The following is a 259,113-nucleotide window of genomic DNA, read 5'->3' as shown; positions in this document are numbered from 1 at the left end:
TTACGGAATGTCAGAGCCGCTGGCTAGGCCAGCATTTATTGCCCATCCCTAATTGCCCTGGAGAAGGTGGTGGCGAGCTGTCTCCTTGAGCCACTGCAGTCCATGTGGTGTAAGTACACCCACAGTACTGTTTTTGAGGGAGTTCCAGGATTTTAACCCAGCAACAGTGAAGGAACGACGATATATTTCCAAGTCAGGATGGTGTGCGGCTTGAAGGTGTTGTGGTCACTTTGACAAACGGACCACAGGAATCTCAGGTACAGGTCACGATCGTTTATTCGAGCAATTGCAAGGGGAGAACCATCTCAATGCAGCTTGAGATAGCACTCTGCTAAACTACAAGTATTCAACATATATATACATTATTGGTCATGTACAAGAACAGTTTCCAGACTCTGATCTCGTCAACATATAGGTTTACATTAAACAGACATCTCGTAACAGGTACATGCATCGTATGGTCCCTATTTTTCACCCAGGCAGCGACCTTCCCTCCTATCTAAGCTGGGACCGTCTGTTCTTCCCCTATCTGTTGAAGAGCACACTTAATCTTAGTTGTTATTGCCATCCTCTGACTACAGTCCAGCTCCAAGGTCTTTCTGTTGTTTGCAGGCCCTTAAGGCTGTGCAAGGTTCATCTGGTAACCTTTAACTGCCAATGTGCTTGGAGATTTTAAGTAATTCATTCACTTTCAATAAGTTCCTACTGAACCCCTATATTCCCCCTAATAATTACTGTATCCCTTTATTTCCCCCTAACAGAGGGGAACTTGCAGTTGGTTGTGTTCCCATGTATCTGCTGCCCTTGTCCTTCTAGATGGTAGCGATCGTAGGTTTGGAAGGTGCTGCCAAAGGAGTCTAGGTAAGTTTCTGCAGTATATCTTGTAGCTGGCACACATTGCCGCCACTGTTCATCAGTGGTGAGGGAGTGAATGTTTGTGAAAGGGGTGCCAATCAAGCCAGCTGCTTTGTCCTGGATGGTGTCAAGCTTCTTGAGTGTTGTTGGAGTACTCTATCACATTCCTGACTTGTGCTTTGGAGATGGTGGACAGGCTTTGGGATGTCAGGAGATGAGTTACTCGCTGCAGGATTCCTAGCCTCTGACCTGCTCTTGTAACCACAGTATTTATATGGCTAGTCCAGTTCAGTTTCTGGTCGATAGTAAGCCCCAGGATGTTGATAGTGGGGGATTCAGTGATCGTAATGCCATTTGAATGTCAAGGTGCGATGGTTAGATTCTCCCTTGTTGGAGATGGTTATTGCCTTGCACTTGTGTGGCATTAATGTTACTTGCCATTTGTCAGCCCAAGCCTGTCCAGGTCTTGCTGCATTTGGACATGTACTGCCTCAGTATTTAAGTGGGCGTGTGCAATCATCAGCGAACATCCCCACTTCTGATCTCATGATGGAAGGAAGGTCATTGATGAAGCAGCTGAAGATGGTTGGGCCAAGGACACTTCCCTGAGAAACTCTTGCAGTGATGTCCTGGAACTGAGATGATTGTCCTTCAACAACCACAACCATCTTCCCTTGTGCTAAGTATGACTCCAACCAGCAGAGATTTTTCCCCATGATTCCCATGGACTCCAGTTTTGATAGGGATCCTTGATGCCACAATCGGTCAAATGCTGCCTTGATGTCAAGGGCAGTGACTCTCACCTCACCTCTGGTGTTCAGCTCTTTTGTCCATATTTGAACCAAGGCTGTAATGAGGTCAGAAGCTGAGTGGCCCCAGCAGAACCCAAACTGAGCATCAGTGAGCAGGTTATTGCTAAGTAAGTGCCATTTGATAGCACTGTTGATGACCCCTTCCATCATTTTACTGATGATCGAGAGTAGACTGATGGGACGGCAATTGGCTAGGTTTGATTTGTCCTGCATTTTGTGTACAGGACATACCTGGGCAAATTTCCACATTGCCAGGTAGATGCCAGTGTTGTGGCTGTACTGAAACAGCTTAGCTAGGGGCACGGCAAGTTCTGGAGCACAAGTCTTCAGTCTAGGGGGAGGAAGGACTTTGGGGCAAAGATCGAGTTTAGTGGGGGAAGGAGTCTGGAAGAAGGAAGGAGTTTGGAGGTGGAAGGCTTCCAAAGGGAGGTTGGAGTCAAGGGGAAGGAAGGAGTCCAGGGGGAGGAGGAATTAAGGATGGAGGAGGGAGTAAAGGGTGGGAATGTGCAGATGAATGTGCAAGGGAGGGTCTGTGGAGTCAATGACTGCCTCCTGGGGAGTGAACTGAGGGTGGGCATGGTAGAAGGGAATAGTGAGTATAAGAAGGGCAGAGTGAGCCGGAAGGGTGGGAGAGTGAGGGTGCGATGGAAGCGGTAGAAGGGACGACGAGGGTCATTGGTGGGGACTCACAGGCAGACACAGACACTGGCGGGGTGGGAGGGAGGATATTGGGGAGGTCAGTGTGAATGGGGGTGGGATTCCTGGGAAGGTAGGAAACGTGCATGTTCACCTGGGCATCCTTGAAAGAAAAGGGTTCTGGTTGGTAGGTGACAATGGGGAGGTGGAAGGAGATGCCAGGGGGATCAACAGTGATGGGGGAAAGGACATGGGTGACCTGGGGAGGGGAAAGGAGGGGGAGCTGAGAAGAAACCTTACTATGAACATGTTTTTGAAATCGAAAGTGAGAGGAGCCTCGTATTGGGTGGGCACAGGTGCTGCATGGGAGTGCAACCAGTGGGTGGGCGGAGATGGAGGTTAGCTCAGCTGGACAACTGAAGGAGAACCCCAGTAGGCAGCATTGAATATGCTCAGGACAGTGAGATGAATGTATTGGAAGAAAGCTCCACGTGCATGGGAGAATGCATGCATGAGGCTCCAAAAGGCCCTGCCACATACTTAGTTCTTCCTCATGGTCTGACTGCATGCAGTTGAACTGCTAGTTGGTGGGGGGAATGCAGGGGGAGGCCTCACAAACCCTGTCAATGAAACTGAAAAGCACCATTACATATTATTCAGTGAAAGTGAATATATTTTCAGATTATAAAGTGACAAAATATGTTCACCCACGCAACCACTTGTGATCAGAGATTCTCAACTTTTCTAGTTGATGACTTCGGTGTGTGTTGGGGCCCCGGCTGGCTTTGGCTGTCCTCCTGTGGGCCAGCTGCACCCTCTGCAGTGACAGAGGACAAGGTTGAGGGGGTCACAGGCAAAGAAGACTTGGAGGGAGAGGACAGCCTCTGAGATTCCTGAGTAGATGACCCTCGGGTGTCCAGCTGCTGCTCCTCCTCCCTTCGGGTGCCCGAGGGCCCAGCCTGACTTCTTGAGGGGAAGGAGCACCTGGAGAGACGTCAAAGTGCCCCATTTCCCTCTCGCACTGCCATTGCAGGAACTCACCCATGGCTACCATGATGGAGTGCAAGTCTGTGTGCATATCCGTGTTATGTTGGACCATGGTCTCCATGGCATGCGCCAACCTCGTCATGGAGACCTCAGCGCGCGCAATTTGGGCACCACTTCATCAGAGAGCAGGCGGACACACTCCTCTGACTCACATACCACTCTGTTGAGGGCTTCTAACTGCTCTGCGTGATGTTCTCCCGCCTTCTGCTGAATAAAGCATTCAAAAGAATGGCTAAAATCTTGCATCTAGTTGGGAGATGCCAAACAATGTGTTTATATTACTAATAAAATTAGTGGGATGAAAATGTTATTGTTAGAAGATGTGATGTTAAAAGTCTAGGATACAATGGAAAATTTACATTCAAAGGGGAAGCTAGATATAAACAGAAAGGAGTTTTGTGTGTGCAGTTCAAAGGCATGTAAGATCTAACCAGCCTGTAAGCCTACAACTGTGTCTGAAAAGGAACCAAATTGCAAGGAACCTTATTTTGAATCCGTAAGGTCAAATGTGCTTCGCCTGGTGCCTGTTTAAAGTCTTTGGGTTATTGCTGCCTTGGTGAAGTTTAACCTGGGAGTGATTAATTTGGGGATCTGTTTAAAAATTATTATGGTAGTAATTTGTAGACATGTGTATGTGTTTAATTTGTTGTTAAATTAATAAATGTTTAATTTAGTTTAGGCTTGGTGGTCTTATTCCTGAATTCAGAGCTGCATCTCAAACATACCAATTGAAAATATAGGTTATGACAGTTGCTTAAGTTTTCCTCTGGGATTTAAACAACTCAGCCTTTACCAACTGCTGTGTCATAACACATTTCGCAGAACCAGATCCAAAACTGCTTTCTTCCTTGTTGGATTGGAAACATATTGGTTGAGAAAGTTCTCTTGTGCACATATCAGAAATTCTTCTCCTTCCTTATCCTTAGCACTGTTTTCCCCAATCTATATTAAGATAATTAAAGTCCCCTAATATTACGACTTTTTTTTACAAGCCTTTGAAATTTGCTGAGAAATTTGCCCATCTATTATCTTATCACTGTTTGGAGGTCTCTAAAAAAACTCCCAGCAATCTAATCATTGCCTCTCTATTCCTCAACATAAGCCAAATAGACTCAGTCCTGGAACCATCCAGTAAGTCCTTTTAATTTAGAATGTAGTATTATCCTTAGTCAGTACTGCCACACCTCTTCCTTTTTATCCTTCACTATCATTCCTGAATACTTGGTAATCAGAATTATTCCTGACCTTGTTTGTGCCATGTCTCTGTTAATGGAAACATATAATCTCATGTAGCAATTTGTGTCTGCAGCTCACCAAGCTTATTAGTTACACCACAGACATTGGCATACATACAAATTAAAGCCTCCTTTGTCACTTTTGCAATATTCCTCAATCTGGTCCCTGAAATTTTTTGGATATTTCTAATTTGACTGCTATTTTTATCTCTCTTTCCGCTGACCTCTTCTGGGTCCCCTGCCCCTACCAAATTTAAAGCCCCCCACCAACAAAACTAGTTAACCTCTCAGCGAGGTCCCAGCTTTGTTTAGGTGCAACCCGCCCATCTTGTAACCTTTCCTCAGAACCAGTCCCAATGCTCCAAGCATCTAAAACCCTTCCTTCTGCACCACTTCTCCAACCATGCATTTACCTGCATTATCTTCTGTTCTCTATATTCAATAGCATGTGGCATTAGGAATAATCCTGAGGTTACTAGCTTTGAGATCCTTTTTTAAAAACATTTTTCCTATTTCCTGAAACTATGCCTGAAGGACATCAATACTTTTTCTACTTATATATTGGTTTCAATATGGACCATAACTTCTGGAGGTTCCCCTTTTCCTTGCAGAATATGCTGCATCCACTCAGTAATATCCTCTACCCCAACACGAGGGAGGCAACAAATAATTTTGAAATTACATTTGTGGTTACACAAAAGCTTGTGTGTTACCCTAACTACTGAATCTTCTATATTGAGTTTCTGCTCTTTCTTTTCCCGTTTGCAATCGAATCTCCAGTGGTGCCAGGTGTTTGATTCTTACTGCATTCCTCCAAGGAGTAGTCACTCTCCCTGGTATTCAAAACTGAAAAACAGCTAGTGAGTACCATTGGCTTGGGGATTCCTGACTATCTGTGCCTTCCTCTTACCTTGTCTGGTGGTGACTCATCCCTCACCTCCTGAACCTTTTGCAGACTTGAGGTAACCAGACCCTGAACATACTTTCAAGGAAACTCTCAGACTTCCCAATGCATTGCATGACTTAAGCTGCTTCTCAAGCTCGTCCAACTGGCAGCACTTCTTTCACACTTGGTTATTCAGTGTCCTGGAGTTCCCACATGAATCAGGATTAATACAGGAGGCAAACACAGGTTGTGACTAGATGAGTAGAGAAATCTTGTTGTTGTATACACAAATTTTTAAAGGCCATGAGCAAGATGATAAGGTGCTTAAAAAAGCATTTGGACTATTTGGGTTTATACATAGTAGAATAGAATATAAAACCAAAGCAATCATACTAGAACTTTATGCATTAGTGGTTAGGACTCAGCTGGAGTATTGTGGACAATTTTGGGCACTACACTTCAGTAATGATGTGTTGGAAAAGTTAGGACTATTCTCCTTAGAACAGAGAAAATTAAAGGGTCACCTAATAGGGGTTTTCCAAATGAGAGGTTTTGGTGTGGTGAAAAGGGGGGCAAAACATTCCCTCTGGCGAATAGGTCAATAACTAGAGGTCAATTAGTTTCAATATCTCTGGAAAACATCTGAGGAGATGAGGGGAAATATTTATAATTCTTGAGAGTTGTTGGGATTTAAAACACACTACCTGAAAATGTGGTGTAAGTTGATTTGATAAATAACTTCAAAAGGGATTTGGATAGGTATGAGGATGAGGAATTTACAGGGTTACAGACAAAAAGTAGGGATGTGGGACAAAGCACAATTGCTCCTTCAAAGAGCCAGCCCAAGCACAGGCCTCCTCTTGTGCTGTACGTTTTTATAATTGTTGATTGGTATTGAGGCATTGTGTTCCAGCTGGCCTACCATGGTAGTCAGTCCATTGACTTCTAAATCATTGAGACCCTGACCACAACAAACGCTTAACCCTCACTTCCTAAAATCTAGGAAACTAATGTCTCAGGCACTGACCTATAAAATTCTAAGCAACTGGCCTCTGCAAAACTGATACGAAAATAGTAAAAAGCAAACTAAAGGCACTGAAAATGATATCTATACACCTAAAACACAATGTAAACCACCATCAAGTGAACTTTAGCAGTGAAAAATGAACAATTTAATAAAACAAACTAACATTTGCCTGTTTACCCAGCAATCTGATTGCTGCACCACAATTGCATAATTTTGTAATTTCTTTCTCAAATTTTCACATGCAGCCCACAATCTGACTCTTACTTATCTTCACTCTCACTGACCATGTCACTTGGTCTCACACTTTTATCTGTTCTCCTGTTGCACTAGCTCTTCTCAGACTTTCTCTCTCTGCTCTCTTTCAATTAGTGCTGAATTAAGGGTAGTTTGTGTTGCAAGCTCATGTTTGTGTTGAGACAGCTCAAACTCATTTTACAAGGACACTTATATTAACAAACAGAGAAGTTTTATCATATCCCAAAAGTGTAAAACTAGTGAGTAAAAAATGATTTGTTTTTAACAAATAAATCATTTAGCTCTGTTTATTGCTTCAGGAGAGACAGCGGTGTTGTAGTAATGTCACTGGACTAGTAAGCCAAAGACCCAGGCATGCCATCAGGATGTTAGCCGACACGGCATCAGGATTCTGTCAAATCAGTGCATTATGATGCCATGGGCTGAATTTTCGCTACTGAGGCTAGTAGCTTGAGTAAGGAAATTTCCCAACTCAGCAGACCCGCCTTAGTTTAAAGGGCCTTGTTACTCCCAATTTTTACTCTGGGGAGATGGGTAGGAATAGAGTTGGACCCACCAATGCTGGAAGCAGATCATAGGCGGCCATTGGGGTAGGCGAGTGCTGAGGCAGGCCAGTTCTTTGATTCTCTGGGACTTCATCCCAGTTGTTTAAGAAGCTGTTAGGTCCTTTAGCCCTCACACCTTATACCTCCTCAAAGCCCTCACACACTCCCCATGCCCCAGATGCTAACTCATGCACCCAACCTACCCCATGCCCCCTCATACCCCGATTCCCCCTCCATGGCTCCGTATTCCCCTGTAACATCCCCATAGCCACTCAGCCAGTATCCACTATCTACAGGAGTAATGTGAAAATGAAAAAAAATTAAACTTCTAACAATCTAATAGAGCTCGCAGTTATACACGATGAAAAAATTCTCATTCATGAAGCCTATTCAAAGATTTTAAATCCCCTAAAGTGTTCAACTGGTATAAAAACAAACATCTATTCAGTAACCACATCAAAGAGATCTAATCCTTTAATAGTCTTTTTAAACTGTCAAAATGTGAACTCAACCCTCCCCCATTGATTTAAGCGCTTTTCAAAGCTTTTAGAGCTCATCCAAGCATTCATTATGACCTCAGCTGTAATAACAGCCCTTGGGAAATGTCAACAATGAACTCTATTGAAACTACACTAGATGTCCTGTCAGTCAAAGCAGTATAAGCTGGTGATTTTTTTAAAATAGCAGTTTCAGCTTTTTTTTTGTTTTCTAAAGGGCTGTGGTTTTAAAAATAACTTAAGGTCATGGCACTTAAACAGATCTTATCGCCGCCATTCCTTCACTGTCGTTGGATCAAAATTCTGGAATTCCCTCCCTAACAGCATTGTGAGTGTACCTACACCACAGGGACTGCAGCAGTTCAAGAAGGCAGCTTACCACCGCCTTCTCAAGAGCAATCAGCGATGGGCAATAAATTCTGGCCTAGCCTGGCCATGCCATAAATGAATTTTAAAAGTGTTTAAGTCTACTCTGTAAATTTGTGACTCCCGCACTGTGGTTTAAGGCCTTCGAAGCAGTGAAATTGGCATCTGTTTGAACTTAGCACTAATTACAAACGGCCCTCCTGAGTTCAGGTTTCCCGCCTGTGTGTTCCATTCCATACCCTCTTTCCCCTGCTGGCCAAAATAGGATATGTCACAAACGGGGCGGGACTTCTGCATCAGGGTCTCACCCGCCACTTAAAAAGGGCCCCAGAAATGGCCTGACTGCACAAAAATCCATCCCCATGCCCTCAGAAAATGCCACATTACGTGACTGAATTTCACACCCATTTGTTCAGATTGCAAGGGCATTTAAGTATCTCTAAGTGTGACGAATACAACAACTTATGAAGGCTAATATTGTGCTGTTAATACATGGCATTTCAAACATTAAAGAAAAGAATAATTAAAAGAGTGAACCAAAGTAACATTTTCCATTTTGCATTTTCTGTTCAATTCTGCATCTATGTTTAGTATCCTTGATATCACTTATATATCAAATAGTACAAATACATACAAACTTTTATATCTTCCTGATTAGCTTCTCATGAAAACTTCAAGCACTGTGTCTACTGCCCAAACCGACCTATCAGAAGCTCCAGGCTTGAGTCAACGGAGCCTTCTGAGGTCTGCAGGTGTAGCAAGATTCTGAATTCAAAGGAGAAAGTGACCGTCTGCACAGAATAAGGAAAACCTTGAATTGGCTACTTCCCCCCTCCCATTAGGGAAAACGTTACTGTGTCAAGAGGATGTGGAATTAGACATTGAAAATCTAGAACATTTAATGCAGAAATGTACAGAAGAGTTACACTTTGAATAATGACAGTCAAAGTTAAAGCATAGGCCAAGCATCACACAAGACTGCAAATGCTCCATTAATATTTTGCTTGGTAGCCTAAATTCTTCTAAGCAGAAATTCAGTCCATTATTCAGTTTAGGTAATTTGATATGATCTAATAAAACCTAGTTTAAAGCCTGCTCTCACTGATGGTATGATGGCCTATGTGCCAAAGTACAGTTCGTATTACATTTTGGAATTTGCTGACCTGTGCTTAAATCACACCGTGATATTAGTTACACTTTTGTATGAAAATACTTTGTTATTTTAATGAACTCATTAACCCATTCATTTTAAAGCCACTTGTTACTAATATTTGAGAGTGCAGAGTTACATATTAAAGGCTGAAGTACAATCAGCAGATGTTCAGTAAACTGACAATAGAGATGGTTTAGTCTGCTGCAGGAAGATTTGATAGATTTTTTTAAGATACTGATTGGTCTAAGGGTGGACCTGGGTTTACTGGGAGATGGAAATCATTCAAACATCCTGTCCACTGATGGGAGGTGGCAGAGTATCAGAGCTAGCAGTCATTAGCACCATCTCATTGATCAGTCCCTATTCATATTATCCCAATCAGAAGTTGGTTGTGCCATGCCCTCTTGTGGCAGTCATCATTCATAACTGAGGCTACAAAGGGAATCAACTGATTACAGACATTGGAGATTATTTTCAACTTCACTGTCTGAGTGGTAAATTGTCAAATCCCCTACATGTTGCGGATCTCAACCAATTTTCCTCTATTGATTTGGGCGGGATGAAAATTGACGAGGTTCACAAGGCTGGCTGATTGCCCTATCAGGTGAACACAGAGGCCATGGAAGGTGAAAATTTTCATCAATAAGCCAAGTCCACAGAACTAATAATGAAGCACAAATATGAGTATAGTTTATCAAACATAGCCACATTTGTAGATAAATGCCATTGTGTTAAATATAATTTGTGGTTTTGATATATAAAATTCAAATTTCAACTAAACAACACTTTTTACACATTTCTGTATGAGGACTTCTTTAACAAGTAGATTATCAGTCACTTTGCTTACATTGAGGCAAAGGTTGTACTATTACAAGGGTTGGATGCAGGGGAAGGACTGTAAATGACCAGTTAAGTGATTTTATAATTTTTTTCTTAGAGCATGTGACTTAGGAGTTAAGAATGTTTGTGACTGCCAAGGCCATGGGGTAGTAAGTTCGAGGATGAGTGTGGAGAGGCATGTGCAGAATGGAGAGAAATTTAAGGATGCTGATAGTGAGGGAAAAAAATACAGAAAAATATACTTTGATGTTGTGGGTACAAAGGTGTGTAAGTGCTTCAAATGTGCAGTGTCTCAATGTACAACGTATATTAGAAATAAAACAGAGGAATTAGAGACACTAATTACAACAGAAGGACATGCTGTTCTAGCCTTGTCAGAATCTTAGCTTCAAGACAAGACTGGTACTTAACATTCCCTTCTATAAAACGCTCAGGAGAGAAAGAAAGAAAAAATAAATACGGAATTCAAGCCATAAAAATAAAAGGATTTTTAGTGGTGGTGTTCAGACAGAATCTGTGTGACTGGACATAAGAAATATTGGAATGACATTGTAGATCACTGAATAATGAAGAAAAATTGAGGCTGGAATTTTTCACCCTGAAAAAGCGGCGCAGTTCGTTGGCAGGCAGGGGTGGAGAATATAAAGTGAGTGAAAATATTGGATACCTGACGGTGGGAATTTGGGGTCCCAACCGTCATGGCTGGATAGATATGGGTGGGTTGCCATTCTCACCAAAGGCTGTTCAGAAGCCATTTAGCATATTATTAAGGGGATTGAAGTGAGCACCTGATCGGAATTCTCCCCTTGGCCTATCATCCACCCCGTTAGTTGGAGTTCACACCAGTCCAAAAGATGACCGGACCAACGTGGCATGCAGATGTCAAGGACTTACCGGGATAGCAGGCTGATCCACTCGGTGGAAGGTGCATGGCTTGGTGGGGCTGCTAGAGCAGGAGGAGGTGAGGAGAGGGCAGACAACAGGGGGCGGTGGCTGTGTATACCAGGGAGCTGGTGGTGGGGATGCCGGGATTGGGAGGTTGGGGGGTGGGGGAGTGGGGGTGGGGGGGGGGGGGGGGGGGGGGGTGGATGCTTCAATGCAGCCTTGGTGGGGGGCAGAGTTTTGGGGGCGGGGAAGGGACTAGGGAGCGGTGTAGAGGCTGTGAAAGCACAGGATAGTGAGGACAGGGAAAGCAGGGGACAGTGAGGGGGGAGAGCAGGGGACAATGAGGGGGGAGAGCAGGGGACAGTGAGGGGAATTAAGCAGGGGACAGTGAGGGGGGTTAAGCAGGGGACAGTGAGGGGGATAGCAGGGGATGATGAGGGGGGTTAAGCAGGGGACAGTGAGGGGGGACAGCAGGGGACAGTGAAGGGGGAGAGCAGGGGACACTGACAGGGGAAAGCAGGGGACAGTGAGGGGTGTTAAGCAGGGAACAGCGAGGGTTGGGACAACGGGGGGAACAGTGAGGGGGAAAGCGGGGGACAATGATGAGGGGGGAAGGTTCAGAGCGGGGAATGGAGGAATCCTGGAGTGTAAACTGAGGGTGCTGTTAGTAAGAGGGAACTGTAACAGTTAAACGGAGCAGTGGGATACGGTATGGTAGGAGGTTGAGGGTCCATCTGTGGCTGGTGAAGGGCCCGTTTGGTTTTTTGGAGGGGCTACGGAGGTGTTCGTGGATCCTATGGGTGAGCAAGATAAGGGTGGGCATGAGTACCATGACTGGTATGGGCTCGTCGGGGAGGGAAGGCACATGAATGGTGACAGTAATGGGCTGCAGGGTTATCGGGGTGTTGTTTAAGGGTGACTTGGGAGGTTAAAGATAACACCAAGGTGGAGGGGGTGGCCATTGGTGATGGGGGAAGAGTGTGGGTTACAGGATGAGGGTAGAATGTGCTTGAAAATGTCTCAAAAGAAATGCACACTATCCTTATGTTGAGGCACTGTCCACACCCTCGATGTCCAGCTCAAGAAATGATGGTTGGGAGGAGGGACATTGGATGTGCAGAGCTAAAGGTCAGCTCAACTGGACAACTGAAGGGGAACCCTAATATGCTGTCCTGACAAGGGAAAGGTGTTTCTATAGATTAGGCAGTGGAGAGCAAGGAAACAGCATGCATAGGAGGCTTCTTGCACATGGCTCGCAAGGGCTCTGGCAAAGATCAATGCCTCCTTGCGCAGGCATGATTCAAGGGGTCATAGACCCAGCCTGGCTTGGCCCTTTGAAATGTGGGGGGTGGGGGGACAGGCACTAACACGAACAGAAGGAATAAAAACTGAGCAGACCTCTGTAAAGTGCAATGAAACATATATTTACAGATGTGCACAATGATTTACAATGCTTGTACACCCGTGCTACCAGAGTGAACTTAGAACATCTTAATTTTTCTTACCCTACCACTGCGTCTAGGTGCTTCCCCAACATCCACAGCAGAGGTGGAGGCAGCCTGCTGACCACTATGCCCTCTTGTTTCCTATGAACTTGGCAGCTGTCCTCTGGAGGCCCGAGGCCTGGAGGACCCCGGTCTTCTTTGGGTTCCCTGCTCTGGGACAGGTGCACCCTCAGCAGTCCCAGAGGCTGGAGCTGATGGGATCACAGACAGAGGGAATTTGGAACGCCTGGCCACCCTTGGAGAGTCCTGATTGGAGGCCCCCGGAGTGTCCGCCTGATACTCTTCTTCCCTTTGGGTGCCCGAGGGCCCTTTCCTGTCTCCTTGAGAGAAAGGGGCACCTGGAGGGAGGTTGAGCTGCTCCATCCCCCTCTCATGTAGTCACTGCAAAAGCTTGCACATGGCTACAGCAATGGAGTGTAGCTCTGTGTGCATCTCTGGCAGAAACTGGGTGTTCTGCTGGACCAGGTTCTCTATGGCATCTGCCATCCTCCCCATGGAGGCCTCCATGCATGCACATGTCGGTGCTCTACATCAGAGAGCAGGAAGACAGACTCCGCCGCCTCATGTGCCACTCTGTTGAAGTCCTCCATTATTCTAGAGATAAAAACAAAAAACTGCGGATGCTGGAAATCCAAAACAAAAACAGAATTACCTGGAAAAACTCAGCAGGTCTGGCAGCATTGGCGGAGAAGAAAAGAGTTGACGTTTCGAGTCCTCATGACCCTTCAACAGAACTGAGTAATATTAGGAGAGGGGTGAAATATAAGTTGGTTTAAGGTGGGGGGGTGGGGGGGAGAGAAGTTGGGGGGTGGGAGAGGGGTGATTGTAGGGACAAGCAAGCAGTGATAGGAGCAGATAATCAAAAGATGTCACAGACAAAGGAACAAAGAGGTGTTGAAGGTCGTGATATTATCTAAACGAATGTGCTAATTAAGAATGGATGGTGGGACACTCAAGGTACAGCTCTAATGGGGGTGGGGTGGAAAGACTAACAGGGCATTAAAGGTATAGGTTTAAAAATAATGGAAATAGATGGGAAAAGAAAAATCTATATAAATTATTGGAAAAAACAAAAGGGAGGGGAAAGAAATGGAAAGGGGGTGGGGATGGAGGAGGGAGTTCAAGATCTAAAGTTGTTGAATTCAATATTCAGTCCGGAAGGCTGTAAAGTGCCTAGTCGGAAGATGAGGTGCTGTTCCTCCAGTTTGCATTGGGCTTCACTGGAACAATGCAGCAAGCCAAGCTTGAATTCAACAACTTTAGACCTTGAACTCCCTCCTCCATCCCCACCCCCTTTCCATTTCTTCCCCCTCCCTTTTGTTTTTTCCAATAATTTATATAGATTTTTCTTTTCCCACCTATTTCCATTATTTTTAAATCTATACTTTTAATGCCCTGTTAGTCTTTCCACCCCACCCCCACTAGAGCTGTGCCTTGAGTGTCCTGCCATCCATTCTTAATTAACACATTCGTTTAGATAATATCACCACCTTCAACACCTCTTTTTCCCTTTGTCTGTGACATCTTTTGATTATCTGCTCCTATCACTGCTTGCTTGTCCCTACAACCACCACCCACCTCCCCCCCCCAACTTCTCTCCACCCACCCCACCCCACCCCCCGCGCCCCCCGCGCCCCCCACCTTAAACCGGCTTATATTTCACCCCTCTCCTAATATTACTCAGTTCTGTTGAAGGGTCATGAGGACTCGAAACGTTAACTCTTTTCTTCTCCGCCGATGCTGCCAGACCTGCTGAGTTTTTCCAGGTAATTCTGTTTTTGTCCTCCATTATTCTGTCTGATATTCCCCTGCCTCTTGCTGAATCTCCAGCATCTTGTCCATGACTGCTCCCAGAGGCTCATCATCAGACTTGGACTTAGCAGAGGCCTCTGCCCCTGCAGCTCTCCAAGTGCTGGGAGCCTTGGCTGTCCCTGTGTTCTCCTGCTGTGGACACATGAGGTGACCACCAGAGTGTGAGGCCCTGCCTAAACTATATATGACCTAACAAGGTGAGTGTCTCTGGGTGGTGGAGGGTGCAGGTGACTGCTGTGATGCCTCTATAGGTGAGAAATCGTCATTGTCATGCACGTTGCTCCTCTGTACACTGGGGCTGGGGCTCAGCTCAGGATCAGGGTCTGGCCTCACCTTCTTCCTGATGACACCTGTAATGGAAAGAGGCGAGAATGAGTAACTGCATGGGCTGCCTCCTACATTGTAAAGCGCCTCACCCTCAGGTTTAGATGTGCAAAGGTTAAGCTTCCTTACTGGGTGCTTGGGGGAGGCCAACCTCGCCGTCAGCACATGCATGGTCAAGGCCCTCCCCTGCCAGCTCGGCGGCCCACTCATCATACTGTGTGAGGGGACGGACATCAGACATACCCCCTCCTGTCTTTTCCCTCTTACGCCTCTTGTGCGGTCTCCTCCTGCGTGAAGATAGAAGATGGTTTGTGAGCACTTCTGATGCAGTGCTGTTTGCATGCTGCCAATCTCCACCACCAACCCATTGGCAACTGTGTGCACCACATCAAAGATGCACTGCCGCTGGCCCCCAAGGGTACTTCAGCAGCACCTTCCAGATACGTGAGCTCCAGCAGCTGGAAAGGCAAGGACAACAGAGGCATGGCAGCAGCAGCATCTGCAGTTACCCTCTAGGCCATCCACTACCTCTGCCAAGATTTGTGCCTTCAGCGTGGCTGGGTCAGCGACCTGTGGTTGCCTTCCTACCAGCAGACCACATGGACTATGAGGGCTATGAGGCAGCACCCCAGCACCCCAAAGGGCTTTTTTGCATGGGCAGCACAGATGGTTGCCTTGCCATTGAGGCCCATGTCCCAGGTCCCATTCAGTGAAGTGAGTATGGGGACTAGAGGATTCACTTACCATGGTAGTGCAGGTTAGGTCATTCATTCTTTTCCTGCACTGCAGGATGGTCCTACTCTGAATTGAAATGGCATTGATCACCCTGGTGACCTCCTCTCATGCAGGTGTAGTGAGACAGATGGGCCTCCTCCTTCCATCCCTTGGAAAAAGGATGTCCGTCCTGCCCTCTCAATTTCTGGTTGGCAGGATGTAACGAGTGGTGTGCCACAGGGATCAGTGCTGGGGCCACAACTCTTTACAATTTATATAAATGATTTGGATAAAGGGACCGAAGGAATGGTTGCTAAATTTGCTGATTACACAAAGGTAGGTAAGAAAGTAAGATGTGAAGAGGACATTAGGAGGCTACAGAAGGATATAGTTATGTTAGGTGAGTGGGCAAAGATCTGGCAAACGGAGTATACCGTGGGAAAATGTGAGGTTATCCATTTTGGCAGGACAAATAAAACAGAAGCATATTATTTAAATGGTGAGAGATTGCAGAACTGTGAGATGAAGAGGAATCTGTGTCTCCTCGTACATGAATCACAAAAGGCTAGTATGCAGTGTCATGAAGATATTAATGTATGAAATGTCATTGGAAATTATTTTAAATTGGATTTGTAGTAGGGTCTGTGTCTGTGGGTGTGGGTGTGTGTATCTTAATTGAACTAAAACCAGCTAGTCTGCGTGCTTTGATGTATAATAGTTTTGAGATGTTAAACAATAAGGTAGAGGGTACATTTGCATTTTGTTGAATAAACCATTCAAAGACTGGGGGTGAAATCTTGCACCTAGCTAGGAGACATCAAGTAATATGTTTATATTACTAATAAAATTGGTACTATGAAAGGGGTTTTATTGTTAGAAGAGATGGAGTTCAAAGGGCCTGGTGATACAATGAGAATTTGCATTCAAAGGGAAGGCTAGGTATATACAGAAAATAATTTTGTGTGTGTATGTCAGATGCATGTAAGATCTAAGCAGCCTGTAAACCCTACAGCTGCCTGCAAAGGAAACAAATTGGAAGGAACTTCGTTTTGAATTCGTAAGATAAAATGTGCTTTGCCTGGTGTCTGTTTAAAGTCTATGGATTATTGTTGCTTTGGTGAAGATTTACCTGGGAGTGATTAATTTGGGGATTTGTTTAAAAGTTATTATGGCAGTAATTTATATACATGTGTATGTGTTTAATTCCTTGTTAAATTAATAAATGTTTAATTTAATTTATATAAAAAACTTCTGGAGGCTTGGTGGTTTCATTTCTGAATTCAGAGTTGCATCTCAAACATACCAACTGAAAATGTAGGTTATGACAATTGTTTAAAGTTTCCCCCAGGGATTTCAAATAACTCAGCCTTTACCAACTGCTGTTTCATAACAACAGGTACAACAAGTAATTACGAAAGCTAATAGAATGTTATTGCTTTGCAAGGGGAATTGAATACAAAAGCAGGGAGGTATTGCCTCAATTATTTAGGGCATTGGTGAGACCATATCTGGAGTACTGTGTACAGCATTGGTCTCCTTATTTAAGGAAAGATGTAAACACATTGGAAGCAGTTCAGAGAAGGTTTACTAGATTAATACCTGGAATAGTTGGGTTGTCTTATGAAGAAAGGCTGGACAGGCTAAGCTTGTATTCACTGGAGTTTAGAAGAGTAAGAAGTGACTTGCTTGAAACTTATAAGATCCTGAGTGGACTTGACAGGGTGAATTTGGAAAGGATGTTTCCTGTTGTGGGAGAATCTAGAACTAGGGGCCTCTGTTTAAAAATAAGGGGTCACCCATTTAAGACAGAGATAAGGAAAAATTTGAAAAAAATTTGAAAAAAGTGAAAGGCTATCGAGGGTACGCAGGAATGTGAAGTTGAGGCTAAAATTAGATCAGCCATGATCTTATTGAATGGCGGATCAGGCTTGAGGGCCCGAGTAGCCTACTCCCGCTCCTAATTCATATGTTTGTAGATATGTTCATATGTCCTCCATGGCTGGCAGTAGTGAGTCCAGCAAGGCATTACTGTACCTTGGGGATGGTGCTTGCTGTTTCCTGGCAACCATGTCTTGGTCCAAACTCCTGGCATGATGAATGAGTAGCTGTCTGGGCACCTTTTAAATATGGCGCCCGGAAATGATGGCAGGGCGCTCGTCTTCCTGCCCGTACCGTCGTGTGAATTGCCGGGAAATCTCCATCTGCCTAATTAATGAGCCCAAAATCATGCAATTCGGTGGGTCTACCCGCTAGGCTCTGCAGCGGGAGTCCCTCTTACTCCCCACCCCCGCTACGGGACCTAGGCCTGGAGCAGAAAATCCCAGCCAGAAAGTGGGATTTGTCAAGAATTTGAACAGGTCTGCAATAATTTTAATTAAGTGAGACTTTGACATTGCTAAGGTGGACTGAGATGAGACAAAAAATCTACGGTGACAATAAAGAGACATTCTTGAAAATGAGGGTGCCTGCCAGAAAGCAGGCCAGGGCCCTCCAGGTCTCGGCCCTCCAGAGGACGCCCACCAAGGTAATCACAGACAGGGCATAGAAGTCAGCAGGCTTCCTCCACCTCCACTGTGGATGTTGGTGGAGCACCCAGATGTAGCAGCAGGGTTAGGAAGGTTAAGAAGATGTAACTCTTTCGAGTACATTCACAGTTCTTGACTTTTTTTTTTTGCACAGCCTGGGCATGGGTGTTAATCACTTGTACTTAAATTTCACTATTGTAAATAAACTCCCAAGAATGTCTCCTTGCCTTTGGCTCTTTGTCATGATGAACAATGTTCATGTCACTCAGATGTGAAACCTAGGTTCCTGCACAAGGTAAATGTAGATGTCTCAGTCCAGAGCCTCTTCCCTGTGCAGTGTGTAACCTTCAGACCAAAGTGATTTTTATGTCTTGGGTAAATGAGTTTGTGGGCCAACCGAATTCTAACTTCATGCCTTCCTATGTTCTCCTCAATTGCTACTTGCAATCAATAACGGGGAAAGATTGATGTAAGAATAAACAGTGATGCTTTATTGAGACATAGGACAGAGCACTAGATCATACATGCTCAGAAACCTCCCGAACTAGACTTACAGTTCCTAGTTACCCGCGCTTGTACAGTGATTCGTCAGTGCTGTCACATGATCAGTACACTTGCGTTCTCTTAAAGGGACAGGGTACCTCACTTTACCACATCCCTCCCCCTTTATTTAAAAGTACAGCTAACAAGCTTAAAACACATTAACTATTTACACAATAACTATTTACAGGTCAAGTATCTCAGGAGGCCTTCTTTGATAGGTTGAGCGTTGTAGCGCAACAACCTCAGCTGGTGTTTCTGAGACCTCCTTTGCAGGAGCAGTTGCCCACTATGTCCCTCAGTGGATGATTTCACCATCTTCTGGGTGCAGACACGTTCACTCATGCTGCCCCTCCCCTCCAAGCTGAAACAGATAAAGGGCAACAAGCACAAAGCAATACAGCGATGAGATACGTAATGTGTGAGGAGAAAGAGGAAAAGGAAAAATTTCTTTTTGCTTTCCTTTCCGAGGACTGACAATTTCTGTTTTTCTTCCTGGATGTCCTTTTCTTGGTAGCACTGACCCGTATCTCTGTCTTCTCTTTAATTTCACTGTTGGCTGGACTAGACTCAGATGCGAGCTGAATGCAAATGAGCTCAGTACAGCTCTTCTCTAGCTTTAAAACTTCAGGGCTTTTACGCAGCTGCTGCTTCAGCTCTTCCAATTCTTTCCTATTCTCATCAATAGCTTCCTGGAGAATCGCACATCATTGTCCCTTCTCAGCTAAATCATTCCTTAACTCGGCCAGAGACAGGTTTAACTCTTCCTTTTCTTCTTCATATCATTTTTGTGGCACAAATTGGGAGCTGATTGAATTTTGTAGTGCACGGAAGTCCTTTAATAGATTTCCATTTCCTTTCGAAGCATGCTGACTTCAGCTTGAATTCTGTCCCATTATAACACTTCTACAGGCGTCTCCCATTGGGTCTTTGCGTACTCATCTTTTCTTGCAGAAATACTTCTGGTTTCGAATTGGGAACTTAGCGGGCTCTCAAGTTTTATCTCCAGCCAGTTCCTTCCGAGGAGACTCAATCCCCTGCCTGACATTACAAATTTTGCAGACTGTTTCTCATACTGCACCTTGACTAGACAAAAGAATCTAAGAACTAGGAGCAGGAATAGGCAATTCAGCCCCTCGAGCCTGCCCCGCCATTCATTACGATCATGGCTGATCTCATTTCGGCCTCAACTCCAATTTCCCGCCCTCTCCCCATAACCTTTCAACCCATTACTAATTAAAAATCTGTCTATCTCCTCCTTAAATTTATTCAGCATCCCAGCATCTACTGCACTCTGAGATAGTGAATTCCACAGATTCACGGCCCTTTTGAGAAAAGTAATTCCTCCTCATCTCTGATTTAAATCTACCACCCCTTAGCCTAAAACTATGGCCTCTCGTTCTAGAATGCCCCACAAGGGGAAACATCCACTCCACATCTACTTTGTCTATCCCCTTTAGCATCTTGTATACCTCAATTAGACCTCCTCTCATCCTTTTAAACTCTAGCGAGTATAGGCCTAAACTGCTCAATCTCTCCTCACAAGACAAGCTCTGCATCTCTGGAATCAATCTAGTGAACCTCCTCTGGACTACCTCCAGTGCAACTACATCCTTCGTCAAGTAAGGGGACCAAAATTGTGCACAGTACTCCAGGTGCGGTCTCGCCAATGCCTTGTACAGTTGCAACAACACTTCCCTATTCTTATACTCTATACCTTTAGCAATAAATGCCAAAATTCCATTTGCCTTCCTTATTACCTGCTGTACCTGCATACTAGCTTTCAGCAATTCATGCACGAGGACACCCAGATCCTTCTGCACTGAAGCATTCTGAAGTTTCTCTCCATTTAAACAATAAGTCGCCTTTTTCTTCTTCCAACCAAAATGGATAACCTCACACTTATCCACGTTAAACTCCATCTGCCAAGTTTTGGCCCATTCACCTAACTTGTCCATATCCATTTGTTAAATTTCTTATTTTTTCATTGCAACTTACTTTCCCACCTATTTTGGTGTCATCTGCAAATTTAACTATAGTACCTTCTATCCCTGAATCCAAGACATTAATATAGATTGTAAATAGTTGGGGCCCAAGGACCGAACCCTGTGGCACGCCACTAGTTACACCTTGCCATCCAGAAAAAGACCCATTTATCCCAACTCTCTGCTTTCTGTTGGTTAGCCAATCCTCCATCCAAGCTAATATATTACCCCTAACTCAGTGTGATCTTGTGTATTAATCTTTTGTGTGGCACCTTATCAAAGGCCTTCTGGAAGTCCAGATATACTACATCTACAGGATCCCCATTATCCACTTTCCTTGTCACATCTTCAAAGAACTCTAGCAAATTAGTCAAACACGATTTACTCTTCATAAAACCATGCTTATTCTGAGGTTTTTGTGCCTTTTGTTACCGGATTGTCCCACTCGACCAGATGGACGGCGCAATTTTGTGTATCTTTTATAACTTCAGAATTTCTAACAGCACTCTCCATCGCAGTAGCTAATTCTAATGCCTTATTGAAGTCTAGACTAGGTTCAGCTAGCATACGCCTTTGTATAGCATCATCTCCAATCCCACATATCAGCCTATCTCTCAACATATCACTAATGGACGTTACGAATTCGCAATGCTCAGTTAATGCCTTTAAAATGGCCACATAGTCAGCTATTGTCTCCTCTGGAAACCTGCTCCTTGAATTGAACTTGAAGCGCTGCATAGTAACTGAGGGCTTTGGTCTCAGATAGCTCTGTACAATTTTTTTTAACTTGAAAGTCTTTGCGTCTGGGGCACTAGGTGAAATAAGGCTACGGATCAGCCTGTATGTTTTACTCCTGCATGAGGACAAACGAATTGCCCTCTTCTTCTCCTCCCCCTTGATGTCCTTCGCAGTAAAATGAATGCTAGGTGTTCGACATACTGAGATAGTCATCTACAATGTGGTCGAATGGATCAACAAGTCCGAGCTGCATCATCCTGAACGAATGCAAGGAGACTGTACTTCCGATAGGCTTTCCAGGTAATGATGAATTTAGGTGTTTGGCTTACCACGGAATTGCGCTCGCTCTGGGGTCTCTTATAATTTTCTGCCCATAGCCATTTTTCATGTATTAACCCTTTTAAGTGTATTACTGCTTTAAGAGCAATCATGGTTTTTAAAAAAAACTCTTTTTCTGCAGCTGTCGGTTTTTCACTGCTAGGTTTCGCGCTCTTTTTGAGTTTTGGCGGGATTCCCACAATTGCGATTCTGCAACGTTTATTTTATAATTTTAAACTGCAGCACTGCTTTCTGCTCCATTTGCCAGCTGTCACCTATTTTACAAGTTAAGTACAGATGCACTTTCCAATGCTTTGCTCACCCGACTTGAAATTTATTTTCTTTTGTTCTTTATCCTCGTTGCCACTTTTATGTCTTGGGTAAATGAGTTTGTGGGCCAACCGAACTCTAACTCCATTCCTTCCTATGTTGTCCTCAATTGCTGCTTGCAACCAATAACGGGTTAGAGACTGATGTAAGATTAAACAGAGATGGTTTATTGGGACATAGGGCAGAGCACCAGATCATACATGCTCACTCAGAAACCTCCAGAACTAGACTTATAGTTCCCAGTTGCCAATGCTGTACAGTGATTCGGCAGTGCTGTCTCATGATCAGTACACTTGCATTCTCTTAAAGGGACAGGGTACCTCACTATGTCACAGTGATGGTTCGGCTTAACATGTGTCCTGTGATGCTGTGTACCTGAAGGGGTCAGGTGCTAAAGGCTGACAAAGGATCAGGTGCATTTAAAGTTTCATGACTGTGTCTCCATGATATGGCCCTGACCACAGAGCACAAGCGAGCTGCCCTCAGCCAGACAGGAGTCAGACATTCACAGAGGCTATGTCAAGTTCTATGGAGTGTCCTCACTGCATGTCGTCATCGTCCCCCGGAACCTAGAGACTATTAGGGCCTCCGCTGCATCTCCATGACATGAGCCTGAACACTTGAGGGTATGTGTGCTGCCATCAGCCACACAGGAGTCAAACGTTCACAGATGCAAGGTAAGGATGTCAGGACTGTGCTCACTGCATCTCGTCATATCCTCCACGAATCCTTTGGTTATAAGGGTCTCCCGAGCCCGCCTGCTTCGTCTGGCCAGTGCGATGGCCTCATTGCCATCATCCTCGCTTTCCAGGACCTCATCACTGTCATCCCCTCTGACGTCATCCTCATTGGAGGATACATACAGCTCCTCCATCACCTCCTCAGCCAAGTCCTCTCCCCTTTGCAGCGCCAGGTTGTGTTGCTCACAGCAAGCTATGATGATATGCGACACCCTCTGGGGACTGTGTTGCCGTGCTCCAACGGGCCTGTCGAGGCAACGGAACTTCATTTTCAAAATGCCTATCGTTTGCTCCACCAAAGGCCAGGTTGTGGCATGAGCCTCATTATAGCGTCATTCTGCTGCAACCTGAGGCTGCCACATGGGTGTCATCAGCCACGTCCTCTGTGGGTAGCCCTTGTCCCCGAGGAGCCAACCTTGCAGCCTCTGTGGACCCTGGAAGGTGTCAGGGATCTGAAACCAGGTAAAGATGTCATGGATGATCCCTGGGAATCATGCATAGATCTGCAGGATGTGTTTGTGGTAGTCGCACATCAACTGAACATTCAGTTTGGTTGATGTAGCTGACTGCTTCTTGCCATGGAGATCTGAACGTCATGTGAGTGCAGTCATTGGCACCCTGCACCTGTGGAAAACCTGGGATCTGTGCAAATCCCAGTGCTCTTGCTTCCTGGTTTTCCTGATCCCGGGCTAAATGCATTAAGTTCTGTGCCTTTGGTGTCCGTGACCTCCTGGATACACTTGTGCGTGGAGGCTTGAAAAATCCTGCACAGGTTACCTGTGGAGCCCTGGAAAGAGCCACTGGCGTAAAGATTGAATGCCATGGCCACTGGCAGTGGATGCCCTCCATGTCCCCGTGGCGTTAAATCTTGCAGCAGACAGCATATGCCAGTTCCCTAGACATGCGCAGTCTTTGGTGACACTGGTTCTCAGTCATCTACAGAAATGACAGGTGCCATCTATAAACCCTGGGTCTAGCGAGGTGTCTATGAGCGACAGTTCGCTGTGGATCTTCAGCTGCATGCGCAGCAGGCCCTGCACCCCTTCAGCTTGATGGAGGTGCTCCTCCCTTTACCGAGCCAGGCGCCTCCATCGCACTCTTCTTCTTCTTCTCTGCTCTCTGTAAGCCATGATACATACCACTAAATCACCAGGCTCCATGATCCTGATGTTCTCCTCCTGCAGGATCAAAGAGAGAGATGTGAGAGTTAGCATATGTGTCCTAAGGACCTCTCTTGGTTAAGTCTGAAGGTCCCTTCACACATGCAGGAGAGTGCTGGCCACTGCTTGGATGGCCAGTGTGTAGTGTGCTCATTGGCTGTCTGAAACCCCACCCACCTCCGCCCCACTCCACTTGAATGATTGGCGGCAGCTTCAGCCACTGGGCTGCATGCTGTGCTCTCAGCTCAAGTGCAGGCATTCTCCTAACCCACACTGCAAGGATGCGCTGTTAGCTTGAACCATGAGGGATACTGGTCCAAACCTTAATAAAGACATTGCAAGGGGCTGTGAGCGCCTCCACCAGTGACTGCGCCATGGCCACCTTTCACAAGGGGATTCTACAACTTGCCCAGTCGGCCAATTGCTCTGCTGCTCCCTAGAATGTACATTAATTTGCAGTCTGCGCTCGAGAGGTGAAACGTTTTGGAGCATCTGGTGGCATTTTCATGGTTTTGCATCGCTTGAGTGGATAGAAAAGCTTTAGAGGACCAATTCCATGCATGTCAATGGAGCTGCTGCTGAATGGTCTCAGCTGTGGAAGAATGCTCACTTTTGACAAGCTTTTCCAATTGCATGGCCACTTCCTTCAACCTCCCTCCCCCCATCCCCACCGGCATGTGATTGAGTCTTTCCTTCAATCTGTGCTGCCTTGCCACCCCCCCCACCCCCTGCCCCCGCCATGGCCTCATCTGCACTGGAACCGTTGCCCTTGCACCACACTGAAAGCCAGCCTGGGCAAAGCGACTTGCCTGTGCCTCCTGCACATGCACAGCACCTCATCCTTGATGACCTATGGGTGCTGCCGTGAGCGCTGCACAAGGTTGTGTGCACTCACCTCCAAGTTCCTCTTGAAGTTCAGATCACCAGGTGCACACCTTTTAACGGTGCAGCCGTGAAGCATGTCATTCTGAAGTCACGCCGATGTGGGCGATAAATTTGATGTGAGGGGATGATTCTGGCGAGCAGGGCTTATAATTGGATGCAAATGTATTAAAATGACGTTCTCGATGTGTGGTGGTGGGAAATGCAGCCTGCCATTGACGGGTGGAGCGGATGATTGCAAACTGGTTTCACGATGGCGTAGAACCGATTTTTGGCCTTCTCGCCATAATGTCACCAGCCCCCCTCCAGCCCACCCGCCATGATGCCCAATGCCAATGGGGCCGGAAAATTCCGGCCTTAATTGTCCACTGAAATGGCCTAAACAGCCACTCAGTTCATGGGCAAATAGGGATGGGCAACAAATGCTGACCTAGCCAGCGATGCCCACATGCTATAAATAAATAACAAAAAAAACCGACAAGCTGGGAAAGCTTTGACCAGTGAAACTAAAGGGCTCCAGCTATTGGACAGGTGAGAGACTGTTGTTCAAAGCATTTCTTCTTTCAGAGTGCACAACCACTGCTTGACAGATGATTGCCAACTTCTTGAAAGGCACTTCACTCGCTTTCAGCTGCCCTCACTACCCTACTGCCAACCTTCACCACGACATGGGAGCAGCTTGTGAACTTTGCTGGAGGGCAAGAGCAGTCACCTGCTGCCTTCTCCTCACCTGTATGCCCCTCCACAAGGTAGATGAGATGGACACCGAGATCAAGCTGGCAAGGTCCCCATCAAAGGGTCTACAGGCAGACGATCAGCTCTCTTGACACATCTGAGCATCAGTATTTCAGGAAGCTCCGGCTCTCATGGCAGGTCACTGACAACTGTAGCCTCCTGGAACAAAACCTCTCTTCCAATGGAGCATATGGGCACAAATTGCCAGTAGTCAATAAGGCATCTGCTGCTGGAGGGTCACTCTTTCATCCCCTCCCCCAGGACTCTGCCTCTTGCCAAGTTGTATGTCCTCTCCTCCTGCAAGGAGAGAAAGCAGAGAATTGTTAGTGCTCATAATGGCTTGTGTGTAGAGGAGGGAAGGACACCAATTGCATAGGGTCACTGTGAGACATGGGTGCGAGAGGGCTGAGGGTGAGTATTGGCTTTGTGGATGGGTTGTGAGCTGCCTGCACACAGAGGGCTGAGTGAAACTGCAATGCGTGTTGATGTGAGAAATGCTTGCAGGAGAATGTTGGGTAAGTCCGAGTGTAAGGTTTGGCACCTGAAACTGTTAGCTGTGGCTCAGTTGATGGCCTCTTACCTCTAAATCATAAGGTTCTGAGTTCAAGTCCCACTTTTGAGTTCAAAAATCAAGGTTAATACTTCAGTGCAGTACTGAGGGAATGCTGCACTGCCAGAGGTGTTGTCTTTTGGATGAGTTGTTAGGCCCTGTCTGCCCTCTCAGGTAAATGTAAACAATTCCATGGCATTATTTTGAGGAAGAGCTGGGGATTTACCCTTCATGTCCTGGCCAATATTTATCCCTCAATCAACACCACAAAAAAAAACAATTATCTGGTGATTATAACGTTGCTGCTTGTGGGAGTTTGGTGTGTGAAAATTGGTGCTTGTGTTTCCTACATTACAACAGTGGCTAAACATCAAAAGTTCTTCTTTGGCTGTAAAGTGCTTTGAGGTATGTGGTGATCATGAAAAGCATTATATAAATACAAGTCTTTCTTTCACTCCCTTGTCATACCCTCCTGAGGGATTGGATTCTGTTGTTGCACTGTATCCAGGTTGGAGGGACCACACCTCTGCTGCTGGCTTCTTCAGCCATTTCCATCCACACCTGCTTGGTTGAAGAGGTTGTCCCCTTCCTCTCATAGCTCACCTCACTGCAGTCTTTCTGATCCCGCAACATAATCTCCAAGTAAGAATGAGAGACCAGAGGCAGCCTTCACGCCTCTACTCTCCATTCCTATGTTTGCTGCTGCCTCAAAAATCCAAGTGCTGATGAGTTCTTCTAATCCATGCCATGGCCCCTTTCATTAGAATGGACAGTATAGATGTGTTATCCTGCATGCCTGCCCTCCCTAATTGCTCAGGGTGCTCGGATCTGGGATGCTAATAAGGTTTCTCTGGGAAAGAGCCTTGGCAAAGCCCAATCATTAAGAAATCAAGTTCCTGATCAGAAAATGGTCCTGCCTTTACAGCAGGTACTACGCCCATGAGATTCCACCCTCAGTCTCACTGTAAAATCCCTTGAAAAAGTTACGCCTTGTTGAAAGAGGTGTTACTGGGTTTTTAATGGCATACTAAATTCATAATTACTGCTAAGCAGCCTCATTGACCTTGACCTAATCCTATTTTGTCGAATATCAAATTTCTCCATGATAAAAACAAATCCACATTTTGAAAAATGTTTTTTGAAGTTTATAATGTTTTAGCTTTCTACCTTTAATCCCATGTTTGTCCCAATAATATATTTTGCTATTTATGAAATTTGAAATTAAAAAGTGAAGGAAATTCAATGGCTTTTACTTCCTGGTTTGGTGTCCATGGGAATACTTCAATGTGATTGGCTGCTTACCCTGCTTGATGACATCATTATTGCTGGACACCTGGGAAGCCCCTTGACTTGGCATCAGAAACAAACTGGACGTCGGAAAAGAGGAAGTCCACACCACAGAGATCAGAGAGATGGTGAAATTTGAATTCAATAAAAAAAAATTGGAATTAAAAGTCTAATGATACCATGAAACCATTGTTGATTGATTTAAAAATTCACCAGGTTAACTAATGCCCTTTACCCGGTCTGGCCTACATGTGAACCGCCCCACAGCAATATGGTTGACTCTTAACTGCCCTCTGAAATGGCCTAGCAAGCCACTCAATTCTATCATACCACCAGAAATAATATCGCATCGACCTTGGCACTGGAAACTACAATGGCAAACTCAGTCGTGTCGACCCTGCAAAGTCCTCCTTACGAACATCTGGGGTCTTATGACAAATTTGGGAGAGCTGTCTCACAGACTAGTCAAGCAACAGCCTGACATAGTCATACTCACGGAATCATTCCTTGCAATGTCTCAGACACCACCATCACCATCCCTGGGTATGCCCTGTCCCATCGGCAGGACAGACCCAGCAGAAGTGGCAGCACAGTGATATACAGTCGGGAAGGAGTTGCCTTGGGAGTCCTCAACATGATGTCTCATGGCATCAGGTCAAAAACGAGTAAGGAAACCTCCCGCTGGCTACCATGTACCACCGTCCCTGCTTCAGCTGATGAATCAGTGTTCCTCCATGTTGAACACCAGTTGGAGGATGCACTGAGTGTGGCAAGAGCGTAGAATGTACTCTGGGTGGGGGACGTCAATGTCCATCACAATGAATGGCTTGGGAGAACCACCACAGACTGAGCTGGCTTAGTCCTAAAGGACGTAGCTACTCAACTGGCTCTCCGGCAGGTGGAGCAGGAGGGGGCGTGGGAAGCCAACAAGAGGGAAAAACATACTTGACCTCATCTTCACCAACCTGCTTGCCACAGATGCATCTGTCCATGACAGTATCAGTAGGAGTGACCACTGCACAGTCCTTGTGAAGACAAAGTCCTGTCTTCACATTGAGGTTACCCTCCATTGTGTTGTGTGGCACTACCACCGTGCTAAATGGAATAGGTTTCGATCAGATCTAGCAACTCAAGAATGGGCAACTATGAGGCGCTGTGGGCCATCAGCAGCAGCAGAATTGTACTCAACCACAATCTGTAACCTCATGGCCTGACATATTCCTACTCTATATTACCATCAAGCCAGGGCGTTAGTGCTGGTTCAATGAAGAGTGCAGGAGGGCATGCTAGCAACAGCACCAGGAATACCTAAAAATGAGGTGTCCACCTGGTGAAGCTACAAATAAGACAACTTGCATGCCAAACAGCATAAGCAGCAAGTGATAGGCAGAGTTAAGCAATTCCACAACCAACAGATCAGATCTAAGTTCTACAATCCTACCACATTCAGTCATGAATGGTGGTGAACAATTAAATAACTCACTGGAGGAGGAGGCTGCACAAATATTCCCATCAGTGGAAAAGATAAGGCTGAAGCATTCAGAACAATCTTCAGCCAGAAGTGCCGAGTGGATGATTCATCTCCACCGGCGGCCCCCAGCATCACAGATGCCAGTTTTCAGCAAATTTGGTTCACTCCACATGATATCAAAAAATGGCTGAAGGCATTGGATATTGCAAAGTCTATGGACCCTGACACTATTCCAACAATAGTACTGAAGACTTGGGCTCCAGAACTTGCTGAGCCCCAAGTCAAGCTGTTCCAGTACAGCGAAAACACTGGCATCTACCCAGCAATGCGGAATATTGCCCAGTCATGCCCTGTACACACAAAGCAGGACAAATCCAACTCAACCTATTACTGTCAGTCTACTCTTGATCATCAATAAATTAATGGAAGGGGTCATCAACAGTGCTATCAAGTGGCACCTGCTTAGCAATAACCTGCTCACTGACACTCAGTTTGGGTTCCGCTAGGGCCACTCAGCTCCTGACCTCATTACAGCCTTGGTTCAAATATGGACAAAAGAGCTGAACTCCCGAGGCGAGGTGAGAGTCACTGCCTTTGATGTGAAGGCCACATTTGACCAAGTGTGACGTTAAGGAGCCCTAGCAAAACTGGAGTCAATGGGAATCAGGGGCAAAACCCTCCGCTTGTTGGAGTCATACCTAGCACAAAGGAAGGTGGTTGTGGTTGTTGGAGGTCAATCATCTCAGTTCCAGGACATCACTGCAGGAGTTCCTCAGGGTAGTGTGCTAGGCCCAACCATCTTCAGCTGCTTCATTAATGACCTTCCTTCCATCATAAGATCAGAAGTGGGGATGTTTGCTGATGATTGCACAATGTTCAGCACCATTCACGTCTCCTCAGATACTGAAGCAGTCCATGTCCAAATGCAGCAGAACCTGGACAATATCCAGACTTGGGCTGACAAGTGGCAAGTAACATTTGTGCCATACAAGTGCCAGGCAATGGCCATTTCCAACAAGAGCGACTCTAACCATTGCCCCTTGACGTTCAATGGCATTACCATCGCTGAATTCCCCACTATCAGCATCCTGGGGGTTACCATTGACCAGAAACTGAACTGGACTAGCCATATAAATACTTTGGCTACAAGAGCAGGTCAGAGGCTAGGAATCATGTGGTGAGTAACTCACCTCCTGACTCCCCAAAGCCTGTCTATCATCTACAAGGCACAAGTCAGGAGTGTGGTGGAATGGTCTCCACTTGCCTGGATGAGTGCAGCTCCAACAACACTCAAGAAGCTTGACACTATATAGGACAAAGCAGCCCGCTTGACTCGCACACCTTCCACAAACATTCACTCTCTCCACCATCGATGCACAGTAGCAGCAGTGTGTACCATCTACAAGATGCACTGTAGAAACTCACCAAGGCTCCTTAGGCAGCACCTTCCAAACCCACGACCGCTACCACCTAGAAGGACAAGAGCAGCAGATACATGGGAACATCACAAGCTGGAAGTTCCCCTCCAAGCCACTCACCATCCTGACTTGGAAATATATCACCATTCCTTCACGGTCACTGAGTCAAAATCCTGGAACTCCCTCCCTAACAGCACTGTGGATGTACCTACACTACATGGACTGCAGTGCTTCAAGAAGGCAGCTCACCATCACCTTCTCAAGGGCAATTAGGAATGGGAAATAAATGCTGGCCTAGCCAGCGATGCCCACACCCCATAAATTAATAAAGAGAAGAAAAATTAAGGTGTATTAAGTTAGCACTGGTGGCATGGGTATTCAATCATTGTATATAGTTTTGGCACCTTCGTAAATAGATGAATCATTTCACTTCATGGAGGTCTCCTGGGTTTTTCTTGCTGCTGCTTGTGTTATTGTCTGTGTGCACTCCCTTCCAGGGGGTGCCAAGTCTGGGTCTATGTCCCCGTGAATCATGCCTGCACATCGAAGCATCGGTCTTTGCCAAGGCTCAGGCAAGCCATGTAAGAGAAGCCTCCCTCTCAAACTGTTCCCCTTCCCTCCATTGCCCTCTAGACCCTATAGAGAGATCTTTGCCTTGTCAGAATAGATTATCATGGTTCTCCTTCAGTTGTCCAGATGAGCTGACCTTTGGCTCCACCAACTTGATGACCCTCCTCCCACCTAGAATTTTTTCCGTTGGACATCGAGGACGACGACATCTTGATCTGCCTGTGCCTCAGGATGGTGCGCATCACCTTCCATACAGTGTCCAACACTTTTTACCCTCTTCTTGTAACCCACCCCAATCCCCCTTCACCATCGACCCCACTGCGTTACCTTCACCCTCCCATTGGCTACCCTTGAATTTTCCCCCTTCACCCGACATCCCATCACTGTTACCCTTTAAATGCCTTCCCTCCCCGCTGAGCCCACAGCTGTCACAGTCCCCATGCCCGCCCTGACTCTGGCCACTCCCCAGATCTTTGTGAAAATTCTTATCCCGTGAATGACCTCCCACCCCCACCAACGAGAACTACTCTTGCCACACCCAGATTCTCACCCTCCACCCTACTACATCTCACGGCCTCCTCTCACAGTCACAGTACCCTCCTACCGCCAATAACCTTGGTTTGCCCCTCAAGATTCTAGCATTGACAGCATTGACCCCTCCTTCTGAACAGCTCTCCCCTCCCCCACAGCCAAGCCTTCTGGTCACACCCCCCATGCCTTCCCATGCACCCCCTCAACCCCTCCTCTGTTTCTGCACCTGAGGCCATTGGAACATATTGGTGTAACAAATTCAGAAAAAAATCAAGCAGGGAGGAATGCATGCCCATCGGGTATCCCATTTAACTTGAATGGACAGAAGAGCTGAGGCACAGGAACAATTAAAGTAAGAGACTAAACCTAATTTGCATATTTCCTTCTTTACCAAATATTTTCTAGCAGCACTTAATGTTATAAAAAATTCTGCTTAAATAAACATGCTTAAATGCATGAATTTTATTAGCACCTTCCTCCAAACTTCAGTCCTTCCAGACTTTGCTACTGCTGATTGTTTCTGAATTCTCATTAAGAAATAAAATAAATGCTACTACATTACGCCCTGGTCTTCGGTAATACAACAATATAACATGCTGATTCACGCTGTGCAACTTATTCCACATCTCCTGTCATGCTTGTGGCTCCCCCTGCATTTTCAGCAATTCATTCCAACCATCTGATCATCAAGCTTCATTATAGAGGTTAGCATAATATGCAGGACCTGGTCAATCTTCTTAATTTTCACTGAGCCACTGTACACAAGTATTGCAGCCTTCATATTGCATCAACAAACCTTTTGACATTCATCTGTTATTCAGATGAGACATTAAACTGAGGCCCTGTCTGCCTGTTCAGGATCGTGTGGCACAGTTCCTCCCACGATCAGTGCTCGCAGAGGCAGATTAACTGGCTGCTCGTCCAACCTGCCATTTGCAAGACCTGCAAATTGCTTGGCAAATTTGCTTGCGGAACAACAATGACTACACTTCAAAAGTAATTCATTGACTGTGAAGTACTTTGGTACATCCTGGGGATGTGAAAGGCGTTGTGTAAATGGAAATTATTTATATCAGATAATTCACTCACTGGTCGTTTGGAAAGCAGCAGAGGATCATTAATGCAGATTGGCTGCAACATTTCATCAGCAATATGAAGTCATACATCACTTGGCTGCAAAACACTCTGGGGGGTCCTGAGGTTGTGAAAAGTATTATTTAAATCCAAAACATTGTTTTCTTTTCTCTTTCACATTCTTAGGAAGTGTAGATTTCAAAAGCATACATTTATATGATTCTTCAGTAATTGGAAATTTTCTTCTGTTTTTTGAAAACAAGAGGAAGATCTATTCCCTAGATAGCTCCATTACAGAGCTTAAGCAACATCTGCTGTTTAATAGGTCTATTTGCGTCATGGAGGAACTTTTCTCATCTATCTACTCCAGTGCCTTTCAAAGTACAGTGCATATGCTATGGAGGCTTGAACTCAGGAAACTCTTGACCCATAGTATTCAAGATAGGACTTGTAGCAGATGATTTACACAGGATCCAGCATTCACTTCTGGAAGCTCGGCTGAAAAATGCCACTTGGTTGTTCCCTGTTGCTTTTTCTCTTTGTCTTGGCCTTGGAGCCATTTCTCCTCACATCAGGGATCATGCAAGTATGCAAATGATATGTGTCAAAAGCATACAGCATAAGGACCTTGCATCTCAATACCTTACTCTTTTGTGGCAGATCTTTCACAGATATCTGCCGTTCTTACGGATTACATAGGCCAGGATTTTCCCTATGGTGGGCGGGCTAAGCGGGAGTGGGCACGGAGCCGATCGCCACTGCGACCGGCTCTACACCGCCATTTTACGCGGGCGGACCAATTAAGGCCCACCCAGCATAATACACGAGCGGTAGCTACCTGTGCGGTCGGGGGGGGAGAAGGGAGATTCGGGGCCAGCGCTCTTTCACACATACACGTGAAAGAGTGCAGCAATCTTCCCAAGGCACAGAGCTGCCTCAGGGAGATTGAATGTATATTAAAATAATGAAATAAATGATTTAAAAATTTATTTAAACATGTCCCATGAGTCACATGAGTGGGGACATGTTTCTATATTTGTGAAAATTTATTTATTTAATAAAAGCTTCAGGAAACATCATACTGCTCGTGGATGAGTTTCCTGAAAACGCGAAGGCCACTTGGGCTTCTCACCTGCCTGCCAACCTTAAGGTTGGACGGGCAACATTCACAAGTGGCTCAATTAATTTCTTAACGGTTAATAGGACATTTACATTTCGACAGGCGCGCACTGACTCCGGCACGCGCCTGCCGACCAAAATATCACGATGGCACGCGATGACGTCAGGATGCACGGCTGACGTCATCGCACGTCATTTTATGCGTAGGAATTTCAGGCCCACCCCCGCATGCCGACCGGAAAATTCTGCCCATAGTATTACATAGAATGTTCAGCATAGACATGGGACATGTTGCTCAACTGATCAATGCTAGTTTTACGCTCTACACGAGCTGCCTTCCATCCTTTTCATCCCCCTATTAATCTATTCTCCTATTCTTTTCTCCCTCATCTACTTATCTTGCTTCCCTTAACATATATCTTTGCGTATTCATTTAAGGTACTTTGTGTGACAAGTTTCACAGTCTTGTCACCCTTTGGGTGAAGAAGTGTATCCTGAATTCTCAATTGAATTTATTAGTGACAACATTATATTTATCCACTCTAGTTTTTGAGTCCCCCACAAATGAGAGCATCTTCACGACAACTACCCTATCAAACCCCTTCATAACATTAAACATTTCTATTCGATAACACCTGTGCCTTCTCTTTTTATATAAGCATATCGATTACATTTCTATCTTTTCTCAGTTCTGATGAAGGGCTATCAACTTGAAAAGTTAACTCTGTTTCTCTGCACAGATGCTGCCTGGCCTGCTGAGTATTTCCAACAGTTTCTGTTTTTATTTTTGATTCCCAGCATTTGCAGTAATTTTCTTTTGTATTAATGTTATCTTCTTTTCAATTCTATTCCCCTAGAAATGAACCAAAGTACTTTGTTTGCATGTTCTATGGCCTTGTTAGCCAAAGGATGGAACTGCTGTACTCAATCTTAAGTTCAACTGTCTACAGGGCAGGCTAGAACTTACAAGTTTTAATGAGCACAGGAATGGAACAAAACCAATTATCCACTCCTCTCCACAAGAAATATGACTTTTAATTCACAGTGCCAATAAGTGAATCCAAACAAACATTTTAACATCAACAGATACTGAATACATTTGGATAGTACTTCAACAGACTTGGTGCAAATAAAGTTGGAAACAATTATAACATGGAAGTATAGAGACATCAACAATAAAAAAGTACTGAAGTGAATTTTGAGACATGAAACTATCAAACCACACACTCAGCCTTAATTTTCACCCCAATTTTTTGTTGATTAAAGCAGTAAAACCTTAATTTCCTCAGTTAGCTCCATCACTGAATTTAATTATCATGTGCCCTTTAAATATTGACTTACAACATGCAAGAACGCTTCTTACATGTGTACTGCTGTGTCTTTCAATGTTGATTGATGATTTTAAGTGGTGGTATTTAGATACCTAATGCCTGCGAAAATGAATAACTCTGGCTAAATTTATTTTGAGTCGCCCACTAAAAAGTGAACATTGCACTCCCACCCCTAAATCCTCCAATGTTGCCCTTCAGAGCAGCTTTGGGTGGCCTTTAACACTGACATCGAATTCCACTTCAAAAACAGTGATGATTACAGCTGAACCAGGCTACACTAAAACAAGATGCCCTCAGCGTGGTGAGCACTTGCAGGCACACATGAGAAAATTATGTACTTGGCAATGATCCATTTAGCCATCCAAAACTGGGACTGTAATTAAACAGCTCATTGAAACAAAGTCCCTTCTGCAATTAATGAAGAATTCAATAGCATTTGGACAGGCGGTCAGTAGAAAAGGCTGATAATTCTGAAATATTAAAAACATCAGTCATAAAAAATGGACAATGGTAGTTTCAAAAAAATAGACAACTAAACAGAGAGAAGGAAAAAATAAGTATAATAAACAAAATAAAATGATAAACTGAAAAATATAAATACACAGAATAAATGAGCAAACATAATAAATTTAAAAAAGCAAATGAAGAAATGAGATTGATAAAAAAATATACTGCTGTAAACAATGATTCATTAAAGAACAGACAGAAAGATGAAGATAGAGAGATGAAGAGCATTTAAATGAGGTGAGGAGACAGGTCTACTGGACAGGTGCATATTTAGCTAATTGTTTCCTGGATAAACATAACTGTTATTAAATTTAGAAACAGATTTTTTGTTTTTGTAATAATAACCTGGAACAACCTAACCTGACAGTCATTGTGAGCAAATACAGTCTTTGAATTGAATGTTTAGATTTACATATCTAATCAAGTGTTCAATACCAATGATTCTGCTGTCAGATTACATGCATGAATGCTAAAAACAAGTATGTAATGAAACAAGGGCCAGAATTTTCCTGTTGGCGTGCGGGGGCGGGCCCTGCCCGACGGTGTGTAAAATGACACGTGGGGACGTCGGGCGAGCGTCCCGACGTCACCGCACAACATCGCGATATTTGGGAAGGCAGGCGCTATAAGTTGGGATGCACACCCGCCATCAATTAATGGGTCAGTTAAGGCCCTCGGGGCAGCAAGCGATCTCGATCCTTCGCAGCCCGTGCGATCTTCAGGACGTTGCATGGGCACAACGGGCAGGTGGGTAGGAGAAATGTATACAAACCTCATCCATGGGTTGGATAAGAGGGGTGAACGGGGTCGCGAATGTGATGTTTGAGGGATTTAAGTGTGAAAGCAACTTTTACTTGCCTAAGTGAGCGGGAAGATTTCAAAACTCATACCAGCTGTTAGGACAAGAGTAAAGGCCTTGGTCAGGACTCTACAGTAGAAATCATTTCTGGGGCCTGCAGCTTTCAGGAAGCCTTCCCTTAGCCTGGGAATGAGAGTTGTGCTCGCCGCTGGAGGCACCTACTCTGAGGAGGAAGAGAGGGCCAGAAGGGGGAGGAGGCCAAGAGTCCTCATTCAGCCTCCAGGGGAGCCACCTTTGGGAGGAGAGGCTCAGGTACAAGGGGCGCAGGGCCAAAAGGAAGTGCAAGGCAGAAGGGGCTGCAGAAGACGCCAATATCCTGCTGTCAGGGTTTATAGGCGGCGAAGCAGCTATCTCAATATGTCTGAGGTGCAGTGCCATAGGAGACTCCACCTCTCAAGGAAGACAGTCGCCTCCATCTGTCAGATGATAGGCTCTGAGATCTCGGCAAACTGTGTGGGTGGGCACCCCATGCCAGGCTCTAAAGGTCACAGCTGCCCTCAACTTCTATGCCTCCAGCTCTTTCCAGGGGTCGGTGGGTCATCTCTGTGGTGTCTCCCAATCAGCTGTCCGCACTTGTGTCAAGCAAGTGACAGATGCTCTATTCAGGCATGCATTGACTTTCATCCACTACCGCTGGGATGACGCCAGCCAGACACAGTGAGCTAGAGGTTTCACGGCCATTGCTGGCTTCCTGTGCGTCCAGGGTGCAATTGACTGCGCACATGTGGCCATCAAGATGCCAGTAGGTGAGCCCGGTGCCTTCGTCAACAGGAAGGGCTTCCACTCCATGAACGTGCAGATAGTGTGTGATCACAGGATGCAGATTCTACAAGTCTGTGCAAGGTACCCAGGCAGCTCCCACGACGCCTACATCCTCAGACACTCCCAGGTGCCGAGACTCTTCAGTGCTCCAGCCCGGCTGGATGGTTGGCTGCTGGGTGATAAGGGCTATCCCCTCAAAAGGTGCTCATGACGCCTCTCTGCCATCCAAGAACAGAGGCTAAGCAGCAATAGAATAGGCGCCACACCTCCGCAAGGGCTGTGATGGAGAGAACCATCGGTCTTCTCAAGATGCGCTTCCGATGCCTGGACCGCTCAGGGGACACACTCCAGTACCCCCCAGATTGTGTGTCGCTGATAGTGGTTGCATGCTGCACTCTCCACAATCTGGCGCTGGAAAGAGGTGGCGCAGTGGACGATGAAGACGTAGACGCAGTGGCTGCAGCTGCACATGATGAATCCAGAAGTGAGTCCGAGGATGAGCACGCACAGGGAAATGCTGAGGTGGTAGATGCTGACCCGGGCATACTCCAGTGAGGCAGGGACACCCGGGAGGCTTTAATCCAAAGAACCTTCAGCTAGTCCACCACAGTTGGACCTTCAGCACACGCCAGGGCTGCTGGCTTCACACTCGATACCTGAGTGCTAAATCAGCCTGGATAATAACATTAACTAAGGCCCTTGTCAATAAGGCTCAATGTCAAACAACTCACTCATAAAATCATGGCTTCCCGTTCACTTACAGAAGTAAGGAATCACCCTGAGGCATGGTAACATATCAACATTTATTCAGTGAACAAATGTAACTTCATAAAGCAAAACAAAAACGGTGTTGGACATCACTCCAAGTCATCGACTAAGTACTATGGGCCAACATAAAAGCATCAGTGAGAAACCCGTGGTGTGCCTAAGGTGCCTTAAATTTACGATTATCCTCCCGCACACCCTGCTGCACTTCCAGCGTTTGCTGCCTCACGGACGACTCCAGAGGCACATCATCAGCCACCGACCGAGCAAATACCTGGTTCCTAGCAGGTCCTCTGACTGTCTGCGCCCTGGCAGTGACTCTGCCCGCACCTCAAGTGAGTGTGAAGTGCCCTCACCGCCATGCCCTGGGACACTAGCCAAAGATCTAATTCCCACCGAGGTGCTAGTATCTGCGCTGGTGCCTGCCTGGCTGAGATGGTGTGACGCTGGAGGATGGATTTGCTCGGGGGCTTCAGGGGTGAGAGGTGGGCCTCTGCCTCCTCCTTCCAGCCCTGCTCCAGTGATGCTGAAAGGAAGAAAAAGGACATTTGATTAGGTACTGTGCAGACAATGTCAACTTGCATGCCGCTCCCCCGGATCTGTATATGCTCATCCTTCCATAATCAAGGGTAAATCCATGTTGCTAAGTTCAACCATGGAGCATTCAGCAATGCCATGGCTTCTGTGACACACATGGTGACCTGTGCGCTCGGCAAACATACCTCCCCGCGGCACCCCAGCCTCACTGCCACCGGTGGACCTGGGGGCCTGGCACCTCTCAAGTTCCATGGTCTGCTACTCGAAAGCGGTAAGAATGGCCAACTGGGCCTGGCCTCCGCCAGTCCACATTCGTTCAGGGGCATTGTGCGCAGTCTTTTCCTGAAAAGGAGAGCAGAGCATTGATTAGTCCAGCCTGCACCTGAATTCTCATCACATCCCGGCCAACCCAGCCAAAGTGGGACATTGCAGGACTCCAGCTCTTCATCACCCCGCAGCTGCCGCACACTCACACAAACAAGCCAAGGCTGACCACCCCACCATTGCCCAAATGCTGCCTCCTTCACATGTGACACCACAAGCTGCCACTTTGCTAAGCAAGGAGGCACAAGCACAGGGAGCACAAACACCAGCAGATGGATTGGTGCCCCGCCAACTGGAAGCTCCCCTCCCAGCATTTTAGCACCTTAACTTTGATATGCTTCGCAGTTCCAGCACTCTGCCTAGGTGCAGATCCTTGACTTTCAACTCCATTCTATACTCTGGGTGTCAGTGTCACACATGCTGTGGATGCAGAACACATCCTAGCTCAACCCTCTCAGGGTGAACTGGCATGGGCAATCTCTGTTGTCATACCCAGTGAGGGATTCAATGTTACTGTACTCAAGAGTTGGCAGGGGTGTGGGGGGGTGGAGGAGGTGGGGTGGGGGTGGGGGGGGCGGGGGGGTGGCGGGTGGGTGTTTGGAGGAAAGGGTGACAGCTGCATTAAGTGACTTGAGGCAACATGATACTCACCCTTCCCGAGTGCAGGAGATCATTCAACTTTTTGCAGCACTGGAGCCTCGTGCGGCGCCCCACCTCATGGGAGCTCTCAGCCGCCTCCTCCCAGGCACGTTTGGTCAGGTGGGGGGGCCTCCGCCTCCTGTCCCTCGGAAGAAGGACCTCCCGCCACGCTGCCACCTCCTCCAGGAGGGCATCTAGGCACTTGTCTGAAAAACGAGGGGCACACTGCCCCGCTGGCCTACCCTCCGGCCTGGCCTGCCCCAATGGCCTGGCCTGCCCCAATGGCCTACCCTCTGGCCTGGCCTGCCCTGATGACCTACCTTCTGGCCTGGCCTGCCCCGATGGCCTACCTTCTGGCCTGGCCTGCCCCGATGGCCTACCTTCTGGCCTGGCCTGCCCCAATGGCCTACCTTCTGGCCTGGCCTGCCTCGATGGCCTCCCCTCCGGACTTGTATCACCAACATTGCCCCTCTGCAGAGCCCTTCTCCCAACCATTGTGAGCAGCCTTTCCAAGGCTGACAGGCCTTCCTTTATACAGACCGCCGGGTTGCCATTGGACCTGATGGGCTGAGCGCGCCCGCCGCCGCCCGCCCACTCCCACTATGCACGGGAGTCATGAAGTACACTGGGTGAGCCTTAATTGGCCTGCCTGCATAAAATGCTGGCGTGGAACCGATCGCGGGCTGCGAGTGGGTCCACGTCCACCCGTGCCTGCTCCCGACCAGCCTGCCCGCCATGGGGAAAATTCTCCCCAAGGTAAATAATTGAGACTAAGGTAGAGCAAATAATGAAGAATATTTTACCTTTTTCATAATTAAAAGGGTTAAGTGCATTTTAGCTGTACATTGGATTTGAACTGTTCAAGACCATGCACCATTACAAGGACAGTTGGTGAAATTACATTTAGTTATGTTTATAAACCACCAAATGTTGCCTGGCCAAAACTAGTTTTACTGAATCGTAGTTACCCTTCATTGTAGATTAAGGACTTTAATAGCCATCGCACAAATTGTGTGATAAAGACAATGGTGCCTATGGTGAATGGGCTTGAATTAAGAAACATAGCTACTTTTTGTTCTTACATTAAATTATGGTATATAGATTAACAACGGGCCACTCAGTCCAACTAGTCTATTCCATACTTATGCTACACTCTCTCATTCTCCCATTCCTCTTCATCTAACTTTATCAGCAAATCCTTTTCTTTCCTCCCTTGTGTGCTTATCTAAATTCCTCTTAAATATATAATTACCTCACTAATCCTTATGGTAAAGGGTTCCACATTCTCAACACCTCGAAAAGCTTTTTCTCCTGAATTCCCTACTGGATTTATTAGTGACTATCTTGAGCCACATATTCCAATGCTGGAAGTGGTAAATGTTGCAACATTCGCTGCTGTTGTGCATCAGGGCCCTTTGGAAGGCAGGACCCATGCTCATGTGCAGTAATTGTCTGGGAAGTTTAACGCTCTGATCAGCAGATTTGTGGTGCATGGGTCCCTCTGAGAATTTCTCCGTCCCTGACTTCAGTGTCAGAGATTTGGACCTGTTGCATGATACTTATCGGATACTTGCCCTAGTGTTGTCCCGCTGTTAATTTCTCGTGTAGGTCCGTGATTAACAGCAGTGTCCCCTACCCACCCCAACAACCCATTCTCATGACCTGACTACACATCCACCGACCACCCACCCCCCGACCCAACCGCCCATCCGCTGATTAACCAACCCCCTTACCCGACTACCCATCCCCCGACTACATACCTCCCTGACCCAACTACCCATCCCACGACTACCCATCCTCCTTCCCAGACTAACCATCCCCGATTACTCAACCACCTAACCGCCAACCCTGACTACACACCACCCATGACCCAACTCCCCATGCCCTTAGCGCAACTACCCACCACTTATGACCCAATTACCTATGCCCCCAACCCGACTACCCACTTGCCCAACCTGACTACCCACACCTCTTGACCTGACTACCCACCATCCGACTACCCACTCCTGACCCAACTATCCATACCCTGGATCACACACACCTCTTGACTATGTCCCCACATCCCCCCCCCGGAACCTGACTACCCATGCCCGCCACCCGACTACCCCATACACTGGCCACACGCCCATTGACTACACCCCCCTGACCTGGCTATCCACGCCTCCTCTCTGACTACCCATCATCCCAGATACCCATAACCGCACAGCCCCCCGGCTACCCATTCCTGACGCAACTGCTCACCTCACCAAATACCCACCCCCTTGAACCGAGTATCCACCCCTCTGACTACAGACTATGCCCCAGACCTTTTAAATGCTGGTGATTCATTTGCTATCATTGGAAATCATCTTCAATCTATTTTTAATTGTTCTTCTAAAATTTTTTCCATCTATGTTCTTTTTATATTAAAAAGAGAACAAGCAACTAGTTAGATCAAGTGATGTGATAAAATCTGTTACAATTTATGTAACCTACTGCTTGAATTGCAGGATGAGAGATGTTGTGAGTTCATTTGTAATTAAAATCTTGCACTTGCGCGTGCTCCCAGTCTGCACCATTTGACTTCCTGTTGTGATGCTTTGTCACATTTTTCATGTCAAGTTTATCCAATTACAAAATTCTGCATCTGCATTTGTGCTAATTTGCGTATACATGTGTGTTATGCTAATTGCATAGTAACTGGTGAATGTGGAGCATCTTTCTGAGCTTTCTGACAACTTGAATTTTCAATCATGCCTCCTCATGGTGTATGTACAGTCTGGCTTCCCTTACCCTGCCGCCTTCAGAGGAAGGAGAACTTGCCGGGGGGTGGGTTGGTATTGGCAGAGAGAGGTGGTGCAGAAGCTGTGAAGAGTGGGGGGTGAAGTGAGAGGGAGTAAAGGAACAGAAAGAATGTTAAAACGATCCAATCCCATATCTCTTTCCTGTCAAACCACCGGCTTAGCCTTGCATTCTCAGCTCCCACCCTATCTTCCATTTCCCTCCTTTCTCTCCCCCTCACTTCTACTCATACTTTCACTTTTCTCCCTTTCCTGCACCACCTCCCCTGCCCCTTGCATCCACTGGTTTTCTCTCATCCCCTTCCATCCTCCTTCCTCTCCTTCTCCCTGCCTTCACCTTCTCTTTAACAGGTCACCTCTTGGCCTTGCCTTTTCTCGAGAAGAGAGTCTGAGTCTGTTCAGTTTTTCTGATAGTTATAACCTCTCAGTTTTACTATCATTCTTGTAAATCTTCTTGTGCTTCCAGCAATGTGTCTTTATCCTTTTATAGAGCTGTGCATAATACCCCAAGATTTTTCCAGACCCGATTGATTCCCACTGAGCCAGTTAAAAAAAGGTCTCTGCATCCATCCTCCCCAATTTTCCTGCAGAAGCAATGAGACCAATTAACAACACTGTGGACTTATTCAAAGCCCGTCTCCAACAATTTTTGCAATATTCCCAGAGAAGGCTGGAGCTTAGTAGCTGCCTGAGTCGGACCAGCTGCATGAAGATGAGGACCAGCCTGGGGCAAGTCGTAGAGTCAGGGAGAATTTAAAAAGAGCAGTACAAATGCTTTTTTAAAATTTAAAGGGCTTATCCCTGGAAGTTAAAGTTGCACCATCCCAACACAGGTCAGGGGAGGAGTCAACATAAGAACTTTGCCTGTTCAGGGGGTTGTCACCCTTCTGACATTGCCTGGCATTGTATGGGCTTTGGAGCAGGGGGCACTGTTGCCTGCACTGAGTACCAAGAAGGGGGCAGATGCTAATGGGTGCTGCACTCTGAGAAATTGAAGTGGAGATGAGGAGCAGCAGCCTGCACAGGAAGGGCAGAGGAGAAGGACGAGAGGTACAAAGGGGAACACACCACCCTGAGCACAAGATTTACAGGCAGAGGTGAAGGGACACATAGATGATTGAGAATCAGTGTCGAAGGAGACTGTGACTCTCTAGGCAGATGGCCACAGTTCTGACACAGCAGTTGGTAAAGGCTGAGTTATTTGAAATCCTAGAGGGAAACTTTAAACAACTGTCATAACCTATATTTTCAATTGGTATGTTTGAGATGCAGTTCTGAATTCAGGAATGAAACCAAACCTCCAGAAATTTTTTTATATAAATTAAATTGAATATTTATTAATTTTACAAGGTATTAAACACATACACATCTACAAATTACTACCTTAATAACTATTAAACAAATCCCCAAATTAATCACCCCTAAAATCTTCACCAAGGCAACAATAACCCATAGACTTTAAACATACAGCAGACAAAGCACATTTTATCTTACAAATTCAGAATGAGGTTCCTTTCAATTTGTTTCCTTTGCAGACACAGTGGTAGGGCTTACGGGTGCTTAGATCTTACATGCCTCTGACTTCCACACTCAAAACTCTTTTTGTATATACCTAGCCTTCCCTTTGAATGTAAATTCTCATTGTATCACCAGGTCCTTTGAACTCCACCTTTTCTAACAATAAAACCCCTTTCAGAATACCAATTTTATTAGTAATATAAACATATTACTTGGTGTCTCCTAGCTAGGTGCAAGATCTCACCACCAGCCTTTGAATGGTTTATTCAACAAAATGCAAATGTACTCTTTACCTTACTGTTTACATCTCAAAACTACTATACATCAAAGCACTCAGACTAGCTGGCTTAATCCAATTAAGACACATACACCCACACCCACAGGCACAAACCTTACTATATGCCCAATTTAAAATAATTTCCAATAACGTTATATACATTAATCTCTTCATGACAGTCACACAGATCTGTGCCCCTAAGACCCTTAAAGTGCAGTATGTGATAGGCAGCTGCACATCAGTGCATTATCCATGTGACAGGTGCCTTCTTTACCGATGCTGGAAAATACATCAGGATCACAACTGATGGGGCATCATCAGCTCAAAGAGCACTGTGTCCGGTGCCTGATGTGGCCAGGTGAATCCCTGCAACACTCTCCTGCAAGGGTCTTGGTCATTGTGGTGGTCTGATACTCTCTCCATAACAAGGCCCTCCAGAGAGGTGTGGATCTTAAGGATGGTGAGGTCCTGGAAGGGGACAGATCATTGGGGATCGAGCAGGAGGTAAGAGAGAAGGAGGACTTGGAAGTAGAGGGAGATGACATTTAACAGACAGGTGTTCCTGCTGCAAGACAAGATGGTGTCCCCCCTGTCAACCTCGGAGAAAAGGACCTGCCTTCTCTCCCTCATGGATGCCAGTTCTCTGGCTCCCCTGTGCCACCTCAGATCCTGGTGGTGCAGTAGCAGGCTGTTGCACAAACTGGGGTGGAATTTGATTCAGGAAATTGGGATCTTGCTCATCAGATGGAGAGCCGGTCAGAGCCCTGCGCCCTTCCTCTGGGAAGGCCCGACGTATCCAATGCCGGTCAGGCAGAACTTCCCTGATGTCATGAAGAGATGTTAATGTCTATAATGTTATTGGAAAGTATTTTTAAAATGGAATTGTAGTGGGGTCTGCGTCAATGTGTTTGACTGCGTGTGTCTTAATTGGATTAAAGCCCGTTAGTCCGGGTGCTTTGATGTATAGTAATTTTGAGATGTTAATTAGATAAACTTAAGGAAGTTAAAAGGTAAGGTGTACATTTGTATTTGTTGAATAAAGCATTCAAGAGTGAGACTGAAATCTTGCACCTAGCTGGGACATGCCAAGCAATGTGTTTATATTACTAATAAAATTAGTGGGATGAAAATGTTATTGTTATGAGATGTAATGTTAAAAGCCTGGTGATATAATGGAAAATTTACATTCAAAGGAAAAGCTCGGTATAAACAGAAAGGAGTTTGTGTGTGTAAAGCAGAGGCATTTAAGATCAAACCAGCTGTGTCTGCAAAGGAACCTCATTTTGAATTCGTAAAGTCAAATGTGCTTTGCCTGGTGTCTGTTTGAAGTTTATGGGTTATTATTGCCTTGGTGAACATTTACCAGGGAGTGATTGATTTGGGGATTTGTTTAAAAGTTATTATGGTAGCAATTTGTAGACATGTGAATGTGTTTAATTTATTGTTAAATCAATAAATGTTTAATTTAGTTTTATATATGAAACCTCTTGAGGCTCGGTGGCCTTATTCCTGAATTCAGATCTGCATCTCAAACATACTGATTGAAAATATGACAGTTATTCAAATTTCCCTCTAGGGTTTAAATTTTACCAACTGCTGCTTTGTAACACCTGGGATCAAGGACCCTGGGGGCAGAAATCGCAATAGGAATCATAGGCTTCCCAAGCTCCTAAGTAACTCAAAAAACATCCTCTCAGCATCTACCCCATCAAGCCCCCTGAGAATCTTATATGTTTCAATAAGATCACCTCTCATTTTCCTAAATTCCAACGAGCATAGGCCCAACCTGCTCAACCTTTCCTTATAAGACAATTCCTTCATCCCAGGAATCAGTCGAGTGAATCTTCTCTGAACTGCTTCTAATGCAAGTATTGACGATGGAAAAAGGAGAGGGAACTGATAACAAAATTAGCTAACATGCTGACCAGGAAGGCAAGTTTGTTGGTCAGCAGTTAGGTGGGAATTTGGATTGAGAAAGCAGGATGCTGGGTTTCATGGATAAGATGAACTTGGAGAAGGCATGAGATGAGATGGGAGAGAAACTAAAGAAAGATGCAAGTTCAGGACTAAAGTGGGAGGGGGTTGCGATTCTTAGAGAAAGTTTAACTGCCTGCTCTGATGTCCACTGTGGGTGGCTGGATGGATGCCACAGCATAGACAGTGAGGGCAACACTAGCCTTCACCGCCACTGGTAGAGCAGTGTGGATGGGTAACTGTTCCTAAGAGTAATTGTGGGTGTGGTAACACATCAAAATTACTATGTCCTTACTCAACATGTACTTTCTCATGTACTGCTCCCCTCTGGAGCCCAGGAAGCTGCACTTGTTTTGGTAGATATATTCCCTGGGACAGTTTGTTCTGTACATTGTGTTCCCAAACTGCTGTCTCCTCAGACTGTAATAATTCACTGACTGCGGTCTTTCTATTTTAGGGATTGAGAACCTGTTGTCTGTCAGCATTATGCAGAAATTTTTGAAATGTTGCCCCCTTAATGAATTAATTCACAGGCATCAAGGGCTCATAGGCCGGGATTTTCTGGCCCCGCCCGTGATGGGAATCATCGTGGGTGGGATAGAAAATTTGACGGACCAGGCAAAGGTTTGTTGACTTCGGGCGGGAATTTCTGGCCCTGCAGCGGGCGGGAGTGGAAAATCCTGCCCATAGATTTATTTATGGCACGAAAGCCATTCGGTCCATCAAATCCATGCTAACTCTCTGTAAAGCAATGCAGTCAGTCCCGTTCCCCTGCTCTATATCCATAGCCTTATCAGTTTATTTTTCTAAAGTGGCTATCCAATTTCCTTTTGAAATCATTAATCATCTCCGCTTCCACCATCCTTGTAGGCAGCGAGTTCCAGGAAATTACCACTCACTTTCCTCACATCCCCCCATATCTTTTGTCCAAAACCTTAAATCTGTGTCCCCGAGTCCTTGTACCATCAACTATTGGGAAACAGCTTTTCTTTGTCTACTTTATCTAAACCTGTCACAATTTTGTACACCTCCATCAAATCACCCCTCAACCTCTTTTGCTCCAGAGAGAACAACCCCAGCTTCTCCAGCCTAAACTTGTAGCTAAATTCCCTCATTCCTGAAACCTTTCTGCTGAATCACCTCTGCACGCTCTCAAGGACCCTCACATCCTCCCTAAAATGTAATGACCAGAACTGGGCCAATGCTCTAGCTGTGGCCTAATTAGAGCTTTTTACAGATACAGCATAACTTCCCTGCTTTTGTACACAATGGACAGAATTTTATGCTGGCTGCGAGAGTGAGGAAAGAGGCCAGTGGGGGTGCTGAATTGGGCAGGAGTGCAAGTTTCTACTTCCCGACATTGGCATAAACTTGCCAAATTATTCCAGGAGCCGCTTGGAGGCGGGATGGCAATTCCGCCAGCACATGGCAGGAATTTAATTAGAATGTATTAGCATGTAACGAATACTCATTAAAGCATGAGTTTTTGAGATTAAATTATATCTTTGCGATTGAGTTGGAGGTGCACAGGAACCATGGGCTTCCACTCTCGGCCCAATTATAGCTGACATGCAGCAGGCGAGGCAGCCTACAAGATGGATTTGGAGTTTATGGGAAACATTGCTGGAAGAGGGGAGAGGAGGCTGAGAAGCTTCGCAGTGCAGGTCAAGGGCAGGTGGTGGCCCACAGAGGTAAGGTCAAGGTTGATCGAGGGAAGGTCAAGGTTGATTGAGGGAAGGTCAAAGTTGATCGATGGCAAGTCAAACGTGACAGACGGAAGGTCAAAGGTGACTGAGAGAAGGTCAAGGATGATGGCGGGAGGGTCGAGGGTGATGGAGGGAAGATCGAGGGTGACTGAGGGATGGTCAAGGGTGATAGAAGGTTGGTTGAGGGTTATAGAGGGATTGTTGAGGGACATTGCAGCAACACCAGGGTATGATGCAAAGGCGCAAGGTCTGGAACAAGGGCCATGTCAACAGTGGTGGATATAACTTTGCATGCTTCTGTCTACAATTCACTTTCTGGAGGCTACAGGGGTCTTGTTCACCCAGTATTCCTGGAGACTCAGGTGGAGGAGGAAAGGAATCGGGAGAGGATGGCTTTGGGTTCTGCACAGCAATAATCAGAAAGCCACAGGTGCCAGCATCAGATGCTGAGGCTGCTCAGGATGGAGGTAACTAGAGGGCAGTGCAACAATGAGCAATCATCCAGTGCTCCATACGCGCATTAACTATCTGCAAATGATGGAGGGAGAATTCAAAAACAGCTGAGGCTGTCTAGGTTGCCAGTCACTGATCTGCATGTTCACCTTCAGGATGACCTAATCCCAGTGGACTGGGAGGCAACCCAAAGCCATGAGCATTGAAGGTGACGGTGGCATTGAATTTTTTCACCATCGGATCCATCTAGGGCTCCACTGGGGATGTGTGGCATATCACAGGCTGCCACACATCGATACATCAGGGAAGTTACCAATGCCCTATTTAAAAGGACCAAAGAGTATAAGCAATTTAGGATGGATCCTGAGAGCCGCTTGGCATTCAGTGGCATTACTATCACTGAATCCCCCACTATCAACTTCTTGGGGGTTACCATTGACCAGAAACTGAACTGGACCAGCCGTATAAATACTGTGGCTACAAGAGCAGGTCAGAGGCAAGGAATCCTGTGGCGAGTAACTCACCTCCTGACTCCCCAAAGTCTGTCCACCATCTACAAGGCACAAGTCAGGAGTGTGATGGAATACTCTCCACTTGTCTGGATGAGTGCAGCTCCAACAATACTCAAGAAGCTTGACACCATCCAGGATAAAGCAGCCCACTTGATTGGCACCCCATCCACAAACATTCACTCCTTCCACCACCAATCCACAGTAGTAGCAGTGTGTACCATCTACAAGACGCACAGCAGGTGTTCACCAAGACTCCTTAGGCAGCACCTTCCAAACCCACAACCACTATCATCTAGAAGGACAAGGGCAGCAGACATCATGGGAACACCACTACCTGGAAATTCCTCTCCAAGCCACTCACCAGCCTGACTTGGAAATATATTGCTGCTCCTTCACTGTTGCTGGGTCAAAATCCTGGAACTCCCTCCCGAACAGCACCGTGGGTGTTCCTACGCCACGTGGACTGCAGCGGTTCAAGAAGGCAGCTCACCACCACCTTCTGAAAGGCAATTAGGGGTGGCCAATAAATGCTGGCCTTGCCAGCGATGCTCACATCCCATAAATGAATAAAAGAGAAGTCAGGCCGCAAGATCTTTGGGGCCTGGGAGCCATTGCGGCTTTCCCATGGGTGCAGGGGGTTATCAACTGCAGTCATGTGGTGAGCAGAGCTCCCCTAGAATCAGCCTGTGGCATTCATCAACCTCAAAGAGTTCCATGCCATCAATGACCTGGGCCAAATCCTCTCAGTGTGTACTCAGTTCCCAGGGATCTCGTGATTTTTACATTCTCTGGCACTGACAGCTGTTTGAGGCCCCCACACAGTTGCATGGATGGATCTTGGGTAACACAGGTTATTCACTGGATACATGGCTAATGACACCAGTCAAGAAGCTTCAAACTGCAGCTGAGGAGAGGTACTGTGCCTGCCACAGGAGGAACAATCGAGCAGATTGTTGAAGATGAAGTTCCAATGCCTGGAGTGCTCCAGAGGAGCACTAGAGTATGTGCCCCAGAAGGTGTTGAGTATCATTGTGTTCTTCTGCGCAATACACAACATTGCACAGCAGAGGGGTGAGGACTTGCCAACCGCTGAGATGGATGACCACAATCCTTATCGGACAAGGATGATGGGGAGGATACAACTGAGCAAGATGGCATGCATATTGGTACTTCAGTATCAGATACCAGGGCCATGGAGAGATGCACAAGAGTGGCCCATGATTCACTCATTCTGAGTAGGTTTCAGTAAGAATAATGCCCCTGAAAGTTTTGATGGTCAAGGCATAACACATCTCTATGTGAGCTCTACATCTCCACCCAACTTGCCAAGCTTCCTTTGAGAGTATCCTCCTTCTCAACAAGTGCGAACATCTTTGCTCGTTCCTTGGCGTTATGTACCATTTTCTCCTGTAGACAAAAGGGGAGAGTTAGTCTCATCTCAAGGGACACCTAACCCCATTATATTCATGCATCCATCTGGCAGATAATAAGGCCTCCTGGGTAAGTGGTCCACACTCCCACCCTCATGCCATTAGTACAACTTTGTCTTCAAATTCTGGCTCACATACAATCAGCCTCATTATACATCTGGCTGCTGAGGCTTACAACACATTCTACTGCCTGGCTGACCTCTGCACTCACTGAGACACATTGCCTGATGTCCTCATGGATGCTACATTGTTGTAACACCCCCATTGTACTCACCCTGTCGGTGTGGAGTAGATCAGTGACCCTTTTCCTGCACTGATCCCAGATGTGCCTGTGGACCCCAGGGCAGCAAACCTCCACTGCAATCTCTGTGCAGGCCTCCTTGGTCAAACGGGGGGGGGCCTCCTTGTGCCATTGGTGGGGAACAGCACCTCCCACCATTCCTGGACAGCCTGGAGGAGAACCTGCAAGGAGGCATTGCTGAATGGTGGGGCCACACGTTGTCTGGGTTGTCATGTGCTGCCTGAAACTGGAGGTGAAGGAGATGAAACTGTGGCTCAGAGTCAGAGATGGAAGCAGAGTCTGAAGGCCAGGTGGAGGCTCCTGTGGCTCTTTAGCAGTGGAAAGCAGAACTGAGGTTGCTTGTAGGCAATGAATGCACGTCTGGGTGCCTCTTAAAAATGGTGCCCTGACCCCCAACCCCATCAGCTGGTGGCAGGTGCAGCGACTTTCTGCCCACACCTGCTGTGTAATTGGCTGGTCCTCATATCTCTGCATTTCTTATTGCCTGGCCATTTGTGATCGTGTTTGGCCAACCTTTCCCGTCATGAGTAGACATTCCTCCCACTTACAGATCCACCACTGGGACCCACGCCAGCAAAACAGAATTCCACTTATAACCCATATGCTCTGCTAATTACTCTCTCAATATGTTCTGCCACCTCCAAAGATCGCCAGTCCCTTTATCCCTGCAAATGCTTCAGACTTGCGCCATTAGCTTTATATTGCCACTCCAAATCCCTTCTGCCAAAAAGCTTCGCCTCACAATTCTCTATATTAAATTCCATCTACTACTACTCTGTACTTTCTGCCAGCTTATCTATGTCCTGTTGCAGTCAATTGGTATCATTCTTACTGTTTATCACACCTCCAAATTTTGTAACACGGCAAATTTTGAAATTATGCTCCGCATGCCAAGATCCAAGTTATTTATATATATCAAGCGAATAGGGCACTCAGTAGCATGCATACCTCCGCCATGCTGTGTTAGCTCTATGGGCGGAATCATCCCAGATTTGCACTAAGTGTGGTAGTGGGCAAGAAAAATGACATTTTACTCACCGGCTGCAAGGGCAGGATTTTGCGCCATATAGTCCCCTTCCTGCCGCATCTTGCCTCATTAATAATGCATTCATGGGAAACAGGCTGGATCATTGGTGGGCGGGCTTGGATTTGCCCACCAGTCTATCACCTCAGCGCTTCCTCACTCTGGGCATCATATTTAAAGCGCACCAGAGCACAGCCAACATCATGTCTACAGACCAAGACAGGGCACCTCAACGTCCCTCCAGGTGCTCTTTCCCCTCAAGGGAAGGGGTAGTGGCTGGATATGCCTGGATCAGCCACTCAGGAATCATAGAGGCTGTGCGCTCCTTCCGTGTCCCCTTTGCCTGTGACCTCCTCAATCTCATCCCCTGTAAATGCAGAAAGAGCAGCTGGCCCACAGGAGGACAGCCAAAGCAAGCCGGGGCCCTCAATGTCTTGGCTGTCCAGAGGACGTATGCCGAAGTCATCAGAGGCAACCAGGTCAACCATGCACAGGCTGTTTCTACCCCTGCTGCAGATGTCAGGGTAGCACCTAGAAGAAATCGTGGGCCTAGAAATGTTAAGAAGTTCTGATCACAAGTGGTTGCAAATATGTTCACTTTCACTGAATAATGTGTAATGTTGTCTTTCAGTTTCATTGGCTTCGCGAGTCCGCCCACTGCATCGCCCCCCCCACTAGCAGTTCAGCTACATGTAGCCAGACCACGAGTGATTCTGGAGGGAGGTGTATGTGGCGGACCTTTTGGAGCCTTGTGCAAGCACTCTCACATGCACGCGGAGCCTTTCTCCATCACACTCATCTCACTGTTCCAAACATTTTCAATGCTACCTGCTGGGGTTCGCTTTCAGTTGTCCATCTGAGCTGACCTGCATCTCCGCCCACCCACTGGTCACATTCCCACGCAGCACCTGTTCCCGCCCAACACGAGGCTCCGCTCTCTTTCAATTTCAACAACCATAGTTGTGGGCAAGTATATTGTTAGCTCTTCCATCCTTTCCCCCTCCCCAGATCATCCATTTCCTTTACCCCATCACTGTCAACCCCTTAGCATCACCTTCCACCTCCCCACCGTCATCTACCAACCAGAATTTTTTTCTTTCCAGGATGTCCAGGTGAACGTGCACGTTTCCTACCTTCCTGAGAATCCCACTTCTATCCACATTGACCCTCCTGACCTCCTGCACACTCCATCCTCCCCCAAACACCTTCCCCCCACAGCACTCCCTCCCTTACACCTTCCTCCCCTCTAACAACTACCTCCCAAATTGCAGCATTCTCCCCATTACACCCTCTTCCCCCCATTCTCCCTCCCCACCCCCCAAAGTATACCTTCCTCTCCCACTCACAGATGGACCTTCCTCTCCCCACCTCGACGATCGTCCATAGCAGCCCATGGCCAAGACTGTGATGTTCTGAAGCAGACCCGAAGCATCAATGGAAACCTCCCGCCTTCCATGCGCTGCTTTGCGGTGGAGCCACATCCATGAGAATCCACCCAGCATGCGATGCACGTGTTCCTCCAGGGTCTGGTAGCTGTAGGGCTTTAGCATCTTCTTCTCCTTGGATGTCTGCGATCTGTGCAAGGCCCTAATGGTAAGTCCCGACTTCTGAACATCACATTTGTCCAGGCACACTTGTCTGGGCTGGTGTGCTTTCCCACCGGTGTAAAAGTAAATCTGGCATTACTGGGATGCAAATCAGGTTCATACCAGCCTCCAGCAGGATTCGCGTTCTGCCATGGCAGATACCATTGGATGATCCCGCTGTGCTTTCACACCAGTGTGAAACCGACTTCTGCTCCTCATGCCAAATAGTACCCCCACACCCGCCATAATGCCCGCTGCCAACGGGATCAGAAGATTCTGCCCTATGTTATTACAATTATACAGCAATTCCTTGAAACCTTTCCCAGACTGCTTGATGCGCTGTGGCTACCAAGCTGAGAAAAGAAATCTTTTTATTAAGAGCTTCCATCTCACTGAGGATGCTTCAGGCCAATCCACATCCAACAACTTGTTCTGAAAACTCTGCTCACATTTTGACAGCTGTGACAAATTTCACCGCAGCAGTGGAGACAATCCACAACATTTTAAATAAAATAACCCACAATATTCTGAAAGAAAAAGTCAATGCACCCTATCTCCCAATGTTAATGGATCTCTTAAAAAAATCCCGGTCTGAAAAATAGTCATTTACCACAATGTGCTGTTGTCTGTCCAAATGCTATTTTTTTTTATGCAAGCTGACACTGACTTCCCTATTCCATGAGCCTCAATGTAGCTAAGCAGCCTTTTCTGTGGTACTTTGTCAAATGCTTTCTTATAATCCATATTGACAACATCCACTGCATCCCTTCATCAACTTCTTCTGTTACTTCATAAAAAACTCAATTAGCTGAATCAAACATAATCCATCTTTCACAAATCCACACTGGTTCTCCTTAATTAACTCAAATCTTTCCAAGTATCTGTTAACTTTTTCCATGATTATTGTTTCCAAAACCATATCCACCATTGATGTTAAACTGACTGACCTGTAGTTACTAGGAATGTCCTTACACCCTTTCTTGAACAAGTGTGTCACATTTGCCACTTGACAATCTTCTGGCTCTTCTCCTGTAAGCAGGGGAGATTGGAAGATGATGGCAAGCCCTCCTGCTCTCTCTAATGTCATCTGGACCAGGTGACTTATCAACTCTAAGCATAGCCAGCCTTTCCAATACATCCTTTCTATCAGTTATCACCCTATCCACTGCAGTCTCCACTACTACAATATTTTGTCACCACCTTCTGCCTTAGGAAACACTAATACAAACTACTCACTCAGTATTGTAGATTCGCCTTGCATCTTTAAGTATATATCACCCTCTTTGTTGCTAATAGGACCCATACGCCCCTTAGTACCACCTACTATTTACAAGCTGGTATAAGATTTTTGGGTTCCCTTTCATGTTAATTGCCATTCTATTCTCATATTCTCCCTCTGCTAGTCTTATTTTCCTCTTAAATTCGCCTCTCAACTTACTGTATCTATTCTGAGGAAGAGTTATACGGACTCGAAACATTAACTCTGTGTTTCTCTTTCCACAGATGCTTCCAGGCCTGCTGAGCTTTTCAGGCATTTTCTGTTTTTATTTCATATTTCCAGATTCCACAGTATTTTGCTGTTATCTCATTGTATTTGGCCTGGTTCTCACTAGCGGAATTCATCTGACATGCATCATGCGCCCTCATTTTTTGTTCAACAAATTCTATGGAGAGGATTTTCCCCTTGCCGGGCAGGCGTGGTGGGCGGGCTCGGGAGCGGCCGCGCAACAGTCCACCGCCCACAATTGGGCCCCGACTGCGATTTGACGCTGGCTGGCCAATTAACAGCCGGCCAGCATGAATCGCACGCCGAAATGCCTGGGTGGGGGGGAGGGAGGAGGGCAGGCGCATGCACGCGGCTGCGCTCAGTGGAAGCTCCCTGAAGGCACAGAGCTGCCTCAGGGAGCTGAAGATTTTCCACATTAAAAATAAAGTTTTAAAAAATAAGGAAAATGTGTCCCCTCATGTGACCCTGCCACATGAGCAGGGACATGTTGCAAATGAGTTCTGAAAACTTTTATTTTTAATTAACATCGGCAACCTCATCCCACCCGTGGATGAGGTTTTTTCAAAAATCGAGAGGCTGTTTGGCCTATTTACCTGCCCACTAACCGTAAGGTTAGAGAGCAGGGAAAAATTCTATTTAATTAATCAATTAATAGACCTAACAGCCCTTTCAATTGTTGGCGGGCACGCAGCTGACTCCTGTGCACGTCCACCGACTGAAATATCACGCAAGTGCGCGGTGACGTCAGGACGTCGCCCGATGTCATTGCGCAATATTTCATGCTCGTGTGTGTTGGGCACGTGCCCGCACGCTGAGGTGAGAATTCAGCCCTATATCTTCTTTGTCACCCAAGGAGCCCTGGTTTTGCTTCATCTGCCTTACCCTCTTGTTGCAATGTCCCTGAAACATCTCTTCCTTAACCATTACCCATTGTTGCATTAAAGTTCTGAGGGAAATGAATGAATTTGTTCCCTTTTATCTAACTCTGAGGAAAAATTCCTGGGGCAGATTTCTATGCCTCGTGGGAGGGCGCACGCCCGACCCGATTGGGTGTAAAATCATGCAAGACAGTGTCGGATGTCCCGACATAATCCCGCATGTGCGCAATCTTCAGGTCAGTGGACACGTGCGGGTGTCAGAGCTGCGCCCGCCATCAATTAAAAGGCCACTTAAGACCATTAAAAACTCAATTGATCCTGATTTTGCATTGCCCATGCGATTTCACGCTTGTCGCACGGGCAAAATGAGCAGGCGGGCAGCCCACATTTTGCAAAACCTCATCCAAAAACGGGATAAAAAGGTTCAGCAGCATTGCCAGTGTGAGTAGTGAGGAGATGAGGAAATATTTCGCTGCTGGTTGCTTATTGGAACTTGACAGCTTCACCTCAGTTCTGAGCTTCAGTCTTAGCATTTCCATGTTTCAATTTAGGACTCAAAAGCCCCGGAGGATTCAGACCGTGTGGACCCTTCCAGGTATCAGACAGCCTTTCTTACCCTGGTAGTGGGGATTTTGGTCTCCACTGGTGGCACCTCCTCTGAGGAGGAAGAGAGGGGCAGAAGGGAGAGGAGGCCAGGTGTCCCAATGCAGCTTCCAGGGGAGTGATCTGTTGGAGGAGAAGCACAGGCACAAGGGGCACAGGGCCAGCAGATAGTCCAAAGCAGAAGGGGCTGCAGAAGGTGCCACTATCCTGCTGCCAGGGTTTACAGGCAGCGATGCAGCTATCTCAATATGTCTGAGGTGCAGTGCCGAAGGAGGCTCTGCCTCTTCAGGGAGACATGTGACCTCCAGTTGTCAGATGATCGGGCCAGAGATCACCTCCAACTGTGTGGGTGGACACCCTATGCCAGTGGCTCTGAAGGTCACAGTGGCCCTCAACTTCTATGCCTCCAGCTCTTTCCAGCGGTCAGTGGGGGATCTATGTGGAGTGTCCCAATCGGCTGTCCACAGTTGCGCAAAGCTGGTGACAGAAGCTCTGTTCAGGCGGGTAATGACATTTATTCATTTTTGTACAGACGAGGCCAGCCAGGCTGAGCGAGCCAGTGGCTTTGCAGTGATTGTTGGATCCCCCCGCATCCAGGGTGCCATCGACTGCAGACATGCAGCCAATGGGTCAGCCGGGTGCCTTCGTCAACAGGAAGGGCTTCCACTCCATGAACGTCCAGATAGTGTGTGACCACAAGATGCAGATTCTGCAAGTCTATGCAAGGTACCCTGGCAGCTCCCGTGATGCTTTCATCCTGAGACACTCTCAGGTGCCGAGTCTATTCAGTGCTCCAGCCCGACTGGATGGATGGCTGCTGGGTGACAAGGGCTATCCATTGAAAAGGTGCCTTATGATGCCTCTCCACCACCAAAGAACAGAGGCAGAGCAGCATTACAATAGGAGCCATGCCTCCAGAAGGACGGTGATAGAGAGGACTATAGGTCTTCTGAAGATGCCCTTCCGATGCCTGGACCACTCAGAGGGTGCACTACAATACCCCCCAGAGCGGGTATCACTGATAGTGGTTGCATATTGCGCTGTCCACAATCTGGCACTGGCAAGGGGGAACCCACTGGAGGAAGAGGACCTTGACACAGCTCCACAGGCCACAAAGGATGAATCCAGTAGTGAGTCAGAAGAGAAGCACGGTGAGGAGAATGCTGAGGGCCTGGAGGCAGACCTTCAGATCCTTCAGGGAGGCAGGGACACCAGGGACATCTTGATCCAACAATCCTTCAGCTAGGCTGCCAAAGATCAGCTTCCACCTCATGCTAGGGCTGCTGCCTCCATCCCGGATGTCTGGAATGACCCTTTCATTTGGACCCAAAGTCCACTCAGTGCCTGTGCAATAAAGTTTAGAGCCACTCACATCCAGCATTACATACTGGCATACCCTGCACCAAAAAAAAGGTGAAGCAAACTCAGGCCATTATGACAAAAGAAAAATTTATGTAATTTTCACAATCCAAACAAATTAACATAATCATCTCTGGTGTTCATTTCCACACCAGGAAACATATAAACAAAACATTACAGAACAGAAGATCACCTGTGAACAGTCCCTCTTGTGCTCATGGTGCTTTAAACTTATGTTTGCAAGTGCTGCGTCTTGGTGCCCCCTCCCCCCTCGTTGGCACTGGCATTGGAGACAGCCTGCTGACTCTGCTGTCTTGTTGGCCTTGATGACCTTGGCAGTCATCCTCTGGCCAGTGGAGCCTGTGCTGGTCCTACCTGGCAGAGAGCGGCCAGTGCCACGGCTGGCATCTCCCCAGTCATCACAGCCTTGTTAGATGCCACGGTCACTGGGAGCGAGGCGGATGAGCTTCTGCCATCATCCAGAGTGCCCTGACAACAAGCAGCTTATGTGCTAACGTGAGGTCGCTCTGGACCTCCCTGCTCGCCATTGATGGACGGGCACCTAGCTGGAATACTGGGTGCCTCATCCATCTCCCACACTGGCACTGACCACTTGAGGTCATTGCCTGTGTGAGGGCTTGCAGGCCCGAGCGCAACCCCAGGAACCCCTGATTCTGTCCCTGGAGCTGCCTATCCATGAGAGTCCCCACTCTCTCAATGGAGGAGGCAGTGCACTCAGCCATGAGGGTCAATGCAGTGCTCATGCTCCTCATGGACTCCTCCACAACTGAGACCAAGGCATACATACCCTCATGGACCTCCGCCAGATCCTCCTGCACATCCCGTTGGCCATCCGTCATCTGCCTTCTAACAGACGATTCCAGAGGCTCATCATCTGCCTTTGACTTAGCATCGGCCTGGTTTCCAGCAGTCTTCCAACTGCTGGTGTCCTGGACACTCTCTGCCTCTGCCTGCACCTCAAGTGAGTGTGAAGTGCCCTCACCGCTATGCACCGATATTCTAGCTGAAGATCTAATGTGCACTGAGGTGCTGGTACCTACTCTGGTACCTTGTTCAGCGAGCAGGTGTGACACAGGTGCAGCTGAAGCCCGGCAGTCCTCTGGCGTCAGGGGTGGCTCTTCGGGGCCCTGCGAGTGAGTGCGTGCTGGCGAATCTAGGGGAGAACAATGACATGTCATTAATTTAAGTCATCACACTGTCACTGTGCATGCCAGGCACCCTGGTGAGACAATGGAGATCTGCATCACGATGCCATCGTCTTTCAATGATTAATGGGACTCCAGGTTTGAGGTTCCTACCAATGAAAAGACTACACAAGAATGTTGACACCATCTGAAACTCTCACCTCTGTGCACTGCTCTCTTACCTTTGCCTGGCACACCCGCCTCTCCACAACCGGCTGAACGAGGTGCGTGGCATCTCTCCAGCTCGAAGGCATCCTGCTCAAATCTGGTCAATATTAGGAGGTTTGGGGGCCTCCGCCTGTCTGTGACCTCTCAATGTAGTAATGGCTTGTCACCTCCTGAAAGGACAGAGGAGCATTGAGTAGTCCACTCTCTACCTGCAGCACCATTGCAGCCTGGCCAACCCCACCTGAGGAATATCTTGCAGGGCACATCCGAGTCATGGCTCTTGAGTCGCAAGGCACTCAGTCCAAGCAGCCAGGGCTCATCCCCTTGGCCAGTCATTGACAGTTGGCACTCAGACTCTAACACCCCTGAGCTCCAAGGGGAGATGGCCAGTCCTTAACACTTCTCTACACTGATCCTTGGCAACACGGTACTCGCCCTTGCCGAATGCAGCAGGTCGTTGACCCTTTTGTGACATTGCACCCATGTGTGTTGCACAACGTCGTGGCTGCTGACCTCGGCTGCCACCTGCTCGTAAGCTTTTTTTGTCTGGTGCAGTGGCCTCCTCCCTCCATCTCTGGGAACGAGGGTGTCCCTCCTGGCAGCCACCTCCTCCAAGAGCACCATGAGACACTCATTCAAAAGCCCGGGGGCTGAGTGCCCACCCGACCTGCCCTCCCGCCTGACGTCTCCAGACATTGTTGAGGCCATAGCTTCAGTCTCCAGAACGCAGAATATATGATTCTTCCTCGGCAGCCTTCAAGGAGCTGCCTCTGCTGTGTTTATACTGCCCACTGGGTTTCCATTAGACCAGGCACCCGACAGCCCCTGCCCCTGCCCCCACCCGGCCCTCCTGACCATTGGGAAGATGCAGTAGACGCTGGGCCGGCCTTAATTGGCCATCCAGTGTGAAATCGCGGTTGCGGCTGATCATGGTCGAGGGCCTGTTTCTCAACCGGTCCCGGGCCAGCTGATCGTGCGTGCCTGCCGAGGGTAAAACTCAGGCTCTGTATTTCTCTAATTTTCTTTACACAATGACTTAACAGGTAATTTTTTTGCGTGGCGCAATTTTGCAACATATTTTAACATGAGCATAAGACTGTAAATAATGGGGAATGGTGGTGTACTGGTAATTTCACTGGACTCCTAATCCAAAGGCCCAGGCTGATGTTCTGGGGACATGGGTTCAAATCCCACCATGGCAGCTGGTGGGATTTAAATTCAGTAAATAAATCTGGAATTGAAAGCTAGTCTCAGTAATGGCGAACATGACAGCTATCACTGATTGTCTTATAAACCCATCTGGTTCACTAATGTCCCTTTAGGGAAGGAAATCTGTCATCCTTACCTGGTGTGGCCTACATGTGCCTCCAGACCCACAGCAATGTGGTTGACTCTTAACTTCTCTTTGAGATGGCTTAGCAAGGCACTCAGTTCAAGGGCACCTAGGGATGGGCAATAAATGCTGGCCTTGCCAGTGCTGCCCACATCCCATGAAAGAATTTTTAAAAAACAGTGAAACCAGAAAGAAAACTCCTGGGGGATGAATTTTCTTGGTACTTCCCTTGCTGCTCTACTGTAGCTTTAGTGGAAAACTTAGGGTTGATTTAACGCTTCCCTGCTTGGCACTAATTGGGCAGGTGGGCAGCTAATATCAAGCAGGTTATTTACCCATTCAGATCCCGACTGTTCCTGATGTTAACCTGCAGAGTGATGCAGGCAGTTGCAATGCTGCCTAAATCAGGCAGGAATTTCGCATTATGGAGTCCTATTATGCAGTTTTAAGTGGGGCCTTAGCATAGGGCTGCCAACTGTGATTAAATGTATTCCTGGAGATTTCATCACATGACTTGCCCCCACACTCTTGCCATTAATTGGCCAACACATCCATCCTTGTCGTACTGCCTTCCTACGCCAATCGGAAAGCAAAAAGACTCATTACCCAATTGGATGATGCTTGACTGTCAGGCAAATAGCTATTTTCAATATTTATATATCTGGGAAAGAGAAATGTTCAAAGAAAATGACCAAAAAATAATTTTTTTTAATGTCTCAATGATTTTTCTCCAGGATTGTACATATCTTCAATTCCTGGAGACTCCAGGCCAATCCTGGAGAGTTGGCAACCCTACCTAAGCAGGGAAGCTGCCATAGCTTTCCCACCCAGTAGAGGCAGGTAAGAGATTGAGGCAAGCATGACACTTTCCTCTGTGAGGCTAGGAGGCTTAGGAATGTTCCACCAAACCCCATTCCTCAACGCAAGGAAAATCGTTGTGTTGCCTGCCTCAGACTCCTCCCACATGAAACCCACTCCCTGTCATTTACTTTAAACTAGCAAATGGCCAATGTCCACTTAACCTTCAACTTCCAATGGCTGCTCTATGCCCTGTCTATGTCTGTTCCAGGTGGAAAATGGACTGATTGTATTTAAATGAGGCCCAATAGATAAAATCGCCATGGTCTGCTGCTTCCTCTGCTGGGTGGGAAATTAACTCCCTGTAAACCCACCTCCATGTAAATGTGGCTTCTGCTGAAGTTATGTTGGTTAAGTGGGAGTAGCTCTGAGGAAATTTACCCACTACGGTTGTCTGTCAGTTTCTCTCACTGATTTATTGACATCTAGGGTTGCAAAATTTGGTTCCATGGTGCCACTGATTTTAGCACTACCAGGCCCTCTAAGGGAATAATGGCGGGAACTCCACTCCCAATAACATAGAGCATGGCTGGCATTGATCACCAACCTGCAGAGGGTGCCTTAGTAGGCATTCTGTGTGTGTGGTGGAAGTATGCAAAGATCATGATGTCAGTGTCTAATGCCAATTTGGTACCTGACTTGCCATTTTGAATTACGCCAGTCCTGTTAACCCCCCCTCTCTTAAACACAGCTTGAGAAGGCATTCAGCTACATGAGCAATACCCCAATATTATTTAAAAGCATTGCCATTGAACTTTCAGATGAGGTGCTCTTGACTTTCTACTTGCTGCTGCACAGTTAGTGAGAAGATTTGACAGAAGCTCTTTCAGTCAGAAGGGAGTGGTGGACCTTTGGAAAGACTGGTGTGTGTCATGTTCAATTATTCAATTGTTCTGTGTTTGATTTTGTGAGTCTGCTTACTATTGATGCTCACTGTGCTTGATTGGTTAAGCCTGGTGCGGACTCAGTGAAAAGCAGTAGAAAGAGCTGGAAGCCAAGGCTGAAGCATGGAGTAGACATTTCAAAGGATGGTAAATAAAACCTGTTACACACATACAAACTAGTGTCATCTCTGCATAGCCCTGTGATATAACATATACAACAGTGTGGTTTTGAAAGGCCTTTGAGTACATCACTTGCTCCTCCTCACTCTGCACTATGGCTGCAAGTCCAATTCAAGGAGGTAGCACAGTTCTTTGAGTGTCTCCTTGGTGAATCGTAGCTACTGCAGACAATGTACCTGGCTGAATTGCAGGTTAGGAGAAGTGCTCTCTGAAGACCCTAGCTGAGTAAGAGAGCCCTCCTCCTCTTCCCAGCTGCCCCTGCTCCATCTCCCACTGATGCTCAAGAGGAATTGTAAATATAGCCAGTGGCCCTCAATTTCTACACCAGCAGATCCTTCCAGGCTGGAGCCAGTAGCATTGCCAACATATCTCACTTCTCTGTCCATCACAGTATCTGGGAGGTCTCCCTAGCGGGAAAGCAGACTTCATTGTCTTCTCTGTAAGCAGAGAGAAGCAGAAGGAATACACACACAGCTTTGCCAAGATGGTGGGCTTCCCCATGATGCAGGGAGCCACTGACTGCACACATGTGACTCTGCGGACTCCTCATCTCAGTGGCAAGATATACCTGAACCGCAAAGGGGTTCACTCTCTGAACTTACTGTTGGTGGATGACCGCGCCCAGGCCCTCATTTGGTGAATTTGTGCTACCCTTTTGTCCTGCGCTAGTCAGCTGTTCCAGCCATATTTGAGGCACCACTTCAAAGCAGAGTGCCTTCTTGGCAACAGGGGCTGCTCATTGTACACATGGATGATGACACCCCTCTGCCTCACAACTAAATGTGGGCAATGGTCCTACAATTGACAGCAATGCTGCAATTAGGAACCTCGTGGAACAGTCCATTGGCGTCTTGAAGACACAGTCCCACAGCCTGGACTGCTTTGCGGAGCCCTCTAGCACTCACTGGAGTGTGTCTCCCAATTTCTGATGCTCTGAGACTAAACCAGTCTGTTCACAATCTTGATGTCATATTTGACTCTGAGATGAGCTTCCTACCGCATATTCGCGCCATCACTAAGAACAAGTATTTCCACTTCTGCAACATTACCTGATTTTACCCTGTCTCAGCTTATCTGCTGCTGAAACTCTCATTCAGGCCTTTGTTACCTCTAACCTTGACTATTCCAACAAACTGCTGGCTGGTCTCCTACCTTCTACCCACTGTAAACATGAGGTCACCAAAAACTCTGCTGCCCATGCCCCAACTTCCATCAAGTCCCATTCACCTATCACCCTTGTGCTAGCTGACCTACATTTGTTCCCAGTCAAGCTAAGTCTTGGTTTTAAAATTCTCATCAAAACTCCCCATGGCCTTGCCCCTCCTTACCTCTGTAATCTCCTCGAGTCCCACAATCCTCCAAGATATGTGCAGTCATCTAATTCTGGCCTCTTGTGATCCATGTTTTTAATCTCTCCATCACTGACGGTCACGCCTTCAGTTACTGGGGCCCTAAGTTCTGAAATTCCCTCCCTATATCTCCCTGCCTCTTTACCTTGCTTTCTCCTTTAATGAGCTCCTTAAAACCTACCTCTTTGGCCAAACTTTTGATCATTTGACTTAATATCTCTTTAAGTGGATCAGTGTCATATTTTATTTTATAATGCACCCGTGAAGTGCCTTTAATTACATTAAAGGTGCCATATAAATATATGTTGTTGTTGTTGTTTGCAGAGTCCTCTACGACCTGACCATCATGAGGGCACAGCTTTTGTCACAAGGGCTTCAGCAGCCACCTCACCTCCGGTGGAGGCATCTGGTCAGGCTGCCATTGAGTGTCTAATCAGATTTTGTCTCTCTGGGAAATTTCCCACATTACTGTTGCTCCACACTTGCCCACCTTACCATTCCTTGCTTACAAACCATCACAGAGTTCTTTTAGCCAACATCGTGAAGAGATACAACAAAATCAACCAACTTTAGTTAACAACACTTCCCATTATATATACAATGCTCAACTACTCACCCTTGTGCTTTTGTACCTTGTACCTTGAATGCTGACATTCTGAGAGAGGGCAGCAGATTGATGTAGTCAGAATCACTGGAACTTACAGCACAGAAGGAGCCATTCAACCCATGTCTGCCCCAGCCAAGATAAGAGCTTTGGTCGGTAGCCTTGTAGGTAATGCACTTCAAGGCATTATCCAAGTACTTTTTAATTGTGATGAGGGTTTCTCCCTCTACCACTCTTACAGGCAGTGAGTTTCAGATCTCCGCTGCCCCCTGGGATGAAAAGAAAATTCAACTCCCTTCTAATCCTTTGACCAATTGTTTTAGATCTATGCTCCCTGGTTATTGACCTCTCTGCTAAAGAAAATAGGTCCTTCTTATCCATTCTACCTAGGCACCTTATCATTTTATACATTTCAGTTAAACCTCCCCTCAGCCTCCTCTGGTCCAAAGAAAACAACCCAGCCTGTTCAATCTTGCTGCATAGATGAAATTCTCCGTTCCTGGCAACATCCTTGTAAATCTCCACTGTACCTTCTCTAGTGCGACTATATCCTTCTTATAATGTGGTGGCCAGAACTGTGCGCAGTACTCAAGCTGTGGCCGAACTAGTGTTTTCTACAGTTCTAGCATAACCTCCCTGTTATATTCTATGCCTTAGTTAATAAAGGAAAAAATCCTAAATGCTTTTTTAACCACCTTATCTATCTGTCCTGCTACCTTCAGTGACCTGTGGATATGCATTCCAAGGTCACTCTGCTGTTGTAGTTCTCAGCCTCCTGCCATTTATTGTGTTTTCCCTTGTCTTGTTTGCCCTCCCCAAGTTCATTACCTCACACTTCCCCAGCTTTTGAATTCTATTTGCCACTTTTCAACCCACCTGAGCACTCCATTGACATCTTCCTGCAGCCTACAGGACTTCCTGTACACTTTTTTTGCTCACTATCAACCATATGGACAATTTTTGCCTCAATCTTAATCATGTTCCCCTACAGTTAAGTGTAAATCATTGATCATATACCATGAAAAGCAAGGGACAAGAACTGAGTCCTGTGAAATCCTAGCCTTCCAGTCACAAAAATACCCATCGACCATAACTCTTTGCCTCCTGCCACTGAACCAATTGTGGATCCAACTTGCCACTTTCCCTTCAGTACCATGGACTTTTAATTTTAAGACAAGTCTGCCATGTGGGACTTTGTTAAAAGCCTTGTTAACATCAGATAGCACGAGAGGAGAGGCATTCGGGAGTGTGAAAACAGCCTGAGGAGAGACAGTTGGGAGATTGAAAACAGTGCGAGAGGAGAGACAGTCGGGAGTGTGAAAACAGTGCGAGAGGAGAGACAGTTGGGAGATTGAAAACAGTGCAAGAGGAGAGGCAGTGGAGAGTGTGAAAACAGCACAAGTGGAGAGACAGTTGGGAGTGTGAAAATAGTGCGAGAGGAGAGAGAGTCGGGAGATTGAAAACAGCACGAGAGGAGAGACAGTCGGGAGTGTGAAAACAGCAAAAGTGGAGAGACAGTCGGGCGTGTGAAAGCAGCACGAGGGGAGAGACAGTCGGGAGTGTGAAAGCAGCACGAGGGGAGAGACAGTTGGGAGATTGAAAGCAGCATGAGAGGATAGGCAGTCAGAGATTAAAAACAGCGCAAGACAAAAGGCAGCCAGGAGATTGAAAACAGCGCAAGTGGAGAGACAGTTGGGAGTGTGAAAACAGCGCGAGAGGAGAGGCTGTCAGGACATTGAAAGCAGCACGAGAGGAGAGGCAGTCGGAGGTTGAAAACAGCGCAAGAGGACAGGCAGTTAGGAGATTGAAAACAGCACGAGTGGAGAGATAGTTGGGAGATTGAAACAGTGGAGAGGCAGTCAGAAGTGTGAAAATGAAGTGGGAGGACAGGCTGTCGGGAGTGTGAAAACAGTGAGAGTCCTAAAACACACACCTGTGTAATTAAGAACCAGATAACTTTTAGTTGTATTTGTGGGTGGTACGAGCATTTAATAAGCACATTAAATTGTAGTATACATAACACTTGTTCTAAATGAATTAAGAAAATATTTAAAATAACTGAGTAAATAAATACTGTAGTAAACACTTTATATAAAGATTAAGGTATATCAGTGCAGCTCAGCCATGTGGAATGTGTATCCTGCGGGATGTGGGAAGTTGCGCAGGCACAAAGTGCACTTTACACCTGCAGGAAGTGTCACCAGCTTCAGAAACTTGAGCTTCGAGTTCTGGAGCTCGAGCAGTGGCCAGAGTCACTGTGGTGCATCCGCATGGCTGAGGATTACATGGATAGCACATTCAGAGAGGTGGTCATACCACAGCTAAGAAGTACACAGGCAGAGAAGGAATGGGTGACCGCCAGAGTATCTAAGAGAAACAGGCAAGTAGTGCAGGAATCCCCTGGGGCTATTTTGCTCTCTAACCACTTTTCGATTTTGTATACTGGTGAGCGAGATAGTTCCTCAGAGGACTGTAGCAAGAGCCAAGTTTGTGGCACCACAGGTGGCCAGCTGCACAGGTGGGGAGGAGGAAGAATTGAAGTACTATAGTAGTAGTTGATTCCATAGTTAGGGGAGCAGATAGGTGTATCTGTGGCCGTAGACGTGACTCCAGGGTGGTATGTTGCCTCCTTGGTGCCAGGGTCGAGGATGTCAGAGTGACTGCAGGACATTCTTTGGGGGGAGGGTGAGCAGCCAGAGGTTGTGGTCGACATTGGGACCAATGACATAGGTAGGAAAAGGGATGAGGTCCTGAAAGCAGATTTTAGGGAGTTAGGAAGGGAATTAAACAGCAGGACCTCAAGAACAGTAATCTCAGAATTACTTCTAGTGCCACGTGCTAGTAAGTGTAAGAATAGGAAGATTGAACAGTTCAACACATAGGAGGGAGGACTTTAGATTTCTGAGGCATTGGGACCAGCTCTGGGCAGATGGGACCTGTACAAGAAAGACAGGTTACATCTTAACAGGACTGAGACTAATGTCCTTGCGGGGAGATTTGCTAGTGCTGTTGGGGAAGGTTTAAACTATATTGGCAGGGGAATGGGAACTTGAAGGGAAACTCAGAGTGGAGGGGAGAAAAATTGGCAGTGGAAAGTAGAGAAGTATCAACTGATAACAAGGACTTATCAGAGTAATATCAAGGTAGATAGAAAGTTTGATACAATTAGAGTAGGCAATAGTAAGTCATTAGATAGGGTCAGAATAAAGGGGAAAGTATAAAAGCCTAAATCAGGGCTAAGGTGTGTGTATGTGAATGCACGGAGTGTGGTTAATAAGATTGGTGAACTGCAGGCACAGGTTGACAAATTGAATTATGATATTATTTCTATAACAGAGACCTGGCTCAAAGAAGGGCAGGACTGAACGTTAAATATTCCTGGGTACAAGGTGTTTAGGAGAGACAGGAAAGGAAGAAAAGGTGGCGGGGAGTGGTATTATTGATTAAAGATAGTATTACAGTACTGGAGAGAGAGGATGTTCCAGAGGGATCAAGAACAGAATCTCTCCGGCTAGAGGTGAGGAATGGGAAATATGCAATAACATTGATTGGTGTAGAATATAGACCATCAACTAGTGGAAGGGATGTGGAGAAACCCATTTGCAAAGAAATTACTGAGAGGTGCAAGAATTATCCAAAGATAGACTGGGATAGAAATAGTACAAAGGGTCAAGAGGAGCGAGAGTTCCTGGTATGTGTTCAAGATAATTTTCTGCAGCAGTATGTTTCTGGTCCAATGAGATGACATGCACTTTTGGACCTGGCTCTGGGGAATGAGTTGGCCCAAGTGGATCAAATATCAACGGGAGAGCCTCTAGGGGACAGTGACCATTGTATCATAAGGTTTAGGTTAATAATGGAAAAGGACAGGGCACAATCCAGAGCAGGGATAATTAATTAAATTCGATGGGATCAAATGTTGGCAGAAAAGATGGTGACTAAACAATGGGCCACCTTCAAAGAAAAAGTATTGCAGGCAATATCAACGTATATTCCCTTGAAGGTGAAAGGTAGGACAAATAAATCCAGAGCACCGTGGATAACGAGAGAGATAGAGGTGAAGATGAAAAGGAAGAAGTGCGTGTACGACAGATGTTAGGTAGAAAATACAATAGAGAATCAGGCTGAATATAGAAGGACCAGAGGGGAAGTGAAGAAACTAAGAAGAAAAGCAAGGAGAGAGCATGAAAAGAGGCTGGCAGCTAACATAAAAGGGAATCCCAATGACTTATATAGGCATGTAAATAATAAAAGGGTGGTAAAAGAAAGATTAGGGCCGATTAGGGACAAGAAAAGGGACTTGCATATGGAGGCTGGAGAAATAGCGGAGGTGCTGAACGAATACTTTGCATCTGTCTTTACAAAGGAAGAAGATGCTACCCAGGTCGATGTGAGAGAGGAGGTAACTGGTACACTAGAAGAATTTACAATTGAGGAGAAGGTGATAGGCTATCTTTACTTAAAATAGATAAGGTACCAGGACCGGATGGGATACATCCAAGGGTACTGAGGGAAGTGAGAGTGGAAATTGCAGAGGCATGAGTGATAATCTTCTAGTCTTCCTCAGATACAGGGGAGGTGCCAGAGGATTGGAGAATTGTGATGTTACACCTTTGCTCAAAAAGGGGTGCAAGGATAAAGATGGCAACTACAAACCAGTCAGTTTGACTTCAGTGGCAGGGAAACTTCTGGAAACTATAGCTTGGGATAAAATCAATAGTCACTTAGACAAGCGTAGGATAATTAAGGAAAGCCAGCATGGATTCATTGGCCTGAATTTTGCGCTTATTGTGCGCACGTGATCGGTGAGCCCGGGAGAGGATGGGAAACTATCCCCCGAGTGCGATTTCACACCGGCTGGCCAATTAATGGTTTAGGTTAATCATGGCCAATTAATGGCCAGCCAGCATGAAACACGCCCTGAGAAAGGCTCTGCATTGCCGGTGGGGGCGGGAATAGGGCGGGCGCTAACGACACTGTGGGTGCTGGTGAGCCCTTCCACTGAGCTCCCTGAAGGCAGACAGATGCCTCAGGGAGCTGCAGACCTCCAAATAGTAAAAGAAAGCACAAAAATGCTACAAAAAATGTCCACGCAGCACAATTAAGCTCCTGAAAGCATACCTCATAAAAAAGAATGTCCCCAGATATTTCTTTTTATTTTAAATCCTAATGGAGCTTTCATCCCGCCCTTGGATGAGGTTTCATCAAAAATGTAAAGCCCGCCTGGCCGATTGGCCTGTCCGCCAACCGTAATGTTTGACGGGTCACGAAAAATCGCTTATAATTGGGCCGTTAACGAGCTTAATTGCCTGCTTAATTGTTGGCGGCTGCTCTCCCAACTTTTGCGCGCACCCACCGAGCGAAATATCGCATGAGTGCTCGATGACGTTGGGATGCTCGCCTGATGTCATCTCACGTGATTTTCTGCCCGTTCGGGTCAGGCACATGCTTGCCTGCAGGACGTAAAATTCTGGCCATTAAGGGAAAATCATGTTTAACTAGGTTACTGGAGGTTTTTGAGGAGGTAACAGAGAAGGCTGATAAGGGAAATGCTGTTGATGTGGCGTTTTTGATGCAGTGCCACAAAACAGACTTTTAAGCAAAATTCTAGCTCATGGAATAAAAGAGAAAGTCGGCACTTGGATAGGGAATTGGCTGAGTGACAGGAAGCAGAGAGTAGTGATAAATGGCCATTTTTCAGGTTGGAGGAAGGTTTGTATTAGAGTTCCCCAGGGGTTGGTATTGGGACCCTTGCTCTTTCTGATATATATTAATGACCTATACTGTGGTGTGCAGGACATGATTTCAAAATTTGTAGGTGATATGAAGATTGGAAATGTTGTCAACTGTGATGATGATAGTCTTGAACTTCAAAAGGCCATAGACAAGTTGGCGGAATAGGCAGACAAGTGACAGATGAAGTTCAATGCAGAGAAGTGTGAGGTGATACATTTTAGCAGGAGGAAGATGGAGAGACTGTATAAAATAAAAGGAGAGTCTCTAAAGGAGGTCCAGGAACAGAGGAACCTTGGTGTATATGTACATAGGTCATTGAAGATGGCAGGGCATGTTGAGAGGCAGTTAATAAAGCATATAATATCTTGGGCTTTATTAATACGGGTAGCGAGTACAAGAGTAAGGAGGTCATGTTGAACTTGTATAAGACACTAGTTAGGCCTCATCTGGAATACTGCATCCAGTTCTGGGCACCATACTTGAGGAAGGGTGTAAAGGCATTGGAGAGAGTACAGAGGAGATTCACAAGAATGACTCCAGGGATAAAGAATTGTAGCTATGAGGATAGATTGGAAAGGTTGGGACTCTTTTCCTTGGAGAAAAGAAGGCTGAGAGGAGACTTGATAGAGGTATTCAAGATCCTGAGGGGTATGGACAAGGTAAATAGTGAGAAACTGTTCGCATTCAAGAGGGCGTCAAGAACTAGAGGGCATAGATTCAAAATAATTGGCAAAATGAGTAAATGTGATGTGAGAAAATTTTTTTTCACCTAAAGGGTGGTTGGGGGCTGGAACGAACTTCCTGAAAGGGTGGTGGAGGCAGGTTCAATCGAAGTATTCAAAAGTGAATTGGATTGGTACCTGAAAAGAAAGAATGTGCAAGGTTACGGGGATAAGGCAGGGTAGTGGGACTACATGGAATGTTCTTTCAGAGACAGCCAGTGCAGACTCAATGGGCCGAATGGCCTCTTTCTGCACTGTAAAGATTCTGTGACTCTGTGATCAATGTGACTGCATCAAACACTATCCTTGTTCACTCTCCTTGTTACCTTCTCAAAAAGTTCAATCAAGTTAGTCAGATATGACCTTCCCTTAACAAATATGTGCTGACTGTCTTTGATTAATCTGTGCATTTGTAAATGATAATTAGTACTGCCCCTCAGAATTCTTTCCAACGATTTGCCCACCACCAATGTAAGGTTGAATGCCCTGTAATTATTCAGTTTGCCACATTCTTCCTTTTTAAACAACAGTACAATGTTAACAACATCACCACGGAGCCAATGCCACCCCCCTGGGGTGTGGGGGGGTGGGGGGGTTGCCTCAGTGATAGTAATAAACTGCTGTAGCACAGATTGCTGGACTTCTGGTGAGACCCTGCAAGCTCCTTTGAGCACTGTTATCCATAGTCATGATGGCAGAAGTCTGAGGTTGCATGGCACTAAGTTGAGCTTGCATGGCATCTAGCAAATATCTCATGACCTCAGCCTGAGCTTCCGCTGCAGTACTCAGATGTTAGGTGACTTCTGCCTGTGCTGCAATCAAAGCTGTGACTTTGGAAGCTTCATCATGGTCAGGTCAGCAAGTGCCCGGATGGATTTGGCCACTACTTCCAAGCTGGGAAGGATGGGCTCTAAGATCTGTGCATTACCCTGTGCTGAATTGGAACTGAACACCTCCACGCTATTTGACAGATGGCAGGCTCTCTGGCAGTACTTCCAATGCACCAACCATTTTGGTGAACGTGCCCATCAGCCTTTACCTGACTTTTGTCCCTGCAGAAGAACTTGTCTGTGACCTCACCTCCGGGGAGCTGTCAGAAGTGTTATCCTTTCTCTCTAGCCTTGCTGCAATCCATTCATGCCTGATGACTCACCATATGCAGATCCGACCTCTACATTACCCTCTAATGCATGCGCATTGCCAGTATCTGAGACGGTGGTTGTGAGTGTCAGATCAAGTGTCTGTGTTTTTTCCTCATGATCTGCACTTCCCCTGGGCCTTAATCTTCAGGCAGCACTGACTGACTGGCTGGCAGTTTTTGTGTATCTGCAAACATAAATGCACAAAAGGAGGGTTGACATAAGGAGGGCTGGGGTTGGCGTTGGAAAGCAGGTGTTGCCTGGTTACACAGCTTGCACATCATACCAGATTGTGGAATGAAGGTGAATTGGGACTAGAGAAGGTGCATAAAGCTGGAACATATAGTCATCCCGGATGGCTTCGGCAATGCCAATTAAGCCTCAGTGGCAGCCGTGCCAATAATGCTAATCACCCAAGGGGTGAGGACATGAGGCTGTGTGTGTCCCTCTCCAGATCTTTTGTACTGCCTCCTGTTATGTGTCACCCTGTCCTGCAAAAAAGAGGGGAAAGTGTCAGTGAGTGTGTTGCATGATTTGAATGATTTGCCTGAGATAGGTTAAAAGCTGGAAGTGTGTGGAAGCTGTGAGAGTAGTAAATGTGGGAGGGTGATGCGGAGTATATGACCTCAATAGTGAGTAGGTTAACAGGCCTTATTGTATCTACCCCCCTCTACTTTTTTGCTAAAGGTTTACCCAGGGATTAAAATATCAATTAAGCAAATTCACTGTTGGTGTACTCAAAGTGGCTCTGCTGTAGTCTTAAAAAAGGAGAGTATCTAAGTCCATCTACATTGCTGGCACCATCGAGGCCTTCCGTGCCCGGTGGGCACCGCGGGGACTGGGGTGTTTTGTTGACCCCTTTAATCACATCTTAGTTTGATGTTTGTAAGGTTCCTTTAAAGTTTTTCCTTGATTTTACAGCTGACCTGACTTAGGGGCTGTGCTTGATTTCTCCCTTGTTATTGTTAATTTAGTTAATTGTTTTGACTCTACAAGAGTTACATCTTAACGATTAATTTAGTTTATTGTTTTGACTCAAAAAGAGTTACATCTTAACGATTAATTTAGTTTATTGTTTTGACTCGAAAAGAGTTACATTGATGCAACTTCCTCATTTACAAAGGTGAAAATCATGAAATTAAGCTGAAATATTTGAACACAACGCATGCAGAGACACACCTATGCAGATTTATTCATACACAGAAATTAGCACGTTTGGGTATATCAGTTTAAATCCCATATAAGCATAAGCTCATCATAACAGCGGTCTGTGGAATCAAAAGAACAGGATCATCAAAAGAAAGAACCGTTGGGTCTGCTGTTAAAACAAGAGTGATGGGGGTGGGCAGGTGGAATATGCAAATAGCTTTGTGATCCGATGTTGTTACCAAATTAATTCAACTTTCCAGAGTGTAACCAGATACAAAGATTCCACAAAAAAAGATTGCCTTTCTTTGATCATTTTACCCTGCCAGTTGCATGCTGACAGGGCCTCTGAAGCAGGCAAGCTCTATGACTTGAATTTGTTATTCATTTAATCTGCATATTAATGAAGGTAACTTGACAAGAGCCCACGAGCTGGAGATACCAATCACTGAAACCACCAGCTTAACATGCCCTGAGAAAAAAGCAGCATGCAGACAAGTGAACAGTTAAATTATAACAGAGAGAACTATACTGCAAAATATAATGGTTCTGTTGCTCACATGTCTGCTGTTTCTATTCTTTCCCTTTCATTGCCATTCACAAATTTATACTAAGTATTTGGCTGCAAATGTAGTTTTGGTATCATGCCCGTGAATGGAAAAGAGTGTAAGGAGGTGAATGCTTAATTTCATTGAAAAATAGTCTGTACTCAACAAACAACATAGGCCAGGTATCAAAGAGCAGGGATCTGCAGCATGGTTTACAGTTAAATAATGACAATTATTCAAGAGAAGTGCACATGTTCAGCTGCCGAAATAGCACCATCTGATTTGGCTTGCTAATATATGATCCTGAATATTAGAAAATTCCGTTCATCTGATATACTTGTGGATTTTGCTGCAGCTTTTTACACAATAGTCAACTCAGTTATAGGTGAGCTGCAATCTTGCCTTCTAACAGATTGAGGTATGAGTTGCTCCGTACTCTATGTTACAGACCAATTATCAAGTTTACACTCTGTGGACCCTAAACAGATTAGCCTCTTGGGGCTGGCCTGGTTTTTGCCTGGTGAAAACTGCAACATAATAAGATCGCTTTTTCCCTATCAATGGGATCAGTAATAACACTGCATGTAATCCTATATTATTAAAAATATATTGGATGTTTTTATCAGCCCACTCCACTGGAATAGTTATTACAGTGCTAGGGCAACATGACACAGTTTCACTATAGTTCATGGTGTTTAAGCCACAATTATTGTTGTTATTTAGACAGAAGCAAAACCAGGAGTTCATACAGTTCCATTATAACTCTAAAGAGAAATGTTTTTTTGGCGTTGAGAATAAAAATTGCATTTTGCAGTAGTGCAAAAGATGTGCCAGAATAGGAAGCAATGGAATTTGAGGGTGAAACAGGTTTTAGAAGAAGGACTTGCATTTATATAGCACCTTTACCACAGTAAAGCAACTCAAGGCATTTTACAGGAGCATTATCAAACAAAATTTGACATTTAGCCACATGAAGAGATATTGGGACAGGTGACCAAAAGCTTGATTAAACATGTGGGTTTTAAGGACCACATTAATAAATGATGGAGTGATAGAAAGGCAGAATAGTTTAAAGTGGGGATTCAGACCTGAGGACCTAGGATGGGTGGAAGGGAAGTGGTAAAAGGGCAGGTGTTGCATCTCATATGCTTGCACGGGAGTTGGGGTGGGTTGGTGGGGGCGGGAGGGGATGTTCAGCAGGACAGAGGAGTGGATCAGAGTGTAGCAGAGGGAACAGCCCCCTTTGAACTGCTGAAAGGAGAAGAGAAGATGTGGTTTGGTGCTGACATTGTGCTGGGAGCAGTGGAAATGGTGGAGGATGGCCTGGTGAATGTGAGGGCTGATGGGGTGGAAGGTGAGGGCAAAAGGAGCCTTATCATAGGTTGAGTGATTGCTTTGCTGAAAACCTCCACTCAGTCTGTGAGCGTGAACCTGAGCATTTGGCACTTGTCATTTTAATTCTCTGCCCCATTCACTCTGGTCTCTCTGTCCTATACCCTGTTTCAAAGCAGCTAAACAGATGTTGGAGGAACAGCACCTATTCCTTCGATCTTACAGCCTTCAGAACTCAACCAGAAGTTCAACAATTTCAGATCATAGCCACAGCTCCCATTTTTTAAACAATAGCCACTGGTAATGACTCTGTTGTTGCCATTTACACCTCCTCTAGTTGCATCTTTTGTTTCTTTATCCATCCCATTACGACTCCTCTGTCTTGTACCATCTTCCCTTTCGTCATTTAATCCCTCCTGCCTTCCGCCCTAACATAGACCTTCCCTTTTGTTCTTTCCTCCTCTCACACCTTTTACTGTCTCTGCATATGTATAATATTTGTAATATTTCTCATTTTTGCCAGTTCCGCTGAAAGGTCAGCAACTTGAAATGTTAACTCGGGCCCAGATTTTTGTGTCCAGGTCGGGTTGGCAGAGTCGGGAGATTTCCTGGCTCGGCGAGCCCGACCTTTTAAAATGTCCATCTGCAAGTTGGATTTTCGGTTGCAGGGTAGGGTAGCTGAAACAGGAGGCAGAGCAGGCGACCCCGAAACGAGTACGGAGGCTGCCAGGTACAGAGGTGGGCTGGACAGAACATCCTTCTATGCCCTGGCACTGTGTTTGAATAAATAAAAATATTACAACAAAAAGCATTCCTCCAGCCCTCACCCCCCCACATACTCCCTTAGCTCCACCCATGGCAACCTATGCCAACCCATGCCCCTCAGCCACCCACCTCATGGCCCCATACCCCCATGCCAACTTAATGCCCATCTACCCACCCCCAATGCACCCATACCCCCAAAGACAGCTTAGTGCCCCTCTACCCACCCCCATGGGCTCCATACACCTTATGCCAACTTAGTGCTCCTGTACCCACCTCCATGGCCCCATACCATCTATGTCAAATTAGTGTCCCTCTACAAACCCCTATTGCCCCATTCCAATTTAGTGCCAACTCATGCCAACCCAATTCCCCACCCACTACTCTTTGCCCTTAACCCCTCCATGCCAACTCATCTAGTGTCCTTGGACAGCTCCTTGACAGCTTTGAAACTTCCTGGATAGCTTTTACAAGTTTGACATTTCCTTGATAACTTTGATAGCTGGACAGCTCCTTAGCACTTCCTTGACAGCTGGGCAATTCTGTTACAGCTTGACAGTTCCAGTGAGTTTGTGCATAAAAAGTGCATAATCATGTTCACTTTTAACTCTTACCCCTCCCAAAGGTGTTCCGGAACGATATCCAAAGGAATGCCTAACCTCTCCAAGGGGGTACCCTAACTATCCATAAGAATTTACCAAGTTCAGATCTCATCTTACCTCTTCTAATCTGCACACTCAGGATACCACACTCCTATTCTCCCACTTCAGTGGAGGCAGCCGGTGATTCAAATGGCCAGCCTCCACGAATTGCGTATCTGTGAACTCCAGCCTAACTCCAGTCCCACCCCCATGAAGATGGGAAATGTTGGGTTCAGGGGCGGGGCTTAGAATTTTCAGTCATTTCCGGGATTTTCGATGTGACGGAGAGGCGAAAATCCAGGCCTTTGTTTCTCTTTGCCTGACCTGCTGAAGTACTTCCAGAATTTTCTGTTTTTGTTTCAGCTTTCCACATCTGCAGTAATTTGATTTTACGGAAGGAAGGAAGGGAGGGAGGAAGGGATGGAGGAAGGAAGGAAAGAAGGAGGGAAGGGGAGGAGGGAGGGAGGAAGACAGGGATGGAGAAAGAGAGGGAAGGGGAGGAAGTGATGGAGGGAAGGGGGAGGAAGGGATGGAGGGAGTAAGGGATGGAGATAGGGGGGAAGGAAAGAAGGAGGGAAGGAAGGAGGGAACAGGGAGGAAGAAAGAGAGCTGCCTCTCCATGAGAGTCACCACTGCCTCAATGGAGGAGGCAGTGCACTCGTCCATGAGGGTCAACACAGTGCTCATGCTCCTCATGGACTCCTCCACAACAGAGACCATGGTACGCATACCCTCATGGATCTCCGCTAAATCCTCCTACATATCCTGCTGGACATCCAGCGTTTGTCACCTAATGGACGATTTCAGAGGCTCATCATCTGCCTGAAGTGCCCTCACCGCTATGCTCCGACATTCCAGCCGAAGATCTAACGCCCACTGAGGTGCTGGTATCTGCGCTGGTGCCTGGTTCAGAAAGGGGTGTGATGCAGGTGAAGATGAAGTCCGGTGGTTTTCTGGCGTCAGGATGGCTCTTTGGGGCCCTGTGAACGAGTGCGGGCTGGTGAATCTAAGGGAGAACAACAACATGTCATTACTCTAAGTCATCACACTGTCACTGTGCATGCCAGGCACCCTGGTGAGACAATGGAGATCTGCATCACGGTGCCATTGTCTGCCACTGATCAATGGGGACTCCAGTTTTGAGGCTCCCATCAATGAAGAGACTACACTAGAATGGTTGCACCATCTGAAATACTCACCCCTGTGCACTGCACTCTTAGCTTCATCTGACACCCCAGCCTCTCCATGACCGGCTGACCGAGGTGTGTGGCGCCTCTCCAGCTATAAGGCATCCTGCTCAAATCTTGTAAGGATTAGGAGATTTGGAGGGCCTCTGTCTGTCCGTAATCTTGCAATGTTGTTATGGCTTGCCTTCTCCTGAAAGGACAGAGGAGCATGGATCAGTCCACTCTCCACCTGCAGCACCATTGCAGCCTGGCCAATCCCACATGGCGAACACCTCGCAGGACACATCTGAGTTGTGGCCCTCAAGTTGCAAGGCATTCAGTCCAAGCAGCCAGGGCTCACCCCCTTGGCCAGCTCCGGCGTCATTGACAGTTGGCACTCAGACTCTAGCACTCCTGAGCTCCATGGGGGGCGGTCAGACCTTAATACTTCTCCACACTGACCCATGCCAATACGGTACTCAGTCTTGCCGAGTGCAGCAGGTTGTTGAACCTTTTGCAGCACTGCACCCATGTGCGCCATACATCGTCGTGGCTGCTGACCTGTGCTGCCACCTCCTCCCAAGCTTTTTTTGCCTGGTGTGGTAGCCTCCTCCTCCCATCTCTGGGGATGAAGGTGTCACCCCTGCAACCACCTCCCCCTGGAGGACCACAAGGCAGGGTCAAGTGCCCACCTGACCTGCCCTCCAGCCTGGCGTCTCCAACTGCAGTTAAGGCCATAGCTTCGCTCTTCAGCACAGGAGATATGTTCTTCCCTGACAGCCTTCAAGGAGCTGTCTGTGCTGTTTTTAAACCACCTGCCAGGTCGCCATTGGACCTGGTGCCCGACAGGCACGGCCCTTCCCAACCATTGGGAAGATGTGCTTCAAGCTGGGTGGGCCTTAATTTACCAGCCAGTGTGAAACGGGCGGGGGCCCGTTTCCCTGCCCTAGGCCCACTGATCGTGGGTGTCCACCAAGGATAAAATTCAGGCCTTGGTGTTCTTTTTGAAAGCTGCAGGGCGTGCCTGCTTGGCATGAAAATAACGATTACAGGACCTGGTTTTGGTGCCATAAGAATGAGAGTCTCAGCAAAGAGAGAGAGAACACAGGGGGAGAACCCAGGGAGTGGCCCCAGAGCGGAGACCACTGGAGAAGGAACCACCTGGAAGAGACAACCGATAAGAACTACTGGGGAGAGAAACGACTGGGAGAAGAGACTGGAGAAGAGACTCCAGGCAGCAAAAGTACTACTGTTGGCAAACTCCATGCAGTAAGGGCTTGGGAGGAGCTCTGGAGAGCAGAAAACACAACAGAAAGTTGGTGACTCCGTGCTGCAGGCCATTGGAGCAAAGGTAGCCCTTTAAAGCAGCAGTGTTCTGCTTGGCATGGCTGGAGAGCTGGAGTTGTGCTCGCAATTTGGTGCTGAAGTGAAGCCAGGGGTACATAATCTCAGAAGAAGAGATTAAAACATCAGGGAGTGAGCAATCCTTGAGGCAGTCCAAGTGACTTTAGGAGGAATTCAGAGGCTAGACCTTTGAAAGAGAAGACTTGTGATCCTTTGTGAGGGAGACAAAGTTTTAATAAGATTGTGGAACTCATAGCGGACACTGACGTCTGAGTGGGTTGCTGGGAAATCCGTGGGATCTGTCTTGGTCACATCTGTCATTTATTGTGCAGTGTTATGTATTTGGCCACAGTTTGCTTGTTAATTCGTATTTGCCTCATGTTAATTCTGAATGTTAGAGTATAAGTTAGATATTGTAAATTGTATTACTTTCCTGACTTTGTATTGTATAGTTTATTTTGGTTTGCTTAAAATGCTGGAATCTTGTGGCTTTATTCTCTGAGTAAGTACCTGGAATTTCAACCTTTGTCTACTTTAAACTAAAGTTACTGGCCCCTAACCAGATCATACCAAAATTTGGGGGTCTGGATCCAAAGGGTTGCCTTTGCCTCAACGGCCCGCAGCATGAAGTCACCAACCTTCCACTGCCTTTTCAGCTCTTCAGGGCGAATCCAAAGCCCTCACTACCTGGAGCCTGCCAACAGTAACGCTTTTGCTGCCTGGAGCCTCCTTCTTCCGCCTCCCCGTGTTTTTTCTCCCCAGTGGTTCTTACTGGTAGTTTGCTCCCGTTGGTCTCCCTCTCTGGGTCCTCTCCTTGAGTTTGTTCCCTCTGTCCTAGACTCCCCATCTTATGGTACCAAAACTGGGTCCCATGATCTTTAAACTGGGTCCCATGTTCCTTGTTAAAAGCTGGAAGTTGAATTTATTGTTTTTGAAAGTTGTCAGTCTCTATAGGGATCATCACAAGAAGTACAAGTAAATTGCTGTTTCACCTGGAAGGAGTGTGTGGGCCCTGGAAATTGAGAAAGAAACAGGTAAAGGGCTGTATCTCCCATGCTTGAAGCCATCCATCATTACCATATATTATACTTATCAATGTATCAAGAGGTACGGAGAGGAAGCAAGCAGCAGACAAAACCCGAATGAAAACCCAACAAGAATAGGTCCTGCCCCAAATTTTGCACTGATGATGAGTCCTCCACTGCCATTTTGTACTGAGTGCACTTGGAAACTGGAAGAAATTCAAGGCAACCTTAGTGGTGTCAGTTAAGGGAAAGGGCAGCAAGAAATTCAGGGCCTTAGCTTGGGCCACTCTGAAACATCTTCTTGCTTCTGATTCATGAACCACATTTGCATTTAGTGTGTGACATGAATTTCAGGGAAGAGGAACCAAATAAGGGTGAATGATTACTTCAAGTGGTTGGAAGGAGAATTCAGTGTTTTGATTGATGGATGGACACTGAGTCATTTATCGGAAAACGTTTAAATTTCCTTCTGCTGGGAATTCAATTCAGGCATGTTTGCATTTCAACAAAAAGTTTTATTTTGATATCAGAAATCCATAGGCACTTAGCTGCAATACCAATAGTTTTATTAATTTCCTGTCTCAACCTCACTTGCTGTCACACAAAAGGATGCAACAGATAAAATATGCTACCTAATCTGGGTGTCATCAAAGCCATTTCCTGCCCTAATTCTCTCTACTTCTGGCATGTTAGCATGAAAGCATATTGGAAATATTTTGAAGTAACACGTTTGATATTTATGCACCACTGCTTCATAAATGGAGAGATTAAAGCAATGCTACAAGGCACCTACATGCATTCTCAGCTGAGCCGTCATGACCCCTGAATTTCCGAAAAGTTCTCGACCTCATTTGTGAAAGGTGTGGAGAAATAGGATAAATGCTTGAAAAGTGTGGATTATGCAGTTTTCTTGGGAAGTTATGCTGATCTCCTATCAAAGTGATTTCCACAGAACAGTGTAAGAACAGCTAGCGTTCTGCAAATGTATCTATGGGTGACTTTGAGATTCATGGGGCAATTGCCCGACAATGTGTCCAAAATGAAGTTCAACATGAAAGTTTCCCAACAACAGCAACAACTTGCATTTATATATTACGGCTCTGTGCTTCCAGCCCAGGACTGCAGCAAAGAAGACATGGGCCTGAAAGGCAAGAAGACTGCAGCCCTCAAGCGCCTCTTGGACGCCGTGGAAGTCCGCTGTGCTGTCCTCTACCACTGCTCTGGCCACAGGAGAGGCAGCTACATTACCACTCTGGCTTTGTAGGTGGTGGCAGTGGTGGTCAGTGCCAATGCTGCACAGAAAAGGTTGGTCATCCAATGCAGATAGAGGATGATCTCATACATGCAGCCAGGGTATGGCAACCATCTCATCTCTCTAAACTCACACACTCAAGCCCATCACACATTCACTGGCATCTCACTCACTGCCAGCTCAAGGGACATCACCACCCATCCTCACATGTCCATCTGGTCTCATCTCTTCTGGAGACTGACTCCACAGCCCTCACCATCTTGAGACCACTTGCACAGATCAACGTGTGCCCCCACACACACCCTGGGATACCCTCCTTCCCCAGTACAACTCTCGTCCTGCAGCCTCTTCCGTTGCCTGAGGCCACTTCTCCCCCTTCCCCAAGCAAGCCCTAGGCCGCAGCCATTAAAAAGCCACCCACATATGGCTGATCTGGCAGGTAGAGTCCTGCCCATGAGCCCCCTTAAAAGTGATGTGGTGCCGTCTGCGAAGCCTGGCGCTGATGACTGCGAGTGCTGACTGAAGCAAGGTAGGCAGACAAACCATGAAGTCCTGAGCAAATGACGTCACAATGTCATGAAACCGATTTTTGGCCTTCTTGTCATATTGCCTGCTGATGCCACCGAATACGCCCAACGCCAGCGGGCACGGAAAATCCTGGCCAATGGCTTTGGGTATCCCTATGTTAAATTGAAGGAGATTTCTTCTTATCCAGCATTGGATGCCAGTCAAACCATCTGTAATTTAGACATGATGGAAGTCTGTAGCTAAAGGCCATATAGAAATTAAGGCCATAAAAGATCCTAAGTAATTGCCCAAAAATGATACTGTCCTTACTGGTTTGATAAACCATTACCTCCAATTCAAACCACTTAACTAACACGTCTCTCCCTATTTACGTGAAAAAAAAGTCTGGAGATTAAAGGGAAAAGGGGTTATTTTCCCCACTGTAGGATTGGGAATTTACACTGAGGTGACCAAGACTGGGTCTTGAGTTGAGATGCACTTTTGGTGCAAGATATCATCTTAGTAAAGGAGTTTAAACGCACCCTAAGAATAGCCTGTCCTGGGGATGATTAAGCTTTTATGGCAATTAAATTGGCTCCTAACATTCACGGAAGAGGCTGCATGCCATTTTGCTAGCTAGCACTACAATTAACATCCCTTCCAAACAGCGAGCAGCTGAACTAAAGGGAAAAAAGTGAAAAAGAAAATGCTGAAAATACTCAGCAAGAACCGAAGAGTGAAGAAATCGTGACGATTGAGAGCATTTCTTATATCCACGCTCAGCTTTCATGCTCAATTGCTGATTGAGATTGACTGACTACACTGCCTTTGAAGAGAACCTTTGGTACACATCGGGATACTTTCTGGAACACTTTGCCAAGCCTTTACTAACGCTAGTATTTTACCTGAAAATTCTATGAGGACTTCACCTAAAGAGAGTGAGTGCTGTGCTACTCTTCCTTACTAGAGACCCAATAGAAGTCACCAGGAGAAAGGGAATTGTTGGTCATGGGCATCTTACTAGGAGGTCTCCCTTGACCTGAAGAAGGAATGGGAGAAGTAGACGAGGCCAGACAGAACAGCGCCAGCTGCTGCAGAAGAAAGGATCTGGAGGTCAAGGAGGGCACTCAGTAGGAGGTCCTATCTCCCCAGAGCATCCAGAGAGCATTACTCCTATATTCATATGACCCAAGACCAGTACAGGATGAGACTGCGCTTTACCATGGAGGTTGTCATGGAGATCTGTGGCCACGTGAAAAAAAATTCATACCTCACATCAGTAAGGGTTGCATTAGTTGTGGTAGTCAAGGTCACAGTAGCATTTAATATTTATGCTCCTGGAGCCTTCAAGGTTGTCACATGTGATATCAGTCACATCTCACAATACTCGGCACTTCTGCATAAGGGAGGTCTCTGTAGCTCCAAGTATCAATCCCTGCTGTCAGAGAAGATGAAAGGCAGAGAGCATTTGGATTCAGTGGGATTGCAGGATTCCCCATGGTCCAAGCAGCCATTGGCCACACACATGTAGCCATGTCAGCCCTTCATTTAAACATGGAGGTTGTCAGGAACAAGAAGGGATTCCATTCCCTCACTGTACTGTTCCTGTGCTATCATGAGCTGTGCATTACGCAGATGAACACCTGCTCTCCAGGGAGTTGCCATATACTTTTATCACGAGGCAGTCATCTGTCCCACAGGTTTTTGAGCCCCAACACAATATGCATGGCTGGCTGCTGGGTGTTAACCTGATGCCATGGCTCAGGACACTGGCGACTTGCTGCATGCTCAACAATCCGCTGGTTGTGAGAGATCAACCGATACTGGCAGTAACTGAAGATGCTTTTGAGAGACATATTCCACAATCAGGCTTTGGAGCACAGTTGTCACACACCTTACCTTCCAGATTGTAGGAAGCCCATCATCTGCACTCAATTGTTTTAAACCTTCCTCATGAAGATCACGTTGAAAAAGATCACCACTACCCATGTACCATAATGACTCTCTAATTGTACCAAAAATAATGAAAATGCAATAATCACAACATGTCCAACTGTAAACTATTTATATAATAAATATTAATAATAAATGTTATCTTAAACTACTTATCCCGGTTCTTACCCTTAGTGACTATAAGTGTTCTGGCCAACTTCTAAGAGGTGTTAGATTGTAGATGCATTGTGCTGAGTTCGTAATGTTGGTGGTGGTATAAATATTGAGAAATGTGTTTGTGAGATGGAATCTTAACTAGACTATTTGTGTTTATTCGATAATAGTGCTCCTGGCTATGCATTCCTCATCGATCTCCTCCCACATCTGCTGTGAATAAGATATCCCTTCCCAGCTGTGTCTCCTTCACCAGGACCTCTAGTACTGCCTCTGAGAACCATTGAGCCTTCCCCTTCAGTTCCTGAGCCATTCTGCTGTTGTCCTGCTCCTTCAGTTTCATTGTCAGCCAGCACTCTCTCTACCTTCAGTGGAAGTGTGTGCATGGAGGCTAAACTTGCAGGTATCTGTTCCAGGCACAATTACACCTTGGCAATCTGCAATTAACCCTAAGATTGTGGGATAAATCCTGACATTAAACAGGTATGTTTTATTCACAAAGCACCTCCTTATCACTATTTTCATTCTTTTCCCAAAAATAATCCCCAATATTTGTTGCCAGGAGTAAAGCTATTCCACCGTGATTTTTCTTTTATCATGGGATGTGAACGTCACTGGCTAGGCCAGTGTTTGTTGCCCATCCCTAATTGCCCTTGAGATGTGGCGGTGAGCTGCCTTCTTGAACCATTGCAGTCCATGTGATGTAGGTACATCCACAGTACTGTTAGGAAAGGAGTCCAGTATTCTAACTCAACGATGGTGAAGGAACAGCGATACACTTCCAAGTCAGGATGGTATGTGGCAAGAGGGGAACTTGCAGGTGGTGGTTTTCCCATGAGTCTGCTGCCCATATGCTTCCAGCTGGTAGAATTCACAAGAGAGTACTCAATAAACATGAAAGGGATAGAGGAAGTGAGAGACCTTGGAGTGCATGTCCACAAGTCCTTGAAGGTGGCAGGACTGGTAGATACGGTGGAAAAGAAAGTACATGGAATGTTTTCCTTTATTGCACGAGATATAGAATACAAAAGTAGGGATGTAATGCTGGAACTGTATAAAATGCTGGTTAGGCCACAGCGGTGTTTTGTGTGCAGTTCTGGTCACCACATTACAGGAGGGACATAATTGCTCTGCAAGGAGTACAGAAGAGGTTTACAAGAATGTTGCCAGGGCTGGAAAATTGTAACTATGAGGAAAGATTGGGCAGGCTAGGGTTGTTTCCTTAGAAAAGAGGAGGCTGAGGGTTGACTTGACTGAGGTGTACAAAATTATGAAGGGCCTAGATAGAGTAGCCAGGGAAAACTTGTGTCCCCTAGCGGAGGGGTCAGTTACCGGGGGGGCATAGATTTAAGGTGATTGGTAGAAGGATTAGAGGGGATATTCGGTAAAGCTTTTTCACTCAGAGGGTGGTAGGTGTCTGGAATTCACTGCCCTGATTGGTGGTTGAGGCAAAAACCTTCAACTCATTTAAAAGGTACTTGATTTGCACCTGAAGTGCTGTAACCTGCAAGGCTATGGTCTGGGTGCTGCAAAGTGGGATTAGATTGGGCAGCTAATTTTTTCAGCCAATGCAGACTCAATGGACTGAATAGCCCCTTTCTGTGCTGTAACTTTTCTATGGTTCTATGGTTTAGATGGCGCTATCGAAGGATGCTTGGCAGTGCATCTTGTGGATTGGTACACGCTGCTGCTTTGTGCACCAATGGCAGATAGAGTGAATATTTAGTGGACGGGGTGCTGATCAAACATGTTGCTTTGTCTTGAATGGTGTTGAGATTTTGGAGTGTTGTGGGAGCTGTACTCATCCAGGCAAGTTGAGAGTATTCCATCACACTCCTGACTTGTGCCCTGTAGGATGGCAGATACACTTTGGGGAGTTGGGAGGTGAGTTACCCACCACAAAGTTCCCAGCTTCTGGCCTACTCTTGTAACCACAGTATTTATATGAGTGGTCCAGTTCAGTTTCTGGTTAATGGTAACCCCTAGGATAGTGGGGGATTGAGTGATGGCAATGCCATTGAATATCAAGGGGAAGTGGTAAGACTCTTTCCTGCTGGACATGGTCATTGCCTGGAACTTGTGTCACGTGAATGTTACTGGCCATTTGTTATTCCAAGCTGGAATGATGGCAAGGTCTTGCTGCATGTTGGTATGGATTGTATCTGAGGAATCGCGAATTGTACTGAACAGTGTGCAATTATCAACGAACATTCCCACTTCTGACCTTATGATGGAAGGAAGGTTATTGATGAAACAGCTGAAGATGGCTGGGCCTAGGACACTACCCTGAGGAACTCTTGCAGTGATGCCCTGGGATGGAAATGATTGGTCTCCAACAGCCACAACCATCTGCCTTTGTGCTAGGTATGACTCCAACCAGTGGAGAGCTTTCCCCGAACCACATTTACTTCAATTTTGCTAGGGCTCCTTGATGCCACACTCAGTCAAAGCTGCCTTGATATAAAGAGCAGTCACTCTCACCTCACCTCTATTCAGATCTTTTGTCCATGTTTCGACCAAGTTGCAATAAGGTCAGGAGCTGAGAGCCCCTAGCAGAAACCAAGCTGAGTGTCAGTAAGCAGGTTATTGCTGAGTACGTGCCACTTGATAGCACTGTCAATGACCCTTCCATCAATTTGCTGATGATTGAGAGTAGACTGATGGGGCAGTGATTGGCTGGGTTGGGTTTGTCCTGCTTTTTGTGTACAGAACATACCTGGGCAATTTTCCACATAGCCGGGTAGATGCCAGTGTTGTGGCTGCACTGGAACAGCTTGGCTAGGGGCGCAGCAAGTTCTGGAACACAAGGCTTCAGTACAACAGCTTGAATGATGTCAGGGCCCCCAGCCTATGCTGCATTCAGTGCCACAGCTGTTTCTTGATATCACATGGAGTGAATCGAATTGACTGAAGACTGGCATCTGTGATGCTGGTGACCTTAGGAAGAGGCCAAGATGAATCATCCACTCAGCACTTCTGGCTGAAGATGGTTGCAAATGTTTCAGCCTTGTCTTTTGCACTGACATGCTGGGCTCTCCCATCATTAGGGATGGGTGGTTGGGAGACTTCAATGTTCATCACCAAGAGTAGCTTGGCACCATCACTGACCGAGCTGGCCCAGTCCTGAAAGACATATTTGCCAGACTGGGCCTTCGGCAGGTGGTGAGAAATCTAACAAGGGAAAAACCTACTTGACCTTATCCTCACCATTGTACCTGTCACAGATGCATCTGTCTGTGACAGTATTGGTAGGAGTGATCACCACACAATCTTTGTGGTGATGACATAGAGTACTCACACAGAATATCTTCCATTGTGTTGTATTGCACTACCATTGTGCTAAATTTGAAAGATTCAGAATAGAATTAGCAGCTCAAAGCTGGGCATCCATGAGGCACCCTTCCTAACCTCAGTGCTTCTTCCAAAGGTGTTCAACATGGAGGTGTACTGATTCAGAAGTTGAGTGAGGGGACTAGGTGGTAATCAGCAGGCTTGACCTAATTCCATTATAGAGTCATAGAGGTCTACAGCACAGAAAAAGGCCCTTCGGCCCATCGAGTCTGCGCCAGTCAAACAAATACCTAACTATTTTAATCCCATTTTCCAGCATTAGGCCCATAGCCTTGTTTGCCATGGCATCGCAAGTGCACATCCAAATACTTCTTAAATGTTATGAGGGTTTCTGCCTCTACCATCCTTTCAGGCAGTGAGCTCCAGATTCCCACTGCCCTCTGAGTGAAAAAATTCTTCCTCACATCTCCTCTAAACCTGTCCTAACCTTCCTGAATGAGCCATGATGGGTCTTTGTTGCTGATTTTTTTTTTGATGAAATGTATTTTTGTTGAACATTTTGAATTGCTTCTTTAAATGTTTCCCACTGTTTATTTACTGCCACACCTTTTAGTCTATTTACCCCATCAACCTTGGCTAGTTCTCCTCTCATGTATAAGTAATTGGCTTTGTTTAAATTGAAGATTTTTATTTGGGACTGGAGTATGTCACTTTCAAACTTAACATGGAATTCAATTGCATCATGATCACTATTTCCCAGCAGATCTTTTACTATGACATTACTAATTAACCCTCCCTCATTACATAATACTAGAGCTAAAATAACTTTTTCCCTAGTTGGTTCCACAATGTATTGTTCCAGAAAACTGTCACAAAAACATTCTACAAACTCATTTTCTAGACCATCCTTTCCAATTTGATTGTCCTAATCTATATGAATATTAAAGCCCCCACAATTATTACATTGCCTTTGTTACAAGCTCCAATAATTTCTGTTTAAAGCTCTGTCCAACAGTATAACTATTGTTAGGGGGCCTATAAGCTACACCCACCAACACTTCCTGACTCTTCCTAATCTCCACTCATACAAATTCCACTTCTTGATCTTCTGAGCGCAGATCCTTTTCAGTAATGTCCCTATGTGATCCTTTCTTATCAGGGCTAACTCCTCCTCCTTTGCCAATCTGTCCGTCTTTCCAAAATATTGTGTACCCCAGATATTTACATCCCAATCTTGGTGACCTTGTAACTGTGGCCTGGATTTTGGCAGCGTGAGGGAAACGGAACAGAAACCGAATGATCCGCTCACCATTGCAGCTCATCAAATCAAGTGTCGGATGGCCAATCAGTGGCAGTTTGGCAGGAAGGCAGCCAATTAGCAGTGCAAAGTGGGGCTCGATGCCCAACTGGGAGTCTAAGTCAGGATGCCGTGCGGCAGAGGGGTTATGCAAATAGGAAGTCAGTCACAGCTACAAATTTAAAGGCCCCCACTCTTTGAATTTGTCTTTATTTTTTATTGGTGACCCAACATCATCACATCCTATTTTATGTTCACGCAGGAAGGCGGCCCACCCAAGTTACGGTCGTAAAATCCAACCCCATGTCTCTGTCTTAGAGTCTGAAGTCAATGTGGGAGATTTCCAGGGCCACTCGCCCCTGATGGTATACCATCTCTGCTACCTCTGGTTGGTCTGTCCTGCCAATGGGACAGGGCATACCCAGGAATCGTAATGGAGGAGTCTAGGACATTGGCTGTAAGGTATGATTCTCTGAATATGACTATGCCAGGCTGTTGTTGACTTAGTCTGTTGGAGAGCTCTCCCACTTTTAGCACAGGACCCCAGATGTTAGTGAGGAGGAGTTTCACTCATTGACATTTACGAGTTTAATTGACAAGAAGGCTGATGGGGTGAAGGGTGGGGTGGAGGCATGATGGAATTCTTCTGGCAATTGTACACCCGGACACCCAAATCCCTTTACCCCGCCACTGCTTTAGTTCCTGACCATTAAGAAAACATTCCAAATTGTCTTTCTTGGATCTAAGGTGGATGACCTACACTTCACCATGTTAAACTCCATCTGCCATTTATTTTGCAAAGTCTTAGTCTTTTTATGTCCCTTTGTAATCATTTGCTCACAGCTACAAAATTTATTATGCCTTGTAATTTAGCATCATCTATAATTAAATTGGCTAAGTTGCTTCCCATACTTATTTTTTAGGTTGCCTTGTGCTATTGGTTGTGGAAGGGAAACAGTGGGGTGTAACCCGTGCCTTTCCACATTAAGCATGCAGAGACAGGTAACAGAGACATTGGGTGGAATCTTCTAGTCTCACCAGCAGTGGGAAGCTTGGCATTACATTCTTCTGTATTTCTTTCCCTTAACTCTTATTTTTGCTTCCCTTTCTGCCCTTTGCCTCTTGTCTTTTGAGTGGTGTGGTGTTGTGTGGTGTGGTCCGGTGAGGAAAGGAGTCACCAAAGGCTACATTTGAAGTGGAGGTTGTGGGGAAAATATGGCTCTCAGTGGCTCTTTTCCCATCCCCTCCACTAATCACTCATGCCCCCCCACCCATCCCCTTGATGCCATCATGTCCTGAACCCCTTTAGTCTTCCTTCTCCTTGCTCCACTGTATCACCTCACTCATAACTCTTCATCCACTCTCTCACTTGCTACTTCCCCGAGGACAGTCTTGAGAGGCCGTAGGGTTCCTCAATCAGTGTCCCGCACCCCGCAACACCTGCACCACCATACCCTGCAACCTCCCTCAAAGAAGATTAGTTTGCTTTCAGGATGCAACCTTTTAAAACAAAATCAAATTGGAATGAGGAAGGAAACTGCCTGTCTGCTTTTTTCTCTGTCTCTCCCCTGTTGTTTCAGGTATTAGAAATTAGGATCTTTGCCTCACAAATGTAATCCATTTGCATTGAACTTTTCATTTGCAGCAGACACTGCTTCGTTAAAAATGCATTCAACATGCATTTTACCTCAAAAAGGCTTTTGAGATATTTGTCCGCCAGCTTTTGTTCAACTAATTTTGAAAGAGAAACAATGCTTCTAGCCGGCTGAACAATGCTGATGCATCCAGGGAAATGAAATGTGCAGGACTGCAAAACTCAGGTGCACAGTCCAAATTCTGCTCACATCCTCAAATTATTAGGCTTTTAGGAGAGGCAGGGGGCATCAAGTGTCTTTATTAAAATACACATGAGACAATTCAATGTACACATTTAATCATTTTATTATGGAATATGTATATTTTTATTTGTTATATTGGTTAAACACTCGGAGATGAGGGACTTCAGTTTCTAAGGAGAAAAGGGGCTTTCAATTTCTTTACCAGCAAGTAGTCTGAGAGAATTGTGAGAACCCAGTGCCCAGATTGCACAAGCAGAGTGATAGTTTACATCAGGACTTTCCAATATAAATGGAACTTAAAGTGGGAAAAATTGACATAAAAGAATGACAGAAATATGACAACAGGATGTCAAGGGGTGCAGGCAGGAAATATGCACAAATAAATTTTTTATTATAGAAAGATATAAAACTCTTACAGGTAAAATGACAGTTGCAAACATTATTAACGTGTAGCCACAAGTAAGGTCTATATTTTGGTCACTGCACTGGACTCAGAGAAAATAAATGATTGGGATATAAAGCGGTCTGCAGAGATGGGCCGGCTGTGTCATTTTCACAACAGCTGACCTCCTACCAACCGGCTCAATATATTGGGTAGAAAGAGTGAGCTCACTGAGCCATTTTGTGAAGGATTGGAGATATTTATATGGTCCTGTGAAAACTGGATCTCACTGGAATTACCAACAGATGGCAGAATACAGGGTACAGGCAGGATTGCAGAATTAGCATCACATTCTGAAGCTACCAGCTTGGTAGCACATGCAAAACTACATAACCGTAAGATGGTCTGACAACAAATGATTTTTGTATGTATCTTCATGTACACAGTAATGGCACATAACAGCTAATTATTTTCTAAAGCTCACACAATTTCTTTACAAATTCTTCCCTTTTTGTGTTGCTGTTCTGAAGTCCTTCATCATGGGGCTGTAAATCTCCTAAGCTGGGTGGCTCTAAGTGCTGCTGGGTTTCTCAACCGGAACATTGGATCCCGCTGCTCCGAGAGTGGCTCGAGGCGTTGGCCTTCTTGCTCCTACAGTGAAACAGAAATGATAATAAAGAGAATGATAAATGAAAATTAAAGAACTCAACAACCAAAGGACTGGACAGTAGAAACTCCATTCCTGAAATTAGCCTTGTCTATTTGAAAAGGTTAATGTCTGGGTAAAAATAGTGCACCGAGGAATTTAATGCACGGCTGCTAAGCGTTTGCCCATGACCTTTGCTGATTAGATTTCCTATGGTTTTATGGTTAAATAACCTCTCAATGCTGTACACCTGTCACCTAAATCCCAGCTAAACTGCTTTATCATGGATGCTTCACATTTCACTTATTACACATTTAACACCTGCAATTTTCTTTAGGAAGCCAGCTGTTTTCCCAACTGTGTTCTTTCTCCAATCATCGGTTCTAAGATCCATTCTTTACATTGAATTTGGAAGGTCTGTTTACGAAAAAGTTCTGTAATACATGCTTTGCGTTGCCCAGTGAAGCCTGCACTGAGTGATGATGTGTACCTGGATGCAGTGTTCATTGAGGCCTGTGATCATGGCTATCAGCTGTAGATTGTTAGTTTTCAGCTGGACAGTTGCAGGTTGAAGTCCCAACCTCTGATCTCCCAGCCAGAATTGTGGTAAGTGCCTTTCGTTCTCTTTGTCATGGCAACAGGTGGAATGATGTCTGACATAGAAAATAGCACAGTGAGACGCAAAAGATATGTTGATAAGGTCAGATGTTGTAGAGTGGGAGCTGGAGGTGCATGTGGAACATAAGACCTGTTGTACCCAATGGCCAATTTCTGTGCAGTAAATTCTATGTAATTGAGGGGGTAAAACTGATCACTGAAATTTATTTTGAACTTCTAAGTCTAAAAAGATTGTCATCTGTTGACATGTCTGTGCCATTATGGAGACATCTGAGCTCTGCACCAGCATCGCTGATTGGAGGAAAACTTGGGGCTGAGGGAGTGCCAATGTAAGTACTAAGAGACACCATGGCACTCTCAGTGTGTGGAAGGGTGTGTGTGTTTAATCCATGATTCACTGTGAGTTTCTGCTCTCTGTTATGCCTTCAGCAGGAAGGCACTGAGCAGAAAGGAAGGGGATAAGTCAGAGGACCATTCATCTCAGAATGATGATAGACATCTCCCAAGTAGCCATTTGCAATGTCATATTACCAAGTCCTGGATCAACTCCTTGTAAGAATAATGCATGTAGAGATCCAGAGAGGAAAACAGAAAACTATTTAAGAAATCTGAACAATATACACACATTGCACCTGTTTCTATGTGCGTATGTTTGATTGTGTATTACCTTGTGTGTCCATGCTTTTACACATACATTTATTTATGTATGTGCATCTATCTATATTTGTGTCTATTTATCAGTATAAATTGCATCCCTGAAACCTGATACTTGCCAAATGATTTTGATTCCTCAAACAATACACAGCTTTAATCATCAGTCCTGACTTAATGTATTCTGCACACAATGTGTGATAAAAGTGTACAGTGACATCACAAACTATTTTGATATATTTTCTCTTTTTCTAAATATAAAAATGGTGCCATTATTTAATTCTAATTAAAATTATATGGAGCTGATCTTTATATTGTTGTATTAATTATTATTTTTATTTAGAATTAAAATTGCAGTAATGGGTCTTTGTTTTTATTTAATCCTTTTGGTTGAAACAGAGCTTTTCTGTTCTAAAAATGAACACCAATATTTTTCAACAAAAGCCCCTGGAGTTGCTTGGACTTCCATAACTCCAGCGGCAGCCTAAGGGAATGGCTGCAGACTGGGATCTGGATATACTAAGCCCTCACTTGGCATGGAAGTTTCCATCCACCTCACTTAACTGGCATAGATGTTTGGGTTTCCAGCCTGTATGGGCTGGCAGATGGCATTTGGTGTGGGCACCTGCCTATGCAAAGCAAATTAAGTGCCCATCCTGACCCCAAATACTCTGGCAGAGTCAGCTGTGGAGTGCACCAGTGAGTGCTATCTCACCACATCTTCCAGGATTACATTCCAACACAATTTTGGGGGCCATTGCTTGCAGCATGTTTAATACTGAGGGCTACAAAATCTGTTTAATAGAATCAAAAAAGTCAGGTTAAAGTAAAAGAATTTATGTACAAATAAATGTACAAAGATTTCATGCAAATATATAGTGCTGTGTTCTTGAGTCTGACTACCCTGCATGCCCAGTCACTCCACTTTTGCCTCATCCTCATAGTTTATTTTTCACCGGAAGTGGCTGTGTCGCAGCGGAAACAGAATTCCACCAAACATAGCTAGCAGCCACTGTGCAACCCAATGTAAGATTCAATCGTGTACCCTCCTCAGATGGACATACAGAACGACTATTTGGCTGAATAAAGCAAAAATGTTAAATCAAAAAATCTGCAAGAAAGTATTGAAATACAAGGGGTGATATAATGAAAGCAATCTCTTGGCAGAAGAGCCTTGCCCCAAAGAGGCACTTCAGGCTTTTGGGTTGTGTGCTTGATCATGTGTTACCCCTGGTTCATAATCCAATCATTAGGGCCATGCATCACAACCCCGATCCAAAGGACAAGGCCTGTCCAGTGTGACTTTGGGAAATTACTTTCCACTGTGCACAGAATGCAGGCAAAATCCAAACAGGTTGGCAGCTAGACCCCTCAATCTGTTTCAATTTCAAATGTCATGTGACCAATATCATTGCATGTTTTCTTCTTCATTAATCCAACAACTGACTTTTTAAATATACGCTCAATATAGAATCATCCACTGGATACTTTTGACTGAAGGCACTTGCAAACACTTCAGCCATGTTTGTTGCACTTACATGGGCTCCATGGCTGAGGATGGAGATGTTATTAGAGCTACATATTCCCATCAGTTTCCTTGTTGTCCACCTATTCACAACTGGCAGTGTTAGGATACAGAACTTATTTCCTGATCCTTTGGTGTTTGAACTGCTTGTTCTGTCGATAGCCTGCTGTTTTGGATGCAGGTAACCCTGTGTAGCAGCTTCATTATGTTCATCCCTCATTCAAAGGTTTGCCTGATGCTGCTCCTGGCACGTCCTTCTACTCTCAGGATGGAACTGGCCTCCTGATTTGATGGCGATGGAAGAATAAGGGATTGTGGCAATATACAATTCTGTTGTTGTTGCTGGCCCCCAGCATCCATTTTCGGGTGCTAGGTTTGTCTTTAGACTTTCCCACTTAGCATGTGATAGTGCCATGGAACACAAAGGAGGCTATCCACACTGTGAAAAAGAGAATTTGAAATCGAAATTCCGCATGGATTCCAGCTTTGGCACACCTTTACTGTGGAAAAGATTGGGCTAGGATTGCCTAAATCTTATCCTGATTTGATGCCTGGGTTGATATTTCTCTCATTGTTCTGTTTTGTGGTGAGAGTGACTACCCTTGACATCAAGGCAGCATTCGACCGTGGCATCAAGGAGCCCTAGCAAAACTGGAGTCAATGGAAATCAGGGGGAAAGCTTTCCACTGGTTGGAGTCACACCTAACACAAAGGAAGATGGTTATGGCCGTTGGAGGTCAATCATCTCAGTTCCAGGGTATCACTGCAGGAGTTCCTCAGGGTAGTGTCCTCGGCCCAACCATCTTCAGCTGCTTCATCCATAACCTTCCTTCCATCATAAGGTTAGAAGTGAGGATTTTTGCTGATGATTGCACAACGTTCAGCGCCATTTGCGACTCCTCAGATACTGAAGCAGTACATGTTTAAATGCAGCAAGACCTGGACAATATCCAGCTGGGGCTGACAAGTGGTAAGTAACATTCATGCCACACAAGTGCCAGGCAATGATCATCTCCAACAAGAGAGCTTCTAACCGTCGCCCCTTGACGTTCATTGGCATTCCCAACGCTAAATCCCCCACCACCAACATCCTGGGGGTTACCATTGACCAGAAACTGAACTGGACTAGCCACATAAATACTGTGGCCACAAAAGCAGGTCAGAGGCTAGGAATCCTGCCATGAGTAACTCACCTCCTGACTCCCCAAAGCTTGTCCACCATCTACAAGGCACAAGTCAGGAGTGTGATGAAATACTCTACACTTGCCTGGATGAGTGCAACTCCAACAATATTCAAGAAGCTTGACACCATACAGGACAAAGCAGCCTGCTTGATTGGCACCCCTTCCACAAACATTCACTCCCTCCATCACAGACGTGCAGTGGCAGCAGTGTGTACCATCTACAAGATGCACTGCAGGAATTCTCCAAGGCTCCTTAGGTAGCACCTTCCAAACCCATGACCGCTACCATCTAGAAGGACAAGGGCAGCAGATACATGGGAACACCACCACCTGGAAGGTCCCCTCCAAGCCACTCATCATCCTGACTTGGAAATATATTGCCGTTCCTTCACTGCCACTGTGTCAAAATCCTGGAACTCCCTCCCTAACAGCACTGTGGGTGTACCCACACCACATGGACTGCAGCAGTTCAAGAAGGCAGATCACCATCACCTTCTCAAGGGCAATTAGGGATGGGTATTAAATGCTGGCCTAGCACATGATGCCCATATCATGCAAATGTATATAAAAAAAAGTTCTGCTCACTCTAGAAAGCATTAAGAGGTAACCATAGAGAGTGATGCTGGAGTTGCACTTTGGTCAATTGGAGTAGGGGTAACCTGCTCTTCTGAAGGAATTTAGTGGTTTAGTTGTGCTTTTACCACTGCTCCTCAAATTGCCAGATTTACTGAATGGCAGAATTTGTTTTGACAACTTCTGGTTTGCTAGTCCATTGCCCTACCTTTAGGCTACCACGCTCTTGATAATAGTACAACACCATTGAAAATTATGTCAGACAATTGCTGCCTGATATGGATGTATATGTTGTAGTCATAATAATGGATATACTAACCCAAAGGTTATGAGCTATATTTCCACCGTAACAAGGTATGAAGTTGAATTAGATAAATTTGGCAATTTGTGAGTTGGCATGTAAAAGAATAACAACTTAGCTACTGAATTCTTTATTCGCCAGCTGTTTAGAAGAAAGGAACCTGGTCTCTACTATACGTGACTTTACTCCACACAACGTGGTTGGCTCTTGATGCTTTCTGAAGTGACCTAGCAAATTAAAACAATTGCTGTGAAGCAAGAAGAAAGCCGATCACACAATCTCAGGGCAATTATGGGTGAACAATAAATAGTAATCTTGCAGTGTCACCCACATCAGCGAATTAAATAAATAGCCTACCCTACATCATGCAGAGATACAAGGCTAAAGTTTCCACATTGTTCATTTTTTCAAAAAGCAGTGGGTGGATGGTTAATGCAGGAATAGGCTAATAATTCATTTATACAAAGAACAAACTAACATTTCTAAAACACCTTTCACATCCTCAGGACATCCCAAACTGTTTTACAGCCAATGCATTACTTTTGAAGTGTAGTAACTGTTGTACGTCAGCAAATGTGGCAGCCAATTTGTACATTAAAAAGTTCCACAAACAACCACAGATAAATGATCTGTTGCCACCATGGTATTGATTGAGGGATAAAATTTAATCAGATCTTTTGGAGAACTTTTCTTTTCAAATAGTCCCATGGCATCTTTTATGAGTTCTTGACCATTCAGACTTACTGTCTCATTTGAAAGATGGCACCTCTGACTGTGCAGCCCTCCTTCAATGTTGCACTGGCATGCTGCACTTACACCACTGCACTGGGAAAAACACATAACCTTTTTGCTTGTTAAAACCATATATTAAACCACTGTATTGCAGTGTAACACGAAGAAGGAAAGTTAACTGTAGATCACAATGGGCAGCAGCTGCATGAATGTCTCACTACCACCTTCTTAAGGGCAATTATGGATGGGCAATAACTGCTGGCCTTGCCACGTGCGCATGTGCACCTCTGCATGTACGTATGTGTGTTTCTGCATCTGTGTGTCTCTGTGCTTGTCTGTACCTATATCTTATGTCTCTGTGTATTAGTTAAACATCCTCTTACCTCTTGGCCCGAAGTGCTGTAAGTAGCAATGATTGCAGTATGGTTTCTCATCGTACTAAGCAAATAAAAGAAATGGAAGTTATTTAAATTGAAAAGAAATCATTTCATTTCCAGGAAATGATTTCAAAGCATCTTATCACATGCAAGACCTTTGAACATAGCACTCAATCCCACATTATCATCTCAGATTATAGGCAGGGCTCCTGCAAGCGGGCTTGAACCTTTGACCCACAGACAAATGAGTCAAGCTTTATAGCTGTTCATTGGACATGGAAAAATGATCTTAAGTAATACAGCTCACAACCGCAATATGAACTTTTATGTTATTTCCTTGAACTGAAACCGATCTAAAAATAATTTTTCATTAAAGGGGACACCAAGTCAGAGCAAAATTTGTTTGGACAAGCAGTGTGTAGTACTCCACAGGTCCTATTTATACAAAAGGATTTGCTTTTCCCTGCTGTCCGCTACATATCCGTGCCCTACACATCAGTTTCATGTGTCAGTCCTTTCTCTGGACTATCACTTCGCCTGGCATTCCAGAGGATCCCATATCCCATCTGGTATCGAGGACAAAAGCAAGTATCAGCCACCTATTTTGTTAGTTGTAAGTGGTTACATTGTTTTTTAACAGAAAATAAAAGATAACTTGGATTGTGTGCTAAACATTAGTGCACACAGCATATTAGAATGATTTCGTAAAAATACACAGAAGTTGCAGAATGGAAATAGGCCTTCAGTCCAGCCAATCCATAATGGTTCTTACCATTCACATGAGAAAGTATTACATTTACGCACTCATTTCCTATATCCGTCACCCCTTTAACTTCACCCATCAGTCCAATCTCATCTTGAACATTGTCATGGGGTGATTTTAACGCACCCCACCCATCTGGAATGGCTTGACTGTGCAGTTAAAGTCACCTCTGCAAACTTTCTGCCACATTCAGGCTCAAATCCCACCCACCACTGTTTTAATTGTGTTCCTTTTCTAGGCAGTTGAGGCACCCACTCAGCTCATCTGGGAATATTATTTAAACCCACAAATTAGGGATCTGTTATCTCATTCGAACCTCAAGAACAAGTTAATCACCAATTTAGCAGGATACCTGCTTTGGCTGTCCCATTCAGTAAAACCTGGTCTAAAGGAAGACGAGTCTCTCTAAGGTAAGTTTTAACGTCTCATTAGTGCGTTCAGGATTGTCAAAACCCTCCCTGTGACTAGCAGCTTGTTTTCAGCCCGACCAATCACCACCTGTTAACCAGCTGCCTCTTTCCACTTCTTTAGGGTAGGTAGCTGGTTGCCAAGGTGAAAATGGAGCTTGAGAATTGAAACAATCAGGGTCTCAAATTAATAATGTCATCTCGTATCCATCCACCTAAAACCTGGTCCCAGATAAAAAACCTCCCATAGTTCTGACTCAGCAATTAACCCAAGAAACAATGTCTACTGCCTCATAACTCTCTGTATGCCCCCTGTTTTAAGTCTCTTAAATTTAATTTGGCATCTATTGTTGATCATTCTATTACCCATAACCACTGTAAACAGTTTGTTTCTATCTACCCTGTCCCATCTTTTCATAATTTTAAATATATCTGTTGCCTCACCCCATAATTTGTATTGTTCTAATGAGAAAATAATCATTATTTCAAGTCACTCCATGCCCTAATAAATCTGCACTGTATCATCTTCAAAGCCTCAATATCCTTCCTGTGGTGTGAAGCCCAGTGCACACAGTACTCCAACTAAGGTCTTATTACAGCTTTATATAGGTTCATCATTACCTGTTGGTTTCTATATTCTATGCTTCTTTGATAAAAGTTAGAAGTCCTTTATTTTTTTAAGCAGTCTGAGTTCTACCTTTAATCCTGTGAATCTTTACCTCCAAATACTTCTGCTCTTCTACAGCACCAAACTTATTTGCATTCAGAATATAACTACTGCTTTTACTTTTATTAAAGTGAAAAATCACCTCACACTTACATTGAATTCAATATGTTACTTTTAACCCATAGTTCCATCATATCAATATCCCTTTACAGCTGCCAATGGTTTTCTGAGGAATCAACTATATCTCCCATTATATGAGTAATAAGAATTCTGCCTGAAGGCAGGTCCTTAGCTCATTGTCTGCTAATGCTTCATCCTGAGTTGTTTCCTTGGATGACTTTTTTCAGTCATGGTTTGCCATTGCCTCCCACTTACTACAAGACAGGGCAAGGTTGCATTCCCCACGTCTGCCTCAGCCAGAATGGCAATTGAACCTGTGCTGTTCGCACTATTCTGAACCACATGCTACCAATCTAGCCAACTGAGCTAACCTGCCCCGCTCTTATTTTATATGATCTACAAATTGCAACACCATTCTTTATAGATCTTTATGAAAATCATTGACACACAATGAACAGAACTGGCCCCAAAACTGAATCTTGTGTGACACTGCTACCTGCTTCCAACCACTCTGGAAAAAACTGCCTGTAACTCTTATTCATCCCTTCTAGCCAATTTTTAATCCAATTTTCTGTCCAACTCATAATTCCATACACACTAATCTTCTCTAGTGATCTCCCATGTGGTAAATTGTCAAAACTTTTCCTATAATCCATGTGCACCAGATTGACTGCTTTTCCACATTTACCATGTCTGTAAATTCTTCAAAGAATTCTACAGGGTGCATTTTATCTTCAATGTCTGGACAGTAACCTGGTGGTGTGGATTTCAGGTCTTTTATAGAACCAGCTTAATTTTCATTCCATTAAAGTCAATGGAATCTGGTCTGCTACATGGCAATCAAGACAAAAATCTATTATATGAGGCAGATCAAGTTTTCTTTTCAAATCCATGCTGGCTAATATTTTCTCGTTATCTAAATACATGGTAATTTCAACCTTAATTACAGTCTCCAGAACTTTCCCTACCACAGATGTTAAGTGAATGGACTCAGATTAAGTCTGCCACCTTTCTTAAAAATGGTCATTCTCCAGTCCTGACACACATCTAGACTCAACTGAGCCCTGAAGTATAATTTCTAGAGCTATGACAATTTCCTCCTCTGCAGACTCCTAGGGCAGAATTTTCTGCCTTCCGGGTGGGCAGGCCCGACCCAATGTCCGGCGGGCGGGGAGCCGATCCCCACCGGAGAAGCAGGCCCTCCCGCCATTTTACGTGGGCGGGCGTGACGTCCGGCGGGAAGCGTTATGCGCTTCCTGTGCGGGGGAGGGGGGGATTCCCCAAAAGCGAGAGTGCGCACTTTCGCGCATGTGCACGAAAGAGTGCACATCTCCCTGAGGCTAAGTGCTGCCTCAGGGAAATCGCTGACAGTTCTAAAAACATTAGAAACAAAAAAAAAAATTCTTACCATGACCCCTTCATGTGCCAATGTCACACGGGATGGGACATGTTCATAATCTACACTAAAATTTTATTAAACTTTTAAAATCCCTACATGAGACCTCATTCCGCCGGTGGATGAGGTTTCATGTTTTTTCTATTGCCCGCCGGGGCTCCTGTTCTGCCCACCAACCTTAAGGTTGGACGGGCAGGGCCTTTAATTGTTTTAATGATCCTGCCAATGGCCTGAATTTGCCATTGACAGGTCGGTGGGCCCGCAGCTGATTTCGCTGTGCCCCCGCCTTCCTGAAGATTTAAATGGGCTGGGATGATGTCGGGGGTTCCCCCCAATGTCATCCCACATCATTTTGCACGTCGGCGAGCGGATCCCGCCCCCTGCTTGCTGAAGGCAAAATTCAGCCCCTAGTGCGTCTCTTGTGTATTAATTTGAACCAAGTATTCAGGAGTATTGTGTATTTATTCTCTTGCCTACTCCAGGGCCAGGATTTTATGGCCCCACTGTGGCGTGTCTGCCCTTGGCGGATGTGGCGAGCCATTTAAATCTCCACTCAGTTCGGTGGGACCGTAATATCCTGCCGAGCGGGAAGGGCCCAAAATTCACCTCCTTTCATAAATCATAAATGTAGTATTAGGGTGTTTGGGATTGTAAGGGTTAATGTGGGACTGGGGAACCAGTGCCGCCCAAGTTATGGTGCAGAGAGTCACGTGGGAGTAGTTGAGTGTGGAGGTGAGTCTGGTAGAAGTCAGCATGAAGATAGAATCTGTATCCTGTATATATGTATATAGTTATGTGTTATTAATAAACAATTATTGTTCAGCCATACAAACCTCTAGACCTCTTCATGAGACACCATACAACCATACAACATGGCGGCAGCAGGTGAAGGATCCCAAAATCCCTAAGAATTAAGAAGTAAAGAAACTGCAGTCTGACCTAAGAGAAATTGAGGGCGCCTAAGATGAAGACCTCGAATACACAGCTGGAGATCGCCTAAAAAGTTCCATTACAAACATGGAGGCTGAAGGACAGAAGAAAGATCCAATGGGAAGCATAAAGGGACTGCACCAAAGCATGTGAAGGTTCTTTGGGAGACCTGATCAATAGCAGAGTCAAAGAACCTAGGCAGACCACAAAAGGGTGAGCAATCTCCAAACAAGGGCTGAAATAAGCTTTCAAATTCACCACAGTAATAAGGCAGCACTGGCAGATCAGTTGTTTAATGAGCACGGCTTGTAGAACACTGCAGCCCAGATCTAGAGTTGACGCTATAACACATGGCAACCATGCACAAATGAAGAAAAAATGAGAATCCAGAGCAAAAGCTCAGCTTCAATTCGATTCTCCGACCTCAGGAAAGCAACATGCTGGCTAAAACAATTCATTCAAAAGCTTTTCTGCAAAATTGCTGAAGTTTAAAACAGTTCCATAACCATGATGAGAGCCCATCATATCCCGACAAGTGTGGAAAGAAAGAAAAACAAAATTTAAATTGTATTCCCCTATGCTGAAAACAGCCATGGATATTAAATGAACACTGCCAGACAAATTGAGAAAGATGGAAGGGCCAGACCAGGCCCAAAATTGGGTGTTATGGAGAAGATTTTTAAGATATATGATAGCACCAGGCTTGACTAAGAAAACAGAGGCTGAATAAGTGAATAAACTATTATATTTAGTCGGCCCAATAGCCGACGACATTATTATCAGATCAGGAATAAATGAATCTTCTGATAACTTTAAAGAAGTCATGAAGTCCTTTGACACCTACTTTAACTTAGGAAGCAATATTATTTTGAAGCAAGCAAAATTTAACAACAGTCCAAAAGCCCAGGGAACCTATAGACTCTTTCATAAATGAGTTATATAGTTTGGCTGAAGGCTGCCACTATGGTAACTTCAAGTCGGAGCTCATAGGAGTAGTGGGAGTGGCTGATGATACTCTTTCAGATGTACTCCAATCTAAAGAAGATCTGACTTTGGAAACAATCATCCAAATAGTCAGACAATAGGCAGTTCACCAGCAAAACCAATCCATTTTGCATGGTAAAGTTAAACAGTGCTACAGAGCAAACCCAATAGTCCAGCTCATAAAGCAAGTAAAGGGCAAGGAGATTCCAGGGCAAGGAAAACAATACCAAGCTAAACACAACACGGTGGCAGACCATGTCAGCGCCATGGCGCCAAAAGACCACACAGGCACGAGCAGTGTCCAGCAATCAGTGTTCAGTGCTTTCACTGCAACTGCCTGGGACACTTTGGGAAGATGTGTAAGTCCAAAGCCTCGAGGCAGGCAGAAGATCCTAAACATGTCCATGTGATAGATGAGCTGCACCAAGAAGAAGACTAACAATGCTTCTTGGGAGAAATCAAGGATCCAAATTCACATTTTGGAATGCTGACATATCTATAAATGGTCACCTCAGGAATTTCAGGTTAGACACAGGAACAGTTTGATGGTCCTGTTGGATCAGGGACAGTGGCTAAAAGACCTCTGGCTATAGTCGACTGACACACCACTGTACAGTACTGGAGGAATCCAACTGCTGGTCATAGGCATAATTCAAAAGCTGCTCTTGTATGGCAACAAACAAATGATCAACATTCTGTATGTCATCTGCAATCAACCCTTTTCTCTCCTGAGCAGTGTTGCCCTCAACCTCCTCAAAATGGCAGAAGACATTAAAACAACTGCTGAATGGGAGACTCCCGAGAGTTCACCAGTGCTGATGATCTCAACTGGGATTTCAGTTCGGAATTGTCCTCACTCTTTGCAGACGCAGTTATCACAGCTCCTTTGTAGATGGCGGAAAATACTCTCCTTCAGTCAGACTAGCCAAACCCAGAAGAGTACTAACATACTTAAAACAGAAGATACAGAAGAGAAGGAGCAGCAGCCGAAGGTTGAGGCCGAACTTCAGAGTCAAACAGTTACTGTCCAGCAATGAAGCTGGAGATCCAAGCTCACACACACAACATAAAGTTGATCCTGAAGCAAGAGAGAAACGACCATCAACACACCAAGGCAAAACTGAGGGAGACACAAACACACATGGGGCTGAATTCTCCGGTCAGCGAGTGCGGACGGGGCCCACTCGCCGATGCGTAAAATGACGCGCGATGATGTCGGGCGGGCGTCCCGACGTCATCGCGCGTCATTTAGATATTCAGTTTGGTGGGCACGCAGCCAAGTCGGCTGTGCACCCGCCTAGTTGTCAAAAGCCTATTAAGGCCTGTTAAAAACTAATTTAAACAATTAAATAAGCTGCCCGTCCAATCTTAAGGTTGGTGGGCAGGCGAAGGCCCCAGGTGTCCTTCGCATTTTTCATGGAACCTCATCCATGGGTGGGATGAAGTTTCATGAAGTGTTTAAAAATTCAATAAAATTTTTTTTTAAAAATCATTGATATGTCCAAGCTCATGTGACACTGTCACATGAGGGGACATGTTTTAAAAGTTTTCAAATACTTTATTTAGAAATTTTACACTTAAACAAATCTCCCTGAGGCATCTCTGTGCCTCAGGGAGATTTCTGTGCTCTTTTGCGTGCATGCGTGTGAAAGAGCACACTCCCAACTCAGGGAATCCCCCCCCACCCACACAGGGAGTGCTCAGCGCTTCCGGACGAACGTCATGCTGGGCAGGCCAATGTAAAATGGCGGCGCGCACCCGATCAGGGGTGCCGATCAGGTTCGCGTTCGCTCCCGCCCGGCCCCGCACAACCCCCCCGACGGGGGTCAAAGTTCAGCCCAGGAAGAAACAGCGCAGCATTAGAAGCCAAACTGCAGGTTGAGCTCAAGGATGAGGAACATACAAACATAAGGGAGGTAAACCTTCAACTTCTAGGTGGAACCTGCCAGGCCCCACCGGAAAATAAAACCTGAGTTCACTCTACGAATGAACAGAGCAAACAATCCCTCCAGAAGGAGAGGGATAAGCCCATGGTATCCGACCAAGGAAGATAGACTGTCGACAAAGAAAAATACAACACTAAGGAGTGCAAGAAATGAACCAGGGGTTGACACCCGAGTAATTGAAACACCAAGTACAACAACTGCAACTCCAGACTAACAAAGTCAGCCCAAAGCAGTTGTGACTACCACTCCTGTAAACTTGAAAAGAATGAGATCTGGAAGAGTCATAAGGCCTCCAGACCATCTGAGTCAGTAAAGTGAGAGACTTGGGTGGGGAGAAGGGTTGCATGTAAGTATCAATATAAATATATTTGGGCAAATACTTGGGAGGAGGTGTAGTATTAGATTGTTTAGGACTGTAAGGGTTAACGTGGGACTGGGGAAATGGTACCGCCCACATTATGATCGAGAGAATCACATGGGATTATTAGAGTTTAGCGGTGAGTCTGGTAGAAGTAGACATGAAGATAGCACCTAGTCAGGACTGTATCCTGTATATATATATAACTATGTGTTATTAATAAGCAGTTATTGTTCAACCATATAAGCTTGTAGACCTCTCCATGAGACAACATACAACTTTACAACAATAAAAAAGGACTGGAGCAGTTTGTGCAGATATTTGGATTCTAACTGTGTCTTGTGTTTCAGGACTTTGAACGTTTCTCTCACAGAACAGGTTGTAGGATTGAGTATTGTTTAAGGGCTGTGTTTTAAAACAAATCGAAGATGTGCAAGACACAAAATGTAAGCGTGTTACTGCCTTAAAAATGTGTTCAAATATTGCTTAAATTTCATATGTGGAACCTAATATTTGCATACTTTTTCTAAGCACCCTGCCCATTGTAATCTTTTATTCAGCACCCTGAAAGAATCAGCCTCACAGTGGCATAGCTCTGCCAAAGCCTCTCACAGAAAGCCCGATATTAAGCGGCTGGTATTTACTAGTATTTACTAGTAGATGCCTGGCACCTTGCAAGCTGTCCTAAAACAGACCTTTCACCATGCTGATGATTGATGAAGAAACTCTGAGGATTTTCATGATACTATAGGAAGGTGTCAGCTACATGACTATGGGTTGAACTTTACCAGCCTTTGCAGGACAGGATAGAAAGAGTTGGGGGAGGGGTAGGGGACCTAAAATGGTGAGGGAAAGCAGGGGTGGAATACCCGTCTACGTACCACTATGCCATTCTTGTCAATGGTGGGGAAGGTAGAGTACAGCCCTCCCATCCAAAGGTCAATTGAACCACTTATGTGGCCAGTTGAAGGCCTCTTCCCATTGCTGCTGGCACTTTACTAGCAGCATTTGAGGAAACCATTAGGCAAACAATGGCGGCCTCCCAGTGGGCTCAGGCCAGGGGGACCAACTTTTTGGGCACTTTTTGGCTTATGGAAGGGTGCCCCCGGCAGCAATGGCCATCCCTGTGCCAATGGCACTGTCTGCTCTCACCAACCACCCCTCGCCAGGGTCTATCTGACTTGCCCTGATGCCCCAAGCCCTCACTTACCTGGTTGCGAGGGCACCGTCCTTCCAAATGTCCTCTTGCACCAGGTACAGTCCCAGCAGTGACCACTGCTCCCAGTGGCACTGCAGCGGCTGCTGGGCTGCCACCCCTTTTATTGGCCGGCAGCTCCTAAAAGGATGACTGCCTTGGTGGCAACTAACCAGTTGGCTGATGCCCATAAAATGTGGCTATGGGGTCCCTACTTTTGGGCCTGTCGGCAGGACCCCATGTGTGAGAACAAAATTCAGCCCCATATTTCTAGTCTGTGATGATTACAATTGACAGCAGGTATGCAATTTCTGCAGCATCAAAGTGCATGTAATTGGCATAATGACTTTACGATGTGGTGCAGTGTGTATCCTTGCTGTTGTTAGGAGGATGGTAGTCATACATAGACAGGTTTTGTGATGATCTGTGCTGCTCATGATGCCACTCAGCAGAAGGTCCTTCTTGTGCTCCCTGCCTGATGATAGCTTGAGGCTGTGCTGGTTAATTATCTAAAGACCAACTAATAACTATTCTCTTGGGAGAGGGAGATAGTAAGTGGTAACTCCTTCAGATCAAGACCACTCTAAGAGGGCCCTGCTCATGATGGAAAATTGGAACGGAGTTCTTTTGTGTATTCAGTGGTGATTGGCTCATTATAGAGACTTGGAGAGTTGAAGAAAAGAAAGATCCAGCACCTTTTACACCCTTGGGAATTGCAAAGTTTCTCACAGCTAATGAAATACATTTTTAAGCGTAGGCATTGTTGCAGGGAAATTCAGCAGCCAATTTGCACATAGCAAGATCCTACAAAGAGCAGTTATTAAAATTGACCAATCAATCTGTTTGAGTATTATTCATTGAGAGAGACATGTGGCTAGTACACCAGGGGCTGAATCTTCGGTTTGGCGAGTAGGGGTGGGGCCTGCTCGCCAAGGCATAAAATGATGCGCAGTGACTTGGGTGTGCGTCTCGACATCACTGTGCATATTTTAGATTTTCAGTTCAGCTAGCGTGTAGCCGACTTGATGCACACCCACCAAACTGTCAAAGGCCTGTTAAGGCCATTAAATTTTTCTTTATTAAAATTTTTAATACTCAGGATGCCTCAGGGAGATTTCTGCGCTCTTTCTGACTCAGGGAAACCACCCCCCCAACCCCCCACCCCCCGCCCGCACAGGGAGCGCACAGCACTTCCAGGTGCGCGTCACGCTGGGTGGGGCTTAATTGGCCCGCCCACGTAAAATGGCGGCATGGACCGATCGGGTCTGCACCCACCCCCACACAACCCCCCCACCCCCACCCCCAACTGGAGGAAAATTCTACCCCAGGAGAAATCCCCTGCTCTTTAAATAGCTACATCCATCCATTTAAATAGCCCACGGTTTGGAGATATACCATCAGATTTCGTTTTAAGTGCTTCCTCTACTAGCCAACCCAGACAGAAGGCATTACTGAAGCTTAAATATCCTGCTTTACAGTAGCTGCAGCACTCCTGCATATTATATCTACCTTTAACTTTTTATATTTGATGCTTTGACATATCCATAACAAAGAAATACACATGAAAAGGAGTTTAAAGCATTAATTTTTGTGCCAGCTTTGTTCTGTTTGAATGCATTTTTACCGCAACAGTCTCCGCTCTGAGGGATTAAATTCTGAGCTACTTTACAGTTGATTATAAAAGATGTGTGCGCCGAATTGCAGTCTTTCTCACTTGTACTTTGAAATCTCTGATTGTCTGGATCTTTTATTCTTTTTGAAATGCATGTCCAAAATAGACATTTTGATATCCAAAGTTCTATTTGCATAAAGCATTTCATCTTAGAATGACTCAGAGCTCTGTCTGGTTTGAATTACCATTCACCCTCTAACATGTGTAAAACCTGCATTTTAAAATACACTCATTTGCAGTTTTGCTTTCACCCTGGAGCTGACTTCAGTCAATGTGATTTGAATTCATACCCTTTATTTGTCCCAACAACTGTAATGGCAGTTGTTTATGTTGCAGCAGTCCATTTACACTGATGTGTAAGCACACACACCAGCATACAACGCGTATACAATGGAACACACACAAAGCAGCTATAACAACACTATAACCGCTGCTTAAACATGCAACCTTGATGGGAATCACATTCTCCCAGGTGCCCTGCCATGTAAATGAGGAGAATCCCAGTAGTGGAATTCTAACTCAGATCAAGATGATACATAATTAGTTTCATCTCCTTATGTACATGGGGAGAAAGATATTGATGTTCATGATTAAAAATCAAGCCCCAGATGTTCTGATTGCTTACAATTCCCTCATGGAGACAACAACTACAGAGCAAGCTTGAGAAGATAGATTATAGTAACAACACAGCTAGACAGTCAAACACTGGGCAAACAGATGGAGGCCCAAGATATTACGTACCTCTGCATGTTGGCCCGGACTTAACTGGCGCTTGCACCGGTAGCATTTTAGACAAAGGGGGTGATAGTCTTTGCCTAAAGATCGCTTTCTCTCCGCTGCAAAAATAAAAAAATGTTAATGAGGGGCAGCTGCAGTAATTTATAAGTATATCAAAAAAAGCCAAGAACCCTTTGATTCATGCCGCCACATTGCAGACGAGATAGGCCCTCCCTCTTTTTCAGAAATCTTTAATCTGGTCCCCGATACGGCTTTCGCTGTGACACTGATATCCCTTCTGTTTGTTTTAGCAATGTTATCCTGAAGACACTTTCAAATCTACATCTTTTAAAATGGTGTCCGATGGCTGATTTTTAAGACAGAGTGTCACTGCAATGAGATTTTCCTTGAGAAATGATACTGTGGTCTTTATGTTATTAGATACTTGCTAATTGTGCAATGACAATGTAATCGGTATGTGTTCGATATAAAGACCAGTTCCTTCCTCTAGCAACAGGTGTAAGATGAGCAATTCTAAACTCATTAGGCCTATTTCCTCTTGCTTACCATATGGTCCAAGGCACTCGCTGTATGTTTTCCAAGGAGGGAAATCCATTATTTTGGTTACACTTTGCCAACATCCAGCTTTGCTTCGTACTGATTAATTTGAAAAGTTTAGCAATAAGGTATTGAAGCCACCCTCACAAGCTAAGCACTTGCATTGCACAGTCATCTCACCACAACAGTTACTGGGCCAGAATACGGTTAGCAAGTATTTCTGCAATTTGTTGTTTTAACTCGAAAGCCTGGCTGAGGCCGAATTCAACCAGTTACAGAAAAAAAAACACGTCCCAAAACCTTTAGGAAAACACATTTGATTGTACATTGATTATTACAGTCCTTTTAGTAAAATGAATAATTTCAGCGTGTTGCACAACAATCTATCAACTGTGAGCAGGAACAAGCTACACCAACTTGATTCCAGAGTGAATTCTTCCTTCAGCTCAGCTGCATGTTTCCAAAGGGACACACACTTACCAAAATAGACAGGTTTCCCACAGATTGGACAGTATGAAATCATCTTCTGAAATCCTGTCAATTCAATCCCACAGCAAGTGCAGCTTTTAAAAATGAACAAAACTGACAGGAAAAGCAGTGTGACGTGTTTAACTTTATATCCAGGATGTGGTTTTCTTTAAGGGCGTCCATTAGAGAAGTCTCTGACAAGTTTAACTAAAACATTAATTGTCAACCAAAACCTATAAAGCTGCCCAACCAAGGATATCTGCAAAAGTTTGCTTTTATTCCAGCCTTTAACATGGAAGCTAAGATATAGAGAAGTGACAGAAAACTTCCTGAAAATATTTAAAATAGGTGTTTATTTAATGTTTTATTTTGTTGGCCATTTTGATCAATATTGTGCGTGAGGGATGGTGCATTTTATTTTCATGACTAACATCAATTATTTTCTTTAGATCTAAAGTATTATAAAAAGAAACAAATGCGTGAATATTGATAAGAGAATAATTTTCAGCACCCCCCTTTCGCTTAGTATTCCAAAACACAGTTTTTTAACATTTATTCTTCCATTTGATGAGGGCATTGCTGGCAAGGCCAGCATTTGTTGCCCATCCCTAATTGCCCTTGAACTGAGTGGCTTGCTAAGCCATCTCAGAGGGCATTTAAGAGTCGATCACATTGCTGTGGGTGTGGAGTCACATGTAGGCCAGACCAGGTAAGGATGGCCAATTTCCTTCCCTAAAGGACATTCGTGAACCAGATGGGTTTTTACAACAACTGATGATAGTTTCATGATCACCATTACTGAGGCTAGCTTTATAATTCCAGATTTTATTAACTGAATTTAAATTCCACCAGTTGCTAGGGTGGGATTTGAATCTATGCCCCCAGAGCATTAGCCCGGGCCTCTGGATTATATTATGCCACCAGCTCCCCAGTTGTTTCATGCTATAGGTCCATTTAGGATAGTAGTTTGCAGATTATTTCCAATATCTTTTGGAGATGTCCAGTGCTAATGAGGACAGGTGTGAGAACTCTTGCAGTAGGACTCTCATTATGAATGCTTGGCTGAGAGAGCACAGGTTCATAAAAAGATGAACTTTGTGTGGGGGAGGGGGTTCTATTTTGACAACAGGAGAGAACTGTTGACTTTGCTTGATTGACATCTTTAAGTTGTTATAATACATTCTTGCTGCAATCTCTTTTGTCAATGCCTCAATGTTTATTTGTACAAGATTAAGAAGTGTGAAGTGTTTGAAGTCTCTGTTATTGGTATTTTAATGGTCTGTCTGATAATTTTATAGGATTGTAGGAACAGCAGTTTTTTTCCTGAAAGAAGATTTGTGAATGGGTGTTTTTTTTTTCTGAGCAGTTTCACACATGCCATTGTTACTATATGATTCTTTGGTTCAGTACATATTGTATACTGGATGAGTAGGCATGGAAGGGCCATGAGTTGGCATGGAGGATATAAGGAGCCATGGTGGAATATGTAGGGGGTGTGAGTTGGCATGGAGGGCATGGAAGTGGCATAGGGGTGTGAGGGGGATTGAGGCATGAGGGTTTGAGGGCCTAACAGTCTTTAATACAACTGGGATAAAGTCCAAGAGAATCTAACAACAGTCTTTAATACAACTGGGATAAAGTCCAAGAGAATCTAACAAGGCCACCCTAACACTTGATTGTCATCATAGCCACCTATGCTCTTCTTCCAGGGTTGGCAGGGTCTATCCTGCACCCACAACACCCCCCAAACCCTCAAGGAGCAAAGATCATAACATTCATGGGCCTTTCTACCAAGGTGAGTCTGGCGAGCCAGGACATTGTCTGACTCAAGCTGCCCCCTTGGTAGTGAAAATCCGGCCCTTAGGGCGGAATTGTCCCAGATTTGCACTAAGAGCGGTAGCGGGTGAAAAAAAGATGTTTTACCCACCGGCCGCAATGGCAGCTTTTTGCGCCATATCGTCCCAGTCATGACTTATCCTGCTTAATTAATAATGCATTCCCGGAAACATGCCGGGTCACAGGGTGTGGGATTCACACACCCTGCCATCACCTTGGGCCTTCAGTACTCTGGGCGCCATATTTAAAGGGTGCCTCTGCACAGAGCTAGCTCTCTCTAAGGCATCGGAAGCTGCTGGAAAGTCATGGCTGCCCAAGGGAGAAAACATGCTGCCCCCAAATTTAGCGACGCCTGCCTCGAGCGCCTACCGGATGCAGTAAATGCCCGCCGCAAAGTCCCCAACCGTGCTCTGGGCGAAGGTCAGCATGCAAGTTGACAAATCCAGCATGAGGGGCAGTGACCACAGTGGTCAGCGCCAATGCCTTGCAGAAGTGGACAGCCAACCAGTGCCAAAAAAGGATTAAAGATCTCTACCGTTCCACCAGGGTAAGTCACTCTTCTCATCACTCTCAACTCACGCTCACAAACACATCACACATCCACAGGGATCTCACTCACTGCCAGCTCACATCATCATTCGATCTCCCACACATACCTTCAGCTGCCCTGTGGATCGTGTCCTCATCCCGTCCATAGCACCACTCACCACCCACACATGCCAGGCATCCTTAACAGCTGGTCTGGCAGGCAACCTGATAAGATAAGGATGCCTGGCTTGTGTGGGCGGTGAGTAGTGCCATGGATGGGATGAGGATACACTCTTTCCATCTGTATTCATACAGGACAAGCTGGCATACAGCAAGAGGGAAAGGTCACAGACTGGTGGAGGAATGCTTGACATCAATGTCCTCACAGACTTTGAAAATAGGGTCATCCAGCTGGCTAGTGACGATCTGGACCATTTCTGTGCTGATAGTGAGGTCGACGGTGCTCAATCAAGTGAGGATCCAGCAGTGCAATATCCAGCAGACAGCCATACTGTGAGTCAGTTCCACTGTTTCGCAGTCCCCTGCTAGGCACAGCTGGGAAGCAGCCGATGGGGCCCACGACCCAGGTCCTTGACTTACGCCCTGAAGACACCTCAGAAGGTGAATGTGATAACAGCCTCATTGAAGACCGTCACAGTGCTCACCCACACCCTCCACCAGCACAGAGACACATGCCTCGGTGGGACCTAGCTTTAGAGTAGCTTCGGGATCACAATCTAGTGAGTACATCACACTGTCTGATTCACAACAGGCGGCGGCAGAGACTACCCAGAGTGCTGGCACTCTGAGGACTGCTGGAGGCCAGAAATTTGCTGAGTCCGAGTCAGATGACGAGCCTCTGGACTTGGTCATGTCGCAGTTGCTGGAGCTGCAAAGGCAAGCTCGGGAACATCAGGAAGGGACGTCCGCTGCACTCCTCAGATTGCAAGACATGGTGGAGGAATCCGTCTGCCTTCAGGCTGAGGTGAAAGCACCAGCATTCTAACGCACCAAGGTAAACACTGATTGTATGGCGGCTGCCATGGAGACCTTGGTCCAGGATATTGGTCCTGCACTGCTGCATGGGCTGAACTCCATCACTGATGCCATAGTTGGCCTCCAATAGTGTCAACGCGAGAGGGATGTGAGCCAGTTCAATCTCACTCCAGTTTCCGCTTCTCTTCAAGGAGTCAGCCAGGGGTCCTCAGGCACCCAGAGGGAGGGAGGATCAGCAGGTACACAAAACGGGGTCATCCACCCAGATGAACCTGAGAATGTCCGGCCTATCAGAAGCCCCTCTTCCTGTGACCCCAGCAGCTTCAGTTCCACAGGCCGAGGAGGGTGCCACTCCACACAGCAGGACTCTGAAAGTAGGCCGGGGGTTTTCCAGACGACGCCCGTCAAAGTCGTCACAGACAGGGTGTAGCAGTCAGCAGGTTGCCTCCACCTCTGCTGTGGATGCCGGGGGAGCACCAAGACATAGCGGCAGAGTCAAAAAGGTTAAGAAAATGTAGTTTCACTGCGTGGGCATGGGCATTAATCACTTGTACATAAAGGTGCCTATTGTAAATAAACTCCCAACAATGTCACCCTTGTTACGATGAGCAGTGTTTGTATCAGTCTGAAGTTAATGCTCAATATAAGGACAGGTGTATTAGTTCAGGGCCTCTTCCCTGTGCTTTGTGCAACCTTCCCACCACACTGATGGTGTGCCTTCACAGTCACCGGACACATCAGTCATGCCTGCAACTCGATGGAGCTTATCAGTGCTGCTGGAATGCCCTGGGCCAGCGATACAGAGTTCCATCATTCTCTCTGTGTGCTCTCAGCACCTTTGAGGTGCGAATGGCCCCCCATCACGTCAGCATCTGCCTCCGGTGACAGTGTGGTCCTGAAGGATTCAGCTCATGAAGGATGCCATAAGATCAGGAGAAGTTAAAGTTTCCCCACTGTATCTCCATGATATGACCCTGTTCACAGAGCGCAAGCAAGGTGTGTTAGCCAGACAGGAGTCAGACATTCACATAAGCTATGTGAGGATTCATGGAGTGCCCCCACTGCATGTTGTCATCATCCTCCTGGAATGTGGGCATTTGCTGCATCTCCATGACAGGAGCCTTATCACAGAGAGTATGTGTACTGTCATCAGCCAGAAGGGAGTCAAACGTTCACAGATGCAATGTGAGGATCTATGGTGTCTCCTCACCGTACGTCATCCTTCACCAATCTAGTGGCTATAAGGGCCTCCCTAGCACGCATGCCTCATCTGCATAACATGATGGCCTCATCACTGTCCATCTTTGCCTTCGAGGACCTCCTCACCCTCGTCCCCATTGATGTCCTCCTCATCGGAGGAGATGTGCAGCTCCTCCACCTCCTCCTCAGCCAGTTCCTCTCCTCATTGCAGCGCCAGGTTGTGAAGGACGCAACAGGTGACGACGATGCTTAACACCCTCTGTGGACTATATTGCAGGGCTCCACCAGACCAGTCCAGGCACCGGAACCTCATTTCCAACATTCTGATGGTTTGCTCCACCAAAGTGTGAGCTGCAACATGAGCCTCATTATACCTTCTCTTTGCTGCACTCAGGCTGCTGCACGGATGTCATCAGCCACATCCTCTGTGGGTAGCCCTTGTCCCTTAGGAGCCAACCCTGCAGCCTCTGTGGACCCTGGGATCTGAGACCTACTGAGAATGTTGGAGTCATGGACACTCCCTGGGAACTGTGTACAGGATGTATTTGTGGTGGTCGCACACCAGCTGAACATTCAGCAAGTAGAAGCCTTTGTGGTTGACGTAGTTGACCGCTTGTTGCCACTGAGATCTGAGCGTCACGTGAGTGCAGTCGATGACACCCTGCACCTGTTGGAAACCTGATATCTGCGCAAATCCCTTTGCTTCCTGGCTTTCCCGGACGAAATGCACAAATTTGTGTGTCTTCGCAAATATGGTGTCCGAGGATGCACTTGTGCATGGAGGCTTGCGAGATCCCGCAGAGGTCACCTGTCGAGCCCTGAAAGGAGCCACTGGTGTACAAGTTGAGCACCATGGCCACTTTCGTGGCCACTGGCAGCGGATGCCCTCCATGTCCCCATGGCGCCAAATCCTGCAGCAGGTGGCAGATGTGACCGACCTGTTCCCTGGGCATGTGCAGTCTTCAGTGGCACTGGTTCTCAGTCATCTGCATGAATGACAAGCGCCATAGGTAGATCCTGGTCTAGCTAGGTGCCGACCAGTGATGGCTCGCTGTGGCTCTTCAGCGGTGTGTGCAGGATCCTCAGCCACTCCTTCTTCTTCAGGGTGCAACCCCTCTGTCTGCCCAGCCAGGTGCCTCAGTCACTCTCTTCTCCTTCGTCTCCTCTCCCTATAAGCCATGAGGCAAACAGCTAGTTCACCAGGCTGCATGCTCCTGATGTAGTCCTCCCACAGAGACACGTGGGTTAGCATTAGTCTCCTAGGGACTCCTCATGGTTACATGTGTGGCTGCGATTCCAACTCAAGGCCCCTTAACGCAACCCGGAGAGTGCTGGCCACCACTTTGATGGCCACAGTTTAGTGCGCTCCATGGCTGCCTGAAACCCCATCCATCTCCGCCCCACTCCACCTGACCGATTGGCAGCAGCTTTGCCCACTGGACTGCATGCTGTGCTTTCAGCTCAGGCACAGGCATTCTCCTAACCGGCACAGCAAGGCTGCACTGCTTTCTTGAACCATGGGGGAGACTGGTCCAAAACATAATGATGACTTTGCAAAGGGCTGTGAGCACCTCCACCAGTGACTGCTCCATGGCAAGTTTTAACAAAGAGATTGTACAACGTGCCCAGTTGTCCAATTGTTCTGTCATCCACTAAAACTCATATTAGTTTGCAGTCTGTGCCTGAGGGGTGAAAAGCTCTGGAGTATTTGGTGGCACTTTCATGCCTCTGCATTGCTTGAGTGGGCGGATAAACTAGAGGCCCAACTCCAAGCATGTCAATGTAGCTGCTCCTGAATTGTCTCAGCTGCAGAAAAATGGTCACTTTATACAAGGTTTCCCTAATGTATGGTTGCTTCTCTCCTGCACCGCCTCATGTGTTTGTGCACTACCTTCAGACTGTGCTGTCTTCTATCACCCCCCAACCTCGCCCCAACTGCAATGCAGCCCTTCCCCCAGTACCACACTATCATCCAATTGAAGAAAAGCGGCTCGCCTGTGCCCTTGCCTGAATGCGCGGCCCCTCTTCCTTGAAGTCGAATGAGTGACCCTCACGAGCGCTGCACAGCATTAGTGAGCACTCGCCTCTGAGTACCCTTCGAAGTTCAGCTCGCCAGGTGCACACCTTTTAAATGCAGTTGTGAAACATTTTGGCGTGCAATCATGCCGGTGTGCCTGGATGATCCAGTGTGAGGGGATGATTCCTCTGAGCAGGACTTATAATTTGATGCAAATGTATTAAACTGATGTCCCCAATGCCTGACGGCAGGAAAGTTGGCCTGCCATTGACAGGTGGAATGAACGATCACCAACTGGTTTCACGATGGCGCAAAACCGATTTTTTGCCCTCTCACTATATTGTCTCTCCACCGCCTACTATGACACCAACGCCAACAGGACTGGAAAATTCCGGCCTTAGTCTCTGATAGCATATGATAGTGACATTATAGTGGTGCAGAATACATTCAAGATAGACTTCACAGTGAAATTCTTAGTGGTTTAGGAAGGCAGGAGCATAGGGACTGCCTATGATCCCCTATGAACATGGTGGCATTGAACACAATGCCAACCCATCAAGAAGCTTTGAGATGAAGATCCACTGAAATATTGGGAAGGGATTTTAGTTGTTGCTCTTGTAATTGTCAAAGGTGAGGCATGTCATTCAGTTTAGATTAATAGCAATGTTTAGTATCAAATTAAATCATTCAACCTATGACATTTACACATGAAAAATTAGATCTAAGGGAAATTATCTACCTTAGCTCATAAGATGTTGAGCCTCCACCAAAGTGGCTAAGGCCATTCTCAGGGCACTCTTAATCCATCATAAATCAAATTCTACAAGGAAATAAATCAGAAGGTCACAGTCAAATATATCTAGGCACTTAATGGAGTGAATTTACGGGATGTCAAATATAGTAAAGATATTGATTGCACCTAATCACCCAACACTCCTGGTAGTTACATCATCAGTTGGTGTTCTGTAGAAAGAAATGTTTACCAAACTATAAAATGATGGTTGGTGCCATTAATATTGGGTTATTCTTATTCTAAACAGCATGCAGATATGGTGATAGTTGGCATTATGGTGAAAGTGGTAAGTTCCTGTGTTAAAATTGAACAGAGTTAATATGTCCAGTTGTTGATGACAAGAGATTATTTCAATTGAAATGCAATTCAATAAGGTTACCTCTAACCATTCTTGTCACTGTAAATACATCAAGCCACCACAAGCTGTTACAGCCCTTTCTCTTCAATTGCCAAGCACCACAATGTGACTCAGTGGAATCATGATCTTACTTTTGAGCCTGAGCCATTGAATTCAGTGCTTTGAGAATAAAAGGGAGTAAAGATTTAATAATGGTTAATGGTTAGGGCAGTGGTTCGGGCAATGTTCCTGTACTGTCTGCAGTTCTGAGACCCCATTGTAGAAGGAATATTAAAGCCTTAGGGAATGGTCAGTACAGATTAATCAGGATCATGCCAGGCTTTCTTCTAAAGAGGCACCTGAGACACAGGGACTATATGCACTGGAACAAAGAAAGCTATGAAAAGATTTGAAAGATATATTTGAAATTACAAAGGATTATGATAGGGTAAATATGGAAGTCTATGTCAGGAAGGTGCTTTGATATATCAGATAGGAAACTAGGTTTGAAATGCTAAGTAGGTAAACATGGGGGAAGTTTTAGAATGTGAGATGTAAAGGGAACATTTGCATTTTTAAATAAACCAGACTAGCTTGAATTTTGGAGGGGGTGAAATGTTTTACCTAGCCAGGAGAAGTTAAGAAACAGTGTGTTTATTTTCCCAAAGATTACTGGTAAAATTAGTACTCTGAGAGATTTTTATTATTAGAGAGGTAAAGTCCAAAGACATAGTGAAACAATGGGAATTTGCATTCAAAGGGGAAAATATGTATAAAGGAGAGAAGGCTGTGTGCAAGAGAAGGCATTCTAAGATCTAACAAGTGTGAAAAGTCTCTAGCCTCTGTGTCCAAACTGCTGTCTGCAAGAACTGAAGTTAAGAAAACTCACTTTGAATTCAACTCTCCAGGGTATCATGTTACTTTGCCTGGGTCTTTTAAAATCTATGTGTTTTTACTGTTGCCTTAATGGAGGTGTAACTGGGAGTTAGATTAACTAGGGGGCTAGGAGTTATCATAGTAGTAATTTGTAGACCTATGTATGTGCTTAAAATCATTTTTTATTAATAAATGTTTAAATAAGTTTTCTAATTAACCTTTAAGCCTTGGTGGCTTTTTTTTTTACTGAATTCAAAGCCTGTATCTCGAACTAAGTACAAATTTCAAATAGTTGTGGCAGCTGCTTCAAGTTTCCCTCTGGGATTTGGGTGGTTTGGCATTTACCATCTGCCTACCACAACAAAATTTGGGGCTTTTCCGGGATACATTTGAAATTCCTGGATTGGTTCGAAGTTGGTGAATCTTAAGGTTATGAGTACGAGAAGCACTTTGAATTCAATAGTTGGTGTGAGAGATTTTTAAAGTGGCGGGCCTGCAAGAATGGCTGTATCCATGGCTAAAACTTTTTTGGAAGTAGAAGATATAACTCTGATTGGGTTACAAAAAGTATACAAGGGTAAGTTAACAGAGTTGGTGGGTAAGTTGCAGTTGAGGTTACCTGTATGGGCAAAGAAAGCTGACATAGTTCAAATGATAGCACAGCATTTAAAGTTGGAGTGATACCTGACACTAGTGAGGTAGTGAGACTTCAGTTAGAAATGAAGAACCTTGAATTTTAACAAGCAAAGGAAGTGAAAAAAACCGGAACTAGAGACTGCAGAAAAAGAAAGGGTGTTTCAAAGGGAGTAAGTGGAAAGGTAGGAGAAAAAAAGAAAGTTGGAAGTGGAATTCCAGGCAAGAGAGAATGATAAAGAAAGAGAGGCAAGGGAAAGAGAGAAGGAACAAGAAAGGGAATACCAACTTAAAAGGCTAGATGCTAAAAAAGAGATCTCAGATTCTGAGGAAAGTTCTGATGTTGAAAAAACCTTTAACCTAAAACCCCAGTGGGGAGATATTTAAATGTGTACAAGCTCTTCCAAAGTTTGTGGAAAGGGATGTTGAAGCATTCTTTATTTCATTTGAGAAGATAGCTAAATAGATGAAATGGCCACAGGAAAACTGGACATTGTTGTTACAATCCAGATTGGTGGGTAGAGTACATGAAGTTTATGCTTCACTGTCAGAAGACATGTCAGTGAACATGTGGTAAAAAAAAATGGTTACTTTGAGTGCATACGATTTGGTTCCTGAAGCATACAGGCAGAAATTTAGGAATATGAGAAAACGGCCCGGGCAAACTTATATTGAGTTTGAGAGAGTAAACCAAAGTAATTTTGACCTGTGGATACAGGCATCAAAGATAGACATAACATTTGCAGCCCTTAGAGAAATAATTCTTTTGGAAGAATTAAAGATTCAATTTCTTCGGTAGTGAGAACTCATGTGGTGGAACAGGGTGCTCAAACAGTAAGACAAGCAGCAGAGATAGCTGATGATTATAAGTTAGTTCATAGAGCTAAATCTTTTTTCATCACCCTTTTAAATTCACTTGTGTAGCACAAATTTTACTTGCCACATGTCAGCCCAAGCCTAGATATTGCCCAGATCTTGCTGCATTTGGACATGGACTGCTTCATTATCTGAGGAGTCACAAATGGTGCTGAACATTGTGCAATCATCAGCGAACATTCCCATTTCTGACCTTATGATGGAAGGAATGTCATTGACGAAACAGCTGAAGATGTTTGGGCCTAAGACAGTACCCTGAAGAACTCCTGCAGTGATGTCCTGGAACTGAAATGTTTGACCTCCAACGACCACAACCATTTTCCTTTGTGCTAGGTATGATTCCAACCAGCAGAGAGCTTTACCCCGATTACCATTTACTCCAGTTCTGCTAGGGCTCCTGATGCCACACTCGTTCAAATGCTACTTTCATGTCAATGGCAGCCACTCTCACCTCACCTCTGGAGTTCAGCTCTTTTGTCCATGTTTGACCAAGGTTGTAATGAGGTCGGGTGCTAAAGTTCAGAGAGCCCCCGGTTCTATCTTTTTTCGTTTGTTAGTGTTATGATTGTGACGGTTGTGACTATCATCAAGAAGGGAGTTAAATCATGCTCTGAAAACTAGCAAAATATTTAAAATCCTGACATGCATTCTGTTGAATCACCTACTTCCTGTGGCTGAGGAAACCCTCCCAGAGACACAGTGTTACTTTAGACTTTCCAGAGAAACCTCTGACATGGTCTTTGTTACCAGACAAAACCAAGAAAAATGTCAAGGGCAGCACCAGGACTCTTCATTGCATCCATCGACCTGACCAAAACATTTGACTCAGTCACCATGAGGCTCTGCAGATTGTGCTCCAAAGATTTGGATGTCCAAGAAACTTGATCACAATCCTGCAACTGCTTCATGATGATATGACTGCAACAGTCTTGAGTGGGAGATCTGAAACAGATGCCTTCAAAATCTGTACCGGGGCCAAGCTAGGCTGTGTGATAGCCTTCACACTGTTTACAATCTACCTGACAGTGACTATTCATCTCATAAGATCAACTGACTCTGGTGTGAGTATTAAATACCGCCTAGATGGAAAACTCTTTAACCTCAGTTGCATCCGTGCCAAAACTAAACTGACCACCTCAGGTATGCATGATCTACAGTTTGCGGATGACTGCAGTGCCCACACTGCGCCAGGTTTTCAAGTCAATCTTGATCTCTTCAATTCTGCATACAAGAGACTCGACCTATCTGGTCAGTCAAATATCCCACCTCCAATTTATGTTGAAGGAGAGAGTCTGGAATATGTTGAGTACTTCTCATACCTTGGCTGCCTCTTCTCTCAAAAGGTCAGCATTGATGAGGAGATCCAATGCAGGATCAGCTGCACCAGCCCATCCTTCTACAAACCACAACAACAGGTGTTTGACAACAAAGACCTTCGCAAATCAACAAAAGTCCTCGTGTGGCAGCTTTAACATTAATGACTGTTTCTGGGGAAGGTGGGACCTGTACAAGCGGGATGGTCTACATCTGAACCAGAGCAGGACTAACATCCTTGCGGGCGGGTTTGCTAGTGCTGTTGGGAGGAGTTTAAACTAATTCAGCAGGGGGAGGGGACACGGAATGTTAGCAGAATAGGGACACATCATAATACAGTAAAACAATCAAGTCAGAGGGCGTACAGCTGCAATAAGCTTCAAAGGAGTAAGGCAAAGCTGGATGGCTTCTACTTTAATGCCAGGAGTATTACAGGTAAAACGGATGAGTTAAGGATGAGGATTGACACGTGGAATTGTGATATAGTAGCACTCACTGAGACGTGGTTGAGGGAGGGGCAGGATTGGCAGCTCAACATTCCAGGATATAGAATCTTCAGGCAAGACAGAGGAGGGGGTAAAAGAGAAGGAGGCATTGCATTATTAGTTAAGGAGTCAGTTACTGCAGTAAGGAGAGATGATATCTTGAAGGGGGCATCGAATGAAGCTTTGTGGGTAGAGCTTAGGAATAAAAAAGGGGCAACCACATTATTAGGTGTTTATTATAGACCCCCAGATAGTCAGCGGGAAATTGAGGAGCAAATATGTGCACAATTTGTGGAGGTGCGTAAAAACAATAACAATAGGGTAATTATATTAGGTGATTTCAACTTTCCCAACATTAATTGGGATAGGCATAGTGTTAAGGGCTTGGATGGAGTGGATTTCTTGAAATGTGTACAGGAGAACTTTTTAGGTCAATATGTAGAGGGTCCAACAAGGGACGGTGCATTGCTGGACTTAATTCTGGGGAATGAAGCCGGACAGGTGGCTGAGGTGGTGGTGGGCGAGCATTTTAGCGATAGCGACCACAACATGGTACAGTTTAAGTTTGTTATGGACAAAGAAATCGACAAGTTGAAAAAAAAATGTTTTGGATTGGGGGAGAGTGGATTTTAGTAAAATAAGGCAGGATCTGGCCAAGGTAGACTGGGAACAGCTACTTGTGGGGAAATCTACAGAAGAACAGTGGGGGGTGTTCAAAAAGGAAATTGGGAGGGTACAGGCTCAACATGTTCCCTCTAGGGTGATAGGAAGGAGTAACAAACCCAGAGAACCATGGATGACCGGAGATATTCAGGTTACGATGAGAAGGAAAAGAGAGGCTTTTAGTAGGTACAAGGGAAGCAAATCAGCAGAGGCATTAGTGGAGTACAGACAGTGCAGGGTGGAGCTTAAGAAAGCAGTTAGGAGAGCAAAGAGGGGACATGAAAAAGCTCTGGCTGGTAAAAGTAGGAAAAATCCCAAGATATTCTATAAGTATATCAATGGGAAGAGGATAACCTTGGAAAGAGTAGGGCCCATAAGGGACCAAGGGGGCAATCTATGGGTGGAGCCAGAGGACATCGCTAGAGTGTTGAATGAATACTTCACGTCCGTCTTCACCCAAGAGAATGAGGATGAAGATATCAAACTTGGGGAGAGAGACTGCGAGGTTCTTAAGCAAATTGATATAGGGAGTGACAAGGTTATGGGGGTGTTGGCAGGCTTAAAAGTGGACAAATCTCCAGGTCCGGATGATTTGTGTCCCAGACTGCTGAGGGAGGCAAGGAAGGAGATTGCAGGGGCTCTGACCCACATTTTTAATTCCTTTCAGGCCATGGGGGAGGTGCCAGAGGACTGGAGAACAGCTAATGTGGTTCCGCTGTTTAAGAAGGGTTGTAGAGATAAGCCAGGGAACTACAGGCCAATGAGTCTCACGTCAGTGGTAGGGAAACTATTGGAGAACGTTCTGAAGGAGAGTATCTATCTCCACTTGGAGAGGCAAAGTTTGATCAGGGATAGTCAGCATGGCTTTGTCAGAGGGAGGTCATGCCTAACAAATTTGATTGAATTTTTTGAGTAGGTGACCAGGTGTGTAGATGGGGGTAGTGCAGTTGATGTAGTTTATATGGGTTTCAGCAAAGCTTTTGACAAGGACTCACATGGGAGACTTATAAAGAAGGCAAGTGCACATGGGATACAGGGTAATTTGATAAGGTGGATTCAAAATTGGCTTAGTTGTAGGAGGCAGAGGGTGATGACAGAAGGATACTTTAGTGACTGGAAGCCAGTGTCCAGTGGCATACCACAGGGATCTGTCCTCGGTCCCTTATTATTCGCCATTTATATAAACGACATAGATGACCAAGTGGGGGGTAGGATTAGTAAGTTTGCGGATGACACAAAGATTGGCCGGGTGGTTAACAGTGAGGTTGAGTGTCTTAGGCTACAAGAAGATATAGACGGGATGGTCAAATGGGCAGATAAGTGGCAGATGGAATTTAACCCTGAAAAGTGTGAGGTGATACACTTTGGAAGGAATAATTTGACAAGGAAGTATTCAATGAACGACATGGCATTAGGAAGTTCTGAGGAACAAAAGGACCTTGACGTGTGTGTCCATAGATCTCTGAAGACAGAGGGGCACGTTAGTGGGGTGGTGAAAAAGGCATATGGGACACTTGCCTTTATCAATCGAGGCATTGATTACAAAAGTAGGGAGGTCATGTTGGAGTTGTATAGAACCTTAGTGAGGCCACAGCTGGAGTACTGTGTGCAGTTCTGATCGCTGCATTATAGGAAGGGTGTGATTGGACTGGAGGGGGTGCAGAGGAGATTCACCAGGATGTTGCCTGGGATGAAACATTTATTTTATGAAGAGAGGTTGAATAGACTTGGGTTGTTTTCGTTGGAGCAGAGAAGACTGAAGGGCGACCTGATCGAGATGTACAAGATTATGAGGGGCATGGACAGGGTGGATAGGGAGCAGCTGTTCCCCTTAGTTGAAGGGTCAGTCACAAGGGAGCATAAGTTCAAGGTGAGGGGCAGGAGGTTTAGGGGGGATGTGAGGAAAAACTTTTTTACCCAGAGTGTGGCAGTCTGGAATGCACTGCCTGAGAGAGTGGTGGAGGCGGGTTGCCTCACATCCTTTAAAAAGTACCTGGATGAGCACTTGGCACGTCATAACATTCAAGGCTATGGGGCAACTGCTGGTAAATTGGATTAGGTAGGTAGGTCAGGTGGTTTCTCACGTGTCAATGCAGACTCGATGGGCCGAAGGGCCTCTTCTGCACTGTGATTCTGTGATTCTGTGATTGAGAGGAGCTTGCTACCAATCATTCAAAATGGCAACAACTTATCCATCAAGCTGCATTATGTTTTGAGTCCAAATGCCTTAATGATGAGGCAGAGCGGCAGCAGAGAAGAAAAGAAAAGGAAGCAAATCCTGCATTCTGGATCCCACTATCTCATGGGACTCCCTGCCCCATATGCCCAAAGATCTGTGGGTTGAGTGTCGGCCTGTTCAGTCACATGAAGACCCATGGCAGAAATTCGTGACCTTGAGTAGACATCATCTTCAAACTGAGGGACAGCCAACAATGACATTAGTATGAATGCTGTCATTGACCATGCTCTATTAGCTAATGAGATCTAGAGTAAATAATTCTTATACAAATATTCTTACACAATATTAATTATATGAAAAATACAGCTCCAGCCAAACTTTTATTGTAGGAAAAATCTGTGAAACAATTTTGAGATGTAATTTGTGAAAACGTTTTTAAAAAGTTAATTTTTTTAAAGGACAGTAGCATGGAATTAGGAAGGATTGAGTTTTATGTTTAGTTAACATGCAGGGTCTTTTTGAAGACTTTGGCCTGAATTTTACCCTTGGGGTTCACCTGAAGTTGGAGTGGCCAGAAGCGGCTGTAAAACCTGCTCCCGGCCGAGATCGCGCTGTGAACGTGATCTTACTCTGGGTGGCCAATTAAGGCCCGCCCAGCGTGAAATGCAATCACCGGATGCATTTTTCATGTGCTGGGGCGGGAACGCGTTGGGTGCTGGGACCCATGGGGGTGTTCAAAAACAGAAGGGGCAGTCCCCTGAAGGCTGCCAGGAGTTATGGGGGAGGCTGAGGGAGCTGTCTGGAAGCTGTTCAAGAAATGTCCTGGTGTGCAGTCATGGCCTCAGCACTTGTAGGTCATGGAAGGTGGGAGGGCAAGTTGGGTGGGCACTCTGCCCCCCGTTTCTCAGATGAGTGCCTGGCAATGCTGGCCGAGGAGGTCAGTGCCAGGCAGCATATCTTAATGCCAGAGACGGCAAAAGAAGGCTGCCCCACCTGACCAAGAAAGCCTGGACAGAGGTCACCACCCAGGTCAGTGGGCACGATGTGGTGTGCCGCACATGGATTCAGTGCCACAAAGGATTCATTGATCTGCTGCCGTCAGCAAGGGCAAGTGCAGGAATGGCATGGACCTGTGCAGAGAACTTTAGTCAGATGCCTGTTTCTTGGAACGTTCAGGAGTCTAAGAGTGTGTATGCCAACTGGCACTTAAGCCTGCCCTGCCAAAGCTGGGATGTCAGCACGACTGGCCTCAGTGCATTGCAGGGTGAGATGTGCTACAGTGACCTAATGCCCGGGTGGGAGGGCGTGTGGGAACCAGGAAAGGAGCTTCAGGGAGACGGAGCAATAATGAGGCTATTTTTCCCTGTCAGGAGAGAGCAGTCATAACGCCATGGAGCGCCGCTGAACAGGTAGAGCAGGACCAAATCTGTGCTTCCTTACAAAGCATGAGAGCGATGCACGGGAGCTAAAATGCCACCATCCAGCTCACTCCTCCGCTCACGGTGAGGCAGGGGTCTCGGATGAAGGTAGGAGTGCAGGTGCGTGTGCGGTGGATACTGGAAACATAATGGGCTCCTCTCATCAAAAACTGAACTGTCGTAGCCAGGGAACCCATTGAAGCTCCAATGTAGATGGCACCATGCAGCAGGTCTCCACTGCCTCCTCAGCCCGCCTAGCATGCATTGTGACTGCGATGATCGAATGTACTGATCTTTTGCCTTCCTCTCGGTGATACGCCATCCGCAGGAGCCACAGTGACCTTGAGGACCCTCCACTGATCTCCGGGGAAAACAGCACACCCGCACCAACATCACACTGTCTTCCTGAACCAGGCACCAGTGCAGATACTCACACATCAGTGGACATTAGGTATTCGGTTCCGCGGGTAATGCACAGCGGTGAGGGCACATCATCTTGCATGAGGACCTGGCAGAGGCAGAGAGGTCCCAGAGAGCCAACAGTGGGAGCACAGCTGGAGACCAGGACCATGCTGCTTCTGAGGCAGATGACGAGCCTATGGAATCGTCCATCAGGTGGCAGATGCTGGATGTCCAGCGGGATGCTGGACAAGAACTGTCGGAGATCCAAGAGGGTCTGCATGCCATGGGCTCCGTCATGGAGGAATTCATGCGGAGCATGAGTTTTGCGTTATCCCTTAACAGCGAGAGCACAGCCTCCTTCATTGAGAGAGTGGCGTCTCTCATGGAGAGGCAGCTTCAGGAGCAGATTCAGGGGTTCCTGGGGTGACACTCGGACCTGCAAGCCCTCACACAGGCAATGACCTCAAGAAGTCACTGCCATTGTGAGAGATGGAAGAGGTACCTAGCCTCCCTGCTAGGTCCCTGTCCATCAATAATGAGCAGGAAGGTGCAAACACCTCACGCTAGCAGATGAGCTGTGGGTCATCTCTATGGGCTGCTCTCAAAACGCTTTGGACAAGGGCACCAGCTTCTCTGCCCCTCTACCAGCGGCCGCTGCATCTGATGATGTCGCGATGACTGAGGAGTGCTCAGCTATGGGGCTGGATGCACCCTCCCAGGCGGAGCCTACTTAGGCTCTGGCGGCCAGAGGACAACCGCCAATATCATCAGGGCTACCAGGACAGCAGAGTCAGCAGGCTGCTGCTGCCTCCAATGCCACTGTCAGCGAGGGGTGGGGGGGGAGGGGCACCAAGACACAGCACCCGCAGACGTAAGTTGAAGGCACCTTGAGCACAGCAGGGCTGTGTCATGGAGACATTTTTTAAGTTAATTATTTTGACGTTTGTGTTAGGGATGGACACATTGTTTATTCTTTGTTTGTTCATTATAAGTATCATAAACATTTATTTGACTTAAATTGGCTGAGTTGTCTGGATGGTATGAATAGGTGCCAGGCGCAGCATAGGCTTGTAAAAGTATGGTGTTGTGTGGTGCTGGCGTACTGGGTTGGGTTCTCATTTATTGATTGTTAGCAAAGGAGACAGTGCCATTGGCTTGGCGAGGCATTGATGCCTTGGATGCCTAGCTGAATGTTCGCTGCATCAAAGTATCCCTGGTGTCCCTGCCTCCATTAAGGTTCCTGTCCTCTGCCTCGAGGTCCTCACCCTGCACCTCCTCAGGCTCTTCCTCTGAGCCATCACTTGAGTCATCCTCTGTGGCCTGTGGAGCTGCCTCACTTTCCTCAGCCTCCAGTGGGTCTCCCCTTGCCAGAGCCAGGTTGTGCAGGGCGCAGCATGCGATGACTATGAATGAGACACGCTCTGGAGGATACTGCAGTGCTTCCCCTGAGTGCCGCAAGATGTAAGCATCGTCTGAGCTCCCAGGGCAATGGGCACAATGGGCACAGATGACTTGAACATTCATTGAGTGGAAGCCCTTTCTGTTTATGAAAGGTCCAGGCTCACCTGCTGGTGCCTTGATAGCCATGTGGGTGCAAAATATTCTACCCTGGGCACGGGGGAACCCAGCCATCGCAGCAAAGCCTCATGCTCTCTCCACCTGGCTCACCTCATTTGTCCAGAAGTGGATGAAAGTGCGGACGTGTCTAAATTTAGCATCAGTCACGAGCTCGACACGCCTGTGTGCAGCTAATTGAGAAACACCGCACAGATCACTGAGCCCTGAAAAGAACAGGAGGTAGAGAGGCTGAGAGTCACTGTGACTTCAAAGCCATCAGCATGGGGTGTCTGCCCGTGCAGTTGGAGGTGATTTCCAGACCTATATGTGACATATTGCTGTCACTGTGTCCCTGGAGAGGCGGAGCCTCCTGCGGCACTGGACCTCGAACATCTAGAGGTAGTTGGAGTGCTGCCTGGAACTCCAGACGCTGGGAAGTGGCATCTTTGACCTGCCCTCCCACCTTGGCCTCCCTGCTGGCCCTGCACCAACTGAGCCCCTGCCTCTCCTTTAAAGGTCTGTCCCTGGGACGCTGCTGCGCCCACCTGGCCTCCTCTCCCTCCTGCCCCTCTCTCCCTCTTCAGAGGAGGTTTCACCAGTGGAATACACTATCCCCATTAGATGGGATGCAGAGGAGCAATGCCTTGAAAATGAAAGTGCACTGTGCTGTAATACTCAGAGGAACTTCCCAGGGAAGATGAGGACCTGAGATACTGAAATGCAGGCTTGACAATCAAACGAGATGCCAAGAAACTCTGGGACAACTCTGTACTCACACAGCAAAGAACTGGCAACGACAGAGAAAGTACTGCTGCTCCCGGGAGCTTTTTATCCCGTCTGTGGATGAGGAAATGTTAAAAATGTGAATTCAGCCCACCCATTTTGCTTGTGCGACGAGCGAAAAATCACATGGTCAATGTAAAGTGCGGTTAATAGGCTTTTTAATGGCCTTAACTGGCCCTTTAATTATCGGCAGGCACTGCTCCAACTCCCACGCATGCCCACTGACCTTGATATTGCACGCGTGCGCGATAACGTCGGAACGCACGCCAGATGTCTTTCCGCAATCTTGGAATGCTGCCTCCACCTCTGCTGTGGATGTCCGGGGAGCACCAAGACATAGCGGCAGGGTTAGGACAGTTAAGAAGATGTAATTGCACTGGTTAACCACTGGTACATAATGTTCACTATTGTAAATGAACTCTCAAGAATGTCTCCCTGCTTATGGCATCTTGTTCTGATGAGCAATATTCGTGTCACTCAGAGGTGAAACCTTTCTGCACAAGATTTCTGCAGGTGTCTCTGTCCAAGGCCTCTTCCCTGTGCTTTGTGCAGCCTTCAGACCTAAGTGATGGTCCAGCCTCACATTCCCTGGACATATTAGTGATTCTTGCACCTCGATGGTGCTTGTAATTGCTGCCAGAATGTCGTGGGCAGGCGTAACAGAGTTCCGTCATTCTCTCTCTGTGTTCTCAGCACCTTTAAGGCTGGGGTGGTCGCCATCTCTTCAGCATCTGTGACCAGTGACGCTGTGCTCCTGAGGGGATCAGGATGCTGAAGGCGGACAAACGATTAGGCACTTTTAAAGTTTCATGGCTGCATCTCTATGACATGACCCTGATCACAGAGCGCAAGTGAGCTGCCCTTGGCCAGACAGGAGTCAGACCTCATCATCCTCCTGCAATTGAGCAACTATTAGGGCCTCCACTGCATCTCCATGACAGGAGCATTCTCATAGAGGGTATGTGTGTTGCCATAAGCCAGACTGGAGTCAAATGTTCATAGATGCAATGTGAGGATCCATGGTGTCTCTTAACTGCATGTCATCATCATCCTCCACAAATCTAGCAGCTATGTGGGCCTCCTGAATGCACCTAACACGTCAGGCCAGTGCGAGGGGCTCATCACTGTCATCATCACCTTCGAGGACCTCCTCACCCTCATCACCATTGACATCCTCCTCATCGAAGGAGACTCCAGCTCCTGCATCTCCACCTCAGCCAGCACCTCTCCCCATTGCAGTGCCAGGTTGTGAACGACACAGAAGGCAACAATGATGTGTGACACCCTCTGTGGACTGAATTGCAGGGCTCCACCAGCCTGGTGCAGGCACTGGAACCTCATTTTCAGCATCCCAATGCTTTGCTCCACCAAGGTGCGAGTTGCAGCATGAGCCTCATTGTACCTTCGCTCTGCTGCAGTCTGAGGCTGCCGCACGGGCGTCATCAGCCACGACCTCTGCGGGTATCCCTTGTCCCCTAGGGGCCAACTCTCTGGCCACTGTGGACCCTGGAAGACGTCAGGGATCTGTGACTGACTGAGAATGTAGGAGTCGTGGACAATCCATGGAAACCGTGCACACACCTGCAGGATGCATTTCTGGTGGTCGCACACCAGCTGCTCATTCAGCGAATAGAAGCCCTTGCGGTTAATATAGTTGACCCCTTGTTGCAATGGAGATCTGAGCACCATGCGAGTGCAGTCGATGGCACCCTGCACCTGAGGGAAACCTGAGAACTGGGCAAATCCCATCCTTCTTGCACCCTGGCTCTCTTGGGCCCAGGTGAAATGCACAAAGTTGTGTTCCTTTGTGAAGATGGCATCTGTGACCTCATGGATGCATTGTGTGGGTGGAGGCTTGTGATATCCCACAGAGGTCACCTGTGGAGCCCTGAGAGGAACCACTGGTGTAAAAATTGAGCACCACGATCACTTTCACAGCCACTGGCAGCAGATGCCTTCCATGTCCCCATGGCGCCAAATCCTGCAGCAGGTGGCAGATGTGACCAAACAGTTCCCTAGGCATGAGCAGTTTTCAGCCACACTGGTTGTCGGTCATCTACAGGAATGAAAGGCAGTATCTATAGACCCTGGGTCTAGCTCGGCGCCGAACAGCAATGGCTCGCTGTGGTTCTTCAGCAGCATGTATGGGAGCCCCAGCCGCACCTTCTTCCTGAGGGTGCTGCTCCTCCCCCTGCACAGCAAGGCACCTCAGTCACTCTCTTCTTCATTGTCTCCACTCTCTGTACGCCACGAGGTATACAGCTAGTTCATCAAGCTCCATGCTTCTGATGTACTCCTCCTGCCAGTTTAAAGAGAGAGACGCATGGGTTAGCTTGGGTATACTAAGAACCTCTCTTGACTAAGTCTGAAGGGCCCTTAATGCATCCAGGGGAGTCCTGGCCACCACTTGGATGGCCAGAGTTAAGTGCGCTGCATGGCTGCCCGAAACCCCACAAACCGCCACCCCACTCCACCTGACCGATTGGCGGTAGCTTTGCCCATTAGACTGCATGCTGTACTCTCAGCTCAGGCACAGGCATTCTCCTAACCCGTGCTGCAAGGCTGCACTGTTAGCTTGAACCCTGGGGGAGACTGGTCCAAACCGGGATGATGACATTGTAAGGGGCTGTAAGCGCCTTCATCAGTGACTGATCCATGGCCCAGTTGTCCAACTGTTCTGCAGTCACTAAAACACTTATTAGTTTGCAGCCTGTGCCCAAGGAGAGAAAAGCTCTGGAGCACTTGGTGGCACTTTCATACCTCTGCTTTGCTTGAGTGGGCAGATAAGCTAGATACCTGACTCCACGCATGTCAATGAGGCTGCGCCTGAACTGTCTCAGCTCCAGAGGAATGGTCACTTCCTACAAGGTTTCTCTAATGCGTGGCTGCATCCCTCCCCCACACCTTGGACGTGCTTGTGCACTACCTTCAACCACAGGGCAGCCCTTGCCCCCCTCCAATGAAGTCCAACAGGCGACCCAGGCGAGCACTGCACAAAGTTACTATGCACTCACCTCGGAGTTCCCCTCAAAGTGCATCTCACCAAGTGCACCCCTTATATATGCTGCTGTGAAACACTTCATGTTGCACTCATACCAACGTGGGCGGGTGATCCAGCCAGTGGGGTGGGGGGATGATTCCGGCGGGCTGGTCTTATAATGATATGCAGATGTTATGAACCAATGAGGTTCCCAATGTCCGATGGTGGGAAACACGACCTGGCATCGACGGGTTGAACTGACGACCGCAGACTGGTTTCACGACGTCATGATTGGGATCTCTTCAGAAATCAGCAAAGGAGGACCAAGAAACTGATAAAGAAGGGAAAATAGAATATGAGAGTAAACTAGTGAGAAACATGATTTCTGGCCTTCTTGCCGTATTGTCTGCTCACGCCACCGAGCACACCCGATGCCAGCAGGATATTCTGCCCGTAGAAATGCTTGAGGCTGGAACTGTCTGCCTGAACTCTGCAACTGCCCTATTCCCCAGCACTGCCTCTCTTGTCTTGCTGCACACAACAAATCACAAAAGTAAAGTCCTTCCATCACAATTGGGGTGAACAGATACATCGTATCGTAGTACAGGAAGTGATATCAGAGATGTCACATCTTTCGAAAGCTACAATAAAAGCCAAGCTGTGACTGCAGACTCCACATTGGATGAGTTATTTTTGGTCTCTTGTTACCATGCAGCTGCTAAGGGCATATTTGTTTAAGCACAGGATTTTTCCAGGGTTGTATTGGAAGGGGAACAGCTGTTGGAATTGAAACGTTCAGTGCATTCTTGTTATGCTCATAAGAAGAACTTGAATCACTCGGTCAAGAAAGTATCTTGTGTATTCTGTCTTTTAGGTTGAACAAAGAAGCTCATTTTAACTAGAAAATAGTTTCCAATAGTGAGATCATCCTGAGTAACAGATCCATAATAATGTTGCCTATAAATGTATTTAGCTTATTTTAAATTAATGCACAGAAGAAATTAATAGGGCGTGTAAAAAATTACAAATTGCATTAAACTAAATGACAATAAATTGCCACCAAATGCAATAGGCATGATGTAAAAATAATGGATTACATTCACCCAAGTAGAGTGCTGTAATCTCCAGCCATGTACTTGGTTACAGTCAAGGGTCCTTCTTTGGTGTGTGTGGTGTTCCTTGAAACATCCTTGCAGATGACACCAAAATAGGCGGGAAAGTAAGTTGCAATGAAGTAATAAGAAATTTACAAATGGATATAGACAGCTTAGGTGAATGGGCCAAAATTTGGCAGATGGAGTTTAACGTGGATAAGTTTGAGGTTATCCATTTTGGTTGGAAGAATATAAAGGCGACTTATTATTTAAATGGAGAGAAACTTCAGAATGCTTCAATGCAGAGGGATCTGGGTGTCCTCGTGCATGAATCGCTGAAAGCTAGTATGCAGGTACAGCAGGTAATAAGGAAGGCAAATGGAATTTTGGCATTTATTGCTAAAGGAATAGGGTATAAAAATAGGGAAGTGTTGTTGCAACTGTACAAGGCATTGGTGAGATCGCACCTCGAGTACTGTGCACAGTTTTGGTCCCCTTACTTGAAGAAGGATGTAGTTGCACTGGAGACGGTTCAGAGGAGGTTCACTAGATTGATTCCAGAGATGCAGGGCTTGTCTTATGAGGAGAGATTGAGCAGTTTAGACCTATACTTGCTAGAGTTTAGAAGGATGAGAGGCGATCTAATTGAGGTGATAAGATGCTAAAGGGGACAGACAAAGTAGACGTGGAGCAGATGCTTCCACTTCTGGGGCATTCTAGAATGAGAGGCCATAGTTTTAGGCTAAAGGGTGGTAGATTTAAATCAGAGATGAGGAGGAATTACTTTTCTCAAAGGGTCGTGAATCTGTGAAATTCACTACCTCAGAGTGCAGTGGATGCTGGGACACTGAATAAATTTAAGGAGGAGATAGACAGATTTTTAATTAATAATGGGTTGAAAGGTTATGGGGAGAGGGCAGGAAACTGGAGTTGAGGCAGAAATGAGATCAGCCATGATTGTAATGAATGGCGGGGCAGGCTCAAGGGGCTGAATTGCCTACTCCTGCTCCTAGTTCTTATGTTCTTGTGTAAACTCTTCAAAGAACAGAGTTTGGAAAAATAGGAAATGACTTGTATAAATGAGGTACTCTTTATTTATACCCTCAGATCAGTTGTATCCTTGTCTCCTGACCGGGAGCGGAAACAAGCGATAGGAATGGTGAGTTGTGTAAACATTAAATGGTGCACTTCTCATGCAAAGTTTCAGTTGTCAGGGGCAGGCATGCGTATTGGGAACTTGAGACTAGAGGCCAACATGCCCTCCAGAAAATTTTCCCCACTCAAATGTTTGTTATCCCTGATGCCTATGGAAGCAACAGCAATGGAGTAAGCATGTATAATGTATGTAGGAATGTATACAAGATGGTTTGGAATGTATACAAGATGGTTTCCTAGAACAGTATGTGAGGAACCAACTAGGAAATGGGCAATTTTAGAATTCTAGATCTAATATAGTGCAATGAGAAAGGGCTAATCAAGTTAATAAAGGAGCCTTTAGGGAAGAGTGACCATAACATCATAGAATTTTACGTTAAGTTTGGAAGTGATGTCGCTCAATCTGAAACTAAGATCTTAAACTTAAACAATGGAAACTACCAAGGTATGAAGGGCAAGTTGGCCGTAGTAAGTTGAGAAACTACATTAAAAGATATGATGATAGACAAGCAATGGCTAGCATTAGTTTTCAACCAATTTATATTTCTTTGAGGCACCAAAACACAACAGGAAAGGTGGTCCAACCATGCCTAACAAGAGAGGTTAAAAATTATATTAGATCAAAGGAAGAGGCTTAAAAAGTTGCCAGCAAAGTAGTAAACCTGAGGATTGGGATCTCTTTAGAATTCAGGAAAAGAGGACCAAAAAAACTGATAAAGAAAGAGAAAATAGAATATGAGAGTAAACTAGTGAGGAACATGAAAACGGATTGTAAAAGCTTCTATAGGTATGTAAAAATGAAAAGACTAGCAAAGGCAAATGTGGGTCCATTGCAGACAGAGACAGGAGAATTTATCGTGCAGAATAAGGAAATGGCAGAGAAACTAAATAAGTACTTTGCGCTTGTCTTCATGGAGGAAGATACAAAAAACCTCTCAGAAATACTAGAGAACCAAGGGACTAGCAGGAATGAGGAACTGAAGAAATTAGTAAAAAAGTAGTGCTGGAGAAATTAATGGGACTGAAAGTTGATCAGTCCCCTGGACCTGATGATCTACACCCCACAGTGTTGAAAGAGGTGGCTGGAGAGATAGTCTTACCTGGGAACCTCCCAGAGGGGTTCCCCAACACATCGTTGGGGTACCTCCCAAATCCGATGCTGGTGAGCTTGGAAGCTACGGGACATTACATTTTGTCCCCGCATCCAAATCATTGATATAGATTGTGAATAGCTGGGTCCAAGCACTGATCCTTGCGGTATACCACTCGTCACAGCCTGTCAACCTAAGAATGAACCATTTATTTCTACACTCTGTTTTCTGTCTGTTAACCAATTCTCAATCCATGCCAGTACATTACTCCAATCCCATGTGCTGTAATTCTGCCTAGTAACTTCCTGTGTGGGACCTTATCGAAAGCCATCTGAAAATCCAAATACACCATATCCACTGGTTCCCCCTTATCTATTCTGCTAGTTACATCCTCAAAATATTCCAACAGGTTTGTCAAACATATGTTGTGAGGAGGATGCAAAGAGGCTTCATGGTGATTTAGACAGGCTAAGTGCGTTAGTACATGGCAGATGGAATATAATGTAATGTAATGTACTGAATATATGTGAAAAAATGTTAAGTTATCCACTTTGGTAGGGAAAAACAGGAATATGGGGTTATTCTTTAAATGGTGAGAGACTGGGAAGTGTTGATGTCCAAAGGGAGCTGGGTGTCATTGTTAACGAGTCACAGAAAACTAGCATGCAGATGCAGTAAGCAATAAGGGAGGCGAATGGTATGTTGGCCTTTATTGCAAGAGGATTTGAGTATAGGAGTAAAGATGTCTTACTGCAAAAGTATAGACCCTTGGTGAGACCACACTTGGAGTATTGTGTGCAGTTTTGGTCTCCTTGCCTAAGGAAGGATATACTTGACATAGAGGGAGTGCAACAGAGGTTTACCAGACTGATTCCTGGGGATGGCGGGATTGTCCTTTGAGGAGATATTGAGGAGACTGGGCCTATATTCTCTAGAGTTTAGAGGAATGAGGGGCGATCTCAGTGAAATACATAAAATTCTTACAGGGCTTGACAAGGTAGATGCAGGAAAAATGTCTCCCCTGGCTGGGGGTGGAATAGAAAAATGAGGAGAAATTTCTTCACCCAGTGGGTGGTAAACCTTTGGAATTCTCTGCCCCAGAGGGCAGTGGAGGCTCAGTCTTTGGGCAAAATTATTACCTTGGTGGACAGGCACGTGCCCGACCTGCTCAAGCATAAAATGACGAGCGTTGATGTTGGGCGAGCACCCGACATCAAAGCGCAGTCACGAGATATTTCAGTCGGCGGGCGTGTGTGGGAATCGGCAGCGCGCCCGCCAACAATTAAAAAGCCTGATAAGGCCATTAAAGTCTCAATTAACTTACATTTTTTGCTGCCCGTCTAACCTTACGGCTGGTGGGCAGGCGAAAAGGCCAAGTGGCCTTTGCACTTTTTAGGAAACCTCACCCACTGGTGGCATGAGGTTTCCAAAAGCAAATAAAAACGAAATAAAAATTTTAAAATTTAATTAATAACATGTCCTTGCTCATGGGACAGAGTCACATGAGGGGGCATGTTTTATAATATTTTTCAATTCTTTATCTTTTTTTTGAAAATTCTTCATCTCCCTGAGGCAGCTCTGTGCCTCGGGGAGATTCTCAAGTGCACACTCGTGGGCATGTACGAAGTTCGCACTCGCGCCCCCCCTCCAGCCTCCCACCCCCGCACAGGCAGTGCTGAGCGCTGCCGCTCACGTTTCACACTGGGCGGGCCTTAATTGGCCCACCAGCGTGAAATCGCCTTTGGGCCTCGATCGCAGGTGGCAGTCGGCTTCCTACCCACCCCTGCCGAGCCCGCCCAACAAACCGTTTGCCCTTCGAGTAAGTTCAAGACAGAGATTGATTGATTTCTAGGTAATAAAGACAACAAGGGATATAGGGGTAGTGAGGGAAAATGGCCTTGAGGTAGAAGATCAGCCATGATATAGTTGAATGGTGGAGCAGGCTGAAGGGGCTGAATGGCCTACCTCTACTCCTAGTTCCTTTGAATTAGAGTTGGAGACTGCAGAGGGTTCTGATTTACTTACCCGGATAGTTACCCAGGAAGTGTTACACACAGAAAAACCAAATCTAGCTCCTGAGTAACTTCATAACTGGCCCACCAATAATTCACTAAATCCCCACTCCTGACTCCCTTCCCCCGACTACACACCCACCCTGATTTACCTTCCTCCAATTTTTCTGAGCCATTTTCACATCTGATGTATTTCCCCTGACCCAACCTGACTCTCCCCTGGCCCACATACCCACCTCCCCATCTGCCACCCTTCCCACCTGCCACCCTACCCCAATACTCATCCTACCCCTTCACCCACTCTACCCCCTCACTCCACACCTTACATACCTACCTACTTTGCCTAACTTTTCAAAGTGGCTTTGGGATATTTAATTATTTTACTTAGCGGAATACGGCAGCTAATGCCGTATAACGGGAGTGTGCCTTCTGCGCCAATTCTCTGAGCTGCTCTCTGTGTGATTTGATGCACAAAGTTGGATGTGAAGGATCCTCCCTCGGAAGATGGCTCAGAAAAACCGGAGGAAGGTAAATGTGCATTTTTTTGCCATGTCAGGGTTGGAAATAGGGTTTCCAATCCTGAGCGGAAGGTCTGGGCCATTGAGATACCCGACAGGAAGCCATGTAAGAATTTTGCACAATGACACTTCAAAAGACCAAAAACACAGAAGTCTACACATATTAGATTCCCCAGAATCATACTAGAGTTTAAAACATTAAATTATGAGGACATGTTCCATAAATTTAGCTTGTATTGCCTTGAGTTCAGAAGGTTGAAGATTTATCTATTTGAACTGTTCAAAATGATAAAGGTATTTGATATGATAGATATGAAGGAACTACTACAGTGATGGGGAAATCTAGAATAAGCGGGCATAATCTTATCATTTGAGCCAGGTCATTTAACAATGAAATCAGGAAGCACTTTTTCTCAGGTAGTGGAAATTTGAAACATTCTTCCCCAAAAGCTGTGGATGCTGGATCAATTAAAATTTTTGAGACTGTGATCAGCAGACCCTTTTTAGCTAAGGGTATTCAGGGATGTGGAACAAAGGTGGGTAAATGCAGTTGAGGTATAGATCAGCCATAATCTAATTGTATGGCAGACAGAATCAAGGGTCTGATGGCCTGTTCCTATGCATTTCCTGTTCTAAAGTTCTTTGTCAGAATCAAGATTACTTTCAGGCCAGAGGCTTCTACACCACTGATGTATAACCGAACTTTTCTGGCTATGTTTGTGTTCCTCCTGGTGTCCTAACTAATATTTCTGTTGACCAAAAAATAGATTAACTGGTCATTCACTTTTATTCATGGGATATGCCTGTGTTTAAAATATCTAATGCGTTTGTGTATTTGATTATTTTGGCTTGAGATCAAAGTAATCTATTGTATGTAGAATATTTGGAGATGTTTCAGAGATGTGATAGTTACCTAAAAGCAGGTTTTTCCTAAATCTGTGCCCATCTTTCCCGGATATGCATGTTTCAATCCTTCCAATTAGGTTCCAGCCCCACCACACGACTGAAATGGCTCTTAATCAGTGTTGCAAATGACATCCTATGTGGCTGTGACAAAGGTAAACTATCGCTCCTCACCCTTCTTGACTTGTCTGCAGCCTTTGACATGGTTGACCAGACCATCTTCCTCCAATTCCTCCCCTCTGTTGTCCAGCTAGGTGGGATTGTACTCACCTGGTTCCATTCTTATCTGTCCACTCATAGCCGGAGAATCACCTGCAAAACTCCCATACCCAGTCCCACACTGCTTCCTGTAGAGTCAACCAAAACTCTATCCTTGGTTCCCTCCTTTTTCATATTTCCCTGCTGTGCTTCTACAATCTGAAAATACAACATCAGGTTCCACATTCATGCTAATGACACCCAGTTTAACTTGAATGCCACCTCTCTTGATCCCTCCATTATCTCTGCTTTGTCACATTGCTTGTTCAGCATCCAGCATTGTGGCAAAGTGAGTTACCCTGCCATTTAAGAGAATGCAAGTGTACTGATCACATGACAGAACTGCTGAATCACTGTACAGCGTGGGCAACTGGGAACTGTAAGTCTTGGTCTGGAGGTTCCTGGGTGAGCACGTATGATCTTGTGCTCTGCCCTATGCCCCAATAAACCATCACTATTTACTCTTACATCAGTCTCTCCTTGTTATTGATCGCAAGCAGCAATTGATGAGTACATAGGAAGGCGTGCAAATAGAGTTCGATCAACAAGCGAACTCAATGGCTTAAGACATAAAAGTGGCGACAAGAGTAAAAACATTGCAAGACCCCTGAGTGTGATGCCACAACACAGGTGAGCAAAGCATTGGAAAGAGCATCCATATTTAACTTGTAAAATAGGTGACAGCCAACAATTGGAGCAGAAAGCAGTGCTGCAGTTTAAAGTTAAAAAATAAACCCTGCAGAACAGCGATCATGGCGATCCTGCCAAAAACTTGAAAAGAGTGTGAAACCCAGCAGAGAAAAGCCGACAGCTGCAGAGGCAGGTTTAAAAAAAGGTGACTGCTCTTAAAGCGGCAATGCATTTATAAGGGTCAATACATGAAAAATGGCTATGGACAGAAAATTATAAAAGACCCCAGAGAGAGCACAGTTCCGCAGTAAGCCAAATACCTAAATTCATCATTACCTGGAAAGCCTATCAGAAGCCCAGTTCCCTTGCAGTCATTCACAATGCTGCAGTTTGGGTGTGTTGATCCATTCAATCCTATTTCAGATGACTGGTCTCAGTATGTCGAACGCCTAGTGTTCTTTTTTTACCACTAACAACATTGCAGGGGAGGAGAAGAAGAGGGCAATTCATTTGTCCTCATGAGGGAGTAAAACATACAGGCTGATTCGCAGCCTTATGTCACCTAGCACCCCAGAGTCGAAGACTTTCGACGAGTTAATAAAAATTGTACAGAGCCACCTGAGACCAAAGCCCTCAGTTACTATGCAGCGCCTCAAATTCAATTCAAGGAGCAGGTTTTCAGAGGAGACAATAGTTGACTATGTGGCAGTTTTAAAGGCATTAACTGAGCATTGCGAATTTGAAATGTCCATTAGTGATATGTTGAGAGATCGACTGATATGCAGGATTGGAGATGATACTATCCAAAGGCGCTTGCCAGCCGAACCTAGTCTAGACTTCAATTAGGCATTAGAATTAGCTACCATGATGGAGAGTGCTGTTAGAAATTCTGAAATTATAAAAGATACACAAAATGTTCATCTGGTCGAGTGGGACAATCTGGCAAAAAAAGGCGCGAAAACTTCGGACTCCATGGAAAGGCAGGAAACGCGGTCTAGCTCCAGACCATTGAGAAACAACAGTACTGCAGTGAAAACCCACAAAATGAATGAATGAAATACACCCAGGCCTCCAGTGAGCGAACAACAACTCGAACAAGTCGAGTGTTTTTTCTGCCACCCCTATGGCCTCATGAGGCGGCACTGCAGAGAAATGCTAAAACCATAAATGCAGAAGGAAAAATCGTGAAATATGCCTCATGGAAGAGCCAGAAGAAATAGAATCAGACATCCATTCATTATATAACCTCAAAGTGGGTAGAACCGGGCCAATCCATTTAGTCATCACGGTTAGTGGACAACCCATTAAGGTGGAAGTTGATACGGGAGCATTGATGTCCGTCATTGGAGAGCGTACATTTAGATATCTGAGTAAAGGAATCCATCCTTTGAAGTTAGTAGTTTCAGACACAAAGCTGAGGACACACACAGACGAAGAAACAAACCTGAAAGGGGTATGTCAAGTCAAGGTGCAGTATGAGGAACAGTCTGCAAAATTACCCCTATTTGTAATGTCAGGCAGGGGATCGAGTCTCCTCGGAAAGAACTGGCTGGAGATAAAACTTGAGGGCCCACTAAGTTCCCAATTCGAAACCAGGAGTGTTGCTGCAAGAAAAGATAAGTACGCAAAGACCCAATGGGAAAATCCCGTAGAGGTGGTTCAATGGGACAGAGTTCAAGCTGAAGTCAGCATCCTTCGAAAGGAAATGGAAAGTCTATTAAAGGACTTTCGTGCACTACAAAATTCAAACAGCTCCCAATTTGTGCCATGAAAATGATATGAAGAAGAAAAGGAAGAGTTAAACCTGTCTCTGGCCGAGTTAAGGAACGAATTAGCTGAGAAGGGGCAACAATATGCGATTCTCCAGGAAACTATTAATGAAAATAGGAAAGAATTGGAAGAGCTGAAGCAGCAGTTGCGTAAAAGCCCTGAAGTTTTAAAGTTAGAAGGCCCTGAATTCTCAGAAGAGCTGTCAGAAAACCCAACTACTGAACTCATTCGCATTCAGCTTGCGCCTGAGTCTAGTCCAGCCAACAGCGAAATTAAAGAGAAGACAGAGATACGGGCCAGTGCTACCAAGAAAGGGACATACAGGAAGAAAAAGGGAAATTACTGAGTCCTTGAAAAGAAAAACAAAAAGAATTTGTTTTTTTCTTTTCCTCTTTCTCCTCACACATCACGTAGCTCATCGCTGTATTGCTTTGTGCTTGTTGCCCTTTATCTGTTTCAGCTTGGAGGGGAGGGGCAGCAGGAGTGAACGTGACTGCACCCGGAAGATGGTGAAATCATCCACTGAGGGACATAGTGGGCAACTGCCCCTTCAAAGGAGATCTCGGTAACACCAGCTCAGGCTGTTGGGCTACGACACTCAGCCTGTCAAAGAAGACTTAACCTGTAAATAGTTATTGTGTAAATAGCTAATGTGTTTTAAGCTTGTTGGCTGTACTTTTAAGTAATGGTGGAGGGATGTGGTAAAGTGAGGTATGCTGCCCCTTTAAGAGAATGCAAGTGTACTGATCATGTGACAGCACTGATGAATCACTGTACAGCGTGGGCAAGATAAACTGTAGGTCTAGTTCTGGAGGCTTCTGAGTGAGCACGTATGATCTGGTGCTCTGCCCTATGTCTCAATAAACCATCACTGTTTATTCTTACATCAATCTCTCCCCGTTATTGATTGCACGCAGCAATTGATGAATACATAGGAAGACGTGCAGCTAGAGTTCGACTGACAAGCAAAATCACCATCTCCAGACATAAGAAGTATTGAGTGAACAGAAATTTCCTCCAACTAAATATTGGGAAGACCTAAAGGGTTTTCTTTGATCCCCTCCACAGACTGCCCCCTAGTCACCGACTCCATCCCTCTCCCTGGCAGCCATCTGAGGATCCATCAAACCATTTGCAACCTACATGTCATATTTAACCCTGGGATGAGCTTCTGACTGACCACTAATGCACTCCATTATCAAATCCACCTACTTCTACCTACGTAACAATATTTGACTTTGCCTCTGCTCCAGCTCATTTGCTACTCAAACCCTCATCCATGCCTTTGTTACCTCTACAACTGACAATTCCAAAGTTCTTCTGGCCAGCCTCCCATCTTACACTCTCTATAAACATAAGCTCATCCAAAACTCTGCTGCTTGTATCCTAACTCGTAACAAATCCTGCTCACCCTTCACCCCTATGCTCACTGACCTACATTAATCCCAGTCTGACAACACATCAATTTTGCAATTATCACCCTTGTTTTCAAATCCCTTGATGGTCTAGTCCTTCCTTATTTCTGTACCTCATCCAAGCTGACAAGTCTTCAAGATCTCTGCTCTCTTCCAGTTCCAGCCTCCTGTGCATCGCCATTTTTAATCAGTCCACCAATGGCAGCCAGGCCTGCAGCTGCCAAGATCCTAAACGTTTCCACTTTTCTGGGCTGGATTTACGTGGGGAAGGTGGGAAGGTTGAGTTGGGAAGTTTCCCAACTCTGCAGACCCATCTCCATTTAAAAGGCTCCTGCACGTCGTATTTTTGCTCCGGAGAGGCTGGGGCAGGATTGAGTCAGGTTCACCAAGTCCAGAAGCAGCTCGAAGGTGGAGACAGGCCCTAAATAGGAGGAGGGGGGGGGACCAGATCCTGGACCCAATTTAAAGGGCCAGCTTGGATGCTGTTGTTTGTTATGCTGGAAGAGATGGCCCATCATGGGCCTTCCATTGGAAAATTTTGATTTAAATGCTGCCTATTGACCATGTGTTAGGAAGCATGACACAGCAGTCACTCACTGTTGGCACAGCCTCAAAAGACTCTGCCATCCAGATGGCTGCATTGTGGCAGCTCCAGCAGGCCCTGACACTCTTCAGTCAGTGAGATCAGCATTGAACCTCAGGGGCTGATCCTCAGGGTGGATTTGTCCCAGATTTGCACTAAGTGCGGTAACGGACGTGAAAAAAGACGTTTTACCTGCTGGCTGCAATGGCAGGTTTTTGTGCCGTATTGTCCGATTCCAGCTCCCCAGTACAGCCCTAGCCTTGCAACGTCTTCCCTTGCCTGAGGCCACTTCTCCTCCTTCCCCAAGCAAGCCCTAGCCCTGCAGCCATTGAAAAGCCACCCCTGCCTCGCGGCTGGTCTGGTAGGTAGAGACCTGCCCGTGAACCCTCCTATAAGTGATATGGTGCTGCCTGTGAAGCCTGGCGCTCATGACTGCAAGTACTGCCTTCAGCAAGGTAGACAGACAAACCTCAAAATCCCGAGCGAATTGCAGCTCGCCTGGTGCACATTGCTTACGTACGCAATCACGCCAACACGCCTGGATGATCCAGCATGGGGGGATGATTCCGGTGAGCAAGGCTTATAATGAGATGTTAAAGTATTGAAATTAGGTTCCCGACATGCAGCAGCAGGAAACACGGCCCACCATTGACAGGTGGAGCGGATGATCACAAACTGGTTTCACGACAGCGTAAATCCAATTATTGGCCTCCTTGCCATATTGTCCACTCACGCCCACCATGACACCCATCGCCAACAGGACTGGATAATTCCACCCTTAAACTCCGCATGCAGATGGTTTGCCCTTCAACTTACATTTATCCCTCTCATATCTCCACATGTACGTACTGAATATGCTCAGCTCATAACCCTTACAGCTGCTCACAGCCAATAAAGACAGAGATGAACATAAGAAAATAAGAAAAAAGAGCAGAAGCAGCCCGCTCAGCCTCTCGAGCCAGCTCCACCATCAATAAGATCATGGCTGGTCTGATTGTGGCCTTAACTTCACTTTTCTGGCTGTGTCCCATAAACCTCGACATGCTTGTCAATCAAAAATCTGTCTGACTCAGCCTTGAAAATACTTAATTGCCCTCAGCCTCCCCTGCTCGCTGGGGAATAGAATTCCAAGCACTAATGACCCTCTGAGAGAAGAGATTCTTCCTCAGTTCCGTCATAAATACGAGGTCACTTATTTTTAAACTGTGCTCCCTAGTTCTAGATTCCCGCCATGAGGGGAAACATCCTTTCAGCAACTACCCTGAAAAGCCCCCTCAGAATAGTGTCTGCTTCAATAAGGTCACCTCTCTTTCTTCTAAACTCCGATGAGTATAGGTCCAATCTGCTCAACCTATCCTCAGAAAGCAACCCCTTCAACCCAGCAATCAGCCTAGTGAACTTTCTCTCAACTACTTCCAATGCAAGTATCTCCCTCCAGAAGTAAGGTGACAAACCTGTACAGAGTATTCTAGGTATGATCTCAATAACGTCCTGTGCAGTTGTAGAAAGACTACCTTACTTTTACACTCCACCGTCCCCACCTTGCAATAAAGGCCAATGTTCCAACTGCCTTCCTAATCACTTGCTGCACCTGCATGATTTATTTTGTGATTCATGTACAAGGACACCCAGGTCCCTCTGTACCACAGCATTCTGTAGTCCCTCTCCATTTAAGTAACATGTTGCTTTTCTATTCTTCCAGCCAAAGTGGACAAGTTCACTTTGCCCCACATTACACTCCATCTGCCAAATTTTTGCCCACTCACTTAGCCTATCTATATCCCTTTGCAAACTCTTTGTGTGCTCCTATCAAATTGCTTTCCTACCTATTTTATTTTAATCAGAAAATTTGGCTACAATGCACTCGGTCCCTTCATCCAAGTCATTAATATAGATCGTAAATAGTTGAGGCCCAAGCACTGATCCCTGGGGCACTCAACTAGTTAGTTTGCCAACCTGAAAATGATCCATTTATCCTGACTCTCTGTTTCCGGTTGGTTAGTTGGTCCCTTATCTATGCTAATGATCACCCCCAACACCATAAGCTTCTTGTATTGTAACCTTTTATATAACGCTTTATCAAATGCCTTTTGGAAACCCACATACACTATATCTACTGGTTCCCTTTTATCCACCCTGCTTGTTACATCCTCAGAAAAAAAAATTTCCCTTTCACAAAACCATGTTGGCTCTTCCTGATTGTATTATAATTTTCTTAATGTCCTGCTACTACCTCTTTAATAATGGATTCTAGCACTTTCCCAACAACAGACATTAATCTATCTGGCCTATAGTTTCCTGCTTCCTGTCCTCCTCCTTTCTTGCACAGAAATGTTACATTTGTGGTTTTCCAATCTGCTGGGACCTTTCCAGAATCTGGGGAATTTTGGAAGAACACAACCAGTACATCCACTATCTCTGCAGCCACTTCTTTTAAGACCCTAGGATACAAGCCATCAAGTCCAAGGGACTTGTCAGCCTTAAGTCCAAGTAGCATTCTCATTACTTTTGCTCTCGTGACAGTAATTATTTTTAAGTTCCTCCCTCCCTTTTGCCTCTTGATTTTCTACCAGTCTTGGGATGCTTTTGAAGATGGATACAAAATACTTGTTGAAAGCCTCTGCCATTTCCTCATTTTCCATTATTAATTCCCCAGCCTTACCCCTTAAGGGCCAATGCTCACTTTAGCTACTCTTCTTTTTTATACACTTTGTTACAAGTGTGGAGGGGTAGTGAGATGACTTTTCCACTTTTCCTTCACCTCTTGGTTGTTCATAACAAGATGTATATTTTAGAGGAACTATTTGAAACCCTTTGAGTGTTGTGACTTTAAAGGATAGACACAAACAGGTTTTCTGGTGAGCTTAATTCAAAAGAAATAATAAATGTTTACTTACACAACATCCACAATGTAAATGCAACAAAAGCACTCACTCCCTCAAACAAGCACACGTACAAACACACACACACATACACACAGACACATACACACACGAAAAGATGAGTTTCAGAGATGAAGCATGTGCTTAGATTATTAACAGAATAATAAGAAACAAGTCACATGTCTTAAATTAGTCCTTTAAGATGGGAAACATTGCAGGCCTGATGAATTTCTTCTTTTGGTTCTCTGAAGAATAATTGAGGTTGAAAGACCTTGCATTTTCACACAAAGCTGTGGCCGTACTTCTGTAGAAAAGAGATATACTATTGTAGGTAGAAACAAGTCAGCCCCTCTCTCACTACCTGAGTTGACTGGTTGTTAGGCAGAGTTCTGGACTTCTTGCTGGGTGGTGGTTCCCCTCTGTGCTGTTTGTTCCAAACTGACCTGTCCCTGACTGATCCTTGGAATAATAAAATATGTTATCTCATATCAGTTTCGATCATGTGACCACATCATTACTATTTCTATTATCCACACAGATGATACAATGTTAGAAACCATTGCTACACAATGGAGGGTGAATAGTGGTCCCTCATACCTGCTTGTGAAAAATTGATTTCTTCATACCTCTCTTTGTTAGGTTTTGAGATCGTAGACTCTGCATCCGTGGGACAATTGTGTTGAGTTTCTGCAATACCCAGAAAATAGGAGCTGTAAATCACAAGTGGTCTTGCATTCTGAACGTCTTTTCAAGGGAGGGTACTCCACCCACAGTCATTTACATTCTTAGATTTAGACTTTGAGCAGAATTCACATGAAGTCACCTGATCCCCAAACTCCATCTTGGATCAGGGGAAATTGTCCATATGGCGGCTGCTTTTTAAAAAAGTAAAAATGTCAATCGTCCCCATAAGTTCATATATCACGTGAGTGTCACAAATTGTAGAAGTTTTTACTATTTGTTTTTATATTTCTTGCTAATTCTCTCTCATACTCCATCTTTTCCCTTTTTTAAAGGAAATTTTAAAAAGCTTTTCCAAATCTTCTGCCTACCACTAACCTTTGCAGCATTGTATGCCTTTTCTTTCAGTTTGATACCACCCTTAATCTCCTTAATTAGAAAAGATGGTGCATCCTTCTAGAAGACTCTTTCTTCCTCAATGGAATCTATCTTTGTTGAAAACAATGAATTAGCTCCTTAAATGTCTGCTCCTGCTTCTCTACCATCTTACCTTTCAACCTATTTACCCAGTCTACTTTAGGCAGCTCTGTCTTCATACCCTTGTATTTGCCTTTATTTAAGGACTCTTGAACTAAATGTGAAATTCTACCCATTATGATCACTCTTGCCTAGAGAATCCTTTACTATGAGTTCTTTAATTAATCCTGCCTCATTACACAATACCAGAGACAGAAGGCCAGCAGGGCCATGAGTACCCGAGTACACACCATGCCATGTTGGCGGGCAAACACCGAAGGCGAGAATACCAGCCTTCCCGCTGCACCCCCAACAACATCAGTTTGTGCTCATCTCCATAGTCAGGGTCCAGCATGTGAACTGACACAGGTTATGTGTTGCACTGAATGAGGCGAGAATCCTTACTTTTCCATGTGCTTTCTTCATTGGCATGCCAGAATGTCGCCGTGGAGTACCACTCCAGATAGTCAGGAAGGAACAGCACCCGAGTTTTATGACAAGGACCTCAAGCTACTGGTCCAGGAGGCGGAGAACTGGAGGGGAATTTTGTACCCAACAGGCAAGAATTACCAAGAGGGCATGGCAGGATATAGCCAATGTAGCGAGCACAACAGGAGAGTTCCATCATTCATAGACACAGTGCTGCAAGCAGTTCTACAACCTGTTACACTCCAGCAGGGTGAGTTGTTTGGCAGAAGCACATGGATGTCTCTGTGATGGTTGTGGGTTGAATTTCACAGCAGCTGGGGCTCACTTCTCCAGGCTCATGCTTCTCCTGTCACATGGACCAATATGTGGCCATGGTAGCCTTCGGGGTCAAAGCTGTTATGGTGTGACGTGTGGATGCCTACTATGAATGACTGCCACATTGATGAAGTTTGTCCCTGGATACAGGATTGAATTGTCTTTTATCCCTCTATCTTTGGTTCTTGCAGGAGAAGAGGGTGCACGCTGCCAAAGAGATGGCCCAGACTGGAGGGTACCAAAGGTAGCAGTTGAGGCATATCCAAGCATGGTGTTATGATGAGGAGATGGTGTTAGTGCACGAGCGAGGTGGAAGCTGCAGCTAGGGATGTTGGTGCATGGGGGAGAATGAGGGGTGAGTTGCGGGCTCAGGCTGTGTCTGATATGATTGAAGGCACTGGCCTTGAGCTGCATATGCATTTGCAGCATACCATGCACTGGCTCATGTGCATGTGAATCATCATAGTACAGCATTGCTGGTGTCCAAGGCTTACTCTAATTACCTTCTGTTCTGTCTCACACAGGTCCCATCGCTGTTTGCTCCCCTGCCCAATACCACCCTGCCCTGAGCTAGGTCACCCCTCGGGCATGTGAAGGAGGAGGATGCACTGTCACTTCATTGAAATCCACACTCTGCCAACTCAGATACTAGCGCATTGGTGGGTTCTTGTGCATGATTAAATTCGGGGGCACAGGGTGAATGGCACCACGCAAGTGTGCAGAAGGAAATGCCTGAGTCAGAGACATCTGTGCACAGATCCTTTTGAAGAAGGGAGGGCAATCACAATGATACTCCAGTAGGCATTGAGGTAAGGCTTCAGGAGTCATCTTTTGGGGCAAAGTGCTTGGAGCAGCAGCTGCAGATGTGTAGACATCTGGCAGAGTTCCCTGAGACAAAGCAAGCTCACACACTGCGAGTGGAGGAGTCCATTGCGGTGATGAGCTCAACCATGTCTCGGGGACTTGTTCACATGAACTCCACCCCCATGAGTGATTGGCTAATCTCAAGGAGAGTCGCATGTGGCCTCATCTCGAATGCATGCAAGAGTAGAGTGATGTCCTGCGAAGGGTTTACTGCTCACTCAGTAGCCTGGAGCAGCCTGTTTAGAGTATGAGTGTTGATCCCCACAACAGGACTGTCACACTGGTGACACAATGGTGGCTGGAGGGGATGCCCACTGCGCCCCAGCAGCAAACCCCATCCAACCCGCCTGAATGCCAACCCAGTTCTGGGTGAGCAAGATGAGGCTTCTAAGAATCTTTTGGCACCCTCATCTTCCATGGCTTCCCTGGCTCCTCTGCCAGAGCCCTCATCGATAGTACATATCTCAGTGACCAGCACTGCCCCTACAGAGATATGCAGGTAGTGCAGTCGCAAGTAGATTCCCAACGAGTTACTGCATGACAAGGCCCGCCACCACACTTTTCAACGCCTGTAGCCAGAGAATTGAGCAGCCTGCCTCCACCTCCCCCAAGGCAACAAGGGGAGTACTACGTAGGAATGTGTGTGAACACAGGGCACCATGTCACCCAGATCACTAAAAGGTTCACAATAGCATCATTTAGTCTCACAATGTTAGGAGTAAATTTCATTTATCTTGTAAATACACTCTATGCAATGGATGTGACAGTCTGTTAATATAGCATAACAGTTTCAGTTACCAGGTAAACAGAATCCAGCTGTTCTTACCAGCACAAATGAAACCTGTAGCCAGTTGTCTGACTCTCAGTGACCGAAGGATTGCAAAGGGTGTGGCATTGCATATCCAGCAGTGGAAGTCCTCATTCAGACTTCCATTGCAGCTATTATTCTACCATGGGGTGCGAGTGTCGCAGGGCAGTCCACCATTTGGAATCCATCTGGGTTAGATCCACCTATTGTGATGTGAGGAAGGGAGTGACATGAATTTGACTCTGCCACAGTGAAGGCACAGCTATACCATCGCAGATCAAGACGATGTCTCTTGGAAGTAGCCTTGCAGATGTGGGAGTTCCCATGCGTTTGATGCTCTTCTAGGTGGTAGAGGCCGTGGCCTGCGAAGGGCCCTCAGTGAGTTGCTGCACTGCATGTTGTAGATGTGACACACTGCTGACACTGTGAGCCGGTGGTGGGGGCTGGGTTAATGTCAAAGGAGGTAGGTGGTGTGGTGATCACATGTGCGACTTTGTCCTGCACATGGTTGACTTTCTGCATTTCTGTTGGACCAGCACTCATCAATGCAGGGTATCTCAAGGTCAATCCCTGGTCACTGGCGATCCCCCAGTATACTGATGGTGCAGAATTCAGTCTGTTGCCAATTAATGTCAGTGGAAGTTATTGACATTCTCTCTTGTTGGGGATCGGCATTGCCCGGAGCATGTTAATGGCTCACCAGGCAGTTGCTGTTGGATGTGGTGTGACATCCTCAGGGCTATTTTGGTGCACCACCTCTATATTAAGAGTTCCTTATGACAATAGCGTCCTGTACGGGCATGGCCCTCAGGATGCCTCTCATAGTCACCCTCCTCCTCGGTGCCATTTCCATCTGAGAGGAAGGGGCCTTCCTCCTCCTCATCTTCCAATGAGCTGGCTCCTTAGCTGGCTAGCTGGTCCCTCGAGGTGAATGTCCCTTCACTGTGCCATGTTGTAGAGCATACAGCAAACCACCACTATCCTCAATACCCTTGCAGGTGAGTACTGGGGTGCTCCTCCAGGATGGTTAAGGCATCTGAACCGCATTTTTAACAGTCCAATAGCCTGCATGATGATGATCCTTGCCTATAACTGGCTGGTGTTGTAGTGACATTGGGGCCCTGTCTCTGGTTGCCGCACAGGAGTAAACGGTCACCTCCTTAATGGGTATCCTTTATCCCCCAATAGCCAGCTATGGACCTGTGGTCTGGGCTGGAGCAGTTGTGGCAGATGTGACTGCCTCAGAATGAATGACCCTGGCACCTACTGGGGAAACATGCACATACGTTTGCAGAAAGGCCTCAGCGTGGTCGCAGAGCACATGCACCTTGATAGAATGGAATGATTTTCTGTTCATGAATCTCTCCAGCCGCTGCATTAGTTTTCTGATAGTGACATTGATACAGCCTATTACACTTTGTAGTTATGAGAAGCTGGCTATGGAGGACAACTTCTTTTCCCTCTGTGTCTGCGACACCACATCTGCAGGCAAGTTGATGCGTTCCCCACCCAAGCAAAGAGGGTATCAGTGAAGGATGTGGTGCGCTGGTGGGTGGCTGCTTGAGAAATGCCACAGGCGTTTGCAGCAGAAACCTGGAGAGAGCTGAGAAATTTAGTACCACGGTTATCTCCTCAGCAACATACAGGGCGTGGAGGTGCAATGTCTTCCTGCACCATGGCACAGATGTCTCAACCAATCTGTCTTGTCTCTCACAGCCTTTACCTGTACTATCTGTTGGATATGTCTTGGAAACTTATTTGGCTACGGTACACCCTTGGTTCTGGGTAATATCTCCTCCCCATCCTTCCTGCTGCTCACTTTGATGGCTCTGTCACATGCTGCACGGGTACCCTGGTTCTGGCCACACATGCTGGCTACTGCCCAGCTTCTATTGCCCGTGTATAAGAAAGTGCTAGACCCATTTTTTAAAACAGCCTTCTTTCAGTAATGAGTCTTCTTCCAGTGAGCCTGGCAGTTTGCCTGTCACCCACTTGGCTTCCTGAAGGAAGAAAGAATCCAACAGGCCCACAAAGATCTTCTATTCCTCTTTCACAACACCCTCACTTCCTGCCTTGTGGTCTGTTGCCAGCCTCAAAGGGTGAAAGTAGGCTTCAGTAATGAAACTGTATCTTTGGGGAGCTTTAAACAAGGTTAACAAACCTTAAATCTGTCCCTCACAAGCATTTACCCCTCCACCATAACCTTGTGGGGCCCACACTGTGGGTTAAGGCCGTTGGAGCAATGAAAATTGGGTCTGTATGCACTGACCAGTCAAATCAAATGGCCCTGCACAGTCCAGATTTCCCGCCTTTGTGATTCACACCCCATCCCCTTCCCCCACAGCAAAAATGGGATCTGCCAGAAATGGAGGCGGGACTTCTGCACCCGGGTCCTGCCTGCCGTTTTTGAATGTCAAAATCTGGGTTGGGCCTTTATCTCCACTCCTTTAAGATGCTCCTGAAAATGTATTCATTTGTCCAAGCTTTTGGTAATCCATCGTAAATATTTGCTTATGTATTGCGGTGTCAGATTTTGTTTGAGAATGCTCCTGTGGAGGTTTTGCTATGTTAATGACACTATATAAATGCAAATAAGTATTAACCATGAAAAGTCTTTGACCTGAAATGTGAACTGGGGGCGGAATTTTACGCCAGCGGGATTTTACAGTCCTGCCAAAGTCAATGGGTTTTTGAAAGGTTTGCTGCATTTTACGGCCCAGCCTCCACAGCGATGGGGCCACAGAATTCTGACCTGTGTTTCTTTCTCCACAGGTGCTCCCTGACCAGCTGAATATTTCTAGTATTTTCTTTTTTATTTCAGATTTCCATAGCATTTTGCTTTTGCATATAGTGTAGATGAAAGTTGCTGTTGTTGCTGTAGTTGAGGTTGGGAGAAGTGTGTAGGATTTAACGCAAGATTATAAGGACAGCATTCCATGATTTGATTGAGTTGTCACACTGACAAGTCAGAGTCAGTCAATGGGAGTATTACTTAATTATATTGGTATGAAGTTCCCCTAGCAGCCCCGAGACATCATTTGGTCCTCATCATTGCCCAGGTTGCTGCCTGTTCTTCAGTGGATAATTGGCTTTTCCCAACAGCCAGTTTCGTGATACAGATTTTTACAAATAAGGTACCTAACAGTGATCAAGAATCCCTACTTGTACCTTCAAAAACCCAAAAGTTTTCTCAATAAAGGCCCCATATTTTGTGTGGCAACTATTATATCCTGGCTGATATTGGGATTAGTATAAGAGGGAGGGATAAGCTCTCCTGCTGTAACTTCGGTTGAAATTCCCATCCGTTTGTTTTAAGTTTTTCATTGAATTTCCAGTGAGGGAATGGTGGAAATACCGGGGATAATCCAAGGAAAATCACTGCCAAGGTGTCACAAGTCACTTATAAACCTTGTACTGTCAACAGCTCCAGGAAATTCTGTGTGGTCTCTTTTTTTTTTAAGATAGCTGCAGGAGGATAGAAATGTCTCTGATATTGTTTGATTCCACTAAAATATTAAAAGTTAGTTTAACATTTATTAGACTAATCTTCTGAAATTTTAATAAAACGTGACTCAGTCTCTCTCAACACATGATTTATGCATTGCTTTTTATAACTTCTTAAGCACTAAGTTGACAACGCTTAAACTGCTCACCTTATGATTGTTAAAGAGCTAGTTGAATTGAATTTCGTTTACTGTGAAATGTGATTGATTTGTAGTATTGTGAAATGTGCCCTGGGATAAAAATTTCAATGAATAGTTGACATTCAAGCTTGATTCATAGCTTACTTAATAAAAAATACCTTTGATTAACAGAATGACATATTTGAAATGAACTGGCTCTGTTCAACGCAGTTTGCAGATTTGGTCCCCAAGTAATTAGCTTTGAAATACAAATTTTGAAGCAACTCAGTAAATAGATGACCTTTATCTGAAACTAATGCCAATTATAGTAAGGTGAAAAACCATATGTAGCTATTCCCCAGGCAAAATGAATTTCAATGCGCTGAACTTAGCTAATGCAGTTCATTCAAACTTCATAACATAGTACATTCCAGCATGTCAAATTACTTTGATAAACTGGATTTAGCTATTCAACAGCCGATAAATAACATGATGAGGTCCTTAATAAGGAGACTTTGGCAGGGATTCAATTAAGGTTGCATAACCACTGGTGAATTGGTTAACTTCTTAACACTTGCAATACACTAAGTAGCAAATATTTTCCCTTTCGTTGTTAGCAAGAATAATAAAATCAATATGAAATACAGTAATTATTTATTAATTAATAATTACTTGAGTCATCAAGCAAATCAGTAATCAGGTATGAATAAATAATAACGCACTGTATGGTTCTTTCTGTCTGATTAAAGATGTGGCAATACAATTGACACAAAGGGCTGAATTTTTGGGGCCCCCAGAAGGCAGGAGCAGAGGAGGTGGAGGGGCCCCATAAATACCGGTGCTGGCTGACCTACCAGTTGCAGGACACTGTTCTTGGTGCCAACCCTAGGAGATGAGTTTGGGGCCCAGGAAGGCCACCAGCCCCACGAGGCGGCCAGGCAATTAGGCTCATTAAGAGCTTTGCTAAAGGTAAGTTTAGAAGATTGACTGGGATTTTTCAGTCGGTCTCCATTTTCCTGATGCAAAAGAAGGCAAATCAATGCCTGGAGATGGCCACCCAGCAGCAGGCCAAGGTGCCAGTTCTCTTGTAGGCCTATAGGCCATACACTTAAAAAAAAACATTTGACCCCTCCATCGTGACAAACTACTGTCCCATCTCCAACCTCCCTTTTTATCTCCAAAGTTCCCGAACATGTTGTCACCTCCTAATTTTCTTCCCACCTTTCCAGGAATTCCATGTTTGAATCTCTCCAATCAGGTTTCCTCCCCGCCCCAGTACCGAAACAGCTCTTATCAAAGTCAAAAATGACATCCTATGTGACTGTGACAAAGGTAATTTATCCATCCTCATCTTTCTCAACTTGTATGCAGTCTTTGTCACAGTTAATCTCAGCAACCTCCTCCAACTGCCGTCCAGCTGGATGACACTGCTCTCATGTGTTTCCATTCTTATCTATCTAATCGTAGCCAGAGAATCACTTACAATGACCTGCTCCTGCACTGTTACTTCTGGTGTTCTCCAAGGATCTATCCTTATCTTTCTCCTGTTTCTCATCTACATGCTGCCCCTTGGCAAAATCATCCAAAGGTACTATGTTAGTTTTCACATGTACACTCACGACACCCAGCTCTACCTCACTGCCACCTCTCTTGATTCCTCCACTGTTGCTAAATTATCAAACTACTTATCTGACATCCAGAACTAGATGAGCAGAAATTTCTTCCAATTAAATATTGGAAAGACTGAAGTCATTGTACTCTGTCCCCGCTCTAAACTCCGTCCCCTAGCTACCAAATACATTCCTCCCCCTGGCAACAGTCTGAGATTTGCAACTGTTATGATCGGTTCCCGGACAAGATACCCCAAATTGTTAACCTCATGTACGGGACACTAATTTTATTATGATCCCAGGTGAGGAGGAAATAAGCTGGCTGCCCTTTATTTATTCAATCCCCTCAGTTGGTTGCAACAAGGTTAATTTAAGGGAGATCCCTTCCCCCGTGGATACCTTTAGCCAGTCCAAGTGTATTTATTTTTTTTAGAAGGAGCCAATTTAACCAGGCTTTCTTGAGTCAAAGAAAGTGAGTTTATTAGTTACTAAAAACTTGAGAAAAGATAATAAAAATGCAATACACATACACACAGATCACAAATGAGAAGTTACGAGTCCAAATAAAAGTTTTTAAAATATACAAATCAGTCTTTGGCTTGTCTGTGGGGCGTAGATGCTGAAATGTTGCAGCCGTTAAGTTGGGTGATTCCAGTAGAGCTGACTTTGGCAGTTTTGCAGTTGATTTGGAGTCACTTGTTTCTGCAGGATAGCTGAAGAAGCTGTCTTATTTCTTTTTTGATTGTGGTTTCTGCTGAGCCTTGCCTCCAGCAACATAGAGAGAGAGAGAGAAAGCGAGAGAGAGACCTCACCTGCAACCGCAGGGGTAACTGTGCTGTCACAAACAGTACATCAGCACATGCTGCACTAGTCTGCAGCCTGATTTTTAACCCATTTTTCCCTGTGTATTCCTGTAAGGGAAAAAAAAACCATGTCTTGTGCCCAGAGTCTGTTTTCTTTTATGTCCGACTATTTTAAACATTCTGAAATACAAATCTACAGGAGATGAATTTTAGATGACTGCTGAGACGTGGTAATCAGTTTTTTGTCTCTGCAACCATAGGAGATTAAAGTTCAGTCTTTTGCAACTTTCTTATCTCCCTCTCAAGTGTCTCTGCTTGAAGAAGGCTATGACACCTTTTCAGGTGCAATGTTCCATGTTCTTTCAGGACAGGTCTGTCGGTATAATCCACATATGAATTTTCCAGAAAGTGGTCACTTTACATTATCAGCCATATTTTGTTCATTGTCCTTACTTGTATTTCTTTAAAAACACACAAGTCTTCCTTAAAAAGTTCAATATGCCCATAAGTAATTTGTGGCTGTAATCAGCTTTTCATGACACAACCTTGTGTGACCTCATATTCACATCATCACTAAGACCGCCTATTTTCACCTCCGTAACTTTGCTCGACTTTGTTCCTGTCTCAGCTCATCTGCTGCTGAAACCCTCATTCATGTCTTCATTACCTCTAGACCTAACTACTTGAATGCATTTCTGACTAGTCTCCCACATTCTACCCTCTGTAAACATGAGGTCATTCAAAACTCTGCTGCACGTGTCTTAACTCACAGCAAGTCCCGTTCCCCTATCACCTTTAAGTTCGCTGACCTACATTGGCTCCCAGTCAAGCAACATCTTGATTTTAAAATTCTCATTCTTGTTTTCAAATCCCTCCATGGCCTTGCTCCTCCCTATCTTTGTAATCTCCTCCAACCCTACAACCCTCCAAGATACCTGAGCTCCTTTAGTTCTGGTCTCTTGGGCATTGCAAATTATAATTGCTCCACCAATAGTGGCTGTGCCTTCAGTTGCCTAAACCTCAAGCTCTGGAATTCTCTCCCTCCACCTCTCTGCCTAGCTTTCCTCTTTTAAGACACTTCTTAAAACATACCTCTTTGACCAAGCTTTTGGTCATCTGATCTAATATCTCCTGTGTCATACTTTGTTTTATAGTGCTTCTAGGAAGCGCCTTATGGTGTTTCATTATACTAAAGGTGTTATCTGAATGTAAGGTGTTGTTTTAGAGGGATTTCCCTCCTACCCCTACCCCACACCCGCAGTGGTGGCCTGGCTGTTTTTTCTGTTTCTTCATTAAAGTACTTAAAATGTGACTGTGAGGCATCTCCCAGTTCCTTACCTTGTACTGCAGCTGGAGGCCCAATCAGAAGCCTTCCAACTGGGAGGCTTCTGATTGGCTCTCCAGCCTAGAGAGACCATCCATTACCTTTAATTGGACAAGAAACCCATCTCCAAGTCAATTGACGGTTCATCCAATCTTAACTTTAAACAGATTCCCTCCTGCAGCACCTTTCTGATCCTGTTTTCCGGCTCCTTTTTTCCAACTCCCTGGTGAAAAGCCATCCCAGAAAGTAATATAAACACATGTACAAGTCAGGAGGATCATTCAGGTCATCCTTCCATAGAAGCCTATGACCCATTCACAGTAGCATCTGTCGAAATGCTCCAAAGATTTTGCGTTCCTTACCATAATTTTAAGATAATCACTGACATTAATCGGTCTGTGGTAGCACTTCTTGACCTCAATTTCAAACTTACCTTTTACTACATAGATGAGGGAAACCACTTGGCTCATCCTAACTGATCCATACAGAGCAACACTACTCCATTCACTGCATCTACTTGGACTGATGTATTAGAAGTTCATGGCATAAAGCAACCTTTTCAAACCTAACCCCCAAACAACACTAGCTGCACAGGTGCTCCTGATGTCTAGTGTTGCTAAGTCACAAATTACAAAAAACATGTTGGATAACATGTATTTGCATATTGTGAGGACACTAAGACCTCATGCTGCATATTTTTATTATATATATATATATATATATATGTATATATGTATATATATATATATGGATACCCTCATGGCTATTTCTAAAATTTTAAAAACCAGACAAAGACTTTTAAAGATGGCTGAATCTATATCTGTCTGTGACCCCTGAACAAAAGAAACTGCCTGGCAGTATCGGGGAAACTCGTATAGTGTTATCTCTGGGAAGCAACTAATGACCCCAGTAAACTGCCCAGGTCAAATTCAAGAGAGCTACACAAAGGCCATCTACACTTCATAACTCAGGCTGGCCAACAGGAGTCTGTTCATCTGCTAAGACAAAGGGCCTCACAACTTTCCTTTCAATTCTTAAAGACAGTGTGGAGAGGTGGGAGTCATGTGACATGGGCCTCTGGCTTGTGGAATCAGTAATATTGTTTTGTTGAACTGAACCATTCAGTCCGCTGTTTACCATCTAACTGGTGGCCTCACAGAAAAGGAGCTGTGCCCAGGTTGAACACCTGGCCCCATCTACACTGCTTCTGCACCATAACCTACAAGATTGATTCATGTCTGTGTGCCTATCTCATTGTGTGAATTCAACACCATCGGAAAAGTGAATTGTACACCATCGGTTTTCATCCCACCAACCCCTGTGAGGGAATACCTCATTGGACTTTGATTCTGGATTCTGGAACCAATATTTATTTTCTTTTTGGTCTCTGTACTGTAAATCCTTCTTTTCTCTATTCCTCCTTTTACTGTCTGAGTGTGGAGGCGACATTGCAACCCTCCTCCCACGATTTGACTGTGTGCAAATAAACTAAACCTTTGAGTTCATCCTATCTCGAGTTTGCTGTGGGATTATTACTAGAAAATTGGATCACATAAAAACTAAGGGGTTGGGATAATACGCCACCACTTATAAAGAGAGAAACAAATCAAAACACCTTTTTGTTTATGCACCGGTGGTGAGAGGAAAAAATAGTGCTGTTTAAATTAATCCCCCTCCAGTCCATAACAATATCATTATAATGCACCTGGCCATATCTTCCTTAACTGAAGAAGCATTGGGCCCCTTCCCCATTTGTTTGTCTCACTCTCACTTTGCTTTTCTCTGTCTCCCCCAACTGTCTTTTCTCTTTTGACTTGTTGGTTTACTCCAGGAGTGAGGTGCACTTGGTCCCAATGTGTGAAGAATCACAAAGTAAATGCACTATTTACCATAAGTAAAAGCATCTAGTGCAGTCTGCAGTACTTATCTCAGGGCTTGGCAGTTTAAGCCTTTGTGTTAGCACCTATGGGTCTGTGACCTGTTTCCCATATTTGCCTTTAGCCACACAGATCTTCTGCTGTGGTTGTGGAAGAGACCAGAGATCTAGACAAGGGGCTGTGGGAATCTGAGAACCCCCCGCCCCCAATCCCAAACCCAGAGAAAAGCTATAAAAAGTGGCAAGTGTGTAACCTGTCAATTGTAAATGACATCCATTGTAAAAGGTGCAAGTGTTTAAGCCACCAAATAAAATCAGTGAAAGGCGGCAAGTAGAAAAAGTGGCAGGTATAAAATACATCAAGTGATGCCTGGGTTTGAAATGTATGGCTGGAGAACAAAAGAGCAACAGATTTGGAAAATGCTTTCCTACAGCTGTGCCCGCTCAGAAAACTCATCAAAGCTGACACAGTCCCCCAAAAAAGAACTTAAAAAGATTCCTGAAGATAGTGCCCTTAGCAATATCACTGATTTACACTGGCTGAATACGTTAATTTTTATTTTTATCGCATGGAGTCTGCAAGAACATATTAGAAATTTGGATACACATTGGGCATACACATTAGAATATAGCGGACAGGAAGCATCTGAATTTCTGAGGTACACCCTGAGTTAGTAAGATTCCTCATCAGAAGAAGCAAGACTGTAAAATGACCTCAGTGTATCCATCACAGGGAAAATGATAATGTGCAAAATAGATTCACTTTAGTAGTGGCCATAAAATGTCCTGAAGCAGGGTATGAGCACTTAATGCAAAATTTCCAGGGTGATCTTACTTTCTATATTTTTAAATAATATTTTGGAAGGAATCAGGAAATTGTGCGCACACAAACTCCATGTGTGCCCACAGACTTTCAACAGACTTTGTGTGCATACAAATTCTGCATGAGCACACGGACTGTGCACATGAACACAGACTCTGCATGCTGGCGAATTGCAGTGCATTCTGGAATGACTGCAGGCTAGAGGCCAGGTATTGGAGGAAGCTTTGATTTTTATCATCAAATACTGATTTACGGACGGAACTCAGGAAATGTTGAGAAAGCTCGAGGAACAGCACCTTATCTTGCCACCGGGCATGTTACGACCTTCTATAGACTCAGCACTGAGTTCAACAATTTCAGATCAAAACCTTGGCTCCCCATTGTGTTTTATTTCTCATGGCTGGTTTGCTTTATTTCTGTCTTGCTTCTCTCTTATTTCCTTTGCTTTTGGATGGCAGCTGTTCAGGATCCTGCTATTCACACCTCTCCTAGAGACATCTTTTGTTTCTTTATTTGTCCCGTTACTTTGGCCTTTCACCATGAGCCCTTTAGTCATTTAATCTCTCCTGCCTTCCACCCTATCACAGACCTTCGCTTTTGTTCTTCGTCTCACCCTCCTCCTTTTCACAAAGCTCAAAACATTTCTAACTTTTCCCAGTTCTGATGAAGGGTCACAGACCTGAAATTCCAGGCTGTAACTTCCAACTAGTGTTGGAAAGAGATAGCCTGCAGCAATTAGAAGAAACAAATAGATACTTAACTGCCCTTGAACATGACGCTGACACTTTCGTTCGCCGGAGCTGCTTGGGGCCTGCATCGAAAGGCCCCTCGCAGACCCCAGCGAAGTGCAGCTCCAGCAGATTCAAGGAGGTCACGTCCCCTTTTTACAGGGTCGGAGATCCGGGGGGTGTCAGAGGTTGGGGGAGGGAGTGGAGGGTTGGAGGTCGGGGAAGGGAGAGCCGACCTCTGGCATCCCAAACCCCCACTTCTGATCCCACACCCCCGACCTCCGAACCCCCAACTCCCTCCCCTGACCTCCAACACCCCCACCCCACCCCCTGACTACCGACCGCCCCCTCACCTGGTGGGGCTCAGAGGTCCAGGGGGTTGGTTGGTGGGGGAGGGGGGGAAGGCTCGGAGGTCAGGGGTGTGGTGGGTAGGGGGTTCAGAGTTTGGTGTTGAGGGAGTGGGGGGTTGGAAGTGTGGTGGGCGGGTGGGTGTGGGGTTTGAAGTTTGGGTGTTGGGGGAGTGGGAGGTCGGGGGTGTAGGGGATGTCGAAGTTCGGGTGCATGTCAGAGGTCGGGGCTGTGGGGGTTGGGGGATCGGGCGTGTGTGGGGAGTCCCCTGGCGGGGTGGGGGGGGTTATCAGTATGGGAGGAAACCCTTGGGGAGTGGTCGGATGTGTGGGTGAAGTCCCGTGGAGGTCGGTCTGGGTCTTTAAAATAGCTACCCAAAAGTTACAAGAGGTTTTAATTCTTCTAACTTTTTTCTGAGTAACTATTGATATAACCCTGGCACTACCAACCAAAGTTTGCAATTTAAACTGCATTTTTGGATGGTTCCCAGTGCAGGGCAATTGTCCAGAGGAAGTGTGCACTTCTGGGCAATTGCCGTGTGAACCCTTCCCTGGGAACCTCTGAGAGGGATTCCCCAGCCCATCTTTGGGGTACCCCCCAAATCTGACACTGGGGAGCTTGGAGGTTACGGCCCTTTAATTCTGTTTTTTTCTCTACAGATGTTGCTAGGTCTGCTGACTATTTCCAGCATTTTATGTTTTTATTTCAGTTTTCCAGCATCTGTAGTATTTTACTTCTGTAGTGGAATGTTGAGGGTTAGCAGAAACTCAGAATCAAACTCTGCCAGAGAACTCAAACCAATGATTCCTTTCTCCCCACTGTCAGCTTTCAAACAGTCCATTATTGTGGCATGCTGGAAATGCTACTGTTCCAAACCTGAGACAGTGCAATGGCCAAAAGTTTTAAAGATACAGGTGTTACCAATAATTTAGCTACTCTTTGTTTCTGTACCACCTGTCAATTGGGCCATCAGATCCAATTAGCAGTCTTTTTTTGAGAGCAGTCATTTACCATGTTGTGATTTCAGCAAACAGAGTGCAGCTGAGGTAACTGAGTGCAGACTTGGAGCTTGGTGAGTTGGGGAGTTTAAAGTGTTAATTTTGTTCTTAAATTTTGCTCTTAAAATTTAAGCTAGTCCGTAATTAGCAGTAACTGGAAAGTACTGTGTAAGCCGGCAAAGTTCTATTTTACCTTGCAACTTAGGCAGGGTAAACTCACTCTCTGCTGTGAGAGCTGAGTAGTTAATTAGCTAACTGGTTGAATCTTGTTACTCTAGCCCCAGTTCAGTTGGCTATAAATACGGGCCTTTTTAGTGCAGCCTTAGCAAATAGATTTGAGGTTCCAATAGGTTTGATGTTCTTTTCAGCTTATTTGGATGAGAGTGGAGGCTGCAGGGGGGGATGGGCAAACTGACCATGGCACTGTGGTACAGGAAGCCATCCAAGCGGGGGGTGAGCAAAAAGGAAGGTAGTAGTAGGGGACAGTATAGTGAGGGGGATTGACGCTGTTCTCTGCAGCAAAGAACAAGAGTCCAGATGGCTGTGTTGCCTGCCCATTGCCAGGGTTCAGGACATCTGCTCAGGGCTGGAGAGGAACTTGCAGTGGGAGGGGGAGGATCAGGTTGTTGTGGTCCGTGTAGGTACCAACGACATAGGTAGAACTAGGAAAGATGTTCTGCATAGAGAGTATGAGGAGCTAGGAGCTAAATTGAAAAGCATACCTGAAAGGCTATAATCTCTGGATTATTACCTGAGCCGTGTGTAAATTGGCATAGGGTACTTAAAATTAGAGAGATAAATGCATGGCTCAAAGACTGGTGTAGGAGAAGTGAGTTCTGGTTTGTGGGGCACTGGCACCAGTACTGGGGAAAGTGGGGACTGTACCATTGGGACGGTCTACACCTGAACCGGGCTGAGACCAGTGTTCTTGCGAACCACAAAACTAGGGAAGTAGAGAGGGCTTTAAACTAAATAGTGGGAGCAAGGGATCAAATGTGGAAAGATGTGGTATATCAAAGAATTGAGACAAGGTAAGAGAGGAAAATTGTAATATGGGAAATGAGGATTGGCAAATGGCAGGAAGGGACAGAGAGAAAAAACCTCAGGATGCACAAAAAGTCAAGACTAGGGTGAAATTTTCTGTGCTGTCTGGCGTCGGGTGTGCTCAGCAGCGTGAGTGGATAAAATGACGAGAAGGCCAAAAATCAGTTTCAAGATGTTGTCAAACCAGTTTGCGATCGTCCGCTCAGCCTGTCAATGGCAGGCCGTATTATCCGCCATCAGATGTCGGGAACCTCATTGTAATATATATGCACATCATTATAAGGCCAGCCCACCAGAATCATCCCCCCACTGCTAGATCGTCCACGCTGACGTGTTTCACAACAGCATATAAAAGGCATGCACTTGGCGGGCTGCACTTTGAGGGGAATTCAGAGGTGAGTGCACAGTAACGTTACACAGCACTTGCCTGGGTTGCCTGTTGGACTTCAAGGTTGAGGCACGTTGTGGGGGTGCAAGGGCTGCCCTGTGGTTGAGGCAACTTGTGGGTGGGGCAAGGGCTGCCCCGCAGTTGAGGCAACTGGGGAGGGGTGGGGGGCGGGGAAGGGCTTCCCTGCAGTTGAAAGTAGTGCACAAGCATGTGCAGGGTGAGGGGGAGGGAAGCAGTCATGCATTATAAACCTTATATAAAGTGACTATTCCTCTACAGCTGAGACAGTTCATGCGCAGCCACATTGACATGTGTAGAGTCGGGCCTCTAGCTTACCTGTCCACTCAAACAACGCAGAGGCATGAAAGTGCCACCAAATGCTCCAGAGCTTTTCACCCCTTGGGCACAGATTTCAAACTAATAAACATTTTAATGGACTACAGAATTTTTGGACAACTGGGACAATCTCCTTGCTAAAGTTGGCTCTGAAGCAGTCATTGGTGGAGACGCTCACAGCCCCTTGCACTGTCAACATCGCGGTTTGGACCAATCTCCCCCATGGTTCAAGCTAACAGTGCAGCCTTGCAGCGCGGGTTAGGAGAATGCCTGCGCCTGAGCTGAGAGCACAGCTTGCAGTCCAATGGGCAAGGCAGCTGCCAATCGCTTAGGTGGAGTGGGGCGGAGGTGGTTGGGGTTTCGAGCAGCCATGCAGCGCACCAAACTCTGGCCATTCAAGTGATGGTCAGCACTTTCCGGGATGCGTTAAAGGCCTTTGACAAGAGAGGTTCTTCGTATACCGAAGCTAACCCATGCATCTCTCTCTTTCATCCTGCAGGAGGAGTACATCAGGAGCATGGAACCTGGTGACCTAGCTGTATGTCGTCGGTTGGGGCCTAGCTAGACTCATGATCTATCAACGCCACCTTTCATTCCTGCAGATGACTGACAACTTGTGTCGCTGAAGAGGGCACATGTCTAGGGAACTGGTCAGTCACCTCTGCCAGCTACTGCTAAATTTTGCACCACAGGGACATGGAGGGCATCCACTGCCAGTGGCTGTTGAAGTGACCGCAGCGCTCAATTTTTACATCACTGGCTCCTTTCAGGGCTCCACAGGTGACCTCTGTGGGATATCACAAACCTCAACCCACAAATGCATCCATGAGGTCACAGATGCCAACTTCATGACGGCAACACAACTTTGTGCATTTCACCAGGGACCAAGGGAGCCAGGATACAAGAAGGATGGGATTTGCCCAGACCTCGGGTTTCCCACAAGTGCAGAGTGCCATCAACTGCACTCACGTGGTACTCAGATCTCTGTCACAACACGCGGTCAACAATGTCAACTGCAAGAGCTCCCATTTGCTGAATGTGCAGCTAGTGTGCGACTACCACAAATGTATCCTGCAGGTCTGCGCATGATTTCCAGGGATTGTCCCCGACTCCTACATTCTCAGTCAGTCTCAGATCCCTGATGTCTTCCAGGGTCCAGAGAGGCTGCAGAGTTGGGTCCTCGGGGACAAGGGCTACCCACAGAGGACGTGGCTGATGACGCCCTTGCGGAGGCCTCAGACTGCAGCTGAGCAACGGTACAACGAGGCTCATGCTGCAGCTCGCAACTTGGTGGAGCAAACCATCGGGATGCTGAAGATGAGGTTCCAGTGCCTGGACCAGCCTGGTGGAGCCCTGCAATATAGTCCACAGAGGATGCCACGCATCGTTGTCAGCTGCTGCACCCTTTACAACCTGGCACTGCAACAGGGAGAGGAGCTGGCTGAAGAGGAGATAGAGGAGCTGGAGATCTCCTTCAATGAGGGATGAGGGTGAGGAGGTTCTCGAAGGGGATGATGACGAGGATGAGGCCCTCGCACTGGGCAGACGAGGCAGGTGTGCTCGGGAGGCTCTCATAGCTGCTAGGTTTATGGAGGATGATGATGACATGCAGTGAGGAAACTCCACAGATCTTCACATAGCCCCTGTGAATGTCTGACTCCTGACTGGCCAAGGGCAGCTCACTTGCGCTCTGCGATCAGGGTCATCTCATGGAGACACAGCCGTGAAACTTTAAAAGCGCCTGAACCTTTGTCCGCCTTTAACATCTGACCCCTTCCGGAGCACAGAATCACCGGTCACAGATGCTGAAGAGATGGGGGCCAGCCCCACCTTAAAGGTGCTGAGAGCAAACAGAGAGAATAACGGAACTCTGTGACGCCTGCCCACAACATTCTGGCAGCAATGACAAGCACCATCGAGGTGTAGACATCAGTAATGTGTCCAGGGAGTGTGAGGCTAGACTATCACTTTGGTCTAAAGGTTACACACTGCACAGGGAAGAGGCACCTGTCTTTATCTTGTGCAGAAAGATTTCACATCTGAGTGACACAAACACTGCTCATCAGAACAAGGAACCATAGGCAGGGAGATATTCTTGGAAGTTTATTTACAATAGTGAACATTATGTACAAGTTACACGGATTAACACCCATGCCCAGATTGTGCAATTACATCTTCTTAACTTTCCTAACCCTGCCGCTACATCTTGGTGCTCACCAGACATCCACAGTGGAAGTGGAGGCAGCCTGCTGACTGTGATGCCCTGTCTGTGATGACCTTAGCGGGCGACCTCTGGAGGGCCAAGACTTTGAGGGCCCCGGCCTGCTTTTGGTGTCATTCTGTGTGGCAGTGGCACCCTCCTCGGCCTGTGAAGCTAGACTGCTGGGGTCACAGGAAGAGGGGATTTGGATGGGCCTGTCATTCCCAGGGTCACCTAGGTGAATGGCCCCGGGGGGGCACCTCTGATGATCCTCCTCCCTATGGGTGCCCGAAGGCCCCTGACTGACTCCACAGCAGATGGAGGCAGGGACTTCCCAGGTGTCCGGCACTTGGTCTACAGGCCCCCTAACAGTAACTACAATGTATGACAAAGTATACAAGAAGAAACATTGGGTGCTTGTGATAAAGGGACGGCAATACTCATGGGTGACATGACTTTAATCTACATTTAAACTGGAAAAATCAGACTGGCAGCAGTAGCCTGGATGAGGAGCTCAAAGAATGCTTTCGAGATAGTTTCTTAGAGCAGCACATTCTGGAACCAACCAGATAGAAGGTTATATTAGACTTGGTGAAAAAAACTCGGCAGGTCTGAGAGCATCTGTGGAGAGAGAAAAACAGAGTTAACGTTTCGAGTCCGTTTGACTCTGGCCATATGGACTCAAAACATTAACTCTGTTTCTCTCTCCACAGTTGCTGTCAGACCTGCTGAGTTTTTCCAGCATTTCCTGTTTTTATTCCAGATTTCCAGCATCCGCAGTAATTTGCTTTTATATTAGACTTGGTCTTGTGTAATGTGACAGGATTAATTAATGACCTCAGAGTAAAGGCACCCCTAGGTAGCAACGACCACAATATGATTGAATTTTATATCCAGTATGAAACGGAGAAGAGTGGGTCTAAGACTAGTATTTTAAACTTAAATAAAGGCAACTATGTGGGCATGAAAGATGAGCTAGCTGAAGTGAACTGGGTAACCCGGCTAGGGGATAGATCAATAGAGAATCAGTGGCAGACATTTAAGGGGATTTTTCAGAATACTCGGAATAAGTATATTCCTACTCTAAAGAAAAATTCTAAAGGGAGGACCAACCATCCGTGGTTAACTAAAAAAGTTAAGGAAAGCATCAAACTTAAGGAAAAAGCATTTAACTGCGCAAAAATGAGTGGCAGGTCAGATGATTGGTCAGAATATAAAGAACGGCAGAGATTGATTAAAAGGTTAATCAGGAGAAAGAAATTAGAGTATGAGAGGAAACTAGCTAGAAAGGTAAAAACGGATAGCAAGAGTTTCTACAGGTACTTAAACAGGAAAGGAGTAAGTAAAGTGAGTGTTGGTCCTCTAGAGAGTGAGAATGGAGAGTTAATAGTAGATAATAATAAAACAGCAGATGAAATGAACAAATATTTTGCTTCTGTCATCACTATAGAGGAGATAAAAAAAACATTCCAGTAATAGCCATAAATCAGGAGGTGGATGGGAGGGAGGAACTTGGTGAAATTACAACCACTAGGGAAGCAGTACTGAGCAAGCTGATGGAGCTGCGGGCTGACAAGTCTCTGGGTCCAGATGGACTGCATCCTAGGGTCTTAAAAGAGGTGGCTAATGAGGTAGTAGATGCGTTGGTATTAATTTTCCAAAATTCCCTAGATGGTGGAAATGTTCCATCAGACTGGAAAGTAGCAAATGTAACCCCTCTATTCAAGAAGGGAGGGAGGCAGAAAACAGGAAATTATAGGCCAGTTAGCTTGCAATCTGTTGTGGGGAAAGTGCTAGAGTAGAGACCTACAGGGGTCTGTGCTGGGGCCTCAACTTTTTGCAATTTATATCAATGACTTAGATAAGGGGAGCAAAGACATGGTAGCTAAATTTGCTGATGACACAAAGATAAATAGGAAAGTATGTTGTGAAGAAGACATAAGGAGTTTGCAGACGGATATAGATAAATTTAGTGAGTGGGAAAAAATCTGGCAGATGGAGTATAATGTGGGAAAATGTGAAGTTGTTCACTTTGGCAGGAAGAATAAAAAAACAGAGTATTACTTAAACAGCGAATGACTGCAGAATTCAAAGGTGCATAGGAACCTAGGTGTTCTTGTGCATGAGTCACAAAAAGTTAGTATGCAAGTACAGCCAAGTAATTAAGAAGGCTAATGGAATACTATCCTTTATCTTGAGAGGAATTGAACATAAAAGTAAGGATGTTATGCTTCAGTTATACAGGGCATTGGTGAGATCAAATCTTGAATACTGTGTGCAGTTTCGGTCTCCTTGTTTAAGGAAGGATGTAAATGCATTGGAAGTGGTTCAGAGGAAGTTTACTAGATTGATACCTGGAATGAGTGGGTTGTCTTATGAGGATAGGTTGGACAAGCTAGGCTTGTTTCCACTGGAGTGTAGAAGAGTGAGGGATGATTTGACTGAAGTGCACAAGATCCTGAATGGCTTTGACAATGTGGACGTTGAAAGGATGTTTCCTCTTGTGGGTGAGTCCAGAGCTAGGGGGCACTGTTTCAAAATTAGGGGTCACCCTTATAGGCCAGAGATGAGGAGAATGCTTTTCTCTCAGAGGGTTGTGCGACTTTGGAACTCTCTACCTCAGGAGGCAGTGGCAGCAGGGTCACTGAATATTTTTAAGGCAGAAGTAGATAGATTCTTGTTAGGTTAGGGAATCAAAGGTTATTGGGGTTAGATGGGAATGTGGAATTCGAAACACAAACAGATCAGCAATGATTTTACTGAATGGCGGAGCAGGCTCGAGGGGCTGAATGGCCTACTTCTGTTCCTATTTCGTATGTTTGTATGTTCAATTGTTTGAAATAGTAATTTCTTAGCCCACTGCAGCAACAGAGTATAAGATATAGTGGCTGCCACGTTTAGTGTATATCCCTTCATATATGACCTCATCTCAGAGTCAGAAAGCGTGGGTCCACATCCCATTAGAGACTTGAACATCATCTAGGCTGATGCTGAATGCAGTCCTGGTGGAGTACTGCTAGATGTTAAATTCGAGCTTCATTTGCTCTTGTACTTTTCCCAGTCTTCACTGTTTATTCTCCATATTTTTTAATGATATTCCTGTTTGTTTTAATCAACCCTTTTTGCTGCAATTTTGTTTTTTTTGCTGTGTTTATCACTTTACTTCTCTATATCAAAGTGATGTGCCTTGCTTTTATTATGGCAGACATTTAAGTTCTTAATATCATGCTACTTCAGTCACCAGTCCTTTGTATTGTAAAAGATAAATATTGTCACGTGCTGATATGCACAGAGAACACACCAACTTCCTGTTTTCTTTCAAACACCCTAATGTGCTCCAGTTTCAAAATCATCACAAACTATTACAGTCACTCTCGTTTCTCTCTCTTTATCTCCTTTTTCTTCTCTTCTCCTTCACTGTGGACTATACTGAATGTTTAACTTCTGTTTCTATCAGCCTTCTAGTGTCTGCAGCATCTGTTGTCAAAGCTCTCTCCAATACAAGCATGCACGTGACAGGAGAATTAGAATTTAACCAAATATGGTGCCAGAGGTTGGACACAGTTACATACGAAGTGACTCATGTTCATGATCCTTTTCTAACCCTTTCAATGTGCTCTAGAGATTCCAAAGGTCATCAGCCAATCAGAGGAGTAGCTCATTTCAGTAGTTTGGCATTTCAGTTGTTGCAATCCCCCCTGCTCAATCACAGCCATTAGGTGCTTCCCGGATCAGTAGAGGGTAGAAGAATGGGTGGAAGAGCTACCACTGTTGTAAACTCTGGACGTATGTATCTCAGTGATACTGGAGGGGTTCAATTCCCCAACCATTCCTGAATGACAGTAATGGTTACTGACAGGGATTTCCTGAATGTACCTGAGTTACAGTGATGGTTACTGACAGGGGTCAATTCTCTGGCCATACCTGAATTATGACCATGGTTACCAACAGGGATTTGATCCCTGAGCATACATGAGTTACGGTAATGGTTACTGACAGAAATTAGTGATGAGGCCTAGTAGAGCGGCACCAACTGCTGCGCGAGAGAGGGACAGGAGCGCGAGGATGATAAAGGTAGGACATCTCCTCCACCAGTACCTCAGGTGCTGCATCCGATAACCTGTGCACCTTCTCTCTCCGAAATGTGCTGCAATGTGTCGGCCAGAGCACTCCTCACACCTTCAGCAGAAGTGGGTGCATGAAGCCTACATATAGTACTCCATGAAAATTGTGACTAATCAGCACCTGAGTGCTAAACCTGTAGCTTTCTGATTAGCAGGCAAGTTCAAATCGTTATAATTGCCAATTAGCTCAAAAATCAGGTGCTAAATCCAGACATTCAAACAGATGTTTCTTATTCGCACTGTACCCATTTAGCACCTGTTTACACATTCTGGTGAAACAACACTCCACCACCCACACAGCCCCTTCCCCCACACCACCACCCCCCTAACCACCACCCGCCAACCACCACCTCCCCCAGCCCCCTCCCCCCCTCCCCCCCTCCCCCCTTCCTCCCCCCTTCCTCCCCCCCCCCCCCGACTCCCCACCACAGCCCCATTTTGTTCCTTGAAGTAGTGCCATGGGATCTTTTATGTTCATCTGAGAAGGCAGACCTGGCCTTGGTTTAACATCTCATCCACAAGATGGCACCTCCGACAGCAATTCCTTGGTACAGCGCAGGATTGTCAGCCTACATTCTGTGTTCAAGTCTTTGGAGTATGAGTTGCATTCACTAGAATAATGTGAATGAGCTACAGCTAATTCTGGGAGGAGTGTGAGAGAAAGATGAGAATGAGAGATATGAGTGGAATTTGCAAAAGAGATGAGGAGAGTGAAATGAGGGATGTTTGTGAGGGAGGTGAGATGGCTGAGTAAGAAAAATGCAAATAAATGAGAGATGATGAGAATGAATGGGAAACAGATGTTGAGAGTGAGTGAGAGAGATGAGAGTGACTGAGAGAGATGGAGAGAAAGATTATGTAGTCTAGACGGCACAGTATCTGCTGCTTTTTTCCAGATTACACAGCATAAGTTCAGCCAAAGTTAAAAGCTGATGTAATCTATGCATTTCTGTAATATTTTTGTCGATTATTTTTGGTGAATCTTTAATGATTCTGGCAAAAAAACTTACCCTTACTCCAGATGAATTGCTTCAGAATGCAATTGTGGTAAATGGCCTGTGCAAAGCCTCTCCCCTGGTATTTTACAGAACTATATACTTCTGTTCTTTTCTACACATTTACAATAACAATCTGTAAAAAGAATATGTTAAATATTCTGCACAATATTGTGGCCACAACATCCTGCTGCTAAGGGTTGCAGGAAGCTTGGCTGAGTTAGTAGCACTTTCCTCTATACATCACGAGATTGTGGGTTCAAATGCCACTCCAGATTTAAACCCTTTGCTGATGGGATGTTTCATTGTTGGAGGTGTCGTCCTTCGGTTGAGACATGAAACTGAGGTCTGTTTCACTTCTTCAGTGTACCAATGAATGTGAAGGATCAGAGGGCATTGAAGAATGGGAGTGGCCAACATTTATCCTTCAATCAGCAATACCAAAAACAAATTAGGCAATCATTCATCTCAACAATAATTGCAGAACCTTGCTGTGTGTGAAGCTGCCAACACACCAGTCACAGTCAAAGACATTCTCTATCTGTGAAGTGCTTCTCTGTAACGTGATGAGGTTATGTAATTACAGGTCTCCTTCATGTCCTTGGAAGTTGATATTTTCAAATGGACTCCATGCATTATATTGACTGTTCTGATTAGCAATGAAAAGAAGGTTCAAAAACATGAAGGGGCTACTAGAACTTAATCTGCCAATGGAAAATGAGCCGGTTTGGGTTCACCACCTGTTTTTATACCCACTGCCTTCAATTGAACATAAAATCAGATGGAGTGTAAAACAGGCACCTGCCTCGAACCAGCTCTGTTACCTCTGAGTGGTTAAAATTAAGGCTAAAAGTTGTGAAGTTCCTCATATTCACCTTATCACTAAAGTTATTGGCTGGAGGGAATCTACCTTTAAAATATGCTGGGTCATGGAGATGTGGGGCAGCAAGTAATTTACCCTTTAAAACCCACTTGACAAAGTACATAGAAAACTATTGAAGAAAGTTAAGTGCATATAGAATTAGTAGCAGGATAGCAAACGGGACTATGTAGCAGTACCCAGTATGATTCAAGGGCCATTGCTCCGATTGTTTGGCAATAGGGAACAGGGTCTCACACGTTCTATTCTGGGGCTTCTTCTATTCTCTGTGTACATCAATTATCTGGATACAAGGCTAGAAGCAGTGGTGTCCAAATTAATAGACAATAGTAAACTATGAGACATTGTAAATAATTCTGATGGCTAAAGGGAGCTGCAGAGAGATACTGATAAGATGCAAGAATGAATAGAAAAGTAGCAGGTAGGATTTAATGTCAATAAATGTGGTGTGGTACATTTTGGTTAAAAAAATATACTGACCTGCAATTTGCAATTGTAATGTTGGAGAAACTCTCAGCATTCACTGTCATTACTGCATAAAACTGACAGCAACTTCTGCCATCCACACATACACAGTTAAATGTGCAAATTCGGATATTGAAGTCAGTGATACCCTACTCCTCTATCAGTTATGCGGTTGCAGTGTTCACTGATAGAATTATTAGAAACCACTGGTTTGTCATGGATTCAATTATGCTCTATTTGCACACTATTCTTGATGTAAAAAATAATGGAAAATGTTAAGCCTTATTCAATCAGGAGTAACCAAGTTTATAACAGCATATTTTATCGCTGAACTATCTCCCTGGTCCTACAAAACTAATTTTACAAGTATGGAGCCTCATTCCCTCAGAAAAGCATTTAAAATTTGCAAATCACAGAATCACAGAATTACACAGTGCAGCAGAGGCCCTTCGGACCATCGCGTCTGCACCAACACGTGAGAAACACCTGACATACCTACCTAATCCCATTTACCAGCACTTGGTCCATAGCCTTGAATATTATGACGTGCCAAATGCTCATCCAGGTACTTTTTAAAGGATGAGAGGCAACCTGCCTCCACCACCCTCCCAGGCAGCGCATTCCAGACTGTCACCACCCTCTGGGTAAAAAAGTTCTTCTTCACATCCCCCCTAAACTGCCTGCCTCTCACCTTGAACTTATGTCCCCTTGTGACTGACCCTTCAACTAAGGGGAACAGCTGCTCCCTATCCACCCTGTCCATGCCCCTCATAATCTTGTACACCTTGATCAGGCCACCCCTCAGTCTTCTCTGCTCCAACGAAAACAACCCAAGTCTATCCAACCTCTCTTCATAACTTAAATATTTCATCCCAGGCAACATCCTGGTGAATCTCCTCTGCACCCCCTCCAGTTCAATCACATCCTTCCTATAATGTGGCGACCAGAACTGCACACAGTACTCCAGCTGTGGCCTCACCAAGGTTCTATACAACTCCAACATGATCTCCCTACTTTTGTAATCTATGCCTCGATTGATAAAGGCAAGTGTCCCATATGCCTTTTTCACCACCTCACTAACATGCCCGTCTGCCTTCAGAGATCTATGGACACATATGCCAAGGTCCCTTTGTTCCTCAGAACTTCCTAGTGTCATGCCATTCATTGAACACTTCCTTGTCAAATTACTCCTTCCAAACCTCACACTTTTCAGGGTTAAATTCCATCTGCCACTTGTCTGCCCATTTGACCATCCCGTCTATACCTTCCCGTAGCCCAAGATACTTAACTTCACTGTTAACCACTTGGCCAATCTTTGTGTCATCCGCAAACTTACTAATCCTACCCCCCACATAGTCACCTATGTCATTTATATAAATTATGAATAATAGGGGACCCAGCACAGATCCCTGTAGTACACCACTGGGCACTGGCTTCCAGTCACTAAAGCATCCTTCTGTCATCACCCTCTGTCTCCTACAACTAAGCCAATTTTGAATCCACCTTATCAAATTACCCTGTATCCCATGTGCATTTGACTTCTTTATAAGTCTCCCATGTGGAACCTTGTCAAAGGCTTTGCTGAAATCCAGATAAACTACATCAACTACACTACCCTCATCTACACACCTGGTCACCTCCTCAAAAAATTCAATCAAGTTTGTTAGGCATGACCTCCCTCTGACAAAACTATGCTGTCTATCCCTGATCTTGCCTCTCCAAGTGGAGATAGATTCTTTCCTTCAGAATTTTCTCCAATAGTTTCCCTACCACTGACGTGAGACTCTGGCTTATCTCTACAACCCTTCTTAAATAGCGGAACCACATTAGCTGTTCTCCAATCCTCTGGCACCTCCCCCGGGGCCAGATAGGAATTAAAAATTTGGGTCAGAGCCCCTGCGATCTCCTCCCTTGCCAACCTCAGCAGTCTGGGACACAAATCATCTGGACCTGCAGGTTTGTCCACTCTTAAGCCTGCCAACACCTCCAATACCTTGTCACTCCCTATATCAATTTGCTCAAGAACCTCGCAGTCTCTCTCCCAGAGTTCCATACCTTCATCCTCATTCTCTTGGGTGAAGAAGGATGTGAAGTATTCTTTCAACACTCTAGCGATGTCCTTTGGCTCCACCCATAGATTGCCCCCTTGGTCCCTAATGGGCCCTACTCTTTCCCTGGTTACCCTCTTCCCATTGATATACTTATAGAATATCTTGGGATTTTCCCTACTTTTACCAATCAGAGCTTTCTCATATCCTCTCTTTGCTCTCCTACTTGCTTTCTTAAGCTCCATCCTACACTTTCTGTACTCCATTAATGCCTTCGCTGATTTGTTTAATAAAATATTTTTTTAAGTCTGTATTTTGAATTCTACATTTCTCCCTTAACCCCATGTGTACAACCCAATCCTAATTTTCCTTCTCTACAATGATTTAAATGTGATTTATATTGACTGCTTTTACTTCCTGCTTTATTGTCTGTGAGAATTCTTCAACCTGATTGGCTGATCAGCCTGTTTCCTGTCTGCTCTGTTGCTGAATTCCCCAGATTCCCTGTAAATGGCTCCAAATTGAAACTGGCATCAGAATAGAGGAAGGCTAGGCCCTGGAGTCCACTAAATCTTTGAAGGCAGCTTTCTTTGAGTTTAGTGGTGAGCACTGTCCCTTTCCTGCTGGCCACAAAATCCAGACCACTAATTATACTTTGAATACAGGAAAGCTGGAAAATGTAAAAGAGTGGAGGGATTTGGGGTTCAGGTTAAAAAAAAATTCAAGCACCACCTTAAATTTGGATACAGCCATAAAAAAGCTAATAGAATATTGGATTTTATGGTAAGTGGCATAAAATATAAAAGTTGAGATGTAATGATGAATCTAAATAAAACCTTGGTACTACCACAACTGCAATATTGGCTTGTCCTCTACACCATGAGACAATTGTGAGGCTACAGAGGAACACAGAAACAGGAGTAGGGCTTTCAGCTTCTCTGCCTTTTTCTGCCATTCAATTGGCTCATGGCTAATCTGGGTGATGAATGCCACAAAGATTGAATAGAATGCTGCCTGGTTTGCGGAACTAGAAATACAAAGAAAGAATTGAAAAATTGGAGCTGTTTTCATGACAAGAGATTAAGAGGATTTGACAGAGGGAATAGGACGGAGTGAAAAGAAACAAACTGTTTCCAATAATTGAAAGTTCTAAAATGAGGGGACATCAATAGAAAATTAAACAAATGGGATTTCGTTCAGAGAGAAGGAGAAACCTCTTTGCACAGAGGGTTGTAAGAGTGTTTGGGAGTGATTTTGATCAAATACTTCAGCCACCGAAGAGGTGGCCAAGATGGGGTCTTAAACCTTCAATACCTGTTTAGCCCACATTCATGGCATCTTGGTAAAGGTGTTGAAGACTGCGCAAGAAATGGAGAACCCAGAGAATTGTTAAGCATCTGACTGACAATTAAATTGTCTGCTAGCTCTCATTAAAGAGGCTGCATGATATTTTGCTGATTAGCACTGCGGCTAGGAACCTCCCCTAACAAAATCCAGCTGAACAGGGGTAAAGAAATCGCCAGTGAAGACTGAGAACATAGCTTAAATTCATGCTCAGCTTTCAATATTCACTTGTGGATTGAGATTGACTGATTACACTGTGCTTAAAGAGGACTTTTGAGACACATCGGGGGACTTTTTTGGACACGTTATGAAGACTCCATTAACATTCTATCAATATTTTCCCAGATATTTTCTCAGGAAGTCAACTAAAGGGAGTGAGCACTGTTCTACTCTACCTTATTGGACACCATACAGCAGTCAGCAGGAGAAAGGGAGTAGTTGTCATGGGTATCTTGCTAGGAGCCCCCTTGCTCTGCATGTGGACCTGGAGGATGAGATGAGGCCCAGCAGAACAGCATCATCTGCTGCAGGAGAGAGGGACAGGAGAATGAGGAGGACTTTCAGCAGGAGGATCTATTACCCAGGGTCTTCAGAGAGCATGACTCCTACATTTGCATGACCCAAGACCAGTACAGGAGGAGGCTGAGCTTTACCAAAGAGTTTGTCACAAAGACCTGTGGCCTCATGAAAGGAAATTGCAGCACAGCCAGAGTTGCATTGCCTGTGGCAGGCAAGGTCGCAGCGGCATTTAACTTTTATGTTACTGGAGCCTTCTGGTTGCCACAGGTAATACCAGTCACATCTCACAATCCTTGGTGAACTTCTGCATTTGGGTGGTCTCAGTGGCTCTATATGCCCGTGGAATGAATATAAGGGTAGCGGACCTCATATCTGGGAAGCCCGGGACTGGACATGTGCTGGATTTGGGGATTTTACGAATTTTTGGTCCTAGGCCCAGCATGCACTTATAATACATAAAATAAAGAATAAAGGGGTTTTATTCAAATTGCTACCCAGGGTGCCAGCTTCGAAGAGTTGGGAGTAGAGGTGAACTTGGTGAAATTACAATCACTAGGGAAGCAGTACTAAGCAAACAGATGGAGCTGGGGGCTGACAAGTCTCTGGGTCCTGATGGACTTCATCCTAGGGTCTAAAAGAGGTGGCTAATGAGGCAATAGATGCATTGGTGTTAATTTTCCAAAAATCACTAGATTCTGGAAAGATTCCATCAGACTGGAAAGTAGCAAACATAACTCCTCTATTCAAGAAGGGAGGGAGGCAGAAAACAGGAAAGGCCAGTTAGCTTGATGTCTGTCGTGGGGAAGGTATCAGAGTCGATCATTAAGGAGGCTATAGCTGGGCACTTAGAGAAACTCAAGGCAATCAAGAAGAGACAGCATGGTTTTATCAAAGGCATAGGAAAATTGGTTGGTAAGAAACTGCTGTAGGAGACTGTCTTTAAATTGCTGTAAATTAGAAAAGTGCATTATTTTTAAAGAAGTGGCTATACTTGGATTTAAGTGAGAAACACCAGGAATAAGGGAAAGTCAAGACCAGTATAATAAAGTATTATAAGTAAACTAAAGTAAAATAAAGTTAAGACATGGCAGGGCAGCTCGGTCAAGTGGCATGTGTGTCCTGTAACATGTGGGAAGTTATGGCGCTACCGGTGTCCTAGATGGCCATATGTGCAGGAAGTGCTGCCAACTTCAGATCCTTGAGCTCCGGGTTTCAGAGCTTGAATGGTGGCTGGAGTCACTGTGGCACATGTACAAGGCTGAGAGCTACGTGAATAGCACGTTCGGAGAGATGGTCACACCGCAGCTTAGGGGTCTGGGGCAGAAAGTGAATGGGTGGCTGCCAGGCAGTCCAAGAAAACTGGACAGGTAGCACTGGAGTCCCCTTGGGTCCCACTCGCCAATCCATTTTGGAAGCTGGTGAGGGCACTGGGTCCTCAGAGGAGTCCAGTCAGGGCCAGGTTTCTGGCACCACTAGTGGCTTGGCTGTACAGGAGAGGAGGAAGAAGAAAGGAAGAACAATACTGATTGGGGATTCATTAGTCAAGGGAACAGACAGGCATTTCTCTGGCCATGGACGTGATTCCAGGCTGATATGTTGCCTCCTTGGTACCAGGGTCAAGGATGTCACCTAGCGGCTGCAGGACATTCTTTGGGTGTTTGATGACCAGAGGTCATGGTGCACATTGGTACCAATGACTTGTTTAGGAGGGGGGATGTGATCCTGTGATCAGAATTTAGGGAGCTTTGTCAAAAATTAGCAAGCAGGACCTCAGATGTAGTAATCTCCAGATTACACCCAGTCCCAAGTGCAAGTGAGTACAGAAATAGAAGGATACAGTAGATGAATGTGTGGCTGGAAAGATGGTGCAGGAGGGAAGGCTTCAGATTCCTAGGACACTGGGGCTGGCTCTGAGGAAGACGACACTTGTGCAAGCCGACAGGTTGCACCTGAATAGAGCCGGGACTAAGCTCCTTGTTAGTGCTGTTGGGGGGGCTTTCAGCTAACTCGGCAGGGCTGTGAAAACCAGGAGAGAAAATTAGAGAGGAATACCAGGGCGCACAAAATATTGGGAGAGACAGATAGTGCTACTGTAGAGAATAAGAAGTTAAGAGTTGGAGTCGGAGTAAGGGAGAAAGTCATGAAGTCTGAATCAGGGTCACTGTGCATGTATGTGAATGCATGGAGTAAATAGGATTGAGGAGTTACAGGTGCAGATTGCCATGTGGAAATATGATGTTGTGGTGTTAACTGAGACCTGGCTCAAGGAAGGGCAGAACTGGGTGTTAAATATTCCCAGGTACAAGGTGTTCAGAAGAGATAGGAAAGGAAGGAAAGGAGGAAGGATGGTGGTATTGGTTAAGGAGAGCATTGCAGTGCTGGAGAAAGAGGATGTCCCAGACGGTTCAAGGACATAATCAATTTGGCTAGAGCTAAGGAACAAAAGGGTGGAATTACATTGCTCGGTGTAGTCTATAGACCACCAACTAGTGGGAAGGGTGTAGAGGAACAAATCTGCAGGGAAATTACAGAGAGATGCAAACATCATAGAGTACTTATAATGGGGGACTTTAATTACCTGACTGTAGATTGGGACAGTGGTAGTGTAAAGGGTAGAGAGGGGCAATCAATCCTAGATTGTGTTCAGGAGAATTTTCTACAGCATGTGTGTCCAGTCCAACAGGAAAGGATGCACTGTTGGACCTGGTTCTTGGAAATGAGGTGGGACAATTAGATCAAGTGTCAGTGGCAGAACATTTAGGAGACAGTTATCATTGTATCGTAAGGTTTAGGATGACGGTAGAAAAGGACAATGTGTAATCCAGAGTAAGAATAATTAACTGCGGGAGAGCCGACTTCAATGGGGCAAGAACGGAACTGGGATGGATAGGTTGGAACCAAAAGTTGGTGGGAAAATCTGTAGCTGAACATTGGGCTACCTTCAACAAAGAAATGATTCGGGCACAGTCTAGGTACATTCTCTCAAAAGGGAAAGGTAAGACAAACAAATCCAGAGCTCCCTGGATAAAAAAGGAGACAGAAATTAAGATAAAGAAGAAAAGGTGTGTTTATGACAGGTGTCAGGTAGAAAATACAATTGAGAACCAAGCGGAATACAGAAGGTTCAGAGGGGAGGTGAAAAAGCATATTCGAGAAGCAAAGAGGGATTATGAGAAAAGACTGGCAGCCCAACATAAAGGAGAATCCCAAAATCTTCTATTGGCACATAAATAGTAAAAGGATGGTATAAGGAGGACTAGGGCCAATTAGGGATCAAAAAGGGGATTTACATATGGAGGCAGGGGGCATGGCTGAAATGTTAAATAAATACCTAGTGTCTGTCTTTACCAAGGAAACAGATGCTACTGAGGCCATGGTGACAGAGGAGGAAACTGTCACTAGAAGGGTTCAAAATTGACAAGGAGAAAGTGTTGGATAAACTGAAATGAAAACAAATTACTGCAAATGCTGGGAATCTGAAATAAAAACAGAAAATGCTGCAAAAACTTAGCAGGTCTGGCAGCATCAGTGGAGAGGGAAACAAAGTTAACATTTCAAATCCACATGGCTCTTCTTCAGAGGTGAGAGCTGAGTGTTGGATAAACTGTCGGTACTTAAAGTTGACAAAGCACCAGGACAAGGTGAGATGCACCCAAGGATATTGAAGGAAGTGAGAGTGGAAATTGCAGGGGCACTGGCCATAATCTTTCAGTCTTCCCTGGACTCAGGGTTGGTGCCAGAGGAGTGGAGAATTGCAAACATTACGCCCTTGTTCAAAAAAGGTTGTAAGAATAAGCCCAGTAATTACAGACCAGTCAGTTTAACTTTGGTGGTGGGGGAGCTTCTAGAAACAATTACTTGGGGTATGATTAGTAGCCACATGGAAAAATGTGGGTTGATTAGGAAGAGCCAGCATGGATTTCTAAAGGGGAAATCATATTTAACTAACTTGCTGGAGTTTTTTGAAGAGGTAACAGAGAGGGTTGATGAGGGCAAAGCTGTTGAGGTGATGTACATGTACATGTTCAAAAGGCATTCAATACAGTGTCACACAACAGACTTGTGAGAAAAGTTATAGCTCATGGAATAAAAAGGACAGTAGCAATGTAGATACAAAATTGGCTGAGTAATAGGAATCAGAGTGTAATGGTCAATGGATATTTTTCGAGCTGGAGGAAGGTTTGTAGTGGAGTTTCCCAGGGATCGATATTGGGACCCTTGCTTTTCCAAATATATATTAATGATCTAGATCTATGTGTGTAGGGGACAATTTCAAAGTTTGCGGATGATTCAAAACTTGGAAGCATTGTAAACTGTGAGGAGGACATTGACAAGTTGGCGGAGTGGGCAGATAGGTGGCAGATGAAGTTCAATGCAGAGAAGTGTGAGGTGATGCATTTTGGTAGGAAGAACATGGAGAGGCGATTTAAAATAGGGGGACAGAGCTGGTGCAGTCATAATGGGCTGAATGGCCTCCTTCTGCACCACAACAATTCAATGATTCTGTGATATTTAACCAATTTATTGGAATTCTTTGAAGGACTAACTTGCGCTGTGGATAAAGGGGAGCCTGTAGATTTACAGAAGGCATTTGAGAAGGTGCCAACATCAAAGGTTATTGCAGAAAATAAAAGCTCATGGTGTAGGGAGTAACATGTTAGTATGAATAGAAGATTGGCTGGTTGGCAGAAAACAGAGTATGCATAAATGGGTCATTTTCTGATTGGCAGGGTGGAGTCCCACAGGGGTCTGTGCTGGGGCCTCAACTTTTTGTAATTTATTTCAATGACTTAGATGAGGTGAGTGAAGGCACGGTAGCTAAGTTAGCAGGTGATACAAAGATAGGTAGGAAAGTATGTTATGAAGTTATGAAGAGGGCATATGGAGGCAGCAGATGGATATAGATAGGTTGAGTGAGTGGGCAAAATTCTGGAAGATGGAGTATAACGTAGGAAATGCTCTTCACTTTGGCAAGAAGAATAAAAAAAGTAGACTATTATTTAAGCGAAGAAAGCTGCAGAATTCTGAGGTGCAGAGGGGTCTGGTGCATGAGTCACAATAAATTAGTGTGCAGGTACAGCAAGTAATTAAGAAGGCTAATGGAATGCTAACCTTTATTATGAGAGGAATCGAACATAAAAGTAAGGATGTTATGCTTCAGTTATACAGGGCATTGGTGAGACCGCATCTTGAATACTCTGGCAGTTTAGGTCTCTTTATTTAAAGAAGGATGTAAATGCTTTGGAGGCAGTTCAGAGGAGGTTTACTAGATTGATATCTGGAATGAGTGGGTTGTCTTATGAGGAACGGTTAGACAGACTGGGCTTGTTTCCACTGGAGTTTAGAAGAGTGAGGGGCGACTTGATTGAAGTATATAAGATCCTGACAAGATGGACAATGTAATCCTCTTGTGGGTGAGTCCAGAACTAGAGGGCACAGTTTTCAAATTAGGGGTTGCCATTTTAGGACAGAGATGAGGAGAATTTTTTTCTCTCAGAGGGTTGTGCGGCTTTGGAATTCTCTGCCTCAGAAGGTGGTGGAAGGGGGTCATTGAATATTTTTAAGATGGAGATAGAAAGCTTCTTGTTAGGCAAGAGAATCAAAGGTTATTGGGGGTAGATGGGAATGTGGAATTTGAAACACAAACTGATCAGCCATGATCTTGTCGAATGGCGGAGCAGGCTCGAGGGGCTGAACGGCCGACTTTTGCTCCTATTTCATATGTTTATTTATATGAATATAGCCGATTTTCGGCTCCTTCTGGACTTGGAATGCCAAAAAAGGGGGTCCATAACCTGCAGGGAAGACCAGAAGCAAAGATCACAAGGATTTAACAGGGTTGTAGGATTCCAGGCCAAACAAGACCCTCTTTTAAATTTGGAGATGTCAAGGAACAGGAAGGGATTCCATTCCTGAAGTTTGGTTGTTTCCTGCAACTGCTGCCAGCACATCATGCAGGTGATTGCTTGCCTGCCAGGTATCTGCCACAAGGTGTTTACAATGGGACAGTCGTCCACCCCACAGAGTACATATAATGGGTATGTAGTCAAGTTGACAGGCTGTGACTCGTCATGATCCCCCGAGACAGGGGCCTCAGCTTTTCAGCATATTTATTAATGATTTAGATAAAGGACCAGAGATCCATGTATCCAAGTTTGCTGACAGCACTAAGAGAGCAGGACAGTAAGTAGAGTAGTTTGAATGCAGAAAGTTGCAAAATTACATTGATAGACTTAATGAGCAAAGCTGTGGCTGCTGGAGTTTAAGGTGGAAAAGTGTAAGATTGCCACTTCGAACCTTAGGAAGATAGTTCAACGTATTTTCTAAATGGCGAGAAGCTAGGAACTGTGGAGGAGCCATGGGATCCACGTACAGAAATCACAAAAAACTAGTGGGCCGGTACAAAAAAATAAATAAAAGGACTAATGGAATGTATGCCTTTATTTCAGTGGGACTGCAGTGCAAATGGATATAAGTTATGCTACAGCTGTGCAGAGTTTTGGTTAGATCACATTTGAAGTATTGCATTCTGTTCTGGCAACCGTACCCTAAGAAAAATATACTGGCTTTGGAGGAGGTGCAGCACAGATTCACCAGAATGATACTGAGGCTATGGGTTAAATTATGAGGATAGGTGCTGAACAAGAGGGTATAGCCTTAAGATGAGAGCTAGGCTGTTTAAGGGTGATGTCAGGAATCACTTCTTTCCGTTCTTACTTTTTGCTTATTTTCAATCTGCTCCTCTCACATTCACTTATTTTCCCCCTTCAATTTCCCCCTCTCTCCTGTGTACGTACAATTGTTTCTCAACCAAGAGGCAGACAAGTCAGGGGCCCTGTTCCCTGCAGGCTTTGGCCTATGTTGTTCCAAATCAACCACAAGGAGGCATTTGAGAGCAACAGAAACTGAATTGTTCTTTTCTCTGTCGCCTCGCAGGGTTCTGCACGTCTTCACTCAGCGACTTTTCCACCTGGATATGTGAGAGACCTTGGATCAAAATCATGAGCTTCTATGGGGTGTCATGCAGTAAAGCTATGGCCCCTTTAGAAAAATACATTTTGACCCTGCAGTGCTTAACACACAGTGCACTGAGAGGAAAGGATCAGCACACGCAAATAAAATTCACTCAACTCAACAGCCACAGAAACAAATTGGAATTTAATGTTCTGCTGTTTCGGCTGCACTGACTCCAACTGAACCACAAAACAAAACACACACACACATGCGTTGCACTCTCTTGGTTCCTGGCCAAAATCATCCACTGCTTATTGTGTAAAATATCAGAAGTACGTTTGCCAACCACACAAGTACAACCCACAGCTAAATGTCATGCACCACAGTTTGAGTCCGCCCAGTCTGCTGTTTGCACAAGCAAAGACTCACTCAGCATTCCTCTTGGCCAATGCACACAAACATGTTCACAATTGTCCATTTACACCGACAAATCTCCTCAACCAGCACTAATGTATTATCTGTGAAATGTAGGCAAACCAGACTGGTTAACAAAAACAGAATTACCTGGAAAAACTCAGCAGGTCTGACAGCATCGGTGGAGAAGAAAAGAGCTGACGTTTCGAGTCCTCATGACCCTTCAACAGAACTGAAGTATAGTTAGGAGAGAGGTGAAATATAAGCTGGTTTAAGGTGGGGGGTGGGGGGAGAGAGAAATTGAGGGTGGGGTGGTTGTGGGGACAAGCAAGCAGTGATAGGAGCAGATAATCAAAAGATGTCACAGACAAAAGGATCAAAGAGGTGTTGAAGGTGGTGATATTATCTAAGAAAATGTGCTAATTAAGAATGGATGGCAGGATACTCAAGGTACAGCTCTAGTGGGGGTGGGGCGGAGAGACTAACAAGGTATTAGTTGTAGATTTAAAAATAATGGAAATAGGTGGGAAAAGAAGAATCTATATAAATTTTTTAAAAAAGGGGGGGGAGGGGGAAGAAACGGGATGGGGATGGGGTGGGGGGGGAGGAGTTTAAGATCTAAAGTTGTTGAATTCAATATTCAGCCCGGAAGGCTGTAAAGTGCCTAGTCGGAAGATGAGGTGCTGTTCCTCCAGTTTGCGTTGGGCTTCACTGGAACAATGCAGCAAGCCAAGGACAGACATATGGGCAAGAGAACAGGGTGGAGTGTTAAAATGGCAAGCGACAGGGAGGTTTGGGTCTTTCTTGCGGACAGACCGCAGGTGTTCTGCAAAGCGGTCGCCCAGTTTGCGTTTGGTCTCTCCAATGTAGAGGAGACCGCATTGGGAGCAACGAATGCAGTAGACTAAGTTAGGGGAAATGCAAGTGAAATGCTGCTTCACTTGAAAGGAGTGTTTGGGCCCTTGGACGGTGAGGAGAGAGGAAGTGAAGGGGCAGGTGTTGCATCTTCTGCATGGGCATGGGGAGGTGCCATAGGTGGGGGTTGAGGAGTAGGGGGTGATGGAGGAGTGGACCAGGGTGTCCCGGAGGGAACGATCCCTACGGAATGCCGCCAGGGGGGGTGAAGGGAAGATGTGTTTGGTGGTGGCATCATGCTGGAGTTGGCGGAAATGGCGGAGGATGATCCTTTGAATGCGGAGGCTGGTGGGATGATAAGTGAGGACAAGGGGGACCCTATCATGTTTCTGGGAGGGAGGAGAAGGCGTGAGGGAGGATGCGCGGGAGATGGGCCGGACACGGTTGAGGGCCCTGTCAACGACCGTGGGTGGAAAACCTCGGTTAAGGAAGAAGGAGGACATGTCAGAGGAACTGTTTTTGAAGGTAGCGTCATCAGAACAGATGCGACGGAGGCGAAGGAACTGAGAGAATGGGATGGAGTCCTTACAGGAAGCGGGGTGTGAGGAGCTGTAGTCGAGGTAGCTGTGGGAGTCGGTAGGCTTGTAATGGATATTGGTGGACAGTCTATCACCAGAAATTGAGACAGAGAAGTCAAGGAAGGGAAGAGAAGTGTCAGAGATGGACCATGTGAAAATGATGGAGGGGTGGAGATTGGAAGCAAAATTAATAAATTTTCCAGGTCCCGACGAGAGCATGAAGCAGCACCGAAGTAATCATCGATGTACCGGAGAAAGAGTTGTGGGAGGGGGCCGGAGTAGGACTGGAACAAGGAATGTTCCACATACCCCATAAAGAGACAGGCATAGCTGGGGCCCATGCGGGTACCCATAGCCACACCTTTTATTTGGAGGAAGTGAGAGGAGTTAAAGGAGAAATTGTTCAGTGTGAGAACAAGTTCAGCCAGACGGAGGAGAGTAGTGGTGGATGGGGATTGTTCGGGCCTCGGAAGAAGCTAAGGGCCCTCAGACCATCCTGGTGGGGGATGGAGGTGTAGAGGGATTGGACATCCATGGTGAAGAGGAAGCGGTTGGGGCCAGGGAACTGGAAATTGTTGATGTGACGTAAGGTGTCAGAGGAATCACGGATGTAGGTGGGAAGGGACTGGACAAGGGGAGAGAGAAGGGAGTCAAGATAATGAGAAATGAGTTCCGTGGGTCAGGAACAGGCTGACACGATCGGTCTGCCAGGACAGTTCTGTTTGTGGATTTTGGGTAGGAGGTAGAAGCGGGCCGTCCGAGGTTGGGCGACTATCAGGTTTGAAGCTGTGAGAGGAAGATCTCCAGAGGAGATGAGGTCAATGACAGTCCTGGAACAATGGCTTGATGTTCCGTGGTGGGGTCATGGTCCAGGGAGAGGTAGGAGGAAGTGTCTGCGAGTTGACGCTCAGCCTCCGCGAGGTAGAGGTCAGTGCGCCAGACAACAACAGCACCACCTTTGTCAGCGGGTTTGATGACAATGTTGGGGTTGGACCTGAGAGAACGGAGAGCAGTAAGTTCAGAGAGAGACAGATTAGAATGGGTGAGAGGAGCAGAGAAATTGAGACGACTAATGTCACGCCGACAGTTCTCAATGAAAAGATCAAGAGAAGGTAAGAATCCAGAGGGATGGGTCCAGGTGGAGGGAGAATATTGGAGGTGGGTAAAAGGATCCGTTGAACGGGGAGAGGACTCCTGCCCAAAGAAGTGAGCACGGAGATGAAGACGGCGGAAGAAGAGTTCAGCATCATGCCGAGCCCGAAATTCATTGAGATGAGGGCATAAGGGTATGAAACTAAGTCCTTTGCTGAGCACTGAACGTTCAGCATCGGAGAGGGGAAGGTCAGGGGGTATAGTGAATACGCGGCTGGGGCTGGTTAACATTTATGTATTTGACCTGTCCTGGAATGTGACTCTTACAGACAGGGTGCCAGTCAGGAGTATTGCCAACCCCTAATAAAGTAAACACATGTAGCTTTCCCCCAGGTACTTCAGTATATGTGGATGAATTTGTTGCTTGATCATTGGAAACCATGTTGTGACCTGCAATCTTTTGCAGTCTGCACTCACCAGCAAAGCCTTTGTTCAGCTTGGCAGCTGTTGGACCAATTTTCATTTTTATCTTCATTTTGAGGGCTTTTGGGCCTCTTTCCCTTCAGACTTTGAAGCCTCCTAAAAGGAGCACAGCTAGTTCAGGCAGGATGTCTTGTTTGAATAAATGTACCATCCTCCTGCCTCTGGCTGGTTGTATAATACATTTTGTGTCTGTGCTGGTGCTTCCAGATGCATGCTATGAAGTTCCCTGAATCATTGAAAACAGCCTCAGGAGCTAATCCCACACCCCTCAGCTTCAAGCACTATGCAGTAACTATCACCTGATTCATTGTTTAAAACATTGCCAGGTATGTGAATTTCTTAAACTTAATTTTTATATTTTTTCATCATAGCAGAGTCAAGGGAACATTTTGTCAGCATTGCATTTCAAGGGGCATTTGGATTCCAAATAACAATGCTCTCCAGATCTCCAAAATAATTTGGCGGAGATTCAGATCCAATTATAATGTTAAAATACTTTTTACCAATTTCTGTAACTAGAAAAAAAGTCAAGAAAATCCTTTGCTAAATCACCATGATACACTTATAGCCAAATATACCCTGATGCAGCAACAACTAGAACAAAAATAATTTTTATTTATATAGAATCTTTAAGGTAACCAGACATCCCAAGGTGTTTTGCAAGAGCGCTGAACCACATAAGGAGAAGTTAGGGCAGATAACCAAAAGCTTGGTCAAAGAGGTGGACCAAAACATTCAGCTCTGCAGTGTCACTGGAGTCAGTGGTACAGAAGCTGGAATTGCCAAAAATGGTGACACACAAACTGCCCATTTGAACTGCCAAATTAATGCCATTTCCATAATTCTCCTAGCTGAGCATACGTTCAACTGCATGATGGACCCCTCACTAGCGTTATTTAAAAAGACAACCATCCAACTTGCAGGTGAGGTGCCTTTGACATACTTCTTTTTTTTACAAATTTTGTGGAAGTATTGTGGTGTATTCTTGGAGAAGCTTTGGTGGCTTGTTGGATTTTGGAGGGAGTGTTTCTGCATCTTCACCGGGAAGTTAGTGGAGTTTTCTGCCCAGCTACCTGTTGGAGTTATGGGGATCTATAGTTGCAGTCTCTCCTGACCTGCATCTTGACAGGTTTATGGAGCACAGGCGGCAGGGTGGGGAGGCGGTGGACAAATGAAGAAGGCGGACGGCTCTCCACAGAAGGCCCTACTCCACCCAAGGTTTTCAGTGAGCACTTCACTTACCTCCATCTCAGCCACAAACAACTATTGAGCCATCTATGGGTCATCAAGGAGGTGGTCACTGAACTGTGCCACCTCCTTCAACCTAGAGCTTCAGAGCCAGGGGAACACTATGGGCAGAATTTTGCCGTTGGTGAGCAGGGGGCGGGGCCCACTCGCTGACACGTAAAATGACGCGGGATGACATTGGGCGGAACCTCCGACGTCATCCCGCCCCATTAAAATTTTCAGGAAGGCGGGGGCGCAGCAAAATCGGCTGCGGGCCCGCTGATCTGTCAATGGCCAATTGAGGCCATTGACAGGATCATTTAAACAATTAAAGGACATGCCCGTCCAACCTTAAGGTTGGTGGGCAGGCCAGGAGCCTCAGCGGCAAATAGAAAAAACATGAAACCTCATCCACCGGCAGGATGAGGTTTCATGCTGCAGGGTTTTAAAAAGTTTACTAAAGTTATAGTGTAAATTATGACATTGTCACATGAGGGGGACATGTTAGGGAATTTTGTTTTTTCTATTTATAATCTTTTTCAAAGTGGAAGCGATCTCCCTGAGGCTGCACTTAGCCACAGGGAGATGTGCGCTTTTTCGTGCACATGGGTGAAAGATCGCACTCTCGCTTTTGGGGAATCCCCCAAGCCCACACCGGGCATCATGTTGGGCGGGCCTTAATTGGCCCGCCCAAGTAAAATGGCGGCGGGGCCCGCTTCTCCAGCGGGGATCGGCTCCCCACCCGCCGGAGATTGGGTTGGGCCTGCCCGCCCTACAGGCAGAAAATTCTGCCCTATGTTGTCAGTGCCAGTCAAGGCCACCATCACCCTGAGCTTCTATGGAGTGGATGTTTCCAGGAGGGAGCAGGCGACATAGCTAACATAATTTGCCATCCACCCTGCATCAGGGAAGCAACAGAGGGCCAGTATAGTAGGGTTTCTAATGGTGCAGGGAGCCATCAACTCCAAGCAAGTGGCTTTGCGGTCCCCACATTAAACAGGAAGAGGTACAGAAACTACAAGGGCTACCATTCCATCAACATGCAGTTGGTTCGCGACCCTGCCCATAATATCATGTCAGCGAATGCCCGTTACCCTGGCAATGACCACAACACCTTCATCCTGAGGCAGTCAGACTTTCTCACCACAAAGAACCAAAGGTTGGCTGCTTGGAGACAAGTGACTCTGTACATATGGCTCATGGCTTCCTTCTGTCACCTGACCGATGTGGACAACAAGTCTATAAGGAGAGCCATGGAGGCACAAGAAATATAAAGGAGCAGACCATCGGCGTCCTCAAGCAATGGTTCCATTGTCTGGGCTGCTCAGCTGGAGCGTGCCAGTACTCACCAGCTGTTAGCCAGATGTAGATCTGTTGCATCTTCCACAACCTCACTATCATGCAGCCTTTGCCAACAGATATCTGGAGGCCAACTTGTGAGGAGGATGAGGAGGAGCAGGAGGAGGAAGCAGGGAGGAGTCACCTGGACCCGCTTCACTCCAAATGGGCTGTCCATAAGTGATTTCTGAGTCCCCATTCCCCTAAGACCTCACCCCCCCCATCCTCACTAATACTTCACCATTCCCCACTTTTCAATTCACCTGCGATGTCCCATCAAAACCTCCTCTTGAACAAAATCCTGAAATAAAAACCACCAAAAAAACCTTTAAATAGCAACTTTATCTAATAACACATCCAAAAATGCACACAAAACTGAACCTTTGATCCTTAGCACCTTTTTGCATTATTATGACATAGCAGTTGGTAAAGGTTGGGTTGTTTAAATCCCAGAGGGAAACTTGAACAACTGCCATAACCTATATTTTCAATCGGTGTATTTGAGATGCAGCTCTGAATTCAGGAATAAGACCACCAAGCCTCCAAAGGTTTTCTTCTATATAAAACTAAATTAAACATTTATTAATTTAACAACAGATTAAACACATATACACATCTACAAATTACTATCATAATAACTTTTTAAAAAATCCCCAAATTAATCACTCCCAAGTAAATCTTCACCGAGACAACAGTAACCCATAGACTTCAAACCGACACCAGGCAAAGCACATTTGACCTTATGAATTGAAAATGAGGTTCCTTGCAATTTGGTTCCTTTGCAGACACAGTGGGAGGTTTACAGGCTGGTTAGATCTTAAATGCCTGACTTACACACATAAACTCCTTTCTATTTATACCTAGCTTTTCCTTTGAATGTAAATTTTCCATTGTATCACCAGGTTTTTAACATCACATCTTCTAACAATAACATTTTCATCCCACTAATCTTATTGGTAATCTAAATACATTGCTTGGCATCTCTCAGCTAGGTGCAAGATTTTACTCCCACTCTTGAATGCTTTATTCAACAAATGCAAATTTACATTTTATCTTCAATCCTTACTTACTGTTTACTCCATTAACGTCACAAACTACTATATGTCAAAGCACCCAGACTAGCTGGTTTTAATCCAATTAAGACACACACAGACACACACAGACACACACTACTACTACTCGGATGCTGGAAATCTGAAATAAAAACAGAAAATGCTGGAAAATCTCGGCAGGTCCGGCAGTATCTATGGAGAGAGAAACAGAGTCAATGTTTTGAATCCATATGACTCTTCTTCAGAGCTCCTCCACTCCGCAGAGCTCTGAAGAAGAGTCATATGGACACAAAACACTAATCCTCTCTGCCAACCCCCTCCCCCGCGACCCCCAGTCTGCAAACCCCCTCTCACTATCAATCACCTATGGCCTGGGATCCAGTAACAATTCTAGACCTTGGGTGGGTATAATACTGGCAGTAGCCACCATTTGCCCTGTGGCGCTGCCATTCAATGCAGCTGCTGACCTCTGATTGGCTGGCAGCTCTCAGTGCGAAGGACTACCACTCCCACAGTCCCATCTCAGGGAAGGCCCGCCACTGCCCAGTTAAGTGCCTGAGTGACACAATGCAGCGGGCCTTCTCTAAAAGAAGTGACACGGGTTTCATGTCGAGTCTCCAGCCAGCGGGAAAGCCCACCGTCACCTCCATTAAATCCAGCCCTTTATTTCTAAAACATTTTATTGCCTGTAAAATACTTTAAGATGGCCTGAGGTTGTGAACAACACTCCATTCTTGCAAATTCTTTATTTTCCATTTCCTTTTAACCAGGGGTGCCATTGAATATTGAGGAAGTGCTCCAGAATGCAGTCAAAGAACTAATACATTCATGTGCAACAAGCCTTATAACATTTAAAGGCTGTAAGATTGACAATATTGCAAGGCTTCACACTGCAGGGCAACAATATAATTACATTTCCAGCAACCCTCCCCTTTTGATAAGAGCTCCCATTCATTACCTGTGGCCCAATGTCTCCAACATAACACATCCCTGACACTTCTCCTTCTTATGCTGCCCCTCGGGGTCGAAGATGACTTGCTTCCACACTAAAAATGAGTTCTCAGGTGACTTAAGAGTTCAATGCATGACCAACAGTCCCTGTCACAGGTGGGGCAGACGGTGGTAAGGGGTATGGGTGGGCAGGGTGCCTGGGTTGCCACGTGCTCCTGTCACTGTCAACGCTTGGCTTCAGCTAGAGTTTGCTGATGAGACTTGAGGTGTTCAGCTCCTTCCCGGATGCTTTCCCTCCACTTCGGGTGGTCTTGGGCCAGGGATTCCCAGATGTCAGTGAGGATGTTGCACTTTGTCAGGAGGCTTTGAGATTGTCCTTGAAGTATTTCCTCTGCCCTCCTGGGGCTCGCTTGCCGTGTCGAAGCTCCAAGCAGAGTCCTTGTTTCGGGAGTCTCATGTCAGGCATGCGGATGATGTGGCCCGCCCCGTGGAGCTGATCAGGCATGGTCAATGCTTCGATGCTAGGGATGTTGGCCTGAGGAAGATCATTGACATTGGTGCGCCTATCCTGCCAATGGATTTGCAGGATCTTGTGGATGCAGCGCTGGTGGTACTTCTCCAGAGTTTTGAGGTGCCTGCTGTACATAGTCCAGGTCTCTGAGCCATATAGAAGGGCTAGTATCACCACTGCTCTGTAGACCACGAGCTTGGTGCTGGGTTTGAGGTCCTGGTCTTCAAACACTCTCTTCCTCAGGTGGCCGAAGGTTGCGCTGTCGTACTGAAGGTGGTGTTGAACTTTTTCGTCAATGTCTGCCCTTGTTGACAGTAAGCTCCCAAGGTGTGGAAAGCGGTTCATGTTGTCCATGGCTTCAGTGTGGATTTTGATAACCGGGGAGCAGTGGGGTGTGGAGGGGGCAGGTTGGTCTTTGTCTTATGGATGTTTAGTGTAAGGCCCATGCTCTCATATGCCTCAGTGAAAGTGTTGACAATGGCTTGGAGCTTGACACAAGTAGGGAAAGCAAATGATTTAAAAAAGCTGTACAGAAACTTTTTCCACTGGGACCGGTAACCAAAGGATATGGATGTAAGATAATTAGCAGAAATCCGGGGTGAAATGAGGAGAATTTTTTTAAGCACCAAGTTGCTATGATCAGGAATGGACCTGAAATGGTGGGGGAAGCAGATACAATAATAAATTTCAAAAGAGGATTAGGTATATACTTGAAAAGAGGACATTTGCAGGGCCATGGAGAAAGAGCAGGGAAACTCTTTCGAGTTATCAACAGTCACATATTGCAACTCTTTCGAGTACAATCACAGTTCTTGGTTTCCAGGAGTGGGACATGAACCCACAACCCTCTGATTCAAAGGTGAGGGTGCTATGAACTGAGCCACAGCTGACAAGTGAGACTAATTGGGTGGCTCTTTCAAAGAGCTGGTACAGGCATGTTGGGATGAATGGCCTCCTTCTGTGTTGAGGATTCTATGAGTCACAAGCCCTTTGAAAACATGTCAGCAGGAATGTGCTTCAGCCCTCAGTTTGGAGCTGATTTCTGGACTGCTCCATGGCTTCTTTCGTTTCCCATCCCATCTGGCTTTAATGTGTCTCGGAGTGAGCTTGGCCAATTAGCACCAATCAGTGCTGACTAATGAGCAATTGTGTAGTGTAAATTCACTGACCCACTGGGTCTGCTCATTCCATTCAAACCTCCTCAGAATCCTTTGGACAGAAAAGTAATTTCAGTCCATATGTCTGGGTGGGATTTAATCTCAATTTTCAGAACCAAACATGATACTCTAACTCAGTACTTCATTCACTTTTCCCAAAACAATCTTTTATTTAAAAAAATCACTGCAAATACATTTCAACCTAATTTTCTTGACACAACTGTTTTAGAGTCTTTTTTGAGGAACAAAAACATTTATTCTAAAGCTCTCTTACAAAAACCAGGCTTTGATCTGAATGACTAGACTTGTGTTTCACTGTGTGCTTCAAATATAGGTTCCCTGCCAGCTCAAAACTAGTTAAAATTGAATTTGTCATGATCCGTTTGCCCTGAAGTTAAACCCAGGTTGTACTTATGTGGCTCGCATACACAGGTAAGAATCACCTGGTGTGTATAGAATCGATGCTGGGTTCTCTTGGCAACAGGTTTGGTTGCCTGAAGTGCAAATGGGTCGTTCTTTGAGACAGATCAATGCTGAGATCTGTCTTCAAATGAAGTGACTCAGCCACTTTGTTATGAAGCCCAAAGGCAGGGCCCATTTCGAGCATCTGCACAAACACAGATGGTGAAAAAAACAAAGCGAGTAATAAGTTTGAGTTTGAGGAGCCACACGAAAGAAGTGAAGCATCAATGCAAGGCAAGCTGGAGCACATTATCAAAGAACAGCCTGGTTTTATAATTTCTCTGTGTGCTAGGAACTGATTTACAACAAATACCAGGCCAGATTTGGACACTACCAGGGTAGGGATAATGTGACGAAAGAAAAGGCAGCAATGGCAGGAATGGAGGCCCCTGTGTGAGGCTGTGTTTTAATTTGTTAACGCATGCATGGTAATAATGCATTGACTGGGCAGTAATGTTGTGCTTTGGTATTAACTTAAGTGGGTGTTAACATCAGCTCCTGAAATTGCTTCTGGGATTAAACATCCCTTACACCCATTGATGCACAGATCCAGTACAGCATTAATGTCTTCCTTTTGGTTCGTTAAGCGCTCACTAAAAAATTAAAGAGGAAAATGCAGATCTTCTCAAAATTCTTCTCCTTCCGGGAAAGTTAATTTCTCCCAATTAAAGCTGGTTTTAAATGGGAAACTGGTCAGAGCGGGACAGACTGGTTAAAACAGAAGTCTGCTGTCAGACAGTGCAACATGGATATTGTATCACATCTGTCACTGCTGGACACTTTGCTGGAGGGGGAAAAGAAGCAAGAAGACAAAGCCCAGGAGATGAATCTTTGGGATTTGGTACAAGCCAAATACTGTGAGTACTACTGACATATCACGGAGCAGTGTGTAATGGGAAAGTTATCCGAGATCCCTGAGTAACATCCAGATGACCAGAGTGAAGGCACTGATTTCTATTCTACTGCTTGGAATAGACATCAACACCAGATTTCATTCAAGTCAGTTAGCACAGAAGGCACACAAGGTCACGGAGGTACCTCTCCCACCATTTGTTGGCATAAATCACACTTGACAATGGAATGCAACCGCTGGAGAAATCAATTCAGCTTTAACAACTGAAAGACAATCCCCAGATGCAAGGCACATGGAATGCAATCAGTTTGCCATGAGTACTTCGACTGGTAGTACTATTCCTTTCATTTCCTGAAAGGGTTAGAGCTTCTTAAAATGTAAGATGAGGAAGCAAGAACATTGGAATGATTTGTCAGCCTATCGGAAGGATGTGCAAGTCTGTTGGGAGGGTGTGTGACTCCATGGGAAGATGTATTGTTCATTAGGAGGGTGTATGACTCTGCTTGGAAAGTGTGTTGCTTGTTGAGAGCTTGGATGACTCCGTGGGATGGTGTGTTGTCGTTGGGAGGGTGTGAGTTCATTGGGATGGTGAATCCATTGGGATGGTGTGAGTCCATTTGTCGTTGGGAGGGTGTGTGAGTCCATTGGAATGGTGTGTAAGCACAGCAAAAATCTGATGTACGTTAATGCTGATTTCCTGGAAAATACTTGAAGACTTGAATGAAACAATTTCCCCACAACAGACCAAGGGGGAATCAAAACAGCAGGTTGGTCCATAGAACACATCGGTTATCCTCTTCAAAGCAGATGGTGGCATCTCTGCATGATCTCCAGAATCCATAAGAGTGATGCACTTTCATGAGGCAGAAATATAATGCAGCCTCTGGTGGTGCTTTGCATTGTTAGGAAAAAGTGACATGTAATATGGTGTCTAACATTGCCATTGTAAGAGGAGTGAACCTGTTTGTCAAACAGAAGTTGCTGGGAGGAAGACCCCGAAAGAGAATGGAAGAACACGAATGAAGTAGCAGACGAACCAGTGCTCGGATGTCTAGCATCATCAGCAACCATTTAAAAAGTTTGTAGTCGGTGCATTTAAAAATTCCTGCAAGTTCCACAGTATCCAACATTTGTATTATTATCAGCTATCTAAGTGCTGGAACTCCCCCATCCCTAAGCTCTTTGGCCTCTCTACACCTCTCCTCTTTTAACACCCATGTAAAATCCATCTCTTTGATCAAGCATTTTGTTACCCCTCCTAATATCTCCTTCTTTAGTTCTACAGTGATTTTTGTCTTATGCTTGTGTTAAGTACCATAGCACACTTTTATATTTTAAAGGCATTATAAAAATGCAAATTACTTTTGTTATTAATAATAGTCCAGGACAAAGCAGCCCGCTTGATTGGCACCACATCGACAAACATTCACTCCCTCCACCACTGACGCACAGTAGCAGCAATGTGCACCATTTATAAGATGCACCAATTCACCAAGGCTCCTTAGACAGCACCTTCCAAACCCATGACCACTACCATCTAGAAGGACAAGGGCAGCAGATAGATGGGAACACCACCACCTCAAAGATCCCCTTGAAGCCACATGCCTTCTAGACTTGGAACTATATCACTGTTTTTTCACTATCGCTGGGTCAAAATCCTGGAACTCCTGCTCCAATAACACTGTGGGTGTACCTACACCACATGGACTGCAGCGGTTCAAGGAGGCAGCTCGCCACCACCTTCTAATTAGGGTAATTAGGGATCGGCAATAAATGCTGGCTTGGCCTCCACATTTTGTGAATAAATAACGAAAAACACATCTCCTATGCATTAGGTATAATGCCTGCTGCCCTTGTCTTTCTAGATTTGGAAGCTAAGTGTTGTTGAAGAAACTTTGGCAAGTTGCTGCAGGGCTGCTTTGTCTTGCATGGTGTTGGAGTATTGTTGCAGCAGCACTCTTCCAGGCAAGTGGTGAGTATTTCTTCACACTCCTGACTTGTGCCTTGTAGATAATGGAGAGGCAATGGGGAGTCAGGAGGAGAGTCACTAGCTGCAGAATATCCAGAGTTAGAGCGGTTTAGGGAGGGAATTCCAGAGCTCAGGGCCTGAGCAGTTGGAGGCATGGCCTCCAATGCCTTCAGCATCTCTCAGGCATTAGAAAGGCTCCCAGCAATTTAGGCTCAATATTAGCAGATGACAAGCGTTATCTGTCACATGGACACACATGGTTGCTTGAAGAAAAATGTGAATACACAATTTTCATGTAATTTAGGTGCAGCCTGCAGAAAAGTATGTGTTGTGCCAGGCTGCAGAGTATGAAGTGCCAAATAGTTTGCTAACTGACGATGGAATATTAGAGCAAATGTTTATTTTTGGTCAGTTAAGAGTAGTTAATAAACAATCTATTTCATTTGCTAGTGAGCAATTCTGCCTAGTAAAGACCATTTCATTGTCCCAGTTTGATTCTCAACTTAAAATCATGGACTGGATACATTTTTCGTGTCGGCCTATTCAAGAAAACCTGATATGCACCCCTACCTCATCGATAGACATGTTTATTTTGATTTATTTATGAGATGTGGGCATCGCCGGCTAGGCCAGCATTTATTGTCCAATCCTAATTGCCCTTGAGAAGGTGGTGGTGAGCTGCCTTCTTGAACCGCTGCAGTCCATGTGGTGTGTACCCACAGTGCTGTTAGGGAGGGAGTTCCAGGATCTTTGCCCAGTGACAGTGAAGGAACAGCGATATATTTCCAAGTGAGTGGCTTGGAGGGGAGCTTCAAGGTGGTGGTGTTTCCATGTAACTGCTGTCCTTGTCCTTCTAGGTGGTAGCTGTCGTGGGTTTGAAAGGTGCTGTCTAAGAAGCCTTGGTGAGTTTCTGCAGTGCATCTTGTAGATGGTACACACTGCTGCCACTGTACGTTGGTGGCGGAGGGAGTGAATATTTGTGGAAGGGGTGCCAATCAAGTGGGCTGCTTTGTCCTGGACGGTGTCAAGCTCCTTGAGTGTGGTTGGAGCTGCACTCATCCAGGCAAGTGGAGAGTATTTCATCACACTCCTGACTTGTGCCTTGTAGATGGTGAACAGTCTTTGGCAAGTCAGGAGGTGAGTTACTTGCTGCAGGATTCCTAGCCCCTGATCTGTTCTGGCAGCTGCAGTATTTAAATGGCTGGTCCAGTTGAGTTTCTGGGCAATGATAACCCCAAGATATTGATAGTGGGGGATTCAATGAGGGTAATGCCGTTGAATGTCAAAGGGCGATAATTAGATTATCTCTTGTTGGAGATGGTCTTTGCCTGGCACTTGTGTGGCATGAATGTTATTTGCCACTTGTCAGCCCAAGCCTGGATATTGTCCAGGTCTTGCTGCATTTGGACATGGACTGCTTCAGTATCTGAGGAGTCGTGAATGGTGCTGAAAATTGTGCAATCATCAGTGAACATCTCCACTTCTGACCTTATGATGGAAGGCAGGTCATTGATGAAACAGCTGAAGATCATTGGGCCTAGGACACTATCCTGAGGAACCCCTGCAGTGATGTCCTGGAACTGAGATGATTGACCTCCAACAACCACAACCAGCTTCCTTTGCGCTAGGTATGACTCCAAACAGTGGAGAGCTTTACCCCTGATTCCCATTGACACTAGTTTTGCTCGGGCTCCTGGATGCCACACTCGTTCAAATGCTGCCTTGATGTCAAGGGCAGTCACTCTCACCTCACCTCGGGAGTTCAGCTCTTTTGTCCATAAGAACATATGAAATAGGAACAGGAGTAGACTATTCGGCCCCTTGAGCCTGCTCTACCATTCAATAAGATCATGGCTGATCTTCTTGTGTTTCGATTTTCACATTCCCATTTAACCCCAATAACTTTTGATTCCCTTGCCTAACAAGAATCTATCTACTTCTGCCTTAAAAATATTCAATGACCCCGCCTCCACCACCTTCTGAGGCAGAGAATTCCAAAGTCGTACAACCCTCTTAGAGAAGAAATTTCTCCTCATCTCTGTCCTAAAAGGGCGACCCTTAATTTTAGGACAGTGCCCCCTAGTTCTGGACTCACCCACGAAAGAAACATCCATTCGACATCTAATTTGTCAAGGCCATTCATGGTCTTGCATACTTCAATCAAATCACCCTCAAATCACCCCTCACTCTTCTAAACTCCAGTGGAAACAAGCCCAGTCTGTCCAACCTTTCCTCATAAGACAACCCATTCATTCCAGGTATCAATCTAGTAAACCTCCTTTGAACCTACATCCTTCTTTAAATAAGGAGACCAAAATTACACACGGTATTCGAGGTGCGGTCTCACAAATGCCCTGTATAACTGAAGCATAACATCCTTACTTTTATGTTCAATTCCTCTCGTAATAAAGGATAGCATTCCATTAGCCTTCTTAATTATTTGCTGTACCTACGTACTAACTTTTTGTGACTCATGTACTAGAACATCTAGACCCCACTGCACCTCGGAATTTTGCAGCTGTTCTCCATTTAAGTAATAGTCTGCTTTTTTGTTCTTGCTGCCAAAGTGAACAACTTCACATTTTCCCACATTAAACTCCATTTACCAGACCTTTGCCCACCCACTCAACCTACCTATATCCATCTGCAACCTTCTCATGTCCTCTTCACAACATACTTTCCTACCTATTTTGTGTCATCTGCAACTTTAGCTACCATGTTGTCACTCCCCTCATCTAAATCATTGATGTAAATCATAAATTTGAGGCCCCAGAATAGACCCCTGTGGGACTCCGCTCGTTACATCCTGCCATCAGAAAAAGACCCATTTATGCATACTCTCTGCTTTCTGCCAGCCAGCCAATCTTCTATCCCATGCTAATATGTTACACCCTACACCATGCACATTTATTTTCTGTAATAATCTTTGATGTGGCACCCTTTCAAATGCCTTCTAGAAATCCAAGTTGAGTATGTCTACAGGCTCCCCTTTATCCACTGCGCATGTTACTCCTTCAAAAACCTCCAATAAATTGGTTAAACATGATTTTACTTTCACAAGACCATGCTGACTCTTCCTTGAGCTCATCTAAGTGCCCAGCTATAACCTCCTTAATGATCGATTCTAATAACTTCCCCGTGACAGACATCAAGCTAACTGGCCTATAGTTTCCTGTTTTCTGCCTCCCTCCCTTCTTGAATGGACGGATTATATTTGCTACTTTCCAATCTGATGTTTGAACCAAGTCTGTAATGAGGTCAGGAGCTGAGTGGCCCTGGTGGAATTCAAACTGAGCAGTTATTGCTAAGCAAGTGCCATTTAATAGCACTGTTGATGACCCATTCCATCACTTTACTGATGATGGAGAGTTTACCAATGGGGCGGTAATTGGCTGGGTTGGATTTATCCTCCTTTTTTGTGTACAGGACATACCTCCGCAATTCCCCACATTGCCGGGTAGACGGTATGGTTATGTAAATAATTATGACTATTTCCTACATAAATTAATCAATTTACTAACATTTGCAAATTTGGGGTGGTTTTATGTCCTAGGGTCACATCTGGTAGGAACTACGCTCAATTAGTACAAACTTATAAATTGGAGTGGGCTCCAGTAAGGCCTAGAGGTGAAGAACAGTGTTGATTCCACTGTTGCGTCAAAGTAACAAATTTCACAGTATGAGCAATATGACCTAATCTGTGAAAATAGCATTCACAGCAAATTGCACCAGCCAATACTGACTCAGTGTATATTAATCTCCATGTGTGTAAAAAATAAACTGGGTCAGTTCTGGGCAGACCCAGGCTGTATTTTTCATGACAGCAGTTTAAATTTAACTAACTAACTCCAGGTTCCAGGTACAGACTCCAGGCTGGAAGCATCATCCTCAAGCAATAAAGGGTTCTCAATATCAGCAGCATCCCACAGGAAAAGAAATTCACTCCAGGTCCTCAGGTTAGCTATGGTGCACCGAATCAACAATATTTAAGGCGTTCCCACTTTTTAAACCATTTGCCCTCCCTCTTCCTAATTCTTCCTCAATGACAGACATCAGATTCAGGTTCTTTGAAATCGCAGCTGCACCTGTTTAAACTCTGTGCTTGACACACCCAAGATGTCAAAAACCGTTCTATAGAGCAACTAATTAACTGGGAACTTTGTGACAGCTTCAGGCCTTTTTGCCAGACTGTCTTGTGACTAAGCACAGCCTGCACTATACAAACTGCTGTCTGTTTTCTTGGGTGCACAGCTACAGCTGCAGCTGCACCACTGGTCCTTAAAGCAATTAGTAAGGTCTGCACCAAAAGGTTAGGGTTAAAATTAGCTGAATGTGGAGCCAGGTGGAGCAGAAGTGCTCTTCAAGATGCCATATTAAAGCTACCCCCTACCTCTGGCCCAGCCTCGTCCCCCTCTTTGCCTCCTGGACTTAGGTTGGCCTCAGCCAGTATCCCACCCAGTCAATTGTGCTACTCCCATGACTGATACACCACCTCCGGGCTGCAACTGACAATTACAGTTTTCCAACTTATCTTAATGAGGTTGTTGTACCAACTTCACGTAGTCCTGTAACTAAACTTTATAGAGACGTGCAGTGCTTGCTGCACTGCGATTGTGCCCAAGGACAGAATCTTACATTCCCCTACTGGTGGGTTTGTAGGTGGGAGGGGTGAGCGTAAAATTCCTCAGATGGTCTTCCCACTGGATTCCTGCCGCCATTTCTGCAATTTTACACTGGGATGGGCATGGTCTCGGCCAGCCCGCCCACCCTTGCTCCAACTGAGTCCCTTAAATAGCCAATTATTGACCACTTAAGGACCATTTCCCACCCAGCATCAATTTTCAGGCTGATGGGAGGAGTTCCAGGGTATGGCTGAAGCCCAAATATAAACCGGGTTCAGGCCTCAGGTGGGAAGGTGGGGTGCGCCTCCATCAACCGCCCTATTTTAACATCAGGTTCTCTGCCTTAAGCTTCAATAACCATAGGACCTCCCTCCCACCCCGGCCTCTCCACCGACACCCAAAAACCCCACTGTCAACCCTCCACTAGCCCTCCCCTACCGTCCCCGCCCTGAGACCCCCAAAACGTCCCTTTTCCTGGAAACCCAGGATTTAAGACTTCAGGGACTGCACACAGTCCCAGCCCTGTCCACTGCAGCTTCTGGCGCTGCAGGGACTGTAGAGCTGCCAGCCAATCAGATTGGCCAGCAGCTCTTTAAGGCGGGACTTCCTCCCAAGTGAGGGGCGGATGTCCCACCTCCTGCCAATTAACACTCGTTGGAGCATGAAGTCGCTGTGGGGCTGGCAGTGTGGGCAAGGATGTGTTCCCTGCCGACTTTTCAGATGGCAGGAAGGGAAACCCCACCTTCCTAAAAACCCTGGCCTAAGTTTGGAGCAGTTTAATTTTTAGGACTTAGAATATAACCATAAGCGAACAACATTGTCCATGTACAAAAACACCTCTGAGCACATGATTGTGGGAAGAATATAAAAACAATAAGAAAGTTGCAGTGTAGATTCACAGGCTCAGAAAAACCCATTGATTTCTTTTTTATTCGAGCTGAGGAGGTTAAAGCAGTGATCTGATAGAGGCCTTCACGATACTGTGATAACGTGCAGATAACTAGTGATAGAATATTACCACTGGTCAGAAAGACCCAGTGAGAGGACAACAATTTAAAGGAACCGCAAAAAAAAACTTGTGAAGAGCTGTGAAAGTTAGAATGTGGAGTTCTTTTCAAAAACCATGTTTCTGTAAATTATTTTTCTAATGACTGCCTAATTCCCTTTCAAAAGGAGATATGGAGAACCGGGGGAGTGGGATTAGACAAATAGGGGTGAGTTATCGAGGGTATATGGGGATTGAGCAGGAGTCTGGGATTAGGTTAGGTGGCATATCAAAGGATATGGGGAGTGATCAGAAGAAGAGGGCTAGACTAATTGGATATAAATGATATGGGGACTGATTAAGAAGGTGGATTAGGCTAGGCGGTGTATGTGCAAAAGAGTACTGATACAAACTTGAAAGAAAGACTTGTCTTTGTGCTGGAAGAGTTTGTAATTATGTGACTCATTTTTAATTGATTTTGGATTCTGAGATAAAGATAAGGAGATGCAGCTTGTGTAAGTGTTTGAAATACATTACAAAATAAAAAGAGTCACACTGTGTTGTTCCTGCCCGAATACTTTCACATTTACTGATCTTCTCCACAACTGTGACTGAGTTCAGCTCTCTGAATGTTTTTGAAAGAGGTCAGTTAATATATAGGATACATCTTGCTTCCAAAATCACTTTAGACTAGGGAGAGAGTGAAGCAGGTCAGGATCACTGTGAAGCAGACAGGGAGGGTGTGATGCAGGTTGGGATCACTGTGAAGCAGGCCGGGAAGAGTATGAAGCAGGTCAGGATCATTGTGAAGCAGGCCAAGAGAGTGTGAAGCAGGTCAGGAGGAGTGTGAAGCAGGTCAGGATCACTGTGATGCAGACTAGGAAGAGTGTGAAGCAGGTCAGGAGTGCAAAGCGACTGGGAGGGTGCAAAGCAGGTCAGGATCCTTGTGAAGCAGGTTGGGATCCCTGTGAAACAGACTGAGAGAGTGTGAAGCAGGTCAGGAGGAGTGTGAAGCAGGTCAGGATCACTGTGAAGCAGACAGGGAGGACTGTGGAATGGACTTTTTGCTGGGCTTCTGAATCTCCTGTGGAGGGTTCTGCCATGATGGGACTGGAAATTCCTGGCCTTTTAAGTGAAAAATATTAGGGCTGGTCGGCATTTTATTTCAAACCATGTAGTACTTTGAATCATTAGTCTTTAGCATTGCTAGAATTTCATTATGTAACTGTTTAATTATTTAATTCAAACCTATTAATAAGATGAATTACAGAAAACTTTGCTTACTTCTGACTGGGAGATGATATATAGAGGGGACACTGCTTTCCTTGATTTATATTTATAACCTAGACCTGAATGTACAGGGCACAATTTCAACATTTAAATATGATGCAAAACTTGGAAGTATTGTGAACTGTGAGGAGGATAGTGGTAGGCTTCAAGAGGTGTTATAAAAATGGGCTACAGCTTCCCCAACTACCTACAGGCATATTGAACTTTTCAAGGAAGACCTGTGTTTTTTAAAGAAATACAAGTAAAGACACTGTTCAAAATATAGTTGATACTATAAAGCTACCACTTTCTGGAAAATTCCTACGTAGATTATACTGACAGACCTGTCCTGAGAGAACATGGAATTTCACACTTGAACAGGTGTCAAGGCCCACTTTAAACAGAGACACTTGAAAGAAAGGTACAGAACATGAAGATTGCTGAAAAAAAAGACATTTTTTGTCAGGGCTTTCTGTCTTGTGCTCATCGGACAGTTCGCGGGAGGTGCCAACGTTGGGGGAAACAGCATGTTTGTGCTGTGTGAAAGGAGGGTGCTGGTTGGTTGTCAAGTGGACTCTGATTGGTAGAAAAGTTGCTGTGGGGGTGCACCGGTTGATGGTGGCTGGCAATTAGCTGCCAAGCATTATTTGAAGCTTGGGCTGGGTGGCTTGACTCTCATTAGTTGTGGCGTTGCCCTGAGGAGTGAATCAGCAGATGGATGTCTCTTGTTTTGTTTGGCTGGGATGAGCGGGGTGTGTGTGTGCATGTTCTTTCCGTCTGCGGGGAACGGGGCCCTGTGCGTTGGTGTATGTAGCTTCCCGTGCACGCGGATGTGCCGTGCTGCGAACCTTGGATTGGTTGTCAGCGTGGTTCTTGGTGCATTGGGGATTGTTTGGCAGGTGTTGTCGAGTCGTGGAATTGCTTTAAGTGTTGGACACTGTGTTTTGAGTTTTACAAGCAAGTTGAGTACGGACCGTACCCAACCATCCTGTGTTTGCAAAGCTCGGGACACAGTGTCCAACATTAGATTTAATTCCCAAAAGCCCATCTCCTTTTGATTTATATCTCAGAATGTGTAAAAAAGAGTTCTGAGATGAAAGCAAAATGGACTGTGGATGCAAGACATGCCTATTTCCCTCCTTCTGGAAATACACAGAGAAAAAGGGTTAAAAATTGGCTGAAGACCAGTGAGAGCAGAAGAACAAAGAAGCAAGAAGGACCCCTTTCCCTCTCTTTCTCTCTCTCACTTGCTTGAGGAAAGTGTTTTAACAGAGACAGGCAGCAAACAGGAAGAAAAATGGCAAAACAAAAACAGAATTACCTGGAAAAACTCAGCAGGTCTGGCAGCATCGGCGGAGAAGAAAAGAGTTGACGTTTCGAGTCCTCATGACCCTTCAGCAGAACAGAAAAAGGGCAGCCTTTTCAGTTAACCTTGCATAGATAACCAGGTCATATTTCCTTATGGGGACAAGCCAACAAGTGTCTCTAACAGACTGCAAGACCAATAAGGACAGTTCCAAAGTTCTACCAGAATCATCAACTTAATGACTGCAATGTACCATCATCCACACCTCACTGACAAGCCAAGGACTGATTTGTATATTCTTTTTAACTTAGTTGGACTCTTAACTCTCTCAATTCTGGTGTGTGTGTGTGTGTGTGTGTGTGTGTGTGTTTGTGTGTGTGTTTATTAGTAACTAATAAACTTATTCTTTCTTTGACTCAACATAGCCTGATTAAATTGTTTCCTTATGAAAAGTAAGTACATTTGGATTGGGTATCCATGGGGAAAGAATTTTAAACAAGCCTTTGTTGTGATCAACTGAGGGGGTTGAAAAAAGGGGTGTCAGCTCATTTCCCCTCACCCGGTCATAACAGAGGATATAGACAGGCCGGTGGAATGGGCAGACATGTGGCAGATTAAATTTAATGTAGAGAAGTATGAAATAATACACTCTGGTCAGAAGAACGAGGAGAGGTGAAATAAAATAAAGGGTACAATTCTAAAGGAAATGCAGGAGCAGAGGGACCTGGGTGTATATGTGCATGATTCATTGAAGGTGGCAGGGCAGGTTGAGAGAGCAGTTAATAAATTATACTGAATCCTGGGTTTTATAAATTGGGGCACACAGTACAAAAGCAAGTTATGAACCTTCATAAAACATTGATTCAACCTCAAAGGGAAGATGTGAGGCCTTTAGAAAGGATGCAGAAAAGATTTACAAGAATGGCTCTGAGGATGAAAGACTTCAGTTATATGGATAGGTTGGCAAAGCTGGGGCTGTTCTCCTTAGAGAAGAGAAGGTTGAGAGGACACTTGTTGGGCGTTAAATCACGAAGGGTCTGGATAGCATAAATTGGGAGGAACTGTTCCCATTGGCAGAAGGTTGAGAACATTAAGGTGATTAACAAAAGAACCAAAGGTGAGATGAGGAAAACTTCTTTATGTAACAAGTGGTTTGGAACTGGAATGCTCTTCCTGAGCATGTAGTGGAGACAGATTAAATTGCAGTTTTCAAAAAGAACTGGATAATTATCTGAAGGGAAAATGTTTTACAGGGTTACATGGAAAAAGTTGAGGTGTGAGACTAGTTGAGTTGCTGTTGCAGAGAACTGAGACAAAGACAATGTGCTCCTTCGGTGCTATGATCATTCTATGATTCTAGTATAGATACATTCAAGGAAGTTGATAAACACAGGAGGAAGAAAGAAGCTGAAGGTTACCCTGATAGTATGATCAAGAAGAGCAAGAGGAGCCTTGTATGGAATATAAACACCAACATAGACAGGGTGGGCCAAATGGCCTGTTCCTGTGCTGTAAATTCCATGTAAAGCTGCCAGCAGGGAATACAAACATTAAACTGCGTTTCACATCCTCGGGCCATCACAGCTAAGGAATTAATGTGAATCACTCCTCCCCCCACCGACCGCCCTCACACTATCTCTCCCCCACCACACCTTCACACTCTCTCTTCCCCCAGCCCTCACTAGTGAGCCTATCAGCATCAAATGCAGGGAGGAACCAGCTTGTGATTGGATGATCAACTTTACAGCATTTTTCAAGTACAAATCACTTGCATGTCCAACTAGTTTGGTGGGCCGCATTGAATTGGACAAGTCTGCTTTAAATAGAAGGTGCTGGAACGGCACTCCGGTGCCCTCTCGCAGCACTACACCACTGAAAAAAATTGCCCCCTTTTTAAAAAAAATTGGGGAACAACTAATCAAAAACTACACTGTGTAAACAAAGGAAACACAATTAAATAATGACTGAATGGCCTCCTTCTGTGCCATAAATGGCTCCATTGTTATCTGAAAAGTAAGGATGTGCGGGACTATGGGGAGAAGCCGGGGGGTGGAGGGAGAGGTGGTGGCACTAGGCAAATTGCTCCTACAAAAGACCCAGCACAGACATGGCAGGCTGAATGGCCTCCTTTGTGCTGTAACAATTCTGTGATTCTGTGATCAAGTAGTCAAGAAGAAATAGGCAGGTAGTATCTGAACACTGATGGAAGTGATGGTTTGTCTGGGGAGTGCAGCCAGAGCCAAGTCTGTGGCACTTCAGCTGGCTCAGCTATACAGCGTAGGCACGAAGAAGACTGGAAGAGCAATTGAGATAGGTCATTCAATAGTTAGGGGAATAAACAGGCTGCAGATGTGAATCCAGGATGTTACATTGCCTCCCTGGTTCTAGGGTCAAGGATGTAACTCAACAGCTGCAGAGTACCCTGAGCGGGGAGAGTGAACAGCCAGCAGTCATCGTCCATATTGGTACCAATGAGATAGGTAAGAAGAGGGATGTGGTCCTGCAGTCAGAATTTAGAGAGCTAGGTAGAAAATTAGCAATCAAGACTTCAAAAGTAGTAATCTCTGGATTATTCCCAGGGCAGAATCATCCCAGATTTTCACTAAGTGCGGTAGCGGGTGGGAGAAACAATGTTTTACCTGCCGGCCGCAATGGCGGCTTCTCACGCTGCTTCGTCCCAATCCCGCCATATTAATTATACATTCCTGGGGAACACGCCGTTTTGATGGTGGGCGGTCTCTCATTTGCCAGCAACACAATCGTCTTGCCGCTTCATCACGCCGGGCCCGTGTTTAAAGTGCAGCCGCATGCACACCTGTCAGTGCTTCCAGCCCACGACTGCTGCTAAGAAGATATGGCCCCGAAAGGCAAGAAGACCACAGCCCCCCCACCGGCCCTCGAGCGCCTTTTGAACACAGTGGAGGCTCGCTGTGATGTCCTCTACCCCACTCTGGCCACAGGATGGGCAGCAGCATTACTAATCCAGCATGGGAGGCAATGGTCAGCGCCAATGCCCTGCAAAAGAGGACAGCCACCTAGTGCCGCAAGAGTCTCATCCGTTCCACCAGGGTAAGTCACTCTTCTCATCACTCTCAGCTCACACACTCACAAACCCATCACACATCCACAGGGATCTCACACCTCAAGGGACAACACCATTAACTCTCACACACACCTTCACATCTTCCTCAGGCTCATATCCTCTCGAGCTCACATCCTCATCCCGTCCATGTCTCCGCTCACCACACAAACATTCCACGCAGTGCCATGTATCCTGCTCACGCTCTCTCCATCTATTTTCATGCAGGAGAAGCCTGCTCACAACAGCAGGGAGAGGTCCCAGATTGGGGGTGGAGTGGCCCACATTAGGCTCCTCACTCACTTTGAGGAGCGTGCCATCGGGTTGACTGGTGAGGATGTGGACTCTGCCTGCAGCGACAGTGAGGCTGGTGGTAAACACCCTCATGAGGATCCTGCACCACATCATCCCTCTCTCAATGCAAATGTGAGTGTTCTCTCTCCTGTTTTTGACCCTGCTGCAATGCACTAATTATCTCTACTTTGGTTCACAGGGAGCTCTGCCAAATTTCCAACACCCTCAGCAGCCAGTCCCTCAGCTCCATCCATGTCCTCATCTCCAGCCAACAGAACACTTCCTCGATTGAAGAGCTAGAAATAAGCAGCCTGGAAGACCCGTCACAGTGCTTACCCACATCCTGCACCAGTGCAGAGAGACACACCTCAGAGGGATCTCGATCTAGAGCAGGCTCAGTTCACAATCTGGTGGTCTAAGTCTAGGGCATTCAAAAGTTAAGAAATTCTGATCACAGTGCTTGCATGGGTGAACTCATTTTGTCACCTTACAATCTGGAAATATATTCACTTTCACTGAATAATGTGTAATGGTGTCTTTCAGTTTCATTGAGAGGCTTTGCGAGTCCCTCCCCTGCATCCCCTCCCACTAGTGGTCCAGCTGCACGCAGCCAGCCCATGGACGATTCTGGAGGGAGAAGTGTGTGTGTGGCAGGGCCTCTTGGAGCCTCCTGCAAGCACTTTCCCACACACGTGGGTCCTTCCTCCATCACACTCATCTAATGTCCTGAGCATTTTCAATGCTGCCTGCTGGGGTTAACTTTCAGTTGTCCATCTGAGCTGACCTGCATCTCCGCCCACCCACTGATCACACTCCCATGCAGCACCTGATTTCGCCCACCACGTCTCTTGTTTCACTTTCGATTTAGTCAGCACGGTAGCATGACAGGTTTTCTTTTGCTCCCCCATCCTTTCCCCTCCCCCAGTTGCCCATTTCCTTTCCCCCATTACTGTTGAGCCCCCTGGCATCGCTTTCCACCTCCCCTCCGTGACCAACCAGCCACAACCCTTTTCTTTCGGGGATGCCCAGGTGAACGTGTACATTCGCTTCCTTCCCAAAAATCCCACCCCCATCCACATTGACCTCCCTGACTTCCTTCTTCCCATCCCCAGGGTCCGTGTCTGCCTTCGGGTCCTCACCAACCACCCTCGCCGTCCCTTCTACCGCTACTGTTGAACCCTCACCCTCCCACCCTACCGTCTCACTCTGCCCTCGATCATTCTCACCATTCCCTCATATGCCCAATGTCAGTTCACTTTCCAGGAGGCAGTCATGGACTCATCCGAGCCCTCCCTTGCACATTCACCTGGACATCCCCCCCTCCGGACTCCTTCCCCCCTTGGAATCTCTTCCCCACTCTGGACTCCTTCCCCCTTTGGAACTCCTTCTCCCATGGACTCCCCCCAACTCGAATGCCCCACTTAGTCCTTCTCCATCCTCCCACCAATGGTCGCTCCCCACCCGGACTCCCCTCCAACTTAGTCCTTCCCCCTTCCTGACTCCTTCAGACGCCATTACCCCTTACTCTTTCCTCTACCCTTACTCCCCCCACCATCTCGACACTCCTTCCTCCCCCCGGAGCCCTTCCTCCCCCACACCACTCCTCCCTCCCAACACCTCTTCCTGTCCCAGTCGATCCTAGATCTTCCTCTCCCACCCCCTGGTACATCTTCCTTTCCCAAACACAGCTAGATCTTCCTCTCCACCCCCAAGACTGTCATCGGTTCTGAATAGACCTTCAATGGTGACTTTCCACCTTCTGTGAGCTGCTTCGTGCCGGAGCCATGTCCATGAGAATCCACCCAGCATGCCATGGGTGTTCCTCCAGGATCCCATTGCTGTCGGGCTCCAGCATCTTCTACTCCTTGAATGTCCGTGATGTGAGCAAGGCTCTGGCAGGTAAGTCCTGACTTCTGCACGTCTCACTTATCAAGACGTGTTCAGCACTGACGTGTTTTCCCGCTGACGTGGGCAGACGATGCATCTTTGTGGGATGGTTCCGGCAGGCTAGCCTTATAATGATATGCAGATGTATTACAATGAGGTTCCTAACACCTGAAGGCAGGAAATGCAGCCTGCCATTAGGGGGCAGAGTGGACGATTGCAAACTAGTTTCACAACATCTTGAAACTGATTTTTGGCCTTCTCTCCATATTATCCACTCATGCCACTGAACACACCCGACGCCAGCGGGCAAGGAAAATTCTGCCACCAGTACCACATGCAAGTGAGTATAGAAATAGGAGGATAGAGCAGATGGATGTGTGGCTGGAGAGATGGTGGAGGAGTGAGGGCTTCAGATTCTTGGAACGTTGGATTAGTTCTGGGGTGATGGGACCTGTAATGGAGCAGATTGCACCTAATCTGAGCTGAGACCAATTTCTTTGTGGGGCAATTTGTTAGTGCTATTGGGGAGGGTTCAAACTACCTTGGCAGGGGAAGGGAACCAGGAGGTAGTACTAGAGATGGATATCAAGGTGCAAAGAATATTTGGAGAGACAGTACTAGAGTCAGAAATAGTAAGGTATTAGGCGTGTTCAATGTAAGAGAAGTAAAAAGTCAAAATTAGGGTTACAATGTGTGTGATATGTATGTGAATGCATGGTGTGTGATAAATAAGATTGGTGAGTTGCAGATGCAGATAGCCATGTAGAAAATGATGTAATGATGTTGTGACTTTAACAGGGACCTGACTCAAAGATGGGTAGGACTGGGTATTAAATATTCCTAGATGTAAAGTGATCAGGAAAGATAGGGAAGGAAGGAAAGGAGGAGGGCTGTCAGTATTGGTTAAGGAGATCATTGCAGTGCTGGAGAAAGAGGATGTCTCAGAGAGGTCAAAATAGAATCTATTTGACAAGGGCTAAGGAAAAAAAGGAGTAAAAAAGTGTAGTCTATAAGCCACCAAATGGTGGGAAAGATGTAAAGGAACAAATTTGGAAAGAAGTTACGGAGAGGTGCAAGAATTATAGAGTAGTTATAATGGGGACTTTAATTATCCAAATATAGACTGGGATAGAAGTATTGTAAAGGGCAGAGAGGGGCAACAGTTCCTAGAGTGTGTTTAGGAAAATTTTTCTACAGTAATATGTTTCCACTCTAATGAGAAGGGAGGCATAGACCTGGTTCTTGGGAATGAAATGGGCCAAGTGGATCAAATGTCAGTAAAGGGAATATTTGGCCAACAAGAGAGAATCTAACCATTGCCCCCTTGACATTCAATGGCATTACCATCGCTGAATCCCCCACTATCAACATCCTGGGGGCTGCCATTGACCAGACACTAAACTGGACCAGCCAAATAAATACTGTGGCTACAAGAGCAGGTCTGAGGCCAGGAATCCTGTGCCGAGTAACTCACCTCCTGACTCCCAAATGTCCACTATCTACAAAGCACAAGTCAGGAGTGTGATGGAATACTCTCCACTTGCCTGGATGAGTGCAGCTGCAACAACACTCAAGAAGCTCGACACCAACCATGGCAAAGCAGCCTGCTTGATTGGCACCTGAGATACCACCTTAAAAAACATTAATTCTGTCCACCACCAACACAGTGGCAGCAGTGTGTACCATCTATAAGATTTACTGCAGCAATTCACCAAGACTCCATCAACAGCACCTTCCAAAGCCGTTATCTCTAACATCTAGAAGGCAAGGTAAGCAGATAGATGGGAACATCACCACCTGGAAGTTCCCCTCCAAGTCACACACCACCCTGACTTGGAAATATATCATCGTTCCTTCACTGTCACTGGGTCAAAATCCTGGAACTCGCTCCCTAACAGCACTGTGGGTGTTCCTATACCACATGGACTGCAGAAGCTCAAGAAGGCTGCTCACCACCACCTTCGCAAGGGCAATTAGTGATGGGCAATAAATGCACGTGATGCCCACATCAAATAAAAATAAATCTAGGGGACAGCGATCATTGTATCCTAAGGTTTAGATTGGCTATGTAAAAGGACAAGGAATAAGAATAATTAACTGGGGAATAGGGTAAAAATGGATCTGGCTCAGATAAATTGGAATCAAAGATTATCAGGCAAAACTGTAACTGAACAATAGCTGCCTTTAAAGAAGAGATAGCTCAAATACAGTCAAGGTCCATTCCCATGAAGGGGAAAGGTAGGGCAAACAAATCCAGAACTCCCTGGATAACGAAAGAGATTTAGAGGAAGCAGAAACACTGTGCTTATGACAGATGTCAGGTAGATAACACAATTGAGAACCAGGCCAAATATAATGGATTAAGACGATAATTGAAAAAGCGAGTAAGAGAAGCAAAGAGATAGAATGAGAAGACACTGACAGCTAACATAAAAGGGAATCTAAAAGTCTTCTATACGCATTTAAATGGTAAAAGGGTGGTAAGAGGAGAAATAGGGTCGAATAGGGACCTAAAAGGGGATTTATGAATAAAGCAGGGGATATTAAATGGATACTTTGCATCTGTCTTTACCAAGGAAGAAGATGCTACCCAGGTCATGGTGAAAGAGAAGATAGCTCAGACACTTGAAGGATTTAAAATTGATAAGGAGGAGGTGTGGATAGGCTGTCTGTACTTAAAGTTGATAAGGTACCAGAACCAGGTGAGATGCATTTAAGGATACTAAGAGAGGTTTTTTTATTCATTCATGGGATGTGGGCATCGCTGGCTAGGCCAACATTTATTGCCCATCCCTAATTGCCCTTGAGAAAGTGGTGGTGAGCTGCCTTCTTGAACCACTGCAGTCCATATGCTGCAGAATAAGGAGTAGGGTCAGCAGGGCTGAGTTTACCATTGTCAATTCCAGCATCTAGGGCAATGCAAGATAGCCTAATTCTTTATTGACTTGATACAACTGAGTGGTTTGCTAGGCCATTTAAGAGTCAACTGGGTCTGGAGTCACATGTAAACCAGACCAGGTAAGGACAGCAGGTTTCCTTCTCTAAAGGGAAGGGACATTGATGAACCAGATGGGTTTTTACAACAATGGTCATCATCAGACTTCAAATTGAATCATTTGCTATGGTGGGATTCAAACCTGGGCCCCCAGAGAATTACCCTATGACAATATCATAACGCCACTACCCTTTGTGAGAGTGGGAATTGTGGAGGCAATGGCCATAAGTTCCCTATCTTCATTTGAGTCAAGGGCGCTGCCGGAGGACTGAAGAATTGCAAATGTTACACTCTTGTTCAAAAGAAAGAGTATAAAAATAGGCCCAGCAACGACAGGCCAGGCAGTTTAACCTCAGTAGGGGGGGGTGGGCGGTGGGAGTGGGGCGGGGTGGACCATTCAGGAACAATAATTCGGGACAAAATTAATAGTCACTTGGGCTAATGCTGGTCATTTAAAGAAAGTCAGCATTGATTTGTTAAGGGCAAATCATGTTTAACTAACTTGCTTGAGTTTTTGATGAGGTAACAAAAAGAGTTGATAAAGTGCCACACAACAGATTTGTGAGCAAATTTAGAGCTCATGGACTAAAAAAGGCAGTAGCAACCTTGGGCAGAATATTGAGCTCGGCGGGCGGATGCGCCCCCAACCCAGCCGAGCGTAAAATGCCGTTGGGCGTATGTCCCGACGTCCTTGTGTAGTCCCGCGATATTTTAATTGGCGAGTGCTCACCGGAGTCGGCAGTGCGCCCGCCGACAATCAAAAGACCAATTAAGGCCATTAAAAAGGTAATTAATTTCAAATTTACACTGCCCGTTCAACCTGACGGTTGGCAGGCAGGCGAAAACGCCAAGCGGCCTTTGCACTTTTTAGGAAACCTAATTCATGGGCGGGCTAAGGTTTCCAAAAACAAATAAAAATAAATAAAAGTTTCACACTTTAATTAAAAGCATGTCCCTGCTCACGTGACATGAGCGGGGACATATTTTATGACATTTTAATTTTGTTCATTAAGTTTTTTCGAAGAGCGCTTCATCTCCCTGAGGTGCTCTTTCACATGCATGCGCGAAGTTCACACTAGGCCCGCTCACCCTCCTCCCCCTGCCCGCACAGGCATCGCTGAGCATTGCCGCTCGCGTTCCACGCTGGTTGGGCTTTAATTGGTCCGCCCGTGTAAAATCGCAGTGCCAATCATGGGCAGCGGTCGGCTTCCTGACCACCCCCAAAGAGCACCCCAGCCAAGGGCAAAAGCCCACCCCTGGAAATTGGCTGAGTGACAGGAAACAAAGAATAGTTGTGGATGGTTGTTTTTTGGACTGGAGGAAGGTTTATAGTGGAGTTCCTCAGGAATCACAGTTAGGAATCCTGTTCTTCCTGAAATATATATTAGTGACCTAAATCTTGGTATGCAGGGCACTATTTAAAAATTTGTACATGACACAAAACTTGGAAGCATTGTGAACTGTGAGGAAGATAGTGTAAAGCTTCAAAAGGACATAGACAGGTTGGTGTAATGGTGTCACGAAACTATAATAAGTTTCATAATATTATTGTGGTTTATTGTAAAGCAGGTTTTTGGGTATAAGTGTAGATGGTTCTGTCTGTGTGATTTAATTAGGGTCAGATAGGCTGCAAGCTTTAAATTATCAAAATAAGCTAGGGGTCAAAGGCATTTGAAACGTTAATGGGTAAACATGGATGAGGTCTTGGCGTGTAAGGTCTTGAAGGAAATTTGCATTTTTAGATAAGTGAAAGAGTTGTTTGGGTTTCAAAGGGATGGTAGGATGTTTACAATTAACAAGGTAAATAGGGCAATGTTGTGATGTTTATTTTTCCCAAAAGGTATTGACCATATTGGCAACATGAATGATTTTTATATTATGGGAAAAGTACATTTCCAAAGACATATAGAACAATGGAATTTACAGATTAAAGAGAGAGAAATAGAAATAAAGAAGGGAGGAGGGCTATGTCGGGAAGTCATATAAGAACTAAACGGAGTGTGTAAAAAAGCCTTGGGGAAGCATCCAGTCATGTTTGCAAAAGTCTGCTGTGTCCAGTAACTAAAGTTGGAGAAAAGCCTTTGGAATCACACTGTCAAGTGGGTGTTGTGGTAAACTTGCTGGCTTGCTATTTAAATTAAATATCTATTTTGGACTGTTGCCTTAAAGGGGGTGTGTAGTTTGGAGTCAGTTTAATTAGGAATTTTGGGATTTGTTATAACATTAAGTAACTGTAATCTTATGTATGTGCTTGAAATCTTTTCTTTTGTTAATAACTGTTTTAATTTCGTTTTTAAAATCTCTAATGGTGTTAGTGAACTCATTACTTTTGAATTCTGTGCCCACATCTTCTCATAATAAATATAAATAGCAAAACTGTTGTGATCGTGTGGCCAAGTTTCCCTTGTGGATTTGGTCCATCTGGCACACACCACCTGCCACGTCATAACAATGGGCAGATGAAATTTAATGCAGAGAAATGTGAAGTAATTAATTTTGGTATGAAGAATGCAGCGTTATGATATGGCAGATGGTAATTGCAGGCTGCCCAAATATAAAACCTGGACTGCATTGCCTCAGAGTGGAGGCAGGATCAATTGAGGCATTCAAAAAGGAATTGGGTCATTATCTGAAAAGGAAAAAAATTGCAGGGTTGCAGAGAAAAGGCAGGGCAGTGGCACTAGATGAATTGCTCATTCAGAGGTACATCATAGAAACAACTGGCTGAATGCCCTCCTTCTGTGCTGTAACCATTTCATGATTCTATGAAAAAGTTGAAGAATTTATCCTATATCATATTTTTGCCTAAAAGGTTGGTGGAAACAGATGCAGTAATAACTTTCAAAGGGATATATATTTGAAAAGGAAAAAATTGTAAGGCCATGGGGAGAAAGCAGGCAAGTTCACTCTTCCAAAGTGATGGCATAGGCACAATGGGCTGAACAGCCTTTGCTGTGCTGTATCAATCTACCTTGTTCTGTTTTAGTACACTTAAAGAAATTCTGGCTTGTTTCAATACGTTTGGAAATGGTTGTCCTCGGGGTTTTTAAATGCAATAGTTTGATTAATACACCAGTGAAGAGAGCAAGAAGTGAGAATTGCAAACAGCAAGCCCTGGCATGATCGGCAAATGATTTGTTTTGGTGTTAGTCACTGACAGAAAATTCATGGTGTGAACAATAGTCTGCTGTCTTGAAGTGTGACAAACGCAGATACAGGACTGAAAAATATAGACTACAGAATCTCCTGTGACTGTGTTCATGGTAAGTTGGATAAGGACAAGAGGGTTATAGAATGTAACATGGAGGGCAAGATTTTACATCCTGCGCCCAACCCCATCGGGTGTATAATTGTGTGCTATAACGTCGGACAAGTGTCCCAATGTCATCATGCACTTGCACGATATTTCAGTCAGCGGGTGCGTGTGAGAATCAGCAGCGCGCCTGCCAACAATTAAGAGGCCTATTAATTAAGAGAGATTTTTTGCTGCCCGTCCAACGTTACGGTTGGCGGGCGGGCGAATCAGCCAGGCGGCCTTTGCATTTTTGGGGAAACCTCACCCACAGGCGGGATGAGGTTTCCGACATTAATTTTTTAAAAAAAGATATTTTGACATAATTTTTATTATGTTTATGTTCATGTGAGTGAGCCCAATGCGGAGGCATTTTTTTCAGAATTTCCAAATTTTTATTTTTGATTTTAAAATTCTTCAGCTCCCTGAGAGCGTTCATTGCGCGCTCCCCCATGCCTGCCCAGACTTCAGCGCTCACTCTCCTCCCGCCCCCACCCTGGAAACGCTGAGCCTTTCAGCGCATGTTTCACGCTGGCTGACTGTTGATTGGCTAGCCAGAGTGAAATCACGGCCAGTGGCCAATCACGGCCAGCGGCCAATCGCGGGCGGCGGGCCGTTTCACGGGCGGTCCCAGGCCCGCCCACTGCACCCACCCGACGACCTGAAAATCCTGCCTAGAATGTATAATTCTGATACTAAGGTGAGCTCTGTTTTATTGGACTTCTTCCATTAAAGTGCCTGAAGTTAGCTTTTGTGAGGAATCCTATGGGCCAGAAAGAGCAAGGGTGCTCCCTCAGGCCCCACACTGAGTTCTCATGTCCTCCCCAGCCCCAGCCTTACCTCTCCCTGCCAGGGACTCCACAGGTGATTCCCCATCCACAACACTAACTTTCTGCCAGGAGCTGTCCCTTGGATCGTCAGCGTCCTCAGGTCCCTGACCCAATTTCCACTCCAGCCTGCCAATGATAAGTCAGTCATGCTTGTTTCTGGTGTGAGACTGTGCTGCAGTCTTTAAACGACGCATGGAAGCTAGTTTAGGGGCTCATGCTGAACCCAACATGGGTGTTCCCTCCTGCCCCAAATATCCCCAAATTAAAATCAACCCTTAAAAGTATAACTCAAAAATGGTGACACAAGGAGTTAATTTATTATGCATACCATGTGCAAAGGTTTTAATATCTGATAGATAGAGATCAGGGCTTTCATTAATTATAAGCAACAATTGAGTGTTGAAAGCTTGTTTGGTGTCTGACTAAGAGCACTGGAGGCTCCTATGATTGAACATAAACTATGTATTGTTAACACACAACTATATGCATATCTCCAAGGTATAGTGCTAATTAGGTGATACCTGCATGCCGACTTCCATCAGATTCTCTCTACACGCTGTCTACCATCATGTGACTCTCTTTATCATGATGTGGGAGGTACTGTTTCCTCAGTTCTACATTAACCCTTACTAACCAGAGCGCTCTTATACTACATAGGGAGCATTGTTTTTATTAATAATAAGCAAACACAACTAATTGCATTTAAACTTTAATATAATTAGAGATGCTTCAGAGCAACATTATCAGACAAAATTAGACACTGAGTCACGTGATGAGATATTAGGTCACACCAAAAACTTGGTCAAAGAGATAGGGCATGAGTTTGGTTTTTGCAGTGCTGATGAAGGCAGTGCTATGTAAGCCTTGCCTCCTCCTGCAGGTGCCCAAAAGCCTGCAGTCTGCATGGGCACGTGCTCTTGAGCAGAGCATCCCCAGGGTGTCTCCTGCCTGCTTCAGAAGCAGGTGAAGTGGTGATATCCTGATGTCACACCTACTGGCTGCTATGATGCTAGAATTCCTTAAATGGACCACACAGGTCCATTAAATTAACTTACAGGTCACTTTGCAAATGGAAGAATTGAGCTGCAAGATGGGCCCTGGTCTATGTTTTTTTAATTCATTCATGGGATGTGGGAGTCGCTGGCAAAGCCAGCATGTATTACCCATCCCTAATTGCCCTTGAGAAGGTGGTGGTGAGCTGCCTTCTTGAACCACTGCAGTGCAGGTACACCCTCGGTGCTGTTAAGGAAGGAGTTCCAGGATTTTGACCCAGCAACAGTGAAGGAATGGTGATATATTTCCAAGTCAGAACGGTGAGTGACTTGGAGGGGAACTTCCAGGTGGTGGTGTTCCCATGTATCTGCTGCCCTTTTCATTCCAAATGGTAGTGGTCATGGGTTTGGAAGGTGCTACTTAAGGAGGCTTGGTGAGTTTCTGCAGTGCACCTTGTAGATGGTACACACTGCTGCTACTGTGCATCGGTGGTGGAGGGAGTGAATGTTAGTGGATGGGGTGCCAATCAAGTGGGCTGCTTTGTCCTGGATGGTGTCAAGCTTCTTGAATGTTGTTGGAGCTGAACTCATCCAGGCAAGTGGAGAGTATTCTATCCCACTCCTGACTTGTGCCTTGTCGATGGTGGACAGGCTTTGGGGAGTCAGGAGGTGGGCTCCATGCTGCAGAATTCCTAGCTTCTGACCCGCTCTTGTAACCACGGTATTTATATGGTTAGTCCAGTTCAGTTTCTGGTCAATGGTAACTTCCAGGATGTTGATAGTGGGGGATTCAGTGATGGTAATGCCATTGAACATCAAGGGGCGATGGCTGGACCCTCTCTTGGTGGAGATGGTTATTGCCTGGCATTAGTGTGATGTGATTGTTACTTGCCACATGTCAGCCCAAGCCTGAATATTGTCCAGGTCTTGCTGCATTTGGACATTGACTGCTTCAGTATCTGAGGAGTTGTGAATGGTGCTGAACATTGTGCAATCATCAGCGAACATCCCCACTTCTGACCTTATGATGAAAGGAAGGTCATAGATGAAGCAGCTGAAGATGGTTGGGCCTAGGACACTACCCTGAGGAACTCCTGCAGTGATGTCCTGGAACTGAGAAGGTTCACCTCCAACCACCACAACCATCTTCCTTTGTGCTAGGTATGACTCCAACCAGTGGAGAGTTTTCCCCCTGATTCCCATTGACTCCAGTTTTGCTAGGGATCCTTGATGCCACACTCAGTCAAATGCTGCCTTGATACCAAAGACAGTCACTTTGACTTCACCACTGGAGTTCAGCTCTTTTGTACATTTTTAGACCAAGTTTGTAATCATGTCAGGAGCCGAGTGGCCCTGACAGAACCCAGACTGGGTGTCAATGAGCAGGTTATTGCTAAGCAAGTGCCCCTTGGTAGCTTTGCTGATGATCCCTTCCATCACTTTACTGGTGATGGAGAGTAGACTGATGGCCCATAATTGGCTGGGTTGTATTTGTCCAGCTTTTTGTGTACAGGACATACCTGGGCAATTTTCTACATTGCCGAGAAGATGCCAGTGTTGTAGTTGCACTGGGACAGCTTGGCTAGCGGCATGGCAAGTTCTGGAGCACAAGTCTTCAGTACTATTGAAGTGCTATTTAAAGGGCCAGGCACATGTGATGACCTTTGACCTGGAAGAAGCACAGGAAGGAATATTTGTTAATTCTTTAAAAAGTCTGTGGAATCTGTAATTTTGAAAAGGACGTATAAGAGTTTGCTTCAATTGTAAAGGGATCAATTGTAATTTTCTTGGATAATAAAAAATACCGTTCAACCTGACCTGGCAACCCTTGACCTGGAAACAGTACAATAGAAAGGAAGTTAAGAAAGAAGCTATGTGGTTGGCAGACAGAAAGGAGAGCTACAAGCAGAGGAGGTGGAAGGTGAATGTGATCAGCGCATAGATGCAGACGCTAAGAGAAATCACACAGAGATAGAAAGAGGAACGCAGAAAATTCTTGTGAAGAAAAGAAACATATTACTCTCAGGAAGATGTCTGGTTAGCAGAAAAGAAGACAAGAGCACTTGGCGATACCAAGCGAGTTGGCTTAAAAGGTTTAAAACCTGGAAAGCTGTGTGAAAAGCTCGGAGACACTAAAGAGCTGGGTGTTTCCCCAGAGGTGGCCAAACTGTGAACCAGGTTGTTATTGGTTGGTTGGCTGAAAAAAACCTCTTGGTCATTTGGTAGAACAGAACTTGAGTATTGCTGAAAAAAGAGACATGCTGTCAAAGCTTTTCGTCTTGTGTTCATCAGGATAGTTTGCAAGAATACCAACAGTAAAGGGAACAACAATTCATACAGCATGAAAAGAGAATGCTGGCTGGTTGGCTGTTGGACTCTGATTGGTAGAGGTGCTGCCATAGAGAATGCACCAGGAAACAGTTAACTGCCAAGCTTTTGTTCAAATTCAAACCAGGCAGGTGAAGAAATTTCCATGGGGAATGAAGCAGGGAATGGCTGTCCCCTAAGCTTTTGTTTAGTTGAAAAATGCACAATGCATGGACATGGTCCTTCTGTCCACAAAGGGCAGGGCACTGCGTGTTAATACATGTAGCTTCTAGCAAGCATAAGTTTGCCACATTGTGAGCCTGACTGGTAATCCCCAGAAGGTAATGGTGATGCAGTGGGCCCCAGCAGGCAAGGGCGAGGCAGTGAGCCCCAGGGGAGGGTGAGGCAGTGAGCCCCAAGAGAGGGTGAGGCAGCAGGCCCTAGGTGAGGGGGAGGCAGTGAGCCCCAAGAGAGGGTGAGGCAGCAGGCCCTAGGCGAGGGGGAGGCAGTGAGCCCCAGGCGAGGGCAAGGGCAAAGCAGTGAGCCCCAGGCGAGGGTGAGAGAGAGTGTGAGGGTGGTGGGGGGACAGAGAGAGTGTGAGGGTGGTTGGGGAGAGGCAAGGGTGTGAGGGTGGTGGGAGGGCAGAAAGAATGTTTGAATGGAGGCGTGAAGGGGGAGATTGTTGTAGGGAATCCATGATCAGAATCACAGTTTCACAGTTAGAAGATAAATCCCATTTTTGCAGAGCCTGATAAAAACTGTGTGAAACCCTATCCTGTCAGACATTTTTAATCTGCCTAAAATCAAGGTCAGTTTTTTAGCAATATGAAGCAACACTATGGGCAGAATCATTCGCTCCCATTGGCGTTGGGCGTGCTTGGCGGCGTGAGCGGACAAAATGGCGAGAAGGCCAAAAATCAGTTTCATGTGAAACAAGTTTGCGATCGTCCACTGCGCCTGTCAATGGCAGGCTGCGTTTCCCACCATCCAACGTCAGGAAAGCAATTTTAATGCATTTGCATCTCATCACCGTGCCTGCCTGCTGGAATCAGCCTTCCCATGCTGGATCATCCGGGCATGTTGGTGTGACTGCACGCCGACATGTTTCACAACTGAACATAACGACGTGCACCTGGCGAGCTGCACTTCACTCAAGACTTCGAGGCTTGTTTGCCTATCTTGCCTCGGGCAGCACTTGTGGTCATCAGCGCCAGGCTTTGCAGGCAGCACCACATCACTTTTAGGGGGGCTCACGGGCAGGTCTCTACCTACCAGACCAGCCATAAGGAAGGGGTGGCTTTTCAACAGCTGCAGGGCTAGGGGATTGCTTTGGGAAGGGGCATAAGTGGCAGAAGTGGCCTCAGGCAAGGGAAGAGGCTGCAGGGCTAGGGCTGTACTAGGGAAGGGGGGTATCCCAGGGTGTGTGTGGGGGCACAAGTTGATCTGTGCAAGTGATGACAAGATGGTAAGGACTGAGGAGGCAGTCTCCAGAGGAGATGAGGCCAGATGGACATGTGAGGGTATGTGTGAGAGAGTGAGTGGTGATGTCCCTTGAGCTGGCAGTGAGTGAGATGCTAGTGAATGTGTGACGGGCTTGCAAGTGTGTGAGTTTAGAGTGATGAGATGAGATCATTCAACTGCTTTCTGCACTGGGTGGCGAACCTCTTATGTGCAGCATTGGCACTGACCACCGCTGTCACCGTCTCCCAAGTTGGAGTGGCGACACTGATGGGCTTCCTGCAGCCAGAACTGGGGTAGAGGCCACCACCACAGCATCCAAAAGGATTTCCAGGGATGCGTCAGAAAAACAGTGGGCTGCAGTCTTCTTGTCTTTCGGGGCCATGTCTTCTGTGCGGCAGTCCTGGGCTGGAAGCACTGAGAGGTGTGCGCGCAGCTGCAGTTCAAATATGGCACTTGGCATGAGGAAGCGCCAAGGTGATAGCGCGGCGGGCGAATCGGAGGAAGCCCGCCAGTGAAATAGTGTGTTTCCCATGACTGCATAAATAATAAGGCGGGAAGGGGATGGTATGGCGCGAAACCCCGCCATTGTGGCCAGCGGGTAAAACATTGTTTTAAATCTGGCAGCCAAAAACGCAAAAAAATGAAGGTGAGGAAAGAAGATGAAGTTAAGCAAAAAGACAGTTTGTCTTCTTATTTCTTGAAGTATTGAATAGTGGACATTCATCAAAAATCACGGGCGAGCAAAGATCTGAATTATCTGATCACTTGCCGAGTTGTGGAGATACCACAACGACTACCAAAGTTGAACAAGTGGACCCTGAGTTACAATGGAACTACAAAATATTGATAATTTTTTCGGAGTAAGGGAAGAAACCTAGTCCGAATTATGGCCAAAGTCTGTTCCATTGGGCAAAATGTTCCCCCCATAGGGGGGGGAGTGCCGGGGTGGGCGTGGGCAGGCGGCCCTCCGATCGGTGCCTCCCTCAGGGAGTGCTGCCTCCGGGAGATCGGTTCCCAAAGTAAAAAAGTTACTGCAGTGAAAATTTCATTCACCATCCATGTCCCCTCACGTGACAATGTCACATGAGTTGGGACACGGACATAACGTTAATTAAAAGTGCCTCTTAATTTTTTGATTCAGCAATGAAACCTCATCTCGCCCGTGGATGAGGTTTCATGCTTTTTCAGGTGGCTGCCAGCGCTCCTGGCTTGCTAGCCAACCTTAAGGTTGGATGGGCAGGTCCACTAATGAGCTTAATTGTTTTATGAATGGCCTCAATAGGCCGTTGACAGGTCAGCGGGCGCACAGCTGACTTGGCTGTGCCCCCACCTACCTGAAAATGCAAATGTGGCAGGGTAACGTCAGGAGTTCCACCCGACATCATTCCGCCTCATTTTACATGTCGGCATTTCTTGCCATTGGATATGATAGAATATTTCTTACTAATTAAACCAGAAAACATAGGTAATATGGAACATTTGAGAAGAATATGAGGTTGGAGGCTGAAAGCAATTTAGAGGTCTTCATGAGCCCCATTTTCTGAGAATTAAGTAAAACGGGACGACAGAAATAAGAAATTGGTGATTTTTTTTTTCGGAAACCACTGTTATGATTGCAAATTATTACCTGATGCTAGTAAAGGAAAACAGACATTTGTCGACAGGCACTCTAATTGAAGAAACATTGGAAGAGATATTGCTGATCATGAAACTTCCAAAGCTCATACTAATGATATGTGTAAGTTCATGCAAAGGTGTAAATTACCTGGAAGAATTGACTCTGTGTTATCGGCAGTTTGAAAAGGAGTGTTCTTATTGGAGGAAAGTGCTGAGACGTGTTGTTGCCACGGTCAACCTGCTATCTTCTTTGGGGCTACCCCCAAGAGGACATGATGAGTCATCATTGTCAAATTGAAAAGGTAATTTTTAGCCTGCCTTGAATATCTTGGTGAATTTGGCGCTTTTCTCAAAGAACATTTGAGAAGTTACCAGTATTGTGGCTCAGGGAAGACCAGCTTTTTAACGCACCAAACCTACAATGAGTTCATCACTATAATGGCAGAGTGGCCCAGAAACCAATTCACTGATGATGCCATGTTAAGGATGCCAAGTACTACTCCACATTAGTCAATTCAACTCCAGATGTGAGTCATGTAGACCCAATACCATTAATTTTAAGATATGTGACTAGCGATGGTGAAATGGTAGAGCAATTTCTTTTTATCCTGCTTAAATCCAACACTTGTGAATGTCTAGAGAAAACTGTTTTGGAAATCATTACAAATTGAGGTTTGGACATCAAAAACTGTTATGGGCAGAGCTTTGATAATGCTGCAAAAATGGCAGGAAAATGTTCAGGTCTACAGGCAAGGCTGAGCAGTGCAAGCCCCTCTGCTTTATTCAGACCACGTTCCAGCCATTCCTTAAATTTAATCTGAAACGCTGCAGCCCAATCTTGTGGGAGTGCTCTACGTTTTTTGACTTCATTGACAACGTGTGTGCCTTTTTTTCAGTTTCCACGCATCGGTGGACTATACTACAATCACGCTTCGAGCAGGCAAATGAAAAACATTTGACAGTCAAAAGAATTTGTGACAGCAGGTGGTCTGCGCACGCAGATGCTGTTTTGGCTTTGAAAATGAGCTATGATGATATAGAAAAAAACCTTATTATACATAGCCAGATCAAATTCAGAAAACCGCACGCGAACACTGAAGCAGAACCCATAGCAGCAAAGTTTGAAAAGTACGATATTGCTCTTTTTACTCTTTTGTGGAACGGTTTACTTCAAAGAATTAATGCCATCAGCAAACCATTGCAAAAGGTTGATGCAAATTTATTTAATGCTGCACAATTGTTAGCCTCAGTTAAAAGTTTTGTCATGGAAGTTCGAAATGACTATAGCTCAGTGGAAGCAGAGGCGCTAACATTAACAGAAAATATAGGTTCCTCTGATATCTGATGAGGAGCGTTAAAGAAACAGGGAGTTATTTTTCAATGAAACTAGAGACAATGACATCAATTTAAAAAGGGAAAGAGAAGATCATCATTGTGACGGTCAATGTTATTTGTGACACAATAATGGTGCAATTGCAAAGTAGAAGTGAATCTCGAAAGAAAAACTGTTGATTTATTTTGCGTGATTTTTGACAGAAGTATGGACGAAAATGCTAAAAGCCATTACAGTAAGAAATTAAGTCAATTCTACCGGGAGGATGTAGACACATTGGGCAGAATCTTCGGGTTGGCGAGTAGGGGTGGGCCCCGCTCGCCGACGCATAAAATGACGCGCGGTGACATCGGGCACGTGTCCCGACATCACCGCGCGTCATTCAGATTTTCAGTTCAGCGGGCCCGCACCGAAGTCGGCTGCGCATCCGCCGAGCTGTCAAAGGCCTGTTAAGGCCATTTAAATTCCAATTGAAATAATTAACACCGCTGCCCATCCAACCTTAAGGTTGGCGGGCAGGCGAAGAGCCCAGGCGGCCTTCACATTTTTCATGAAATCTCATCCACGTTCAGGAAGAACAGACAATAGACAAGATTAAAGATAACACTCTAGTAGTAGGTGAATTCATAATATGAGTCACAGATAAAATTTTCTGGCAACATAGTCCACCTTGATTGATTGGGTAGATAAGGTCATGCACTGGAAAGAGGAGAAATCTACAGTAGTGTTTCAGGGGGGAGTAGGTGATGTTGGTGGGAGAAGAACGGAGGCCCAGCAAGGAAAGTTCCGGAGTGGGGAATAAGATTGAAGAGAATGTCCTTTGAAATAACAATGCCTGGATTGTTACCAAAGCTCCATGTTCTATCAATTAACAATAGATGGATTATGCAGGTCAAGGCATGACTTAACACATTAGGATTCTCTTGCTTGCCTGGCATAAATTTGGAAAAAACCTGGAAAGACATAGGCTGACATTTTCCAGCCCCATTGGCATCAGATGTCATGGCAGGTGTGGGGGGGGGGGGGTGGGGGGCAGGAGGGATCAATGTGGTGAGAAGGCCAAAAATCAATTTCAGGCCATTGTGAAACCAGTTTGTGATCGTCCAGTTCACCCATCAATGGTGAGCCGCATTTCCTGACGCCGCACAACAGGAACCTAATTTCAATACTTTAGCATCTCATTCTAAGCCCTGCTCGCCGGAATCCCCCATTTCAAATTTACTGCCCATGTCGGCGTGACTTCAGAATGGTGTGCCCCACGACCGCCTTTAAAAGGTGTGCACCTGGTGAACTGAACTGCGAGGGGTACTGGGAGGTGAGTGCACGCAACCTTACGCAGCGCTCGCAAACATCGCCTGGAGGACATCAAGGAAGAGGCATTGCACATTCGTATGGTCACGGGCAACTTACTTTTTCCCAGCTGACTTTCAGTGCGGTGCCAGGGCAATGGCTCCATTGCGAGTCAGACCAGGGGGCGGGGGCAAGGGGTTGCACAATGAAGGAAGTACTCAAGCACATGCCAGGGGTGGGGGGGAGGAGGGGTGAGGGAAGCGGCCAGGTAGTTGGAAAAGCTTGCTCAAAATGAGCATTCTTCCGCAGCTGAGACCGTTCAGCTGCAGCTCCATTGACATGCCTGGAGTTGGGCCTCTGAAACTTTTCTGCCCACTCAAGCAACAGAAAAGCATGAAAGTGCCACCAAATGCTCCACATGTTTCACCCCTCAGGTGCAGACTGCAGTAAATGTAAGTTTTAGGGGGCAGCAGAACAATTGGCCAACTCAGCAAGTTGTAGAATCCCCTTGTGAAAGGTGGCACTGGACTGGTAATCCAGAGACTTAGGGTAATGCTCTGGGGACCTGGACTCAAATCCCACCATGGCATATGGTGGAATTTTAATTCAATAAAAATCTGGACCACGAAACCATTGTCAATTGTTGTAAAAACTCATCTGGTTCACTAATGCCCTTTAGGGAGGGAAATCTGGCATCCTTATCTGGTCTGGCCTACATGTGACTCCAGATCCACAGAAATGTGGTTGACTCCTAAGTGCCCTCTGAAATGGCTTAGCAAGACACTCAGTTGTGGCAAAACGCTACAACGTCAATGAGGAAAATTTTCTCCCCGTCAGGGGGGTTGGGCGGGAGCGGGCGCAGGTGGGCGCATAGCCAATCACCGCCTGCGATCGGCTGCACACCACCATTTTACATGGGTGGGCCAATTAAGCTCCCTGTGCGGTCGGGGGGAGTAGGCTGGGTCAGTGCATGCAGGCAAAAGAGCGCAGAAATCTCCCTGAGTCACAGAGCTGCCTCAAGGAGATTAGTTTGATTTTTAAAATTTTAATAAAGAAAAAAAATGTTTAAGATTTGTCCCCTCATATGACAATGTCACATGAGCTGGGACATGTCAATGAACTTTAATAAAAACTTTCATTTAATTCATAAACGCTTCATGAAACCTCATCCAACCTTAAGGTTGGATGGGCAGTTCCGTTAAGTATTTCAATTACTATTTAAATGGCCTTAATAGGCCTTTGACAATTCGGCAGGTGCGCAGCCGACTTCGGTGCGCATCGGCTGAACTGAAAATCAGAATGACGCGCGGTGACGTCAGGATGCACACCCGACTTCACCGCATGTCATTTCATGCATTGGCAAGCAGGGCCCGCCCCCGCTCGCCGACCTGAAGATTCTGGCCAATAAAAAGGAATGACCACCTGGCATCCACCTAGGCACCAGAAACGACAACAGCAAACAGAGTCCTATTGACCTTGCAAAGTCCTCAAAAATTGTGCCAAAATTGGGCCAGTTGTTTCACAGACTAGTCAAGCAACAGCCTGACATAGTCATCCTCACAGGATCATACCTTACCGATAAATGTCCCAGATGCCACCATCTCCATTCCTGAGTATGTCCAGTCCCACCAACAGGACAGCCCAGCAGAGGTGGTGGCACGGAGGTATACTGCCGGAAGGGAGTTGCCCTCACCACCGACTCTGGACCCATGAAGTCTCATGGCATCAAACATGGGCAAAGAAACCTCCTGCTGATTACCACGTACTGCACCCCCCTCAGCTGATGAATCAGTGCTTCTCCATATTGAACACTACTTGGAGGAAGCACTGAGGGTGGCAAGGGCGCAGAACATACTCTTGGTGACTTCAATGTCCATCACCAAGAGTGGTTCGGTAGCACCACTACTGACCGAGCTGGCCGAGTCCTAAATAACATAGCTGCCAGACTGGCTCTGCGGCAGGTGGTGAGGAAACCAACAAGAGGGAAAAACATACTTGACCTCATCCTCACCAACCTGCCTGGTGCAGCTGCATCTGCCCATGACAGTATCGGTAGGAGCGACCACTGCACAGTCATTGTGGAGACGAATTCCCATCCTCACATTGAGGATACCCTCCATCATGTGGTCTGGCACTGCCACCGTCTAAGTGGATAGATTTCGAACAGATCTAGCAACTCAAGACTGGGCAATCATGAGGCGCTGTGGGCCATCAGCAGCAGCAGAGTTGTACTCAACCACAATCTGTAACCTCATGGCCTGGCATATCCCCCACTCTACCATTACCATCAAGACAGGGGATCAACCCTAGTTCAATGGAGAGTGCAGGAGGGCATGCCAGGAGCAGCACCAGGTATACCTAAAAATGAGACGTCAACCTGGTGAAGCTACAATACAGGACTACTTGCATGCCAAACAGCATAAGCAACAAGAGATAGACAGAGCTAAGCGATTCCACAACCAATAGATCAGATCTAAGCTCTGCAGTCATGCCACATCCTGTCAAGAATGGTGGTGGACAATTAAACAACTCACTGGAGGGGAGGCTCCACAAATTTCCCCATCCTCAATGATGGGGGAGCCCAGCACATCAATGCAAAATATAAGGCTGAAGCATTTACTACAATCTCCAGCCAGAAGTGCCGGTTAACTGATCCATCTCGGCCTCCTTCTCTGGACATTTATGACTCCTCAGATACTGAAGCAGTCCATGAGCAAATGCAGTAATGTCCAGGCCTGGCCTGACAAGTGGCTAGTAACATTTGCTCTACACAAGTGCCAGACAATGACCATCTCCAACAAGAGAGAATCTAATCATTGCCTGGGAGTTACCATTGACCAGAAACTGAACTGGAATAGCCATATAAATACTGTGGCTAAAAGTACAGGTCAGAGACTAGGGATCCTGCGGTGAGTAACTCACCACCTGACTCTCCAAAGCCTGTCCACCATCTACATTGCACAAGTCAGGAGTGTGATGGAATACCCCCCACTTGCCTGGATGAGTGCAGCTCCAACAGCACTCAAGAAGCTCAACACCATCCAAGACAAAGCTGCCTGCTTGATTGGCACCACATCCGCAACCATTCACTCCCTCCACCACCGACACACAGTAGCAGCAGTGTGTACCATCTACAGGATGCACTGCAGGAATTCACCAAGGCTCCTTAGCAGCACCTTCCAAACCCACGATCGCTACCATCTAGAAGGACAAGGGCAGCAGGTACATGGGAACACCACCACCTGGAAGATCCCCCCCAAAATCCCTCACCATCCTGACTTGGAAATATAACACGTTCCTTCACTGTCGCTGGGTCAAAATCCTGGAACTCCCTCCCTAACAGCACTGTGGGTGTACCTACACCATATGGACTGCAGTGGTTCAAAAAGGCAGCCCACCACCACCTTCTCAAGGGCAATTAGGCATGGGTAATAAATGCCGGCCTAGCAGTGATGTCCACATCCCGTAAATGAATAAAAAAAGAAGAGTTGAAGCCCTTGCGGTTGACATGGTTGACCGTTTGTTGCCACAGAGTTCTGAGTGCCAGATGAGTGCAGTCAATGGCACCCTGCACCTGTGGTAAATCGCCAACATGACTGTCAGCACAGGAATCATCCAGATGGTCGCTGGCCAGTTGGATGACTCTATTTTCAAAGTCTATGAGGACCTTGATGTCAGACATCAGTCTGCGGCATCTTCCTTTTGTTGTGTGCTAGCTTGTATTGCATGAAGACAGATGGAGAGAGTGTAAGCAGGACGCCTGCCAGGCCAGATGAGAAGGATCCCTGGCATGTGTGCGTGGTGAGTGGTGCCACAGAAGGACACGATCTGCAGGGGAGATGAAGGTGTGTGTCAGAGAGTGAATGGTGATGTCCGTTGAACTGGCAGTGAGTGAGATCCCTGTGGATGTGGTTTGTGAGTGTGTGAATTGAGAGTGATGAGAAGAGTGACTTAGCCTGACGGAACAGATGGGATCATTCATCCTTTTTCGACACTGGGTGGCTGTCCTTTTTTTCAGGGCATGGACGCTGTCCACCACTGCCACCACCTCCAAAGCTGGATTTGTGACCTTGCTTACTATTCTTTGCCAAGAACGGGGGTAGAGGACTTCACGCCAGGCCTCCACTGTGTCCAGGAGGCATTCGAGGGAGGCATCACTAAATTTGGGGTAAGTATGTTTCTTCCCTTTGGCAGCCATGACTTTCCAGCAGCTTCCAATCCCTTAGAGAGAGCTAGCTCTGTGCAGGAATATGGCACCTGAATTATTGAAGGCCTGAAGTGACAGCGGGGCGGGTGAATCAGGGGCCAGCGATCTGGTGTGTTTCCCATGTGTGCATTATTAATGAGGCAGGGCGCGTCGGGAATGGAAAGATACAGCACGAAAACTCATCATCGCATCCGGCAGGTAAAATGGCTTTTTTCACGCCCGCTACCGCACTTAGTGCAAATCTGGGACAATTCTGCCCATAGTAACATTTTCGTGGGTTTCCAAGGACCTTCCAGCAAAGTTACCACAGGGAATCAAAAGAATCACCATGAAAATTCTCAGTTCTGATGTCTTCAAGCTTTAAGCTTATGTATAACTGTTCTCATGTTCCTAGTCTTAATAAATGAACCACAACTTGTTTACCCAATCCCTTATAAGCGATTAGGTATTAAATCATTGTAGTAACATAACAGGCTCAGGGATGATGATGGGCATGGGGAAGTTAAGGCAAAGCCAGAAAAGGACAAGCCCAGGTGAGTTGTGATCCATAGTATTTTACCAGAGTCTCCAAGTCAGAAGGTCATAGATTCAAGTCTCACTTTAGGAGTTTGAGCACATAATTCCAGCTGACACCAGTGCAGTGCTGAGGGAGTGTTGTGCTGTCAGACACGCCATCTTTTGAATGAAGCTTTAAACCAAGATGAGGCATCTGCCCTCTTAGGTTGATACAAAATCCTGGAGCTCCCTACCTAACAGCATTGTGGGATTTCCCTCACCAAACAGACTGCAATGATTCAAGAAGGTGGCTCACCACCACCCCCTCAAGGATAATTAGGGCTGAGCAATAAATGCTGACCTTGCCAGCATTGGCCATATCCCATGAAAGAATACATTTTTAAAAATCATGGCATTATTTCAGGAGTGATGCCCAGTCTTCACTCAATATTTATCCTTCAATCAATATCATAAACTAAACAAATTATCTGGCCATTACAGTGTGTGGGACCTTGCTGTGTGTAATTTCATTACCACATTTGCTACATTACAATGAAGTGTACAAATACACTTCATTGGCTGTGCACATCCTGAGGTCATGAAAGATGGTTTATTAATGCAGGTTCCTTCATTTTTTTTACTGTTTGAAACAGGCGGGTGCTTCAGTTGCCCAAGCGAAGAGCTTTATAAAAATGGCAGTGGCTGCAGTGTCGGCATTAACAGGATGATAGGCCTATCAAACTCAATTTTGATGCTGGTACTGCGCTGCTACTCTGATTTGACTGGGTACAAATTAGCCCCGCTGCCTAATTCTGGCTCCTTCACATGGTGGGAGATATGGAGGTCCTAGACTAGGTTCAGAGCAGGGCCACTTAATTAGTAATGAGTCTAAAATCCACTGGTTAACACTCCAGGCTCCAGACTCAGTAGGCAGGATTTTCCCCTTGTTGGGCAGGTGTGGCAGGCAGGCCCAGGAATGGCTGTGAGACCAACTGCTGCCCGCGATTAGGCTCCAACTGCAATTTCACGCTGACTGGCCAATTACCAGCCAGCCAGCATGAAAGGCGGGCAAAGAGCCTTAGCACTGCTGGAGTGGGGGGGCGGGAGGGAAGTGTGCGCATGCGCAGGGGAGCGCTCATTGAAAGCTCTCTGAAGGCACAAAGCTGCCTTAGGGAGCTGAAGAATTTTAAATACAAAAATAAACTTTTTACAAATGATATAAACATGTCCCCACATGTGACTTAGTCACGTGAAGAGGGACATGTAAAAAAGGATGTTAAACATTTTTTACTGTTTTTTCAGTAACCGTTGGAAACCTCATCCCATCCGTGGATGAGATTTCGTGAAAACTGCAAAGGCCGCCTGGCCTATTCGTCCGCCCGCCAACCAAATGGTTGAGTAGGCAGCAAGACAGCGAGAAATGCAACTTAATTAATTGCTTAAGGGCCTTAATAGGCCTCTTTATTGTCAGCGGCCACACTGCCGACTCTTGCACGCGCCTGGCGACTGAAAGATTGTGAGAGTGCGTGATGACGTTGGGACGCTCAGCCGACATCATCGCGCACTACTTCACTCCTGTTTGGGTCGGGCACACGCCTGCACGCAGGGTGAAAAATTCCGCCCAGGGAGTTTAGTGGCTTATTCTCAAAGTGCAGATCTTATGGAGATTGAAGTATTTAAAATAATGAAGGACTACACTGTTTACATATGGGCAGATTATTTGAATTAGATCAATTAGGGAGAATGAGGGGATATGTGTATAAATTATGTAAACACTGATTAGCTTAGGTTAGGTTAACTGTCAGGATGATTTCTTGTCTCAGCAGATCATTAACCTTTAGAATAAGTTGCTGGCTCGTGCTGAGGCTTCAGATTCATGACAGATATTCAAAAGGGTGCTGGCCATAGTTGTGGGGAAGGCTGGCACTGGATAAATGGGGTTTGCAGAGTGTGTGGGACGTGGATGTTGGGTGACGTACCTCGTGGTCACTGTGATCACCTTTGAGGGTCAGAAAGGAATTTCCCAGAATTCTGGTTCCCCTGAATCGGTCTTTTGGTTTTCTAATCTATTCTTTTGCGCCTCCCAGAAAATTAAAGAAATAAATGCTTACATTTATACATCACCTTTCATGACCTTAGGAAACACTGAAGCACCTTTCAGCTAATTTACTTTGAAGTGTAAGCACTGCAATAGTGCACAAAACACTGCACACAGCAAAGACCCACAACTGCAATATGATAATAACCAAATAATCTGTTTTACCAATGTTACTTGAGGGACAAATATTGGCCAACACATCAGAGAGAACTCCCCTACTCTTCTTTAAATAGTGTTAGAGGATCTTTTACACCCACCTGAGAGAATAGATGGAGCCCCAGTTAAAAATCTCATCTGAAAGACGGCACCTCCAACAAGTGCAGCGCTCCCTCAGCCTGGATTATGTACTCAAATCTCTGGAACAGCACCTGACCCCACAACCTTTGACTCAGAGGTGAGAGTGCTACCACTGAGCCAAAGCTTACATCTTATGTATCTGCTGGGAGCTGGGAGCATGAGTGGAAGGAGTTGCCAAGTTGCTAGTTTTTACAAATTCGTTCATGGGATGTGGGAGTCACTGGCTTGGCCAGCGTTTATTGCCCATCCCTAACTGCCTTTCAGAAGGTGGTGGTGAGCTGCCTTCTTGAACCACTGCAGTCTATGTGGTGTAGGTACACCCACAGTGCTGTTAGGGAGGGGGGTTCCAGAATTTTAAACCAGCGATAGTGAAGGAACGGTGATATATTTCCAAGTCAGGATGGTGAGTGACTTGGAAGGGAGTTTCCAGGTGGCGGTGTTCCAATTTGTCTGCTGCCCATATCCTTCTAGATGGTAGTGGTCGTGGGTTTGGAAGGCACTGCCTAAGGAGCCTTGGTGAGTTCCTGCAGTGCATCTTGTAGATGGTGCACACTGCTGCTACTGTGCGCTGGTGGTGGAGGGAGTGAATGTTTGTGGATGGGGTTGCAGCCCAGTTATACGGGGCAGAATCAGTGGGCCAGCTGGACTTTAATGTCTTTTAAAAATAAAGTGCAAATAAAAATTAAAGTGAATTTGCAAAAGCAATGAAATGACGGAAAATGGACACATATTTGATATTGCTGGCCAAAGAAAATGAGTGCAGAACTAATTTGTAGAATTACGAGTGTGTCAGGAAGGAGAGGGGTGGAGCGCCACTGTTTATCAGGAAATATCATGAGCATTGCAGAAGGGAAGGAACTGGGAATTGGCAGAATTCGTTTGGGTGGAAGGTGGAAGATAGGAAGGGGAAAAGAATTAGTGGTAGGAATCTCTTCCAAGGTACCAGTAAATAAAAGAAAGAGGTTTGGACTGCTGTGGAAGAGCAGGGAAAATAACTGCTGAGGCTTCAGTTGAAACAGGAAATTTTAATCTTCTTGACTGCGACCTGCACTGAGGGGCTGTCTGCATGTGTGAGGTTGTTTATTTTAGTACCTCAGGAATCTTTTAAACAGCAGGCAAGGGGATCCACAAAGGAAAAAGGAAGGTTGGACTGGCAATTAATCACTGAGGGACCATAATCAGACAAGTTGCAGGAAATAAACATTAGAGGCCAAATGGTCAGAAAAATATTAATTTTAATTAGAACAAAACAGACCATAAAGATCTACTAAGAAATTGCATTTTTGAGCAGTATTAAATACTGTACGAAGTGAATAAAATTGGAGGGACTAATTGACAGCAAACAGCAATGGGAGGGCCTATTTTAACTATCTCCGCCTGGTATGAATTGCATAGTAGCACCTGGAAAACGTGGGGATACTTACAGATCCATTCCTGCCCAGTGCCATTTTCCCAGAGACCCTGGCACGCTCACTCCTGGCTCTAGCCAGTTTCAGGCAGGCACACAATTCTAATCGGCCAGTGAGGATCCAAGGCATACACAGCACCCCAACAAATTTTCACCTCCCAGTACAGGGAATGTGCATTGAGCAGGCTAACTAATAGTTCTTACCGGGTGTGTTGTAGCTTGTGTGTGCTCTCCCTCCTGACTCCACTAAAATGCTGACAATCACTCCCGCCATGTCTTGCACCACCCCCAACCCTGATTGCCGAGTTACATGTGAGTGTTGCTTTAGCGTTTGCAGCCTTACTTAGCAGAAGGCCTTATGTAGATTGGTGGCAAATTTTGTTTCCTAACATTCCTGTGAAATGGGATGGTAATTTTTACTGTGTTAAAGTCAGTTGTTGCTGCTGTTGAATGTGAATGATGCCCAGTCTTCAGGCCTCATAGTGAGATGACAGCGAGTGAAGAGTTTGCAACATCTACACCATGATTACCCAACCAATGTCCAACTATCCAAAGGCTACCCATCCAAAGCAATATCCTTTGATGAAAGCAATGTCCACCTGGCCAATGTCTGCCCGCCCAATATCAGCCCACTCAATATCTCCCCGCCCAACTAGTCTCATCCAACCCAATGTTCTCCCGCCTGATGTTGACCCAGCTGACATCCACCCACCCCATGTCCACCAGCCCAATGTCCACCCATCTAATGTTCACTAAACTTATATCCAGAGACGAATTGATGACAAAAAGGATGGGTAAACAACTTGGAAGGGAACAGGAGTAGGCCATTCACCCCTCATGCCTGTTCTGTCATTCAGTTAAATCATGGTGATCTGCTCTATAGCCCTAGATATACTTACCTAACCAAAGTTTATCCTTCAGCTTTTTGAGGAAGAGGTTTCCATATTTCCATCACCCTATGTATGACAAAGGGCCGGTTAGCTCAGTTGTCTAGATGACTAACATGTGGTTCAGAATAATGCTAACAGGGCAGGTTCAATTCCTGTTGCAGCTGAGGTAGACATGGGACCTGCTTCCTCCCCTGCTCCAGGCTTGATGTGGAGTGGTTCCCTGAAGCTATATAACCAATTGTCTCTCTCTAATAGAGAGATGCCTATGGTCCCTCTGGACTATGGATAATTACCTACCTACATATGAAAAAATTATGCCTGGTTTTACTCCTCAATGGAATGTCTCTAATTCTATGGTCCTTTGTTCTGGATTTCGTCACCAGAGGAAGTAGTTCTTCTGCATCTTCACCATCAACATCCTGGGGGTTATCATTGACCAGAAACTGAACTGGACCAGCCGTATAAATCCTGCGGCCACAAGACCAAGTCAGAGGCTGAGAATTCTGCATCGAGAAACTCACCTCCTGCTTCCCCAAAGCCTGTCCGCCATCTCCAAGGGACAAGTCAGGAGTGTAATGGAATACTCTCCACTCTCTTGGATGATTGCAGCTCCAACAGGACTCAAGAAGCTTGACACAATCCAGGACAAAGCAGTTCACTTGATTGGCACACCATTCATCACCTTAAACATTCATTCCCTGCATCGCTGGCACACAGTAGCAGCAGTGTTTACTATGTACAAGATGCACTGCAGCAGCTCACCAAGGCTCCTTCGGCAGTGGCTTCCAAACCCACGCCCTCTACAAGAACAAGGTCAGCAGATGGATGGGAACACCTGCAACTTGCCAGTCCCAGTCACACTCCATCCCGACTTGGAACTATATCACCATTCCTTCACTGTCGCTGGGTAAAGAAAACTTGGAATTCTCTTCCAATCAGCACTGTGGCTGTGCTTCCACCGTCTTCTCAAGGGCAATTAGGGATGTTCAACAAATAAACTCCCAGGGTTGAACACAGTTGTGGCCACACTTACTTTTTGCACTTTCATAATTCTTCAGAGGGATCCTCTATCTTGAGGAACCCTCATGTTCTCCTACTTGAATCAGCAGCACCCATCAGGAATTTGTGGGGCTGCTAGCTGCTCGTGGTCACCGCCACCCTGCTCCTTAGTCTGCCCATCGTTCGTAATTGAGCAGGGTTCCCAAAGACGGCTTTGTATGTGGCTACCTCCAGGAAGATTGCAACTGACATCCGGCAGAGGCCGCTCCTGGGGTCCCAACCCAGAATTGAGCTCGACACCAGTGTCCTGACATCTCAGTAAAATTCAGCCGTGAGTTCAAACCCCACCACGGCCGTTTAAGAAGCTGAATTCAATTTGAAATAGCTGGTTTCAGTATAAGTGATCAAGAAGCTGACGTATTGTCATAAGAAATTAACTGGGTTTTTATAGGAAACCAGCAGTCCTTACCCAGCTTGGCCCATATGTGACTCCAGTCCCACATCAACTTGGTTGAGTCTTAACTGCCCCGTGAATTGCCCTAGCAAGCCACACATACATCAAACTGTTATCACCGCCTTCTTAAGACAATAAATTCAGCAATACCCACATTCTGCAACTGAAGATAAACAAATATTTGACCATTCTCAGCAGATGGATAAATGCTATGAGTTACAGTGGCAGAATTGATGGATTTCAAGACATTGAGAAGTCAATAATTGAAGAACTAGTCCTCTGTTGTTGCTGTGAGAGCATTGGGATGCTAATTACTTCTCCAAGCAGCGTTCTAAGAAATGACATTGACTGAAGGGCAGGGAAGGCCATAAATATTACATCTAACACTCCAAACCATTTTGCCTATCGAACCTAAATCACAGAAAAAACTGAATTCAACTAAGAAATTGTGTAAAACTGTCTATAAATGCTGAGGTCTTCATCTCTCTTTCTAAAACGGCAGCCCTTGCATATTCTGTTGGATAATATTGAGTTGGATAAAGAATTAAGCACAGGGCTGTGATTTTGGGTCCAGGGTGTAGGAAGCTGAAGTAATTGGATTGGAAACAAGCACTACGGTTATTGCCTCCAATTCCTCTTGTCAATTGCGTCTGGGGGAATTCAAGGGCTACCCTAGGAATTTTGCCCAAAACACCTATCCAAGGGCTCAATGAAACTCTTGCCATCTAAGAACCAATGAGAGTTCAACTGTGGCCCTTAGAAATATCCCAGAAGTCTCTCAGGCTCAATTTTGGAAGGGCTGATTTCCTTACTGCAATGTAAGCACATGGCTCACTTAGATGCTGCAGATAGCAAGAACTTCTTTTTGTCTTCGATGCAGGAAGGGCTACCAGACTCACCTAGCAAGTGACCGTAACCCACTTCAATCGGAAACTGGTTGATCCTTTGAAACCACAATTTGCACTGAACAAAATTACAGTTGCTACAAAAAATTGGCCAATGGGAAAACATACAGCATGCAAAAAAAGTAAAACTTGCCTTGGGTCTGAACGCAGAAACATTACTCAAAGCTCAAGAGATAGTTGTGAGCAAATTGTGTCTCAGGCTGCAGTGGAACTGTGGAAGAGTGGAAAATCAGCACTGTCTACATAGAGAGCCACTCTGTGTACCTCACTCGATACACAGGAAACACAGGCTATTCCTCCTGTTTAAAGTGCTCACACATTGATGGAATCATTGCTGTGCTTCTTTAAACAGAGCTTCAAAGAAACAGCTCCATGAAACTGAGGTGTTTCATTCGCATGTTTAAGAGCTGGTCCTGTATTTAAATGAATGTTCTCTTTATTTAACCGAGAAGTCTATCAACTGCTAGTCAGTGTGTTGTAATTCACAGAACATAAGCAGTTTGTGATGCTTGTGCTGAAACAAAATTTACTACAAAAAGATTGATGACCATAAAGGTCCAATAATGTTAATATAGAGATTTAATACAGCCAATTCAACTCCAGCAAGAAAACTAGAAACATGACCCCCATTGGGAATAGTCTGCCCCGACCTGATAACCGAGGACCATTTGCTTATAAAATGTGATGTAGCTTGTTAAGCCTCAGTGAGCGATGACAACAAGCTGACACTGAGATCAAAGAAATCAAACCCAAGTCACAGCAAAGTCAGATATGTGGTATGTGGCTGTGCTTTCCATTGTAGGGCAGCCTACACTCTCCCAACTTCCTCACATTCATATTTCAGAAACTCAAGCTGAATCCTCATAATGTGCACCTATCATTTTGCCATCAGCCTCAGCACTTAGATTATTAGTAGGGCTGCTGTTTACATGAGTAGTAGAAGGTTTTATTGGCTGATTAATAGGTTGAAAAGGTCCTTTCATGGCCATAACTATATCTTTATACCATGGGAGGGTTTAATAGGCCCCCACTATCCCCCACATTGACACAAGTACCCCAGAATTCAGAGCACCATTCACTGAGACAATCGAGTGGGATTTGAACCCTGCATCTTTTGATTAAATCAGCAATACTACAGAACCAATGGCACACTCCATTGTATCTAAGGTAAAAACAGCCTTGCTGCTCAGGTCAGGAAGTGTCATTCACCATGCTGGGAATTCATTTGACTGAGCTTGCACTTTTTCACTTTATATACATCGCAAATTTTGAACTTTTAAGAGATTCCACAAACTGTCAGGCTGTTCTTTACCAACTGGCTTCTCATTTTCATTGATACTTTAGAAATATTGCTTTGTGGGAACAATGGTTTATGCCTGCAGTTTAAGGGTTTATTTAATAGTACATAGGGTCAGGTGACAAAAACTCCTTTCCAAAATCATGGGCAGAATTTTCTGGTTGGCGGGTGGGCGGGTGGGCGCGATCGGCGGGCTCGGGACTGGCCAAGAAATGGGCAACCGCCCGCAATCGGCCCACGGCCGTGATTTCACACTGGCGGGCTGGTTAAGGCCTGCCCAGCATGAAACGTGGCTCCGCACTGGCCTGCCGGCTGTCAGCTCCAATGGCGACTCAGCGGCTGGTTTAAAAACGGCACAGGCAGCCCCTTGAAGGCTGCCATGGAAGAACATATCTTCTACGTTTTCAACAGTAACATTATGGGATCAAGTGCAGCTGGAGATGCCAGCGGGAGGGCAGGCCGGGTGGGCACTCCGTCCCCTGCTTTTCGGATGAGTGCCTCGCGGTCCTCCTGGATAAGATGGCTGCCTGGAAGGGACACTCTTGTCCCCAGAGATGGGAGGAGGAGGCCACTGCACCTCACGAAGGGAGCGTGGGAGGAGGTGGCAGCACAGGTCAGCAGCCAAGGCATGGTGTGACGCACATGGGGGTACAGTGCCACAAGAGGTTCAATGACCTGCCGCACTCAGGAAGGGTGAGTACCATGTTGGCATGGGTCAGTGTGAAGAAGTGTTAAGGGCTGGCTGTCCTCCCATGGACTTCAGGGGTGTTAAGAGTCTGAGTGTCAACTGTCAATGATGTCGGAGCTGGCAAAGGGGGTGAGCCCTGGCTGCTTGGACTGAGTGCCTTGCGGATCGAGGGCCGTTGTGCCCTGCAAGGTGTTCCTCAGGTTGGGTTGGCCAGGCTGCAATGGTGCTGCAGGTATAGAGTGGACTAATAAATGCTCCTCTGTCCTTTCAGGAGAAGGTGAGCCATAACCAAATGGAGAGGTCACGGACAGGCAGGGACCCACCCAATCTGCTGCTGCTCACCAAGTTCGAGCAGGACACTCTTGAGCTGGAGAGCCAGCACACTCCACGTGCAACCAGTTGTGGAGAGGCAGGGGTGTCAGACGAAGAGCACAGCGCACAGAGGTTCAAATTGTGCAAACATTCTAGTGTAGTCTCTTCATTGATGGGACCCTCAAACCTGGAGTCCCCATTGACCATTGAAAGACAATGGCACCGTGATGCAGATCTCCACTGTCTCGCCAGGGTGCCTGGCATGCGCAGTGACAGTGTGAAGACTTTAACTAATGACAGGTCCTTGTTCTCCCTTGGATTCACCAACACGCACTCATTCCCTGGACCCCAAAGGGCCACCCCTGACACCGGAGGACTGCCGGGCATCATCTGCACCTGAGTCACACCAGCCCTCTGAACCAGGCACCAACGCAGGTACCAGCACCTCGGTGGGCATTAGATCATCAGCTATATTGTTGGTGACCCGGCTGACCCGCTGGTGCCTTGATGGCCACACGTGTGCAGTCGATGGCACCCTGGGCACGGGGTAACACAGCAAGCCCTGCAAAGCCTCTGGCTTGCTCAGCCTGGCTGGCCTCATCCATACAGAAATGATGGAATGTCAATACCCGCCTGAACAGAGCTTCTGTCACCAGCTTGATGTAACTGTAGACAACTGATTGGGACACTCTAAACATTCCCCACTGACCCCTGGAAAGAGCCGGAGGCATAGAAGTTGAGAGCCACTGTGACCTTCAGAGCCACTGGCATGGGGTGTCCACCCACACAGTTGGAGCTGATCTCAGGCCCAAACATCTGACAAATGGTCTCGCTGGAGAGGCGAAGCCTCCTTCGGCATTGTACCTCAGACATATTGAGGTAGCTGCATCACTGCCTGTAAACCCTGGCAGCAGGATAATGGTATCTTCTGTGGCCCCTACTGCCTTGAACTACCTGTTGGCCCTGTGCCCCTTGTGCCTGCACCTCTTCTCTCACAGGTCCCTCCCCTGGAAGCTGCATTGTGAAACCTGGCCTTCTCTCCCTTCTGCCTCTCTCATCCTCCTCAGAGGAGGTACCACCAGCAGAGACCACAATCCCCATTACCAGGGTTACAGAAGGCTGTCTGACACCTGGAAGGGTCCACACGGTCTGAATCCTCCGGGGGCCTTGAAAACACCAATAAGTCCTGAAATGAAGCCTGGAAATGCTAAGAATGAAGCCCCAAACAGAGATGAAGCTGCCAAGTACCAATAAGCAACCAGCAGCAAACTATCTCCAAAACTCCTCACTACTCACACTGAGAATGCTGCTGGCCCTTTTTATCCTGCCCTTGGATGAGGTTTTGCAAATTGTCAGCTGCCCGCCTGCCCATTTTGCCCATGCAACAAGCGCAAAATCGCACAGGCAACATGAAATCTTGGTCGATTGCCTTTTTAATTGCCTTAACTGGCCTCTTAACTGATGACAGTCACAGCTCTGGCACCCGTGCGGGCCTGCTGACCAAAATATTGCGTGAGTGCAGGATGACATCAGGATGCTCATCTGATGTCATCTTGCGCGATTTCACGTCCAATTGGGCCAGGCGCCCAATCAGTGTAAAATTCTGCCCCATGTGTACTATTAAAAAGCTACATGTTCTTAAAAACAAAAGAGGCCGAGTTTTAGAATGCCATGACTGTGTATTTCTTCTTCACATGCTCTCCTGTTTTTCTCAATGTTCAGCAGTAAACTTATCATGGGAAAATCGATAACTCCGAAAAGGACATCTTGAAAGTCATGTGACCAAAATATGATGAACAATTCGCCATGCCTATCAATATAATACACACAGGCCCTTTGTCCCTTGGATTTATCAAAGCAGGAAGATTATTTCCGTGCATCTAGACTGTCGGACATCTGATGTAGCATGATATCTAAACAATCATCCATTCCATCATCCTCTGGATCTAAGTGGTTTTTAAAAATTCATTCACGGGATGTGGGCTTCGTTGGCTGGGGCAGCATTTATTGCCCATCCCTAGTTGTCCTTGAGAAGGCGGTGGTGAGCTGCCTTCTTGAACCGCTGCAGTCCATGTGGTGTGGGTACACCCACAGTGCTGTTAGGAAGTTCCCTAAATGCAAGGAGCAGATGACTGCACTTCACAAATAGAAGCAAGGGGAACTTGTTATGTGTTAGACTAAATGTTGATCCATCAAAGTATTACATTATGTAATACTTTAGGTATAAATACTATTAAATTGTGACTTCCATATCGTACACAAAATACAAGCTGTTCCCCACGGGTGCCCCACCTGACCAAGGAAGCTTGGATGGAGACGGCAGTGCAGGTTATCAGCCGTGTGGTATAGCAAAGCACCTGGATGCAGTGTCGAAAGCGGGCCAATGACCTGCTGCACACCGCCAGGGTGAGTGTAACTAAATGCTTGTGGGCAACACACAATGGGTTCCAACATAGGGAGGGATCAGCCAGATAAGTGAAAGAATAGTATGCCCCCAGCAGCAGCTGCCTCATGAGGAATGGCGGCATGAGGATGACAGGCATCTACCTCTCAGAGCTCACATCCTCCAAGTCCCGTGAGAGTGGATCGGAGTTGAGGGAGACATTCGGGAGCCCCCATCATGTGTCAGAGGGATGCCAACTGATTAGGAGCTCGTTTGATCATTGTGTGTGAAGACTCACTTTCCCCTTCTGCCTGCGGAAGAAAAGGGCCCAGCACACCAGAGAAAGGACAAAGATAAGTGGGGGTGTGCCCAAGATCCATGCACGGGCACCTGCAGAGGAGATGGCTCTCAACCTGGCTGGAGAGCAGAGCAGCCAGGCTGTAGCGGATGGTGAGATCAGAGTGCAGTGCAAAGAGAGTGCGGTGGCTTTGAGCTTGGTGTCCAGAAAGGAAACATGTGGCAGGCATGGGTGGGAAGAGGGAATGGGAAGACCTTTGTCCTGACTGTTTGTGTTCTCCAATGCAGGTTTTCATACTACGGATGGATGGACTACTGCCTTGACAAGGATCCTGCAGCCCATTCTCAGGAGGAGGGAGATGAACCCTCAAAGGATGCAGCGTCATCTCATTACCCCTCACCCTCAACCAGCGCAAATGCATTCACATTGGTGGGTCTGCGGTTGTTAGTACCTCACAGACACGCAGAAACAGCTGACAGAGGCTGTGACAGCCAAGGGCCCTGGCAGTCAGAGGACTGTTGGAGGCCAGGCTGATGCTGAACCCCAGGCTGATGACAGACCTCTGGTGTCAGCTGCATGGAAGCATCTGAAGATGTAGTGAAAGACATGGAGTATCTAAGTGCAGCCATGGATGGACAATGGAGGAGTCCATCCAGGCTATGAGATGTCTGTGTCTCAGGAATGTAAGTGCATGGCTTCCTCCATCAAGAAGTTGGCGACATTAATGGAGAGTCAGATTCAGCAGACCACTCAGCAGTGGCTGCCGGATATATGCGCAGACTTGCATATCATCACTTTGGCCATGAACTGTATGCAGCAGCGGTCAGGCGAGTGGGAGCGAGCCTCTCCAGGCGCCCCTCTATCTTCGGTGGACAGGGAGGTGCCATTCCGCACTGAGGGAGAGGAGGAGCAACTATGGGGCTCCTCTCAAGGCACTCCAAGGGTGGACAGCCACTCCTCGGCCCATCTAATCAGTTAAACAAAATACAATAAATCTCTGATATGTGGGAGCTGATGGACACCAATGTGATCCACAGCAACCACATCTGCCACAAGTGTCTGCAGCTCGAGAAGCTTTGGCACATACTTGATGAACCGGAGTCCGAGCTTCTGACACTGCAATCCACCAGGGAGGGGGACAGTTACTTAGACACTTCGGGCAGAATTTAATGCCCCCCACCCCCCACCACCCCAGAGGCATGTTCCCAGGTGGTGGGAGTCTGTTTCATTGGGTAGGGGGATGAGGGGTGGGGGTCCTGATTAAGTCCAGGACAGGTCGGCTTGTGGGCTGCCTTCCCACCTGGATGCCAATTGAGGTCCGCTTAAAAGTCTCATCGTATCACCGCTGTTATTCAACCAGCAGCAGGCAGGGGGCTCACTATGCAGGGAGACCGACAAACAAACTTTGTCAGGCTTGCTTGCGGCCTTCTGGGGGTAGGGAGGGGGCATTCTCTTGTTCTAAGGCACTCAGGGCCTAGTTGAGGGACCCAGCACTCAGAGAGATGGGCCCATTAAGAGCCTCCCCTGCCCTTTCCACCAAACCCCCCACCCTCACTTCCTGTGCCAGCATCCCCTCCCTATGACTGCCACCCCACCCTCACTTAACTTTCTCTAGGGACCTAACAGCGCTCCCTGGTCCAAGTGTATTCCAGACAGCAGCCATGTCCCTGGCAGCTGTGTTCCTGCTGTCGACTGGGAACTTAATTCCCTCAGGTCCGCCGGGGGTCAGGTCGGTGGGGTACCGCCAGTTTTGCTGGCAGATATCGATCCACCAACATCCTCATGAAATTCTTCCCTTTGTCCCAGGGGCAGTCACGCCCCTTAGGTTAGGCAAATCAGATTTAGTCCATGGTCAAGGACAGGAGAGTTTGACTGCAAGTGAGGCAGGTATGGGGATCCAGAGGGTAGCACTGGAGGAGCCTCAGACTTTCCTTTGCCCAAAGGTTCATGGTTCTTGGAGCTTGTGTGATTGAGAGCAGGGACTGCAGGGAGGATGAACAAACTGATCACGGCACCATGGTACAGGGGCCATTCAAGTGGGAGGAGTAAAAAAGAAAATAGTAGGGGACAGCATAATTAAGGGGATAGATACCATTCAGCAACCAAGAGTGTAAGTCCTGATTGTTCTGTCGCCTGCTCAGTGTCAGGGTTAAGGACGTTCCTTGGGGCTAGAGAGGAACTTAGAGTGGGAAGGGCAGGATCCAGTTCTCATGGTCCACACGGGTACCATCAACATAGGTAGGACTAAGAAAGAGGTTCTGCTAAGGGAGTATGAGCAGCTAGAGGCTAAATTAAAAAGCAGAACCACAAAGGTAATAATCTCTGCATTAGTATCTGTGCCATGAGCAAATTGGCATAGGGTAAATAAGATCAGGAAGTTGATTGCATGCCTCAAACATTGGTGTAGGAGAAATGGGTTTTGATTCATGGGGCGGTGGTACCAGTACTGGGAAAAAAGGTAGTTGTATCATTGGACGGCCTTCACTTGAACTGAGCTGGGACCTGGGTCCTAGCAAATCGTATAATTAGGGCTATAAAGAGGGCTTTAAATTAAATAGTGGTGAGGCGGGTACACATGGGGGAGGTTTAGAAACTTAATGAGAAAGGACATGGCAATAGTGCATGGTAACAATACAGGTACTAATAAAGAAAGTGTGACAGGAAGGGAAGGAATATACAAACATAAGAATGTGCCAGCAAATAGGGTAAGAATAGGATAAAATGGTAAAAAGTAAGAATTAAAGGCTCTTTATCTGAATGCCTGTAGCATTCACAGCAAGATGGATGAATTTACAGCACAAATAGAAATAAATGGGTATGATATGATGGCCGTGACAGAGACATGGTTGCAAAGTGACCATGGCAGAAAATTGAATCTTCAAGGGTAATTGACATTTTGGAAAGACTGAGAAATCAGAAAAGCAAATGGGGTAGCTTGGTTAATAAAAGATGAAATCAGTACTGTAGTGAGACAAGATCTTGGCTCAGAAAATCAAGATATAGAATCAGTTTGGATGGAGGTAAGAAATAGCAAGAGAAAGAAGTCACTGGTGGGAGTAGTTTACGGGCCCCCTAACAGCAGCTACATTGTAAGGAATCCAAAAAACAATGGGTTTTAGTAAGAAAGGAATTGCAATAATTGTGGACAATTTTAATCTTCAGATAGATTGGATAAATCAACTTGGCAAAAGTAACCTTGAGGGTGAGTTCATAGAGTGCATTCGGAGCGGTTGCTTAGAACAATATGTACTGGAATTGACCAGGAATGGGCTATTTTATGCCTGGTAATAAATAATGAGACAGGATTAATTAATGATCTCATAGTAAAGGATCCTCATGGCAAAAGTGATCATAACATGATAGAATTTCACATTCAGTTTGAGGGTGAGAAACTTTGATGTGAAGCTAGTGCCTTAAAAATAAATAAAGGCAATTATAAAGATATGAAGACAGAGTTGGCTAAAGTGGACCAGGAAACCAGATTAAAAGGTAAGCAGTGGCAGACATTTAAGGAGATATTTCAAAACTCTCAACAAAAATATATTCCATTGAGAAAGAAAGGCTATATGAGAATGATCCATTAATGGCTAACTAAGGAAATTAAGGATTGTATCAAATCAAAAGAAAAGGCATACAATACTGAAAAGATGAGTTGGAGGACAGAAGATAGGGAAAATTTTAGAAACCAGCAAAGGATGACTAAAAACATTAAAGATAATGAAATTAGAATATGGCAGTAAACTAGCAGGAAATATAAAAACAGACAGTAAGAGCTTCTACTTATATATAAAAAGGACAAGTAGCTAAAGTAAACATTGGTCCCTTAGAGATTCAGACTGGGGAAATTAATAATGGGAAACAAAAATATGGCAGAGATTTCCAACAAGTTTTTTGTATCCGTCTTCATGGTAGAAGACACAAAAAACATCCCAAGAATAACAGAAAATCGAGCAGCAGAAGGGAGGAAGTGACTTAAAACAATCACAATCAGTCAAGAAAAATACTAGGAAAACGAATGGGACTAAAGGCTGAAAAGTCCCCTGGACCTGATGGCCTGTATTCTAGGGTCTTAAAAATAGTGGCTGCAGAAATAGTGGATGCATTGGTTATAATCTTCCAAAATTCTCTAGATTCTGATAAGTTCCCAGTGGATTGGAAAACCGCAAAATGTAACACCTTTGTTCAAGAAAGGAGGGAGAGAGAAAGCAGGCAACTATAGTCTAGTTAGCCTAACATCTGTCATTGGGAAAATGCTGGTATCCATTATTAAGGAGATAGTAGCAGGACATTTAGAAAATCATAATATAATCAAACAGAGTCAACTTGGTTTTATGAAAGGGAAATTGTGCTTGACAAATTTATTAGCATTCTTTCATCTGTAACAAGTAGACTGGATAAAGGGGAATCAGTAATGGATTTGAATTTCTAAAAGGCATTTGATAAGATGCCACATAATGGTTACTACACAAGATAAGAGCTCATGGTGTTGGGTGTAATATATTAGCATAGCTAAAAGATTGCTGTAACTAACAGGAATTCTAGAGTCAGGATAAATGGGCCATTTTCAGGTTAACAAAGTGCAACTAGTGGGGTGCCACAGGATCAGTGCTGGGGCCTCAACTATTTACTATCTATATTAATGACTTGGATGATGGGACTGAGTGTATTTTCTGATGATTCAAAGATAGGTGGGAAAGCAAGTTGTGAGGAGGATACAGACTCTACAAAGGGATATAGATCAGTTAAGTGATTGGGCAAAAATTTGGCAGATGGAATATAATGTGGGAAAATGTGAGGTTGTCCACTTTGGTTGGAAGAATAGAAAAACAGAATATTATTTAACTGGAGATACATGCAGAATGCTGTGGTACAGATGGATCTGGGTGTCCTTGTACATGAATTACAAAACATTAGCACGTAAGTACAGTAAGTAGTTAGGAAGGCAAATTGAGTGTTTGCCTTTATTGCAAGGAGGATGGAATTTAAAAGTAGGGAAGGCTTGTTACAACTGTACAGGGCATTGATGAGATCACACTTTGAGTACTTCTTGCAGTTTTGGTCTCCATACTGAAGGAGGGATATACTTGTACTGGAAGTAGTTCTGACAGGGTTCACTAGACTGATTTCTGGTGGTGAAGGGGGTTGTCTTGTGAGGAAAGGGTGTACAAATTAGGTTAAATTATGGATCTTACATGCATTACATCAAACATCAGATTATGTATGTATTAATAGATACAATACAGCATAGGTTCAGTAGAATGCTGTCTGGCATGAGAAGATACTAATACAAGGAAAGAATTAAAAAATTGAGGCTGTTTTTGTTGGAACAGAGGAGATTGAGGGGCAATTAGATAAATTTGTTTCAGATAATGAAGGGATTGGACAAACCAGATACAATAGACAGTTTCCAGTTGTTGAAAGACCTGGAACGAGAGGACATAAATGTAAGATGAAATGAAAGAACTTTAAGACAGGGAACGGGAGAAAGTTTATTAACTGTGTGGTGTTATGGAATGCAAAACTAGAGTTGTGATTGAAGCAGAGACTAGACCAACTTTAAGAATAGGTTAGATAGGCTGTTTATGGAAAGGAAGGTAAAGAGATATAAGAACAGAGCATGCACATTGGCTTAGGACAACTGTTCTTGTGAAGAATAAACTCTAACAGGGGCTGGTTGACCCAAAAAGCCTGTATCTGTTTTGTAGTTTCTATGTGATGCTAAGTAAATAGTTTCCTACGGTGCTTGGTGTATATTAGCGCTTTGTATATATTATATTCAATAAAGAATTTTTATATCAGAAATATATTAAGTATTGTGTCATACTTGCTTCCTGTAACTCTTTCCCCATCATGTATTGTTTATGTACCCTGTCGGCATAAAGCAGTGTATCCTCTGACTCACTACAAGTAACAGCACATATTGGCTGAGTAAATGTGGGAAGATGTTTCTGAGCTACATTTGAGGCTGGTAATTCCATGCAGACCTATTGTTCACAAATCCAGATTTAATCAGCCAGCCCTGGTAGCCCATCAACATGCTGTCACATTCAGTTCACCCAGTAACCAGGAAAGATCCGTAGACTGAACCCCCTCCAACCCAGCTTCCTCGCATCAAAGCCAAGTTCTAACTATGCGAACAAAGTTCTATCAATAAAAATATGATGTGGCAGACATGGGAATGAGACAAATGAACACAGCCTGGTATCAGGGAAATGTATGACATTATTATGTGTATCCCTAGTCTCTGATTGTAGTAATATCCTCAGAACTCCACCTGTTAGCATAGCCAGAGCAGATACCCTGATACAAGAACACAAAAATAGGTGCAGGAGTATACCATATGGCCCGTTGAACCTGCCCTGCCCATCAATACAATCATGGCTGATCTAGATCTTCAACTCCACTTTCCTGCCCATTCCCCATATCCCTTGGTTCCCTGCAAGACCACAAGTCTGTCTATCCCAGCCTTAAATGTATCCAACAATGGAGCATGCACAACTCTCTGGGGTAGAGAATTCCAAAGATTCACAACCCTTTAATGAAGTAATTTCCCCTCTTCTCAGTCCTAAATGATCGGCCCTTATATTGAGACTGTGCCCCTGCGTTTTCGATTCCCCGATCAGCATCTACTCTATCAAGTCCCTTCAGAATCTTGTAGGTTTCAATGAAATCGCCTCTCATTCTTCTAAACTCCAGAAAAAATAGACCCAATTTAGTGAGCCTTCGCTATACTATCGCCAATGCAAATGCATCTTTTCTTAAATGTGAAGACCAAAACTGCACACAGTACTCCAGATGTGGCCTCACCAAAACTCTGTACAACTCCAGCAGCATTTCTTTATTCCTGTACTCCAATGCTCTTGCAATAAAGGCCAACATGCCATTTACCTTCCTAATTGCTTGCTGCACCTGTATGCTAACTTTTTACATTCCTCGTATGAGCACAGCCAAGTCTCTTGGAACATCGACACTTACACGGTTTTCACCCTTCTAAAAAATATTCTGTTTTTCTATTCTTTCAACCAGAGTGAATAAGTTCACACTTCCCTACATTATAATCCATCTGCCATCTTGTTGCCCACTCTTGTCTGTATCTCTTTGCAGCCTCTCTGTGTCCCCCCCCCAAAGCTTACCTCTCTACCTAGCTTTCTATCATCCACAAACTTAGATACGCTACTCTCTGTCTCTCCATCCAAGTTATTAATATAGATTGTAAATAGCTGAGATCCTAGCGCTGTCCCTTCTGGTACTCCACTATTCACTACCTGCCAACTGGAAAAGGTCCCATTTATCCATGCTAATCTATTACCCCCAACTCCATGCGCACTTATCTTGCCTATTAATCTTTTGTGTGGCACCTTACCAAATATCTTTTGGAAATCCAGGTATGCTACCCCTACTGGTTCCTTTTATCTACTTTATTAGTTATGCCCTCAAAAAACTCCAATACATTTGTTAAACAATGTTTCCCTTTAGTAAAACCATGTTGACTTGTTTTAATAATACTATGCCTTTCTAAGTGCATTGTTAACACTTCCTTAATAATATATTCCAGCATTTTCCCAACAACTGATGTTAGGTCAACTGGCCTGCAGTTCCCTGTTTTCTCTCTCCCTCCTTTCTTGAAAAGCAGAATAACATTTGCCAACTTCCAATCTGATGGAACTGTTCCCGAATCCAAGGCATTCTGGAAAATCATAGCCAGTGCATCTCTGCAGCTTTCTCCTTTAGAACCCTAGGGTGTAAGCCACCAGGCCCTAGGGATCTCAGCTGCATGATATCAAAATACCTTATTAGGGGTATTCACAAAATGCACATCACTCATATTTCAGTTTGCTTTTTCAAGCTTGAGAATGGCGAAAAGTAGATAGTTGTATGGGAGCCAAGGAGAAAATTAATATTGATTATTAATAACAAGGGTTGGAGACAGCACTGTCATTACTCCTGACTGGGCAGGTTATAGATGGCGCACAAAGAACCAACAGGTCTGTTCAAAACGCAGCACAATGTTGGACTTTGACTTTGCACAGCTGTTCCCTTGGTTCATCTGACTGAGCAGACAGTGAGCCTAGCTGGCTGGAGTGTACTCATCTAGGTGGGCTCCTTGCTGTAACATTTACTCAGAGGGAAAAATGTTTGAACTACTTAGAGAGATGAGGTCAGAATTTAATATCACTGACTGCATGTGTTAACACAAACAGCTTCACTGTGCAGAGCCTTAGGCACTCAGCGATTATGAATGTCTTGTACCTGACGGTTTATTTTTGAATCATTTTAGCAGCGATTCCATCCAATAGTGATAACTGGAAATTTCTCCACTTCTCCAGGAAAAGCAAAGTTTGAGGATGAGCCCTCTTTTTTTGCATGCAGCAGAAGGCAAGGTAGCAATTCACAGATAAATGGGATAAAACACAACCTTATATAAAGGTGTAGTGGTGGGGGTGGGGATGGGGTGCGGAGCAGGGGCATGTTCAGTGCAATATCCAAATTGACGAGAAAACATTAAAAATGTCCATTCACATCAACTAAAAGAATGAGAACCTCAATTTACTTCTGCAAATCAATGTGGCAAGTGGTCTAGTTTAGGTAGAGATAGTTCCTGGGGTTTCTGCATTTAGTGGCACTTTTTGGACGCAGCCAAGGAACAGTCGAAATTGGCTGTTGAAGTATGCCCATTTGGTGACTAGAGTTGGGTTAGAAAAATAAATTCAATTTACATTCATGGTTTTTGTTAAAATAGTTTTATATGAGTGATCTAACAGCATTGTTAAATGGGCTAATATTGGAATAAATGAATATTTAACTCATGAAGAAGACATCAGTAACTCATTCATAAGATGATCAAGTGCCTCGGGGATGGACGCTCCGAGCGGAATCGTCCCAGATTTTCACTAAGCGCGGTAGCGGGCAGGATAAAGTACGTTTTACATGCCATCTGCAATGGTAGCTTTTCTCATCATATCGTTTCATTCCTGGCACACCCCACCTCATAAATAATGCACGCACAGGAAACACGCTGGATCGCTGGCGGGACGGCCTTCGATTCACCCACCCCCGCCGTCATCTCAGGCTGTCAGTAATCTGGATGCCATATTTAAATGGTGCCCCTGCACAGAGCTACTACTCTCTAAGGGATTGGAAGCTACTGCAAAGGCATGGCTGCCAAAGGGAGGAAACATACTGCCCCCAAGTTTAGCGACACCTCCCTCGGGTGCCTACTGGATGCAGTGGAGGCCCGCCTTGAAGTCACTCTGGGTGAAGACCTACAAGCAAGGTCATCAATCCAGCAAGGAAGGCAGTGGTGGTCAGTGCCAATGCCCTGCAAAAGAGGCCAGCCACCCAATGCCAAAAAAGGATGAATGATCTCCTCCGTTCTGCCAGACTAAAGTCACTCTTCTCATCACTCTCAACTCGTACTCACAAGCCCATCACACATCCACCGGGATCTCACTCACTGCCAGCTCAAGGGACTTCAACATTCACTCGCTCACACGCACCTTCATCTGCCCTGCGGATCATATCCTCATTCCTTCCGTGGCACCACTCAACACCCACACATGCCAGGCATCCTTCTCTTCTGGCCTGGCAGGCATCCTGCTTACAATCTCTCCATCTGTCTTCATGCAGGACAAGCTGGCACACGACAAAAGGGCGAGGTCACAGACTGGTGGAGGAATGCCTGACATCAGGGTCCTCACAGGCTTTGAAAATAGAATCATCCAGCTGGCCGGCGATGATCTGGACCGGTCTGTGTTGACAGTGAGGTCATCGGGGCTCAATCAAGTGAGGATCCAGCAGTGCAACATCCATCAGACAACCATGATGTGAGTCAGTTCTTCTGTTCCGCAGTCCCCTGCCATGGACTATCTCTCCTTACTTTCACAGGCACATCTGGGAAGCAGCCGAGGGGGTCCACAAGGCAAGTCCTCGACTCAAGCCTCAAAGACACCTCGGAAGAAGAAACTGATGTCATCCTAATTGACATAGTGCTCAACCTGATGTTCCCGTGCTTGCCTTTGCAGCTCCAGCACTGAGGTATGATGTGGTGCAGAGGCTCCTCCTCTGACTTGGACTCAGCAGATTTCTGGCCTTCAACAGTCTTTTGAGTGCCAGAAACCCCCTGCCTCCGCCTGTTGTGCATCAGAAAGTGCGATGTGCTCACCAGATTGTGACCCCGAGGCTACTGCAAAGCTAGGTCCCACCAAGGTGTGTGTCTCTGCTCTGGTCCAGCTCCAAAGGCCGAGGATGGTGCCACTGCCCCACAGCAGGACCCCAAAAGCAGGCCAGGGCCCTCCAGGTTTTGACCTTCCAGGGGACACCTGCCAAGGTCATAACAGATAACAAGCTGCCTTCACCTCTGCTGTGGATGTCGGGCGAGCACCAAGACGTAGCATCAGGGTTAGGAAGGTTAAGAAGATGTAGTTGCAGAGCCTGGGCATGGGTGTTAATCACTTGTACATAATGTTCAATATTGTACATAAACTTCCAAGAATGTGTTCTTGATATGGCTCCTTGTTATGATGAGCAGTGTTCGTGTTACTTGTGTCACTCGTGCAAAATCTTGGTTCCTGCACAAGATAAAGGCAGGTGTCTCAGTCCACGGTCTATCCACCGTGCAGTGTGTAACCTTCTGAGTAGAGTGATGGTCCAGCTTCACACTCACTGGGCACGTTACTGATGCCTGCACCTCGATGGTGCTGGTCATTGCTGCCAGAATGTCGTGAGCAGGAGTCACAGAGTTCCATCATTCTCTCTGTGTGCTCTCAGCACCTTTAAGGTGGGGCTGCCCCCCCCCATCTCTTCAGCATCTGTGACTGGTCATGCTGTGCTCCTGAAGGGGTCAGGTGCTGAAGGCTGACAAAGGATCAGGTGCATTTAAAGTTTCACAGCTGCGTCTCTATGATATGACCCTGATCACAGAGTGCAAGTGAGCTGCCCTCAGCCAGACAGGAGTCAGACATTCACAGAGGCAATGTGAAGATCTGTGGAATGCCCTCACTGCATGTCATCATCATCCTCCTGGGATCTAGTGACTATTAGGGCCTCTGCTGTGTCTCCATGAAATGAGCTTAAGCACTGAGGGTATGTGCGCTGCCACCAGCCACACAGGAGTCAAACGTTCACAGATGAGGTGAGGATGTCAGGACCTTCCTCGCTGCATCTCGTCATCATCCCCCACGAATCTTGTGGCTATGAAGGCCTCCCGAGTGTGCCTGCCTCAGCTGGCCAGTGCGATGGCCTCATCATCGTCGTCCCCTTTGACTTCCTCATCGGAGGAGACGTGCAGCTTTTCCAGCACCTCCTCAGCCAGGTCTTCCACCCATTGCAGCGTCAGGTTGTGGAGCGCAGAGCAAGATACAGTGATGCGTGACACCCTCTGGGGATTGTATTGCAGTGCTCCACAGGACCTGTTGAGGCACCAGAACCTCTTTTTCAGAATGCCTATCGTTTGCTCCACCAAAGTCCAGTTGTGGCAGGAGCCTCGTTATACCATCGCTCTGCTGCAGCCTGAGGCTGCCACACGGGTGTCATCAACCATGTCCTCTGTAGGTAGCCCTTGTCCCCTAGGGGCCAACCCTGCAGCCTCTATAGAAGATATCAGGGATCTGAGACCTGCTAAGGATGTAGGAGTCGTGGATGCTCCCTGGGAACTGTGCGCACACCTGCAGGATTTGTTTGTGGTGGTCGCACACCAGCTGAACATTCAGCGAGTAGAAGCCTTTGTGGTTGACTGCTTGTTGCCACGGAGATCTAAGCGCCATGTTGGTGCAGTCAGTGGTACCCTGCACCTGTGGAAAACCAGAGGTCTGTGCAAATCCCAGAAATCTTGCTTCCTGGCATCCCTGATTCCAGGCAAAATGCACAAAGTTCTGTGCCTTCACGAAGATGGCGTCCCTGTCCTCTTGGATACACTTGTGCGTGGAGGTTTGCGAGATCCCGCAGAGGGCACCTGTGGAGCCCTGGAAGGAGCCACTGGCAAAAAAATTGAGCAGCACAGTCACTTTCACAGCCACTGGCAGTGGATGCCCTCCATGTCCCTGTGGCACCAATTCCTGCAGCAGGTGGCACATGTGACTGACCAGTTCCCTGTACATGCGCAGTCTTCGGCGACACTGGTTCTAGGTCATCTGCAGGAATGACAGGCGCTGTCTATAGACCCTGGGTCTAGTGAGGTGACTACGAGCGATGCCTCACTGTGGGTCTTTAACTGCAAGCACAGCAGGCCATGCCGCCCCTTCATCTTGAGGAAGGTGCTCCTCCCTTTGCTGAGCCAGGCAGAAAAGTGGGCAGAAAAGCTTCAGAGACCCGACTCCAAGCATGTCAATGGAGCTGTAGCTGAATGGTCTCAGCTGCGGAAGAATGCTCACTTTTGACAAGCTTTTCTAGGTGCGTGGCCGCTTCCCTCACCCTCCTTCCCCCACCCCCTCAGCATGTGCTTGTGTATTTCCTTCACTCTGTGCTGCCTTGCCCCCACCCGGCTTGACCCACACTGGAGACCTTGCCCCAGCACCGCACTGAAAGCCAGAAGGGAATAAACGACTTGCCTGCACACCCCACCCCCACAAATGCTCGGCACCTCTTCCTTGATGTCCTATGGGTGATGCTTGTGAGCGCTGCGCAAGGTTGTGTGCACTCACCTCCCAGTTCCCCTTGAAGTTCAGGTCACTAGGTGCACACCTTTTAAAGTCAGTCATGAAGCCCACTGTTCTGAAGCCACACTGACATGGGCAGTAAATATAACATTGAGAGATGATTCCAGCAAGCAGGGCTTATAATTAGATGCAAATGTATTAAAATGATGTTCCCGACCTGCGGCGGTGGGAAACGCGGCCCGCCATTGACAGGTGGAGCGGATGATCGCAAACTGGTTTCACAATGGCGTAGAACCGATTTTAGGCCTTCTCGCCATATTGCTACCCCTCCCTCCCAGGCCCACCATGACATCTAACGCCAATGAGGCCGGAAAATTCCGGCCTCCATATATTCTGAACTGTTCCATCACCATCCTGTTGATCAAGTGTACTGCTATCTGTGAGGCATGTTATTTACTATTTAAATGATGTCCCTTGTGATCTTGTTGATAGAAGGTATAGTGGTTTCTTGCTGGATAAGAATCTGCCCATTCGTCAGTAGTGTAATGGATTGCCAAGATGATGAAGGAGAATAAATTTGAGGCCTCCTAGTTTGATCCCTGGTAGTCCATTAGAAGCTTTATAATCTCATGAAATTAAATTCATCCTTTTGGTAATTATACTTTCAAAAAAGTGAGTGAAATTGCAAAATGGAATTCCCTGTTCTCATTGATTTCCACTGAAATTATTAAGGTGAGATTGGTTCAAGCATGGACAAAAGAGTTGAACCCCAGGATTGAGGTGAGAGTGACTGCCCTTTACATCAAGGCAGCATTTGACTGAGTGTGGCATCAAGGAACCCTAGCAAAACTGGAATCAATGGGAATCAGGGGGAAAACTCTCCACTGATTGGAGTCATACTTAGCACAAAGAAAGATGCCTGTGGTTGTTGGAAGTCAATCATCTCAGTTCCAGGACATCACTGCAGGAGATCCTCAGGGTAGTGTCCTAGGCCCAACCATCTTCAGCCGCTTCATCAATGACCTTCCTTCCATCATAAGGTCAGAAGTGGGGATGTCCCCTGATGATTGCACAATGTTCAGCACCATTCGGGACTCCTCAGATACTGAAGCAGTCCATGTCCAAATGTAGCAAGACCTGGATAATACTCAGGCTTGGGCTGACAAGTGGCAAGCAACAAGCAACAAGTGCCAGGCAATGACCATCTCCAACAAGAGAGAATCTAACATTACCCTTTGACGTTCAATGTCATTACCATCACTGAATCCCCCACTATCAACATCCTGGTGGTTACCATTGACCAGAAATTGAACTGGGCTAGCCATATAAATACTGTGGCTACAAGAACAGATCAGAGGCTAGGAATCCTGCAGTGAGTAACTCACCTCCTGACTCCCCAAAGCCTGTCTACCATGTACAAGGCACAAGTCAGGAGTGTGATGGAATACTCCCCACTTTCCTGGATGAGTGTAGCTCCAACCACACTCAAGAAGCTTGACACCATCCAGGACAAAGCAGCCCACTTAATTGGCACCTCTTCCACAGACATTCATTCGCTCCACCACTGACACACAGTAGCAGCAGTGTGTACCATCTACAAGAAGCACTGCAGGAATTCACCAAGGCTCCTTAGGCAGCACACTCCAAACCCGCAACCACTACCATCTAGAAGGACAAGGGCAGCACGTACACAGGAATCCCACCACCTGGAAGTTCCCCCCCAAACCACTCACCATCCTGACTTGGAAATATATCGCAGTTGCTTCACAGTCGCTGGGTCAAAATCCTGGAACTCCTTCCCTTACAGCACATGGACTGCAGGGGTTCAAGAAGGTAGCTCACCACCACCCTCTGAAGGGCAACAAGGGATGGGAAATAAATGCTGGCCCAGCCAGCGACAGCCACATCCTATAAATGAATTTTTAAAAAATTATCCACGTTCCATAATGCATTGTGTCGAACTGATTCCTACTTCCAATATCTTGACAATGTCTCTTTGCTCTCAGGAAATGGTAGCACATAACAGAAGTGATCAGGCATGGGAAGAATTTGCTCTACCATTAAGTTTTTGAAGTAATGGGAGTTTTTGAATCGGCTGTGCTGGAAATAATTGCCACAAACTGCACAGATGGGATGAGGGTCCTTATAGCCAGAGGACAATGCTGGAAAATTCCTCTATTCTTTCTTTTCTGCTACTCACTCACAAACTCGTTCACACCATTTCCACTTTGCACTCAAGCACAACGCCGTGTTACAGGGTAAGTTGTCACATAAGTAATGCTTGAAGGAGTATCATTTCACCAAAATTCTAACAACTGCTGGGCCTGATACCTCCCAGGAGACCAATACATTACAGCACCCTTCCCCGTATACTCCATCTGCCCCAAGCACCAGCACAAGTGAATCGATGCTGCCAATTTGGAGGAGGTACAGCAGATCAATCAGAGAGCATGAGTGAGCAAGAGCAGGTGGTGGCAGCAGCCGGAATGAGCCATCACTTTGCATTCAGCCTCAGCTGCAGAGCCCCAGGGATTTGCACCATGCAGGTTATGCCCTCTGGAAGCTGGTATCCGAGAACGAACATTTTTGTAGTCACATGCGAGTGTTCAAAGCTGTCTCTGAATTACAGCAGCAGGCATGGACAAGCTGTAATCCACATGTGTACAAACAATTCCCCCTAACAGAACTACATGCCAACCCTAGGGGAAACCATAGCACAGCCTCAAACGGCAGAGATCGTGAATCTGCTCTTATATCTCTTTTGCGCGCCCAGGTCGCTGCTACGGAGGCCCTGGGCTCAAATCTATGGCAGGCTATCAGAGGGATCAGATGGGGAGACTCAATACACAGGGATTCAGTGTAGTGGCTCAGATATAAGGAGAGTGCCCAGCAGCAGGGGTATTGCCAAAATGGGCATTGTCCTGGGAAATGACTGACAGCGTGAGGCCAAATCTAGTCGCTGCTGTGAATTAGGACCAGTGGATGATCAGTGTGCTGAAACAGACCTGAAATCCTTTCAATATTAGGCATCATTTGAATGAGGCCAGTGGCTTATGGGAATCCTCAGAGAACTCACCAATGAATGGGTATTTTGTTTTGGGTGCCTACAACACCTGCATCGACCCACAGTTAGGTCCCAGGTGGAGGGCAGGAGATGAGGGAGGGGGAGTGATAGGGAGGAGGGTGGGGGAATCATCAGCAGGCTGAAGAAGTGACCAGGAAGGATGTTAGGAGGGAGGGAGGGAGGGAGAGAGGTAGGTGATAGGGCACCTGGAGTGATTGGGAAGAGGGGAGAGACAATTGAGAATGGGGGAGGCGATCAGGAGGGAGGTATTGATTGGCAGGGAGGGGATGATCATGAGGAAGGAGAGATCAGGAAGAAGGATACGATCGGCAGGGAGGATGAGATTGGGAAAAAAGTGATGCAATCGGAAGGGAGGCCTTGATTGGGGTGGGGGAAGAAGCAATTTGGAGGCAAGGCTACTTGGAGGAGGGATAAACGATTGGGAGGAGGATGGCATTCAGGGAAAGAGTGATCCCAAGGGGGGTTGAACTGGAACCAGCAACAGTCCTCATCACCACAGTGGGGTCGGGAGAAGCAGTTAAATATTTTGGTAACAAAACTACCTTTTATTTGATCACATCTTTTTTAAGGGGATATAGCCAGGCAATGGGTGATATCACACAGATTTCTCTTTGGGGGAACATGATTGGCAAGAAAATAATGTCATTGAAAGATTTTTAAAAAACAACCAATTAAAAAGATAAAAAAATAAGACTCAAGAACTAAATCCATTAGATGGAACTAATTTGGCTGATTGATATGATGTTGGTGGCAAACTTGGCACATACACAATCTGGTCGCTAATAAATGCAAATATAAATAGAATGCTGTTGGTAAAGAGGTTGATGGGTGCACAAAACAAAGGCTGAGATCTGACACAGAGGGAGAAATTCGACAAGCTTGTACAGATCTTCTGCTGTTGGTGAACGATTATGAAAACAGCATAGACTTAGGGTGATAAAATAATCTGCATATTTTGATTATCCCGTAACAAGAGGCCAAGGAACAGATGATACTGCATTTGCATTCCTGGTGCAGAGCTCCATGCATGCAGGGATCATTATTAGGAATTTTGGCATAGAGCTCAGTGTACTGCGTTGCTGACATGTGAAGTTCCATTAATTACTACAATTCTATTAATTACCCAAGTCTATCTCCAGGAGAATTTGGCTGTGAGTTTCAATAACCACCAAAAATGGGTGCAAGGATCATGATGTGCAACTAACCTGTTCCCGTCCCCCTACCCCCACTCCCACCCCTGGCCCACCACCCATCCCCCAACCCCCGCTTCCAATGCAGGCAGCGTGCAAACTTTGTGCTGCCCGCTAATTTAAGTGAATGTAACATGCAGTCAGCACTCACCATGCTGTTGTGAGCGGCTGCAAGCCTGAGCAGGTGGTCAAAGTCATGAAAGGCTAGAACAAGTCTGTCTGCAGTACTTAACGTCAGCCTGCACTTCTTAAAGGGGAGATGCACTTTGGTTGGAGCAAGTTCTGGAAGTCATTCTGAACGTGATTTTGACAAAAGGCACATGAATGACACAAATTGAGCTCCAAGGTTATCTACTGATGCTACTGGAGGCCTTGCTGCAGGAGGTGGAGATGAAGAGCGATATTACAGTGGGCCAGGAGGTCCCCCAGATAAACTATGTAAAGGGGACCAGATAGCCAGGGCAGTCAATGCCAGGCGTTTAGCCCCGAGGACCTGGATATAAGGTGAGTGGTCAAGGTCAGTGAATATATCTTCAAATGCCACACCCCATCAACTGTGTCAACTAGCGTTATACACTCTTGCTGCATGGTGCCTTCATCAGTGACCGGCCAACAATCTCTAACAATCATGGCATTATACCTTGATCCACTCTTCAAAACCCTTCTCCCCTTCGCATACAAGTGCAGAAGATGCCCTTTCACCTCCTCCTTTCTCGCCATCAAAGGTGTTGCGATCCTGTTAGGGACTGCTAACATTTAAAGAAAAAACCAGAACACCTAGCAATTAACCGACAGAACTACACCACAAGATATGTTTTTAACAAAGACAACATTTATTGTATATATGAAGGAAATTAAACAAAGCAAGCACTACTAATTTAACACTATAGTTTACAAAGAATTATGCTATAAACTCAGTTCTATTTTTTACTTGCCTCCAAGAATTCCTTATCTTACAAAATTTTGAAGGTTCATTCAATTTTCCAGGAACCAACTCAAAAGGTATGACACAGCCCTCTGGAATTTACTTTACTTTTCCTTAGTATTCCAGCTATTCCTTTGAGGTAAGATTTTATGGGGGTCCTTCCATTAGCTTTTGGATACATGGTCTCGCAATCTTTCCTTTACCAACCTCATAACTGTTGATGCCTCAGCTTCTTGCTCAGGTTTCCAGCAGGTGCCTA

General features: G+C 45.7%; 1 protein-coding gene across 2 annotated transcripts; it reads right to left on the bottom strand.

Annotated features, from left to right (window-relative positions):
• Positions 1-89,510: 89,510 nt before the first annotated feature.
• On the bottom strand, positions 89,511-199,933 carry LOC144697828 (cysteine-rich protein 1). 2 transcript variants are annotated; one of them, XM_078569809.1, is made up of 5 exons: positions 199,864-199,933; positions 185,246-185,349; positions 107,601-107,695; positions 96,428-96,482; positions 89,511-90,465 (listed from the first exon to the last, which is right to left on the bottom strand). In XM_078569809.1, exons 2-5 carry the CDS (start codon positions 185,301-185,303, stop codon positions 90,386-90,388), a joined length of 288 nt encoding a protein of 95 aa, XP_078425935.1. In that variant the 5' UTR covers positions 185,304-185,349; positions 199,864-199,933; the 3' UTR covers positions 89,511-90,385. The 2 variants fall into 2 exon arrangements, with proteins under 2 accessions (XP_078425935.1, XP_078425940.1); XM_078569814.1 differs by lacking the exons at positions 185,246-185,349; positions 199,864-199,933 and adding an exon at positions 108,615-108,738.
• Positions 199,934-259,113: the final 59,180 nt, after the last annotated feature.

The sequence above is a fragment of the Cetorhinus maximus genome, chromosome 2 (assembly GCF_964194155.1).
Source record: "Cetorhinus maximus chromosome 2, sCetMax3.hap1.1, whole genome shotgun sequence".
NCBI classification, from domain to species: domain Eukaryota; kingdom Metazoa; phylum Chordata; class Chondrichthyes; order Lamniformes; family Cetorhinidae; genus Cetorhinus; species Cetorhinus maximus.
The sequence above is the reverse complement of the archived record's forward strand: the minus strand, read 5'-3'. Positions and strand labels throughout refer to the sequence as shown.

Excerpts from the sequence above, each read along its gene's own strand:
- LOC144697828 (XM_078569809.1), bottom strand. The coding sequence starts at position 185,303 with ATGAAGATAAAAATGAAAATTGGTCCAACAGCTGCCAAGCTGAACAAA. Across the intron at positions 107,696-185,245 it reads GCTGAACAAAGGCTTTGCTG|CGGAGAGAAAGCGATCTTTA; the intron begins GTGAGTGCAGAC and ends TTATTTTTGCAG. Across the intron at positions 90,466-96,427 it reads ACAGCACTTCGGGCCAAGAG|GAGCAAGAAGGCCAACGCCT; the intron begins GTAAGAGGATGT and ends GTTTCACTGTAG.